Source organism: Hyaena hyaena, unplaced genomic scaffold (assembly GCF_003009895.1).
Source record: "Hyaena hyaena isolate Hyena2069 unplaced genomic scaffold, ASM300989v1 scaffold_969, whole genome shotgun sequence".
Lineage (NCBI taxonomy): Eukaryota > Metazoa > Chordata > Mammalia > Carnivora > Hyaenidae > Hyaena > Hyaena hyaena.
Window position 1 is genome coordinate 199646 of NW_024081599.1, and position 288358 is coordinate 488003.

At 38.5% G+C, this 288358-nt stretch overlaps 3 protein-coding genes and 1 pseudogene across 7 annotated transcripts; 1 reads left to right on the forward strand and 3 right to left on the reverse strand.

Annotated features, from left to right (window-relative positions):
* Nucleotides 1-13516: 13516 nt before the first annotated feature.
* LOC120223196 (translation initiation factor IF-2-like) lies at nt 13517-31731 on the reverse strand. Its single transcript, XM_039221231.1, has 3 exons — nt 31125-31731; nt 20368-20541; nt 13517-13557 (listed from the first exon to the last, which is right to left on the reverse strand). The coding sequence occupies exons 1-2, from the start codon at nt 31729-31731 to the stop codon at nt 20513-20515; spliced, it is 636 nt and encodes a 211-aa protein (XP_039077162.1). The 3' UTR covers nt 13517-13557; nt 20368-20512.
* Nucleotides 30968-94982, forward strand: ST3GAL6 (ST3 beta-galactoside alpha-2,3-sialyltransferase 6). 5 transcript variants are annotated; one of them, XM_039221226.1, is made up of 11 exons: nt 30968-31231; nt 52616-52777; nt 66010-66109; nt 68865-68942; nt 71305-71408; nt 72689-72752; nt 83668-83766; nt 87074-87260; nt 87359-87496; nt 90832-90984; nt 92432-94982. In XM_039221226.1, the coding sequence occupies exons 3-11, from the start codon at nt 66021-66023 to the stop codon at nt 92516-92518; spliced, it is 999 nt and encodes a 332-aa protein (XP_039077157.1). In that variant the 5' UTR covers nt 30968-31231; nt 52616-52777; nt 66010-66020; the 3' UTR covers nt 92519-94982. The 5 variants fall into 5 exon arrangements, with proteins under 5 accessions (XP_039077157.1, XP_039077156.1, XP_039077158.1 ...); XM_039221225.1 differs by lacking the exon at nt 30968-31231 and adding an exon at nt 31610-31694 and having other exon boundaries at nt 92432-94979; XM_039221227.1 differs by lacking the exon at nt 30968-31231 and adding an exon at nt 31610-31694 and having other exon boundaries at nt 83671-83766; nt 92432-94979.
* Nucleotides 40170-47176, reverse strand: LOC120223198 (annotated as a pseudogene).
* Nucleotides 94983-96904: 1922 nt separating the features above from the next.
* Nucleotides 96905-183219, reverse strand: DCBLD2 (discoidin, CUB and LCCL domain containing 2). Its single transcript, XM_039221224.1, has 16 exons — nt 182709-183219; nt 164071-164298; nt 134281-134418; nt 121127-121178; nt 118825-118897; nt 118378-118511; nt 116629-116669; nt 115604-115819; nt 114740-114864; nt 109791-109941; nt 108905-108991; nt 108631-108756; nt 105458-105551; nt 102089-102138; nt 98688-98825; nt 96905-97617 (listed from the first exon to the last, which is right to left on the reverse strand). The coding sequence occupies exons 1-16, from the start codon at nt 182914-182916 to the stop codon at nt 97148-97150; spliced, it is 2331 nt and encodes a 776-aa protein (XP_039077155.1). The 5' UTR covers nt 182917-183219; the 3' UTR covers nt 96905-97147.
* Between the last annotated feature and the right edge of the window lie 105139 nt (nt 183220-288358).

The window sequence follows — 288358 nt, forward strand, 5'->3', positions numbered from 1 at the left end:
GAATGAAATAAGTAAGAATCCCCAGGCTCCCTCATACTTCCTTTCACCAAAGAGGCAGATACTCTACCAAATACCCAAAATTTTTTTTTAATTTTTTTTTAATGTTTTATTTATTTCTAGGAGAGAGAGAGAGAGACAGCGTGAGCAGTGGAGGGTCAGAGAGAGAGGGAGTCACAGACTGAAACAGACTCCAGGCTCTGAGCTGGCAGTCAGCACAGAGCCCAACGCGGGGCTCGAACCCACAAACCGTGAGATCATGACCTAAGCGAAAGTCGGACGCTTAACCGACTAAGCCACCCAGGCGCCCCCAAATACCCAAAATTACAAAAACTTGCAAATCCCCCTTTGGAACTCTTCCTGGGATCAAAACTCTGTAGGAAAAAATATACATCTTTATGAGTTTTCATCTTTGTCTTTTACCTTTAAAGCAATTGATTAAAAAAAAAAAGTTTGCATTTGTAAAAAAAAACTTTCATACGATTCATGCATCATCTTTCTTCTTGGCCTTCTAATATAAACTCAGGGTATTTTTTACCATGTCTATAGAAACTACTCTTCCATATGTCTCTGGCCAATTCTTTTGCCACACTAAGATGCTCTTGCTCTCAAGAATCAGACAAAACCATAAGTGTGGCAGAAAGAAAGTATCTTCTGGATAAGAACCAAATAAGTTCAGTCAGAATTAAAGAAAAGAATGAAGTAACTCACATGTACTCTGCCTATTATGTGCCAGACACTGTTCAAAACGTCTTATAATTAACTCATTTAATTCTCCTAACAATTCTGTGGAGTGAATATAAATGTCCCCGTCTTAAAGCCCAAGGTCAAGGCAAACAAAAATCAAACTAATTGAGATGTTCAAGCTAAATGATACATTTCTTCCTATAAATATCTATCTGCTTATTTAGCTATCTGAGACTAAGAAGTAGGTCTACCAAAAAATTGAAGAGGAGGAAATGCTTTCAAAGTCATTTTATGAGGCCCGCATTACAATGACACCAAAACCAAACAACGACATGACACAAAAAAGGAAATATCAGGGTAATATCCCTAATGAACATAAATGGAACAATTCTCAAGAAAATATTAGCTAATCAAATTCAACAATACATTAAAGGGATCATACAGCATAATCAACTGGAATCTACTCCAAGGATGCAAGGATGGTTCCGCATATGCAAATCAAGCAATGATACAGTACATTAACAAAATGAAGGAATGAACATCATATGATCATTTCAATAGATGCAGAAAAAGCATTTGACAAAATTCAACACTGATTTATGATAAAAACTCTCAACAGAGTGGGTATAAAGGTTATATAACTCAATACGATAAAGGCAGTATATGACAAACCCATACCAAACCTCACACTCAACAGTGAAAAGTTGAAAGCTTTTCCTATAAGGTCAGGAACAGCAGAAGGATGCCCACTGTCTCCATTTTTATTCAACATAGCACAGGCATACCTCACAGATATTGTAGGTTTGGTTCCAGACCGCCACAGTAAAAGCAATATCACAAAAAAAGAGAGTAAAGTAAAATTTTTGGTTTACACTGTAATCTATTAAGTGTGCAATAGCATTATGTCTAAAAAAACAGCATACATACCCTAATTTTAAAAAGTGGTTCAGGGATGTCTGAGCGGCTCAGTTAGTTAAGCATCGGACTTCAGCTCAGGTCATGATCTCATGGTTCATGAGTTCAAGCCCCACTTCAGGCTCCGCAGCTGGTAGCACGGAAGTTGCTTGGGATTCTTTCTCTCTCCCTCTTTCTCTGCTCCTCCCCCGCTCACTCTGTCTCTGTCTCTCTCAAAATAAATAAATAAACTTTAAAAAATATTTTATTGCTAAAAAATGCTAGCCATCATTTGAGTTTTCAGTGAGCCATAATCACTGATCACAGATCACCATAACTAATATAATAATAAAATAATAATGAAAAGTTGAAATATTGTGAGAATTACCAAAATGTGACACAGAGACATGAAGTGAGTAAATGCTGATGGAAAAATATGGCTCTTATAGACCTGTTAAACATAGGGTTGCCATAAACATTCAATTTGTATAAAACAGAATATCTGCAAGGTGCAATAAAGTGAAGCACAATAAAAACAAGATGTGCCTATAGTGGAAGTCCTAGCCACAGCAATTAGGTGTCCAAAAAAAAAAAAAAGTATCCAAATTGGAAAGGGAGAGTGAAACTGTCTCTATTTACAGATGACAAGAGGGTATGTCTAGAAAACCCTGAAGACTATCAAAAAGTTATTAGAACTGATCAGTGAATTCAAGTAAAATTGCAGGTTACAAAATCACTCTATAGAAATCTGCATTTCTATACACTAATAATAAACTATCAGAAAGAGAAATTAAGAGGAAAACAATCTCAGTGGGTGCCTGGGTGGCTCAGTTGGTTAAGCATCCGACTTCAGCTCAGGTCACAATCTCACGGTTCATGGGTTCAATCTGAAGCCTGCTTCAGATTCTGTGTGTGTCTCTCTCTCCCTGCGCCTCCTCTGCTCTCTCTCTCTCTCTCTCTCTCTCAAAAATAAATAAATATCAAAATTTTTTAAAAAGAGGAAAACAATCTCATTTACAATTACTATCAAAAAATAAAATAACTAGAAATAAAATTAACTGAGGAACTGAAAGAGCTATACATTGAAGACTATAAGACACCAATAAAAGAAATTGAAGAAGGCACAAATAAATGGAAAGATATTCTATGCTCATGAATTGGAAGGATTAACATTGTTAAAATGTCTACTACCCCCAAATACCTACAATTTCAATGCAATGCCTATCAAAATTTCAGTGGTATTTTTGGCAGAACTAGAAAAAAATAATTCTAAAATTTGTATGGAACCACAAAAGACAATACCTACAGCACTCTCGAGAAACAAGAATAAACCTGGAGGTATCACAATCTCAGATTTCAAAGTATACTACCAAACCATAGTAATCAAAATCAGTATGGTGTTGGCATAAAAACAGATGCGTAGATCAATGGAACAAAACAGAGAATCCAGAAATAAACCCACACGAATAAGGACAATTAAGTTTTGACAAAGGAGGCAAGAGTATACAATGAGGAAAAGACAGTCTCTTCATTAAATGGTGTTAGGAAAACTGGACAGCCACTTGCAAAAGATTGAAACTAGACCACTATCTTACACCATACACAAAAATTAACTCAACATAGATTAAATATTTGAATGCAAGACTTGAAACCATAAGATTCCTAGCAGAAAATATAAGCAGTAAACTGCTTGACATTGGTCTTGGCAGTGTTTTTGGATCTGACTTCACAGGCAAGAGAAACAAAAGCAAAATAAACAAATGGAACTACATCAAACTAAAAGCTTCTGTACACTAGCTTTCTGAAGGAAATTATCAACAAAATGAAAAGGCAATCTACCAAATGAGAGAAGATATTTCCAAATTATATATCCAATAAGGGGTTAATATCCAAACTATATAAAAAACTCATACAACTCAACAACAAAAAAATCCCCCAAATCCCCTAAAAAATGGGCAGAAGATCTGAATAGTCATATCTCTAAAGAAGACATAAAGATATAGGGGTGCCTGGGTGGCTTATTTGGTTAAGCGTCCAGCTCTTGGTTTTGATTCAGGTCATGATCTCACGGCATGTGAGTTCAGGCCTCACATTGGGGTCTATGCGGACTATGTGGAGCCTGCTTGGGATTCTCTCTCTCTCTCTCTCTCTCTCTCTCTGCCCCTCCCCTGCTTGTCTCTTTCTCTCTCTGTCTCAAAAAAACAAAACAAAACAAAACATTAAAAAAAAAAGACATACAGGTATCTAACAAGCACATTGAAAAGATGTTCAATATCACTAAGTATCAGGGAAATGAAATCAAAACCACAATGAGATACTTCATACCTGTTAGAATGACTATTATCAAAAAGACAAGAAAAAACAAATGTTGGTGAGGATGTGGGGAAAAGGGAACTCTTATACACTGTTGGTGGGAATGTAAATTGGTGCAAGCCACTATGGAAAACAATATGGAGGTTCCTAAAAAAATTAAAACTACCATAGCTACCCACTTTTGAATATTCCACTTTTGGGAGTTTATTTGAAGAATATGAAAACACTAATTCAAAAAGATTCAGACACCCTATTTCATCATAGCATTATTTATAATAGCCAAGATATGGAAATATAGAAACAAACTGCCTGTCCATTCATGGATAAATGGATAAAGAACATGTGATATACATTAAAGACATATAAACGTGTGTGTCTGTGTATGTATATGCTACTCAACCATTAAAAAAAAGGAAAATTTGCCATTTTCAGCAATGTGTCTGGAACTACAGGGTATTAGGCTAAATGAAATAAGTCAGATGGAGAAAGAATAATACCGTTATAATTTCACTTACATCTGGAATCTAAAATACAAAACAAGCAAAACTTATAGAGAACAGATTGATAGTTACCAGAGGGGCAGAAGGTTAGGAAGTGGATGGAACTCAATTGGTTGGTGATGGATGGTAATGATAGTGCTCACTTTGTGGTGTATACAGATTCTAATGATGCACACCTGAAACTTACATAATGTTATTTACCACTTTCACATCAATTTAAAAAAAAGCAAGTCCACATTCTATGTAAACCAGAGCTGGAAATACGGCAGACTATGCCAAACATGCAGATATCTTTGCTTTTCAAATGGAGGATGACAGACCTATGCCTACAAAATTATGTACACATAATGATTATGGACCAGCGCTGCTATGTGTTTCACATCCTTCCCTTTTTTGATGTCAGTGTGTAATGATCCTATCTCTGCTTTGTCTTTGTATATTATTGGATATGTTGGGGACAGATAATTAGTCTTTTTTAGTTTATACAGATTACTAGAATAAGAGGAGCCCATCTGAGGAGTCTCACCTGATCTGACTTAGATCATAACACCAGATACAAGCATAATAGCAAAATTAGATGAGATTTTGGGGGCCCATCATGCGGAAGGAATGATAATTATTTTGTCCAAAAGATAGACCGTGCTAGGTTGCAAAGTGGCTATAATGCTTGCTTCTTTCATCATAGATACAGATATGTCTCTTTCTCCGAATCTAAACTGGCTTGTGACTTATTTCACCATTAGTATGCATTGAAAATGATATTGTACCAATTCAGGCCCTAGAACATCTTTGCTCTCTCTGTTCATGTTAGCCACCACCATGTGAACATTCATGGGCTACGTGCTGCATGATGAGAGGTATGTGGCCCCATCACCCTTGTGCCTCCAGCCAACAGCCAACAGAGGCAGAGGCAGAGCTGCTTGATTTTTTAGCTGCTCAGAGACACTTGAGTGAGCTAAAAATGAGCTTGTTGAGAAAAGCATCCAATTGATCCCACCCCAAATTTTTGACCTAAGAATTATGAAATAAACAAATGGTTGATATTTCAAGCATACAAATTGGAGACTGGGAGGTTGTCCTGTAGCCGTAAATATGTGATACAGACACCCAAATGTCACACAACAATTTATTATCCCATCCTTTCTTTTCTTTTCTTTAATTCTCTCTCTGTCATAAATCAAGCTTCCATATAGCAGCGGGTCTGTCTGGGGCACTATAGGCTGTTCCAATAGTCTATTTGCCTGTGTCTGCATCAGTTCAACACTCTGTTATTCAATGTAGCTTGACATCTGATGATGCCATCCTTTTCTTCTTCTGGAGAGTATTGGCTATTCTTGGCCTTTTGTTCAACTCTGTACATTCTGAAATGAGTTTATCAAGTACAATAGGAAAAAAAAAGACACTCTAGTGGGATTTTTTTCATTGAAACTCTATTAAAGCTATAGATAAATTGAGAAGAACTGACATATTTTTTAAATTGACCCTTCCTATCCATAAACAGCTCCTTCATTATTTAAGTGTTCTTTGGCCTTTTTAAATATATGTTCATAATTTCCTATATAAATATTAGTTATATTTCCTCAGGTTTATTCATAAGTCCTTTATATTTTTATTGTTAATATAAATAATATAAATTAAATAATAATATAAATATAAAAGAAAATAAATAAATTTCTTTATAAATTTTATAAAGAAAATGTAAAATTATTTATAAATAATATAAATTAAATGAACGTGGGAAGTGGAGCCATGTCGTGACCACAGGTGCATACCACTCAAGGTCCCAGATCTCTGAGAAAACTTGAGACTGCAGGGTTGTAAACAACCCAAGAAGACTTGAGTAAAATGCCCTTGGAATGTGGCCTGTTCCTGATTACACAGATAAAGATGCTGTGCTTAAGGGAAGCCAGCAGTAAAACAGTGCATTCACTCCCCTTTTGTGTTTCATCCTGCCAAAAAGACTCCTATCATATCTTGTTTTTCTGCTAAGACCATTCCTGCACAGTGTTTACCTACTGCGGCTATACCAGATATACATTGCTGTCATACTTCATTAAGCTTTGTAGTTAATTATAGTTGATTTATATCTCTGTGAAGGTATATATGAAAATGCATAATAAAGTTCTGGGCCTCAGGCTGTCCGCTCAGGGTCCCCTGTGCCCCACTATACTGTCGTCTCTTTTTTCTCAGTTCCTTCATTGCCCCGGGTCCCCTACCCTTTGAGGTCGACAAATGAATATAAATTAGATTTATAAATAATCTTAATCTTATTTAGATAAATTTATTTTATTTTTTTTAACGTTTATTTATTATTGACAGACAGAGAGAGACAGAGCATGAACGTGAGAGGGACAGAGAGAAGGGGAGACACAGAATCCGAAGCAGGCTCCAGGCTCTGAGCACAGAGCACAGAGGGCTTGAACTCACAAACTGCAAGACCATGACCCAAGCCTAAGTCAATCACTTAACTGACTGAGCCACCCAGGCTCCCCATAGATAATTTTAATAAATAAATATAAATCAGATTTTTAAAAAATTTCCTGGGTTTCCTCGGTGGCTCAGTCAGTTAAGCATCTAACTTCAGCTCAGGTAATGATCTCATGGTCCATGAGTTTGAGCCCAGCATCAGGCTCTGTGCTGATAGCTCAGAGCCTGGAGGCTGCTTCAGATTCTGTGTATCCCTCTCTCTCTGTCCCTCCTCACTCATTTTTTCTCTCTCTCTCTTTCTCTGTCTCTGTCTCTTTCTCTCTCAAAAATAAATAAACATTAAAAAATTTTTAATAAAATACATAAAAAATAACTTCCTAGCTGACTGCATCAAAGTGCAAATGACTCATTAATTATAATAATTTGTGTATATTTGAATATTTTTATTTTAGACAATAATCTAGACAATATAGCTCTCTCTCTACCCCTTATGTTTTGATGAGTTCAAAGCAACAACTACAAATACAAGAAGAAACAGAGAGAAGAAAAAGCCAAAAATGCCCCCTTCTTCCACTAAAGGTTGCAAGCTTGAAGCAGACTGAGAGAGGGGAAAGGAATAGCTACTTGGATAAGAGTTTGTAGTTTTAGTCTTACACTTGCAGGAATGGGGGTAAAATATTATTAGATTAGACCAAACTTTTATTTCCTAAGAGCAACTGCAAGGTCTCTGGTAGAGTGGGACATTTGTTGTCTTAAATGTCCCAATTAATAAAACCAATTTAAGCTTTATGAAAAAAAAAATGCTAGTATTTTTAATGGTTCTTTGAGATGGCAAGGAAACTAAGATACCCATAAGCTCCACATTAATATAAAAGTAGGAAGTGGTAGACAGTATGGAAGTTCCTCAAAAAATTAAAATAGAATGACCATATGATCCAGTAGTTCCTCTACTGAGTATGTAGCCAAAGAATACAAAAACACTAATTCAGAAATATACATGCACCTCTATGTTTATTGCAGCATTATTTACAATAGGATTTTATGGAAACAACCCAAGTATCTGTCCATTGATAGAGAAATGAATAAAGAAGAGGTGGTATATATGTGTGTGTATATATACATATATACATATATAATAGAATATTATTCAGTCATAAAAAAGAATGAAATATTGCCATTTGCAACAACATGGATGGATCTAGAGAGTATAATTCTAAGTGAAATAGATCAGTCAGAGAAAGACTAATTTTGTGTGATTTCATTCGTATGGAATTTAAGAAACAAAACAAAGAAACAAACCCCAAAACAGACTCTGAACTATAGAGAACAAACTGGTGGTTAACAGAGGTGAGTTTGGGGGGTGCGGGTGGAGGATGATATAGGTGAAGGGGATTAAGAATACACTTATCATGATGAGCACAGAGTAATGTGTAGAATTGTTGAGTTACTATATTATAAACCTGTACCTAATATAGCACTGTCTGTTAACTACAGAGGAATTAAAATTTAAATAAATAAATAAATAAAATGGGAAACCTAAGAAGTAAGCAAGAGACAAAGCCAGCATTTGCCTGAGGGCATCTCCAGATCCCTGCTGGCTCTGAGTTTTTGGTTTCATGACCACCCATTTCTGATGACAGAAGATAAGGCTCAGAGACCACCAAGTATGAGAGTCTAGTATGACTCCCCCTTGCATCCCTGGAAGCTTGGTAGACAAATAATGGCCCCCAAAGATGTCCTCATCTTAATTCCCTGAGCCTGTGAGTATGTTGTTACATGGCAAAGGAGGACTAAGATTGCAGATGGAATGAGAGTTGCCCATCAGCGGAGTGTAAGGTAAATGGATTAACTTGGAATATCCAGTGGATACAATGTAATCACAATGGCCTTCTAATTCTGGAATATGGAAGATGGTCAGAGTCACAGACAGATTTGAAGATTCTATAGTGTTAACTTTGAAGATGGAGGAAAAGACCAGAAGGCAAGGAAAATATGCAGACTCTAAATGCTGAAAAAGACAAGAAAATGGATTCTCCCATTCAGCCTCTAGAAGCAATGCCACCCTGCTGACATTTTGATTTTAGCCCAGTGAAACTCATTTTACACTTCTCACATCCAGTGGTCTTTAGCCACTAAGTCCATGATAATTTGTCACAACAGCAATAGAACAGTAACATAGACCCCAAAGGGGTAATATACTTCCAGAACATTTTCAATACAGGAATGTTAGGGAAGGCTATGGCTATAGAGATAATATAATAATTTCTATAATAAATGTTAAATGAACGTTAGAATGAAACACACAAGCACTCAACCTACGCAGGAGTTCAGCAAACAGAAGCTCTTGCTTATTGAATTGGATTTAATGAAATAAAAGGATTTCTGCCTCTGGGAGAGGCAGGGCAAAGTTCATTAACAATTACATTTACTGGTAAAGGAAGAGCTGAGTCACTATGAGCCTGAAACATGAAAATGATTTAAGTCATTCTGCAGAATTCAGATACCATAAATAGAAATAAATGCCCTTGTCTGCAATCGGTTCCTTCCTTGTCTTTCAAATGGTTTTGTCTTTTGCCCCAAATGGATTTTTGTAAGTGAAGTAAATAATTCAAATTTCATGATATTCAAAACATGAATCATGAGGGTTATTTGGGAAACATTTTACATATAAGAAATGCAATAGACCCTAAGGTTCACAGAGTAAGAACCTGGTAATTATTCTGTCTCATGTTTTAAAGCGTTACTGCTTCCATATGTGAGGAGTATTTTCATCTTCTTTTAACTCCATGGGCATTTGATATTATAGCAGTGATCTCATAATTTTATATTTTCCTTTTAGAGCTTATGTCTTGTGTTTTAGAACACTTCCACTAATGAAAATATTTTGTGGCAGTGTAGTGACTAAAAAATATTTGAGGGAAAAACAAATTAGTTAGCCAAATAGTAACTAGGTTTAAAAGAACTGAATGTTAGGGAGAAAGGAGCTGAAGGGTGTAACCAGGAGAACATAACATTGGCTTTATCCAGTGATATGAAAGAGCAAATTGTATTCTCTTTTAATGCCCGTACCCTTGACCTCTGCCCCTGGCTATGTATTCAGGAACTAGTACTGAGCCCTGGCAGCCTTATATCGTCCCCACAGCTACTCAAGGTAGAACCGTATCTGGATATATCTTTACATATCTGTCTACATTTTTTTTCATTCTTCATACCCCATCAAAACTCAGCTCTTATGATTTTCTCATTCCTCTGCTTCCACTCTAGCTATTCTTATTAGGCAGTGGCTCATAAAGTAATATATATGTGATATTACATGTAAATGACTCTGGATTTGTTCTTTCTTCCCAGAAGCCAATGATGACTCAGACTGCTCCCCTTCTCTCCTCTAATACCCATCAATCCACTCAGGGAGTGTTTCCTCTGTCACTGCCAAGTCAGCTCCTGGAATTGGTGTTGAAAGGTGGCAACCTCAGGGGTGAGAGGAGAAAGGAGAGAGGTTAAGTAGATCCTCAAAATAAAGAGATAAGAGAATTTTGGAAATGTGAAGGATGAAGGAAAGTTGCTGGTGTAGTGAGGTTATAAGATAATCGGGGACGAGGGAGAAAAGGTAAGAGAGACGCTGGAGGTGGGAATGTGTTATAGAATCAACTTTAAAGCATTTATAAAAGCACAAAATTTGGAATGTAATTCCACTTTTATAACTAATAGATATTTGATCTTCTATGAGTGGGACTTTATACACAGATTGGATCATATAGGTCAGAGGTTAAAAGGGCTCGTGGTTTGCCCAGGATTTCTCCAATGTTAGCACTAACATTTTCACATCCTGGGAACTTCTTCACTCTTTGTCAAACCAGGATATTTGGTTACTCTAAGTGATTAGTGACCAATAATGGCTTCACATGTTCTGTTTCCTGAGAGAATAGTAAACTCGTTTTTCCTGAGAGTAGTTGCTGAAGATGAAGAGAAAACTATGATGACATTTACCAAGAAAAGGATTAGGAAGCAGGGAGAAAGGAAGGAGGAAAAGAAAGAAAGCTGAAAAGAAGTGTGTGTGTGTGTCTGTAAGAGTGTGTTTGTGTGAGAGAGAATGTATGTGTGTGTAAAAGAGCATGTGTGTATGAGAGATAGTGTATGTGTTTAAGAGAATGTATGTGTGTGTGTGAGAGAGTATATGCATGTGAGAGTATGTGTGTGTGAGATATAGAATGTATGTGTGAGAGAGAATGTGTGAATGAGAGTGTGTGTTTGTGAGAGAATGTGTATGGGTGAGAGAAAATGTGTGTGTGTGTGCATGTGTGTGTGTGTGTGTGTGTGTGTGTTTAAGGGAGGACCTAAAGCAATCTTGACCTAATGCAGTCATTTGCAATCCTCCAGGTTTTATTTGGCAATGTCTGAAGATACTTTTGGTTTCAGAGTTGACATCTACTGGAATCTAGTGAGTAGAGGGCAAGGATGCTGCTAAACAGCCTGCAATGCATTGGACCACCCTCCACAACAAAGAATTCTCCAGTCTCACATGTCAATAGTGATCAGAAAAGCATATAGGGGGAGGGTTGGGGGTGCAGCCTTCCTGCCTGGTTTTCAAGTGTCTAAAATGGTAGTGCTAGCATATAAATAGAGTGCTAGAAGAATATGAGCAGAAAGCAGGAAACAGATGTCAATTTCTTTTATTCAGATGCCCAGGTTTAGGATAAAATGCTTGACTATGAAAATAACAATGCTTTTCTCCAAGGTTTTCTGATGTTAGGAAAAGGAGTATCTCACTTTGCTCAGAATCTATAAAAGGTAGTGCCAAATTGGAATTAAATCAGTAATTAGGAGAGGTTAAGTTGATCTTATGAAGTGTTAGAACCAGCTCATTCATTCCCTCAATAAATATAATATTCTTTCACACCAGGATTCTTGAGGAAACTTGAGACCCAAAGATAAACATGATACACTGAGGAGACCAAAAAAATATAATTAAGATGAGCATCATTCCATCCGCACACAAGAAAGGGGGCTTCTGCTGGAAGAAAGTATCTCAGAAGAGGTAAAATTTTACTTGGGCCTTAAAAAATAAGTAGTAAATAGGAGTAAATAATCCACCAGAGAAGGCAAGAAAAAGACAATCCAGACCAAGTACAAATCACTTGGGGTTTAAAGAAATGTGTACCTAGGTCTTTGAACACTCATCTTCGTAGCAAGCAGACTTTGTGGAGAAAAAAAGAAAAGAGATTGTGTATGTGAAGTCAAGGAAAAGACTACCAGGATGCCTACAACCCATTCTCTCTAGTCAAACAGCATATACATTCTCCCCATGCCCGTGATTGTCCACTCCCCTCAGGGTCAGCCCACATGTCCCTCCCTCTTCTTCAAGGTCTTCTTTAAGGTCCCTCGATACACCCCTCAGGGCAAAGAGATGCTTCTGCCCCTGCACTATGCACAGTTTATACCATTTAATGCTCATTTACCCATTTGTTGTAGTGACTACATTTCCTGAGTATAAATCTTATAATTGCCTATCTATATCCTGAACTTTAAAAAAACAATTTATCTTTTAAGTCTATTTATGTTGGGAGAAACAGAGAGCATATGAGCAGGGAAGGGGCAGAGAGAGAGGGAGAGAATGCCAAGCAGCCTCTGCGCTGTCAGCATAGGGCCCTACGTGGGGCTTGAACTCATGTACCATGAGATCATGACCTGAAAGAGTCATATATTAAACCAACTGAGCCACCCAGGCACCTCAACGTGGTGAACTTTTTAAAGAGATGGACCAAATCCATATGGCTTGGTTCCCTCAAGGACTAGATTACCACAGTCCTTGGCAATCATATGTACAGAATAAATGTTGGTGAAATAATATTATTAAAATAAAATACTGTTGGATGTGAACAAAATTGAAAAGGAAACAAGTATGAAACATTTAATTTAGTGCTCTGTTAAAGGTTATTTTTTGGCAGGGAAAGAAAGCATTCTTCTAAACTTGTGATTAGTAAATATTATGTATTTCATACATGGCACATCTTGGACACTCAATAAATATTTTTTAATAAATAAAACATCAAATAAGATATTCAAAATTGAGTTGATGTTAATGGTTAAATTTCTTCCAATGGGTCATGTCACTTTTTAAATCAGCATTCTATCCCTGTGCTGCTTCTTTCAATGCATAAAAGGAATAGTCAATTGCCCTGATACATTCTCACATGCCCCCAAAAGTATGACTATGTTTGTACAGAGCTGCATTCTTTTGAGATTGGTGGATGGAGTTCACACTGGCTGACACATGACCGCATTCAATGGAAGCTTTGTAGTGGGCAGAGGTGGGTGGGGTGTGGGAGTCAGTCCTCTGAGAAAAACATGAGCCAATATATTGGACCTAACTTGGGCTTTTTGTTGCTGGCTAAGCCTTCAATAGGTTTAACCAGAGTTATCAGTAGATAAGAATTTTAGAATCATGAAAACTTCAAGCTAAAAAGAAGCTCACAATATCATTTTGTTTAATCCCCTGACTCCTGGACATAATGTCGCATCATTCTTGTTTTATTTATTTACATATTTATTTATTGATGAAGCACTTAGTGTTCAAATAACTTTCCCAAAGTCACTTTCAAAAAATGAGCTTTACTTGCGGCCCCTGGGCGGCTCATGCGGTTAAGCGTCTGGTCTTGATCTCGGCTCAGGTCTTGGTCTTAGGGTCATGAGTTCAGGACCTGAGTTGGGCCCTGCATTGGCTCCATGTTGGTTGTGAACCCTATTTAAAAAAAAAAAAATGAAAGTGAGCTTTACTAAAAAATATGAAAATTTCCCAACTAGCCACTCTCTATGCAAAGTTAAGACTGATACAGTACTTATGCTTTTAATACTTACCATATAAGAAAAACTGAGAAAAAATTTAAATCTTTACATTTATATATTTATTCATTTAAAACAACAAAAATAAGCCCGCAGCATGTTATCATAATGTAAAACTATGAAAAATAATTACCCTTTCTAAATCAAAAGAAAAAAACTGTAATACGAGCAACATTGTTTTATATATTTGCAAATCTCTTTAATATTTAGCTTAACAGGCAACTAGATTCTCATGTGCCCATGCATTCAATCTGTTGCTGTATATTGTTTTGGTTGAAATAAATGAAGAAACTCCAGCCTCATACAGATTAGCAACTGAAAATGAAAGAGGCATTTAATGCCCTTTTCAGATAATTGAGGATATTATTCTCTGCTATTACTCCAAAACTTGATGTTATCAAACTCTGAGAGGAGAGAGTTCACTTTTCTGAGCCTCAGGGCTGTTGTGAGAATTACGTTAGATAATACTTTTAAAGAGCTTAGGACATATGTCTGCTACATATATGTGTGTGTCTGGTTGGATGTATATATATATGTGTGTGTGTGTTTATATATATATATATATATACATACATATATATATATATCATTTACATCATATGGCTTACAAGGTATTTATTTAAGATAGAGCTTAAAATGATTAAATCATTCCCACAAAGGAATTTCCATCATCTTATATATATTTGGAGCTAACTAGAGCTTATAAATGGAGGTGGTTTCTCATACATCTACAAATAACATACACACACACACACACACACACACACACATATATATGTGTATGTATAAATGTATACATACACACATACACATGAGGAGTTATTGAAATATAAGATGGGAAAAAAGACCCTCAAAACATGAGTTAAGACACATATGGATTCAACTGATCATTTTAGATTCCATATTGCAACTTTTCTTTATTTTTCTTTCTTGGTCCAGAATTCTTGTTCAGACTTACTTGTTCTTTTACAAGTTATTTTATATACATATAAAAGAACCAAACTGCAAAGTATAAGGACTGCTCTCTTTTCAGAACTAGCCCTTAAGCACTGACTAAATGCAAAAACTTAAATGTTCTTGGCATTAATAGGGTAGTGTGTGTTTTATATATATGTATGTATATATATATATATGCACTTATATATATTTATAAATAAACATATGTATAAAATATAAAGACACACACAGACATCCCAGTTATAAAAAGTGGTCTCTTTGATTTGAACTGAGATATGTTGTTTAAAAAGCTTTGGCTGTTAAAGTTTACCTGCTTTCACAATACAAAGACTATCTGAGCCTCCAGTAGGTTAGATGATCAGATAACTGATCACAAGCCAAAACTGGATGGCTAGAGAATGACCATTTATTGCAGCTACTGGCTCAGAGAAGAGTGCCTGGCCTGTAACAGATTAAGAAAACTCTAAGAGCAAAGGTATCTTGTTCCAGGAGCCAGCTAGTACTGAACACGGCAGGAATCTGGACTCAGGCCTGGCTGACCCCAAAGCCACGGTCATCTTATTCTTGCTCCTTATGTCTCTGGAAGGCAGGAGGCAGTATGTGAGTGGCACCTTCTTACATGTTGTCCTGCTCCCAGTCTTTATTTCACAAAGTACAGAATCTGAACCCCATTCATTCCCCTTCACACTGCAATCATGACAACCGAATTTGTAACTTGGCCACAACTACAGGAGGAAGGTAGGGAAGGTAGGAAATTCCTCCAACAGGAATTTCCATCATCTTATATACATTTGAAACTAACTGGAGCTTAGAAAGCCAGGCATCTTTTCATACATCTACAAATAACATTGACCCTGGTAAAGAATTTTCTGAAAGTGATTCTTCTGGGGTCCATCCCAAAGTAAGTGGTTTTGTTGGGTCGAGTGTTGGTTTCTGGGATGTTAGTTTAGGACGGGATGTACAGTTTTACAGTTAAGGGGTTGGGGGCAGACATCACTGCCTTCCTTCCTCCCTCCTCAGGCCCATCAGACTAGTGGTTGCTGGGAGCACTTTTCAGTCTGTATGGACTGTAGAAGGGGCTCTGAGTCTGTCCATGATTTCCCAGTATTGATCTCCCTCTGATACACTGGGCCCAACTACTCCTTAACTTTCCCAGGGGTTTTCCTTTTTTTTTTTTTTCATTTGATTTACCCAAGGGCTAGGCTTGGATCTTAGGGTGGGAAAGACTTTAAACAATTTGCATTTGAAAAGAGGAAGTGGAAAGAAGAAAAGAAAAACCCGGAGAGACAAAGCCAGCTGTTTCCTACAAAGCTTTGACAGCTTGCACAGCTGTTCACTGTCCTTTTGCCCCCTGTGGAAACTGGCTTCCACCCCAGCTCTTACTGCTGTTTTCTGTCTCCCCGACCTATCCCGACAGCTGGAAACTTGCCCCGTCACTTCTCTTAGAAGGTAAGCTTCTGAGCTGCATTATGTGACAAGTCGGTCAGCTCTTCACTGTTGCCTCTGCAGCTGTGGTTTTCCTCCAATAACCATGATAGATGACACAATACAAATACTCCCTCCTCCTTCCATCCTCACAGTTACCCAGTGAGGAAGGGTGTGTTATTACCTTCACGTCACAGATGAAGAAAGTGGCACTTACGCCATGGGTCCAAGTCATCTGACTCCAAGGCCTGTTCTCTAAACCAAGGATTCCAAAATGTCTCCCTATCAGTTGCAGGCTTGTTAAAAACAGAAGTCCAGGCGGCCAACTCAGAGATTTTGATTGAGCATATGTGGAGAGGGGCCCCAATCTATTTTTAAGAGGCGTCTGTGGTGAAGGCAGGATTTAAATCCTCACAGTGCTGCTCTACATCTTCATAGACCCTGCTAGGCACAACTCTGGTACATTTCTCAACTCTGATTAATCACTCCTTCCTCTGCGTTCTCAGAGCACTCTGTTCTCACTGCTAGTACAGCAGGAAACAAACACACTGGGTTAAAATTAGCTGGTGCTATGTCTGTCTCGGTGACGAGTTGGGAAGTTACTTGATTTCCAGGATCCTGTTTCTCGTTCACTTCCTCTTCCTGGATTGCTTCATCCATTGATCTTTACACAGCTTGGTTCTCCTTACTATTTGGGCCTCCACTTAAAAGTTTCCTCCTCAGAGAAATGCTTCCTGAGGACCTGCAGAATTAATTAAGAAGCCCATCACTCATTCACTGTCATATCACCTGATTTCATGATGTAGCATAAAGTATAGGGCTTCCCACATTAGATGCTTAATTAGGACCTGGTTATCCAAAGGCAGATTGAGCACATTCTTAGGGTGCCAGAAAAACAGAGGTACCAAACATTTTAAAAACATGTTGGCATATATATTTTTAATTTTTAAGTGTTTATTTATTTTTGAGAGACAGTGTGAGTGTGGGGGAGAGGCAGAGAGAGAGGGAGAGACAGAATCTGAAGGAGGCTCCAGGCTCTGAGCTGTCAGCACAGAGCCCAAGGCAGGATTTGTACTCACGAACTGCGAGACCATGACCTGAGCTGAAGTCAGATGCTTAACTGACTGAATCACCCAGGTGACCCCTTTAAAAAAATTTTTTTTTAAACTATAGAAGTCATGTGAAAACAAAATTAGGATCTTGAAGGCCTCCCTTCCATTTACATTATGACCAAGCATTATTTTTATAAGCATTATATATTGAGAAGGGGCTTTGAAACATTTGGGGGCTTTGAGTCTCTGAAGCTTTTAATCTGGCATTAGTATATGTCTAGTAACATCTTTGCTTTCTAAAAACATTTTGAGAACAAATTGGGCAGGTATTATTACCTAGTCCCATCTTGAAGTGGTAAAAAAACAAATAAATAAAAAGCACAATAAAGAGGAGACGGCTTCAGATTTCACAGGCTAAGGGCTGAAGAAGATTTCTCCCCCATCCCCATTTCACACATCAATCACAGGTCCAGCCCGGTCATCTATGCTCCGACCTATCGGCTATAGACTGGACAGTCAAATGAGCCCCCTCCTTGGGTTCTATTAATTAGCTAGAGCAGCTCATGGAATTCGGAGAAACATTTTACTTACTAGATTATGAGCTTATTAAAAAAGAATATAATTCAGGGACAGAGAGATGTGATGAGGGAGCATGAGGCAAGCTGAGGGCAAAGTGCAGGCTAACAGCACCCCCAACCCCAGGTGGGACATATATGATATTTCTTGGACAACCCAAGCTACCCAAGAAGAGGAGAGGACAAGAAAACAAATGGTCAAAATGATAAGAGTCTCTACCAGTTTGCCAGAAAAAGGCAATCCCATCATGGCCTAAAATCCAGGAACTCCCTACTGTCTTCATGTTAATGCTTTACTAGGGGGAAAACCTTAGCTTGACATTAGCTAGGCCTCCAGTAAGTCTTTAGCTTGTGAAAATCTCTTTGGAAACTCCCTCTCGCCCAACTCCATAGATCGGTCACCCCCCACACTTACAGTGCAGCTCTTTCTGCCCAAGGGTCTGTCCCCACGCTTCAGTAAAATCACCTTTTTGCACCAAAGACACCTCCACGAATTCATTCATGACCATGGGCTCCAGACCCCACAAATCCCCATCATCCCAAAATGTTATCAGATGCATAGGGCAGAGTATGGGGGAAGGGAGTGAAGCTTCCAAGTCCAAATATACCGCCCTCCCCAAATCTCCACAGTGTTCACCAACCTGGAAGGTCTCTCTCAACCCCATCCTTTGGGAATTTATGGAGACTTCCTCCATAGGCACAATTGAGTAAATCATTGGCCATTGGTAACTGAACTCAATTTCCAGCCCCTCCCCCCTTCTCAGAGGTCTGGGAGTGGGACTGAAAATTCCAACCCTCTAATCACTTGGTTGGTTTCCCTGGCAACCAGCCCCCTCCTCAGGTTCAGTCCTAAAGTTACCTCATTAATATAACAAAAGACACCTTTGTCACTCTCAACACTTAGGAAATTCCAAGGGCTTTAGGAGCTCAGTTCCAAAAATGGGACTCAGACCCAATACATACAAGTATTCCCACTTTTTGAAAGTTTGAGTTAGGGCACTTCACTTTTACGAAAGAGCTACATACCTTAGTAGCTGTTTTCGCTAACAGAACACAATCTGAAGAGGACTTTCAATTTCATAAAAATGAAAATAGCATACAGTGTTTGTTTTGCAGGGAGCCAATACAGAGGCAGAATATACTGAGCAGTGAGAGGGGCACCTCCCAGTTCCTTCCCCCGGAACCACATTCAGCCTCTCAGCATGAAACCACCACAGCTTTGAACAGTGTCTGTGAGCATCTGTGCTTTGTTGAAATTTATTTTGTGCTCCTGCTAACACGATATGTCCTAAGGTATCTGAAAAGCCTAAGAGAGGTTATTTTTGGGGTCTAGGGATGGTCAAAAATTTTTTCTATATAAATTTCGGCTCATGAAAGCTTTCATAGAAGTACTCTACCTTCAGACACTGGGGGAAACCTGCATTTCTTAGAAATTACAATACTACACCAGTCAGCGAGGGCCCAAATGCCAAAGCATCTATAATATAGAAAATAAGAAAATATGATTTATGTACTTTAATCCTGTAAACTCTACAAAGGTGATGGAAACACAGCTGCAGAATTGTGGAAACCACTGCCTTCTAACTGGAAAAGGGTCTGTGAGAAGTGGGAACACTGGTCTTTTCATTGACTCAGACATTGTAATTAAAGTTTGACTTGACCGACATTCTTCCCTAGACTCGGGGAGGACACATCACATTTTCTCACACTGTCCAGTTTTTAAAGAAAGGATTCTTACAAATATGTTGTTCTTTATTGATATTCTCAATAAACTTTGGCAAGGATGTGGCTCAGAATGAAACTACTTCTATTCAGATGTAAAGGCAGATGTAGGTCCTGTAAAACCCATAGAGAGAAGCAACATGAGAAGAGAAAAGCATATCAGTGTGATCTCTGAGGCGTTGTCCCTCTCCAGAACCTAAAATGGGCAGCAAGCTGTTTCAACTCATGAGGATGAGATAGAGGGGGCAGAAGAGAAAAGGAAGTGAGGAGCCTAAGAAGATTATAAGGGTATTAAGGGGGTGTGGTCCAAAAAGGACGTTTAGCAGAAATCAGGGACAGCTCTCTCTTCCACACAGGGGAAGAACATTTATTAACTAAGTTTTTCCTGCAGCTTCTATTAATTGGTTATTAATATTTTCCTGCCTATCTCTCAGTTCAATTTTTGTAATAGATGAATTGGTTTATCAATATATAGTGAGTTTAGTGCAGTGCTTACAAATATGGGTATCACAGAATTATAGCTATTTTAGGAATTAGAAAATTAACCTTTTGCCTATGCAGGAATTAATTCTGGAAGAGAGTTAGTTAATGGAGGCAACCTATTCCATTAGCAGACACCCTGTAGTGTTTACTGTAATTGGCTGGGTAGGTACACAACACAATAATGATATGAGTTGATCCAAAAGATAAAGCTGAGGACACTCAGAGAATAAAAATGAACCCAAAGTGTGTCTAACAGAATCTCCTACCTGAAAATCAGGTCAGAAATCTTCATTCAAAATTCCTTCTCAAAGCCAGTATTTTGATAACACCAATAGACAGTCTGTGCTTATTTTCTGCTGGGAACCTGGATTGTCAAGGTTCTATAGTGCTAGTTGTATATGCAGGGCACTTTCTGGACAGTAAGAAGGGAAAATGTGACTGGCTTTAACACTGAGTATATTTGAATATATTACAGATATATAATGAATGACATACTATATGACGACTTCAGGGTCAGTTAATTAAGCAGCTCATCTAGCTCATCAAGGATCCAAACCCTTTCTCTCTTCTTGCTTCGACTTCCTCAGATGTTAGCTTTGTCCTCAGATGTGGACAAAAATGGACGCCACATCTCCAGGTATCACCTCTTCACACAACGATGTCTCATACCTGGAACAGAGGAAGAGAGTACTTACTTCCCTCATTTATCTTTTGAAGAGATGAAGACTCTTCCAAAGGCCTTTCTTTCCTATCTCATTAGCAAGAATTGAGTAGCATATGCTTTTCCGACCTAAGTAATGACAAAGGCAGTGGTTACCATGCTTGGCTCAGGCCAACCCTGGTTGACTCCCTTAGAGCTGGGCAGAAGCCCGGCCTCCCTTAAAGTTTATGGTCCACTGATTTCTGAAAATACTTGCGTTTCTATTGACAAGGAGAAAGAAGAAAATGGGTGTACGACACACCACCCCATAAAGAAGGCAGTGTATTTGGACAGTTAGTGGTGCATGGAGAAGAGATTATGTCATCCTCAAAAAAATTTTTTTAAAAAGGAACTCCTTATTATTCACAAGTCCTTTCACATATTGAGATCAATGCTTTTGCCATTTCCACTTGGACTTGGATATTTTTTCTGGATAGAAGTAAAATAAGCCTCATCTCTTTTGCTTTGCCAACAGCCCAAGCATGGTATTGAAATACAGTTCTCATGTAACTCCTAAGCCTTTTCCTCCCCCAGCTAAATTCCTCCTGTCTCCTCAGCCATTCCTCATGGTTTCTAAATCCTTCATTGTGTCTTCTCACTGCACATCCCTCATTTCTACCCAGAAGAAACTGAACTTTCAAGACCTAGCTTTGGAAAGCCTTTCCAAGCTCTCTGTGGCCATTATATACTCCGTGCTCTCTATTTTTTGTTCCCTTGCTCTCTGCCTCAAAGCTCCCATTTATGGAACTCTGTATGCCAGCCAATGTGCCAAAGGTGTTACTTAGAATCTCACCAAATCATCGTCATAGCCCTATGGGACTGTTCTAATTCTATATTAATTTCCTAAGTGACAAAATTGAGGCACAGAGAAATTAAGTAGTTTGCTTACATCACACAGTGTATGAATGGTGAGGCCGGGATTCAAAATCAGATGATTAGACTTCTGAGTCCTGTCTCATAAGCATCACAGTCTACAGCCTCAGTTACTCTTATCTGTATCTCCAGAGTGCTCCTTGCCCAGTGCCCGACACATGGTGAACACAAATATTTGGTGAATGAATGAGTGATCTGTGGTCCTTTTCTTGCATATAACACCATTTATTAATTTATTCCTGAAAATACAATTCCCCACATTGAAAACACTACCACAAGGGGCTTTGACCAGAAGAACTAAATGGCATATGTGGGAAGTCAAACGATGCCCCCCCAAAAGATGTATATTTCATAATCCTGTAAAACTGTGAATAAGCTGCTTTAAATGGCAAAAGAAACTTTACAGACATGATTATATTAAGTGTCTTCAGGTGGGGAGATTATCCAGGTGGGTTCAGTGTCACGAGGTCCCTAGAAGAGGGAGGCAGGAGGGTCAGAGTAGAGAGACCTGTTGAGAGAAGCAGAGTCACAAAGAAATGTGAGGATGGTACACTGCAGGCCCCAGAAATGGTAGAAGAGCCGTAAGCCAAGGAGCACGAGTGGCCTCTAGAAGCTGGAAAAGGCAAGGAAACGAATCCTCCTCCCCACCCCCACCACCTCTCTAGAAGGAACCCAGCCTTGATGATTGATGTTGATTACAGACTTTTGATCTCCAGAACTGTAGGAAAATTAAGTTGTGTCATTTTAAGCCAATAAAGTGTATTTTGTAGTAACAAACTTTAGCAGCAGGGGTAAGTAATACAGCATAGATACTTTTCTTGATGTGGTTACGATGTTTCTGTTAATAACAGCATATTGGTGTAGTCCTCTTGATATTAGGCACATTGTATTTTTGGACTGTAGGTAGATTGATAGATTCTCTCCACTTTCATTTTCTCCTTTAAAGCATCTTAGCTATCTATCTCTGTCCCTTCATGTTACCAGGCCTTCTGGGTTGTCACCACTATCCTAGTAACCGTTTGCTTTTATTGATGCTGCCTTAGAGGTTTGTCTCTCAAGAGGCTCATTCACAGGAAATAACATAGTCCCCTACATACTTAGTGCTGCCTTCTATTCACAGAATCTAATATTACACTACTTGTTTGGACATAATTTTTTTAACCAAATTTCTAAAACATCTGTTTATGGGAGAGGAAAAAAAGAGTTATTTCAAGTCAAATCATGAACTATCTCAATTTCAGAGTGTTTCAAATATGGAAAATCAGTGATAGAAGGAAGTTTCTGATTTCAAGTTAATCATTGCATTTAGGATATGAAATATTTATTATTTTTCCTAGTTTTGCCTACCTACATTTTCATTTTATAAAATAACTTATGCCTTGTCATTCCTCCTATGAAACAGAGATATCTGCTTCACAGTCTTTTAATAATGAGTTCAACTTGGGAAGTTGGTATATTTAAGTTCTTAAACAATGTTTCTTAGTATGTGATTCCTGGATTGGCAGCATCAGCAACTTCTGGGAGCCTGTTAGAAATAAAAATCCTTGAGCCATATGCTAGTTCTACAGAAACCCTGGGCTGGTGCCCAATAACCTGAATTAGGACTTGGAGCTACACCAAGTAATTGTCATGAGCATGTTAGATATCTAAAGATCCTTTTTGGAAAAGCCACATCTCAGTGGATAAGAATCCTTGGATAGAAATTTTCTTCTGGCAAATTTAGAGTACATGCTTCCTTTATTTTAAGCAAAGGTAACGCTAGGTAAGGAAAATCCCTAAGGAAAAAAAATAAACAAGAAAGATTATTTTCTGCATAAAGCAAATCAGAAATGTCACCTTTCAAGATGCTCTCAGAAAGTTGTCTTCTCTAGTTTCTTCCGTACTCTGTTTGTGTCTAACAGTTATAGTACCCTGATAAATAGTGTCTGTGTCTGCAAGTCTGCAAGCATCATCAAGGAGAGGAATCTGTCTGTTCACCACTGTTTTCCTAGAACCTCGCCAGTGCAGGAAGGAGACACAGAGAACCTCAGTAAGCATCTGTAGTCTGAATACCTGTTCCTGTGGTATGACTTCTCAAGGCAGGAGCTCTAATGTCTAAAATTCTGCATATCCAATGCCTCAAATGCTCCTGTACTGGGTATTTGGTGGGTTCTCAATAAACATAAAAATGAATGAATCAATGTTAAATTATATGTATTTATCAAATTCAATTTCCACTATTAACATGATCATAAAGTTTTGCTGAAAATAAGTAGACATTTGATGCTAGTGTAATTTCTATTGTACTAAGATTTTAACTGCAAAATATTTGACATTAGAGCATTTAGATTGTGTTAGCTACTTCAGAAGAGATGAAGAAAAGCCAGCTGGCAAAAAGGTACAAAATTATTTCACATTAACCTGAATTTTGACCAGAACCTGTTTTTTTACATCTGAACAAAACACACAGTTTATAATAATGACAGATTATTCTACTTAAACAATAAAATGTTATATAATGCTGATAACTGGTTGGGTCTAAGAGCAATATGGTGGTGATTTTATGATAAATCTGTCACTGCAAATTTGCCATGCAATTTTTTTCTAAGTATGTTTCTCATGAAGTAAGTGACATTCATGTCCAAGCTTTCATATTCATGGTTGATCATGAAAGGATAACAGCCCTTGGTTTTCTACGTGGATATACAGAGAATCAAAAATACAGCAATTTTATTTCTTTCTGTAACTGGCTTTGGGAGATAACGTAGTTTACACTGGAATACTGAAGAAAAGAGTCTTTCCCCCACAAAACAAGCATGTTTAATTTGTTTAACCATTACGTAAAGTTAAACACCAATCTTTACTGTTGTCTTGAAAATGCTAATATGTATTGTGTGTAGCTTCAGGTGGGGTTATAACTCACTCAATCTTATTTGTCCAGGAATCTTTTGTTCTTTAAACTCAGATTAACATCTCCCAAAGAAACACAGTTTGGGAAAGGCTACTAAATTCCAAAAACAAGTATCTGATCCATTATGAAATAATATTTGTAAAGAGAAGTAGGAAAGCCCACTGGACCCTGCCTTACACTGTTTTTACTTGTTAGGCCTCTCCCTGGTGGATCTTTATTTTTAAGGACAGTAAAAGAACATAATTTCTACTAAGTAAATATAGAAATGGTAATATAATGGGAAATTTGAAGTTTAGTTTGAAAATTTTAAAAATACATACAAATGGATCACTATTTTATCATAAATCTAGAAACTTGGGAATTAAGTTATAGTCTTCTCTTCAGTTATTTTTTTTCCCCTGTGTATATCAGGGTCAGTTGAGAGATTTCCAAGCAAAAACATTAGATTCCTTTCCCTCTGCCAAATGAATGTATGTGCCAGGGTTTTGGGCCCACCCGACCTAGCTTTGAAACTGTTTTTGTTCCTGTTTTTGTTCTCTTCATACTGTCTCAATAATATTTAACTCCCAGGTTTGTTACAATGAAATGTGATAATGAACAGCAAAGCCCCTCCTTAGTACTGAAAAAAAATGTACTTTCTGTTTCACCTGACCTCTCACATCTGTCTAGGGCTTTCATTCATGTTCACTCAACATGTGCTGCTTTTGTTTTCAAAAGACTGACAGAGGCAGAGAAGGTGGAGTCCAATGCTGTCTTTTGTTCTAGAGGGGTGAGGGTGGGGGGACGCAGGCTGCTCTAGGGAAAAGAAGCCTAAAACAAGTGTGGGAGATCTGCTCAAGACTGGTAAGTAAAAAAGTGAGCTGTGGATCCCTAGGATATCATTACAAGAGAGCTGCTCCAGGTGATGGGGTCTCTGATAGGGTAACTCAGGGAATGAATGTAGGTCTGGGGTAAGTGAAATAAACACTATGCAAGAGGGAAACATAAGTGAATTCAAGACGAGGGGCTCAACAAGATGACGTTTGAAGACTTGCAGGACACCATTACTAAAATATAAGCTCCAGGAAAGCAAACAGTTTTGCCTGTTTTCCCACTGGCAGACTATTCCTAGGACCTCCAACAGTGGCTGGCATATAGCGAGCAGTGTATATTTAATGACTCAATGAGAAGTGTGCTAATGATATGAAGGATGGAAGTTCAGGTAAGATGGAGAGAAAGAAGGAGAGATCAAAGATGATTCTAAGGTTTTAAAAGAGGGAGGGTGATAAGAAAGCTTTATCAGTAACAAAAATGAGTAAGTTGAAAGAAAAACCTGGTCAGGGTAGAAGACTAAACATTTGGCTTTAGATTTGTTGACTGCTTTTTGTGAAATACTTTGCATACAGCAGATGCTGGCAATGTGGAACTGAATGCTCTGCAAGCAGCGGGATGTATAAGACTGAGAATTAAGAAAGCAGTCAGAGGGGTGCCTGGGTGGCTCAGGTCATGATCTCACGGTTTGTGGGTTTGAGCCCCATGTTGGGCTCTGTGCTGACAGCTAGCTCAGAGCCTGGAACCTGTTTCAGATTCTGTGTCTCCCTCTCTCTCTGACCCTCCCCTGCTCACTCTCTCTCTGTCTCTCAGAAATTAAAAAAAAAAAAAACCAAAAACATTAAAAATAAAAAAGTAGTCAGAGCTTGCAATAGAAGACTCCCAAGTCCCTCTATAGAAATGGTAAGTGAATCCTTGAGAGATCTCAGAATAAGTGTGTGTTGGGGGGAAGGGCAGCCCCGAAGGGCAAAGGATATGCACATTGTCTGAAATCATGTACAAATAAACTTATTAATAAGTACAAATTAGACCTAAATTTAAATTCCATCAGTGAAGTCAAGACTCCTCAAAATTTACTAGAATGTAAGCTGCATGGGAACAGGAATTACTATGTTTCCTTCACTTCTCTACACCTGCTTACCTTAGTGCCACATAGTAGACACACATATTTGTTTAATTAATGTATGTTTTATTTTTCTCTTCAGAGTGCTGCTTGCCCTTGTAGTTGCCTATTTTTCTATTAAATTATTGGGGTTTTCCCCCTATGAGCTCTTGGTAAAATAAGAAAATTAACCATTCTCTATGTGTTGCAAATATTTTTACCCAGCTTGTGTTTTTATTTCTCAGTATATCTTGCCACTTAGGTCTACATGTTTATGAAATCAAATGTATGAACCTTTTTTTTTATGCTTCTTATATGCCTAGTCACTGCAAAATAAAAACACGATTCACATAGGCTTTCTTCTTGTTCCATCTATGTGGCTGTAAGGATTTTGTTTTATTTTGTTTTCACCCGATGCTTCTATTTTAGTCTCTACTGATTGGGGGAAAATGTGTTGCATAGAATGTAGAGTTGTTACACAGGCAGGGAATCACTAAGGTAGAGAGTTTGAATTTGTACCTAAACACTGATAAATTTTCATTTCGGGATATTAATCTCCTTTCCCAAACACATAAAAATAACTTTGCATCTTTTAAAAAATTACAAATACTATTTATGTACCTTGTAAAAAGTTGAAGTTATCAGATATATTTAGAATAAAAAGCAAAAACCTTCCTTTACTTTCTCTCTGTGTCCATAATTCCATTCTCTAAATCTCATGCACTCCTTATGGATTCATAATATATACACATATATGAGTGGTGCTTTCTCTGCTTGATATTAATAAACAGCATCTATGATATGCTACATAAACATTCAGTATATAGTTTCTTTTTCTAAATTTTAAGTCTATTTTTATTCTTTTTTTTTTTGCAGTATATAGTTTCTTAATGTAGAGTTTCTAAAGCCAATATACTATAGCTGTTATCACATTAGTGAACTGAATGTATATACACATTTATAATAGCTTTGCATTGGCTGCCTTCATTATTAAGACATACCACAGTCTAATTAGTCACTCTATTCTTGGGCACTATTTTCCTGTTTTTAAACATTATAAGCAATGCTGCTGTGACCATCCCTATTCATATTTTTGTATTTATATGTGATCATTTCTACAGATGGAGTCCTAAAAAATGGAATTGCTGGTTTAAAGGTGACATGCATTCATAGCAGACTGAAGTTTGGGAAATGTAGAGAAGCCTCTGTACCATTCACAGCTCACTATAATGACTCCACCTTGCATTCTGTTTCAGGAGTGCTATTGAAAATAGGTCCGTTGTTGTTGTTGTTCATTTGTTTGTTTAAAGTGTGAATTTCTGAACATGAAAATATAAAGTAGAAAAATATCTATAGTTTCATGTATGCTTTGCCCAGCAGTTCCGCTTTTCAGGATCTATCCAATAAAAACATTCTCATGAAGTGAAATAGCATAAGTTCAGTTCTATAAACCAGCTAAGAGACAAAGGGGTTAGCTAAAGTGTTAATTAGTGGGCTGAATGCTCCCAAGGAAAGTTACCTGTAATACTTTGACAGAATAATCAGTCACATGACTGGAGTAGAAATTAGGAGAGCATCTCCACAGATAGATCGGGAGGATGGGACATCTCTCTCCTCTCTTGGGAGCAGGGCCCACCAGCTAGGACTGTGGTCCAGGCTTCTAACACTTCTCGTAATTAAGAGCTCTGAGTAAGCTGCTCTGAGATGCAGTAGCTTTGCCGACTGAGCCCACCCAACTGCAGGAGGTGCCTTACCATCCCAGGGTTTGTTCTGGGAGCTACTCCGTAAACAGAAGGGTTGCCCTCTTCTGGACCAGGAAAACTAGGAGTCACCCAAGAGATCCTGTGTCTTTTCCCACCCTTCCTCTTTCCTGTTCTTTCCGACTTTGCTTGGCTTGAGGCCAAAGTGTCTTCTAAGAAGGAAAGTAATGGAACTTTAGTTAGGGTTTTGACATTCAAAACCGTAACAACCTTGTAAATTTGATAGCAATCACCACATTGCCTTCTAAAGAGGAAGTTCTACTTCATTGTTCTTTGAATGGTTTCCTTGACACCTTGATGGAACTCATTAAGCTCATTAACTTAGTTTTTGCCAATCTGATTTCTCCTTATTGTCTACATTTTCTTAAACAATCCTATTATAAAAAGATACTAAAATCTTTACACCTGTTTGTGGACTATTTGTATTTCTTCTATGAATTGCTTGCTTATGACCTGTGTCTTGTGTTTAAATGGGTTGTCTTTCCCTCACAGATCCATAGAAATTCTTGATATATTCTGAATATGAACCCTTTTCATAATACTGTAACTGCAATTGTTTTCTGTCCGTCATCTTAATAGAGGTTCCACCATACAGATATTTTATATGTTTGTGTGTTTAAAACATGATGAACCCTAGTTTCCCCCTTCCACCTCCCCTCATTCTCCAGCTTGTGGAAGGAGAGTAAAATACAGTTCCTGGGACTGGGCGGGCTACTAAGAATTCTGAAACCTTGCAGGGACTAGTAGAATAAGAAGACACTGTTGTTTATGAAGTTGCATATAAGCTTTCTGATAGACCCGCATTGCTTTTTCAAGCACTCACAATATGGGGGGCAGGGCTGGGGGCGGAAATCAACACAAAAGTTATTTACATAAGTAAACCCAGAACTGAGATCCTGCTCTGAAATGGAGACACTGCAGAAGTTATGGCACTGCTTAGGAGAACTAAACTGCCTTTTGCTAAAGTAACAGTTTTCCCATGCCGTAGGCAGTCAGAGCTCTAAGTTAGGATTTAGACTGCCTACTCCCTGTTGCTTACTCATTTTGAGATGCACGTGTTCTTTAAATAACTGCTTACAGTGGATAAAACCTCAAGACAGCCAGGAGAGGCTGGCAGAGTCTTCACCTAGAGTGGGAGGCACAATTGTATGTGAAAAAGATTAGTTTGGTCAAAATCGGTCTTTAGCCAGGTTACTGGTTAGAACTGGGCAACCCAAGCCTTGAGAAATGTTGGAAAAAAGAATATTTCTTTTTACTATTAATGTATAAGGGGATATTGTAAAAAAGTGGTCTCTTGTCACTTAATGGGTGTGTCTCTAGTCCTGGGGTTTACCTGAGGTGACTGTTCTGCTGAGGGCACAGCACTTTGAGGAGGTCTCCTCTATATGAAGTAGACAGTCCCACATCAATCCTAGCCCCAAAAGCCTGTTCTTGGGACAGGACATGAGGAACATGAGGATTTGGAAAGCAGGACTTACATGGGAATTGAGGAGGATGTACTAGTTTCTTTAACCTTTCTCTCTATACTGTACTGAATGGCACCCTACGGTAGTGTGGGGAACATAGCTTTTACTTGTCCCTAGGGATGCAGAGGCCATATCCTATGAAACAGTGTGATTTTAATTCAGAGACTGCATCATCCATAGAATCCTAGCAAATGCCCAGCCATGTATGTACACTGCCTAAAAATTCTGGTCTCAGTGGCCATTCATTTGAATCATAGTTCCAATGTAGGCACTATGATGTTGGGCACATTGCTTAACCTCCCAACTCTGTTTCTTCATTTCCAAGATGAGATTATTCTGGCTTGCAGGATGGATGGGAGGAACACAGATGATACATAGGTGGTAACTGACATAGTGGGCAATGACTGGTAGATAATATTCTTATTTCCTGAACTGATGGGTTTTGTGCCAAGAACTATGCCAAGAATTCTTTAGATTATCATCTATTGTAATCCTAACAACCCTTGAAGATAGGTCATCTTATATCACTTTTACAGGAGACAAAAAGGAAGTAAATTGAGGTGAAGCCACTTGCTCAAGGTCAAAAGGCATGACAGGGGAAGGAAGAGGTGGAATTTGACCTAGGTTAGGGTGACCGCTGCCTTCTTGGCCACTACTATAAAGCAGCATAAAGGCCACCTAAGAATAGCAGATGGCTTCTCCCCTGAGCACATGACTTTGCAGATCCCCAAATCCTAAAAAGGACAGAGTGGATGAAGTGTAACACTGGTTTAATTCTGAAGATCATGAACAAGAGAAGGGTAGTATGGAACTCAGGAGAAACTAAAAGAGCAAAGCAACCTCAAGGAAAATTGGCCTAGATGGGCAAATTCCCTAAACATCGTTCACTACTCTGATGTCCCAGGAGCCACCTTTAAAATTACAAAATTTGTGTGGGTTACTTCAAAGGCAATCCGTAGGAAGGGAAAGAGCTAGCAATGTTCTGAACACTTTCCATTTTTTGTTTGTTTTTAGTAAAACTGGGAAAAGAACAAAGGCTGCCTCCTAGAGCTGTTGTTAAACTTAACACAAATGCCAGAAGGTCCATCACATAGGAAGGGCTTTGTTTCAGTGCGGGGACACATTGCCACTTTGAATTATACCCAAGTCTGTGGCTCTTCTCTCTGGGGTCATTTGACGGCGCGTGATTACGATGCTTAGTATGCAAAGGCTGGAGCTATTAATTGAATGTTGCTAGACAATGAATTATTTCACAAACATTGAAATATAAAAAGTATGCGGACATTATTAAGAATGCTTTTCTCAAGAGCGCTACTTTAACAAGAAAGAAAATGCACATCCCATTCTTCTCCCTAAAGTAACATCTCCAAAAGATAAAAAACACTAACACATTCGTCCCTGAAAGGCAGAGCCCGGGAATTCTGGAGCTCTGAACACCCCCTCCCGTTCTGCTAGGGACCGAACCGCCGGCCTCGCCTGGTGTCACAGAAGTCCCCGGTGCGCCAAGCAGATGTGTTTACTCCAGCCGCCCGCCACCCCGGCGGGGAAGGGGAGTACCCTGGCCGCCCCTCACGTTCGTCCCGGCAGCTCTCCAAACAACACCAGGGCGGGATGGGAGTGTCTTCTTGGCTGTGGAACCTGATCCTCCTACCTTGTCCTGAAGCCACCCGCCGCTTCCCCCCGGCCCTCCCGTCGTGGTGATTTTCCGTCCCAGACGCCCGGCCAGGGCGCGCGGCTGGTGTCCGCCCAGCCCGAAAGGTAGGGCTCGGCGGCTTCCCTGCCTCCCTGCTCCGGAGAGCGCGGAGCCCCCACAGCCCCGCTCTGCACTGCACCTTCCTCGGCGAACTCGGGGGCGGCCGTGGTCCCCGCGCATCCGGCGCCAGCAGCCCAACGGGAGCAGCGACCTCAAGGCTCCGGAGGCGCTCAGCGCAGCCGCCTGGGATCCGGACCCCAGCGGGCGGGCGGACTCCGCTCGGCGCCGCGCCTTCCCCGGCTCCCCCTGCCTGACCGGCGGACAAGGAATCGTGCGGGCGCTGCCCTTGGCCCGGGCCACCTTCCTCCGGTTTCCGCCGGCCGCGGGCTCCGGCGGCCCGATGCTGCAGGCGCCGCGGGAGAGGCAGCGGCCGGCTGGAGTGAGAGACGGCGGGCGGCCGGAGAGCCGGGGCCCCCCTGCCGCGGAGCTCCGCACGCCTCTGCGGTCTTCGCGCCTGGGCCTCGGCGGGTAACTCCCTCCCGCCGGCTTCTCTGCGGGTTTGCATTGCCGGGGTTGGGGTGGGGGTGGGGGTGGGGGTGCGAGGAGAACGGGTTCCTGACCCGGATCCGGGCGGCCTGGGGTCTGTGCACCCCGGCGTGTGGGGTGCGGAACCGACAGCCCCTGCACTCTCCCTACAAACCCCAGAGCGCAGCGTGCCCTTGGCCCCCCGGGTTTAGAGGGTGGGGGGCACCCGCCCAGTAGCGGAGCCGCGGGGCGCTTGGCCCCCCAGGGCGGGAGGAGGGGCTGCTGCGAGCCTAGAGGACCTGCTTTGGGACCCTCTTTCCTGTAACCTCAGGAGAGTTTGGGCACTCGAGTGTGACCAGGGTGGGGGCTCTTGGCTTACTGTTTGTTTTGGGGTTTTTGTTTTTGTTTTGGTAAAAGGGTCTATACTCGAACAGGGACTAGAGGTCTGGAAGGTGCTCGTCTTTTAGAAAAATTTCCAAGAAACCCTCCTTCCCGCCACGGTAGAACTAGACCTAACAAAACAAGCATCGAGGCAGTTTGGGGGAAAGAGCGGCGGTGAGAAAATTGCAGGGTTTGGGCTGCCGTTCGTTTTCAAGGTTAAAAAAAGAAGAGATTTGTCATTTTGAGGCCGCTTGCTCTAGAGTTCCCTGGAGGTCTCAGCCTCTTTCTTGTGTGCTGTTATTTTGGCTTAAAAGAACATCTAGAAACGATTTCCAGAAACTAAAAACCCCAAACACCTTATAGGATTTAAGCAGAAGGGGCGGGGAGGGAGGTGGGGGGAGGGTGCTTGCTGTTAAAAGGTAATACTTAAAAGCTGCATGTAGGAGTGGGGATGGGAATGACATCGTGGATGCCATCAGAAACCACATTAACCGCAGATTCTAAACTGAAAAAAAGTCACATGCATCTGAATACTATGATGAGGTGGAGAGTTAAGCAAACTCCGCAGGACAGGCAGAAGCTTCTTTTCCTCTTTGACTGTTGGTTCAGGTTTCTGATGGCTGTCTGTACTATCTATGCCAGAATGGATATTTGACTTTCTGGTCTTCAAAGTTCCTCTCCCCGCCACAGATGATGACCCTTTTAATTTACAGAGAGATATTAAGTATTAAGCGATATTAAGAGATATTAAGTATTAAGCTCTGGTTGGCTGCCAGGTTATCTTCCTTTTGAAATCACGTCAATTTGACCTTTGTAAATTGGTTTGCATTGCTTCCTTTTCTTCGCACCCAGGACTGCTTTTCACACCCAAGTCTTCAAAAGAGACATTTAGCTTGTTTCGTAGCCTCTTGTGTCTGAATAAGGCCAGTTGCCTCAGAGACACTTCAGATAATGGCAACTTTGGTTTATAAGAACTTTTTCAGACACTGATTGTGTTACCCTGATCTGGCTTCATAAGCGTCCTTAATTGTTCCTGGGGAAGAGGGAGGGAGAGAGGAAATATTTATTTCTTGCTCAATAGGGCTTCCCTGAAGCAATATTTTTACCATACTCCCTCAGTCGCAGAGTGTACATCTCCAGATAATGGTGGAATGAAATGAGACCATGTTGCAGTAGATGTGTTGGAAGTGTTCAATTTGTTCTTATGCCCCAAATCAATAAAAATCTTTGAGGCCCAGAAAGGAATGGACAGTATTGGCAGAATACCATTGAAAGACATACTGTTAAAAAAAAAACAAAAAACAACAACCCCAAAACGTAAGTCTGTCTTTTATGAAAATTATACTCCTTAAGTTGTCCAGAGTGAAGTGACAACTGCTTTCTTCTCTTGGAGATATTTCTGTGTTCCACATTGTGTGGAATATTATAGGAGAGAGGTGAAATAATGGCGCGTTTCCCATATTTCTCTGATATACATCCTTTGCTACCCATGCAGATTACCATGTGGCTTCCATGGGAATGATGATTCCATCCAGGGTTGGGGGTCAGATATCTGTTTGATAGGCATTCTAGGTAATGCTTATATAGGAAGTGAGGAAAGCACAAAACTCATGTGGCACTCACTGTGATCCCCAGGTGTTCACATGTGTTATTTTATTACATCTTCCCACCAACTCTATGAGACAGGAATATTTAGCCCCCATTTTATAGTTAAAAAACTAAGATTGTCCTAGTTTAAGGGATTTAGAATGGATCACATGGATGTCTGTTTAACCTCTGCCTTCCACCATCCCACGAAGCCTTCATAGCATACATTCCTCGCAAATTCTTCCATTTTTTATACATATCATTCACCTTTGCCTCTCACACTCAAATTATATATCATACCCCCTGATCTGAATATACTTTCTTAATTATCCCTCAGGCTGAGATTCTCGAACAGGTGGTCTGCATACTTTATCTGCCTTTCCTTCTGAGAACTTCAGACTTTCATCAATTAGGTATCTTCTTTCTGTTCTGTATCTTTGACGGGCCACTTTGGTGTGCTGTGTCTGGCCAAATTCAGTAGGATGTGTTATCTCTAATGAATTGTGTTCAAAAATTCTTTTCATTCTGAATATATTTTCACTGAGGTTCCTACTCAACCTTCTTGCCTAGAAGAAGTCTTCCCAGGGCTACATCCCCACGTTCACAGTTGAAATTAACCTCTCCTGTTTATTGTAACTACAATGGATACCAGTACACATCAGAATTTCCAGGGGAATCCTTTAAGGGCTAAAAACAAATATATTTGTTACCACACCTTTCCTGTTTGTTGTAACTACAATGGATACCAGTACACATCAGAATTTCCAGGGGAATCCTTTAAGGGCTAAAAACAAATATATTTGCTACCACACTGTATGTTAATTATACTTCAATAAAGATGTATTTGATTTGAAGTATGCTTGGTGTATGGCAGACAATGGATACACTGGATATTATAGCATGTCAGGAGGAAACTGTATTTCTGGCTCTGTATTAGGAGATCAGAAGTATTGTTTCCTTAGCATGGTGAGGTAGCAGCAGTTCTTTCCGCTGATGGTGATTCCCCAGCACCTAACAAGCAATAGGGCCTTAGACTTGGTCAGGAAGTTGGCTGCCATACAGTCAGGCTAAGGAGGGGTGAGATTCTAGGGGTGAGTTTATGAGGGTAAAAGAAAGTAAAGAGTGGTAGGACCTGAGTCTCTTTCCCATGTGCATATTTCTTTTTCATGGAGACTTTTGGTCATCCAGTGGGGAATGGCCAGCTTCCCATTTACTATCACAGCCTTCTGTATTGACCAGGGAAGGGCTTCCCTCTTCTTGGGAAAGAGAGGAAGGAAAGCACCCAGCCCTTAGGAAATTTTTTTTTTTATCATAAACACTGAAAAGCAAGTGAAAAGGTGCTCTTCTTCCCCACTCTCTCTTTTTGCCCTTATCCATAAGACACAGTGTGCCTAGTAGCATGTAATGCTGGTCTTTGAAGGAGTCTAAATCTTGAGCTACCTTTATCTGGTTGGGAATGGAAAGATCTGTAGGAGATGAGGAGAATAAGGCCTCCAGAGGAGGACATGGTAAGGAAGCTAGAGATTCTTGAAAGGGAGGCGGGGGTTACCTCCTGCCAGGTTGTGGAAGCCAGGTCCAGAGTTGCTATGGTTGTGGATTACAGTCCCTGTGGTGAAGGCCGAGGTGATAAGGAAGCAGAGAGTGGTTTTGCAGTGTATCTTGGGTGGCTTTCTACATAGTCATCCATAAGGTGGGACTTGAGATTCAACTAATATTTATTGAGTATCCGTTACATAATAGGAGATGTTCTCGGTGCTGGAGGTGGGGGTAGGGCACACAGTGTTGAGCAAGATAGAGCCCTTGCTCTTAGCAGTCTTATGGTTTTGTGGGAAAGGGATCAATAAACAAGGTACAAATAAATGAAAAAAAAAAAACATCTTTCAGATACAGGCCAATGCACTTCAGAGTGTGTTAGAGAGGGAGTTTCTTTAGAGCAATCAGACCTCTGAGAAGTGGTTTTTGAACTGAGATGTGAATGATGAGAAGCAGCCATCAAGTGAAAAGCAGAAGGAAAAGCATTCTAGGAAGAGGAAACAGCAACTTCAAAGGCCCTGAGGCATGAATGAATTTGGGGGTATTTGGAGAACTTGTAGAAGCAGAGGACTAAAAAAGGGGAATTTGGAGGAGGTGCAGTCAGGGATGTGGGAGGCAGTTTATATGAAGCCTTCAAGTCTTGGAAAGGAACGTGAATTGTGTTTTAATTAGAATGGGATGCCACCAGGGATTTTTAATTAGAGATTAAGTCAGTCTTCACCCAATGGGCATGGGCTTTCCTGTTTGTGTCTCTTAATTCTTCTCCCTCATTCACACACACACACACACACACACACACTCGCACATGCACATTCACCCTCAGCCAGCTTTACTTCCCTCTCTTAATTCGCCATCACTGATTTCTCCTTCCTTGCCCCAGGCCATGGCTCAGGCATCCACCCAGAGAAGCAGGGCTCAAAGGACCCTGGACCCTGTTCCTCTTATCCTCTGAAATAAATCCATACACTTGCTTAGTTTCACCTTTATGCATAAGACTGTCCGTCACTAACTCTGTTTTCTCAACCTCTCTGCAAACTGAACCTGTAATTATCTCTAAGAAGTCCCTGGGTTGGCTGATGATGTCTGAAACTAGATACTGAAAATTAACTTAATGAAGCAAATCAATTGCAATTGATAGCTTATGTAAGATAATGATTGTCACAAGAGGCAAAAATTTAAGTAATCCAGAAACCCTTGCCTTTTCCTGAATATCTGCTCATTCTCTCCCAGGCTGACATCTACACAGCCTGTTATGGGAGGTTTATATTGTATTTAGGTATACTTTCAGTGGAAATGTGCAGGATTCTTGTAATATTTGTCATGGGAATGTATTAATGTGTGAGAGATTTCATTTCTATTGGTCTCTGTAGATGATCTCAGAGTAGTACTTAAATCTTGAAGGCTTATGTCTAAGTTGATATCTCCTAAGTTGATATCATTGGTTTATAGGAAATGAACAGAAGGTCCCAGCATTTTATCGATTATGCTTTGACTCTAGGATAGTTCCTCATTACCAGTTTGTTACCCTCTGGGTATGCACATTTCTTAGAGAGAAAGTTGTTTTTGAGATTCTTTAGCTAGACACCCTGTTTATTTATTAACTCACATACTTCATGTCACTAATAATCATAACTTGAACAACTCACTTTTAGCTTTTTGTGTCTTTTTTTTTTTCTGGTTGATGACATAAAATACGGAATACCTTTCTGTTTGAGAGGGTAGTGATTACATCTTGTCTTGTTCACCCCTGTGTCCTCTGTACCTGGTGCAGTGTCCAGAACATTACAGATAGAACAAACATTTGCCAAAATGACTCAATCAATGTCCATGGATTAACCCACAATGTTAACTTATTAGCTCAGTTGTAACATCTTTGTAACTATTATGATTCATTTTTGTAACTGTTAAGATTATCAACTTGTTATCTCAAAAACTTTACCCAGTGGAGAAAACAGGTGAAAGATTAATTCATCGCTGTGGATTTGTATATACTAATTAAAACTCTTTTGGCTTTGAAAAGATTTTTCTCTGAAAATATTTTAGTGTGCTTACGTTGACAAGAAATAGACCAGTGTAAAAGTGCCATCAGATGGATATTTTCAAATTTGTTTCATGTGCAGTAAACTTTCTTCTTTTTTTTTTTTTTTGAGTAGGCTCCAGGCCAAACATGGGGCTTGACCTCATGACACTGAGAGCAAGAGTCCCATGTTCAATCAACCGAGCCAGCCAGGCGCCCCAGTAAGCCTTCAGTATAGTTTCATAATTCATAATTTATGATGATTTAAGTTGGGTTAGTCAGGTTTGTGGTCATACTACTGGGGAAATAAACGTGTGTGCCAAAGATGTGAATAACAAAGTTATTTTCTTTTGTAGTAGTACATTTTTATATCCATGGTTTTAGGCACTTTAGTAGGCAGAGAGATGCATTCATTGTTCAACACTGAACAATGTTACAACAATTAGGATCTTTCTTAGATTCCTATTGACTGTCATTTAACCTAGTATGTGACACAAATAAATGCCCTGGGGGATAAAAAGTTCTCCTTGTCAAGATGGCCAGAGCTAGGAGGAATGGGAACAAGAGCCTGGCTGGTAAGAACTGAGAGATGGGGTGCAAGGGAGGGCCGACTAGGGGCTCCTGCTGAGACGCACAGGACAGAGTTTCTCACAAAGAATAATGTCTTCAGAGAGCATGCTCTTGGTTAATGGAGATATCCTGTATTCATATTTTAAAAATTCTAAATATTTACGGGTTCCTGAGTGGTTCAGTCTGTTGGCCATCTGACTCTTGCTTTTGGCTCAGGTTATGATCTCATGGTTTGTGAGATCAAGCCCTGCATTGGACTCTGCACTGACAGCATGGAGTCTGCTTGGGATTCTCTCTCTCTCTCTCTCTCTCTCCCTCTCTCCCTCTCTCCCCCTCTCCCCTCCCTTCCCTCTGCCCCTCTCCCCTACTTGTGTTCTCTCTCTGTAAAATAAATACAACATTTAAAAAATAAATACTTAAAGTAAAAATTCTAAGTATTTAGAGGTTCTGCCTTTTAGATATTTTTTTTTGGCCCACAAACACATGATGCTATATAAACACAGCTTTCTTGTTTCTGAGCTGTTTCTAAGGAGTCCTTTCCCCTAACCCCATCAGATTTTAGTTCTCAGATTGGTTATCAGTCCTTTGTTTCTGACAGTTGGTAGAATTTTCTTCTTAGGAAATATTCTATTGCAAATAGTTAGACTGGCACTGCAGAAGGTTCCATTTTTATTAAAAATAAAAAAAAAAATAAAGATAAACTAGGGGTGCCCGGGTAGCTCAGTCAGTTAAGCATCAGACTTTTGGTTTTGGTTCAGGTCATGATCTGACAGTTCATGAGTTCGAGCCCCACACCGGGCTCTGCGCTGGTAGTGCAGAGCCTGCTTGAGATTCTCTCTCTCTTCCTCTCTCTGACCCTCCCCCATGCTTTTGTGAGTGCCCATGTGCTCTCTCTCTCTCTCAACAATAAAAAACATTTTAAAAAATCAAAATATAAAATATAAATTATTAAATACTTTAAAAATATAATATATGAAACAAAATTAAATGCTTTTATTAAAATCTTGTTCAACCCTTTAGTATGTTAGAGTCCTTTATGGAATAAGGGATGGAGGAGGCAAAGATAAGGGAATGTGTACACTTTCTGCGTTTAACATGGAGTCAAGGAATAAAAAGGTAGAGATTTAAAAAAAAATTCCCTGACATTTTATACATAATTTATAGCTACACTTACCAGTTGAAAATGCGTTACCCAGTTGCATTTAGACAAGAGCAATGAGATTGTAATCTAGGCATTCAACTAGTGTATAAAAGGATATTCAATTGCTTTTTAGCAGCAGCAATTAAATTAATTTATAACTTTATTTAATTGATACACTCAAAGTTAAAAGAACTTTCTGCTATACATATAACTAATCTTTGTGAGATAGAGGACACTTCTTTCAAATTACTTTTGATATCTGAAGCCAATATTTTAGATAAGTGTCAAAGTAATTTAGCAAATTATTCTTGTTTGATTCCAGCTATGTTGCAAATAAATTCAAAATAATTGGATATTTTGATAAGCAGGTCATTAAAAGAGAGGTTTGCTTGCTGATCATGAAGTACCTGGATATGTTTTCTAAGCACTGACTTTTTTGGAGGACAAATCTAGGCTACAAATTAAAAAAACATGTCTTTGGGGTGCCTGGGTGGCACAGTCAGTTAAGCTTCCAACTCTTGATTTCTGTTCAGGTCATGATGTCATAGTTCATGAGACTGAGCCCCACATCTGCCTCTACGCTGATAGCCCAGAGCCTGCTTGGGAGTCTCTCTCTCCCCCTCTCTCTGACCCTCCCCAGCTTTCTCTCTCTCTGTGTCTCGCAAAATAAATAAAGAAAACATTTAAAAATGAAAAGAAAATTAAAAGTGTTTTTACAGATTTGGTAGGGGTCTCATTTAATCATAAAAAGGTATAATTACATCCTTTTTTAAAATTGAGTAATGACAAATTTATTATCATGAAGGAAAACAAGTGTAGCCAGCCATCTTAAAAAATGCCCCAACCACTGCTTCTCAATGTAGGAAGACTAAAACTACATACTGTTTCCACACAACAAATCCCATCTCTGTCCCCTAAAATTCCCATAGTTTTGTTCATTAAAAGGGGATTTTAAAAAACCCCCAAAACTTAGCACTTTAGAGCAGCATTCAGCTTTCTTGTGAAATACTCAGCATCTTAAATATTATGTACCTTTCTTTTTTTTAAATTTTATTTGTTTTGAGAGAGAGAGACAGAGAGAATGAGCAGGGGAGGGGCAGAGAGAGAAGGAGAGAGAGAATCTCAAGCAGGCTCTATACTGTCAGCACAGACTTGATGGGGGCTTGAACTCACAAATGGGTGAGATCATGACCTGAGCGGAAACCATGACTTGATGTTTAACTGACTGAGCCACCCAGGTGCCCCTCTCTTATTCTTTTAGTAAGCAACAAGGCTTGAATAGATGTGTGTCAATAAGGACTTCTCCAAAATGGCCTTTAAAGATAATCCTACAATTATGCCTTAAACTTATGAGTAAAGATAATCTACAGTTGGGGCACCTGGGTGGCTTAGTCGATTAAGTGTCCAACTTTGGCTCAGGTCATGATCTCACGGTTTGTGGGTTCGAGCCCGGCATTGGGCTCTGTGCTGACAGCTAGCCTGCTTCTGATTCTGTGTCTTCCTCTCTCTCTCTCTGACCTTCCCCTGCTCATGCTGTCTCTCTTTCAAATATAAATAAATAAATAAAGATAATTCTACAGTGTATTTTCTGTCTCTTCCAAATGTGTGAGATCTGAGTAGGAAAGATTTGGTGTTCTGTCAGAGCCAGAGGCCTGTATCTCAGCCATCATCTGACTGGTTACTATAACCAGGGGACTGAGCAGGGGAGGTACTTGAGGTGCCTATGAGTGTCAGAATTGTGACATTTAAATTCCTTCTGTAGTTTACTAATCTGGTTGCTTTTTAAAAAAAATATTTATTTATTTTTGAGAGACAGAGAGAGACAGAGCACAAGTGGGGGAGGGGCAGAGAGAGGGAGACACAGAATCTGAAGCAGATTCCAGGCTCTGAGCTGTCAGCACAGAGCCCAATGCGGGGCTCAAACTTGTGAACCGCAAGATCATGACCTGAGCCAAAGCTGGACACTTAACCGACTGTGCCACCCAGGCGCCCCTGATCTGATTGCTTTTTATCCTGTTGCCAGATAGAGTTTTCACTTTCTTTGGTTTCAGTGTAGTCTTCAGACCAGTCGAGTCCTTGCGTCTGCCACATGATTCTAGGGTTGTGGTTTTTTGTTTTGTTTTGTTTTGTTTTGATCCTGCTGGCAATTCTTCCATCTTTTCACAGGCAGGACACAGGCACTACAGATGTCTCCTGAATGAGTGTCATGCAACCCAAAATAGCTCAATTTACTGCCAGTGAATTGAGAACTGGAGGACTTAGCTCTGCACATACAGCAGCCCTCTACACTTCAGTACATCTTTGGCTTGCAAAAACCAAACAACTTTTCTGCTGGGCAAAAGTCCTCGAAAAGCAGCTGTTAAACACACAATAATGTTTTAGAAAGGCAGAGTGCATGCCAAGCTAACCCTGCTTCCCGTAGTTGTTCCTTCCTCCTCCTCAACTGACTTGTGTAGAAAGCCATAAAATGAGGGGCACCTGGGTGGCTCAGTCTGTTAAGTAGCCAACTGACTTTGGCTCAAGTCATGATCTCATCATTCTGGAGTTTGGATCAGGTGATACTCTCACCATTCTGGAGTTTGAGGCCTGCGTTGGTCTCTGTGCTGTCAGCTCAGAGCCTGGAGCCTGCTTCAGGTTCTTTTTCTCCCCCTCTCTCTGCCTCTCCCCTGTTTGTTCTCTCTCTCTCTCTCTCTCTCTCTCTGTCTTTCTCCTTCTGTAAAAATTAAACATTAAAAAAATTTAGAAAGCCATAAAATGATATCATCGTATTCTTATGCAGAATCTTCTACCTGAGCTCTCTACCTATGACCACCAATATTTCTGCCTGTGTATCTTTTATAAGAACATTCTTTAAGCCTGGTTTTCATTACAGAAAATTTTTTTCTGGTCAAAATTCCAGAGTTTCTCTAGCTGGTCTTTGAAGTTTTCTGTCATCTCATGTTGCTACCTTTCTTTTTACTCTCCCATTTGAACTAGTGGTTACTGCAAGCTTCCAGTGCTTTAGCCCGGGATGTTCTGTTGACACTGCCTTTCTCCTTTCACTCCACACTGCCCTTTCCAAGCCAGATGGTAACCTGTGTTCATTTTCTACCCTCACAATTTTTAACTACATGACTGTGTAAGTTGCCTGCGGCCTCTGAGCATCACTCTCCTTATCTAGAAACTCGACATAATGGCCATATCACAGTTATTGCAATAAAAGAAAACACATATAAATAGTTCAGCATAGGTTCTGCCAAGTATTATTTAATTGGTACTACTTGCCATTATTATTGTTATAACTATTATGATTGCTTTTATTATAACTCTATTCTTTCTCAAATAGTTACAAATTAACTTTCTCCAGAAAGTCTTTCTGATCAACCTCATCCATCTCCAAATTTCCCTTCAGTCTGTTTCAATGTAGCACCTGCCTTCACTCTGGACTTCATTAATCTACTCATGTTGTTGTATTTCTTCATTCTTCAGTGAACAGGAACAAATGTTTGGGCACCTACGATGTGCCAGGTGCCATGTTATTTATTCTATAGAGACCCAAGGGCACATGAAGGGATGCGGTATATATATGTGCACGCACATGCATGCATAGGGGTTTTGGGTAGAGTTGGAGGTGAAAATCTGTTGGTTGAATAGGAGTCTTTCACAATAAACTAGGGTTCAGAAGTAAAAACTGCTCTATTCACATGTGCATTACAAATCTTAACATCTTTTAGCTTGAGTTTTTGAAATTGGTTTCCAATGTATGATAGTTGTAGTTATCTTTAGTCTCAAGACAGCTTTACTTACATATGCTTTCTTTCTTAGACTCTCTTATCCTCATCCAGATGCAGGGTGAAGGTGGAAAGTGAAGTCCTCCTTGAATAGAATACCAACAGATGATTCCAAGTTATGCTGGGGAAGGTTGGAAGGTGAAGAGAATATTCCAGAAAGCACAAACAGAATGATCAAAGGCGCTGGGGCATAAAACAGTGTTGAGAATGACTAAGAACTGCACAAAGTTTAGTCTCTCAACCGATAATGTCCAAAATTAAGCATTTTAAGAGCTGCCACAGGAGAGAATGCAGGAGTCAGCTCAGTCAGACTCAGAGGCCTATGGCTTATGACGTTTACATCTCCCCATGAGGTTATACCCTGGGGGATGTAGCTCTATCTGGACAATTTATAACAGGCCAATTCTTCACATTGCTTCTAACTTTAGACTTGAATTTTACATGTGGCATGGAATACATCTCTTCCATTTGCTGCTTTCGTGAGAAAATGATGAACACGTTAGTTATGGTAATGTATAATTGATGTCGGAGCTCTCATTTTTAATAGCACAACTATTTAAAACACAGAACTATGAAATATCTTTTGAGACTGCTGAAGCATGGGATTGTAATTGAAATTTGAGAATAGGGATGGATTTCAATGGGACAGAGACATCCTAGGAGAACAGTCAAGAGAATCACTACAAATTCATAGCCTTGAAATGTTCAGTACCTTCTTAATACATTTTACACAACAGAAGGTCAAGTGCTTCAATTACTAGCTTCATTTTCTATAATTACATGCTTGATAATTTATATGTAAAATTTTGATCAATGTTTGCTTTTTATTTCTTTGTTTGCATTGCAATTAAGTTTTGTCTTCTCTTCACTCTTCTTTCTTAGGAATCATCTAGTTTTTAATATATCAGTGTTATTTGGAACTTACGCAATATCTAATGTTCGCTGCTTGAATTATATTTAATCCTAGAAAACCTTCTATGTTTTTACTCCAAAAATACGTTCTCTACTAATTCTGTGTTGTGTCCAGTATTTTAACGCAGTCCTTTGGTGTTGATTTCTCTTGCTTGGAGATTAAGCAACAGGACCCAGAACACTCTAACCACAAGTGTTTAAAATTCCCAGAGAAGAATTAGATGTGAAAGAAAAAACACTGGAGCTTACTTGAACTCTAATTAGCCTGAAAATGGAATGTGTGGGAGAGGTCTGCAAGGAGGGTGGAGAACAGAGGGCAAAGCAAAAAGTGTCCTAATGTGTTTATAGCACTGTGGAGGGGAGGTGTATCCTTATTACTTATAATTAGTTCCTGCTTATTTTTTAATTATCATCCATGGATTTGGCTATGGAAGCTGCCAATCTGCCAGTTTGAATATATGTATTTGTTGGCCTTCACATTTTTCTCATTATAAGTAAATTACCTTAGCATTTCCGGTTATGCACCAGCCCCTAAGAGTTATTAAACAGCTTGGGTAAACTGGCCACTTGAGTGTCTGAACAGTAGCTGTGAGTGGCTGACTCTTGGGTTGTGGCTTTTCCCAGACAGTGCCCCTCTCTGACGTTGTACTTAGGTTGCGAAGACCTCTGTTTCTTGGACAGCTCCAACTTCTTTGGTGTGATTTTTTTAAATTAAAAACTTTTTTTTAAATGTTATATTTATTTTTGAGACAGAGACAGAACATGAACAGGGGAGGGGCAGAGAGAGAGGGAGACACAGAATCTGAAGCAGACTCCAGGTTCTGAGCTGTGAAGTTGAATGCTTAACTGAGTGAGCCACCCAGGCTCCCCTCTCTGATGTTTTTTTAAAGTAAAGTTTTCAAGGAAGGGAGCCTTTGCTTGCTCTCCAGGAATGCACTAGGAGCTCCCATCCTGTCGCTGCTTCCCTCCTTAGATGTAACCACTATTCTGACTTTTATCCCCATAGGGTAATTGTTTTTTTCTGTTTCTCTTTTTTTTTTTTTTTAAATGTTTTATTTATTTCTAGCAGAGAGAGAGAGAGAGCACGTGAGCGGGGGGGGTCAGAGAGAGGGAGTCACAGACTGAAACAGGCTCCAGGCTCTGAGCTGGCAGTCAGCACAGAGCCCGACGCGGGGCTCGAACCCACGAACCGTGAGATCATGACCTAAGCGAAAGTCGGACACTTAACCGACTAAGCCACCCAGGCGCCCCTTTCTGTTTCTCTTTAACTTGAATTAACATCAGATATTCTAAATGGCTCTAGGGAATTTAGTCCTTCTGGCTGAGGGTGAAGCCTGGGCATTTCAAGAAGAATGTTATAGGTTGAATTGTGTCCCTCAAAAAAGGCAAATTGAAGTCCTCCTATCCTAGTACCTCAGGTTGTGATCTTACTTGGAAATAGGGTCAGGGGCGCCTGGGTGGCTCAGTGGGTTAAGCGTCCGACTTCGGCTCAGGTCATGACTTCACAGTTTGTGGGTTCGAGCCCCGCATCGGGCTCTGTGCTGACAGCTCAGAGCCTGGAGCCTGTTTCAGATTCTGTGTCTCCCTCTCTCTGACCCTCCCCTGCTCACGCTGTCTGTCTCTCTCAGAAATAAATAAAACATTAAAAAAAAAAAAAGGAAATAGGGTCATTTCAGATGCAATTAGTTAAGATGAAGTCATGCTGGGGTAGGGTGGGCTACTAGTCCAGTATGACTGCGGTCCTTATAGGAAGCATCTGTGTGAGGACAGAGACGGGGATACACCATGTGAAGATGGTGGATTAGAGCGATGCATATATAAGCCAAGGAATGCCAAGGAGTGGGAGCAGTCCTCAGGAAGCTAGAAAGAAGCAAGGAAGGATTCTTCCTTCAGCTTTCAGAGAGAGCATGGCCCTACACCTTGATTATGGGCTTCTAGCCTCTACAACTATGAGACAATGAGCTTCCGTGTTGGAAGCCACACCGTCTGTGGAACTTTGTTCTTGCAGCCTGGGAAACAAATACTTAGGGTCTGTGGTGGGCCTGGTGTCCTGACCCCTCTACCAGCCTGCATCTCCCCAGGGCGCACCTGGCCGTTGCGCTGGCTACACCCTGTCCAAGCTGCTCCTGTCTGGCTCCCAGAGTGCTCTGTCTTGCTTCCTGGTTGCTCCGCACCCTGTGATGTGCCCCATAGGAAGACAGAGGTTTCGTTACTGTTATATGGCTTTTTCTTGATTTCTTTGCTAATGTTTTCAGACCAAGCAAGTTTGGTTTCCTGACATGCCCCAGGCAAAAGCCTTGCACATCAGCCTTTTGGGTCTCTACTGAGAGATCCTTACCTATCCTCCTGTGCCCAGACTGGGGCCACATCCTCCATCCGGTTTCTCTGGTTCCTCTGGTCCAAATCATCTTTGGTGGAAAAAAAAAAAAATCAACTTTATTCTTTAAATGCCATGCTCTATTTTAGTTGGCATGCTGGAAATAAAGGTTTCATTTTGCTGTATGGAGGCATATCAAAGACCAGTTCTCATCTGAGAAAATAAAAAAAGCCCTCAGATCAAAAAGCGGCCCAACAATTAGGTTTTAGTAAGTAATCAGGAACTATGCAGAACATATTAGATAACAGAGTACTTTCTTTAGCAAAGGATTAGTTTTAGTCCGCCTTACAACTTATCTATTTTTTATTCCGGGCTGAGTTTCTGGTAGAGAAACCACAAGGATCATACTGTTGTAAAGTTCCCTGGGTGACTCCACAGACGCAGGCCACTTCCTGTGCTTTGGGCTCTTTTTTGTCCTTGCTTCACTGGGGATTTGCTGGTGGCTTTTGATTTAAATGCTCTTAGTATGGACTCTGTCCCTTAATCTTGTATGTCCATAGCATTATGCCCCTTACTGTCCAGAAGCCATCACTTACTGCTACTACGTATGGGGAAGTCTTCAGGACATTTTTAAAAATCACAGACATGGGGAAGTTTCAAAAGTTTAAGTGAGCCTACTTTTGGTTTCTGGTCTATCTGTCTGGCCTTATTCTTATGTTAAGTAAGTCTCTTTCAACTGCTAGTTCCTGCTGTTTTTACTATATATTTCTATTTCTATTTTGCCCTTTGTGGAGGAATGCAAAAAAAACAACCTGTGGTTTTAGGCTAATCATGTATTCAGCACCGTATGCATATTATGCAATAAAAATAAGAAAATGTGCACTTCAAATCTGTAGTTAAGAGGTTAGAATGAGGCAGAAGGTTATGTTTGGTAAGTTTAATTGCCTATGTTTAAATGTGTGACTATATGGACTTGTTCTCTTGGCTCAGATACTCCTTATGTTCTGAGATCTTGTGCCATGGGATACATGAGTAATAAATATCTGTGTCGGATGAATGGATGGGCAGATGGATTAATGAATGATGAAACTGCTCCATCTTGGTCGGTTACTTTATTGAACTACTGGTAGGATAAATTTCAGTTGGGTACACAGTTGCCTCCTGAAGCCTGAAAGGATTTTCCGAAGCCCAGGAGGATTTCTTGGACTGGACACCGGGGTCCAGAAGTGAAATCTCCTTGGCTTGTCTGTGGAACATGCTGAAATCTTTGGCTAGTTGTGTGAAAATGGGGCCACACGGTCTGATTCCATTGTGACCTCAGGGTGATGGAGTTACTTCTTTCATTGGAAACCCAGATTTGTTTTTCTATTTACTGACTTGGGGATTGTGTATACTTCTTTGGAAATCATCTAGGAGGCTGTTCTTCCCTCCCCTTTCCCTTCCCAGTCTATTTACTGACTTGGGGATTATGTATACTTCTTTGGAAATCATCTAGGAGTTCCTCTAGGAGGCCTATCTATCTTCAAATATCCTTTTGCATTTTCTGGACTAGTTTATCTTATAGTGTGAAGAATGCAGTCATTAGTAAATTTATCCATATTTTGAAACATCTGCCTTTTGAGGTTTTCTCAGAATTCTTTATAGAAAATGATGCTAAAGGTGTAGGAATCCCATAGATGGGTCTTCATATATTTGTGAACTTGACCTGTTTATGCTTCAAAATAAAACTTGTTACAGTGGCCTTGAGCAAAAAGTTCCATTAATGTAAATAGATCATTGTTTATAGGTCTAACCACTTCAAGATCATTTTATTGCTTTGCTTAATTGTCTGTTTTATCAAGCATTGACTGTGGCACATAGTAGGCACTCACCAATCCCTTGATTCTAAAGAAAAAATTGTTTATCTTTCTGTGATTGTGCCTTGGATTATTTTCTGGCCAGAGCACAGAACAAAGAATCCCAGAGAAATGTTTGTTTTGTTTATCTATTTGCTCAAAAGCTCTGAGTTTTCTGTCCAGTGTGGTGTGTCCAGGAGGAGAAAGTGGTTGTAAGATACAGACTGTTTTCTGCATCTACTTTCTCTTCAGTATGTTCTGTTTTCAACAGGATTAGTATAGATTCAACTTAACTAGAAATTTATTTTCTTATTTAAAATACTATTAACTTCCCCCTTTGAGAGAGTCATAGTATTTTAATTATTTAGTTATTTTACCTGACTTGAATAATCAAAGATTTATGTTTTTAGAGTAAACCCCATTTAAAAGGGAAATTTATATTTTACTTAAAAAAAATTTTTTTTTAATGTTTTATTTGTTTCTGAGAGAGAGAGTGTGTGAGCAGGGAAGGGTCAGAGAGAGAAGGAGACAAAGAATCTGAAGCAGGCTCCAGTCTCTGAGCTAGCTGTCAGCACAGAGTCAGACGCGGGGCTTGAACCCACAAACCTTGAAATCATGACCTGAGTCGAAGTTGGACGCTTAACCGACTGAGCCACCCAGGCGCCCTGGGAAATTTCATTTTTAAAGTATTTCTAGCAATTTGTAAGATTCAGTGTCTCAGTAAACTATTTTATCTAGATTGAAAAAGAAAAAGAGACTTGGCTCCAAAGTAACATTCAGATAAGCAATTCTCTGAGAGCAACCTAAATGTCTGCTTGTAGGGAATTGATAACTTGGTGATCTATTTGGTTGATAGGATATTCTACAGATCTTAAAAAGAATGAACTAGACCTTTCTGCATCACATCAATACGGATGGACCTCAAAATCTAAAGTGTAGAGTGACAAATGCAAATTTCAGAACATTGTATAATTGTTATGTAAACGTGACGCATTACTTAAAATAAGGTCACATCCTATGTAATGTTTATGAATGTGTGTGTGTGTGCATGTGAGTAAAAAGTGGACCCACATGCACATGTTTGAATATGAGGAAAGTTCCACGTTGACCTGCTCCTGGGAAGCTCTCACGGCTCTCAGGTCCAGAATAAGGACCCAGGCAGCAGAATCCCAAGACCAAACTCTGGATGCCACCTTCCAGCTTTGAGACCTCGGACAAGTTGAGTTCTCTAAGCCTTTCTGTGTCCTTATCTGCAGACTTAGAGTAACAACGCTCATGCCAGTGTGTGGTCAGTGAGTTCCTGTGTGCGGGTAGGCATGCCGCCCACATTAGCTATTACTGTTTTCATCATTGCTCTTATCAGCAGCCTCAAGTCTTCTGTGTAAAGTTTTCTTTCTCATCTCAGAATCTTTGCAAATGCTATTTCCTCTGCCCAGAATGTTTTTCATATTCATCCTTTTTCATCTGGTTAACTCTTGAGTGGGGTTCTCTGAGAATTTCCCCAAATTCTTCAAAGAAGCTCTCTGTTATTCCCTAGCTAGGTCAGTTTTTAGCCATACCAATATTGTAACTTAATAATTAGCCATGACCTTCTTGCTAATACCTGCCTCTCTCTTGGATTATAAACTGCCTTTTTTTTTTTTTTTTCCCTCTTCACGACTTTATCTTTAGTGCACCGAACAATGTCTGGGATAGAATAGGCATTGAGAAATTTAAAAAAAAATTTTTTTAAGGTTTATATTTATTTCTGAGAGAGAGAAAGAGATAGTGTGAGCAGGGGAGGGTCAGAAAGAGAGGGAGACACAGAATCTGAAACAGGCTCCAGGCTCTGAGCTGGCTGTCAGCACAGAACCCGACCCAGGGCTTGACCCCATGAACCGTGAGATCATGACCTGAGCCGAAGCTGGACGTTTAACCAACTGAGACACCCAGGCGCCCCAGGCATTGAGAAATTTATTGATCACATCAACACTTATTGTAGAAAGTGGAAACTTTCAGAGTTAATTTTATCAGTAAATAAATTTGACTCACTTTGCCAAAAGGATTAACCTACTAGTACTAGGAAGTAAATCTAGGATTATATGATTTCATAAAAAAAAATTACATAAACAAATCACATACATTGGTTTATTTGTAATAATATTATAAAGTACCCCAAATTAAGATTTGCATCATGTTTGTGAGTTGTCTTTAGAAAATCCTCTGATGGATAATAATATAAGCAGAAACAGGGACTTTCAAAGCACTGAAGGAATTTTGATGATTCTGGATGGATAGTAGGGAAGTGAAATTTCAGGTCCAGGTAAATAATGCAAAGCCTTACATTGAAAAAGAAGACCACAAATTGTAGCCTTGGGAAACTTACACTCTCCCCACCTTTGGAGACACATAATTTTATAACAGGTCACTGGGAAAGATTTGTAGCCATGTTTTCTCCATTCTGTTTCTCTGTTAAATCTAGAATTATAAGTAGAAATAATAAGTAACTGCATTTTTTAATGCCGAGTGTCTATTCAGTCAGTCATTAGTCACAACACAGTTATTCAGTTTTAAGTATTTGCCAAACTTGGAGTATGAGCATCATTTTTGATTTGTTTTGTTTTGTTTTGAGGGAGAGAATCCCAAGCAGACTCCTTGTTGTTGGTGCAGAACTTGACTTGGGGCTTGATCTCACAAACTGTGAGATCATGCATGGCCTGAGCTGAAGTCAAGACATTTAATTGACTGAGCCACCCAGGTGCCCCTTATTTTTTCTTAATGGAAGTAAAGCATCTCTTCTTTAGAACTGTTCAAAATTAGTTGTTCAAAAGTATGACGGGGGCAGGTACTGCAAGATACCAAGATGCAAACTTTGTAAAATTTTGGATGTGTGGACTCACAAACTCCTCCTAATTACCACTTAACTATTTATTAGTCATCTTCCCCCAAACCAAGGCTGGAGAAGGACTTTTGAAGTCATATGTTTAGAAGACTCTGTGCACTTTGGGGAACATGGGTTTAAATACGTTTTAATGCTTGTAATCAAGTGATATCCTTGACATATATATGATCCATGATCTTGACCCACAGTCTTGGCATCACCTGGCTGGTTGCTTCAAATGCAGATTCTCAGCCCCCACCCCAGATCTACTGAATCAGCATCTACAGTTTAACAAGATGCTCAGGTGATACCAATAGACATTCAAGTTTCTTAAGCACTACTGTCCAAATGTCTCCCAAGTGATTTTTAGGACAAAGTAACTTTAGTAACAAGTGACTTTATTATCTGACCAATCAACCTGTATTATCTTTAGGCAACCCAAATATTAGCAAGTTCTCTCCTACTGAGCTCAGAAATAACTTCTTGAATATTGCGTTCACTGGCTTTGGTTTAACAACCTGCCCCCTCATCCTGCAGCCTTCAGAACCAAATTAATGCCTCTTCTTCATGAACATCATTCAAACATGAGAATGTGTGACCTTGTTTCCTCCCTTAAGTTAAGCTTCTCCAGGTGTAACTATGTCTCCATCCCCCGAGCCATTCCTGCTATGATACTGTTTGGGGTTCCTTTACTAATTATTCAGACTAGATCATTTTAAAGGATCTTTCCAACTTCAAAATTGTGATTGCTCTTTTACTTCAGCTACTAATAAGTACTATTGGGTAGAAGATGATAGAAACCCAAGAGCTGTACTTTATTTGCATTTAGGGAGTATGACTCTGGGGCACAAATGTATAGTCATCCCTAATTTCCTTAGGCTCAAAATTCAGGTTCGTGGTAGAGACTTCCATTATAATAATAGCTACTAAAGAGCACTACTTTGCCTTTCTTCTAATTTTTAAATGCATCAATTACTTCACATTTCCAAAGTGAAAATAAGCATTTTTTGTCTAGAAATTTTCATTTTCAAAGAAAAAAATTTCCTGTAATCCACAACTCAGCACATCAATGTATTTCATTTCTCTCCAGTGTCTTTTGGCAATATGTCACACACACATAGAAATAATCTTAGTGTTCTCAGCTTTTCAATGTTTTCCTTCTTTACTTGGTAGAATCTAAATATTTTTATGTTTTTCATAATAGTTAAGCACAAATATTTCCTTATTGTAGGACATTAGAGTTCGTAGTGGCTTCCGAAATAAAGTATTTGCCGTGTTTTTTTTGGTTTTGTTTTTGTTTCCTAAGAATTTTTTTTAATAACATATTTTCTACCAACATAAGTATACAACATGCAATCTTCGTTTTGTTTGTTTTTGTATCAGGGTTAGTCTTGTGTAAGAAAAGCTGTAGCAAGAGGCGTCTGAGATTTTTTGCAAAGTTTTCTTGAGACAGTAGCCCACACACAGCACATTCTTAAACTAGTTTGCTCTTCGCACGAATTTCTCCATGCTTCCTTTCCCCTCATGTCCTTCTAGATATTTTAATTCTTCTTGACCTCCTCATTCCCCTGTCTCCCTTCCCTTCCTCCTCAGAGAGTTTTCAGAGCAAGCGCAGTCTCTCAGTTCTCTCACCTCTGTATTTAACAATAAAGCTGTGTGTATGTGTGGGGAGAAGTGGAAAATAAGACACATGGTTCTTTCATTAGCAGGCTGTTTTGGATTCATTGAGCTGCATGTGTTATTTTTTTTTTTCAAGGAGTCTGAGCTGGATCCTGTGGATAGCCAGCCATGAACTATAGTATGTAACATAGGCTGCTGGTTTTGCTCTTGGGTTTTTTTGTTTTGCTTTTTGGTAATTTCATCATCCTGTAAAGCATTTTGGGAAGGGTCCGCAGTGAGTTTACCAGATGTATTCATTAAACATTTTTTAACGGCTTAAAGTTTTCCTTGGGCAGTTAAGCCCATTCTTAACAAGCATGCTATGTTTGTATTTTACTTCAGCACTTGCAAGTGAGGAAATAGCACCGCCCTTTGTCGTGGATTATTTCTAGTGGAGAGGCTCCAACAATTTCGCAGACGGACTCCTGGGCCTCTGGAACCCGTACCACATCCTTCACATTCAGGAGCAGAGAGCCTTTGGGAAACAGATTCCTAAAAGTGGAGGTAAGCCAAGGCAACACTACCACTGTCTCACACTTTTTAGAGGTGAGTGTGAACACTTGAAATGTCCGTATACAATGTTGCTAACTCTAGCAGATGACTTTCTTTTTTGGAAGAGCACAAGTGGGGGAGGGGTAAGGGAAGGGGGACAGAGGCTCTGAAGTAGGCTCTTGTGTTGCAGGCTGACAGCATGAGCCCGATGTGGGGCTTGAATTCATAAACTGTGAGATCATGACAGGAACTGAAATCAGTCACTCAACTGACTGAGCCACCCAAGTGCGCTTAGCAGATGACTTTAAAATACCATTTTCTTCTTTGTATACAGCTGCCTTAATTTATCTCTTATTAGTTCAACATGTGGCCAGAGGGCCTATGAGACTCTTAAATTAACCAGTGACTGGTCAGCATTTCCCAAACTTAAGCTATGGAAGTAGTAGTAGTAGTAGTAGTAGTAGTAGTAGTAGTAATAATAATAATAATAATAAATATATATAATTATAAGTTTATTTAAGTAATCTCGATACCGAATGTGGGGCTCAAACTCACATCCCCAGGACCGAGAATCTCATGCTCTTCTGACTAAGCCAGCCAGGCACCCCTTAAATGTTATTTTTATTCTCAGTGTGAATAAGTCTTGTTTGGGACTGTTCTAATTCAGTATAGAAGGGAACAAGTAAGAAAACGCTGAAGTTAAAACTAGAACATTACATGCAGCACAGCTATTGTAGAAACTGCTGTTAAGCTGTGTAACCTTGGGCAAGATGCTTGCCCTCTCTGGGCCTTGTTTCCTCAATAGAACATACTCTAGTTCCCTCTCTGTCCTTAAATGCTACAATTAATTGTATTAATAATAATTGTACTGAAGTATCTAAATATAATTTTTAGGCATATTCTCCTTATCGTTTACAAATTGAAGATTCATTTCATAAATTTATTCTGAGATCGCTGTGGAGCTCAAATGTGCATCAGGAATCAGCTCCATGTTTTGCCCATGCATCTATGCAGTATTTCCGATTGGTTGTTCTACTAGCAAATTTGTTATGTTACTGTTTGGTTTGACAATGGTTTTGTGAAGGGCACCCATTGGCTGAGCACATTATGCTTTAGTGATACTGGCACATTTGGACATTTGCAATGGTTTTGGCATTTTGGTCCTTGGGACTCTCTTGAGCTCTTCATCGTTCACACCAAGACTGTTCATGAGTAGCTTCAGCGCCCTTCCCCAGTGTCCTGGGCTGCTGGGCTTGCAAAACTATTGAGCACCACAAACTAGATGTATGGCTAGATCTTCAGCTTTCTTATTTCCAGATATATCTTTATTTAATGGGAATCTGAGCTGTAATCATCTTACTGATTTGTAGAACTGCCTTTCCTGCCAATCTTTACATCTCTCGGCATCACATGGAAATATTTTGACTCTTTATAGCATAATAGTGGAGAGCATGGATTCTGGTGTGTGCCTGTGTTCAAATTCAGCTCAGCTCCTTACTGCCTGGGTATTCTTGGGGACGTTAGAATTTCTCTGTGCTTCAGTGTCATCGTTTGTATGATAGGAATGACAGTAGTACCTTTCTTAAAGAGTAGTTTGAGGATTAAAATAAGTACATTTCTATTTTAAACAGTTCTATTATGTAAACAGAATATTTAAACTATTTTTATTACCATCTGCTGCAGTATTTTATTTCTGCCTGCATCCTCTGGGGCTGACAGATACTCAGCTTTCCATCCTTACCTTGTTAACATTGCCGATTGACTCTGGTACTGTATTTCCTTCTGAATCTAGAACACAAGGCTTGAATCCTTCTCAACAGGATCATGGTGCAAGAGGCAACTATTTGTCAACTCCGGTTTATTTGCAGAGTTCTGGATTTTATTTCTTGCTTCAAGACATAAATTTGATATGCTGCTTACAAGTCTGAGTTGTTTGTTTTTACCAAAACTCAAGAACAGTTTTCTTATGACAAACATAAGGTTGTATCTTCTACAACCAGAAATAGGGTCTCATTGTAACATTAGTTTTGCTAATGAATTACTACTATCTTGAATGCCTTTCATTTTTTATTCAGAAGCAGATGAATAAGCCTTCCTACCTACTTTGAAATATTGAAATGAATGTGCAGAAACAGCTAGCATAGTAATGAAAGTTTAATCTTTTGAGGCCATTGTTAGTACAATGTCATTAGTCCTTTAGGGTGTTTGCCAGGATGTTACAAAGTTTATTGTTTTAGTCAAGGGTTGGTATATGGATAGCTGATATTTCTTAGTTTTAAATGGAGAATTAGAATAAGGTTAGAAGAGTCCTTCCTATGGGCCAGACTTTTACCCAAGTGCTTCATATTTACTCCTTATGGTATCTCTATTAGGTGGTATTATTCTTTCCATTTTACAGCTGAGGACACTGAGATATAAAGAGGTTAAGCAACTTCCCAGGGTCCTATGGTTAGTCAGATATGTAGAGCTGAGACTCGGACCCATGGGGTCTGATTGCCACGCAGGCAACCTTAACGCCGAATTAGCCTGCTACCTGCAAAGATTAAATTGCATGAAGAGGAAGATGAGAAGAAGGAAGGACCAAATTATAGAAATCTTAAATGCCAGGCTAAGTGATTTTGTGTTTATTTGGCAGACAATGAGAAGCCACTGAAGGCTTTCCTGTGGGCGGGGTGACAGAGTAAGAGCTGGGCTTTAAGGATTTTACACCCGGTACAGCAGGTGAGCTGGTTTAAAGAGAAGGGAGATTAGAGACCATTGCTAGAAGCTGAGAAGCAATGAGCACGTGGGTTTAGAAACCAGGATTAAGATAAGAGCTTGGGAACGCCCATAAATGGCATGCCAAGGAGGAAGAGACCTAAACACGAGGGTAGAGAAGTGAGACCCAGGCCAGTGAAGTGCCACCTAAAGGAGGTGGTTCAGAAATTGAAAGCCATGGAGGCTGGAGAGGACTGGAACAAAACAAAGGCGAGTGGGTTGTTATTGCGCACCCCCCATGAGACTGGAATTGTGCTGGAAGAGAGTCCATGTTAGGATGCACTGCGCTAGCGATTCTGCTCCTTGTGAGTGAGGTCCCCGTGGGCACGCTTTTCAGTTGTTCTAAATCCTGGCTGTTTCTTCTGTAATATGGTGACATAAGACCTTTCTTTGTCAACATGCCCTGGACTCTTTCCTGCTGTAAGATCTGTAATTCCAGGGTTCAAGTTGTGAATTCCTTGATCGCCTACTTGTAGGTAGATAAGCTGTTGTAAAGGTTTGGCTGGTGATTCAGTTGCCATTTTAGGCAATGCAGAATGAAACGTGTGTCCTGTAGATATAATGACAGGAGTCATGTATATTTCCTGTTAAAATTGCCAGTAGTATTGTAGTGATAGTGGTAGTAAGTGGAAGACTAAGACTGAAAACAGTATAGGACTGAAAACGTGTAGGGAATTTACAAGGCAACCGCAAATACTCCCTAGAATGTGAGGGACATTTTTCTCAAAGCTGCTTACTTTCCGGAGAGAATCTGACTAGTTTTCTCAGAGAGTCTTGTTGATTGGAAAATTGAAAAGATCAAGTCTAAAAGACTTTTAGAAGAAATAGCAAGGAACTTAGAATGAACTTCCAGTTCCTCTCAGAAACCCTTTGTGAAGCTCTGACCTTTTCCATTAGTACTTCTCAAACACACAGATCATCTGACGGTCTTGCTAATGCGCAGATTTGGTTCAGTGGATCAAGGGTATGGGGCTGCGATTCTGTATTTCTGTCAAGTTCCCAGGTGAGGCCAACACTACAGGTCCACAAATCCCCCTCTGAATAGCAGTATTCTAAAATATATTTTAGGTCTCACAACAGGTAATCATACTTATTTTGAAATTGTGTAACAGCTCTCTCGTCAGACTGTGAGCTCTATTTCCCATGTCTGGCAGCACATACACATAATGAGTGCTGGATATTTATAATCAATTCTTCCGTCAGTGGTTTGTATTATTCAGAGGTATCAATAACTTAAATTGTTATGGGTGGATTTTTTTTGTGTGTTTTTGGGTGTTTTTGACTGAGAAATTGAAGCAATTCTGTTCGGGAATAGGCACCAGAATACAATATAAAAGTTTTATCTGAAGTTCAGCAAACATTCACTGTATGACCCATGAGAACATAGGCTCATGCAAAGACTTGTACTTGAATGTTAGTTTTACTAACAATAACAACAACAAAAAACCCTGTAAAGAACCAAACATCTATTACCTGAAGAATTGATAAATAATTGTGGTATAGCCATATGATGGAATACTACTTAATTAGAAAAAGGAATGAATTCCTGGCACAGACAGCAATGTGGACCATTCTTTCAAAAGCATTATACTAATTGAAATAAGCTAGAAATAAAATACTTATTTATGATTCTATTTAAATGAACTTTTAGAAAAAGCAAAAGTAAATTGATAAACCGATCAGGGGTCAGGAACTGGGGAAAAGGGAGTTGGCAGTATAAAGGAACCTGGGAACTTTGGGGAGGTTGATGAAAATATTTGATACGATTTTGGTGGTGGTTATGGCTAAGACACCTCACATTGTACACCTAGCAGTGAATTTTATTATGTAAAAAATTTTATCTCAAAGTTAATTCAAACAATTAGCCACAATCATTAACTTGCTAAGATCTAATATTCCTTGAAGGTATCTTATCGGTGGGTATTAATGTAATAAAATAAAGAAAGTTTCCACTCTGGGAGAGAAATGGGTCTCTGGGAGAAAATATGAATAAACAGTAGGAATACAAGAAGTTCCCATAAAAGCTTCTTTGTGTATGTTCAATGTAGCTGAATCTGAAGGGAGAGATCTTGAAAACAGGAACTTCAGTTCATTTATTTTTAGCATCCGGTATAGTATGCTGTTTGCTGAATGATTTTAGTGTGCCCACTGTGCTATTAAAAAACAAAATTCTGCTGAAAAATCATTTCTATGCTTTTTATATTCGTTGCAGTGAGCACACTCAATTATCAGGGGAGCATTCAGTCATCTGCTTTGGCAGTGATGGCTTAGCTTTAATTAGGTAAAAAGATCTGTCTACATATGCTAAGAATGCAATCTGGCAAAAGCACTGAATTTCTTGAAAGACTGAAAGAGAAAAGCACGCGCGTGTGTACATGTATGTGTGTACAACTAGCTGCCTGTTGTTGTATTAGCCAAAGAATTAGGGGAAGAGGAGAGAAAGTTAATTATACATGTTCTCCTTTTGCCATGTAGAAAAAAAAAAAAAATCAGCCAGAATGTGAGGCAACTGGGTGGCTCAGTCAGTTGGGCATCCGACTTCGGCTCAGGTCATGATCTCAGGGTTCATGGGTTTGAGCCCCACGTCGGGCTCTGTGCTGACAGCTGAGAGCCGAGAGCCTGCTTCGGATTCTGTGTCTCCCTCTCTCTCTGACCCTCCCCTCCTCCCTCCCTCCCTCCCTCTCTCTGTCTCTGTCTCTCTCTCAGAAATAAATAAAACATTTAAAAAAACTAAAAAAAAAATCAGCCAGAATGTTTACAAGTGGTCCAATTTGTTGAAACTAGGCGGGGGGGGGCGCGGAGAGGGTACATAAATCAAATTATAATTTTCTATTTATTCGATAATGTCAGATTTTTTCCTCCCTTAATTTGTATGAAATAGTAGTAGTTCAACATTTTCAGATTTAATACGGCTTTTTCAGGCATAATATGGCATATTAATTTTGGATATGCTACTCTTTATTCTTTAATTGTGGCTTGTTGAGAATTTTCAGGTCCTTCTGGCAGAAATGCCATTAAGACTACTGAGTCTTTAAGATTTATCTTTGTAAATTATGAAGTGAACATTTTTTCATATTATAACATTTCTAAGTTAGTGTATTTTAATGTATACATTTAATGTGTATCATTCCCTTGTTTTACTTTAAAAAGGGTAATAAGTGAATATAAAGTTAATGATATAGTTAAAAAAAAAAACAAAAAACCCAGTAGTTATAATTTCCCATAATGTGCAGTTTAAAAGTTTTCCATAATGTACAATTAAGCTCAGATCTGGGTTTGAATTCTGGCCGTTGCTCTGGTAATTAAGCATCTGTAGCATGGGGATGATAGATAATTATTTGCTTTCATTATCATGTATGAAAAGGGCTGAGTGTACTGCTGGGCATTTAGGAAGTACTTAATCTGTGCTGTGATTTACATGGTCAACACCAAAGATCCATGTTTTTTGTATGTTCATGAGGTATTCTTTGTATGTTCACGAGGCTACCAGACACATTTGGATCGTCCGATTAGTAATAAGGACCACACTTAAAGGAACAGTAAATGAGTTAGAGGACTGAGCCCTTTGCATAGGTCACTGTAGGGTCTTGATTGTCTATGTTAAGCCTTGGACTATATTGAGATGGCTCGGACTAGGAAGCTTAAGGGGACCTATGGAGCCAGACCAAAAATTCTAGATATGAATGCATAGCTCAAGCTGGAGCTAATGCTCACATGGCCATGTGATTACAGAAAACGGTCCTAAACTGAGCAATAAATATAAAGAGGAAGGCAGGCATGATATATGAACTGTTGCCCAAGTTCAGACAGGCTTGGGTGTGTCAGTGTGAGCTGAGGACTGGTGGAGACCTAAATGGAGAAAGAACTCTCTGAGGGCTGAATGGACACAGGCTGCCAGCTGGACCACTTGGTAAAGCTGTGGAGGTGAGCCAGGAATAGGGGCACCTGGCCAAGGGGAAAGTTGTGGCTGAAATCCTGCCCGCGCCAAGCTATGTGCTCACAGGGCTGTGGGGAGTCAGAGAGGATATCCTTTTCTAATATGTACAAAGATGTAGGTTGTTGGGTATTACTGTTGAGTAGCAGTGCGTGCAGTTTGAGGCAAGACCAAGCCTCAACAGGACATCTGTCAGTCACTGAGGCAGCGGAGAGCATAAGGGAATATAGTGAATGAGGGCACGGTTTCAGATCCAAGTTACTAAAAAACTGGAAGTTAGGCTGCGGAGTTGCTGGGGTGGCAGAGAGAGAGGAGAATGCAGACTTTGAAAAACAAAGGTATCATTCAGTGACCCGGCAACAGAACTCCGGCCTGGTGAAGGAGATGGCCAAGGTCAGTCTGGAATCAGCCGGAGGCTGACCAAACTTGAGCTGCTACTCTGGAGTTCCTCAGGCTCCCTTTACTTGAGTTGGGGTTGGTCCCAGAGCTTGGGGGTGGTGCTGAGGCTATGGAAAGAAGGGCATTAGGAAGAGTGTGCAGCCAGGTGTAGAGGAAATGTCAGAGAGGTGAGGTGGGCTGAGTCTGTGTGCTTAGCATCTGGAAATGTGAACATGAAGGATGTTTCTTTGTGTTTGATATTGAGATACCCACAGGTTTTGTGTGTTTGAATAGAACAATCATTCCAGAATTATTGTTGAACATGCTTCACTCTAGCTGGCTTTTGGTAAAACAAACTTCTTTGGGTTTGAGAAAGCATTTAAAGAGTCTAAAACTAAAAGTCTGACCGTTTTCAAGTGTCCTTCCATAGGGTTTGTTTGCCTGTCTTTATGAGTAATGCTGTCAAGCTTGCTCTGGGGCTCAGGAAGGTGTTTGGAAACAAGCACCTTCCTGTTTGCTTCTCAGACATACTCGAGTTTGAGAGTCCCTGCTCTAGGACACTCAACATGGGGCGGGGGGGGGGGGGGGGGTATTAATGCATGTACTGAAATCCAGTAAAATGAGTTGGCAGGAACAAGGTTGGCAGTAATAGGTTTTGTTTTAGCCCAATGTGGTTTCTCTTGATTCTAGCAATCCCTAGAATTTGTACTGCTCATGGAGCTGGTAGGATAGACAAACCAGAGAAATGTGTAATGTTTAGTCTAGTATCAAAAGGATGGGCCTATGCCCATTTATGAAAGCTTACATCAGGAGAGAGTTGGTATACTGCATGGGCCCTGGTCTGGTAGATAAGTAACAAAACTAGAACTCCAAGCTTCTCAGCTCAGGGAAGTTACTGAAGAAAACAGAGCTTCAGTTTTCTTTAGAAAACAGTTGTGTTGCTACTTCCTTCACAGGGCGGTTGTGAGGAGTCCATGAGCTAATGCACCTAAAGCATTTATCACCAGCGTTGGCACGTGATGAGCACATGCTGAATACTCCTACCTTAATGATTCTAATGAGCCATTATTCATTGGGCATTTGCCATGTGCTAGGCATTTCTGAAAACGAAACAAAACAAGGCTTCTAGTTATAGGATGTGTAACTACATTCAACAGCTATCTACTTAGCATCTTCTGTGTGACCGGTATTGTTAGAAATGATGGAAAGAAAATGATGGAGAAGACAGACTACCCTGCTCTTCTGGAGCTCCTAGTCTAGTCAGAATAACTCTTGTCATGTCTGTTACAGTCTCTGTATGTCAGTAAACCCATTGTTGTTTTGTTTTGTTTTCTCCATGGTTCTCTTGAGTATACTAGAGCAATGGTTCTCAAGCTTCCGTATGCATGAGAATTATAATGGAGGGTGCTCGTTTTAATGTACACTCCTGAGATCCAGAGATTCAGATTAAGCAGGAGCTCAGGAATAGGTACATTAACAAGACCCCATCTGGGGCTGACCCTTGGATCTGCCAAGATCACTTTGGGACATGCTGCCCCTGAGATTTTTCCCTTTCATGAATATCTGAATTTACTCTTTGGGGAGCTTTAGCCGCCAAAGGAGCGCTGCCAGGCAGTCATAGATTACAATTCTCTTTTGGGTTCCCTCATGCTTTTTGTCTTGAGAGACCAGATGACCCAGGAATAGAACTGCGAGGAAGAAATGCTCAGATCTTAAGTCTATTTCTGTCTCTTAAACTGTGTGACCTAGAACAACCAACCTCAGAAACTTTTGGTTTCCTCATTCGTTAGGAAGGTCATACTTGTGCACCATTTATCAAGCTTGGTTTGAGCCTTAAGTGAAGGAACGGGCATAAAAGCATTTAATGAAATAAGATGACAAGACAGACTATCCACACAAATAAGATAAACTTGTTAAGGGAGGGGTCCCTGGGTGGCTCAATCGGTTAAGGGACTGACTCTTGATTTCGGCTCAGGTCATGATCTCCCAGTTTTGTGATTTTTGAGCCCCACAGTGGGCTCTGTGCTGACAGTGTGGAGCCTGCCTGGGATTCTTTCTCTCCTCTCTCTCTGCCCTTCCCCACTTGTGCTGTGTCTTTCTTTTTGTCTCAAAATAAATAAACATTAAAAAATTTAAAAAGAAACTGTTGCCAAGATTGTACTCTCCTCCATATACGTAGATTAGTCATATATTTATTATAATTTAAGAAGAAATAGACATTTGCTATCTGCCAACAATTCCTGTTCTTCTTGATATCCTCTACGTACACTTGAGATAAATAATTACTTTATGACCTAAATTTTGTAAAAAATGTTATAGGAACCCTGGTCTTGGGAACAGATGCAGCCAAGAAGCTGAGTCTGTCATGTTTAATGTCAAGACCTTGAAACTGTTTGTTTTGGTAATTGAAGCTATACTGAGGGTTTGCTTTTTTCTTTCTTTCTTTGCCTTAAAGCAGGCAGGTTTGTATGTTAAATATGTTTTTATGTTCTGACTGGTTTTCTGTTAACATCTTTTGCTCAAAGCAAAGTGATCATTCCATTTATAGAATTTCAATTAGGAAATTTGTTTATTTAGGGAAGCTTTTTTTTCTACAAATACGCAGAGGAACTCTAGATGTTTATCACAAGGATATCCTGGCTGGCTCAGTCTACTCTGCAACTTGAATATGCTTTGAATTGCGCATGAAATAGTTTTTCTCAGCTGGTGTATGCAGTGGCTCTTCAAGAGTAGTTTCATTTTACTTTTTAAAGGAAGACATGGTCTCTTATCCTTCTGGGTTTTCAGATAAAACACATATTAGTGAATGAAAAACAACAAAATCTTGCTTACTTGTACTCCTGTGTTTTGTAAAATAATATATAAATTTCCCAAAGAATGCATTTTGGGGGAACAGAGAAGCAAATTGAATTGTTAAGTGCTGAGTTTCTTCTCTAGACCTTCCTATACTGTTTTATCTTACATGTAAAGAGCTTTCTAAGGAGTTGCTGATACTGGTAATTGTATCCATGTTGGATATTTGCATAAATGATGTTATTTTGGGTGGAGCCTTAAATAATTGAGCATTTAAGCAGATTGTTTGGTGACTATATTGGCCCATAGTCACCTGCCAGGATAGTCTGAAGCCTAACATCAGTAATTTCTAAAACTATTTCAGTTCAAGCCTAACTGGTGGATTCTAGAACTCCCAGATTTGCCAGACAACCCTGATGTCTGACACCATCAGCGTGTACAACAAAAAAGGGTTAATTACAGTGTAATTTTAAGGGAGTCACAGAATATGTAAACACAGTAAAACCTTGGTTTGTGAGCATAATTTGTTCCTGAAACATGCTTGTCATCCAAAGCACTCATATATCAAAGTGAATTTCGAGAACCATTGGCTCTGTTGTGATCATATGACATTAGGTGTCACATACTACTTGTATCGCAAGACATCCCTCATTTATCAAGTTAAAATTTATCAGAAATGTTTGCTTGCCTTGGGCAACACTGGCAGAACAAGTTACTCACAATCCGAGGTTTTACTGTAATTCATTGTGTTCTTTAGAGTCCTATATTCATGTTTGGGTAATAAGGTAATAGCTGCATGAGGGGTGAAAAAAGCATTTTGCTGAGGTTCTGTCAATCAAAGGGATGAGACAAGCCAAGTCCATATCAGTTCCCTGTCAGCACTGATAGGCCTGTATCTTGTCATCATGAAGCATTGCTGCACATATGAAGCGTTTCATATGGTCACCTCTCACCTACCTGATGAGTTGCCTTTTAGCACCAAGCTGGACCCCAGTTTGGCCTTTCTCAATTCACCCAGTACAGAGGGAAGAAGGAAGGCTAATATTGTTGAACAAGTATAAAGGCCAAGTAGAGACTTTTACTGACAATCTTAAACCTTAGTGTTCTCCGTCACTTGGATTTTACCCAGTATTCCTCAGGAAACATAGAACCATCTCTCCCCCCACCCCTCTTTTTAACCTACTAATAATCCTGCAATGTATTTCTTGCTTTTTACCAGGAAGAATTTAAGATGATTTTTAAAATAACCCACAATACATCAAGATAGCATATATTACAAGCGGGTGAGGAAGACACAACAAAGTGGAAAGAGAGGCACGGGCGTGCGGGGATGGGTGCAGCAGGTCGATGTGCGCTTTACATGCTTTACTGCCATTGCCATGAGAGGACGTGGGACTTACTACAAAAGCCACATGTAACTGCATCCTTCCATCAGGCCAGTAAGAAGCTGGTGTGGGCTGCATCAGGATAGGCCAGGTCTTACGCTGGCTTTCTCTAAACCCATGCATATGACTACTTAGAAAAAGCATAGCTGATGCTAGTTTTAAAAAGCCAACAATAGTTAAATACGCAAACTTGCCCATATATTTTTTGTGTCCTAGGTTGTGCCAGACACTCATCTCTTTGGGTAATCTACCTAATAGCTCAAAGAGGTAGGTTGTGTGCTCTCACCTGTAAACAGGTGAAGATACTCGGGTTGGAAGAGGTAAACTTATTTACCTAAGGCCCCCCCAAGCCAGGAATTATGGGGAATTGGGCCGTAATTCATGTGTTCTGATTGCCAACCAGTTTGACCCTTCATGGGGACTATGTATGCTAAGAAGTATGTGTAAAGTTTGTTACTGAACTCCTCTATTTGCTTTCTCCTTACGCAGGCATTTCTAACTAACCTGTAATAATGGCATGTGGGGGTGGCAGGTACCTGATTAGCAGTGAGAAGCAGCAGCTGGCACCAAGGGAGGCGGACCCAGCAGTCTCCTTTGGATAAGGACCACTTAGCAAACAGTCTCATACCCTCAATAGCTCCGGAGGAGCCCAGCACAATTATGACGTTTGTTAAGATGATACCACATTATCAAGGAATGCTTAAATTATATTTATTATATTCTACTTATGAAGGCAAAGGATTGCTTTACTTTAAGAGTTCCATTTGGACTTAATTTACTGTTAAAAGGGAGACAGCATATTATCTACAAATTTTCTACCCAGACTCCCCATGTCTACACTGCATTGCCCCGATGAAGATTAATAGATCTGAACCGGAGTGGGAGGAGTGGTACATGCAATTGTCAAAATGAACCAGAAACTGGATAAGAGAGGCAAAGAGCTAGCACACTTGTTTAAAGTCCCAAGCATTGAAATCTATTATAAGAACCATATAATATATTAAATTTGTCTTTTCCATTTAATTGCATGTGGAAATGAGAACTTGCTTATTTCTTTGAAGTAAAAGTGAGAATGAAATAGGTTTAGGTTTTTTGAAAATCTACATTCTATAAAGGATTTTTAAAATTCATAGAGGATTGTGTCCAGGTTTTTGTTGATCTACAAATATACAATGGACCACACAGTTGATGTAGTGCAAAAATAAGCAAGAAATTAGCTGAATGTACCTGTGTTAGGGTACTGAAAAATCAAATGGGTGCATCTAACAGTATATAAAAGTTGGAGATGTGGGAAATATTTTTAGGGCCTCCCCCCCGTTTTTAAAAATTACAAAAAGAACTTGTAAAAATTACAGTGTATAGCATTTAAAAGTCATTTTGAGAGGCACTTGGATGGCTCAATTGGTTAAGCATCTGTCCTAGGCTCAGGTCGTGATCTCATGACTCTGTTTCAACAGCTCGGAGCCTGGATGTGTCTCCCTCTCTTTCTGCCCTCCCCCGCTTGTGCTCTGTCACTGTCTCTGTCTCTCTCAAAAATAAGTAAAACATCATTTTGAGCTCTGAGGAAATGCAATGTTTGTTTACATCTTAAGGCATATATTCACTTTCTATTGAGCGAGTGGAAATAGATATTTTTGCATGTTTCTGAAAACAAGTTTTGGGTATGAAACAGCTGTGTAAAATTTTGTTCTGAATGAATGTTTTTCTTGTCTAACATGAGAAAGTAGTAATGGCAGCTGCTAGCTTGGAAACCATGGTACTGTTGATAGGCTTACACACCATGTTGTATTGACTAAAGGCTGAGGAGAAACAGCAGAAAATACTCTTTTTCTGCAAATTTAATAAATATTTCCAAAAATAATAGACCTACCTCATTTTCTTCTCTTCTTCCCTGTCTATATATTTATTCATTAATGCTTATTTTGGGCTGTCGTGTGAACCCATCTATATAACAAATGGTAATGCTTTTTCTTTGGACTTCATTTCCTGTGTTTCAGGTGGGCCAGCCATGAGAGGTTACCTTGTGGCCATATTCCTGAGTGCTGTCTTTCTCTATTATGTGCTGCATTGTATATTATGGGGAACAAATGCCTATTGGTAAGTTTCATTTTTGCTCCTTAAAAAGAATTCCCGGGGCACGTAGGTGGCTGTCGATTGAGTGTCCCACTCTCGATTTTGGCTCAGGTCATGACCCTGGGGTCGTTAGATCAAGCCCCACGTTGGGCTCTGCACTGAGCATCGAGCCTGCTTAAGATTCTCTCTCCTTTCCTCTGCCCTTCTCCCCTACTCATGCACATGCGTGCGCACGCTCTCTCTCTCTCTCTCTCTCAAATAAAAAAATAAAAATAAATAAAAATGATTCCTAAACTAGTCTTTGACACCGTCACACAAACGATGTTAGAGGGGCCTATAAAAAATAACTCTTTAGCATTCTGAGCCTTTTTTAGCTTTCCATGATAAATTGGCGTTTTCCTATTCCAGTGTCTTGTACGTTGTAGCTCTAACAGTTTGAAAACTGATAAAACAGCACCTATTATTGACATTAGTGAAGCAGTGATGTTGACTGTTTCTGGGACATAACACTCTTTATATAAGATTTCATCTCCTTGAATTGATGGAGTAATTCTTTGACTCAGTGGTTCTTGACTGTTGAGCCTAAAATGCTTGGATAAGAGGTTAATGATTAAAATTTAGACACTGCATATGGTTTTTTTTTTTGTTTGTTTAAAAATATTTGATGAATGATGATCCACAGTATGAAACCACTTTGACTTGAAATATCCCATATAAAACTTTGAGGAGGCATAGGTAGTTTGATTGCAGAGAAAACTTATAAGCTTTTCATTCTTTTCTCTATTCTCAGTGCTTTGGCTAGGAATAAAATTTTGATGACCTTTAAATCCTCAGTGGATGGTAGTATATGATCTCAAAATAAATCATATGACAGTTTCCTATCGTAGATGGAATATTCGTACTCTTTGCCAGTTTTCCAATTAGACATTTTAGATCATGTTTCTGGGTGTTTTTTTCCCCCCACTAGATAAAAAAAAAGTTCATGCTTCTGAATTTATTTCACCACTGGTTGATTGAAAAATTATTATAATGCTATTCAAGGAAGGAAGTTTGGCAGATGGTCACTAGAAAAATCCAATGCCAGGTGGGTGGGTTTGGCCCGAAGTTTCTAGGCTTTGGACTTAAATACTGAACTAGATGTCTTAGAAGTCTGATTATACATCACATGAGGGTTAAACCACAGTGTTCTCTCCTTCCAATTTTGCCATATCCCGTCTCTGTACCACACTTAGTAATGGAAGAAAAGAACAGGAGAGAAAGCAAGGAGTTTGCTAGATGGCTACTTACCTACAAATCCTATTGTGTGTCGCAGGGAAAATGATAAAGAGGACAATGCAAAGAGTCTGAATTCTGCAGTCTTTTGTCCTGCAGGTTTGAGAGTTTTTATGACCCTCCTAAGCTAACCCATAATTCTAGCTAGTCACAGAAAGCACGGTGGGAAATTACCTCAGGTGGATTTTGTGCTGTGAACTTGCTTCCTTAAATATTATCTGACAGGTAACTTTTTTAAGCCACCCAAAGGATGTCTTCAGAATATCCTAAAAGTTTTTCTGTTCCAATAACCTTAGAAACCAGGTAATATCTTTTACTTCATTTTGTCCTCTGAATGTAACTTGTTTTTTATGGCCTAATGTGCTGATCCACCATATTTATGTACCTTCCTCACATATAAATCAAGAGTTTCTTGCCATGTATGGTATTCACAAAAGATGTTTCTCTAATAAGGACTTTACTAGCTTCATAGTTTAGAAACTTAGCAGTTCTGGGGCCTCTGGGTGGCTCAGTTGGCTAAGTGTCTTACTTCATCTCAGGTCATGATCTCACGGTTCATGAGTTCAAGCTCTGCATCAGATTCTGGGCTGACAGCTCAGAGCCTGGAGCTTGTTTCAGATTCTGTGTCTCCCTCTCTCTGCCCCACCCCCACTCATGTACATGCTGTCTCTCCCCACCCCCATCAAAACTATTAAAAATAAAAAAGAAACCTAGAAGTTCTAACTATGGGTATTCTAAAAATATTGAGACTATTTCCTTTAGTTTGTGTCCTGTGATTATAGAAGAACATTGATTCCTTTTTTAGATTAAATCTTTACATAATTGATCATTAATATGTTCTTCTGTTAAGCAGTTAAGAAGCTGGCTAGATCTGGGTCTTGCCACTCTGGCCCCTTCATTTACTTTTGTTGTCCTGCTCTGTCTTGTTTCACAATACCCTTTTAAATTGTGGAGACAAACACTCCACTCAGGAGACCCAGAAGGGCCTAACCTGTGCCAAGAATAGAGGAGAGTTAGATTGGACTCTGAATGGTGTGATTTGTGGAGTCCAGATCACAAGCCGCATCTGTTGATCTGCAGGTCCGTGCTTCTGCGGTAGGTGTTCCCGGCTGTAGCATGGAGGACCTGGAGAGCCATGTGCACTGGAGTGTGTTGGGTTTGGCAGGCTTTCGGGACGCTTCTAAAAAGTCAGCCTGCTTGTGGCTTCCATGAGGTGGTGACCCCCAGCCCTTCTTGAAGGGGCCCTTGTTCACTGCTCATTGAATCACTTCCAGGTCGTTTGTCACCTCAGCCTTTTTCACTCTCTGGCCTTGTATCCATGCATCCTCAAATAAGTGAAAGGTACTGGAGAAAGCACAGTCATCCCTCAAGGGCTTCTGTGAGGATTTTTAATTCCACGCCTGATAAATCTTTCAGCGTGGCTCCAAGTGGATTCCCAGGGCATTTGCTTTCCTTTGGGCGGGCTGCCTGGTTCTGGTTTCTGACTGACCCTATTTTTGTCTCCTAGGGTGCCACCTGTGGAAATGAAGCGGAGAAATAAGATCCAGCCTTGTTTATCGAAGCCAGCTTTTGCCTCTCTCCTGAGGTAAAAATATAAAAGAAATCGTGACCTACAAAATGTTTAAAATGTGTTTGTAATCACTTTTCACACTTGTTTACTTTTCTTCATATGAATCTTAGCAATATAATGTAGACACTCTATATTTAAGGAAGAGCTTGAATATCCCATCTCTTTATGCGCTTTTAGTCAGAGCTCTGTATATATTTTCAGAAAAGGTATTGAAGAACTCAGACCAGTTATTCTTTTTACACAGGTGAGATTAGAGAGGTCTATTTGTATTTGATCCTAAAAAGTGAACTAGTCTTCAGGGCTTTAATTTCTCCCCTTGTTGTTCCCACATTGTTTTTTACCCTTATGATTTTGTAGCTTTCCTCCTTTGCCTCTAGGTTAAACTTTAGGATGAGAAATTTTTCCTGACTTTGAATGACTTTCAGTGAACTACTTGGAATGTAAATAATAATCTTTATATGGTGGTCAGGACTTGCAGAATAACCACAACTTTGACAGATTACTGGTCAAAATGTTTCTAGAGAAATAGAAATAAATGACAGTCTGGTCATGTTTAACTGTGTAAAACAGGCTTTTCAATATTTTATCCATTAAGGATCAAAAATTTATATATTAAATTTTCTTTTAATTGTGTTACTGCACCTTTCCATTACTGGTTTTTAACCGTTTAGAACTATACATCCTTTTAAGATCAACTGTCTAGGAAATTGCAGATATATAAAATATTTCTGCATATGATTACAGATATGCCATGGCTACTTACAATCTTTCCAGTTAGGATTACTGCAAAACTAGAAGAGTAGTTTTAGACATTTTTAATCCCGACTCCATAGTAAGAAATCCATTTTACCTTGGAATCCAGTATACACTGGGTATAAATAGACGTTTTACTTTGGAACCCAGCATGTATAAATAAGGCTGGGCCCCTGAGAATGCTGTCACTCTCCTAACTAAATCTGGGGTACAGATCATGTGTCACGCGAGAAGGGTCTGTTTCCTTAGTCTGAACATGGTGTGAATTCTTAGCTCAGCTCTGAAGACCTTAAGCTCCTGTGACTTCAGGTGTAGTGGCTCCTGAGTGGCCACTATGAATGAAACTGAAGCCAGAATGAAACTGAATTTATTTTGCCCCTAGTCTGCTGTTTATTTCCATTTTGTCATGCGGCCCCTGAAACCCCAGGGCACTCTGATCTGCACCTGCAATTTTTAGACTAACAAAAGGCAAAACTGATATGACCAGAAAAATGGGGCCAAGTGTGGGGGATGGGGTAAGATGGAGTTCAACTTGTTCCTTCTCTTGCATTAAAAGTAGTTTGATTTTCTTTTTTCTACATTTTCTGGTTTCTACAATTTCATGGAACATTACTGGTTCCATGAAGAAGTAATACGGAGTTGAAATTCATTCAATCATTTATTAACCATAGGCAATCTGCTTACTCTGTGCTGGGTGCTAAAAGTGAGGGGAAAAGACAGAGGAACGTCTCACTCTCATCAAATTTTCTCTTGTCTGAGAGAAGACCTGAGTAGGGGCAGCGGGGCATAGCTCAGGAAGGAACAGGCAATAAGAAGTCCACGTCCATAGTTGTTCTTGAGTAAGTCTTAATGCTGTCAGGAAAGAGTTTAATCCTAGGTGCATCTAACTTTTATTCTATTTTTATTTTCACAGCTGACACAACTTCATGCATTTGGTACTTTTTAATTGGGGAGTAGCTTAGGATTCATGCTTTTATTTTCTTTGTTACCTCCTTTTTCTCTTCTTGTATATGGCTAACACTTTCTCATTTGGTATTGGTTTGTTTTTAAATTTTGATAACCCCCCGCCCTCCCCCCCCACCCCGAGCCTCTAGAGTTGTAACATAACTTTGGTTCCACAACCTGGGTAGGGTTTCCATTCTGGTTTCGTAGTTCGATTGCACATTCCATTTTCTATTTTATTTAAATAGCATTTAAGGTGACTTTTAAATAATTTTATTTTTTAAAGTGTATTTATTTTGAGAAAGAGCAAGAGACTGAGTGGAGGAGGGGCAGAGAGACAGAGAGAGAGAGACTCTCAAGCAGGCTCTGTGCTGCCAGCGCAGAGCCCAACTCAGGGGCTCAATCTCATGGACTGCGAGTCCATGACCTGCTGAAATCAAGAGTATGATGCTTAACCAACTGAGCCACCCAGCTGCCCCCAAAGAATTTTAATATTAAAACATAAAACAATAAGTTAGCATAGAAGTCAATAAAAAGATAAAGAACTTCAAAAATAGTTACACAATCATATATAGTCCGTATATCATGAGTATTACACTGCAGTTGTCTTCAGTTGTGATATTAGAATGCTGCATATATTGTAGGCATTTGGGAGGAATCCTTCTTTTTCCTTTTCTTGCAGGTTTCATCAGTTTCACCCTTTTCTGTGTGCAGCTGATTTTAAAAAGACTGCTTCCTTGTATGGTGGTGATAAGTTTGATTTGCCCTATGGGATAAGAACATCAGGTCAGTAATCTTATTCTTACCCAGCCCTATTAATAGGAGTGGTGTTTGTTTGATGTGAACCACATGTTTATATAATCTTAAGGCCTTTTCATCTTTCTGCTTCATAATGATTCCTTTTTCTTAAAAAATGTTTTTTATCTCTGAGAGAGAGAGAGAGCAAGCGAGAGAGAGCAAGTGAGCAGGGGAGGGTCAGAGAGAGAAGGAGATACAGAATCCGAAGCAGGCTCCAGGCTCTGAGCTAGTTGTCAGCACAGAGCCCGACACGGGGCTGGAGCTCACGAACCGTGACATCATGACCTGAGCCAAAGTCGGACGCTTAACCGACTGAGCCACCCAGGCACCCCCATAATAATTCCTAAAGGAAATGATTTGGCTATGGGATGAAGAAAATTAAATTTTAATACAGAAATCCCTACTGCTTCTTAAGGTAGGGTGGAATTCTAGAATGAAATGGGAAGTTTTTTTGGTTGCTCTTCTGCTCTTTACTTTTGTTTAGCTACAATAGTATTCGTGAGTTCTGATGCCTTATTTTATTCCACTATTGAATTAGCATCATAACCCAGTGGGTTAACTTCCTCCCTGTCTCCCTTTTGGCATTTTTACCTCTGACTTTTATTTTATCCCATCAATTTAAGTTATAGCTCCTTGATCAGCCTTTTAACCAGTGGGTATTTTGCTAAATTGAAAGAGAAATTACTCTATTTACTAATGACAAAACAGTTTTCACTCCACTTATTGACAACTAATTGGCTTTAAGCAGCTTTAGGTTGTAGATTTTTGAGAGACCCTGAAAGCCCAGGAGGTGACAACAACTTAGTTATTCTGAGTCATATTTTTATATCAGCAGATCCTGCTTTCTGTGTGTGTTGTATGTATGTGTGTGTATAGGTTTTAAAAATGTACGGCAGAGAATCTGATAATTTCATACATTTACATTTGTTGAATATTGGTTTCTATACTAATGTCAGTTTGAAAGGCTAAATTCTACACTAATATCATCTGATGTTGGTATTTTTTGGATTACTTTCTTAGTTATTTTCAGATTAAGCACCTTTTTCTTCCCCCTAGAGTTTTCAGGAAGTGTCCTTAGAGCATTTTTGAGTGGACTTATTGAGTAGTGCCTGCTAACTGCAGTTGTATCGTTAATTTCCACCATGGAATAAATTCATGTGGACTTACCAGTTTGAAATGGGTTTGGGGGAGGGATGGGGACAGGTTACTTACTAGATACCTAAGAAACCATCATTCCTTTTATTTATAATACTCCATTTGTTTTCTAGCGGAATATTTTCGACTTGCTCTTTCAAAACTACAGAGTTGTGATCTCTTTGATGAGTCTGACAAGTGAGTTTATTTCCTTGCTTTGATTTGACTTTTAGTTTTAGCTAAGGTGGTTCAAAATATGTACCCCAATGTCAAATGTCTTCACTCAAGAAAATTCCATAGTAGTTGTGCATGACTAAAACATGTAGTAGTTATTTCCATGACCCTTCAAATAAACAAATTACAAGATTAATTTAGAAGCTACAAATCTGGTTGCCTCAAAAGTTTGCAGGGAGTCTCATGATGAGCAATGCTAGTCCCAGGTCAAGACATTTTAACCCACATTCTCCTCTCCTAACTTGTACTGGAGAATTAATTTGTAGCCCCTGTTTATCAGCTCACCGCCCCCTCCACAGGCTTCCTCCTGTACCTTCCCATATATCTTCTGACTGCTCATCAGGATCCTCTTTGTTTCACTTGAATATTGGATTTCAGAAGCCGTTCTCTTCTATTTAGACTTCTGCTGGAGGGGCGCCTGGGTGGCTCAGTTGGTTAAGCATCCAACTTCGGCTCAGGTCATCATTTCACAGTTCGTGGGTTCGAGCCCCACGTTGGGCTCTGTGCTGACAGCTGGCTCAGAGCCTGGAGCCTGTTTCAGATTCTGTGTCTCCCTCTCTCTCTGACCCTCCCCTGCTCTTGTGCTCTCTCTCTGTCTCTCTCTCTCTCTCAGAAATAAATAAAAAACATTAAAAATAAATAGACTTCTACTGGAAGAAAGCAGTTTGTTGAGATAATACTTTTTCTGCCTACAAAAGGTAATTTCTTTGGTAGAAAATTCTAGTGTCAAGTTAACCCTCTAGGAATGAAATTGCTGATGATCAACTCCTTAGAGACACTTATTCCTACAGTGGTAGACTTTCTGTACAAATTCTTCAGCTACCCTTTAGGATTTGGCCAGTGGTCCATTGGGACAGAATAGGCAGCCTGCAGAGGTCAGCCCTCCATTAAAAAGCAAAATGACAGAATTTTCCCTCTTGCCCATGAGGACAGAAGTGTATTTAGCAGACACCTAACACCTAAATGAGAGTAGTAGATAGAGATGTGAAAATGGAACTAGAATGTAGAGAACACAGCTGGAGGAGCAATGTTAGATTTTTTCTGAATTTTTTTCCTTTTTCTCTGAGAGTCCAGATGTTCGAAGTGTGATTATGTAATAAATGTTGGCTCATCTCAGCTTGTACTTCCTTGTTATAATTTAAAACTATGCCATCAACTTAGTTTTTGGTTGCATATCAACAGCAACCATGTATGTTCTTTTCTAGCCTAAGTTGTATGTAGCTCTCATGGGTTGAATTTTGTTTTGTGCAGATATTTGGCATATGTGCAGTATGTCCTGCTCTCTGATTTTTAACACCACCCTGCAAAGTATGCTTGATAATCTTTTTTTTTTTTTCTTTAACGGAGAAACTAAAACTAGGCAAATATACATAGTTTGTTACAGTAAACTATAAACTATAAACTACAGTAAACTAAAAACTATAGCCAGGATGTGACCCTAGAGAGTTCCATCTAGTGCCCGGAGGTGTGACTTAAGAGTAATAGTGGCTGTACCTTAAATATTTGGAGCAAGTATTTATAAGATCCTTGTCCCTGTAAATGTGAGCTACTGCCACGATTCTTGGGTGTGTGTGACTAGATATTTCATTCTTTCCTGGTTTTTATCTTAGAACCAGACTGTACTGTCAGTAGGTGCTTTCAGAAGCCCTTCCCACACAGATCTTCATCATCTGTGTGTGCCTCAGCTAGGCTTGTCCGTCTCTTCTTGCTGACATGGTCTTGCTGTTTCCTTTCCTCCTTCGTCCCTGAGCATGGACCCCACTCCCAACATCAACCCATCTCAGGCTCTTAGCATCACTCATGTTGGAAGAGGGGTAAGTGTGGGTGGTGGGGAGGGATGGAAGATCTTGCTAATTGCACAGGAATCCTTTAGTCTGAGGATGTCAAGAGAAGTAGAATAAATGTGCAGTCAGAGAGACGTTTCGGGTACAGAGGGAATGGAAAATCCCCTTGTAGGATCTCCACGGAGTGCACACAAAGACGCAGTCACACAGTCAGCCTTGCTGAAATGCTTGTTTCCTAGGGACTTGACAAAGAGTATTTGAAAGTAGATAAGAATATACTTGGGACACTATTTGCTATTTGCAAATTAACTTTTGGGATGGGCTCACACATAATAAGTAATTATACCTGTATTTTAAGCAAGTCGTTTGCGTTTATCTGAATGCCACTGTATAACATAAAGACAATAGTAGCCCAGTCTGTGCCTGAGCAGTGCATTTTATTTTATTTTTATTTATTTTTTTAATGTTTTTTTTTTTCCCCCTAGGAGAGAGAGAGAGAGAGAGACAGCATGAGCAGGGGAGGGTCAGAGAGAGAGAGAGTCACAGACCGAAACAGGCTCCAGGCTCTGAGCTGGCAGTCAGCACAGAGCCCGACGCGGGGCTCAAACCCACGAACCGCGAGATCATGACCTAAGCGAAAGTCGGACGCTTAGCCGACTAAGCCACCCAGGCGCCCCTATTTTATTTTTGAAATACTTATTTGGGAGAGCCCATGCACGTGCACATGCACATGGGGGTGGGGGAGAGGAGAGGAGGAGAATACCAAGCAGGCTCTGTGCTGTCAGCGCAGAATTGAGAGCTGGACGCTCAACCAACTGAGCCACCCAAGCGTCCCTGAGCTGAGTATTTTAAATAAACTCCAGAAAGGCAGAATATACTAACCTGCCTTATTGTTGCCTCTGAGTAAACTGTTTGTCTCCTAAGTGACCTTAAACATCTCCCATTTCTCCTCTCCGCCTGGGGGAAAATGCTCTAGAAGAAACAGGTCTGAGAACAGTCTCTTTCTCAGGCAGACAGTATGAACTGCCCCCAGCTGTGGATTCAGGAGCTGGCCCCCCATGGACCATGAGGAAGTCTTGTTGGCGTGAGCCACCCACTCGGTCAGGGGGTCTGTAGGGTTGGGACAGGCTGAGCAGAGAGAGGGGAGCTCTGCTCTTTCCAGTCCCTTCCCACTTGGGCTGCTCTCTTTACTGATCTTATTCCTTCTCTATCCTCTTGGTTTCTTCCAGAGGGTCATTTTGCCACTGTTTGAAACCTGAATTCTTTACAGTTCTACCAGATCTAAGTCCTGCTTTTGTTGAGTTACATTATTCAGTTCATGTGATGCCCTCTGTCGGGAGGGATTGCCCTGTGACTAGGAAAGCTCTAAATAGCAGATGCATTTACAAGAGAGAAGTCTTCCTCTCTCTCACAGGTGTCACATAAACAAAGTCTGCAGGTTAGCATGTGCATTACCCACTTGATGTTATTGATCTTTTTGATCTTAACAAGGAATGTAACCTTGGGCTTTTCCCTTTATATTGTTGAGATTCTCTCCCGAGCAGCGACCCAGCAGGCAGCAGTGGGGTGAACACCGAGGCACTGTACTTTGCCTAAAGAATCTTGATGACCTAAGCTTGACTATCTCTGCTCTGTTGTATGGCCTGAGAGCTAGACTCAAAAGCAAAGTGGTGAATCATACAGATTGTCAGGAAGGGTGGAGATCTAGTCCAACCCCCTCACTTGAAAGGTGAGAGAGGTTACGTGGAGGCCTGAAAACTTCGCTCTCAGTACCTCTTTTCACATTTTAACAAGCAGGGAAAAGACAGAAAAGACCCCACAACTGAAGGTCTTAAACTGAGCATCTTCTGAAGAGCTAAGAGGAAGAGAATTCTGAAGAGGAATTGTGAATTATTTTGGATACATTCTTGAGGATTTCCAGGGCTATAAATCTTGTGCATTATTTAATACAGCTTTCACCTTTGTCCTTAACCTCAAACTGTTTCTAACCAGGTGATCTTTCATACTTTGGCAGGGTTAGACCAAAACCTCTCCAGGCTACAGGCATCAGCTCATTGAAAACACATATATGTTAAAGAGGTTGTTTTTTGTTTTTCTCTTAAAGATACATGATCACCATAGAATCTTCTCTGGATAGGTCATACAGAAAAACCCATTTTTTCTGCTCATCTCTCACCCTGAAAATCAAGCATCGTAAAAGTGCTAACTGATCATCTCTCAATTCTGGCTCTGAGTCAGCAGACCTAACTGTGGCAAAGAGAAAGTCACAAATGTTGACAAACCATTTTTTTAAACTGAGGTGAAATTCACATAAAATGAACCATTTTAAAATGACCAGTTCAGTGTCATTTAGTACATTCACAAAATGGTGCGACCACTACTTCTACCTAGTTCCAAAAAGACATTTTTTAAAATGTTGATTTATTTTTGAGAGAGGGAGGAGGAGAGAGTGAGCGTGAGCCCACGTGCATGTACATTATCGGGGAAGGGACAGAGGGGGGGGGACAGGATCTGAAGCAGGTTCTGTGCTGACAGTAGAGAGCCTGATGTGGGGCTTGAACTTATGATCTGAACCAAAATCAGGAGTCAGACACTTAACCGACTGAGCCACCCATGTACTCCCAGACCAGTTTTTAAAATAATTAGAGCAACCCTTTTCATGTTAATTTTCACATTCTACTTTTATGGAAATGCTCAGACTGGCTCTCAGGCCAGGACTTTCCCAGCAGAGGAGTGATCATAAATCAGCCAGCAAAGGAGAGCTTGAAAAACAGGGTTTGGGGGGGAAGGGAGGGAGGTAACAGGCGGTGGGGGGGGGGGGAGAAGTCAGGAAGTGGGCAGGCATGGGACTTCCAAGTTGATGAGTCAGTACTTGTGAAAAAGGCACTGTTTTGGGACCTTGGGCGAGTTCCTGCATTTCTGAACCTTAGTTTCATGTAAAAGAGGGTAACGGAACTACACATGCACATTATGCCAAGGTCAGTTTTAATAGTTAATAGTTAAGTCAGTGTAACCATTGCACAGTCATTGAGTCAATGTAAGCATCGGTACTGTTTTTGCAACTTTCTGCAAATCTAGAATTACCTGCAAATAGAAAGCTGACACTGAAACCGTGACCACTGAGCTTCTACATGAATGTTCAGAGGAGCATTAGTGATAGTACCCCAAAGTGGAAACAACCCAAATGTCCAACTGCTGAATGGATAAGTTAAAGATATAGCCATATAAAGGATTATTGCTCAGTAATAAAAAGGAATGGGGTACTGATTCATGCCACAACATGAACCTTGAAAACACCATGCTCAGAGAAAGAAATCAGTCATGAAACACCAAGTACAGATACAGTTACATATGATACAGTGCACATACCACATACAGCTACCGCAGGATTCCATATATAGAAAGTGGCCAGAATAGACAGAGCTAGGAGACAAAGTAGATTTGTGGTGGTTTGGGGGGGGGGGGTGTCTGAATTAGGTGGTAGTGATTGTTACACAGCTTTGTGAATCGGCTAAAACCTACTGAGTTGTATTTAAAAGGATGAATTTTCTGATTTGTGAATCATATTCCAATTAAACGAATTTTTTTGAAAAAAAGGTGCAGTGATGGCAGTGATCTCTCGGCTCCTCTCCAGCCTCTGTGGCACTTTGTTTGGAAGGAACCACAAAGCCGTGCCTAGAACCAGTGGTTTCTCTTGTCATCTTTCCTGGAGTAGCAGCTGCTGCTAGGTTCTTGGGACTCCGGTTCCTCCCTTTATTCTCCAAAGCACAGCTCACATGAGGAGGCGATGGTTTATACACTCACTAATGATTGAGGATATTTAAGGAACTTGCATCACAGAAAAGCATGCACCTATGTCACAAGGCCCTGACCCTTTCTGGCTGTCCGTCTGTGCATCTCCTTAGCACCAGCCTGCGCCCCAGTCCTGGGCATGCTGCCCTCTCCTTAGTGGGAACACATTCTCCCTCAGCCAGAGCTGCAGAAACCCTGAATCCCCAAATCTCACTCCCACTTACATGTGTGAAGCAGCCCTCCACCTCCTTCCTGTCCCCATCACTGTAGCATTTGGAAAGGCTGCCAGATTCTGGGAACAGTGTGTGAGTCCAGCACTGGTGGTTATAGAGTAACTATACATAAATCCCTTACGGAGCCCAGGCCCCTGTGCTAAGTCAGTCATCTGCTAAGTGGACAGGCATTTGTGACAGCTGCCTAGTTGCTCACCCAGGCGGGATCCATTATGTTACCTCAGCTGGGGGGGCGGGAGGGGTGGGACAGAGTGGCAACCAGCCAGGGTGGGAGCACAGCTACAGATGACTTAAAAAGAAAAAGATGGAGACCTCAGCAGTAGTTGAAGAAGAGCCCAGGCTCTATAGAGGTTCTCAACATCTGCATCACTACTCTGGGCATGCTGCTGTTTTGCATGGCAGCGTTTTCAGCCAGGGGGAGAACTTGGGGGCAGGTGTGGGGCGGGGGGGAGGGGGAGGGAAGTTGTGATTCTGTATCCACAGAGTGAGTCACTTGTGGTGAAAAGGCAGAAGCAGCCACTATCTGCTTCATAACAACTACTGTTGTTGGATGTTGAGTGGAGATACAGAAACCAGGGTACATGTGCGGGAGGAAATGGTCTCCTGCACTGTAGGGTAACAACATTTGAGACCTTGGTGATTCCCTTCACAAAAGGTCAGGCTGAGGTCCCAGGGGTTAGGTCTCCAGGCCGAGGTCCTGAAAATGCTGAATGGGGGAGCTAGAACCCAGCAGTCACGCCTCTAGCCATAGCCCATTGCTCAGGCTTTAGGATCTACAGACTGCAAGTAACAGTCCTCCTAGCAGACCTTTATTTCCCGTGTCACCTCGATTTGTGGGTTCATGTCTGAAGGTTTGTGATTCCATCTTGCAGGCTATGCTGTGTGTGGCCGCACAGACTGGATTGCACCACTCCAGGGAGTGTCTGTTCACACATGTAGTTACCTGAATGGTCACCTTGTAGTTGGACAGTGTACAACCTGCACATCTGTACAGAGCAGCTCTGGTTATGTGACTGAATTAGTGGCTCAGTGATGTCAGGGCAGCTTCTCTGTGGCGTTCTCTGTCTCTCCCTGTTGTAAGATGACTACTGCTGCTCTAACTTTATATTGTCACATATCAGCATCTAAGAGGAAAGGAAAGGTGGATAAAAAGAAAGCCTTCTTTCCAAACCATGCTCTTGCTGAGGGTGAAATCTTTTCTGGAGCATCTAATAGACTTCTCTAAGATCTTTCTGCCTAAGGATGGGTCATGGGGCCACCTCCAGACCAACTGTTAGGCTCTATGAAAGCAGGCCTCTACTGGCAGGTACATAGTGTAATGGGTGTGGGAAAATGCCCAGTGGGATCTGCATAGATTGCTACACTGAAGATGGAGTGACATATTTTAACGTGTATGATACTGCTGAAGGGAAAAGTGAATGTCAGAAAGCATTCAGAAGACAGGTCACAGGTCATTTGAAATGAGCAATTCACGTTTACTTTCTCTGTATTGATGGTGTTGATGTTTACCTCTGCAGAGGGTAGAAACTCTTCTGGGTTTGCCTGGCTTGGTGAGAAGCATGCCTTTCACCTGGGGGAAGTGTAATCTCTCACCATAACTGTTTGAGCAATTTTCCAGATTTTCCATTAACAGGTTCAGGAACTCTGGAGTGATTTTGTTTTCTGGGTGAGCAGTCTGGGGCATGTGCACTTCCCCATCTGTTTCTGGGGCGGGGGAAGGAAGAACAGATAGCTGCTTTTTTAAACACGGAGTAAGAGAACAATCCCCTTCCTTAATGTAACATCCAAACTGATTTCTGAGGTGCACAACCTGTGAATCAGGAAGTTTTAGATTGGAGGACACAGAAATATAATACTATTGTGCTCTAGGGACTAAAAATTCTCTGTAGCTATTTGTGCGTGAAAGTTGTGTTAATTAAATATGGTGAAGTTATACAGTACCCAAAGGACCCTGGGAGTTACTGTTTCACATCTCAGGGGAAAAAGGGAATCCAGGAGCCCAGACCAGGTAGATGGAAGCCAAGGAGATGATGAATCAACTTTCTGGTAACATGTGGGTGCCTGCTGGGGAGAGAGTTGTGAAGTGTGTGGTTCAGACTGTACCTGTACCATCTCGTGCTTCCCACAGTCACGGGGGCATCGTGAATAAGGGCTGTAGATAGGATGCTATTGCCAAAGAGTAGTCCCAGGAACGCCCCTCAAAGGGTTTCTAGTGTTATAGGTGATCCTCAGAAAAAGGAGTCTTTGCAATATCCCTTACAAGGATGAAAAATGAAATTTCACTGACAAAATTTCCTTTCAGTGGCATTGGCAAACTTTTGTTAGGACAAAGGGCTTTACCTCCTCCGAAGCTAACAAAGAATATAAAGTGAGATTTCTAAAAACTGCGCTGACCATTAACCTGTCATGTGTCTTTAGAATTAGAATTCTCTTGAGTGAGGCAGTATCTCTAAGGTTTCTTTCTATTTTTCCCAAGCCCTTAAACCTCCTGAGACAATGAACAGGAAGAGGCCATGGAGCTGAGTACAAAGCACGGCCTTCTCTCTGTAGCTAATCCTTGGGGCTCCTGTAGTAGAGCTCTGCCTCTCACCCTCTACCCCCTTTTCTCTTGACTGGAAGGCTTGATAGGATTTGTGAGAGAAGACCCAGGATCCTGAGCCTGAGTGGGGACCAGGAACATGACCTATTAGTATGGCAGATGGTTGCTTCTTTTGCCTTTTTTGGCCACACATGATCCAAAATGATGGCCCTATAGTTGGACAACCAACTGTAATCCAGTCTGATAAAGGTACCACCGAGCGGGAACTTCTGTGACCGCTAAGGTTGAGCCTATTGGTTTATTGCTGAACAGTGATTATGGAACTGGTTGTGTCTGGGACAGAGTTGAGCTACTCTTTCTGGGTCAGCTTCAGAGATCAGGCTTGTGGGTCAGTGGTCCTTTGATGAAGCTCCAGGGTAGAAACTCTGTAGACACGGTGGTGGTGTGAGCTCCTGTGTATGCAGCCTGGTATGTTTGAGGATGTTGGAGTTAGGCAGCCTGGTGTCAGGCTGGAAATCCCAGGCCAGCATGGATGCTGTAGGGGCAGGGGATGTGGAATAGGGAAGTGGGAGAGGGCTAGTCTGGGGGCCGTAGTTACAGACATCTCTCCTCCCCTCTCATACAGGTTCCATAGGAACAGAGCTGTTATTCGGATCCTGTCCTTCCTTGGCGCTCCCATGCCCAGGCTTGCTTAGCAAGGAGATGGAGCCTGCTTCACAGGTTCAGCCTCTGATTTGTATTAAACTGACCCTGAGGTTATAGAAGGAAAAGTCAAACAAGCTGTGCATGTGAGAATTGCCCTCGTTATAGAGTATTCATAAGATGGATCTGGTGAGGATGGTGACAATATACCCAGAGAGGAAAGGGTTTTGAATGTTTGCCAGTCTTCCCATCTTTTCCATGCCACCTGTCACAGAGCAGTGTGGATAGAGTTGCCTTCCTGGAATTGGGATTAACGTCAAACTTTCATATAAAAGCATCTAGACATGTTTCTTTCACAGTTAAAAACAATGTTAACATTTAAAAAATGTGCTCTAGAGCACATTGTGATCTGTCCATGATAGGAGTTTTGGGGTTATATCCTCAGTGCTTGTGTGACAACCCTCCCCGCCCCCACCCCCCCAGTCCCTGACATCTGTGAAACTGGATCTTCTTGGTTTAGTAGCAAAGCAGACACTGATTTAGACATGACTGTTGAATTCGAGACATAAGAGTCCCAAATTAAAATGTGTAAAAGTGTTTCCAAAAATTACCAAATAGGTGAGTTGCACAAATTCTAAGGGGAAGAGGTCAATTTATATGTATAGGAGGGTGTACATTGTCTCTTCCTGACATGGCCAGTGTTTGGCTCTTTTTAATTATCCTTGTATTCCCGCATTCTCTATGTTTATTATTTTTAAGTTTGTCTAAGTGATCTCCACCCAGTATGGCCTTGAACTCCTGACCCTGATATCAAGAGCCACACGCTCCTCTCAGCCAGCCAGGTGCCCCGCTAAGTTTAAATATTCTACAGTATTTGGGAAATTTTGCTACTCATTAATTTCCTAAGAGCCTTGTTGCCTAGAGTTCATCTGCTTTGCTTTACTTCATAGTTCTTAGAGAAATAATTTCTTTCTTTACACTTTTCCATCATGAGGGGCCCCGGAAGGGAAGTCGCCAACAGGCTTCTCCTCTGTAGCCTTGTCCCCTGAAGGAGAAGGACATGATCGGTGTTGTCATTTCTCCAGGCTTAGTTGGGAGGTGGTGGGAGCCTGGAGATGGGCCTGGGTTTGCTAAGAGCGGATGGCACACAATCTGGAGTCCTAGGCTAGTCCCAGCCAGCAGCAGGAAGTCCCACTTCATCATCTACTTGAAAGCTCTCTGCCAGGAACACAGAGTGAACTTTTAGTTTATATTGGTTAAGCTCCAAGGAGCAGTACATGTTTGGGGAATTGAAGTGCTCACGGGCAAGTCCAAGGAAGCTACCCTGCCCCACCAGATTCCCAACCATCTCGACACTGATAAAATGCAGCAGTGACCCAGAGCTAGGAACTCAGGGGAGTGGGCAACACTGGTGAAAGGCGTACACTGTGTAACATAAACACACTTGCGTCAACATGCAGAATTGCAGGCCAAGTGCTGTTTTTGTTGTCCAAGGGTCTGGATGCAAATCCTGATTCTGCCTCTTGGGAGCATGATTTGGGATGTTAACCAGCACCTCTCCGAAGTCCTTTCTTCACTTGTAAAATGGGAGTATCAGGCTTCCCTCACTGAGCAGGTGGTTATGAGATTCAAGAGAGGGACTGTGCATGGACTCTTAAGCAGCTGTTAGTTACTAACGATCATATACTTCCAATGGAATGTTATTTACTGAATCCTGTATCTTTGTAATATATCCCTAGACCTATAAGTGACAATTGGTTCTTTTTCTACTTGTACAACAAGTAAGATTTGGCATTGGGTTCTGGGGAGTATGAATGAGTGCTTGGAATCAAGTTATGTGAAACACGGTTATGTGAAAGATGTCTCAACCTCTCACTTTGTTTGCCCAGCAGTGTGCCATGTAAAAAGTGCGTGGTGGTTGGTAATGGAGGAGTTTTGAAGAATAAGACATTCGGAGAAAAAATTGACTCCTATGATGTAATAATAAGGTAAATATATTTCCTGCTTGCTAACCTGGAATTGCTTTTAAAAAATACGGTTCCCTATTTTAGTATGACAGTGTTTTAAAGGAAGAGGAGTTGCTTAGATATGTGTAAGTCTATTATATAACCGGTCTCTCAGTTGTTGGCTACAGTAGGCCTAGATTTCAGGTCATTCACTCAGCAAATATTTATGAAGTCTTAATATGCCAGGCACAATTCACCTTAATATGCTGGGCCACAGGGGATATAGCAGTGAATAAGCACAATGTTCTTGCTCCCTGTGGAACTTCTATTCTAATGAAGGGAAGCAAACTAATTAAATAAATAAGGAAATGCAATAACAAATGCCATACAAACAATGAAAACACCTATGATAGACAAGGACTGAACAGCTGCTTTAGAATGGATGACCACTTTGAGGAGGAGACCTCGAAGATGGACCCAAGTGAGTCTATAGTACCTGCCACATCAGAGCCATCCAGGCATAGAGAATGTTTAGTGCAGGTCCCGGGGGGAGGATATGATCATGGGTTTGAGAGGAGCAGCAAGAAAACCAGTGAGGTAGGAGGGCAACAGTCCCGGGGAGACTGGTGTAATCAGAAGCTGAGGAGGTGGCTGAAGGAGCAGGCTGTGTAGGACTGATTATGGAAACGGAGATTAGAATTTGGACAACAGGAAACTTTTGAAGACTGTTTTTTAATGTTTGTTTATTTTTGAGAGAGAGACAGAACATGAGCTGGGGATGGACAGAGAGAGAGGGAGACCCAGAATCTGAAGCAGGCTCCAGGCTCTGAGCTGTCAGAGCCCGATGTTAGGCGTGGACTCACAAACTGAGATCATGACCTGAGCCAAAGTCAGATGCTTTACTGAGCCACCCAGATGCCCCTAAAGATTTTAAAGCAAGACAACAACTCGATCTGGTTATGCCTTTAAAATACCCTGGCTGAGGGTGCCTGGGTGGCTCAGTCAGTTAAGCGTCCGACTTCGGCTCAGGTCATGATCTCACAGTCTGTGGGTCCAAGCCTCACATCAGGCTCTGTGCTGACAGCTCAGAGCCTGGAGCCTGCTTCAGATTCTGTCTCCCTCTCTCTCTGCCCCTCCCCTGCTCATTCTCTGTCTCTCAAAATAAAGGCATTAAAAAAACAAAACAAAACAAAAATACCCTGGCTGTGGCATGGACAATGGAATGTGTGGGACAAGGGTAGAAATGAAGAGGCCAGTTAGGTGGCTGTATTCAAGCAGATGATGGTGGCTTGCAACAGGATTGCCATGACAAAGAAGGAGGTAAGTATAGACTGAGACATGTTTTAGAGGTAGAGTTACCAGGATTGCCATGACAAAGAAGGAGGTAAGTATAGACTGAGACATGTTTTAGAGGTAGAGTTACCAGGATTTGTTGATGTGTTAGATGTGAAGAGAGATGGGAATAAAGGAACCAGGTACCTCCTCTTAGGTTTTCAGCTTAAGAGACTGAGTTGGGGGAAGACTAGAGTGGGAACATGGTTAGAGGAGGACCAAGATTTCTGTGTGAACACAAAATCCCAAACAAGGTTTAAGATGCTTATAAGATTTTCAGTGGTAAAAACTGGTCAAGTAGGCAGTTGGTTAAACAGGTTAAAGCCTCATTGGTAAGCAGCTCGTAAGCTGGATTTAAACCATGGATTGGACAAGATTACCCAGGGAGAAAGAGAGAGAAGAGGGCCCAGGATGGAGTCTTGAGGTACCCTACACTTAGATGTTGAGCGCAAAAAAAAAAAAAAAAAAAATTAGAAGAGGATCTACCAGTGAGGTGGAAGTGTTAAACGGAGAAGAGGCCAACTGTGTCCAGTGCTGGTGAGAGGTCATGCAAGATAAGGACTGTGAGTTCACCATTAGACTGGCGACTTGAAGCTTTACTCATTCTCTTGACAAAAGCAGACTTGGAGATATGATACAGGGAGTGGCCCTACCCAAGTGGTTTGAGGAGAGAATGACAGGTGAGAAAGTAGAAGCATAGGCAATTCTCTTAAGTTTTGGTGTGGTGTTGAGATACGAGATGGTAGCTGGACATAGTTATGGACTCAAAGGAGGCTTTTTTGTTTTCGTCCTTTTTAAAGATAGGAGATTCTAGAGCCTATTGGTAAACTGAAAGAAATGAACAGAGATTGGTGTGGTAGAGGGGATGGGTGCAGAGTGCAAGTGTGGCTGGTCCTCTGTAATGGAAATAAAAACTTGGATTGTGGTTATGACTACCAAGAGTCCCACTGATGGAGTGGTGGAAGAATGAGGACATTTCCATCTCCTATTTTCTCATTGAAAGATTGAAGTAAGGTGATCTGGGTGATGTGTTGTGTGTGTTGGGAATGACTATGAATAGTCTTCTGAAGAGTGGGAAGGCTTCACACTTTGGCAGTGCATTAGGCTGACCTGACCAAGAGTTTCCACATTGTGAAGTCCCCTTATTTTCTGTTCACTGTCCATTTTGAGGAAGCTGTGAAAGTTTATCCACACAACAGCTTTAAAACAATTTTTTAAACCTGTAATTGTCTAAACATTTGATCAACAGAACCACAGCAAATCCTTATGGGAGAATGCCACGGGCACGGCATTTATGCAAGTCATTTTAAGTGTTATTAAGACTGTCCCTGACAAAGGGTATTTATCCTTTAGGGGACACTGTTTTGGAAACAAAGCATTCCTTTTAATAGGATGCCTTCATAGAGTATGCATAAATAGTGCATGTCTAACTTTGGCATTGAACATGAACAAACCCAACAGTAGATCCTCTGTGGTTCTTTAGTTCACTCTAGCAGTGACATTTATTTGCTTCTGCTTGTGCATTATACAGACATTTTATATTATTTATAATGGAGCACAACAATCTTGATGGGCCTTCAAATCACTTTCAGCGTGATTCTCACCTGTCAGTCCACATGTAATGTGGGGCAAGTAACTGTCTGGACTTCAGGGCCCTTACCCAAGGGGTTTTGTTCTGAAGGTCCTCCAAGTTCTCTCTTAACTCTAGTATTCTGTGGTTCTCTGTTCCCATTTGGTTTTATTTAGTCTTTGGTTTTCCTGGAGGTCAGACAGAATTAGTAGCAGCCCTACAGTTAATTTTCAACATTTCTGCCTTTGATCCAGCCAGCTGTCTCATGAAAGGGAATGATTTCCTCAGCTGTTATGCCTTAAAAATCGCGCATTTGCCTTGTAGTTTCAAGCAATGGACTGATGGCTTCTGCTGTTGGTCCTTCCTGCTCTGTAAGCTCTGAAACTGGGATGGAATTGGCTTCTACTGAACTCGGTCTACATATCTTGTGTGTTTTACTACCCACAGAATGAATAATGGTCCTGTTTTAGGACATGAAGAGGAAGTTGGGAGAAGGACAACCTTCCGACTTTTTTATCCAGAATCTGTTTTTTCAGATCCCAATCAAAATGATCCTAATACTACGGTGATTCTCACTGCTTTTAAGCCGCTTGATTTAAAGTGGCTGTGGGAATTGTTGACAGGTGGCAAAATAGTAAGTTGGCAAAATTGATCTGCCTTCTGATTACCTTCAGTTTTTTTTTCCATAAAAAAAAAGACAACCGAAATGTTCTATTTTCTGTTTTATTTCAGAACACTAATGGTTTTTGGAAGAAACCAGCCTTAAACTTGATCTACAAACCTTATCAAATCAGAATATTAGATCCTTTCATTATCAGAATGGCAGCTTATGAACTGCTTCACTTCCCAAAAGTGTTTCCCAAAAATCAGGTACGTATTTTTCCTGGCACAGTTTCAAACTAACGATCTAGCTGGGTGGGATGGAGGGTTCCAATGGCTCTCAGAAAGGATGAGAGCCATAACTCCCAAGGTGGCTTCTGAAGGCCACATCTGAGGTAGTGAACTTAGATATCTGTGGCTATTATCTTTATGTTCGGGAGTTTTGTTTTGTTTTGTTTCCCTGACCTTGTGGAGACCTTCTGGGGTCTCCTGCATGCCTGAATGGCTCATTTCTTGTAACCTTGTCTTCAATATGCTGCAGTGAGGAGAGTTTGATGGGGGGAGAGGCGCTGATGGGCCAGCCATGCTCAGAGTAGCAGGAAGGGGTTCAGGACAAGTATGTGGCTTTTCAGGCTAAAAAGAATTGTCTGAAGCACTCTGATAAAAATAGCACCACAAAGCCCAGGAAAGGTGAGGGAAGGACAAAGTAGGTCAGAAATATTTCTGTGGTCACAGAGGAGACACCGGTACTGAATTTGAAGGGAAGGAAAGGTGGTTGAAACTCCAAACTCTTTAATTAAATAAACGGAGTTTCACATTGTAGTCCTTTCGGTTATGTTCCCTAGAAAACAATACTCTCCAGACCCAGACAGTGGCAGAGACCAGTTTTTCATTTGAAGCTTGAGATACTGTGTAACATAATATCTCAGCTGAAACGAGGCTTTTCCTGTTGGTAATGAGGGGAAATCCAAAGAAATAAACACACATCATGTATCTTTAGTATGCTAAAAAAAATTTCTAAAGTCTAGAGTTATTAGATTCTCATGCTTAAAATGAAACAACTTACAAGGAATACATATCAAATATATCTACTTATATTTATATTCTAATATATGAATTATGTATATATATGAAATCCTCCTTCTCTTTCCTCTATAACTCTTATTATCCCTCAAGCTTTTTATTTTGTGCCTTTATATCTTGACTATTTTCTATGCATTTACAAACACTTTTTTCTTCAATATATTGCCATATCATAAATATTTTCTGCCATTTCCCCTCCATTTAATTATTCTCTTATAGACATTTCTGTTTGCATCCAGCTTTCTTTCTCTATATATTATGTAGGAATGCATGTGATTCTAGGGATTTTCAGTCCACTTGTGTGATTTCTTAGGATAGACTCCTACAAGTGGAATTCCTGTCAAAAAGCATACATTTTAAATTTAAGCCTTATTTCTTAGTAATTTTTGAAGCGACAGATTCTTAGCGGTTTCTTACTTTTGAGGGGAAAACACCATGACTGAATGTGTTTTGTGTCTTTTTAGAGCTCTAATTTAGCTCTAAATTTTCCCAAGATCAGATACAACTTTTATTTTAGGTAGTGTCTCCAAAAGCATAGGGTGACCCTTATCTTAGAGAGGCTCTAAAACTAGTTGTAACTAAAGTTCTAGTAGAACATGGTGTCCCAGAGGCCAAATGAGGACATAGTGGTATTTTAGAGGGATCAGTTATGTGGGATGCCATCCGGAGGTTGAGTGCAAATGCTAAACAATGGTTCTGGAAACATGGAAGTCCTATTGATGATATAGACAAGAATAAAGAGAAAACCTGCTTGACTTAGGTTAAAGAGAACATGGACATGAGCAGGTGGAGACAAATCTTTAATGGACTTGTGCTAGAAAAGGGAGCAGAGAAACAGTTGAAAGACACAGATCAAGAAAGGTTGCTTTTGTGGTTGTTTTTTAAAGAAAGATGGCCATGTTTATATGCTGAAGGAAACGATTCAACAGAAGAAAATAATGAGAGAAAGTGGGTAATTATAGAAGCAAGCTTGTTGAGAAAGGGATTGGATGAAAGAATGCATTACTGGCGAGGCTGGCCATAGATAGGAACAGAGACATCATACCCACATAAGAGTGAGCGCTGAAAATATAGGTGAAGATGAAGGTAGATTGGGAGTTGGGAAGATGGTATAGCTCTTCTGTTTCTGTTAGTAAAATAAGGATTAAATTATCAGTTTTATGTAGAAAGGAGGCTGGGGCTGCTGAATTTAAAGGTATAAAAGTGTTATCTTGGAGAGTAGGAGTGGAAATTTACTAGGGGAATACTGAACAGCCACTTGACTTTGGCCATAAGTGTAACCTCTTTCCAGACACATACATTGTTTTCTCTTGGCTTGTTCTGCTGCTTGGGTGTGGATTGAGCCAGAGGTAAGATTCTGTCAGGTGATCATCTATTTATGTGGGTGATGGGTGCAGAAAATGGAAAGTCTGCATTAAGGGAATTGTTCTAATGATGACTGAAGTACTCTAAGGCATGAAGAAAGGAAGTAGAGGGCATGAAGGGGAGGGAGAAAGTGATGGGATTAATGAGGTTGGATGACTCCCAGGTTTTTAACCCAATGACTAATTTCCTTTTCTAGCAGATGAAGGGTTGTGGTGGTCATAGTAGGGCAGAAGGTAAAGAAAAGCTTATTCCAAACGCAGTTAGGTTTTCAGACAGGCTTGCCTCTGTGAGTTTATTTGCTTTTATTGTGCTTCTTGGATTTCTTCTCCTCCTCAAAAATCATAATACGTAATACCAATGGAATCTGTAAGTAACACTTAATCAAAAGGAAATCTCTTTAGACTATTGTGTTAAAAAAGTTTAAGATGTATTTTGTTCTTGCCTTTGAAGGTCATCCTGGTAAGAATTGAAACTTTGAAAATTTTCCTGTCAAATACGTGACTCCATTTTCAGGATATAGGTGTATGTGAAGAGGATGCTTGGTTTCCTTTTTGTTTTTAAATTGATAATGATCCACTTGAGACTGTGACATTACTATGTATATATCTGGAATTTTTATTTTCTAGTGAGCGTCTTTAACTATTTGTCATTGAAGTTACTGGATTAAAGTTAGTCTTTCCCTACAGCTAAATTACTAGGATTATAAAATAGATCTAGTTAAGGCTTATGTGAAGTTTTTCACCATGATGATTCAATTAGTGAATTAACCATCCTTACATTTCATAGATAGGTTCAAAATTCACAGGCTATGCTTTTTCCACAGGAAGCCTGGTTCAGCGTGTTTTACAAAATAAGGCAGCAGCATCCTTTTCCTTGAGCCTCATGGGGTTTCTTCATTTGATAGTTGTCCTCTGGGCTAATATTGTGGTCAAGTTTTATTTGAAAGATTTTCTAAGATTTCAGTCACACTTTCTATGCTTTTTCAGAGTTAGGATATTAACTGGGGTTTGGGCCTCAGACATGATGAGGATTTAACCTAAGTACTTCTCACCTGATTAAATGTTCACAAGTCCTGGTTTCATAAGATGAGGTCACCTAAATATGCTTTGGAAACAAGCTTTGGATTCTAAAAAAAAAACTTTAATTTCCCTCCCCAGAAACCCAAGCACCCAACAACAGGAATTATTGCCATCACATTGGCTTTTCACATATGTCATGAAGTTCACCTTGCTGGATTTAAATACAACTTTTCTGACCTCAAGAGTCCTTTGCACTATTATGGGAATGCCACCATGTCTTTGATGAGTAAGGTAATACATACCCACTTGGGTATAATCTTTCATCTTTAGAGTTGGAAAGCCCACATTTCCTCCTCTGTCATTTTTACTGAGGGAACAGGCTTTTAAAGTTTGAGCTGCCTAACTCTATACCAAGAGCTACCAAGTGCTGAAACTGGGACTTGGATCCAGGGTTGTTAGTACCACAGCAGTTCTAATTTGTGGGCCCTAGACCCTTGGGAATATGACATAGTTATTCTCAAGTATCACCAAACCCATATAGGCACCCAGCCTTAGATGATGTTTACACTATTGATATATACATATGGGCAACTTGGTATACATAGTAATCAAATTCACTTAAAAGCACTGCCATGAAACAGGGACACTCATCCATGTAAGAGGATTGAGCACTGAAAACACGGGTGAAGATGATGTATCTTTTTTTAGTTCTGTAGATGCGGTTTATAACATTTTAACTCCATGAAAGAATATTCATGGTCAAATAGGTTGCAAACCTTTATAGTAGATCATGGTTTTCTTGAATTAGAGATCAGTGGTGGTAGACAGGATCTTTAAGACTTTTTATTATTATTTTGGAGAGAGGGAAAATTCTAAGCAGGTTCCATGCTCAGCATGTGGCCTGACATGAGGCCCCATCCTATGACCATGGGATCATGACCTAAACAGAAATCAAGAGTCAGATGCTCAACCAACAGAGCCATCCAGATGACAGATGATCTGTAAGACTTTTTAACAGAATGGAAAGGAGTTGTCTTAGTGAGGTTAGTGGCATATCACTAGTGTTAGGATTAAAATGTTATCTATACATTTTTAATATGAAGAATGAATGGTTCGCTGTAAATGGATATGGATCTATCCTATGTAATCAGTTCTCTTACATCATTATCCGCAAACACTACACAAGCTGAAAAACTGGCATTATTCTGGTTAGACGTTGGTATTCTATTACCTCACCTCCCAACCCTTGTGAGACAAACATTGAGTACTTCAAGAGTTAGGTGCCTGGGACAGACTTCAGGATCACTTCTCCTTAGCCCTAAATAACACTGAAACAACTTTGTGAGGAAAATTAGGATATCCATCAATAGTACAAAACTCTTTTAAAAATTACCTTAAACTGAACCGTGCTTTACAAGTTTATCTCTAGGCTGATTTCTCTTAGGAGTTTCAGGTGCTTTTATTAAAATGATGAATGCATTTTGAATTACAATTTTGGTATCTAGTTTCATATCCCTTTTAGAAAGCCAGGAAATGATACAAGGGGGACTTTAAGTGGAAAAGAATGGGCTGCAGGGAAGGCTCTAGCAAAAGAATGAGCAAAGAATAAGGTAACTAAAAAGTCTACCTGTATAGTTGTTACTTGAGTTTTTTAATGCAGAAACTTTTTAGATACTGTGTATTCTATTGTTGCTTAAATTGGGATAGATGGTGATTTTATTATACTTTGCTTCTTTAGAATGCGTATCACAATGTGACAGCGGAGCAGCTCTTTTTGAAGGACATTATAGAAAAAAACTTTGTAATCAACTTGACTGAAGACTGACCCTACAGACTCAGAAGACGATGCTAACAGTATTAGTTTTATTTTTATACTGTAATTTTTAGTTTATTTTTAAATACGTTGGATGCACTTGTCGAGAAATTGTGTATATAAAGTGTGTTGGAGCCTGGTGATTCATAACCACCAGCTTAATTTCTGTGAATATATTTAATTTATAAAAACCAAGATATGTTTAGTTGAGATATCAGGGAAATAAGTTTTGAATGCATTGTTTTTAAAACAACCTAGTTTTCTCAAGTGTTTTTAAGCATCATTTTATAGTTACCTTCATCTTAGACTTTCGAAGGGATGTGACTTCCTAGTAAGGGGATTTAGTTTAGTTTACCACAACAAATTCTGACTATGGCATTTTGAGAGGCATATTTGTTGACTATAAATTGCTGGGGACTGGGCACGTAGTTGTGCCTTGATACGGCAAAATGGAACCTCTTTAGCTGTGCATCTAGATGATTTGAATCTTAAGAGTAGCCCTGACCACAGCAGTAGGTACAGTTATAGAATGTAAGATCATATGGTCTCATGAAGCTTTTTTTGTCTGCAATTAAGTAAACCATGATTATTAATGAGTAATTTCATAGAAGGAAGATGGTGTTTTGTTTTTAAGGTGAAGGAAACAGGTTGAACAGAAATTCTGGATAATAACGTAAGAATGCAATTACTAAAGTCTGGTGACTGCATTATTTTTAAGTTCATACAAAGAGCTGGGCTAGGCAAGCTCAAGGAGACCATTGTTAAACATCATTTTCTGCCTTTTTAATATACTAAAATTTGAAAGTTTACTATTGGAATTAAATTAGGAAAGAAGACGACACAGTAAGTAAACCCTTAAGATTCAAAGCTGTTTTGGGATTTAAATGGTATTTTCATGAAAAATTTCAACTGTCCACGATTAAGTCACATCTTCGAAGGGAAGGCTTACCTGGATAACGGTGCGTCAGAGAAGAATCCCATCAGATGCAAACAAGTCAAAACCAGTCCAGCAGAGGTGGTGAGCTAGTCTCCCTTCTCATTTTGGTAAGGGAAGGGTATGGGGGTGAGGGAAAAAGAATGAACAGAAAAGTTATAGGAGAGATGGAATTAAAAGTTCTCAGGAGAGACAAGAGTTGAAAGAGATGCGATCTTGAACAAGAACTGCCACTGGGGACCGCCCTGCCTCTCTGGAGTTTGTCAAAGGGTGAACTGTTAGAGCAGGCACAGGAGTAAATACATGAGCCTAAGGGGGAGGAAACTAGTAGTTGATTGAACCTAGATCTAGACATTAAATATGCCACCAGCATGCTTGCACAGTGCTAGAGTTTCCTTTGATTCCCCCCAAAACTCTGAACTGGAAAAGATGGGGATTAGTGTGACCTTTTCCTCACACCATAGAGCTGCAGTGTGCGAACTAATTTAGGCTTCAAAAAAGGATGGTGCTGGTTCTAGTGAGAGTAAAAAAAGCCCTGGTGGCATTTTCAAATGTTTTGGTAAGGACTAAAATAATGGCAGTACAGCCTGATGCTAAAATTGAGGGATTTGGCATTACATGTAGTATGAGAAAAGGCTACAAACCTTGGGTTTTATTTAAGCCAAAAGAAAATTCTCAGCAAGACACATATATACAATTTATTAAAAACACATGAACACATTAAAATCTCACTATTTATACAATCTAAATTCTAGCAACATATACAAATACTGAGTGACTACAGTACATGCCGAGGTAAGAAAAGTACATTCTGGGAGAATCATTGACACTCAAACCATTTTTATTTCTAATATGTACTTCAGTACTGTTTGGTTCCTACCTTTCCCAGTGCCAAAAACTAGTCACAAATTGGAGTAAATAACAAGCGGTGCCACAGTTGAAAGTATTTTAATAACCATCCAACTCTTAATCAATTTTGCAGTTTAGGGACTTCAAGTTCACAACAGAAAGGCAGAGCTTAACAAGTTTTTGGCCCACAATCTATTCTATCATCTGACATGGCATTTCCACAGCCCTTTCACTCTCCAGGTGACAATGTAGAGCCAAGGCAAGGAAGTTCAAGCTTTCTCACTTTCCACAGAATTATGGCCACATTCATATTTAAAGGAGTGCATTTTCTGTTGGGGCATCGTAGGACAAGAGTATACATAACACCGTAATTCCAAGTGCTGTATAAATTCTCTACACAAACCATTTCATCAGCGGATAAACCCATTGTTCAATGCAAAGTGCAAATAGCGAAACATGAATTTAAATAGCTGAACTAGACCCTGCATATACAAGAGGATCTATTTAGTGTTACAGCTTTTAATACAATACAAATCAGCATTCACAATACTGGTTCTGAAGATCATGGTATCAGAAGTCAATGTGATTTTAGGAAACTTGAAGGGCCACACTTGTTGTACCACTGTCTGACTCTATTTTGACAACTGTGCTAATAGGAAAAAAAAAAAAATCCAATAAACCAGAGTGACTTAAGTGTCTTTTTTTAAATGTTTCAAGCAAAGAATAAAAATTTAAGGGAATTTTGAACAAAGGTTACTTTCACATTTTGGTACTTGATTGTCTCCAAAGCTGTATAGATATCAGACATAGAAATGTGGTTAAAAAAAAACAAAAGCAAAACTCTAACATGAAAACAAATGAACTCAAAAGCATAAGATCAGAACTCTGAAATCAGGCTCAGTTCTTCATTTAGAAAGTAAAATATATAAAAGCAGTAAAAAAAAAAAACTTTTGTAAAAATCACTGGTAGTTCAAGGACAGCACAGTGGCAAAAACGTACATCATTTAGAAAAACATTTGCCTCTCAAAGTTCCATGGGAAAATTAGGTGCACAAAATTAAATAAAAAGAAAAGCATCTTTGGGAAAATGAAATAGTTTCTCTTAAAGCTTCTCAAACAGGAATAAAAAAATAAAACTGGTTTACTCTCTTCCCACCCAGAAGCAGGTAACTGCCTTAATACACGGCTTTACATATTCATGTTTTAATACAAGTTCAACATTGGTGCTTTTTGTTTCAAATATTTTGAAACAATATGTATTGGTTTTTTCAATGAATAAAATTATGCAAAGTTGTCTGGAAAAGCAAAAGCAAATGAAAATGACACCAATCACAAAACTAGAGGGCGGAGAGGCTGCAGCAATAGTTGTATTTTGGAAGCAATGCTTTAGAATACTGATCTATCCATGGAAGCAAGCAGAAAGAATACGGTCTTTCTCAATCTAGCATATTCTGGAAACAATTTGGGGACACGAGCCAAAAAAACCTGCTAGAATCTGATAGGAAATTACATATCAATATTAAGTCTACGTCCTGGAATTTATAGAAGAGTGGATGCCAAATTATATGTTTTAATCACAGGGCCAGCTTCTCTTGCCAAAAACATTGAAAGGTTCTTACACCAGAGACTCATCAATTGCAGATGATTTTCATTTCACCCATCTAAAACTAGTCCTGGGCAAACAGTGACAACAAAGTTGCCTGGGAGTCTTACAAACAAGACCTAATATTGCAGACTCAGACGCTGGAGCCACAGGTTCCCTAGGTATGCTGGAAAGGACAGTTCGTGCCTCCCCCCCTACAGATGAGGGCACAGTCACACACAGCTGAGGGATCCACGTGGGCTTATATTTCTTTCAATATCTTACCGAGAGTAATTAAAAATATTGACCAAAAATATGACCTTTAGACTCATATATTAAATCAAAGAGGGCAAATTGTTTTTTTAAGGTAATTTATGATTTCCAAGGAATGATTTTCACCGTTTTCACTGTGGTATAAATAAATACAAGGGGGTCAGGTTTACGGTATTCACGGAGATGTCCTCAAGTTCTCACAACTCGCCCTTTGCAGATAAAGTCAGGGGAAGGGAGAGAATCTGTTACAGCTGTGTAAAGTTAGAGGATTCATGAGGTTGATGAAGCAAGCGTCACTCTCTAAAATAACTCAAACATTTTATAAACACAAAAATGGGGCTGGCCCCAGAGTAAGCAGGGCTGAAACCAGCTCATGTACCATGAAATGTTAAAGCTCTTAAGAATGTCAAAAGGTGAAAAATCCATCACCTTGCTCATTACAAGTCAGTTTCCCACCTATAGATCCTCCAAAGGAAAGACAGATGAGTGTACAAGTACAATCAAAACAATGATTATATCACTAATTTTTGAAAAAAATCCATAAGGAATATAGGAATAGAGAGAAATCTTGATAGTACCCACCTTTCACAAAGCAAAATTTCAAGCCATTAGACATTTCAAGAACAGTACCGTGCGTTATTGCCAGTCTGGCTTACACAGCCATCTCTTGAGTTCATCAATGTACCTGCAGCATTGGTAATAAATACTCTCAGTGATTCTTAAATTTCTTTGAAGTGCATAGTAGGGAGTTTTTTCTGTATTAAAAATAGTGTTTTACAGTAGTAACAAAGAGGATGTTTGAAATTTAATAGGCAAGCAGTAACTGCCACAGTAACACTTTTAAAGCAAGATGGCAAGGCTAGCAGTTCCCTGTACCTCGGTCATCACATTTTCCCAACCACATCTGTGACAGATACATAATACATTCTATATATTACTACCACTAACACACAAAAAAGGCCATGTGCTTTAAAACGATGCTTTATAAAAAGCAGCATCACCTTCAAAGAATTTCTTTAAAAACATCACATTCAGCATCCCTCCCAGCTCCTGATCCCTCCTGCGTGCTCTGTGGTACCTGATACACCAGTTCGTCTGGGGCACTTGGACCTGGCTTCCCACCTTTTGGGGTGTCATACTGGACATGGGCAGAGGAGCAGCTGTCAGTCCTGGAGAGGAGCGTGTTATATGCTCCTACTACTGGGGGGGCTTGGTTCCCTGTAGCTTTGAAAGTAGACGTTGAGGGCAGACCAACAGAAGCTGCAGGGTGCCCGGACATATCCATGATGATGGGGGTGGCATATTCTGGCCCAGTGATGGGCAGTGGTTCAGCGTAGGCATGGTAAACTTCTTGTACCGGGGAGTTGTAAGGATCTAAGTCAGCATAACTCGCTTCGTTTCCTTCTTCTGGTTTAAAGGTAGATCTCTGATGAAGGGTGCCAACAATTCCTCCCACAAGTGGCTGTGCATACTCTGGGGATACGACAGAACAAACCAAATGAAAGTTACCTCATTCATACAGGGATCGTTTCACTTAGGGTGGCAGCTGTACCCTTATACCAAAAACAGATGCTTCTTTAGAGTACTTTTTTCACTATCAACACAGACCTAGGGATTTCTCTACAAGAACTTCAAAAATTAAAATTATACATGTTATCTCATAAGAAGTTAATATGCATAGAGCTTCAATCATGAAATTTTACCCAACTGTCTGTATACGCTCTTCAGGTTTAGAGACAGTATTTTACTGGTGGGGGAAAAAAAACCCCATTCCATTATTAGAATAATATTTTCAAATATGACACTGTTTAAACTATGGGGCTCCTGGGTGGCTCAGTTAGTTAAGCATCTGACTTTGGCTCAGGTCATGATCTCATGGTTTATGAGTTCGAGTCCCAGACTGGGCTCTCTGCTGTCAGCATAGAGCCTGCTTCGGACCCGGTCTCCCTCTCTTTGCCACTCCCCTGCCTGCTCTCTCTCTCAAAAATAAATATTAAAAAATTTAAAAAATAAATATGTACTAAGTCAATAGGATAAATACTGTAAGGCTCACTATGTCTTTCTTGCTCTTGACACTCAAAATTCCAGGTAAACAGATAAAATGCCCTGTTTGCTTTTACAAAAAGGTGCTCATATCTAAGACACAGAAATGATTCACTCAAGGTCACCTTTTTAAAAAGTAGTCATAGGGGCACCTGGGAGGCTCAGTGGGTTAGGCGTCCAACCTTGGCTCAGGTCATGATCTCACGGGGTTTGTGAGTTCGAGCCCCACTGGGCTCCGGGCAGACAGCTTAGAGCCTGGAGCCTGCTTCGGATCCTGTGTGTGTCTCTCTCTCTCTCTCTGCCCTTTCCCCCCTCATGCTCTGTCTTCCTCTCTCTCAAAAATAAATATTAAAAAAAAATTAAAACGTAGTTCTACCTCAAGAAAGCAGCTCATCTCTTACATATGAAAAAGATAAAAGATACCATAAATCCCAAAGCGCTTTCCAGCTAAGCACAGCATTGGCTTCCCCTACTCTGCGGCAAAGGCTGCGAGCAGTTACCTGCAGAGTCCGTCTGCAGCACTGTGGTGACTTCTCTTGGACTCAAGTGATTAACTTCACTGCTGCTGTAGCGAACTGGGGTTTCCTCATGTTCCACTGATTTGGCAGGGAGAAACTGCTTCATTCCTTTCCACCAACCTTCATTGTGATTGTAAGCAATAAGGACCATTAAATTAAAACCTAGCTCTGAAAGGATGATACTGTTTATGGAAGAAATCCTGTTGCATTTAAGGCATTTTTGTAACACATCTATACAAACTAGCCTCTATGTTCAATCTTCTGGCTGTTGTGACTGTGGTAAAGTACATATTGCACAAAATTTACTATCTTAACCATGACTAAGTGTGGGTCAGTTGGTTTTAAATACATTCACACTGTCGTGCAACTATCACCACCATCTAACTCTGTCATAACTCTGAGTCTTGTAAAAAAAAACCTACAACTCTATCTCCATGAAACAGTAACTCCCCATTCCCATTCTCCATTCCCCCTGGCCCCTGGCAACCACCATTCTACTTTCTGTCTCTTTGATTTTGCCTCTTTTAAGTACTTCATCTAAGTGGAATCATACAGTGTTTGTTTTTGTGTCTGGCTTATTACACTTCGCATAATGCCCTCAAGATGCATCCATCTTGTAGCACGTTGCAGAAAATCTTTCATTTTTAAGGAGAAATAATATTCCACTGCTTGTATACAACATATTTCCCTTTTCCATTCATCAGTTGATGGACACTTGGGTTGCTTCCATGTTTTAACTGTTGTAAATAACTGTGCCATGAAAACAGATATAAAAACAGGGCTTTGAGACCCTGCCTTTAATTCTTTTGGGTATGTATCTGGAAGTGGAGTTACTGGGTCATATGGTTATTTTGCATTTTATGTGGAATTGCCTTAGTGTTTTCCATAATGCCTGAACCATTTTATAAGCCCAACCACAGTGCATGGGATTCTAATTTCTCTACATCTTCACCAACTCCTGTTTTCAGGGTTTTTTTGGTAGGAGACATCCTAATGGGTGTGAGATGTGATATCATAGTTTTCATTTAGTTTTCCCTAAAGATTAGTAATGTTGAGCATCTTTTCATGTGATTTTTGGTCATCTATATAGATTCTTTGGAGAGATGTCTATTCAAGTAATTTGCCCATTTTTGACTTTTTTGTTGAGTTTTAGAAGTTTTCTGGGTATCCTGGGTATTAATCCTTTAGCAGATATATGGTTTGCAAATATTTTCTCCCATTCTGTGTGTTGCTTTTTTACTCTGTGGATAGTATATTTTGATGCACAAAATTTTTAAATTTCCATGAAGTCCAATCTATTTCTTTTTTTGTTACTTGTGCATTTGGTGTCATAGCTAAGAAATCATGCCAAGTCCATTGTCATCAAGTTTTTGTCCTGTGTTTTTCTTCCTATTAATTTTATTGTTTAAGATATTATGTCTCGGTGTTTCATTTGAGTTAATTTTTATAAATGATGTTAAGCAGGAGCCCAACTTCATTCTTTTACATGTGAAAATCCAATGTTCCCAGCACCATCTGTCATCGATCCTAGTGGTCTTGGCATCCTTGCCAAAAATCATTTGTCTATATTTGTGAGAGTTTATCTCTGGGCTCTCCATTCCACTGGTGTGTATGCCTGTATTTATGCCAATACCACAGTGTTTTGAAATCAGAATGTGTGAATCTTCCAGCTTTATTCTTCTTTTTCAAGACTGTCTTGGCTGTTCAGAGTCCCTTGAAATTCCACAGGCATTTTTTAATGGATTTTTCTATTTGTACAAAAAATGTCATAGGGATTTTGATAGGCATTGCGAATGAATCTATAGATTGCTTTGGTTACTACTGACATGTTAATATTAAATTTTCAATCCATGAACACTGGGTATGTTTCCATTTATTTATGTCTTCTTAAATTTCTTTAGAAATGTTTTATCGTTTGCATTATACAAGTCTTTCATCTTCTTGGTTAAATTAACTCCTAAGTATTTTATTCTTTTTGATGTTATTTTGTAAATGAAACTGTTTTTAGAATTTCCTTTTCAGATTGTTCATTGTTCATATATAGAAATATGCAATTAATTTTAATATATCCTTTAGTATATATAGTATAGTACATCTAGCTACTTTACTCAGTTATTGGTGTTAATAGCTTTATGTGTGTGTGTAATCTTTAAGGTTTAATTCTTTAGATGTTTGGTAGGATTTTTCTTTCTTGAGAGATTTTTGGTTATTGACTCAATCTCTTCTATTTCTTTATGAGTCTTGGGAGATTTTGTATTTCTGGAAATTTGTCCATTTCATCTAGGTTATGAAATTTTTTGGCATACAAATGTTCATAGTATTCTTATAATCCTTTTTATATCTGTAGAAGTGGTAGTGATGTCTCTACCTGCATTTCAGATTTTAGTAGTTTGAATCTTTTTTCTTATTCCATCTAACTAAAAGTTTGTCAATTGTGTTGATCTTTCTGAAGAATTAACATTTGGTTTCACTGATTTTCTCTATTTCCCCATTCTCTATTTTGTTTCTCTCTCCAATCTTTACTAATCTTTATTATTCCTTCCTTCTGGTAGCTTTTGGTTTAGTTTGTTCTTCTTCAAAGAAATTCCTTAAATTGTTCACAGATTTTTTTTTTTTTTTTGACAGAATATCTAATACAGAGCAGAACATGGTAGGAAATTCTATTCAAAGCATATACAGAAGCAAATTCCTACTATTAAATTGCAGCCAGATATAATGTGCCTGTTGTAGGGTGATTTTTTGTAAGTTTTTCTGACAAGATACTTCCCAAGATCTACTGCAGGGTGTCAGCCATGCAGGATCTGCCCCCGCCACTTCTCTTTTCTACCTTAGTCACAGCAGTGGACTTGTTTGGCTACTAATAGTTGTTCCCATAGAGAGATTGGAAAGTGGGAGACCCTAAGGGGGCCTCTGGTATCACCTGCAGCAATCTGCCACCTGCCACACACAGCAGGAATTCAGAAGATGACAGCTCATCACGGCAGATGGCAGACCTCACGATTCTGAAACTGGGAGATTGCGCTTGGGAAAAGCAGGGTGACAGACAGACACCATGTTACCAAAACCAGAGTCTTTCACAGTGTTCACACAGGCCCCAAAGAAAGCTGGTCTCCTCAAAAAAAGATACACAGGACAAATCAGGCAGGTTGTCCAGACAAGAGGAAGAGAGTGCGTGTTATGGGAAATTCTTACTTTTCATTCCGTTACTGACTACAAGAGATCGTACAGAGGAATAAAATGATCAGAACATTAGAGGAACACCACTTTTCTAACAAGTGCTGGGGTGTTTATGCGGGCCTGAAAAGAACTTTCCTCTCTCACTACTGCCACCTAGAGAGATGGGACCTCCTCCTGATGGAAGGAGATGCAAAGTCCTGAGTTACCTGCCCGGTCCCAGTAAGGTAAGTCATAGGTGCCTTCAGTTTTTTTCTTTCTGGAAAAATACAGAAACAACACATTAGTAAATAGAGTAAAGTCGCTAGTAAGACAGCTCTGAATCTGCAGGATAAACACTGAAGTTAATAATTAGTCAGGAGTACACATTTCAATTTGCTAATCTACTTGGGGGGATCCTCTATTTCATTTGCCTTTCCAAGACACCACTGCTGAAGCTCATCAATTCTGGATTTTCAATAAATTTTAAACAACTATCTCCTGAGACAGTTATTTTGTTACCCAAGGTATTATCCACTCAAGGGACGAACCAATAGGAAAAGCTGAGTCTGCAGATAAAAAGAATCAACCCAAAGACTTCGGGATGACATGTGGGTTGTTATGAGAACATTATGTTAGGTCTATTTTGGTTTCCAATACAAACTTGGCAAATCAACTGGTTCACAAAATTCCTAGAAAGAAACATCCCCACATTTGTTTCTAAATTGTTATTTTTTCCAACTATCTATTTTCCTGCCATGGTCCTTTGTCCATAAGTTTATGGTGTCATATGCCCTTAACTGCACGCAGTTAATTCCCACAAGCATCCGAGTGTAGGTCAGTGCTACCCTTTAACAGTGATAAGTGCCAAAGGGAGAAGAGGATGCCCTAGGCCTGGGGGTGCAGAAGCCACATTTTCAATGAAGAAGATTCTCCCTAGTTCCCACTTCAGAATTCGGACATATCTTCCCCAGGAGAAATCTCCCTCCTCCCCTTTAAGAGTTACTATCTACAAAGAGTCTTAAAAGGAAGTGTTCTGATTCAAGAATGTAAATCTAATTAAAATTAATGCCTTGCAAGCTAAAGAAAAAGCAGAAATTATTCTAGTGTATAAATGAGGACAAGATGGTTACGTGATTTGCTCAAGACACAAATGTGGTTTTCCCAAAGAGCCCAAGCTCTGTGCTTTTCTTACTTGAAAACATTCTTCTCCAGGATAAGACTTTATTTGTATCATAGACGTTAAAATCTTCCTCACTTTAAATTCTGGCTATATTTGAAATGTCATTTTTTCAAAATATAATGTAAAATTTGTGGAAGGGGTGGTAGGTGCTGAAGCTGTTAATTAAAAGCTGGAGTGCAAAAGAAACAATAAAGGGCTAGTTTCATAATTAAGTAGTTTTCTTCTTAAAAATCCTATAATTATCCTAAAGCTTAAAAGTAAAAGGAAACTAATAATCTTTTCTAAATGGAAGTCAGATACCTTACATAACTAAGACAACAAATTAATAGTCTGATTACTAGCCAAAGGTTGTGCTAGGAAAGATTTTATATAATCTAAAGCGGCAAAGCTTCAGGTTACTTATTACATGTTAAGTGCTTAGAACAGGGGTGCTTAGCATGAGTTAAAGGTTCAGTAGGCTGCAGCTGAGTTTAATATTATTTTCCTCCTGGCTATTTTCCACATCCCCTTCATGCATCTTTTTTACTCCTCATGAAGTCAGTCATTAGCAACTGCAACCACATTCTTAGAAATAACTTCAGTTCTGTAGCTCAGACCTTTTGTCTGAACAAGCATCTGTCTCTTGAGAATATAAACATGCAAAGCGTCCTTTAAGTGCCCGCCCAAACTGATCTCAGGACTTAACTGCCGCCTCTCCCCCACAACCTGACTCCCAGTCCTTGCCCTCTGTGCTTTAACCCCTGTGGACAGAACCTGAGTGCCTGACTGATTATATGCCCAGGGGCAGTGGTGGTTCAGAGCGTGGGCTCTGTGATGCCGGGGCCCAGACTCGACTCTGCTGCATATGCACTGGGTAACCTTGGACAAGTCATTCATGCTCTGTCTCACTTTCTTCTTCTGTAAAATGGGATTTATAACAGTACCTGCTTCAGAGGTTGTTTTGAGGATGCAAGGAGTTATAACATGTAAAGCACCTAAAATAGTGCCTAAAACCAGTTTAGTTTTCTATAAAAGCTGTTGCTGCTGTTCTCACAGTTACTGTTGCCTCTGGCAGGTCCCACTGTGAACGTTCTTCCCTGGACTTTCCTAGGGCCCTTGCTCCTCCTTTCCCTAATGCCCTCATAATAACTTTTGGGCTCTGCTCAAACAGCCTTCTTCTTTTTTTTTAATGTTTTATTTATTTCTGAGAGAGAGAGAGAGAGAGAGAGACACACACAGAATCCGAAGCAGGCTCCAGGCTCCACGCTGTCAGCACAGCCTGATGCAGGACTCAAACCCACTGACCGTGAGATCAGGACCTGAGCTGAAGTTGGACACTTGACTGACTGAGCCACCCAGGCCCCCCTCAAACATCCTTCTTAAAACCATGAATCCAGGACCCACCTGCTTCTTCAACTTCCTCCCATGGCATACACTGTGTAGTCAGTACCATCGCTGACCATTTCTGCATCACATCTTCTCTATCCTGTAAACTCTGGGGCTCACCACTGGACTCCCAGCGGCCAATACTTAGCACAAGGTAAGAGCACAAATATTTGCTGAATGAACAGATGAAGTCATTCTCTTGCTCCCTCCAGCTGTCATCTCCACTCATGACAACTCTACTGGCCTAACTGCACAAGCCTCAAACTTCAGATCATCCGGAATCCCTCCTCCTTCCTTAGCAGACAGCCAGTCGCGCATCATCTGATAACCTCACTTATCTGCTCCACCCTCCTCAATGAGATCCCCATGTACAGCATGAAACCTGAATTTGTCTCCCCGAAGCTCCCCTCCCCAACCCAGGCCAGGCTGCCCATACACAGTTCTTCCTTGGTGCTCCTCCACGCCAGGCCTGCACGTCAGGACTTGCTATCTTGCCTAGATTCCACATCTCTGTGCCTTCGCTCAAGCACACAGTCTGGGCTGTTCCCTACCTTCTTCCATCTGGGCATACGCAGCTGTGTCTTTACGGCAAAACAAACATAAGGATTCCTCTTTGCTGCAGAGAACGTTTCGGGTAGCCCTCACGGTTCTCATACCTGTGTTTCCCGGCCCTTCATAATAACTCCTCAAGCCATGTGATAATTCCTTATTTTGTGAGTCAACCCTGCCAAACACCTGGGACATAGGAACGGTGTCTCTTTCTTTCATGAGATACTACTCGGCACCTATTACGTGTCAGACTGTTCTTATTCATGTGTGTGTTCCAGCAGGTAAAGCAGATTTTGATATAATAAAGGTACTCAGTAAATGACTGTGCAACTGAACATACTCCTTTTTTATGAAAAGGAGAAACAAATGTACTTTTACTTCAATAACTACCTTAGCTTTCCTTCTCAAAAAGGTGAATGGTAGCTGATCTTCTAGGTTTAGTTTATACTTCACATTTGGAACAGCCCTCCTCGGCCCCGCAGGGAGCCCGCCGCGTACTGACCTGCTCCTGCAGTGCCAGGCGCACACCACCGCGAGGACCAGGGTGCTGAGCCCCATGACGAGCACTGGCACGAGGACCGCGGCCAAGGCGACGTCTGCAAACACACCACAGATGGAGTCAGGACGGGACCGCGGGCAGGTCAAAGCTTTCGTGCCTCAAAAACTACCATTCACAATATTTAAGAAGTGAGGCAAGCGTTGGTGATGGCGGAAGCCTTCACTCACACTATTTGCTTCACCTTTGTATACACTTAAAATTTTTGACAGTGACTTTTGAAATCACCAAGACAAACTGAAAGACCAATGAAAAACTCAGGAATATATTTCTGAATATGTGATAGAGGGTTACTATCGTTTATATATTACAGAACTTACAAGTCAAAATCAAACAACAGAAAAATCAGAGATGAATGAGCAATACAATGAAAAACACAAGTGACTACTCAGTGTGTTAGCCTCACTCGTAACCACAGAATCAAAAGTTAAAACAAGAATGAGATGCTATTTCTGTTTATCGAATTGGCAAATATTTGTAAGAATAATTGCTAAGAAAGGTTATGAGGAAAGGATGATTTCTTTGGAACTTTAAATTGATACTTTCTGTATCATTTGGGGGGAATATGTATAAAAATCAATTACTTAGCAACTCCATGTCTAGAATTTATTCTTAGTAAAAAAGTTAAGACAACATTCAAAGATGCATTTTAAAGGAGGTCTGTCTCTGTATCTGTAAAAGAGTGAAAGCTGGAAATAATCCAAATGTTCAACATGAAAGGGAATAAATACATCATGGTGTCCTTCTCATAGTAAAATATTATCCAGCAATTGAAAATGATATTGCAACATGATGGGGAAAATATTTATAGACAGGGGAAGGCAACATTAGTGTTAAGTATAAAAAAGCCAATGTGTTTCAAAAGGGTAGAAATCAACAATGCTTGAGCCTGAAGGGACCAGGAGATCATTTAATCCCCTTATCTCCCTTCACAAATAAGGAACTCTGGGTTCAGATCCAAAAAATGGTCTGCCTCAGGTCAGTTGAGCCATCAGTTTCTTCCCTAATCTGGCAACCCCGTCCCGGCAATGAGGATAAGAGCAGCAGCTGCTGATGCCTGTTGGGGGCTAAGCGCCAGACACTATGTTGAGACTGACCCATAGCATCTTATGTACTCTTATGAAATATACCCAAAAGAGAAAAAGAGGCTGCTAATACAGGAGAGGAGAGGATAATCTATAGCCTGAGGTCTCTAAGGGCTGGGTTGATAGGAACATGGATAGGTGGATACAATCAGCCCTGGGCAGGACTAGGAACTCCTTTCTTCAACAGAGCGGACAGAGGGTACAGGTGAGTGTGCAGGCTCCACAGGCAGGGAGTTTCCTTCTAATCACTTCTACTTTCCTTGTAAAGTTGAAGAGGTAACTGGGAGTAACTAAAGAATCTCTGGGTTAGGGGTTTGAAAATTATGGAGGAGTGACTGTTGAGGACACAAAGAAAGCTAACCAGAGAAACAAAATGATCGCTGGCTGGAGGGCCCCCCTGAGGAAGGATTCAGGAAGTGACAGGGGCACAAATGTGATCATGATATGATTTTCTCCAGCATCACTCTCAGCCTGGATGTAAAAATGGAAAAGAAGTGCATAAAACAGGAATCATGGCTCAGGCTAGAAAGCACTAAGAATTCAGAAAAATAAATGTGCTTTATCCCTAAAGTAATTGGAGAGAGAGCCGTCAGGTTCAAGTGGATATAGTTCAATTTAATCCGAGGTTTAAAAAATATGCTTAGGTTCAAAAAAATAGTAAAACATCTACACAATACCATCTCAGAGAAAAGGAGACAAGAAATCTTTAACCTCCATACTCTTTTATTCTTTTGAAAAATCCTAGCTCTGGAAGAAAATGCTTTAAGGACACTTTTAGTCTTGAGATTTTAAGATTCTATAATCAGATTTTAAGATGAGCAATCCATCCAGGCATGTGGCTTGGAATTCTGCCCAAAGAGATGTCTTCTGCAAACTGGGAAGAGGTTCTGTGGGACACTCAGACCTCATCTCTAAGAAGTCTTGCTTCTCTTTAGCTTTTCCAGCAACATGAGAAAGAACATGGACTATTTAGAAAAAACCTTAGAAGAACTGAAAGAAAGTGACCTGTGGAAAGCTGGGAGAAAGTTAGCTGCATTGGGCACATTTTCAGAAAATGAGAATGAATAAAGTTCTGTGTGGCACAAATTAGTTGGAAGGAATTACTTCCTCTTCTCTTCATGGTCCTGAAAACGCTTTATCTGCCAAAACTGAAATTAATTCCTCTGACACTGATGGGTTTTTTCTGAATTCAACTGAAATTTTGTTTTTCAACAACTACTAAAATCAAAGTACTGTTTCATACATGTTAATACCTTATTTATCATTAGTAAAATCTGAAAGTAAATCCTACATTTATAAGCTGAAAAAACTATGATTGAAAACATTTTCAAAACAAAGACCAGAGTTTTTTTAATGAACATGTTAACTCAGAGTACTTTTTAAAAAGCATTAGTCACCAAGACTTATCTTTCATCCCCCTTTTCACCACCAAATTCCCTCTCCAACAAATTAATATTTAAGGAGAGGGAAAAAATTGTGTTTCCTACAATGGTTTTAGTTATTTCTAGAAATAGAGACATCTTGTGTTTGGCTGTGGTGGGGAGAAATATTACAAGAGAAGATTTAGAATACAGTAGCCATCTTTAAATCCTTAGAGAACCATTCTACACAGCGCTGGAGAAATCAGAGCAACGCAATCAAGTCTCTTCTCTAAGGTAAGGAGTAAACGTTTTCACTATTCTTAAAAAACAGTTAAGAAGATGGGGCGCCTGGGTGGCTCAGTTGGTTAAATGTCCGACTTCGGCTCAGGTCATGATCTCACGGTTCGTGGGTTCGAGGCCCACGTGGGGCTCTGTGCTGACAGCTATCTCAGAGTCTGGGGCCTGTTTCAGATTCTGTGTCTTCCTCTCTCTCTGACCCTCCCCTGCTCAATCTGTCTCTCTCTCAGAAATAAATAAAAATTTTAAAACATTAAAAAAAACAGTTAAGAGGAAAAGAAGCAAAGGGTTTAAAAGCTGGACATGTTTCTGAAAATCGAAGTTAACAAAATAAAATGCTACCACGTAACGGGTGCTAATCTGGGGGCCTGCATACCTTTGGTTACACTCGGAGTCACAGTGGTGTTTCGGATATCAGGAGTGGCAGTTGTTTGCTCTGTCTGTGCAGGAAACTCATTCCTACTGCGCGGCTGTAATGGCTGAGTAAATTTGGGGGCTCGACCTTGAAAAAAGTGTCAAAAACTCTTTATTTTTTTATATATGTCAACTTGATTAAAACAAACTTCTTTTATAAGGCTTTTAGTATATTTTTGGAAAATTATACTACAAATCCAGAGACCACCATATTCTCACATGTAATGCAGGCATACCTTTGGCTATTTTGGGGGAGGCTGTAGTGTTTCTGAAGTCATTGCTGTTCCGAGGAGGTGGAGTTTGAGTAAGTTTTGGAGGACGACCTTGAAAAATGGTTTAGACAAGTTTATACATTTCACTTATGAGAGTCATAGTTAAAAACAATACTTTAAATGTCTTCAACATTTCCTAGAGTACTTATCTCTGCTCAGTAATTTTAAATCTCAGAGAGTAATATGTAAGAAGGATAAATATACCATACATTAAATGTACTAACTTACTGGGATTTCTCACTTTTTCAGATAATTACATTATCTTAAAATAATTTTCTTAGGGAGGAGTAAACTGAAGAGACGGATGATTTTTAAAGCTACAGAAATATCATCACAGTTTAACAGACTACTCATTCAAGTCACTTAAGAAATGTTTGTGGAGGAACCAATTGCGTGGGGGCATTCTGGTAGGTTCTGAAGATACAATAGTAAACATGGTATTAAAATATTATGTAATAGTGAGGGAAGTCATTTCCACTTTTAATTTTATCAGAGTAAAAGGCATTTGGACTAAGCTGCCTGTTATAATCATCAGTGTTTGTGATACAGTAATATGCTACATGGGACTAATTAACCTAATTAAAAACTTATTGAGACTATACTTGAAAAAAAAATCTCATTACATTATCTCATCAATGATATTCTCTCTTCTTCCACTTGTAACCCTGGAAACCATTCTGATAACTAACTTCTTAATAGGATAATTATTTCTTTTTAAAATCTCTTTAAGAAGATATGAAATTAAAAGTTAAACACTCACCTTGTCATTTCTTATTTTCTCTGAGAACAGCAAAGCCATTTTAAATTAATCCAGTGAAAGTAACATATCTTAAACATGCTATTGCTTTACCTTTAGGAATAAACTGGCAACCAAGCAGTTCCATTTTCATGGCAATTTTCTGCTGCCATTGGGTAGGATTCACTCTAATAAAACGTGCAATAATTGGTGGCAAAAAGTTATTACGCACATCCTGGTGATAATCTTTGTTTCCTTGAAATATCTATAAAAAACAACAAAAAATTGGTACTTTATATCAGAAGAGGTCAGGGCTAAATTATTCCACTGAAACATGTTTTTGTTTTTTTGCCCTGGGCCTTAAATGAGATCTGTAAAGTATAACAGTAAGAATTAATTTCTCAGAAGATAAATGAATCATAATTTGGACAAACTTAAGAAACTGCACATTCTTCATCAAAAACTTATAAAACTATTGAATACGAAAATGATTTTAAGATGATTTAAACATAACAAAATGCTAACTTGGCAATTTGGGAAGAAGGTTTCAATTTCAGTGAGATAGTATAATTCAATTAATAAATCAGTAATTCCAGTGTAATTACCAACTCCTTAAATATATCAATTTTCTTTTCAAAGTAAAGTGTAATTGATCATACAATGTCTTAGATGAAATGCTTTACTGTATGCTTTTCATAATTTTTCTTTAAAAAAGACAGAAAGTGAACATACACGAAGGTGTACATAACAGTTATATACCTCCACCTACTGGATAAACCACATAAAGACACTTCCCACATTAACCACTTTCATTCTGTGCTGCTATCTGAACCAGAAAAGTAATTCTGAAGCACTGTTCCCTGCCTAATATAATGATCTTAGGTGGACAAAAACAAAAGTATGTATTATATGAATGGTTTTTAGATAAAAATACTATTTCAACTGACTACCCCATTCCCTCAACCATTTCAAGAAAATAATGTTAGTATGGAACATTGGAAGAGCTATTATTTACAAAGTATTTTCATATAATTAACTCTGATGTTCTTCATGACAACCCTATGAAAGAGGCAGAACTCAGAAAGCTGCAGCTCATAGAATGTAAAGGGATTCCATAACCAGTCAATGATACGAGCAGTGACTTGAGTCCCTGTCTTCTGACTTAATTACAGGGCTCTACTAAGCAAAAAGTCCTTGCTCCTTCAAGCTAAATCCCCTGGCTAGTTTCTAAAGACTATTAATAAGTTGGTATCTGCCTAAAATCAAAGTCGTTTCTATTTTATCAGTTACTGTTACAGCAAGTAAATAAATGTTTAGCTCTTCCATCAAGTCATGTCCAAATATTATAGCTATTTTCTTGTGGCTGATTCACAGAGCATTAGATTGTAAACTTCTAAGATGTGTTAATAGCCTTCATTTTCTACAAGGTTTGAAGTTGTGTCTCCAAATTAGCATACGGAGACAGTTTCTTTGCATGTAACTGAAGATTTAAGGGGAAACTCCTGATAGATCCTAGAAGTCTGTCTCTACAGTTCTCTTCTCTCATTTATTTCCTCAGAAATAAAATGAAGGCAATTATTTGTCATCTATCATGTTAGTGGAACAGGAACAATACTCATTTTAAGACATAAAACAAAACTGAGATCTTACTCCACACTGCGGTTTCATTTTTATAAAAAAACCTTAAAGGGGAGATTTTATAAAAACTAAGTATAAAAAGATTTGCTATTATCTTTGACCATTTATTTTAAGCTACTGTGTATAGGGAGGTCTATAAGGTGTCATGAGGATAAAAAAGGAAACGGAAGTCAAAATTGCCACTCTCAAGGAACTTAAATTTTACTGGATATTACCACACAGAAATATGGCAACTATTCAACAGCAACAAGTTACGAAGTTATATATACATTCCCACTTTCTGAAAACAAAACCAAAAGCTGTCTCAGCCTGTATGTGCTCACCACGCATGTGTGCATGCTTATTTAGAAAGGGTGTCAAAACAGAATATACCAATTACTCTGGAGTTGGAGGTAGATGAGGGAGCAGATGGGCTAATGTAAGTGAGCCAAAAGATTGGTATTTTATATAATTCAAAGGTAAAGACTTCTACTTCTATCCAGGACACTAATAGGGACTAAATTTACTTTTAAACCTAAGCATCTGAAAAATCAAGACACAATATATGAAACAATGGTTTTTAAATGCTGGACAAAAGGCAGCATAGGGCATTAATCCCTGAGAGAAGGGAAATACATGAGGTGAGCCCTTCTATTGTGCCAGTACTGCCTGGAGCGAGCCTTGGTGTCTCAGTGAATTGAGGACACAGAGCTCAGAGATGGAGAGGCCAGGACAGCTAGAATTTGCAAGACAGGATGTAGGAGAGAAGAGAACTGCAGAGACGGAGAGAGTTCTAGGATCTATAGGGAGTTTACCCTTAAGTCTTCAGTTGCATGTAAGGGAACTATCAGTGGATGGGAAAAGAATCACTGGAAAGGAGTTTGTAGGACAATTCTCAAGACTTCACAGGTTTGGGAACAGCTCACATTATCAACAGATAGTGTGGAGACCACTCACTAATAGGTGGGGGTTTTTTGGGTTGAGTCTTTGGAACACTATTGTCTCTGTAGTAGAAAAAATCATAACTAAAAGCTGTTCAGGTCCTACCTAACAAAACTAAAATGCAAACCTTAAAAAGACTAAATAATTCCCAAGTAAACTGACTGCATCCCAGAATAAAGCTAAAAATATTTAAGTAATAAAAAACACTACCACCAATGTTAATGTTCACAATGTCTGACAACCAATCAAAAATTACCAGGCATATAAATATTTTACATAATATCCATCAACATAAAAAGACCTACATGTGGGGCACCTGGGTGACGCAGTCAGTTAAGGGCGAACTCTTGATTTTGATCTCACAGTTTGAGGGATTAAGCCTCACGTCTGACTCTACACTGAGAGCCTGACACCTGCTTGGAGTTAATTCCCTCTCCCTTACACCCTCCCTGCTTGATCACGCCTCCTCCTCCCACCCCAAAAAAATACGAACTTAAAAAAGAAAAAGACCCACATGTGACACATAGTAGACAGAATTAGCAGATAAGGGCATTATTAAAAGAGTTATTATATACTACGTATGTTTTAGAGGTGGAAAAAAGCATGAGCATGTTCAGGAGACACTTGGAAGAAATTTTAAAATCCCAAAACTAAAAACCTAGAGGTAAAAATACAATAGATAAATACACTGGAAAGGATTAATAGATTAGATGTTGCAGAACAGATCAGTGAACCTGAAGACAAAACAATAGAATTTTCCAAACTAGGACATAGATATTAAAAAAAAAAAAAATGAGTAGAGCACCAGTGAACTGTGAGACATCTGCAAGAGTCATAATATTCATTTAATTAGAATTAGAGAGGCAACATTTTTGAGAAAAAATGGCCTATGATGCAAATTATAACCAACAGACCCAAGAAGCTCAAAAAAGCCCAAGCAGAAGAAATACAAAGACAACTACACAAAGGCACATCATAATCAAATTGCTTAAAACAGATGATAAAAGAAAAATCTTAAAAGCAACTAAGGAATAAAAAGACACACTAACTACTGAGGAACAAAGGAATTGTCACTGGAAACAATACAAACCAGAAAACAGTAGAGGGAAAAACAACATCAACCTAAAATTCTATACTTAATGAAATTATCTTTCAAAAATGAAGCAAAAAAGAAGTCTTTTTCAGAAACATAATAGTACTAGATGTTTTTATAATAGAAGCATGGATAATTCTTATAATTTCAAAAAATTAACTATACTCCACAAGTGTAATAAATGTTCTACAAATAAGTGCAGATATGTTCAGAGTAAATTAAAAAAAATAGCAAAGTTTGGGGTTATTAAGCAGAAGGAGGATAGGTATAAAGACAATACTTTTATTTACATCAATGGGTAGAGCCTCACCAAAGATGAAGGTCATGTGATACCAGAAGACAGAAGAGAGAGAAGAAGGCCTTGAATAATAACAGAAGAATTTAGATCCATATGACAGATAATAGGAAGCCCCTGGAGTTTTTGGAATAGAGAGATAAGAAAAGAGGTAACTGAAGATGATTAGCAAATCTATACATTTGACAGAGAACTGACAGCATCATATAACTCAGGGAAGTTTCACTAAAAATATTTGTGCTTATAATTTCAATTCTAGATGATAAGAAATCTACCTGCCTTGAGCACAAGGATTCTCCCAGTTACAAGATCCTTATGGTGGATCATGAGCCAGCAGATACTTCTGCCCACTCCCCACCCCTTAATATCTGCTCTGGACCATTTCTGCATTATCACTGTCTACTAACTAAAACAACAATTTCATAATTACCACAGAAGTTAAGGAAATTCTTTGGGTAGGAAAAAAATAGAAGTTTCCTAGACAAATGTTGGGGAGGGGATCTTAAAATGACCTTCTAAATCTATATCTTACACTATAATACACTTTTACCTTTAGCTTTTGTCTTTTGTCCCCCTTGCCTACAGAAAAGAAATCTGGGAACAAAATTAAGCTCTCCATCATTCTATGGATCAATATGAAAATCTCAAGAAATTACAAGTTCATTTTTAGGATTTATTTTTTATTTTTTGGTAAGTTACCACCACTTACTCAAAGCCATCTATCCATCCATCCATCCACCCATTCATTCATATAGGCTCTAGGCCCAATGTGGGGTTTGAACTCATGATCCTGAGATCGAGTCACATGCTCTATCAACTGAGTCAGCCAGGCAGTCCTCCTTTTTAGAATTTCTTCATAAAGTATCTAAACAATTGAGTTAAAAATGTAGTCAAAAAAATCAGGAAAGTACTTACCCTTATAATCATTAAAAGGGACCTAGAACCACAAAGAATTTCCTAACCATAGTTAGAAGAGTAAGGCTAATAACTAACAAACCTAAAATAACCAGAAAAGAGCAAAGGTCAAATGATAGCTAACTTTAATACCACACAGAAGAGCTCCTGTGCTTTTAGCAAAGGTCCATTTTTAAAATAAAATTGTGATAATCATCTTACCTTATCCTGCTCCACACCAGGCTCTCTGTACACCGTCCACCTCTGTCCATCATCGCTGTAGAGGATTCTGTAGGCTGACACATAGTAATTGTGCTCCACCATAGTGGTGCCAGTGGTTACAATGCCTAAGGAACACAGAATGGCTCTCATTAGTGTACACAGTCTGATCCTTGAAGTTGTTCAGCACTGAAGCAAAAACACCTAAAATGTACCATCCAAACATATTTGTCAAAAGCACATTATCGTCTCTAAGGGCTAGGTTTCGTTATAATATAGCAAATAAACCTTTGGCTTTGTTCCCTTGTAGAGATACATGAATTATGGGCCCACATAAGGAAAGGACTATTCTGTCAGCTTGTGTTCACATCACTGTAAAATATATCTCACCTACCAAGTAACAGCGACCCTCTGGGAATGAATAGATTAAAATGGTTCTTCTTATAAGAACCAAATCAAAATAAATCTTTAACAAAAATTACCTAACTCAATTCTAATTAATTATTCTGACCATTTAATAAACTGCTCCAAATAAATTTGTATTCAGCACATGCAGAATATTACTTATAGCACTTAAAATTAACTCTTTGAACATAAATTCCTTTTAATGACTATAAGAGATGTCAAGATCACTTAAGTGAAACAGTACCTTAAAAGAATCTTATTACAATGAAAAAGAAAAGTTAATAAAAATCAAATACCAACCCCCCTCCTCTGCCATGTTTTATAAAACCACCTTCAGTAATATTTTAACACCATACAATTACATTTGCAGTGACCTAATTTTCTATGAAAAATCTTTGATGTCATCACGTTTCCGAATAAAATCAGAACTAGAAATCCTTCTAGAAAAGTATGTCTCTCAACCTGTTATCTTCTTTTCTTTATTCAGATCTATCTGTAACCACTGATACTCGTCAGTGGCAAAAGCAGCCCAGGGAGGTCCAGGTTGCTTCAGCCGGGCTTTCTCAGGCTTCCAGATGTTCTCCCGGCCTGTGTGGTCGGTCCACTCCAGCACAGACGATGCTGTTATCTGAGGATCGGCAATGACCCCAGATTCCATCCCCAGTGTGCCATAACAGCCTGAAATGACAAGGACAACAATGTGGTTTCCAGATATAAATTCAAAATCTCTACAAATTTGCTCACTGGAAACTTTCTACTGCACATGTGATTAATACATACTATGATAATGATATACTATGATATGATAATGATAATTTCAAAAGTAGGCGAATGTCTGTTTCTTGTCAGGAAATGTACAGACATGTTTATTCACAAGCAACAGCCATCAGTTTAACAGCAATACGTTATCCTCTTTCTGGGACACTGTCTCCAGGCATGTGGATGACTCCCTCCCTACTGCCTTTAGGGGGCTATTTGCTCACATGTCACTTTCTCCATGAGCCCTACCCTGACTCCACTTAAAACTCCAAACCAGTCCCACCTGCATTGCCTATCCTCTTTTATTTTTCTACATTTTCTAGAATATTATAAAGAGTACACTATACATGCAGTAATTTCTTTATCCACTGTTTCCCGTCAATCTCTCAATACCAGTATTGAGGTACCAAGAAAGGAGGGTTTTGTTTATTCTGCTCACCAGAACACTGCCTGAAAAATAAAGGTGCTCATAAATATATTCTGTTGAATTAATTACTTCATCAGACATATTTTTTTAAAAAAATCACCTTTCTTAAGGAACTTCCCTTGCTTACAGGACCACTTCCCAATAATATAAAACCTCCAGTTTATTTCATTCATCATATTAGTGTGACATAAGAGAAAGTGCAAAAAACAAAAAAGCCAATTGGCATATGGCATGACAGTGTTTAAGAAATGTTAACAATTACACAAATTATAGTAAGTTACAAAGTCCATGAAAGGCTTACCACTTGTCTTAAATGTAAAAAGACTTGTAGATAAGTGTCCCCTGAAAGAGAGAAAGGTTTTCCTTGGTGACACTCATACATTGACTTCCCCCTATTTGTCTTAGTAACACTTTTTCTTTTGTTTTTATTTTACTATATAAAGAACTAAGGCTATTCTATGGCCACGTATTAGACAACTGATACTGTTCTTAGCCAAACAAGTCTCATTTCAAAGCAAAACAACTTCTGAAATCAGCATAAACAATTTTCTCTACAAGTATCATACATGAAGTGAGGAAGTATGCCCATGTAGCCTTTAAGCCCATGTACTTGTTTTATTTATCTTTCATGGAAATAAACTTATTCCTCAAACTTTTCTGTGTTATTTGCTTTTGTTGCAAGTACATTGTAACTCTCAGAGTATGAGGCTCAAGTTTCCTGGGGTAAACAGACAAAAAAAAAAAAAAAAAAAAAAACAGACAAAAAAAAAAAAAAAAAAAAAAAAAAAGCTGGCTACAAGTAAGAGAGCTTGTATTTGTTATAGGAATAAGCATAGCTCAGAACCAGTTTCAGCTACAAATGTAGCACCACATCTGGATTTCAAAGCAACAGGCAAGGGCAGAGGGGACAATGAGGGCGGGGGGCACGTAACTAGTTTGCCGAGGACTCTAAAGAACCGGGGGTGGGATAAAATCATCAGTGTATGCTCCTGACTTCAGCACAACATTCAAACCATTATTCCAAGTGGATGCAACCTGTCCTTACTGTTTTTTAAGGTATGAAAGGAAGAGAACTGACAAAAAATATTATTTCTAAAGGTAGAAGAGGGGAAAGGAATGAAAGAGTCTGCATAAAATCATCTAGAAGAAACCAGGAGAAGGAAAGGTAGCTAACTCCATATCAGGGACGGGCAAATGATAGCTCATACAGGGCCTGTTTTGTATGGCCGGTGAGCTAAGAATGGTTTCCATATGTTTAAAAAGCTTTCAATGAACGAAAAAGAGTGACAGGGCCACGTGGCCCATAAAGGCCAATATATGTGCTCGCTGGTCCTTTATGGAAGAAATCTACTGACTCCTGTATTATACCATCATGAACATGGATCATGCTCTCATCTTCTGAATGAAAACTGGCCTAGGACCTCTGAAGAGAAGCTTGTTTCAATTAGGCTTAGTATGACCTACAGGACTGAGCCCATCTAAGAGGCAAGATTTACAAAAACAGATCCCAAGTATTACATTTCTACTTAATGTTTGAACTTTTCCTGCTTTTGATGTCTAGTCTATGTTTCATAAAACAGATCACTGTGGTGACCATAAATTACACTCTTAAAATATTCTCTTTGGATGAGAGGAGGATTCATAATACTACTTCTGATTTATGTCAAAATTTAATTTATCTCAAAAGTATTTCAGTTATCTCAGTCCATCCTGGGTCACACAGGATGTAAGAAACAGTCCTTATGCCTTCCAATCTTTAAAATGAAATAAAAATTTGGCCACAGACTTTTAGACCCTTACTGTGGACATTATTTACACACTGAGGAAAGTACAAATCATCCTTCTAAATGACTGCCTTTGTGATAGTAGTGAGAGAGTAGTGAGACCTGGCTTGTACTCTTCAGTCCACTCAAGGAGCACACAAAAACAGGAGTGCTCAACCCACAGATGTGATTCCATGAACATCATTAACAGCGATGCTGCTGAGGTCTAACTAGTTACTATCCTGCCCCTGCCCAACCCGCATACTGTCATTAACGCATATACTTACACCACAGATGTGACGTTGTTGGCCAAAGAACTCTCATAATAGGGGATACCTTTACTAATTACAACACTGATTTGGCCACCCAAAATGTTGGACACTACTCCTGCGTGCACACCAGCCATGCACAATGGTGAAGACTTGAGGAAAGGAAAAATAAAAGATTAGTATTTAATTTTCTCTGGGTAATTTATAAACAAGACACACATGCTTCCTCAAGAAGTAAGTCGACCTGGGCAGTTTTCTCAGTAAATATAGGATTAGTGATGTAATAACATAGGACAGACTTGTATTACAAAAATGAAACATTACATAATACTAAAAAGAAATAATCCCTCAAAAATAAATTAAGGTTAAAGATACACAATCAGTACACATCAACCTATTCTGGAGTTTAAAAAACAATAAAGTTAAATCACAATGTTAACAGAAGTCTGTGTTACTCAGACTTACATCTCTGTATCCGTGAGGGATTGTTCCAGAAATCTCAGCAAAAGGAAGCAGACAACCAGCTGGGCAGTACTTACTGTGAAATAAAAACAAATTAAAGGGTATGCAGTGTACTTTCTGGGGGAAAAATCCAACAACGACATATTCATTTTTCGGCGCACTACCCTGAGAGAAGCACCACTTCTAAAAGGCCCTATCAGACTTCATTTCATCTATCCATAGAAAACATTTTCCCCACGTATTTACAATGATTGTATCATATTCTATCTACTGCTTTATTTTACCTCAGAATGAATGGTACACATATTTTTACTATATGATCTATTCATATTTAATATGAATTTAATAGTCACAAGCTATTCTATTTTGTGAATAAACCACAATTTATTTTACCAACCTTCTATGGATCAAATTTAAGTTGACTTAAAAATGTTTGGAATTCATTCATTTTTTCACTCCTTCACCGACCACCTACCCACACAACACATTTGCCCGAATGTCTATTATGTTGTCTGTTAAGTGCTGGGTTGTGCTAAGTACTGGGTTTACAAACATCAGACAAATAAATATGACCCTGTTTTCACTGGGTCTACGCTCCAGAAGTTGGGGGAAGGACATTAAACTGATACTTAAATGAGTAATTAATTAGATTATGATTCTGCTATGAAGAAAAGACACTCCATGAAGTAAGTAGGAAGAAGCAAACTTAGCAGAGTACAAAGTCATACAAATATTCAGTAAATTTACTATGTACCAGACAGCCTTCTGAGTACCTCAGGTAACCCACACAAGAACCCTAATGGTAGGTATCATTATCATCCTCTTTTTACAGATGAAGCAACTGAGACACAGTGTGCCAGGTTCCACGACTGGTAACTGGTGGATGGGCTCCTGAGTCTAAAGTTCTTACATGGGGCTCTGCATTGCCTCAGTCAGGAAACGGGGCTCTAAGGAAGTGAAGCCTCAGCAAAGGGAGGGAAACACACCCTCGTGGACAGGAACAGCAGGCCCATGAGGCAAGGTAGCCTGTGTGTGTCATCAATGGAAGACGACCAGTACAGGCAGAGTATAGCAGGCACTGCAAAACTAAAAGGTAACATTAGTTTGAGAGAAGACTGGAGAGGTAGCCAGATCATGAAGAAGCCTTGCGAGCCACGGTGAAGAGTCTGGAATATATTTCTAAGTATAAATGGGAAGTCAATGAAGGATTTTGACAGTTTATACACATAATCTGATTCATATTTCTGAAAAAGATTATTCTGGCTCCTAAGAAGAAAGAGACTTAAGGAACCATGAGTGGAAGCTGAAACATCGTTAGGCTGGTAGGGCCACAGTCCAGGCAAGAGAGAATGGCAGTTTGCATTTGGGTGGCGATGACAGAGCTGCGAGGAGAGGCTACGAGACACTCAGGCAGCCCTGGGTGCCACATTGGTGCCAGAGCCACCTCTGCTGACCAGGATCCCTCCATAAGTGCTGAAGAGGACACCCATCCCACACAGAACTATCCTGGAAGATAAAATAAAGGTTGTTCTTTGGGGAGTGGCAAGTTGGGGAGAGGTTAGCGACATAGCTCTTAGAAGATGGGAATAGATTTGCCAGGCAGAGAGGAGTAAAGCAATTCTAGGCAAAGGTTCGGAGAGCTCAGAGCAGTGTAAAGACTCCAGAGCCGTTTCAATATAAGTACATAAAATGAGACTAGAAAATTGGCCCAAGAACTACTTGTGAAGATTCTGAAACCAGGCTAAGGAATCTGGATGACATCTGCCATAAGAAGGCACTCTTAAAGATTTTAAAGTAGGGGAATGGTAAGACATGTATTTTAGAATGTAATTTGGCAGCAATATGAGTGTTGGAATAAAAGTCAGCAAAGGTTAATCCCAGTCAAGACGAGACAAGGAAAGAAAGCAGGGAAACAGTAGTAGAAATGCTCCCTGGGCAAGAACACTGAAGAATTCGGTCATAGCCAAAATTATTCTCTTCTCCTTTTTGAGAAAAGATAAGTAACTCCTCTAAATTCATTAGCAGTTTTGCCAGATTCTGAGAAGCAACTAGTCCTACTTTTAAAGTATATTAAGATTATACTTTTATTGTAAAGAAGATCCAAATGCTACAACTAAAGCAAAATATAAACATGGCAACTCAAGGGCTTTAAATAAGCTCTAATTTACTGAGATGTTAGAACAATGATTATGTGTCACGTGTGTGACACATACATTAATGTACTTTATCTTAAGTGTATAAAGAATAATGATGAAGCAGATGAGAATAACAATTAAGGGGAAAAAGGTTACAAATATAGTCATACCTGAACTCAGGTTCCGAAAAACTGGATGCAGTGTCTAAACAAGTAATTAGATCTAGAAAAACAAAAACAAAAAAACAGATTCAATAATACATACATTTCCTCTTACTGAAACACCAACTGTTTCCAAATCCCAAATCATACTGTTCTAAATTTTAAATCTCAACAGCTGTCAAGGCAGTACTAATAACTTTTTACACGTTTTTGTTAATCATGATTTCCTTATGATTTTAAGTATCTTGATTTCTGGGGCTCGGTCTCTGCAATATTGCTACCACATCACCTCATTGAGTCCTGTATCATATATATAGAAGTTACACAGATAAGTATAATTTATAGATATAAAATGACTTTTACAAAAGATAGCTCCTGAAAACAAAAAATTTTTCATTATTATATAACCAAAAAATTTATCCTTTGCTAGTTACACACAAGGAAAACAATGACAAAAGAGAAGTGAATTAATTTTGTGGCTCTAAGTAACTAAAATCTAGTCCATGGCCAAGACCAGCAGCACCAGCATCTTCTGGGAATTTAACAGCAATTCAAATTCTTGAACACCATCCAGACTTACAGACTCTCTGGAAGTGGAGATCCAAAAATCTGCTTTAACAAATCCTCCAGGGAAGTCTTAAGCACACTAAAGTTGAAGAAGCCCTAACCTAAATAAGACAGAGCTTCAAAAATTTAACACTTGTATCTAGAAATCAAATCTGGGCAAGAGCTAATCCGTTTCATGAAGATTTAGCTCACAGGCTGGGTAAAAGGTGCTTTTCGGTTCAAAGATGTCAGTGGTTTTTTTCTACTCATAGCACACGAGGGTAAAGTTGTCAACACAGACCACAGGTCTTTAAGTACCTGGTCCCGCCTAAGTCTTGTTTTGTACCTGTGCACAGGTTTCTTGCCATATCAGCCTTCTTTGGTTCCTTGGGCATATATTGCTCTCTCGACCTGGAATGATTTTCTATAGTCCTTTAGCCTTGCTGACTTAACTGCTGCATCCTCACAGAAACTGTTCCTCATCTTCACAAGTCAAACACCCTTAGTGCATAGTAGGCACTTAAGGCTTTCTGTTAGTTTTAATGGATAGGTGACTATTACATTTTGTCAAAGTACCATGTGTTATGTAAGAAAAATCCATTGATATAATCATAGAGCTAAAGCAACATCATTTTATGATGCCTAGTCTATGGACAGAAAAGGCTTTTAAGTCCTCACTTTTGTATCTATTGTCAGCAATCATAGCATATGGGCTAACAGGAGGTTTTCAACCAACATTTACTGAATAAAGGGATAAATAAGTTTGTGATTGTTAGCATGTTTGGCTAAGTTCAATCATGGATAGCCTGTATGGAAGAAAACTTAGATGACCCTAAGACAATCACAAAAGTAAGTGATTTACATATAAATACTTGGCCAAACAACTGCGCTGCTGAGGGTGACAACAGACTGATGAGAGAATACCCCACATGCAGGATGACGGATACAAATGTGTGTTAATTAAATGGGTACCACTGCAAGAATAGCATCCCTGATTATTCTACCTTACAATTCTGAAGAAATTATCACCCAAATGAAATCTGAAAGAACTAGAGCATGGTAACTGTTATACCAATAGAAAAGTGATATTTTGAGAGTGATTACATGGGTTAGTATCTATATGCCATAGGCACTTAAAGGATAATTAAATCTATGTTTTAGGAGTTTAAGAGAATACATGCCTAGATAGGGCTTCACTAAGACCTGGCTGAATGACTGGGAAAAGCAGATACATTTGAACTGCCTATACTCTATTCCTGGCAATCTTCACATTGCATCAATTAGAACTGATTTTCTGCTTTTCTGCTCTACCAAAAGAGTTTCTAGTTTCTAAGATTAGAGGTTCAACTTGTAAAATTAATAGCCTGGGATGCAAAGGTACCTGTGTGGTCCAGCATGGCATTCGAGCCACAGGAAGAGTGCCAGCTGGCCTCATTACCTTCAGGCCACATGCCAGAATGCTGGTCAACTATGGATATACTTGAACAGAACAGGGTTTTATTATAAATCCATGCAGCACTGAAATTCCAGATTATGCCATGTAAATGTATGTAACTCACTTAACCTTGCTTTCAAATTCCATGGAGGCTTAAAAAAGGTCCCTAGGAGGAAAACAGGAATTCAAAGTGGACAGCTATGAGGAGAGCCAAGAAGACTAAAGATAGAGAAAGGAAATCATGATTACAAATATTGAGCTTTACAACTCCACAAAGGCAAAGAAAGAAAACATCAAGTAGGTAATTAAGAAGCTTTAAAATTTGTCTTTCCTGAAAGCTTTTCCCAAGTAAACAATCTTCCAGAACTATTACGACAAGGTTTCTAGCTAATAAGAACACAGCTGAGGCAAGATGAATAGAACTCAAAAGAAACCATCTGCCTAAGAGACTACTGATAGCAATGTATAAGAAATTATAATGAATGGAACAGAAGAGTCCAGAAATAAATTCTAAATTTAAAGTCAACTGATTTTGGGATGCTAAAACAATTCAATGGGGAGGAAGAATTTGTTAAACAACAGTCTTTAATAAATGGCACTGCAAAAAGAGGATATCCACATGCAAAAGAATGAAACTCGACCCCTACCTCAGATCCCATACAAAAATTAAAGGGGATCTAAATTTAAGAGCTAGCACTATAAAACTCTAGAAGAAACTATAGGTATAAATCCTGATCTTGGATTAAGCAATGTTTTCTTAGATACGATAGCAAAAGCATTATTGTAGCCATACAAAAATACATAAATTGAATTTCATCAAAATTAAAAACTTTTGTGCTTCAAAGAATGCTATCATGAAAGAGAAAGATATTGCACACAATGGGAGAAAATATTTGCAAATATATAATCTGATAAGGACCTAGTTTCCAGAATACATAAAGAAAAAAGACAATCAACTGAATTTAAAAATGAGCAAAGCATCTGAACAGACATTACTCCAAAAAAGACCTACCAAATGGCCAATAAGCACATGAAAAGATACTTAACATCATTAACCATCAGGAAAATGCAAATCAAAGTCACAAAGAGATACCACTTTATACCCATGGGGTGTCTACAATCAAAAGGACAGATAATAGGACTTAGAGAAACTGGAACTGTAATGGACTTCCTTAGGGATTTTTAAATGGTATAGCTGCTTTAAAAAAAAAGGTTTAGCAGTTTCTTAAAAAAGAGATTTCATATGACCCAGCAATTCCACTAGTAGTATACACCCCCAAAACTGAAAACATATGTCCATACAAACACTTTCCAAACGGTCATCAACTAATGAATGAACAAAATGTGATATATCCACACAATGGAATATTATTCAGCCATGAAAGGGAATAAAGTACTCATATGCTACAAAATACACTCTGAAACATGCTAAGGGAAAGAAGCAAGTCACAAAAGACCACACCATATGATTCCATTTATAGGAAATGTCCAAAATAGGTAAATCTATAGAGAAAAAATTAGATTCGTGGTTACCTAGGACTAGAGAGGGAGAAGGTTAAGGGGTAGGGAATGGGGAATCACCACTACTGACCTATAGGATTTCTTCTGGGGTGAAGGAAATGTTCTAAAATGGACTATGGTGATGGCTGCACAACTCTGAATATACTGAAAAATCAATGAAGTACATACTGTAAGTAGGTGAACTGTATGGTATAATAAAATGATAGTAAAAACTTTAAAAGTGAGGAAAAGATGTTATTATAAAAGTAGGAACAGTTTTCCTTTATACAGAGCACATCTACATTGAGGGATAAAATAAAGCCTAGTAAAAGAGCCAAGACTGGCAGTTCATTTATTCATTCATTTGTTCACTCAACAAATATTTAGTTAAGTATGCATTATGACCAGGTGTTGTCCTAGGTACTAGAGATAAAGCAAAGAACACTGAGACAAAAATTTCTGCATATAGGGAGTGTACCTTCTGTGGGGAATAGAGAAAATAGATCTGAGTATGAAATATATATGGTATTAATAGGTGATAAATTAGGTGATTAAATTAATAGGTGATAAATGCATTAGAAAAATAAAGAAGGGCAGCTATAAAAAGTTAAGGGATTCCAATTTTAGGTTGCTGCGGTGGAGGTCAAGGAGGTTGTTTCCTGCTTTCTCCTCTAGGGTGTTGATAGTTTCCTGTCTCAAGTTCAGGTCCTTTATCCATTTTGAGTTGATTTTTGTGCATGGTGTGAGAAAATGATCTAGTTTCATTCTTCTGCATGTTGCTGTCCAGTTCTCCCAACACCATCTGTTAAAAAGGCTGTCTTTTTTCCATTGGATATTCTTTCCTGCTTTGTCAAAGATCAGTTGGCTGTATACTTTTGGGTCCACTTCTGAGTTCTCAATTCTGTTCCATTGGTCTATGTGTCTGTTTTTGTGCCAATACCATACTGTCTTGAGGATGACAGCTTTGTAGTAGAGGCTGAAGTCTGGGATGGTGATACCTCCCGTTTTGGTTTTATTTTTCAGTATTACTTTGGCTATTCGGGGTCTTTTGTGGTTCCATACAAATTTTTGGATAGTTTGTTCTAGTTTTGAGAAGTATGCTGGTGCAATTTTGATTGGAATTGCATTGAATGTGTAGAGTGCTTTAGGTAGTAATGACATCTTAACTATATTTATTCTTCCTATCCATGAGCATGGAATGTTTTTCCATTTCTTTGTGTCTTCTTCAATTTCCTTCATAAGTTTTCTATAGTTTTCATCATACAGATCTCTTGTATCCTTGGTTAGGTTTATTCCGAGGTATTTTATGGTTTTTTGTGCAATTGTGAATGGGATCAGTTTCTTGATTTCTCTTTCTGTTGCTTCATTATTGGTGTATAAAAATGCAACCGATTTCTGTACGTTGATTTTGTACCCTGCAACTTGGCTGAATTCTTGGATCAGTTCTAGTAGGCTTCTGGTGGAGTCTGTCGGGTTTTCTATGTAGAGTATCATGTCATCTGCGAAGAGTGAAAGTTTGACTTCCTCTTTGCCAATTCTGATGCCTTTGATTTCCTTTTGTTGTCTGATGGCTGATGCTAGGACTTCCAGCACTATGTTAAACAACAGTGGTGAGAGTGGACATCCCTGTCGTGTTCCTGATCTCAGGGGGAAAGCTCTCAGTTTTTCCCCGTTGAGGATGATGTTAGCTGAAGGCTTCTCATAGATGGCTTTGATGATGTTTAAGTAGGTTCCTTCTATCCCAACTTTCTCGAGAGTCTTTATTAAGAAGGGATGCTGTATTTTGTCAAATGCTTTTTCTGCATCTATTGACAGGATCATATGGTTTTTATCTTTTCTTTTATTGATATGATGGATCACATTGATTGATTTGCGAATGTTGAACCAGCCCTGTAACCCAGGAATGAATCCCACTTGATCTTGGTGGATGATTCTTTTGATATGCTGCTGGATTCGATTTGCAAGGATCTTGTTGAGAATTTTTGCATCCGTATTCATCAAGGATATTGGCCTATAGTTCTCTTTTTTTGTTGGATCTCTGTCTGGCTTGGGAATCAGAGTGATGCTGGCTTCATAAAATGAGTCCGGGAGTTTTCCTTCGACTTCTATTTTTTGGAATAGCTTGAGAAGAATTGGGATTAATTCTGTTTTAAATGTCTGGTAGAATTCCCCAGGGAAACCATCAGGTCCAGGGCTCTTATTTGTTGGGAGATTTTTGATCACTGATTCAATTTCTTCACTCGTTATGGGTCTGGTCAGGTTTTCTATTTCTTCCCGTGTGAATTTTGGTAGTGAGTGTGTGTTTAGGAATTTGTCCATTTCTTCTAAGTTGTCCAATTTGTTGGCATATAATTTTTCATAGTATTCCTTACCAACATCAGATTTTCTAAGATAGCTCCCAACTTAGCAATATTACTATCAGCCATAATTGATAAACTGCACAAGTTTGTTTTTAACTTAAGTACAATTAAACATTTTTCCAGTACATAATAACTGCACAGGCTGGGGTATTTATAATTGTCCCAAGAAATATTTAAACATGAATCTAATGTTAACCCATACATAACATCATAGAAATATAAATATTTTATAAGTTCACAGATCAATTAAAAAATTGCATATTGGTTACTGTCTTAGAAATATTTTCCATTCACAACACTGGCGATTTCTGCAAGTGCAAAATTATGAAACAGATTTAGATTTCCCAATTAATACTCTGCTCTGTGTTACTGGATGAACTGGAAACACTCTCAGCTGTGTCAGCACCCGTGACTAACAGCAGTATGCCAATTATATTAACTGCAGGGTTTAATTTTTGTCCAGTTGAAGGAAAGGTAGCTGTGTGCCTCTATTTGTTCTAACTCAAGAAAGCATAAAGTACCATAACTAAGTTCCTATATTTATTTGCCAGAAAGAAGAAAATACATGAAGAAGACAACATATATTTGTCACACTTTGTCACCAATCTTGCATTGTAGGTGTGGAAACAGCTACTTTGTTCAATTGCCACAGGATGTGGGACAAGACTCCTCTTGTTGCTAAGTTCTCCAGCCAGTATTACCATGGGACCTTGGGCCTAATTCTTTGTTTCTATGAATTCATCTTTACCATCTGCAATTTAGTGAAGGAAAACTTATATGTAAAATAGAACATAATTTACTGTGATTCAGAGTCAAATAACATTTATTCAGTGGCAGAAACCATATGCAGTACTCTACATCTTATTTCCTTTTATGTACTAAAAGTAAGATTAAATCTTATGTTTCTCTTAGAAATATTACAATGTCATCTATGGAAGCTGAGTCTGCACCAGGAGCTCAGGTGGAAAGAGTCAATGCTTTCTTATGGACAATGTAGGCATGACTGAGTTGCTTAAGTAATTAACAAGGTAGGTTATAAGGTACATATGGTGAATCAAACCCTCTTCATACCTAAATTCCTGTATGTGTGTATTAAAAAACAAAACAATATTAAAAATAAATATAAAATATACAGCATTAAAATATAAAATATATATTAAGACATATAAAATATTAAGAATATTAAAAGATTATAAAACATTAAAATTCTTCTGTGACCTGCATGGTATCTAAGGCACAAATAAACATCATCAGTAAGAGCAGCAGTGAAAAATTATGTCACTGGGTAATGGAAGACACCACACGAACACATACTCACTCCCTTCACAGTATTCCTAACTTACTAAAAAAGAGACACATACAAAACAGTAAAATCATTAAGGCTCTTCAAATTATCTGTCAACTTGGAATAAATTCTATCCCATAAATGGAATCGCTTCTTTGGTTAACAATCTCCTAGACTGTTTTTCTGCAAAATTGTTAACAGTTTACCGGTCAGCACCTTTCTTCTACAAATTGACACCAAAATACAGATATTATTCTGCATGTACATTACACACACAAACACAGTACATATACATTTGTGTGTAAATAGGGATAAATCTAAAAACATGCATATAAGAGACTTCATTAATAAAATCTTAGTTAACACTTTAAGAGTTTTAATATGTTTGCCAGATACCAACAGTAGCAAAAATTACAGACATAAATGAAACACTAAAAATAGAAACCTAGCTAAGTGTAGTGCTCAAAACAAAGGCTTCTATAAAAATTACTGTACAATTAAGGTAGCTAACAATCTTAAGCAACTCATGCTCTATTTTTAAAACCAAATCCCATGAAAAAAAACCTGAACACATACAAAGCAAAACAAGAAAACATAAAACAACCAGTTACAGAAATCTGCACTCTATTAGAAAGTAGTTCTCTATTCTGCTCCATCTCGTTTACAAGCTGATATAACCTAATGTAAGATGGAAAAAAACAGAAAATATTTGCAAAAAAAGAAAAAGTGGTTAAAGAAGGCAGCAATCAGAAAACTTTTAAACTATTGGTGTTAATTCTAGAAATAATCTAACATATAGCAACAATGATCCTGTCAAATGGGAATGTTTCCTAGGTCTAGCTGTTGGTAAGTTGTAAGCAGACTGTTATCAGATGGTAAGGGGTCAACAGGCAATAAACAAACAAGTGTTTATGAATTCCAAGTAGGAAATGCATTAATACCTACACTGGCTCATTTTATTTCACATGAAATTTTAAACTATGTACTATTTTTTACCAACAAAAAAAGAGCACAAACTTTAATATGACCACTACAAAATTCTGGGCTGGTAAAATCTAAAATAAAGAAGTTTAACGTTATTTTTTAAGCGATGCATTCATGTTCTACAGAAGGACGATCTGACCATCAATTCTCAGTTGTGCGCTCACACACACGGGCGCAAGCGGCTGCTCCCCTCACCGACTGATGAGTCATTATTGGTGCCTCGGAACAGAGGCTGTCTTCAAGGACCTGAAGCTTTCAATGCAAATGTAGATGTATTTTCTGAGCGCCTTGTCCTATAACTAAAATAACTTAAAAAGTCATTGCCCAGAGTCATCCTAGAAATGTTGAGTTTGTCCTAGAAGCTGGTTAATGTTGAACAGATTCAAAACCAGGAATTTGGAATCACTCACCTATAAAATTTATTTTCAAGTCCAGAGGCAAATGCAATTTCTAATTTTACATTTTAGAATGCAATGTCAGTACCATTTGTTACGATACTAGACAAAAAGCTCTGACTTACTAACTCTAGACCTCTGAGTAGCTCGTTTTGCTTCTCTCAGTAAGACTGCTGAAACTTGGGAGTTTCCTTCTATGGAACTTCGCATCAGCGGCTGCTAATGTCTAAGACGTCTCTAGGGTCTACATACTTCTTCAACTGCAGAAAGTCTAGCTGGAATATGATGGAATTCTGCCAACTCAGAGTAGAAACACCAGTCCTCTAATAATTACTGCATGTGTTAATATTTTTGTCTTCCATGCTACACAATGGGGACACAGAAAAACTTTTCACTGGTGTTTACAATCTTTCAAAAATGGAATTTATAGGTAAAAGTGAAGAGATATAACTGGTAATGGAAAAGATTGGAAACTACTGATCAAAGATCATTAAAAATAACAGAGTAATAAAACTATAAAAGCTATGAAAACTGGACACAAAAGTCAAGAGGATACCAGGTGCAGTGCCCTGGATACAACTCCAGCATCACAGCAGTTCAGAGATTCACACAAGAGGGCTTCTTTGTATCCAAGTCTCTTGCTACCACTTAAACGCATGCAGGGAGAATCCTAATTCTCCAAAATGTTTCCTTGCGGAACACATATCTGATTCTCAAGTCATTAAAAAGAATTAGAATCTGGCTTAATTCTAGAGTTATATTTATAACAAGAACACTTAATTCAATCATCTCTGACCCAGTGTCCTCTAACAGCCTCTTAACTGGACTCCCTACTATGATTCTTCTCTGTCTTCATTTCATTCACAGAGCAGGAAAGATCGTAGAAACAAACAAAATCACAAATCCAGTCATATTGCTACTCTGCTCTAACAGCTTCCATGTCCTCTTAGGAAAATCTCCAACAGTGACATTTTCTGTAAGGCCCTGAATAACATAACCTACTCACCAAGCAGTCAACTCCATGTTAGCTGCGCCAGATTCCTTCCCAGCTCCTCCGAAGCTCCTTCTACAGGGCCTTTGCATTTCCTGTTCTCTTCCCTAGAATGTTCTTCTTCCTTATCTGTCTAGAACCTCCCAATTAATCCTTTGGTTCTCATTGAAAAGTAACTTCTTCAGAATAGTTTGGCTTTTTATCCATCTTCCACACCTCCCACTCTTCTGGTCTTCTCTTGTTAGAATGTTTCCTTCATCATACTTACAACTACAATTGAGTTACCATGTGTTTAAAGTTTTTTAGAGTTTATTTTTGAGAGAAAGAGAGAGAGACAGAATGTGAGTGGGGGAGTGACAGACAGGGAGACACAGAATCTGAAGCAAGATCCAGGCTCCAAGCTATCAGCACAGAGCCTGATGCAGGGCTCAAACCCACAACCGTGAGATCATGACCTGAGCCAAAGTCGGATGCTTAACTGACTGGGCCACCTGGGTGCCCCAAGTTACCATGTGCTTAATGCCTTTTCTCAACCCTGTGAACTCCATGAAGGTATAACTGTGTCTTATTTACTGCTGTTCTCCCAGTGCCAAGCATACTGCAGGACATAAGGCACTGAAGGGAATATAATTTCACAATGTGCTCTTGCATAAAGGAATGAAAATTCATCTACCTCACACAAAATCATGGCTCTATCCACAATACATAGTATAATATCAACAGGTGTTTGTGAGAGCTTAACAAATGAAGCTGTTGAAGCAAAATTTTTCATGATCTTTTCATTCCCAAATAGTATAAATTTCTAACTAGGATGCTAAGCTGGTGACGTGTAGTGATGTTCCTTGAAAATATTCACAGAAATTAGTGTGGCAGCATGTTTCCTGGGTGGAAACAAACTGAAGCTCTCAATCAAAGCCAATCAGTGTTCAAATGAATGAGTCATTAAAATTTTGTCTGAAAGGCCACCCAAGAAGAGATGGTAAGAAAGTCAACCAGGGTTCTCTTGGGAGTTAGCCAATTCACTTCTAACTTCAAATCAAACAAATGCTTCGTGGAGGATGCAAGGACATGCAGAAACAGAGGCAAAAACTCAGGAGAGCTTTGAAATGAGGATTTCCCACAATTATGCCTCTGGAAAGTGTTACTATAAAGAAGTTCCTGAATATGGTAGATATTTCAAAAACTTTGGAAGCAAAGATTCGCCTAAAATGGTGATGTAGCCATTAGAGATTCCATAAACATATGTAAGTCTACAGTATACTGATTCTCTTATCTTTAACGCAGAGCATTTAGGTGTCTGTGAGGGAAAAAAAGCATCGTAACGTAAATACCCTATTAAAAAACATTTTTTAAAGGAAGGGATACGTATTTTCAGGAACCCTTCAAGTCAATAAATAACAAAGAGAGAAAGGGAAAAATATGAGGCAAAAAATGATTTAAGCTGATATTGAAAGGAGGAAACTCAAGGAGAGTAAGAAGCAAATGAACTGAGTACTTTCTATCCTCTTAACTGTCAACTCAAGACTTTAAAGAAGTAAAACAGAAAGGATGGAAATGGACCCTCATCTCTCTCTGTTTTCTAGCTCACTCTTTTGATGGTGGGGAAATGAGTATGTGTGCATGCATGGTGGTGAAAGGGAGAACTAACGTGTTTTGCGCCCTCTGGCAAAACTGTATCTGTATCTTACAGATACCACATGCGCATTACTAGACTCAGTCCTCATGACCAAGCCATGGATGCTATAGATGTGAATGAGCGGCCAGAAATCCCCTGGCTGGCACGTGACACTGGCAGGTGTGCTCCTCCGACAGTGACACAGGCCTTATTTGTTCTGGTTCCATCAGAAATATTGTTTGTTTGATAGGGAAACTCTGTTATAAGATGGCCAACAGGACTTGACAGAGAATCCCCTTCCAAGTTCTTCTTCCTACCCCACTTGCCATGCAGGCCAAATTACTACTAAGGCGAAATGAGGAAGTAACAGACTATAAACTGTTCCCTCTGCTTAAACCCAGGGGCAGACCCTGGAGAGTGATCTCCTCTGAGCCCGCAGGTGTGAAATAAACTTCCTGCCTTCCAAGATCTCTGAGCGCCGCTTGGTTCTTCTGCCGGGTGATCCAGACCAGGTTTCATAACATGTTTAGCATGATGTTTCCAGTTTTTTCCTTTTCATTATTCCACTCAAATGAGTCTTCTTTCTCACTCTCTCAGAGGAGTTTTATTAGCTTTCCCACCTTCTGCCATAGCTTAGAAATGGGGGAAAAGTAGACCTTTCTTCCCACAGCAGAGTGTTTCTCTCTCACATTCTAAACACTTACTAATGAGACCTGTAGTGTTATCTCAAACCCACCAGAGCTGAGAAGGGAATAGTTTGCATGGCCCTCCGTCATTCCCAGTGTCCAACACTCTCACACCTGGGAGCTTCTCAAGTTTATATCTCATTTATACAATATGAGGTAACAGGTTTTTTTTTAATTGTTATCTTATAATTTTTTAGAGAAGCGTGGGAAGGGACACATGATCCAAAGCAGACTCTGTGCTGACAGCAGAGAGCCTGATGCAGGACTCAAACCCACAAACTGTGAGATCACGACCTGAGCTGAAGTCAGGTGACCAACTGACCCAGCCACCCAGGGCCCTTGAAGTTAACAGCTTTTTAAAATTTTTAATTATCAACTTAGTTAAATCATTGTTGAATATCAAAATAATCATCTATTTTTTAATTTAAAATCTTTTTTTTTTTTTTTAATATTTTTATTTATTTCTAGGAGAGAGAGAGAGACAGCGTGAGCAGGGGAGGGTCAGAGAGAGAGAGAGTCACAGACAGAAACAGGCTCCAGGCTCTGAGCTGGCAGTCAGCACAGAGCCCGACGCGGGGCTCGAACCCACGAACCACGAGATCATGACCTAAGCGAAAGTCGGATGCTTAACCGACTAAGCCACCCAGGCGCCCCTATTTTTTAATTTAAATGATTGTTTTATTCGAGATATCCTTGCACTGGTAGCATTTCTTAGAACTTTCTTACCATAATGCCCCTAAAATAGCAGAGAAAACAAATACATGCCACAGAAGTAAAAACTTATGGGAGATTTTGTTCAAGTTTTCCATTTTATCTTAGAAATTCAAGTATACTTTGCATTCTATTCCACTTAATAGCCTTGGTTTTAATTTTTCCCCCTTCAGATTACAAACTTTAACCATCCAGAAAATATCTCAGGTTTATTTTGTAGCGTTTCAGACAGCACTCCCCAGCATACTCCTGGCAGTATGAGAATCTATTCTTTTGAGAAGAATGGTAATATAGTCTTTAATACAGTACTATGAAATGGTAAACTGTGGACAACAAAGCTTTAAATTTATATCATACATTTCAATAAATGACAGATTTTTAAAAAGTTAGAGGTTATTTGTGCTCCAATCTTATAAAAGTGAAAAATCAGTATTTCCTCTACTATGGAAAGGAAAGTATACAGAATTAATATAAGTGTTAATATACCTTTAATTTTTAGAATTCTAAAACTAATCTAATTTTATTTGTAAAATTGATGTGTTTTTAAAAGTTCAGTCTTTCTACTCTAATCTCAGACAAGTACTAAAAGAAATATTTCATATTTGTTTTTAGAAATTGTAAAATATGTAAGTCATGGTATGAAGTTGAAAATTACCTTGTTTATCTATGACTGAATATGAGGCCAAAAATCCTCGTCCAGAAACATGGATTCCACTCATGAACAGCACAGTAATTTCATTGCTTTTTGACTCAATGGAATGGTTCATCTGCAACCCCAGACCACAGTATTTGCCTAGAAATGAGGAAAAAAGAAAAAGATATTTGGTATGACTCTTATAAAGTCAATAATACTTACAAAGTAGGTAAGAACATCAGTGTAATATACCAAACTGGACATTAAGTAGAAAATGACCACGATGTTTAGTGATTTAAAATCACATTACTCTGAAGAAAGAAAAAAAAAAAAGAAAATATGTCAAATAATAACTAAATAATTCAAAAGAAAAAAATGGTAAACACCAGTGATCTTACAAAGATTCAATTTCTTGTGAAAGACATTACTTTTTAAAATAGCAGTGAGGATGGGCATCACGGTGGCTCAGTTGGGTAAGTGTCCAACTTCGGCTCAGATCATGGTTTCGTGGTCCCTGAGTTCGAGCCTAAGCATCAGGCTGTGTGCAGACAGCTCAGAGCCTGGAGTCTACTTCTGATTCTGTGTCTCCTTCTCTCTCTGCCCCTCCCTCCCTCAAAATAATAAATATTTTAAAAAATTATTAAAAAATAGTAGTAAGGAATTAAAAAAAATTAACCTAAAACACTTTATGCAGGCAGGTGGCTCATAAACAAATTGACAGTCAATCAGTAATATTCTTAACATACATCCCACAGAGTGCCCCTAGATTCCTGTGCTTAGGGTACCCCTTAAACTTTTTTCAGACCCCTTCAATTTCTCTTCCAAGGATTGGTGAAGTTTTAGTCAATTTCTTGAGGTGATCATACTAGTCCTACAGCTTTAACTATGCTCTGACAATTCACATTTACAACTCTTCCCAGAGCTTTTCTCCAGATATTTATATCTAAATGCCAACTTTTAGGGGCACCTGGGTGGCTCAGTCAGTTTAGCACCTGACTTTGGCTCAGATAGTGATGTCTCTCTCCCTCTCTCTCACACAAAAATAAAAACATTAAAACAAATTAAGTGCCAACTTTTATCCTTTAATGCCTAATAGACACAGGAAAATAACACATCCTCAATACAGATTAATAAAAGTTTAGGGAAAAAAAATTTGAGCAAGATATCCACCAATAACTAATAAAAAAGCATTTTCTTATGTGCTTGCTAACCTAACAAATTCTGAATAAAGAATAACATTCCAAAAATATTTTGGGCTGTGGCAACATCATTCTAGAATAAGTAATGTGTACTTCCACAAACACAATTTTCAAGGACTACACATGATCTTGTGGGTAAAATATCCCAAGGAATCAACAAGAAAAGCCCACCAGAACTGGTAAGGGAGTTAACGTCACAGAATACAAAAATCAATTATATTTCCACATACTGGTCACAAATAATCTGAAATGAAATTTTAAAAACTTAATAACAGCATCAAAAAGATTAAAACATTTAGGAATAAATTTTTAAAAAAATTCAAAACCAGTACACTAAAAAATAGAAACACTGATAAAATTTAAAGGAAAGCTAAATAAACTAGGAGACTGACCATGTTCATGGAGTGGAAGACTCAATACTGTTAAGATGTCAATTCTCCCAACATTGATCTACTTATTCAGGGTGCCTGGGTGGTTCAGTTGGTTAAGCCAACATTGATCTACTGATTCAATCAGTCTCTACCAAAATTCTAGTATTTTCCTTTTTCAGAAATTAACAAGTTAAGGCTAAAATGTATATGGAATGCAAAGGACACAGTACAACCAGAACACGGTAATGGAAAAGACATTTGAGAGGCTAATTTAACTTGATTTTAAATTTACATACTATAGTAAACTATAATACTATAGCAATCGAGACAGTGTGATATACTGTAATGGCAAACCTGTATCTATATCTAAATCTTTACATCCTATATCTACACCTATGTCTCTATATGGTTCAATGGAACAGAAAAGAGTTCAGAAATAAGCCCACATATGTATTCAATTGGTTTCTGACAAAGGTATGAAGGTAACTTGGTAGAGAAAGGGCAATCTTTTCAACAAGTGTACTAAACCAGGTGGATATCAATATGCAAAAACAAATGAACTTAGAACTTTACTTCAAGCCAAAATGAACCACAGACCTCATCCTAAGAGCTGAACTTACAAAACTCTTACAAGAAAACATAAGAGAAATCTTTGTGACTTTGGGTTAGGCAAAGATTTCTTAGACTTAGATCCAATATCAAAAGGGAAATCCATTAAAGGAAAAAATGAATAATTTGCACTTCATCAAAATTTAAAATGTTTCCTTTTCAAAAGACACCACTAAGAAAACTTAAAAGACAATATTTGCAAAACATTAATCTGATCAAGAACTCATGTCTGAAAGGTATAAAGAATTCTTATAACTCAATGTAATCTTGTAAAATGGGCAAAAAGTTTACATAGCCAATCTATAAAGATGAACTACTACATGGCAAATAGGCACATAAGATGCTCAAGAGAGTCATCAGAGAAATCAATATTAAAGCAACAATGACATACCATGACACTCCCACTGGAATGGCTATAATAAAAAGACTGACAATACCAAACATTAGTGAGAATGTGGAGAACTGGAACCTTCAAACACTGACAGCAGAACTGTAAAATGGCACGGCCATTTGTGGAAAACAATTTGGCGGTTTCCAAAAATGTTAAATAAGCATATATACATACACAATCCAGCAAGTGCACTTCTATTACCCAACCAAGAGGAAAGAAACCGTATGTCCACAGAAAGACTATTCAAATGGTCACAATCGTATTTGCCCCCAAACAACTTAATTGTCCATTAACTAATAAATGGATTAAAAAAATGTAGTACATATCCATACAAAGAACTACAACTCATCAATAGACAAAAATAAACTAATGATGCACACAAAAACATTAATGAACCTCAAAACCATTATGCTAAAGAAGCTATTTATATTCCTAGAAAAAAAAAACCCAAAAAATTAGAGATGGCAGATCAGTGGCTACTTGGGACTGGGGTTAAAGTAGGAACGGATTACAAATGGGCACAAGGGAACTTTTTGGTGTGACAGAAATTTCTAAATCTAAATTTTAGGATGCTGCAGAGCTATAAAAATTTACTAAAATTCATCAAACCATGTATTTAACGTACATAAAACCATGGTATGTAAATTATAGCTCAATAATAAAGCTTTCAGAAGAAATACATACATTGAAAAAAACTGTATTGTCAGAAACCATCAGGTGTTTCATACCAAAAAAAAGTTCACAAAATCAGACACAGCAGAAAGAGGCCTTCAGAGATTTATTCCAAGCAGCCGTACGACAGCTGAAAAAACTCAAAATCTAATACATCAGTGGATTGCTCAAAATAACACTACTTGTCCATCAGAGGTGAAATCAGTCTGGAACCTGGGTCCTCTGTCTTGTCCTGTACCTTATTCTTCTGCATACTACTCCCTACTAATGGTGTTGGCACCTTCCCTGGGGCTGCAGAGAGGACCATTTAATACAGCTGGATCTTCTCCCTATAAGTGATCTGGGCAGTCGCTGAACTCTCCTTTTTAGCCAGAGGAGTAACACCCTTTCCTTCAGCATCCCAGAAACAGCCTCACTCCTTAACTAAATTAGCAAATGCTTCAGCTGGTCTTCTGACGTAAACCACCAAAATATCTCACAATACTGCTTTGGCCCTTAACTGAATTATGTAAATCTATACCACCTTCATTTCGAGATTAACTGCAGAGACAGAGCCTACTCCTTCTACTTCACTCTAAAGCCATTTTTAACTGAATCAACGTTTCCAAAAGATCACATACAAGTAGAACTGTGAAATTCAGCTGCATTTTTTTTTTTTTTTCTGAGAGAGAGAGAGAAAGCAGGGCAGGGTCAGAGAGATTGGGAGATAAAGAATCTGAAGCAGTCAGCCGTATTTTTTAAAATGAGTTACTCTTCACAACTGTTTTTCCCTGCCAATGAAAAAGTACTACATTTGTTTTAAATACATTTCATATTTTTATATTCTATATGTTACATCTAAATCCAGGCAATTCTTTGTGTTTTTTTTCCCAGAAAATTAGAATAGTTTAACCCTAAAGCCATACTGACAGTTGTCAGTTAAAACAAAAACCCCAAATTCTAAAACATCTAACAATGTCTATAGCTTTTATACATAGAACTTTTCTTTCAAGACATGATTCCCCATACCTTTACAACTATTGAATTATTTTTATAAAGTTAGCTTATACATATAGTAATTCGGTAGAAACTTTTAGGATGAGCAGAATAATTCTATTTAAGAATAATTTCAGGCCCACATCTGAACAGAGTAACATATCAGAGATAGAAATCATATTTTATTCTGTGTATCGCTGTGTTTTACATTGTTTTTACCCCTCAACTTGGAAAGGTAATTCAATTTTTGTGTTCTGCAGTCAGATCAGCCTGACAGAAACTGACAAAGAAAAGCCATTCCAACAAATTTCCTCCCCTTGAGGCACAGAAAAGTTGGCTATTATGTCTTACAGTGAACCACATCCATAACCTTATCACAACTGGTTTTGAAGTGGCAGTGTGACTCTCTGGTCATTGTACAGAACTTTAGGGAAAGAAACAAAGAACAAAGAAACAATAATCAAAAAAATTAATCTAAAAATAACAAGGAATATACTACATTTATAAAGTTAAAAAAAACAAACTTGAATTTAAATGCCAAGAACATTGATTTATTTAGTATTTAATAAATACCCAATTTCAATGTGCACTGCATGGACACACACACTTGGCCTTAGTAATAGAGGGTGTTCTATATACATATGTCTTTGCTGATCCTTTATTTTTTAAAAATACCTACTGTGGGGGGGAAGCTATTCCTAAATATGGCATGCAATTTAAATAAAGCTATCAATATTTTTCAAATGTTTATTTTTGAGAAAGGGGGGAGGGGCAGAAAGAGGGGGACAGAAGATCCAAAGCAGTCTTGCACTGACAGCTTTAGTGCTGACAGCAGGGAGCCCGATGTGGGGCTCCAACTCATGAACCACTAGATCATGACCTGAGCTAAAGTCTGACGCTCAATCAACTGACCACTGAGACACCCAAAAGCTATCAATATTTTTAAGATTGAAGCAAAATAACAGAGTCCTACAACAGTTATTACCTGCATTAAATCTTCAAACTTTTTCAATACTAAATAACTCAAAAATAGGCTAGTTAATAGAATACTAAATACTATATTATTTTTAAGTACTAAATATCTTCATATGGTGACCTAACATTATAAGGAATATAAGTGATGTTATTCTACATCTTATCTCAAATGTTAAAGATATCAGAACCTAAAAAATTTGTTACCAAAGCCAAATGTGTGCAGGGCTGGTGCCCATTACATTAAATCTTTTTATTTATTTATTTATTTATGTATTTATTTATTTATATTTGTTTTTTTTAAGAGAGAAAGAGAGCCCATGCAAGCAGGGGAAAGGAGCAGAGGGAAGGGGGAGAGAGGAGGGAAGCAAGGGAGAGAGGGGGATAGAGAGTGAGAGAGAGAATGAATTTTAAGCAGGCTCCATGGTCAGTGTGGAGCCTAACTCGGGACTAGATCCCATGACCCTGGATCATGACCTGAACCGAAGTCAAGAGTAGGACACTCAACCACATTAGCCACCCAGGTGCCCCCACATTAAGTCTGAAGGCCAAATGGGAATCGGTAAAGGCAAGAGAAATTACATACCTAGAATCTCTACATCAGTCAGTTAATGCCTGTAAATGTGAACGAGTTTCAGCTGGGCTCATCAGCACTAGCTGTTGTTTGCCCCTTAAGAATCTATGCATGTGATTTTATTACAAGGCTGATCAAGGCCCTCAGTACAAATAACAACTTTTCAGATATTCTTAGGTACAAATGAAAAAGATCATACTTAAAGAATATTATCATGCCATGCAGAAGTGTGTTTATAAAAATTTTATCATGTATACTAATACTGGGAAACCCCACATTATTAGATTGAACTTGGGAGTGCTCTAAAAAATTATAAAACTGACAAAAATATACTGTTGAAGTGAATCAATGTTTAAAAAGTTTTTCCAGGGGTGCCTGGGTGGCTCAGTCAGTTAAGCGTCCGACTTCGGCTCAGGTCATGATATTGCGATCTGTGAGTTCGAGCCCAGCATCAGGCTCTGTGCTGCCAGCTCAGAGCCTGGAGCCTGCTTTGGATTCTGTGTCTCCCTCTCTCTCTGCCCATCTCCCACTTGCACTCTGTCTCTCTCTCTCTCTCTCAAAAATAAACATTTAAAAAATTTAAAAAGTTTTTCCAACCCTTTCAATGTGGACAGAATAATAAAACTGCAGCTTTACCTCCTGCTTAGTCATTTGGAGTTACCTTGTCCTCTGAAATGTGAATAAACGCAATCCGTGGTAGAAAATAAACGTTTTAAAGAACTACTCTTCTGTGAAACTCAAAAGGCACTAGGTACTAAAGAACAGATAATCTCAATTAAAAAGAGAAGAAGAAAAGGACTTTGTAGGTGCTCAAGTGAGTTCAATATACACCAGATAAACACCTGCCTTCACCTCTTATTCCCAGCCAAGATGGATGTTTCTCTCCTCATTTGGTTGTCCTTTGATCAAAGATTTTACCCATTTCACAAGTAATGCAAGCACTTAGCAAAATACTCTGGGAAAGGAAGAAAAAATTCATTCCTAATCTGGGCACTATATTAGTTAATTCTTTAATTCCATTTTCTTAGTTTGGCCATTCAAAGACACTCCTAAATTAACAATCATTTAATTGCTAACAATTATAGGTTCTGCAAATGGCTTTCAAACTCAGTCAACATCTCTAAAACTTTCTCATGGATAAATAAAATTTTCAAAAGACAATATATGGATATATACAGAAAATTCTAAATCTAAAAGTTAATCAAATATGTTAATAACCATAAAACCTAAAAAACACTAGTAGAATTCATGCTCCTTGAGGCACCTATGTGGCTCAGTGGGTCAAGCATCTGACTCTTGACCTTGGCTCAGGTCAAGATCTCACTTTTCATGAGTTAGAGCCCCACATCAGGCTCTGCACCGACAGCTCAGGGCCTGCTGGGATTCTGTCTCTCCCTCTCTCTGACCACTCCTCTCTCCCCCACCACTTGTGCTCTCTCATAATAAATAAATAAACCTTAAAAAAAAAAAAAAGAATTCATGCTACAGGCAAATGAAAATGTTTAAAAAGTCATTACCCTTAAGGCGCCTGGGTGGCTCAGTTGGTTAAGTGCCGACTTCAGCTCAGGTCATGATCTTGCAGTTGTGAATTTAAGCCCTGCATCGGGCTCTGTTCTGACAACTCAGAGCCTGGAGCCTGCTTCAGATTTTGTATCTCCCTTTCTCTCTGTCCCTCCCCCACTCACACTCTGTCTCTGTCTCTCAAAAATGAATAAATGTTAAAAAAAAAAATCATTATCCTTAAGAAACTAGAAAAACAAATTAAATTCACAGTGAGAACAGATGTGTAAGAATTAGAGCAGAAACCAATGAAATTAAAAATAGGAAATTAATAGAGAAAATTAAAAAGTCAAAAGCTGGTTCCTTGAAACAAAAACCAGGAAAACACCTCTAATAAGGCTCAGAAAAAGAGAGGAAACAAATCACCAATATCGGAAAGGAAAGTGCAAACACCACTACAGATAGTATGGTCATGAAAAGATAAATAAAAATATTATGAACGAATCTATGTCCACAAATTTGATAAGATAGATGAAATGAACTGATTCCCTGAAATACAATTTGCCAAAATTCTAGCAGAAACTGATAATGTGAATACGCCTATACCTATTTAAGAAAATGAATCAATAATTAATCTTTCAAAAAGACAGAGCATCAGGCACAAATGGGTTCACTGATGAATTTTAACAAACATTTAAGAAAAAACTATACCAATCCTCTATCATCTCTTTCAGAAGAAAGAAGCAGAGGTAATACATTCTAACTTGTTCTATGAAGCTAGCATCACCATGAAACCGAAAATCAAACATATCACATGCAAGAAAACTACAGGTTATGGAATAGGCCTTCCAGGTTATTTCTCATGTGATACATATAAAAATCCTTAACAATACATTTAAAAAGTCAAATCCAACAATATATTAAAAAGAATTATATATCATGATCAAGTGTGATTTATCCCAGGTAAGTAAGGTAGGCTCAACATTTTAAAATTAATTAATGCAGGGGGAGCCTGGGTTGCTCAGTCCATTAAGTGTCTGACTTCAGCTCAGGTCATGATCTCATGGTTCATGGGTTCGAGCCCCACGTTGGGCTCTGTGCTGACTGACTGCCAGCTCAGAACCTGGAGTCTGTTTCAGATTCTGTGTCTCCCTCTCTCTCTGACCCTCCTGACCCTCCCCTGTTCATGCTGTCTTTCTCTCTCTCTCTCAGAAATAAAATATTTAAAAAATTAAAAAAATCAATTAATGCAATCCATCACGTCAACATGCAAAAGAAACGTATCATGATCAAATCAACAGATGCAGAAAAAGCATTTGACAAAACCCAACATCCACCAATGATATAAACTCTCAGTGAACTAGGAATATAGGGGAACTTCCTTAGGTTAATAGAGAATATTTATTAAAAAACCTAAGCTAACATACTTGATAGTGAGAAATTCAAAGCTTTTCCAATAAGATCAGAAACAAGGCAAGAATGTCCCCTCTCATCACTCCTGTTAAACATCATACTTATGTATTAGTTAACATAGTAAGACAAGGAGGAAAAAAGTACACAGACTGTAAGGGAAGAAACAAAATTTTGTTTGTTCACAGATGATAAAATTATCTGTGTAGAAGATCCAAAAGAAATGAACAAAAAACTCCTGTAGCTAATAAATGATTTACAAGGTTGTAGAATACAAGATTAATAGACAAAAGTCAATTACTTTCCTATACATCAACAATAAAAAAAGTGGAATTTGAAAATAAAAACACAAAACCATTTACATTAGCTGCCCCCAAATGAAATAGTTACGTACAAATGTAATAAAATATGTGCAAGACTATATGAAGAAAACTATAAAACTTCAAGAGTGAAATAGATGGAGGTATGTTCCCTGTTCATGGATAAGGAGACTAAATATTGTCAAGATGTCAGGTCTTGCCAACTTTATTGACTTAATGCAATCCAAATCAAAATCCTAGCAAGTTGGGTTAATTGGAAATTTGCATGTAAAAGAATGAAACTGGACTCCTATCTTATACCACTCACAAAGAGTAAACTCAAAATGGATTAAACACTTAAATGTAAAACCTGAAACCATAAAACCTCTAGAGGAAAACATCGGAATAAAATTCCTTGACATGGGTCTTGATAATGATTTTCTGAATATGACACTTAAACCAGAGCAACAAAACAAAAGCTAAATAAGAGGGGCTATATCAAACTAAAAAGCTATGCAGCAATACAAACAATAAAGTACATAATTTTATGGAATGGAAGTAAAAATATTTGCAAACCATGTATTTGGGAAGGGGTTAATATCAAAAATATATAAAGGACTTCTACAACTTAAAGCAAAAAAAAAAAAACAACAAAAAAAAAAACAAAATAAAATAACCCAATTAAAAAAACGGGCAAAGGACCTAAAGAGACATTTCACCCACGAAGATACATGAAAGGCCAACAGGTACATAAAAAGATGCTCAACATAACTAGTCAATAGGGAAATGCAAATGAAAACCAAAATAAAATATCATCTCATGTCTGTTAGAATGGCCATCACCAAAAATGTAAGAGATAACAAATGCTGGTGTGGATGTGGAGAAAAGATAATCCTGTGCACTGTTTGTGGGATTGTAAACTGTAGTCACTACAGACAACAGTACAGAGGAACTTCAAAATTAAAAATAGAATTATCATATTATCTGGCAAATCTATTGGTAATATATCCAAAGTAAACAAAAACTAACTGAAAAAGACATCTGTGCCCCTACATTTATAGCAGCTTTATTTACAATAACCAAGACATGAAAACCACTTAAGAGTCCATGGATGGATGAATGGGTATACAACAAAATATTATATAGCAACTATCATTCAGCCATAACACATGAAGAAATCATACCATTTGTGACACCACCAATGAACCTTAAAGGTATTATGCTAAGTAAATTAAGTCAAAGAAAGACCAATACTTCAGGATTTCACTTATATGAGTAATCTAATAAAAACTCACCAAACTCACAGAAAACAGTATCGTTTACGGACACCAGAGGCAGAAGGTGGGTGGAGGCAGGGAGTATAAGACGATGGATGTTAGCCAAAACCTACTGTGGTAATCATTTTATAGTATATGTAAATGAAACTAGCATCCTGTACAGCTTAAATTTATATACTGATATATGTCAATTATTTCCAAATAATAAAAAAAAAAAAAGAAATCCCAGTGAGTTGTTTTTAGATATCAACAAAATGATGGAGGGACAAAAGACCATGAATAGCAAATACAATATTGAAGAAAAAGTTGGAGGACTGATACTATCATCTTAAAGACTTAATATAAATAGAGTAATCAAGACAGTGTGATATTGGTATAGATCAATGGAATATGATTAACTGATCTTTGACAAAGAACTAAAGGCAATATAGTGAAGCAAAGATAGTATTTTCAACAAATGGTGCTGGAATGACTGAACATCCACATGTAAAAATAATGAATCTAGACACAGACCTAATACCCTTCACAAAAACTAATTCAGATTACAGATCCTAGTAAACTGCAATACTGTAAAACTCCTGGAAGATAACACAGGAAAAAATCTGGGTGACCTGAGTAAGAAAATGACTTTTTAGATACAACACCAAAGGCAGGATCTATGAAAGAAATAATTGATAGTGTGATATTCATTAACATTAAAAACTTCTGCTTTGGAAAGACAATGTCAAAAGAATGAGAAGACAAGCCACAAACTGAGAGGAAATATTTACAAGATACACACATGATAAAGGATACATCTGATAAAGGACTCTTATCTAAAATCTACAAAAAACTCCTAACATTCAATAATAAGAAAACCACCTTAATTAAAAATGGGCCAAAGACCCTGACAAATACCTCACCAAAAATATACAGATAACAAGCATATAAATAGATGCACTACATCACATGTTTTCAGGGAAATACAATTACAATAAAATATCACTACACACCTATTAGAATGGTCAAAATCCAGAAAAGTGTCAACACTAAATGCTGATGAAAATGTAGAGCAACAGAAACTTTCATTCATTATTGGTGGAAAAGCAAAATGGGGGATTCTTTTTGGGATTTCTTACAATACTAAAAAGTCTTACCACACAATCCAGCAATCACACTTCTGGATATTTACTCAAAGGGGCTGAAAATCTACGTGCATATAAAACCTGCACAGGGATGTGTATAGCAACTCTATTCATAAACTGTCAAAACTTGGAAGCAACCAAGTCCCTTAATAGGTGAATGGATAGACACTGTGATACATCCAATGAAATATTATTCAAAACTAAAAAGAAATGAGCTATCAAACCAGTAATAGACATAAAGGAACCTTAAATGCACATTACTAAGTGAAAGGTGGCAATCTGAAAAGACTACATGTTGTTTGATCTCAATTTTGTCACCTTCTGGAAAGACAAAACCATGGAGATAATAAAAAGATCAGTGGTTTTCAGGTGCTGGGAAAGAGGGATGAACAGGTGGAGCACAGAGGACTTTTAGAGCAGTGCAAACGCTCTTGTTGATACCACAATGACAGACAAAGGTGACACATTTTTCAAACTTTCAGAATGTGCAACACACATCACAACACACCATTAACAGTCAGGGAAATGCAAATCAAACCCCAATGAGATACTACTTCATACTCATGATTAGAAGAAAAATAGTAAATTGACAAGGATCTGGAAAAACTGGAACCTTAATACGCTGCTAGTAAAAAGTGCAGTTGCTTTTGAATAGTCTGGCCATTCTTCAAATGGTTAAACATGGTGTCAGTATGTGACCTAGAGATTATACTTCAAGGTATATACCCATGAGAATGCAGACACATGCACACAAAAACGATAAAAGATAGTTCATAGCAGCATTATTCCTAACAGGAAAAATTACAAACAACATTGCCAGTATCCTTGAGTTCTTAGGGTAAATTGTCATGGAGAGATGGTGATAAACTTGAAAGAAAGAACAATGTGACTTTTTTTTTTTTTTAATGTTTATTTATGTTTTGAGAGAGACAGAGACAGAGTGTGAGGTGGGGGAGAGCACAAAGAGGGGGAGATACAGAATCTGAAGCAGGCTCCAGACTCTGAGCTGTCAGGGCAGAGCCCAATATGGGGCTCAAACCCGCAAATCATGAGATCATTACCTGAGCCAAAGTCGAATGTTTAACTGACTAAGCCATCTAGGTGCCCCCAATGTGACCTTCTGAAAACAGAAGAAATTGTGAGAACTGGGATGATCTGTCCAGACTCAGCTGAAAAAGGAAAGTGTCTTGTGCCTTTCGGGAGAAGGAAAGGATATAACCAAGAGGAAGACATGCAAGATATAAGTGGGTCATGGTGGAGAGGGTCTGGATGTAGGATTGTCATCACCGAAGGAAACTTAGGTCTCAGTATGATATGAGGAAGCCTCAGCGGAGAAAGTGGCTATGGACTCCAAGTATGTTCCAAAGGAAATGGCGTTAAGGGCCTCAGGAAAATGTGGTGGGGCAAGAACCAATCCTAAGTGTATAAGCCATAGTATATGTCGCTATTTCCTTCACCATGGAAACTTAGGCTTCCAATTTTTCCCTGCTTTAGATAATGACATATATATTTGTTCTTAAGTATAACTTATTTCCATATTTAAAACAATTACTGCGACACATGGGTGGTTCAGTCAGTTAAGGGTCCAACTCAATCTCAGTTCGTGAGATCATCCCCACATCAGGCTCTGTGTTGACACTGCGGTCCTGCTTGGGATTCTCTCCCCTCCATCCCCCTTCTCTCTCTCTCTTCTCTTCTCTCTCTCTCTCAAAATAAATAAACTTAAAAAAATTTCCTCTAGTATGTGATATTCTTAGGCTTCTAGAGTATTTTCTTACCAGGATCCCTGCCTTTAAAAAATTTTTTTAGCTGTCTGTATATTACACATACGGTAAGAGGGAGATTTTCCTGGGTCGGCCTGACCTAATCAGTTAGGTCCTTTAAAAGCAAAGTGTTTTCTCTGGTTAGTCTCATAAATGAAAATTAGAGAGAAATGCTTGCTGGCCTAAAAGAAAAAGAACACCTATGTGCTGAACACTGCAGGTGATCTCCAGGAACTGAAAGCAGTCCCTGGGAAATAGGCAGCAAGCAAATGGGACCCCAGTTTTACAACTACAGGAAAGTAAATCCTGCCAACAAGCAAAGAGCTCAAAGAGAACCCCTAGCTGCGGAAGGGAATCACATCCCCAGATGATTACCTTGATTTCAACCAGGAAAGACCTTGAATAGGGAATCAAGTAATGCCAAACACAGACTTCTGATCTATAGAAACAGAGATAACCAATTATGCTGTTTTAAGCTGCTAGGTTTGTGGTAATATTACAAAACAACACAAAACTAATCCAACCAGAAATCTACTTTGGTGTACAAGAATACTTCATTTTATTGCACTTTGCTTTATCAAGCTTTGCAGATAGTGCCTTTTTTCTTACAGGTTGAAGGTATGTGACAATCCTGCATCTAGCAAGTCTATTGGCACCAGTTTTCAACAAACATTTGCTCACTTTGTGTCTCTGTGTCACATTTTACTAATTCTTACAACACTTCAAGTTTTTTCATTATTGTTCTATTTGTTACGGGAATCTGCGACCTGTGATTTGATGTTACTACCATAATTGTTTTGGGGTGCCATGAAACCCATATGACTGGCAGACTTAATAAATGTGTGTGTTCTGACTGCTCCTCCAACCAACCATTCCCATCTCTCCCTCTTCTCAGGCCTCCCTTTACCATGAGACCCAACAATATTGAAATTAGTCCAATTAATAACCCTTCAATAGCCTCTAAACATTCAAGTGAAAAAGTCGCACATCTCTCACTTTAAATCAAAAGCTAGAAATCATTAAGCTTAATAAGACACGCATGTCAAAAGCTGAAATAGGCTGAAAATTAGGTCTCTTTTGCCAAATGACCAAATTGTGAAAGCAAAGGAAAAGTTCTTGAAGGAAATTAAAAGTGTTCCTCCAGTGAACACATAAATGATAAGAAAATGGAACAGCCTTATTGCTGATATGGAGAACGTTTTGGTGTTCGAAAGAAAAGATCGAACCAGCCACAGCATCCCCTTAAGCCAGAGCCTAATCCAGAACAAGGCCCTAAATCTGTGAAGGCTGAGAGAGGTGAGAAAGCTGCAGAAGAAAAGCTGGAAGCTAGCAGAAATGGCTTTATAAGATTTAAGAAACCAGTCTCTAGGACATAAAAGTGCAAGGTGAAGCAGCAAATGCTGAAGTAGAAGCTGCAGCAAATTATCCAGAAGATCTAGCTAAGATAATTCATCAAAGTGGTTACACACAACAACAAATTCTCAATGTAGACAAAACAGCCTCTGAAGAAGATGCCATCTAGGACTTTCATAGCTAGAAAGAAGTCAATACCTGGCTTCAAAGAACATGCTAACTCTCCTATTAGGGTCTATGGCACCTGCTGACTTTAAGTTGAAGCCAATGTCCATTTAACATCCCAAAAATCCTAGGGCCCTTAAGAAGGATGCTAAATCTATTCTTTCTATGCTCTAGAAATGGAGCAACAAAGCTTGGATGATAGCACATCCGTATGCAACATGATTTGCTGTGTCTTTCACGTCCACTGTTAAGACCTACTGATCAGAAAAAAAGATTGCTTTCAAAATATGACTGTTTACTGACAGTGTACCTGGTCATTCAAAAGCCCTGCTGGAGATGTACAATGAGATTAATGTTGTTTTCATGCCTGCTAACATAATATTCATTCTGCACCCCCTGGATAAAGAAGTGATTTTTACTTTCAAGTCTTATTATGTAAGAATATATTTCATTAGGCTACAGGTGCCATAAATACTGATTCCTCTGACGATCTGGGCAAAGTCAACTGAAAACCCTCTGGAAAAGACACACCCTTCCAGATACCATTGAGAACATTCATGGCTCATGGGATGAAGTCAAATTATCAACATGAATGGGTTTGGAAGAAGTTGACTCCAACCCTCATGGACGACTGTGAGGGGTTCAAGACTTCCATGGAAGGAAGTAGCTGCAGATGTGGTAGAAACAGCAAGAGAATCAGAATTAGAAGTGGAGCCTGAAGATGTAACTGAAATGCTGCAATTTCATAAAATTTGAATGTGTGAGTAGTTGCTTCTTATAGAAGAGCAAAAAGAGGAGTTGCTGGAGACGGAAACTACTCCTGGTGAAGATGCTATAAAGATGGTTGAAATGACAACAAGGATTTAGAATAGTATATAAACGTAGCTGACAAAGCAGTGGCAGAGTTTGAGAAGATGGACTCCAACTTTGAAATGAGTTCTTCTGTGGGTAAAATATTATCAAACAGCATCACATGCTATAGGGAAATCTTTTATGAAAGGAAGAGACAATCGATACTGCAAAATTCACTGTTGTCTTAAAGAAACTGCCAGTCACCGTAACCTGCAGCAACCACCTCTGATCAGTCAACAGACATCAACATTGACACAAGATCCTCCACCAACAAAAAGATTGACTGAAAAGACTGAAAGCGCAGTGATGCTTAGCAATTTTTAGCAATCAAGTATTTTTTTCTGAGAAAGTATTTGTTAAGCTTATTTATTTTTAAAAAGGGAGAGACAAATGGGGATAGGGCAGAGAGAGAGGAAGATACGAGAATCCTAAGCAGGCTCCACACTCCGTGCTGAGCCCAACACAGGGCTTGATCTCACAACCATGTGATCATCATCTGAGCTGAAATCAAGAGTTGGACACTAGCCAACTGAGCCACCCAGGGGCCTCAACAATCAAGTATTTTTAAATTACGGTATGTATGCACATTGTTCTTTTTAAACATAATACTACTGCACTGAAACTGAACCCATATCTCTGAGGTATGCTTGTATAGTAAGGATACCTGCTTTTGGATGATCAAATCGGAGAGAAATAAAGCGCAGAAGTTGGAATCTACCTATGATTCAGGGCCTCTTGGACTATACAATTTGAGGTTGACACTATTTCAATAACAATTAGTTGCCAAGATTTAAAAATCTTTAAACTCTGGGGTGCTTAGGTAGCTCAGTAGGTTAAGCATCCAGCTTCAGCTCAGGTCATGATCTCAGTTTGTGCCTTGGAGTCCCACATCGGGTTTGTGCTGACAGCTCAGAGCTTGGGGCCTGCTTTGGATTCTGTGTGTGTGTGTCTCTCTCTCTCTGCCCCTCTCCTGCTAATGTTCTCTCTCTCTCGCTCTCAACAGTAAAACATAGACATTAAAAAAAAAGTTTAAAAAATCTTTTAAACTTTACATAAATTCTGAATTTCTGGCTACTCTCAAAAAAAAAAAAAAAATCACACACATATGCACACACACATCCCTGGGCCAATTCTCCAAATGACTGTACTTAAGTAATGGCTGTCCCCTTTAAAAAGAGAAAGTCATAGGCCAGATTGCTACAATTCCCAACACTCCATAAAACCCCCAATCCTGCAGCTCAGGTAGCATTTATCAGTACAATGCTGTTATTATACTCAGTCCATGCCCTGTTGGCAATGAGTTTGTATCCTCTTGCATAGAGCTTAGAGGTCTTAAGGTTATCATGTGTCTTTCAAAGTCTGTATTCACTATGCTTTTGGTAGATGTTCACAGCAATAAACCCTGGAAGTTGTTAAATGAAAATATTCCTTATTCAAAAGAGGGGAACAATCCCTCTGATTTGAGATAGATTAGAGGTGCTATTACTACTGCCACAAAACTTAAGAAATCTGATTTACCATTTACTTAATGGAAGATCATTTAACCAACCAAGAGGTCTACCACGGAAAAACACTCCCTTTTACAAACTTGCAACTTAGAGAAGACGGAGGGTAGGGCGTTACTTGCTAGAGCAAAAGCACATCAACTCTGTCTACTCTAATAGATGGAATAGATGGAAATGGAGTTTGCTTAGAGAATATCACTCCTAATTTACAAACAAACTGATTTAGGCATGTTATTTTAGTGCTTATGTCCAGAAGCACTTCTAATCACAGAAACAATTCCAAATTTGGAACTCTCAAAGTAATTCATCAATGAACGGAGCCCCTGAATATTCAGGCATGGAGAGAGGTATGCACTAGGAATTTAGTGATAAAACCAGACTGGCACACTGTTGCCCTTGGAAAGCTCAGTGTAGCAGAACAGGGCAAATGCACAGTTGAAGCCCCTGAAATGCATGAAGCCATTTTAATACCCAGAAAATGTTTAAAGAAGATGCTATCATTAAGTAACGTCCATCAGTACAGTTCCTTTAAAAGTCTACCTGCAAGTATCACTACCTTGTGCTTGGTAGGCCAGAGCGAGATGGAGTTGTAAAATTAGCCATCTGACACAGAGTGATTTCATGTACTCTTTTTTTCCCTCCTTTTTAAAAAAATTTTTACTTAAATTCTACTTAGTTAACATACAGTGCAATATTGGTTTCAGGAAAAGAATTCAGTGACTCATCACTTACATACAACACCCAGTGTTCATCATAAGTGCCCTCCTTAATAACCATCACCCATTTAGCCCATTCCCCACCCACCTCCATCCATCAACCCTCAGTTTGTTCTTTTTTTTTACATTTTATTTTTGAGTGAGACAGAAAGAGTGCGTGTGTGCGCATGAGTGGGGGAGGGTCAAGGAGTGGGACAGAGGATCCAGAACAGGCTGTGCTGACAGCAATGAGCCCAATGCAGGGTTCACACTCATGAACACTGAGATCATGACATAAGATGAAGTTGGACGCTCAACTGACTGGGTCACCCAGGAGCCACTCATCTCCAACTTTAAGAGCCTCTTATGGTTTGTTTCCCTCTTTTTAGTTTCTGTCCCCCCTCTTACATGTTCATCTGTGTTGTTTAAGTTCCACATATGAATGAAATCATATATTTACCTTTCTCTTATTTCGCTTAGCTCTAGCTCCTAGCTCCATCCCTGCCGTTGCAAATGGCAAGATTTTATTCTTTTTGATGACTAATAACTTGATCTATATATAATACCACATCATCTTTATCCATTCATCAGTTGATGGACCTTTGGGTTCTTTTCATAGTTTGGCTATTGCTGATAATGCCACTATGGACATTGGGGTGCATGTACCCTTCTGAACCTGTATTTTTGTATCCTTTGGGTAAATACCTATTAGTGCAATTCCTGGGTCAGAGCAGTTGTATTTTTAAATTTTTGAGGAGCTGTTTTCCAGAACGGGTGAACCAGTTTGCATTCCCACCAACAGCGCAAAAGGGTTCCCCTTTCTCCACATTCTTGCCAACATCTGTTCTTATGCTGTCAATTTTAGCCATTCTGACAGGTATGAGGTGGTATCTCATCGTGGTTTTGATATGTATTTCCCTAACAATGAGTGACGTTGAACATCTTTTCATGTGTCTGTTGGCCATTTGGAGGTCTTCTCTGGAAAAATGTCTATTCATGTTTTCTGCTCCTTTCTTAACTAGATCAGTTGTTTTGGGGTGGTGAGTTTGGTAAGTTCTTTACAAATTTTGAATACTAACCCTTTATCCATTTGTAAATATCTTCTCCCATTCCATCAGTTGCCTTTTAGTTTTGTGGATTGTTTCCTTCCCTATGCAGAAGATTTTTATCTTGATGAAGTCCCAATAGTTCACTTTTGCTTTTGTTTCCCTTGCCTTGGGAGATGTGTCTAGTAAGAAGTTACTCCGGCCTAGGTCAAAGAGGTTGCTGCTTATGTTCTCCTCTAGGATTTTGATGGTTTCCTTGTCTCACATGTAGGCCTTTCTTTCAACCATTTTGAATTTATTTTTGTGTATGGTATAAGAAAGTGGTCCAGTTTCATTCTTCTGTATGTTGCAGAAGATGTCCAGTTTTCTTAGCACCCTTTGTTGAAGAGATGGTTTTCTTTCCACTGGATATTCTTTCCTGCTTTATCGAAGATTAGTTGACCATATAGTTGTAGGTCCATTTCTGGGTTTTCTATTCCATTCCCTTGATCTAGTGTCCGTTTTTGCATCAGTCCCATAGTGTGCTGATGACTACAGCTTCGTAATATAGCTTGAAGTCTGGAATCATGATGCCTCCAGCTTCGTAATATAGCTTGAAGTCTGGAATCATGATGCCTCCAGCTTTACTTTTCTTTTTCAGGATTGTTTTCAGGGTCTTTTGTGGCTCCATATACATTTTAGGACTGTTTGTACTAGCTCTGTGAAAAATTCCAGCAGTATTTTGATAGGATTGCATTAGATGTGTAGATTGCTTTGGGCCATGTTCATCTTTTGAACAGACTGTCTTCTCATAATGATTTCGATTATATGGTTGACTAACAAGAAGTTGTTTTTGGCTGGATTTAGCACTACTTTTAAATGCTTCAACAAAGACTTACCTGCAGAGGATAATCATGGTAGGGTACAGATCTAATTTCCTTTTAAACAATTAGTATTGGATATATTTTTTTAGTATACATCTCAAAGAACAAGTAACAAATATTTACCAGTTTTAAAAGGAATAGCAGTAGCACCAATAATGGGTTTGTCTTTCCTTCTAAAAGACAGTGGTAACTACTTTAAAGTATATTTTTCAGATGGGGCACCTGGGTGGTTCAGTCAGTTAAACATCTGACTCCTGATTTCAGCTCAGGTCATGATATCATGGTTTGTGAGTTCAAGCCCTGCACTGGGCTTCAGTGACCAGCAAAGAGCCTGCTTGGGATCCTCTCTCTCTTAGCCCCTCTCCATTCGTGTCCGTTAACTAAATAAATAAACAAACTTAAATAATTATAAAAGTGTATTTTTCAGGGCACCTGGGTGGCTCAGTAAGTTAAGTGTCCTCTTGATTTTGGTTTGGGTCATGATCTTACAATCATGAGATCAAGCCTCATGTTGGGCTCCAGGCTGAGTGTGGAGCCTGCTTGAGATTCTCTCCCCCCCCCCACCCCTTCTCTCCTGCTCTCTCTCTAAAAAAAAATATAAAATAAGAGGGTATTTTTCTATATCATAAAATCATTGTGGATTTTGATTTCAGGGGAAGATGGTAATTTGTGTTATTTTTTCATGAATGACAGGTCTAGTATTTGTACATTTAAAAATAAAGTCCAGGGGCACCTCGGTGGCTCAGTTGGTTAAGTGTCCAACTTCAGCTCAGGTCATGATCTCGTGGTTCATGGGTTTGAGCCTCATGTCGAGCTCTGTGCTGACAGCACAGAGCCCAGAGCTTGCTTTGAGTTCTGTGTCTCCTTCTCTCTCTGCTCCTCCCCTGCTCATGCTCTGTCTCTATCTCTATCTCTCAAAAATAAATAAATGTTAAAAAATTTAAAAAAACATAATAAATGAAGAAAGTCCAGGGGTACCTGGGTGGCTCAGTCAGTTAAGTGTCAGACTCTTAATCTCAACTCAGGTCATGATCTCACAGTTCAGGAGTTCAAGCCCTGCACTGACAGTGTGGAATCTGCTTGGGATTCTCTCTCTGCCCCTCCTCTGCTCTCTCTCAAGAAAAAAAAAAAAAAAACCAAAACCTTAAAAAATTTTTTTAAATAAGATAAAAATAAAGTCCACATGGGAAAGTGTACCTTGACACTTTTACTCCTACTTCTCATGTTATGTACAAAAATCTATTATGGATGAAGATAATATGTGTAGAAAGGAAAACAATAAAGCTTTTAGAGGAAAATGCTGGGAACAACTTGATGAGCTATGAGTGGGCAAGGGTTTTAAAAGAGGACACAAAAGATAGTAACCATAAATGGAAAAAAATTAATAACTGTAAACATTAAAATTATTAAAATTAACGTCTATCAAAAGATACCAATAGAGATAAAAAGGCCATAGAAAAAGGGTATATATATATATATATATATATTCCCACACACACATATATATACATATATTTTTAAATTTTTTTACTTATTTCAGAGAGAGAGAGAGAGAGAAGGAGAACATGAGTGGGAGAAGAGCAGAAAGGGGGAGAGAGAATCCCAAGCTGGCTCTGCACTGTCAGCACAGAGCTCCACATGGGGTTTGGTCTTATGAACTGTGAGATGGTGACCTGAGCTGAAATCCAGAGTCAGATGCTTAATCAACTGAGCCACCGAAGCACTCCAGAAGAATATACATTTTATACACATGGGGCTGGTCAGCCAGTTGGGCTCCCAACTCTTGGTTTCAGCTCAGGTTGTGGTTTTGCAGTTTGTGAGTTTGGGCTCCATGCTGGACTCTGAACTAACAGTGAGGAGCCTGCTTGGGATTCTCTGTCTCCCTCTTTCTCTCTCAAAAGTAAATGGATAAACATTAAAAAAAATTTAATACATATACCCCAAGGAACCCATGACAGTATATAGAAAGAACTCTAACAAATAAGAAAATGATCACCCAACAGAAAAAAACCGTGTAAAATAATTCAACACTTTTCAGAAAAGATATTCAAATGGCTAATCACATATGAAAAGAGAATAATATGATTAGCCATCAGGAACTGCAAAGCACAGCTACAACATGGTATCAGTATACACACACAAAATGGCTAAAGTAGAGAAAAGTAACTGAATTCTCATATACTACTAGTATGTCTAAACCACTACAACCACAGATGCATTTGGCAATATTTACTAAAGCTGAACACCTGCATATCCAGTGACCCAGCAATTCCTCTTCTAGATTTGTGTACTCAATTCACCAAAAGATGGGTAAGAAAATGCTCATAGCAAATAATCTGTGATAGCTAAGAACTGGTTATATGGTCAATATAACTTAATTTCCTTATTGTTAGAAATTTAGATCGCTTCCAATTTCTATATAGTGAAAAATGTTGGGACATCTTCTTCAGTTTTTGAAATATTTCCTTAAGAAGGATACTTTCTATATACTTCCAGACTGCTGAGTGAGCTATAACACTAAGAGATTCACAATGTAAAAAAAAAGTACCAATTTCACCACACCCATGTCAACATAAGATTTTTATATATTTTTTACTAATTAAAAATTCAAGGAGGGAGTATTTTTAGTTTTAAAAATTTGCAATTCTTTGATTATAAGCACAGGTGCCTCCAACAATAATCTCTCAGAGATGGCAGACTGGACAAAAGAGTACATAAGTTTAACTATTTATGAAGGTGACCAAATGGCCTTGATGGAAAATTTTATAACATTCATGTGGACCGAAATATCCAAAAAGAAGTACCAATCTTCCCTATCAAATTTTTCTTAGCAGGCTTTCCTTCTCTCTTAGGAAACTGACAATTTAAGTGTAAGACTTATCTTCTAGAAAGCAAGCAAACTTCTGGACAGAAGAGAAAATCATTAATCTGTTTCTATTTTATTAATAAAAGCTCTTATAAATGTAGTGACTCAAGGTTTTGGCTTTTATTAAGTTGACAGCTTCTTTCTTGATAGCTGGCAGAATTTCTCATACTAAGTATAATTAATATAAAAATGATGAGTCAAAACAATGTGTAGACCTCAGTAAAACCAGATGTGTCAAAGCATCACAGGTGAGACACACACAGCACACTATGGTATTTCTTTCAAAGCTTGCTTAGAAAAATAAACTTGTCACCACTTAGGAGATGTCAAAGTTTTTTTGTATTTCATGTAAAGGCCCACAAATGGGAATTTTTGGGTAGGACTACACAGTAGCTTAAGTTTTATCCAGGTGAATTCTGCCAAAAAATGAGACAGTGGTCAATTCTTCACTGACCTGCCTCAAACATTAAAGGAAACATTCTGAGGTGATAACATCATTTATACAAAGTTTTGGTATTTGTTGTTGTTGTTGTTCTTTTTCTAGGTCACAAACCAGCTTGCACACTCCAAGGCACAAAGATTCACTAAGATATTTTGAACTGTGTATGGTTTCTATATTTTGCAATACTACAAACAACCTCATATGATACCTCTGTGTTAGGGACAAATCCAGATTAAATTTAAGTTCCCACTAAGCCTTCTCATGAAAACTATCCACAGAAATCAATGTATTTTCATGATGAACAGAGATGAGATGCCTTTAGCCTTCCTGACTACATGTTTTCATAGGTTAGGACTTTATCTTACATAAAACTCTGTGGCTCTTACATCTACCATTCAAGATACCTATATTTGTTAAGATTACCCATCATTTCCTCAATTCCTGCTTATAGAAAACTGCTCTAAATGAAAAATGTTAGCAATGATGATTGTATTGTAATACGTTTATTGCTTTCAAATGAAACAGTAACTATCACTTACTTTGACATAAAATAATTATTTTTTACAAAGATAACTTTAAAAGGAAGAGGAAGAAACTCAAAGAACAAAAAGTAGTCTGCTTTTGCTAGGGTCACAGACCCCTAAAGCATAGCAACAGATTTCTGGGAGTCTAAGTGGTAAGTTAAGGGAAGACCCATTGGGGAAGACAAAGATGGTCAAGGTATCCCCTGCACAGCCAGAAAATACAGAGAAAAACAATCCACTGATAAATGAGAGTACTGACTTCAGAGAAGGAACATGAGAGCGTAGAAATCCTCAGTAGTGCAATTCTGGAAAGGAAACACTTCAGGGGGAGAAGTAGGTTAAAAGTAACAGAGAGGAATTCTTTGGAACCTGCATTATAACAAAGCAACAGAGAGGGAAAAATCTGGGATCCTACAAGACAAAAAAAAAAAAAAAAAGAAAAAAAAAGAAGGAAGGAAGGAAAGAAAGAAAAAGAGGTACAATATTCCTCTACTTGAACCTCTTCTCTAAAAAAAAGAAAGTATTGGGGCGCCTGGGTGGGTCAGTCAGTTAAGCATCTGACTTTGGCTCATCTCACAGCCCATGGGTCTGAGCCCTGCATCGGGTTCTGTGCTGCCAGCTCAGCCTGGAGCCTGCTTCGTATTCTGTCTCCCTCTCTCTGTCTGACCCTCCCCTGCTCTTACTCTGTCTCTATCAAAAAAAAAAAACTTAAAAAAAATTTTTAATTAAAAGTAAATAAAAATATAAAAACAAAAATAAAGAAAGTATCTACTACACTGGCAGAAGAGGGCTATCATGAACCTATCACAAGTGATAACGTAACAAACCACCCATCTATTTAAAGTAGATAAAAGCTATGCATATATATATATATAGTATACAAACTAAAGACGAGAATCCCAACACTTCAGTTTATGGAAGCCCCCTCCCCTTAAGAAACAATGGTACAGCAGAAGGAAACCGGCACACTCCAAACTTAATATGTCCTCAAACAATCAGAGATATGATAAAACCACCTGAAACAGAAATTCGAAAACTAAAAACAGAAATGGACAAAATCCAGAAAGAACTAAGAGCTGGTCTCACAAAAAATAAATAACAAAATTATATAAAAAATTAAGATCTCATTTATGTACAAGATGCATGAGGAATAATGTATTCTAATGAAAACATGATAATGAATATTGAAAAAAAGAATAAAAATAGAATGAAAAGGAAATAAAAAACCAAAAGGACTGGTGAGAATGTGGTTGAAAGGGCAAGGCAGATCCAATTATCTTACACTTAAAATTGAAAAAAGAAACACAAGACAATGGAACAGAATACTAAAAGTATCATCCCACAAAACTTTCCAGAAGTGAAAGATCTGAATCTATATATTGAAAGAGCTTATTGGTACCAATGAAAATCAGCCCACAATGATCACCTTCAACATATATTCTTGTAACATTATTAAGACTTTAAAGGTAAATAAACTTCTCAAAAAATACAAAAAGCCACACAATAGAAGAATATTTACTTTTTAAATTTTTTTTAAATGTTTACTTATTTTTGAGAGAAAGAGGGGTGGGGGCCCAAGTAGGCTCTGTGCTGTCAGCAGGGAGTCCGACATAGGGCTCAATCCCAGATCATGACTTGAGCTGAAATCAAGAGTCGGACGTTTGACTGAGCTACCCAGGCAGCTCAGAAGAGTATTAAAAAAATAATAATAGTAACATGTGAATCAAGAACGTATTTACATAAAATCAAGCTGATCCTCAAGTCTCCATGTAATACAAATATAAAAATAAACAGTTCTTTTTAATGTTTATTTTTGAGAGAGAACATGCGAGGGAGGGGCAGAGAGAGACAGACAAGAATCTGAAGCAGGCTCCAGGCTCTGAGCTGTCCGCACAGAGCCCAACATGGGGCACGAATCATGAGACCATGACCTGAGCCGAATTTGGAAGTTTAACCAACTGAGCCACCCAGGTGCCCCTGAAAAAGCAGGGTTTTTTTAAATAGTTTTTATTTATTTTTGAAAGAGAGAGAGACAGCATGAGTGGGGGAGGAGCAGAGGGCGAGGGAGACACGGAATCTGAAACAGGCTCCAGGCTCTGAGGTGCCTGCACAGAACCCGATACAGAGCTTGAACCCACAAACCACAAGATCATGACCTGAGCTGAAGTTGGATGCTTAACCGACTGAGCCACCCAGGCGCCTCTAAAAAGCAGTTTTAAACATACAAGAAATTCTGCACCCATAAGTCCTGCTTAAAGAATCAATCTATTCTAAGATGAATTTACTCACTCACAGTATGACTGAGAGAATCTGAACAAAAAGATGGACAGTGAACATTTGTTATTTTTAAATACAGACCTCGAAACGTGCCTGGGTGACTCAGTCGAGTAAGGTTCTATCTTCAGCTCAGGTCATGATCTTTTTTTTTTTTTTTTTTTTTTTTTAAGAGGTTTAGGTAGAAACTTAATGCCTTTCTTTTTTTTCAATAATTTTTTTTAATGTTTTATTTATTTCTAGGAGATAGAGAGACAGCATGAGCAGGGGAGGGTCAGAGAGAGAGGGAGTCACAGACTGAAACAGGCTCCAGGCTCTGAGCCGGCAGTCAGCACAGAGCCCGACGCGGGGCTCGAACCCACGAACCGCGAGATCATGACCTAAGCGAAAGTCGGATGCTTAACCGACTAAGCCACCCAGGCGCCCCTCAGGTCATGATCTTTAAGTTCTGAGTTCGAGCCCTGCATTGTCAGTGTGGAGCCTACTTGTGATTCTCTGTCTCTCCTTGCCCCTCCCCAACTTGCATACTCTCTCTCAAAATAAACTTTAAAAATTAAAAAAAAAAAAAAAGATCTACAAAAGTTAGAGAGGTTGAAGAATAAGATGTTATATGAAATAGGCTTCATGTTATGAATTTATGTTCTAACAGAGTAAAAATAGGGAAAGAAGAGAGGAAAAGAGGAGGTACACTAGTTGGTTGGATGTTATGTAGTAGGTAGGACAGACAATTGGTAGGGGGTAAAGAACACCATTAAAAATAGACAAATCAGATAGTAAAAGATTAAGACAACAAAGGATCACAGGCATTTAAAAAAGTATAAATTGAAAGGTAACACTTAAAACAAAATTATAAAACTTATTAAACTCCAAAAGCAGTTTAAAATTAGAAGGAAAGAAAACAATATGAATAAATAAGCACAACAAGGGGCACATGGGTGGCTCAGTCAGTTGAAGTGTCTGACTCTTAATTTCAGCTCAGGTCATGATCCCAGGGTCGTGGGATCAAGCCCCACACCAGGTTCTGAGCTAAGTATGGAGCTTGCTTAAGATTCTTTCTCTCTCCCCACAGCCCCCCACCCCCACTCCACTCCCCAACCTGCACTCTTGCTCTCTCAAATAAACTAAAAACAACAAAAGAAAGAAATAAGCATAACAAATACATATCATTATAGCTTAAAATATGATACAGTTGAGATAAAACATTTCAATTTTATAAATAAGTGCAAATGGGCTTAACTCAGCTATAAAAAATGGATTTTCAATTTACTTCACAAAATAAGATGCAAAAAATGTGCTACATTCAAGAAACACATCCAAAACAAAATGATTTAGAAAGGCTAAAAATAGCAAAGCAGGTATACCAGGCAAATGAAAACAGTAAGAGACAAAGAGGAGGATATGCAGATGATATTGTCAGATAAAGAAGAATTCAAACTAAAAGTATTATTAGACATGACAAAGGAAATGTCTAATGCTGGAGGGCACAATTTGAAACGAAGGTATTATAATTAAGAATATTTATGTAACACTATAACCACCCCTATAAAAGCAAAATTCCAAAGAAAAGCAAATATACAAAAAGAGACATACCAATAGGAGAGCAAGAGTGTAAAAATAAAGATATGTATAGGAAGTCTAAAGAGAATAAGTAAGACAACTCTTCTGAATGTATATCCAACTTTGCATCCTGATATTGGCAAATAAACCTTCTCAAGCATACATGGGGCATTCATAATAAGGGTTGTATATTAGGTTATGCAGAAAATATTAGCAAGCTTCATGAAGTAGAGATATTCCAACCACACTCAGAAATATTTATGACCATGATGCAATAAAAATTAAGAGCAGCAAAGAAAGGTACTTCCAACTGGAAATAAATTTACTTATGTATTATTTACCCAATGATAAACAATTAGTGGATAAAAGGGAACTACTAAACAAAGTTACATAATTCAAAAAAAATACTGATAACACTAAAGTCATTTTGTGGCATATCAATTTTAAAGATGTCATCAAATTAAACGCCACAGTGTTAGATACATTTATCAGTAAAAATGAAAGAATATAAATGAATTAAAATTCTTTTCTAAATGCAAAAAAACAAATGACAAAATAAGCTCAAAACAAGCATAATGAAGACAATGAAATAAGGGAACTAGAAACAAAGATTAAGAAGGGAGAGAAAAAAAGAACAGGTCTAAATATAGTTAATAAATCAAAATCCAGTTTTTTAAGAAATTAACAAAATAGGCAAACCACTAGTTAACAAGGAAAAAAAGAGAGAGCACAAATAAAGAAAACAAAAAAAAAATGGTATGAAGAAAATAACCACTGACAAAACCGCTGAAATAACCATTAGAAAAAAGTCATGATTCTATTTTGCGGACATCACTGCAAATAAATTTCAAGACCCAGGTGAAATGGGTAATTTACCAGGCAAACAACTTAACTAAAACTGAATTACTTAAAGATAAAATCTGAAACATATCATTCTCCTTAGAAAAAATATAGAAGGGGCACCTAGGTGGATCAGTTAAGCGCCTGAGTCTTGGTTTTGGCTCAGGTCATAATCTCACGGTTTGTGGATTCGAGCCTCGCATTAGGCTCTGCACAGTCAGTGGGGAGATTACTTGGAATTCTGTCTCTCTGCTCCTCCCCTACTCACATGCTCGCTCGCTCACTCTCAAAATAAAAAACTGAAAAAATAAAGAAAATAATAAAGACCTACCCTCTTCCCACCCCAGAAAAGCACCAGGCTTTGCTCTCATAGGTAAAAGGCCAAAAAGTAGAGAAGAGATGAAGGATTAAACTAAAGGTGGAGACGAGGCGAGAGGATGAACATCACACTTAAAGAAAAGATACTGAGTTCCTGTTATAGTTCTAAAAGACATTTTATACATTTGTACCAATCAATGTTTCCAAATTAACTCAGAAAAAATTTAAGATTTATTTTATGATATTAGTACACCCAAATAGTTTTAGACACTTTTCCACCCTTCCTAAGACAAATCTCTAAGCCAAAGGTTCTCACCTTGACTACAGAGCTGATTCTCCTGGGAAGCTTTTAAAATACTGGCACATGGATCCCACCCAATCAATTCTGATTCAACTGGTCCAGGATAAGGACCAGGTAACTTAAGTCTTTCTAGGTGACTGTAATATGCAGGCATAATTGAGAACCACTGATCTCAGCTAAGAATAGCAACTATAGTGGCTAATATTTACTAACCATATATTATGTGTTATGTACTCTTCTAAACACTTTACATGTTACTAGTTGATTCTCTATTATGCAAGTGAAAAAACAGGTCAGATAACTCACCCAAAGTCACACATATGCTAACAGCAGAGTGAGGATTTAACACTAGGCAGTTTGGATCCAAAGCCCATGCTTTAAACACCTGATATACTGCCTCCTAAGTGTGAATTATACTTGTATTCTTTAATTGCAAATGAAATGATCAGAAAAAAAACAAACAAAAAAAAAGAGATACTTAACATCCTCCTTCTTGGAAGCAGTATAGTTGCATCTTGTTGCAAAAGTACCAACAAGCTTATTTGGAGAGTAAATAGGTAAGAATCTTCTCTTCCCAGGGCACCTGGATGCCTCAGTCGGTTGAGAGACCAACTTCCACTCAGGTCATGATCTCATGGTTTGCGGGTTCGAGCCCAGCATCGGGCTCTGTGCTGACAGCCCAGAGCCTGGGGTCTGCATCAGATTCTATGTCTCTCTCTTTCTCTGCCTCTCCCCTGCTCATGCTCTGTCTCTCAAAAGTAAACGAAAGAAAAGAAAGAAAGAAAGAAAGAGAGAGAGAGAGAGAGAGAGAGAGAGAAAGAAAGAAAGAAAGAAAGAAAGAAAAGAAAGAAAGAGAGAAAAGAAAGAAAGAGAGAAAAGAAAAGAAAAGAAAAGAAAGAAAAAGCAAGCAAGCAAGCTTCTCAAAAGGTTCAAATTTGAGATCTCCACACATGGTCCACACAAATAATTTCTTACATATCATCCAATACAGCCTAGTTATTCATGTAAGTATCAAAAATCACTTTAGCTTTAAAACTCAGGGCAGTGATGTACATTTACAAGAAAATTTCCTACCTATTTCAGTTCTGCTAACTCCAATGCCATTATAAATTCTCAAGTAATTAAAGTGACAAGAATCAGAATCTTCAATGTCAAAGTCACCAAATTTGATGCGCACTCTCTCTCCCATCTTTACACGGATCTCCCATTCACAAACGGTGCTGTTGGGATAGGTCTGTGGGTAGTTTATGGACGTGAGGGTCCCACTTTCAGGGCCTAGTACAGTATGTCCACATCCATCACCTTTAAAAAAAAAAAAAGTTAAAAAGAACGATAAATTATTATTACATCCTTAACTTATACTATAAATAATCAAGATTCTTTTGTGAAAATTTAGAAATATGTATGACAGACATTTTATACCACCAATACTTTCCTTACACAAGATAAAAGGGATGACAGAATTCTTAATATATCTACTCAAAGGAGCCAAGAGAAGTCAGGTATGGTCAAAATGATCAATGATTACCCTTATTCAAAAACCTTCCAATCTGAATAAACAGATTTATTAGTTTAACAATAGATTTATACACTTATCACAATAAATCCAATTTTAAAAGTGTATTAATTTATACGCTTGTTCAAAGTAAATGTAAACTATAAAAATAAAAGTGATCAGCTTCATCATTTATTTACAAATATCAACCCTTCTAGAATCTGTAAATAGAATGATTATCTAAAAACACTTTATTTTACTTTAATGTTTTTATTTATTTCTGAGAAAGAGAAAGAGAGAGACACAGTGTGATCAGGGGAGGGTCAGAGAGAGAGGGGAGATACAGAATCTGAAGACAGGCTCCAGGCTCTGAGCTAGCTGTCAGCGCAGAGCCTGATGCAGGTCTCAAACCCATGAACCGTGAGATCATGACCTGAGCCGAAGTAGGATGCTTAACCCACTGAGCCACCCAGGTGCCCCTAAAAACACTTTGTGCTAAAGATTATACAGATTATTGACTATATTACAGTATTACAAAGCATTCATTCTTGAAGGCATTAAAGCAACATTTAATGAAATTTAATTTTACATTCTGCTGAAATTGGACTTTGGAGTACTCCCCCTCCTAAAACCTCACTTTTCCCTACAGAATGATGAGGAAAAAAATAACAGTTTAATGATGTATTAGAAACTGGGAAAATAACCTTCATATCTTGGTAGCAGCATGATTTGCTCCAGAAATTCATTCAGCAACTGGATATGGGGACTCAGGTAACTTTACATAGTACTATTTTTTTTAATGTTTTATTTATTTCTGAGAGAGAGAGAGAGAGAGAGAGAGAGAGAGAGCGAGCATGAGCAGGGGAGGGTCAGAGAGAGAGGGAGACACAGAACCTGAAGCAGGCTCCAGGCTCTGAGCTAGCTGTCAGCACAGAGCCCGACGCGAAGCTTGAACCTGTGAACCGTGAGATCATGACCTGAGCCGAGGCCTGACACTTAACCGACTGAACCACCCAGGCACCCCAACATAATACTATTATTTGCACGCTTCCCTTTATCGTAAAAGGTGGTGTTTGGGCAACTAAAAGAGGCAAGCAATCCGTGGTAAGAAGTTTCAGCTGCTGCTTCAATTGTACCACTCAGCATTCCTTCATGATGGAATTCAATGATGAATCTCTTTTGAATCTCTAAAAGGAAGATGGGTACACTGTACTAAAATGATAGTATTTTTTCCTTCAAAATAGCCATTTATAATCACCTTTGCAATAGTTCAGTACTTAACACACACACAAAAAAAACTATACTAAAAGTGACAGTGCCGAGTTTTACCGTCAATATATAGATGGCTGTAACAAGAATATCTGATTTATTATTTTTAAAAACAATGCAGTGCTGATACTATGTACTAGACCAAATAAAAGCTTTAAAAGCCTGTGAATAAGAAGTTAATACAGTATTTAGCAAGTAGTTACAAAACAAGGATTCATTAATTGGATGTATAAGGAAACTGTACATGAACCAATGAAAAAGTAATTTCATACCAATCTCAAAACTAAATTTTTTTGAAAAGATTTTTTAAAATAATTTTTTTAATGTTTATTTATTCTGAGAAAGATAGACAGTACAAGCAGGGGTGGGGCAGAGGGAGAGAGAGAATCCTGAGCAGGCTCTTCACAGTCAGAGCAGGGCCTGATTTGGGGCTCAAATTCATGAAACTGAGATCATGACCTGAGAGAAATCAAGAGTTGGGACGCTTAACCTACTGAGCTATCCAGGCGCCCCTCAAAACTAACTTTAATAAAAGAACACTCTGTATGGGGTTATGATAACAATACTTGATATCCTTTTCTAGTCAAGCAATTCTAATATCCATACTAGTATTGTTAGCCTACTTTTAAATGTTTAATTTTGAGAGAGAGAGAGAAAGAGTGTGTATGTAGAGGAGGGGACAAAGGATATGAAATGAGCTCCTTGCTAACAGCACAGAGCCCGACACAGGACTCGAATGCAGGAATCTAAGATCATGACCTGAGCCAAAGTCTGGATACTTACCTGACTGAGCCACCAGACACCGCTAGCCTACTTTTAAAGGCCAATACTAGCAATCTGGCTTCCTAAACAAATTATCTCACATAAAGCTCAGCTTTTGAGCAATGTTAAACTTCAGCTATTTCTACACCTGCTTTCTATCTACACACAAATACTAGGCATAGCCACTGAATATATAAAGGCACCATGAAATAAACACGTGAGGTTTGTGATACACCCACTGATCTTTTGTAAATATAAAATTTAAATGTTACTCCGAAGGAAAAAAAGAAAGAATTTTTTCCCTGAAACTATCAAGAAAATACTTTGAATATCTCTGAGTGTCATCCAAATTAGAAACACAAGGATATAAAAACTGTCACTGTAAAAAATGAATGTTTTATATATATATGTTTTATAAATATAAATTTATGTTATAAATGAATTATAACATAAATAACTTCTGAATAATCATTAACATTTTTCCTTAGAGGAAAAAAAAAAACTACTCCCTAAGACAAAGTTTCTAACGTTATGAAACTAGTCTGAAATGTTCTCTTAATACTGAAAAGATGAAAATGTGCTTCCTGGAATGTTTAAATCTTTGAAAAATAGCCACTAAACAAATGAAGTTAACTCAAAATATAAATGTACTTTCTTTGGTGAATAGAAACTAAAGCAGTTTTTTTCAGTGTCTGTAAGTGTTGATGGATTTTAGGAAGCCAAGAATTCCCTATTAACAGCTGAATTCATGACTTAGTAATGGCAGATTGTCCCAACTAACGTATTCCCCACAGGCTATTATTTAACTTAAGGTTGCCATTTTAAAATGAATTTTACAAAAAGTACAAGCAGTGTTAGTAACTTTTATGTCTTTATGCTCATATTTATGTTTGATTCTCAATAAATACACAATATGTTTCTTGCCCTTTCCTCTAGAAAGCACAATTTCTACACATTAACAAAATAAATACTAACTGATGAAAAACAGGACTTTTGCATGCATGCTGATGAAGAAAACAATTAAAATGGAGCTGTCTTTTTTCAGTATCTTGTGTAGGGGGAGGGCATGAAGAGTCCACAAGTAATGTGCCAAGAATGTTCTAAAATATGTGATGGAGTTCAGAGCTTCCTCCTCTAACAAAAAAGATATGCACCAGAAACCAAAGTTAAAAGAGGCTCAAATCTACTACTGAAATGAACAAGTTTGAATGTTTCATATGTCCAAGACTTTGGTAAGTTCAACCTGACAAGATAAATAGCTTAGCTGGCCTGGACAAACACTTATTGCCATGACATGTATGTTTAGAATATTCTAGTTTGAAAGGGGAGGCTGGGCTTATACTATACTATGACTAGGCCAGCAGCTCTCAAATGTTTTTCTCAGTTATTCCCAAATAAGAAATACATTTTACATTGTATTCCTACACTCATGCATGTATAATCCTGACCCACTCTGGTCCCCACCAGCACTCAGAAAACGACTGTACTATATACTAGGCATCCAAAGGTCATAATGTTAAATTCTCAAAGGAAGACCTTGTCCTCACCTTTACACCCAAATTAGAAAATATGTTTGCGGTTTATTTTCACAGTTCTTAAAAGCAAATCCTATTCTGTGCAATACTTAAAATGACAAAGTATTTAAAAGTAGTACTAGGCATCCAAATGTCATAATGTTGAATTCTCAAAGAAAGACCGTGTCCTCACTCTTACCCTCAAATTAGAAAATGTGCTTGCGGTTTATTTTCACAGTTTTTAAAAGCAAATCCTGTTGTATACAATACTTAAAATGACAGCGTATTTAAAAGTAAAACTAAAATCTGGAAAATATTCTTTATCAACTAATCACCTAATATACTCACTCATAGCAGTGGTGCTCAAGTGGGGGGTGAGGGGGAGTCTCCCATGGGAACAACTTTACCTCCCATTTGGCAATGTCTGGAGATATTTTTGGTTGCCACAACTGAGGGGGTGGGGGGCTACTGACATCTAGTAGGTAGAAGCCAGGAATGCTGCTACACCTCCTACACTGTGCACAGGACAGCCCCCCAGAATAAAGAAGGATTGACTTTACATGTCAGTAGTACTGGGGTTGAGAAAGCAGGCTTGGAGCTAAGGCCAGCTCTCAGAACTGTTCAGCTAAGGCCAGAACTCACAGAAGATCTGAGTGAGTTCTTGGCTGGGTTTCCTTTGGCCCAAAAGATAACGCTGTTCTGTTCACTATGGGTAAAACCTAGGGCATACTTTCCCCACTGTGGTCAGTAGTTATACTAAAGAGTTTTACAGTCCTACTTCCTTTATAAGTAAATGGAAGTTAAAGGAAGGAAAATGTCCTTTTTATTAGTCTACATCCCTGGAATAATTTTTTTTCTGGGTCAGGAGTTCTTAAAATCAGGGTTTAAAAAAGGGTGCTAATAGGGTCAGGAGTAAGTCTCCAAATTTTCTGCTTAGCTTTGTGTGCTGGAAGTAATGATCTGTGACCAAGCTACACTGCCTCTTGTTACTGATTTTCACAAGGCAGAATTGACAAAGGCAGCATAACTACTACGGGGAAAATTAACTTTCACATGGTTTTCCTAGGACCAATCCATACACTCTTCCCAGTAACTCCAACATCACCAAATCCTCCTTCTCCAACTCCATCACCACCACCATCACTGCCAGCTCCTCCTCTTCCTCTGGATAGACTCCACCAAAGTATAACCGACTATCCAGAATAAAAGCCTGTTAATGTAATTTTTGAATTTCAGTTTTATTTCAGTGGATAAGAAACACTGGAATTTGATCTTACTGCTTCTTTGTTTGGCTGCAGATTTATCTAGGGAATTACTCATAGAACATATGTTCACTTCCTCTGAAGAGTCTAAGGTCAGATGTGTTAAGCCAGATACAAGTTTTGGTATTGTTCCAGGAAAATAACTGAGTATTTTTTTAAACTACTTATCCCTAGAGAAAACAGAAAGAACATTAAACATATTTAAATAACAAAATAATACAATAATGAACTTAGGCTTATTTTAGGCTTCTCTAAACTTAAATCAAGTGTGTTTTTCTTTAATACATGCTTGCAATACTGATTACATGTGACCTTGCAACCACCCCCAAATTTTAGTCACACTACTACTAATACATAATACAAATCATATTAATGATTGAACTTTATTAACACTGCATGACTTCTACAAATACTTTCTTCAAAACCAAATACAAAAGCAGGACAGTTGCACAAATATGCCACAAATGTGGAGCAATGTAACTTTCATGACAATCATTATGAACTATGAAAGGTTTAGACTTTTCCAGTGAGCTTTCAAGGATTTTTTTTAAATCACTATGAACAGAGGAGTCTGACTATACTTCCATCTAAATAAGTATGTCATTTCTGTCACGTCTTATAATGCATCTGTGAGATCTTTAATAAACTGAAAAAAAAAAGGAATTTTAAGTAGAAAAGCATTCAGAGGAATAACTTGCAGGAGTTAACTAAAACATCCTATTTCATTTGGATACAATGAAGACTTTTAAGGTAATATTTAGCACTGTGAATTTTTGGACTGAAGTACTCTATCAGTCCTATTACCATAAGATTTTTTAAACTGCATCACTGCATATCTCAAATCTCAAATAAATAATTCAAGGTACTACTTTAATTTAACTCATTTTTTTAAAAAATATTACATAAAATGGGTATGCTCAGAAAGCCTAAAGAAGGTCACTGTGGCAATTATTAGAAAAAGAAAGAACTCCCAGCTTCATTCTTTTTTAAGCCTAAACTATTCTCTGCATGTGTGGTAATTTACAAAATTGAATTACATGAAGGAATGTGACAAGTAGAAATCCTCTTTAACCCCCAACAAGCACACACCCTACTTAGAACATAATGGTTAGGCAAATGTGCTCAGAGGAGTCCTGGAATGAATTTAAATACCCTATCCACCACTCACTGAGACTTTCAGAAGGTTATTTATTGCTGCTAAATCTCTGCTTCCTAAAATGGGGATACAAACAATTCAAACACAAAGGGCACAAATTAAATGAGATATGGTATGAAAACAGCTAGTACTAAAGGCCTAACCTATAATAATGTATTCAATAAACACTCTCTTTGAGGGTACCACTGCAGTCATAAAAGACCAGAAAGGCTTTTGCCCATCATATGTAGATACAGAGCAGTTGGCCACAACCTAGCTAAAGTAACAAAACAACCGTCCATTACTTTGGGAAATTTACAGCAGCTTTAAAGTTTCATGTGTAGTGTTTTTGTGAAAAGTATAAACCCAAGAGAAAGTAACTCTCAATCATCTTCTCACTGATGACCTCTACTTCACTTTAGCAACTCTCCCAGAATCACAAGCTGGGCTTTGTTTTTGCCATTATTAGAGACACTCCCACCCACCTGTGAAAACTCAAACACTTTAAAGCCTCACTCAGCTGGTCTGTCTTCTTGTACCCACATACTTTCCATGAACTTGACTTCTCTCATTTCTCCCCATCTATTAATCTTGTCCTGGCTTCATGTCTTTCCCTGTCCAGCCTAGACTTCATGTCCATCCAGTACGTTAACTACACTACCTCTTCCTGGTACCCTCAACTCCTACCCATTGTGTCCTTCTTGAGGATCTACCTGCCAAACCCTCAACTGTGGTTCACAAAACCTCTCTCTGCCAAAGAGCTGAGCACTAATATGAACACACGAACACATGAACACACGAACACACACACACACATACACACAATCCAGGAAGATAGTTATCATTAGAGTAATGGGTTCCAATCTCAGAAGGGCACTCAACCCATTCAGTATCCCCTTACTCAGTGGTTCTCAAAATGTAGTCAACATTAAAATCACCTAAGGGCTAATTAAATGTTCTCAAGTCCCCCCTCTACCTCCATAGATTCTAATAAATATGTCAGAAAAATTACCTTAAACTTAGAAATTGGTTAAAAAAAAAGAAATGGTGAACAGCATATCTTTAAAGTATCACAGAAGCAAAAAGCTGCCCAAGGATTATAGGGCAAAAGAGTTGGACTTGCTACTCATCACTGCTTAAAGGTCCAAGCTTTCGGTACATGTTAATGTATACAGACTGTTATTTGGTATAGACCATTTCTGTGCAGATCATTTCTGTGCAGCTGAAAAGATAATCCTACAGGTTACTGTTTATGATCCTACTGGCCCATTACCCAGCTTTGGTCATCTAATCTAGTAATCACATCCTATAACACCTGATTTCTCAAATACTCTTTGGACAGGTTTTAACATCATACTGGTTCCCTCATTAATGAATGAACTGAATAAAATCTTTGACATGTGTTCATTTTATATTTGCAAGGCAGGTATAATTTTGTCTCTGTTGCAAATTCTAACCTGTAAAAACAGCTCATCAGTGGGGCACAGGTTTTGTACTTTAACAAAGCATAAAACACTAATAATAACAGCAACAACAAAACCCACAAAAAACTCTTTCCACCCAGTTTCCCCCATCTCTACCAACTTCTTGCTCACTTTTCCTTTCTTTTACAGAGAAGTTTCTTCTAGTCTCCATAATTGGTGCCTTACTTCTTTGCCTCCCATTCTAAGTTCCAACACACTGCAATTCAGCTTCCAAAAAAATATGTTTAAGTCCTAATTTCTGGTACCAATGAATATAACCTTATTTGGAAACAAGGTCTTAGCAGATGTTATCAAGTTAAAGCGAGGTCATATTGGATCAAAGTGGACCCTAATTCAATGATGGGTGTCATTAGAAAAAGAGGTAAATCTGGATACGGTTACAGACACAGGAAGAATACTACATTACAGAGGCAGAGATTGGAATGATGCAAAGAACTCTGAAGATTACAACTGGCAGAAGCTAATATTAGACAAGGAAAGACCCTCCCCTGGAATGTTTGACAGAGCGTACAAACGTGCTGGCACCCAATTTCAGAATTCTAGCCTCCAGAACACTAAGATGGTAAAGTTCTATTGCTTTAAGCCATTTAAATTTGTGATAATTTGTTACGGCAGCCCTAGGAAACACAGGCCTATCTCACCAATGAAACTATTCACTAAAGCAGCCAGTTTGCAAGCTGCCAAAAGTCAATGTGATGAGACAGCAAAAGGCAGGCTGAGAGCAAAGCACACAGCGCAGCACACAACCCCTCCTGCCTCCCAGGTGAGATACATGTGACCTTCCTCAGGCACTCCTGGCTGCCCAAGAACAAAGGAAGCGGAAAAACAAATGGTTATCTGATAGCACAGTGATGTAGGAGGAGTCTCTATCAGTCTGCAACTGTCTTACTGATTTACAAGAAAAAAACAATGTCCAGAAACCTACAGACTCAATTTCCTGGGACCTAATGTCACCGTCCCCTCCATGGCATAGAAAATCTTATATAATCAGTCACTCCTCACAACCCCAGTGCACCTCTTTCTGCCCATGAGTCCTGTCCCCATTTTGCACTGAAAATGTCCCAACAATCCTTCCTTGGCCATTGGCTCCCAACCCCACTCCAAACCACAACAAATGGATACTTTTCTATCCTTATCATTTGTGACCTTTCCCTATCATCTGGGTCATTGGCCTTTCCTTCCCTCCTATCTTTCTCCCTTCCTTCCTTTATATCTTTCCTCCCTCCTTAAAATTCTCCTTCCCTGGCTCCATGTTTTTTTTTTTTTTAACGAACTGCAACTTTTCCAGCATCTTCCTGGATGGACTTCTACTACCAATAGCTGCTGCTGCTGCTCAGTTCTTCCCCCATTCTGTGTATTCTACCAGGGCTATCTCCTGACTCCCTTCAGTTGCCACGAAGTCTCCGACCCTTCTCATAATCCTCAAACCTGTCATCTACTCATATATTATGCACTTCTGTTCATATTCTTCACTCATTGAATAAAAATTTACTGACTCCCTAAACAGATATGATCCCAGCCCTCAAACATTCTAGAAAGAGAGGTGAGTTACGTATTTAAACACTTAAGAGTGTTAAGTTGATCCCAAGGTCGATATGCCTAATATTTAAATCCAGGTGTGTCTGACTCCAAAGTCTCTTCTCTATACGTTAAAAGTCCACCAAAACAGTGAAGACAGACCATGAAAACACTCAGGTTGTTCACAGTAAACACAGCCAAAACTAAAAAGAAAAAAAATCTGACGTTTTACATGATCTTTCAGTCTCTTTTCCTCCCAGACTCTAGCGGTTCAGCGTCCTCCGGCTTTAGTCCTTCTTTGTTTGAGAGATGAGGGCGGGAAGTACAGAACTCCCTATTTCTCCGCCATCTTGCCTCCTAAATGATACATTTAGTAGAACACTGACTAGACTGCAAGGAAATCAGCATTTAACCAATATTTGCCAAGTGCAACTACTCAAGAAAATAGACAAGCACAGATGGGAGTCAACCAGTTAGGAAGTCTGTCACTGAAAGAAGCAGATACAGGGTACCGGAAAGCAAACAGCTGAGAGGAAAGACGTATTCAAGCGAGTGGGGTTTTGAGCGTGTTTCCAGGTAGAGTAAGAAGCACCATTCAAGTTTAAATTATACTAAAACACAACTTAAATTCCCTGATCAAGTGCTCGGGCTAACGGGAAGAAATGGTTTTGGGAAGGTGAGGCAGGAGGGTGTTATGCTGTGCAGGAGTTGAGCTCTACAGAGTGGAAGGGCCACAGTGCTCCGGCTGAGAGGTAAGCCCCATTGTAGCTTTAATCAGTAATCTTCACTGGTAGTAGCACTAGTAACAATGGGCCACATCACCTTCTCCAGTGACCCTGGGCTATTCAGAATCAGAGGCAGTGGGGACTGGCATGTGAGCCAGGTCGGGGATTAGTCAAGGACAAGAAGAGCATGACACAGATGAGGGACCTGGGTGGCTATGATGAGGAAGTGAACCTAGAGATGGACAAACAGACTGGGTAAAGGCAGAGGAACCTAAGTTTGATGTCTTGCTAATACCTCAGGTACAAACTCTTCAGTCTGCCCCTCAGCACAAAGTCCTGCACAATCTTGTTCCCACTGACCTTTCTAGCCTTCACTTCTCATTACCTTCCTCTGACACCAGATTACTAAAACTACCATTCTCCAGGAACTGCAGCTGCCAAAGAAAAAGGAGGCAGGCAACGATGAGAACCAAAATTAGTGGGACTTTGGTAATGCTGGAGATGGCCAGCATTCAGCACTCAAATCAGAGTTTGAAAGACCGGAAAAAGGAGAGCGCCCAACTTGCTGACACTGATTTAGGCTGTTACTGACAAGATGCGCACAACTGTTTTCTAAGTAACCATGGCTCTGTGCAGAGTTCTAGCTGAAGGACTTCTCTCACCGAGGGAGCAAATAGGCCTAGCTCCCAGACACAGGATGTTTGGGACATGTTAGGCCCTGAGCAAGTAGGTAGTAAGGTCCAAGAGAGGGCTGTACTACTATGAGACTGAGAAGCCCAAACTGACTGCTCACTGTGGGGCTAGACAAAGGACAATAATGTGAAGGGCATGCACATGCCCAGAGACTAACATCAAATAACATACATGGGGCAGGCAGCAGATTCACTTCAGAAATGGGTTCCCAATTCAAATTTTTTGAATGACAAGTAAGTATTAGATACAAGAAGAGAATGAGTAAAAGTCTCTGCCAGAACAAATATTTCATACACAGTGTTGAATAATGGGGCACCTGGATGGCTCAGTCAGTTAAGTGTCTGACTTTGGTTCAGGTCATGATCTCACAGTTTCTTAAGTTCGAGCTCCACACTGGGCTCTGTGCTGATAGCTCAGTCTGGAACCTGCTTCAGATTCTGTGTCTCCCTTTCTGCACCTCCCCCAACCTTTCTCTCTCAAAAATAAATAAAAACACTATTAAAATGTTTTGTTTTGTTTTGTTTTTTTAAATACACAGTGTGAATAATGAATGCAAAGAAATAAGTGAAAAGTACTATCTGGAGAGGAGTGTGTGGGCAATTGTTAAAGAACTAACTCTTCTTAGGGATGATACCCAAGAAGAGTTGTGAAGGAAGATCAGGAGTTTACCAAGGAGACAAGAAAAGAAAAAAGCTTTTTCTTTTTAAATAGAGAAAATAGCGTATGTAAAGAGATCAGTATGGGGAACGTGGCAAAAACACGTGAAATTATACCTCAGAGCAATAAGTAGCTCAATCTTACACATGAACTACATATAAAAAGGTATAAAATTATGCCTGGTATAGGATTAAGTTAGAGACGAAGGGAAACACCGGACTGTAAAAAAGAATTACGTACGTAATATACAAAGGAGTTTGGATTGTATCTTACAGGTGATCAAGAGGCTGCCTGCCACACTACGGAAGTATTAACACAGCTCCAGGAAGGCAGTACCCCAGTGCCCAGAAACATGGCCAGCAGTAAGAAACTAACAAGTTATCTGCCCAATTACTAGGCAGGGGTGCAAGGCAGGGAGCTCAAGGAGGAAGCAGTTAGCCAGGACCAGAGACTCAGAGTCTGGCTACTTACTGCAACAGGACAGGCTTTTACACTCCCAGGCTTTCCTGACTCCTTGGTGTTATGATGCTCTGATTTTTACTTCTCAAATGTGCGTCATCCCCGTGGACTACAAACATACCAGTCCTTTAAAGCTCACTCAGTTAAAACCCCTTTATCAGCAAGGCTTCTCCTATTTCCCTAGGCATTGTGAGTTCTTCCGCCCTTAAAAACCACAGCACTATGCAATCTCCCCTGGTTATTTTTAGATATAATCCAATGGAATTATTTTCCCAATAAGACTGCAGGTTCTCTGAAGACAATTATAATATTTGACTCTTCTCTAAATGTTTTTTTTTTTTTTTTTTAAGAGAGGGAGATAGAGACGGCGTGAACAGGGGAGGGTCAAAGAGAGAGAGGGAGACACAGAATCCGAAGACAGGCTCCAGGCTCTGAGCTGTCAGCACAGAGCCCGATGTGGGGCTCGAACCCACAAACCGTGAGATCATGCACTGAGCCGAAGTCGGATGCTTAACCAACTGAGCCACCCAGGCGCCCCTTCTTTAAATGTCTCAAAACTGTACTGACATATGTACACACATCTCTGGGAGCTCGTCGCTAGTACTACTTCCTGCTACAACTTCTTAAGGAGAGGAGTACCAGCATCTTTTCTTTGACCAATCAAGGAATTCAGTTTTGTCTGCAAACTTACATGCACCATACTCAACAAAAGCCTTGCAAGAAACTTGGCCTACTCTCAGAAAGCTTAATTGAGGGAGCCTGCACCTTGCAGGGGAGGGGGTTTTCCCCATAATTTCAAGTAGCTAATCAACATTTTTCTTCCAACTACATATCCTTCAGAGTGCAGGCTGATCTAACAGGCAATGTTTTAGCAGACTTCTAAGATCACTCCATTATCACATCTCCTCCAGTGAAATCTGGCATTCATTAAATACTAGTTTATTTGAATATCTCTATTTTCTGACCTTGTGGATTATGTTGATTTCCATGTAATAATCTGGAAATTAGCATTATGTATGTTTTTGTTTTTTTTTTTAATGTTTCTTTATTTTTGCGAAAAAGAGAAACAGAGTGCCAACAGGGGAGGCACAGAGAAAGAGAGAGACACAGAATCGGAAGCAGGCTCCAGGCTCTGAGCTGTCAGCAGAGAGCCCAACAGTGGGTTCGAACCTCGTAACTGTGAGATCATTACCTGAGCTGAAGTCAGCACTTAAGCGAGTCACCCCAAGAGCCCTGCATCATATGTGTTTCTAACCTAATACTTTGAACTGAAATACCTTCTTAAAGATCTGAATGAAGAATTCAATCAAATGCACTAAAGAAAATGCTGTAATAGCAATTCCGAACGAGTGGTTACTTCATAATGTCTTCTGATCAATTTTTACATTTTGAAGTTTTTGCTATATTTTTAAGTATGCTTACATGTGTTAAATTAGCCTACACAATACACAATTAATTCCAACACAATATGTCTACAGAACATAATAACAATTAAAATTAAAACCATGTAAGACTATTAGGTAGGTGTGTGAATATGGAATAGACAGAAATATAAAAATCCTAAGTTGATAGATTGGGGGTAGAGCTATGGATAATTATCAATTAAGTTTTTGGTTTAGAACACCATTATTATCTGTATAATATTTAAAAAAATAAAGTGGTAAGGCTGTAAGGTTTCTATAAAGTAAACTGAATCCATGAGCCATCCAAGAAAAACTGCCTATCTCACTTCATATTTCAACAACCACATTGCCCTATCTCTAAAAAGCTTTTCCTAATCCTAATAATTTAAGGTCATCATTCTACATCCTTCCAGCTAATCAAGAAGTTGAAAAAGAAACTATTTATTTGCATGCATTCAATTAATGCCCAATATTACCACCTAAGCTTTCACATCCCACATCATTTTGTAAAGTATAATCCTAAACTTAAAACCTACCTCTACATAAGTGGAACCTTTCCACCTTATACTATAATCTTATGATTTCTTTATGGAAATTAACTCATTTGTCATGTTAATCCTAGCACTGGTACTTTCACTTACACTGATTTCACAGAAGTTAAGGTGTTCTTATGTTCGTCTTCTAGAATGAAGCTTAGATGTTCAGATAGAATTATTAGCCATCTTCAGGGGCAAATAATGTTTCCTCTTTGCTTATAACATTGGGAAATCTACCTAAGAATCATTAACCTGTAATTTGACAATGAATGTTTCATTTACAAGTTTTAAATATATGGATTTAAAACCTGATCATTAGCATATATGGAATTTGTGCTGTATTTCTAATTTTCACTGTTCAAAATTAATTGGAAATAAAGCAGAAAAAGGGTGCTTTGATTTTGCCTCTCAACAAAACTACATATAAGAGGCCAAATGTTTTATCAGACCAAGAAAAGACAATGGAAAATTCTTCATTCTTAAATAAGAATTAACGTCAATATTAGAAATAATTACACATGTTTATTGCTCAGGCAGAAGTATTTTTCATTTCCAACAACTCACAACTATTGTCCAAACACTACTTACCTGCATCACAGCCAAATAAAGGCATCACTTGACAGAAGATTTTTTTCCCCACACATTAGTTCTGACATCATTGTCAGAAGTTGTGACATCACTGTGAAGTTGAATGATTGACAAAGAACCTGACTTGTTTCATAGATTTATTAGTAAACAAAAATCAATGCCTTCACAAATACTTCATAGTAATAGGTATAAACAAGTCACTCTTAAATAAATTTTTAAAATTAATTTCCTAAGGGGTGCCTGGGTGGCTCAGGTCATGATCTTGTAGTTCGCGAGTTTGAACCCAGAGTCAGGTTCTGTGCTGACAGCTCAGAGCCTAGAGCCTGCTTCAGATTCTGTGTCTCCCTTTTTCTCTGCTTGTGCACTCTCTCTCTCAAAAATATATATTTAAAAAAATTTTTTAATTAATTTTCTGATATTTTACCACATTCAAATACTCATCTAACCCAAATACTCATCTAACCAGAAGGTAGGTAAGTCCTCTAGGACACAAATGAGGAAGAAGAGATCCTGAGATAACAATACATAAATTTCTAGTCATAATGTAAATCAAGGACATAGAATTATTCACAGGAGACTCTCAACTTCCTACTAAATACACTCACTACAGCAGCAAACATGCAATCAAATATGCAAATAATAAATTTGACCAATTTAAGCTTTTTAAAAAAGATGTGTTACAGGAAAATAGGCTTTCAACAACAACAAAAAAAATCACTGCACAATGAGATGTGAATAAATACCATCTACGTATATTAATGAAATTAAGACTGGTTAAAAAACATCTCTGCTGTGACGGGCTGACAGATTTTCAGACCAATGATAAAGTTTATTCTGAGCCAAAGGAAAAGAAAAATCACTCTCCCAGCAGAATATCTGCTGAGGAACAGCTATGCATTACATGACATTACAGCTCACCCTTGAAAAATGCAGAGGTTAAACACGCTGACCTCCCCGTGCATATTCAAAAATCCGCCTATCACTTTTGATTCCCCCAAAACTTTATTGGTAGCCTACTGCTGACCGGAAGCCCCAGCCTTCCAGTTAACATAGACAGACAAGTAACACACATATATAATTCAATATGTTATTGGTATTATATGCTGTATTCTTATAATAATACCTAACTTTTTCTTAATTTTTAAAATATTTCTAGGCTATGCAGTTCCTTTGTTTTTTCAAATGTCTATGAAGCTCCAAAAATTTTTCTAACATTTACTGAAAAAAACAAATTGGCGCAGTTTGACCTGTGTAGTTCAAAGGTCGACTGTAACCCAAATGAGAGTAATACATTCTGCTACTTCAAAATGATAGCTGGAAGATTTTTAAAAATTCCTGAAGCACAGTGCTACCTCAACATATACATTAAACGTATTCCTACCTAGGCTGGCCAAAGCAAAAAAAATTAAAATATCACAAAACATTTTTTCACAGCTTATATAGTGATTATATGTTAACTGCAGAAAATACGGAAAAGCATAAAGAAACTACCCACAACTCTACCACCAAAAGACAACTACTATTTTATTATTTCTGTTCAGTCTTCTTCCTAAGATTTATAGAGCAAAAACTCCAGCTTGTCACTTAACACTACAATATATAGACATTCTCATTACTAAAAATTCTAATGGAGTTTTAAAACACTGCTTTTCATTTCTTTCCAGGTTATGTGATGGAATACCAGTGGATCCCAAAGCTAGTCTGTTAGATTAGTCAAGACTGGTTTAAAAGCAATTCTAGGGGCGCCTCAATCAGTTAAGTGTCCGACTTCGGCTCAGGTCATGATCCCACGGTTCCTCCGCGATTAGTGGGTTCAAGCCCCACATCAGGCTCTGTACTGACAGCTCAGAGCCTGGACCCTGTTTCAGATTCTGTTTCCCTCGCTCTCTGCTCCTCCCCCACTCACGCTCTGTCTGTTGTTTCTGTCAAAAATAAATCAACATTAAAAAAAAAAAAGCAATTCTACCACAGACTGCATCAAGATCTTTGAATAAGAAATATAATTTTTAAAAATTAGGGAATTGAAATCTCACACAATTCCTGTTTCCAGTAATGTATACCAAACTGGTTCCAATTTACCAACTTAATAAACTCAAAATTAATAATGATAATCACTTATGGCTATACTATACTTTTCCCTTTGCAAAATTCCTATGTACGATCATTTCATTTTTGTTAGGCTATGAAATAGGTTACATATTCTCTCATCACTGATGTAAAACACCGTGGTACAAAGAAATTAAGTGACTTCACAAAATTTACCCAATCAACTTAGAAGAACTAGAAATCAGGTCTTTAAAATAATACCATCCTTTATATTTGTGCTAATCTACACTGCTTACATAAGACAGTGCTGTGAAAGAGAACCACGTATTCGTTAAAGTGCTGTGCGAAAAAACAAAGTTTAACGAGGGCACGGAGGACACCTGCGTGGCTAAATCAGTTAAGTGTCAGATTCCTGTCTTCAGCTCAGGTCACGGTCTCTAGATTCATGAGTTCGAGCCCCATGGTGAGCCCTGCACTGGTAGTGCAGAGCCTGCTTGAGATTCTCTTTCTCCTCTCTCTGCCCCTCCCCTGCTCGCTCGCTCTCTTTCGCTCTAAAATAAACTTTTTAAAACCCTGAAATTAAACCTTGAAAGAAAATTGGTTAATGTTGCATGTTAATTAGGCGAGGTTCGAGAAATTCTAAAAACTAAAGCAACTATCTCATTTGGTGAAGAGACACAGAACTGATTCTATACTGCTCAAAGATGTTTTTAAAAACATGACATAAACACTTTCAGATTGAAAAATAAGCAAAACTGAGTATTCTGCTTATATAGTTACATTCCTTTCTGTACCTTGTATTTTTTTGTGTCTCAATTCCCTTATGTTTGAAATGGGATAACCATTCCTATCTCAGATGGTGGTGGTGAGAATTAAATGACCTAATACACATAGACCACTTAGTACTGTACCTGCCATAAAGTCAGTCCCAACTAACTGTAGCACTATGCAAGCCTTCTTGTTTTTTATTTCTCCTACTAGAAGGAAAATACAAGCACCGGCTCTAAAAGTTTAATGGGGGGGGGGGGGAATATCACATTTTATTTAATTAAATGCTGATGTTCAAGAATTTAAGAGGAACTAACTAAAGACCTGAATGCTAAGCATCTAAATTTTAAGTGCCTAGAACTAACGGAGGTCAGTTTACGAAATACATTCTTCATAGATTCTATTTCCACATGCCTGTCAAAAGTTTCTGCATCTTCATAATGACAGGCTTGTGGCCATGATTCCACACTTTACTGAAAACCATATGAGAGCAACATTTAAGCTGGACTTAAACATGGAGAACAACTTGAAAAAAAAATCTTCCCAGCAATAAGTAACAATCCAACCCATATTCTTCTCACTGCAACAAAAAAGGAAATGCAATGGAAAAATGTGTTCAATAACTGATGCCAAACTGATTCAAAAATTGCGGTTTACTGCCTGAAAATAGTACTAAAGGGCGGAGGAGTAATCAGCCTTGCATTCTCTTTCCATTATGATTATTCAATAAACAGTTCTGCTCAATTCTGAAATAGGTATTTCAAGGACTGTAGATGGGGAAAAAGTTCTGTCACTTTCCAGAAGGGCTTACCCTTTTAACTCCCAATGCTCACAACACGTTGCCTTGGATCAGAATGAGTGTCTGACCCAGGCAATCTAGACCACCAGTAGGAATAATGGGAAGGAATCGTAAAGGACTTGTCCCGAATCCAAGACTCAAAGCTAACCAGAATCAGAATCTTTCGCATTTGAACCTGAACACTTTCACAAAAGATAATTAGCGCCACTTGCCTGTAATTGGTTTAATATTTAATTACCTTGCCTTTCTACTCTATCCATCATTTTTGCTTAACTTTAGGGGTCACATCTCCAAAACTTGTTTCCTCCCAAAGATTTTCCCCGGAAGAATCCAATACCAAAGAAGAGGCCTTCATAGCAGGGTCTCACTTTTCAGCAAAAACAGAGGCCTGGTCAAAAAGTAAAGACACGCCAACTTGGGGGACAGGAGGCAGAGCCCACCTTTGCAACTCTTCCCGGAGAGGGCCAGGTCTGGCCACGCACCTAAGCGCACTGCACCTCCCCGCGCGTCTGCAGAGACCTGGCATCCCCGAGGCTCCCCCGGCGCCCCCGCCGCCCCCCGGGGCTCCGCGCTTCGCGCACTCCGCGGGAACCACTCACCTTGCTGGGCTCCGGCGTCCTCGAGCAGCAGGAGCAGGATAATTATGAGAAGGAGGAACAGAGGCATGGGGAAGGAGGAGGAGGAGTTGGAGCGGGGAAGGAGAGGGCGGGAGAAGGGGAGCGCGGCCCGGGCGGGGGCGGCGGCGGCGGCCCGGACCAGGAGACGCGGAGGGCTGCGCCCGCCTCTCACCACCGCCCGGCTCCCCATCTCGGCGGCCGGCAGTCCGCCTGCATAGTGCGGGCGCCCCGGGCGAGGAGGCGGCGGCTACGGCGGGAGAGCGAGAGGCAGCGCGCGCTACGCCCCGCGCCGGGACCTTCTCTGCCCCTCGCTTCGCTTTCGCCTCCTCCTCTCTAGTTCCTTCCCTCCGCTCCCTACCCGGAGACCCCAGACCAGAGCGCTGGGGAAGAAAGGGAAGTGGGGTACTCGAGCCGCGAAGGGCCGCTAAGGCAGAGGTGGAGGACGCGCCTCCCGCCCCGCGTTCCTCAACCCGACCCTGACTCGCGGCACACGCCCGGGGCTCCGGCTAGCTAGCTGGCAGGCGGGCCGCGCGCTCCCTCGCGCTCCCTCGGTCGCGCACTGACCACGCCTCCTCGGCCCGCCACGGCCAATCCGCAGTTGGCTCCTGTCCGTCTCCCTCCGAGCCACCCAATCAAAACGCTCTCTCCTCGGTAGGCCCGTTAGGTCTCCGGCCCACTCCTTGAACTCAACCGCCCCTCTTCTTTCTCCTCCAATCCCCTGCATCCTTAGGAAAGCGTCCCACCCGCTTCCCCCAATCGGGGTTCCGCCCCCAAGCTCGGGCCCCCGGCAGCCCTGCCTGGCCCGGGCGCCTGTTATTGTTGGGACCGAAGCCCAAGCTGATCTCGCTAGGGCGGCAGCTCGCACTGGTCAATGACTTCCGGGACTTCCCCCAATCCGCTCTCCTTGCTCCTAAAACCAGCTCGTTCATTGCCCCTCCCCTGCCGCACATCAGGCCACTGGAAGGGGTGGGAAACCAGGATCCTGGATGGTTTTAGCTGAGAGCGGAGTCTAAGAAAGCACGGCGTGCTTTTTTTTTTTTTTTTTTTAAACTACAGCCAGTTGCAGCAACTCAGAGTTAAAAGATGCAGTGTTCAATATTTTAAAAATACGTATTTCTTGTTTCCTATGCCTTTTACTATATTTACTGTATTGGGGGCGGAACAAAAAAGAAAGCATATAAGATCCATGCCCCCCAGAGCAGTTTTAACATTCATTCAGCCATTCTACCAAGAGTTGTTGACCACCTGCTATCTACTTGCAAACCCTATGCAAGGACTTGTGGGATTTGCAGCCATAAAACGGAAGTCTTCTAGGATCTAGGGTTGGTACAGAGATGGAAACACATCATGAAAGTCAGAATGCAACAAATGCTATTTAGAGTCACAAGCAATTTGATGGAGACTGTAAGTAAATCCAATGACAAAAAGAACTGGTCTTTGAGAAGGACAAATTCACAGGACTAGGCAATGATTGGTTTTAGGAGAAAGGTGCCATCCTGGATGTTCTTAACATGGGTCCCTAAGAGGAGGAGGATGTCATTAACAAATCCAGAAAACTGCAAAGGTGAATCAGGTTGTGTAGGCAGGTGAGTTGATTTTGGGCATAGTAAATTTGAGATACTCAGCAGCTAATATTTGAAGTCATATAACAGGCAGGGGGACATCTGGGTCTAAAACTCAGGTTAAGGAGTACCTTGAAGTTATAAGTAAAAGTCATAAGTGGATGTGATATTCAAAACCATGGAAAGGACTGATAACTTCAAGTGAAAAGCAGAGTTGGAAAGGACTCTGGAGATCATCTTGTTCAACTCCCCTATAAATCAAATCGCTCATGCGTTAAAACCCTTCTACCAAATTTATTCAATAAGCGTTTATTGGATGTCTGTTGGACCCTAAGATGCTTTAGGACTAATGTAGGCAGTAGACATAAGAAGGTCACTCAGAGCCTACGTTCTGTGGGGGAAGTAAACGAATTCATAGCTCTCAGCACCATTTTGGAAGTACAGACTAGTGCCACAATAACACAGTGGAACGATTTCAAGGACCCCTTTATGATGATTATGAAGCCCCAGCTGAGTCTTGAATAAAAAGACAAAGTAGAGAAGGTGATCTGAAGCCAGAGGCAAAGTAGGCTGGCTCACAGACACCATGGTGAATCATATTGATGGAACTGAGTGGGGTTAACTATTGCTGATTTAATAGGAGGAACGGAAGACTAGTCCAGAAAAGATGGTAGGGGCAAGATCTAAGACAGGCTAAGGAGTTGTGATTTTATTTTTATAACACTGATAAACAGCTAAAGGGTTCTAAGAAAGAGTTACATTATCCAATTTTTATTTTAGAAAGCTCCACCAGACAAGAGGGTGAAGAATAGATTGGAGTGAGATTAAGACTAGAAGCCAGAAAGAACCTATCTGAAGACTAGTCTGGTGATTTGTATAGTTACAGGGAATGATAGTGAGTCTGATCGGCCATGGCAGTGGGCTTGGATAGGGCAGACTGACATGAGGGATACTTATGAATCTAGTGACTGATTAGATGTGGGATTAAGGAAGAGTCAAGGAAGATGCTCAGGTTTCCAGATAGAAAGCATTGCCTTTTGCACACCAAGGGAATATGATAAGGGGAACTGTTTTGGTTGGACGTAAAAGTCGGAGACAAGATCATGAGTTCAGTATTGGACATATCAAACATAATGTGCTAGTGTGGCGAGCAGTCATGTACTAAGACTTCTAGCAATAGTGCTCTGAGAAAACCCCTCTTGTTTGTTGGACAACTCCTTTTGTCGGCACTGAAAGGTGACTTTAAGGCCACAGAGGTGGTGACAGAGCAAGGTATTGTGAGTCCCAGACTGGCATTCTCCTGATGACATAGAACTACACAGAGGCAGATGATTCACCTGTGAACTACCAGCATTATAGAAGCCTTGCCGAAACAGGCAAAACCTGGACTATAGCCCCCTCTACTCCTTGCTGATACAGCATGAAAAGATGCCAACTATAAATGCCTAAAGTAAGAAATAGGAGCACTTACATTTTTTTCATCCCTGTTTTACTGACTATCTAGTATTTTAAGTGGTTATTAAAAGTGAAGAATAGAGAGGTGACAAGGTTCTAAATAAGGTCAGTAGCAGAAAAGAGATGAAGGAGGAAGGGGCAAACTGTAGTTATATTTAAGGAGGTGAAATCAAAAAGTTCTTGGTGACTGCTACTATAAAACAATTTCCATATTACTATGCTTCAGCTTCCTGGGTTTTGCTTTGGCATTGTAGAGAATGGAACTCTGGCTAGAGAACATCTCTAGAAATCCTACTGCTATATATGCAGGGGGATTACAGGTATAGCACAGATGTGGGAGACAGTTAATGCTATTTCTGTCCCTATTCTCTCCCCACTTCTAAGCATTGTCATTCTACTAAATTGCAAAAACAATGAAAAAAGATTGCTCTGTGATGACAAAAATCTCCTTGTGGGACCGAATGCCATGGTAATATATCAGGGATTCATTTCTAGAACAATGACTGGATATAGTGCAGTTATAGTTTATATTACCTTTCTCACTCCCTTTAAACAGATATGGGTTTTACCACACTGAGATACCACCTCACACCAGTCAGAGTGGCTAAAATGAGCAAATCAGAAAACTCTAGATGCTGGCGAGGATGTGGAGAAACGGGCACCCTCCTACACTGTTGGTGGGAATGTAAACTGGTGCAGCCCCTCTGGAAAACAGTGTGGAGGTTCCTCAAAAAATTAACAATAGAACTCCCCTATGACCCAGCAATAGCACGGCTAGGAATTTACCCAAGGGATACAGAAATGCTGATGCATAGGAGCACATGTACCCCAATGTTCATAGCAGCACTCTCAACAATAGCCAAATCATGGAAAGAGCCTAAGTGTCCATCAACAGATGAATGGATCAAGAAGATGTGGTTTATCTATACCATGGAATACTACACGGCAATGAGAAACAATGAAATCTGGCCATGTGTAGCAACATGGATGGACCTTGAGGGTGTTATGCTGAGCGAAATAAGTCAGGCAGAGAAGGACAAATATCATATGTTTGCACGTATAGGAGGATTAGGAGGAACTTAACTGAGGAACAAGGGGGAGAAGAAGGGGGGAAATGGTGGGGGAAAGGGAGAGAGGCAAACCATGAGAGACTCTTGAATGCTGAGAAACAAACTGAGGACTGATGGATGTGGGGGGGAGGGGGGATGGGCATGGAGGAGGGCACTTGTGGGGATGAGCACTGGGTGTTATGTGGAAACTAATTTGACAATAAACTATTTGTAAAAAAAAAAAAAAAACAGATACGGGTTTTAGAACTTCCCCTGGGACAAGTCCAAGGGAGAAAACACAAACTGAGCAGTGTCTTCATTGCACACCAGTTCACTGACATGTGCTAGGACTTGTAGCAGTCATGGTCAACTCCATTGATTGACTAGTAAATGAATTAATGCTTTGGATGAAGTCTCTGGGGAAGACTAGGGCTTCCAGAAAAGAACACACAGGGTAGTTATATATGAAATACCAGGAAATTAAAATGTTGTTTGGATGTATTTATATTTGTTTCTTCCATGTTTAATTTAAATTTAAATATATATATAGATTCTTAACCTAAATTTTAATTCACCAGACCTTGTTCCCCTTTTTGTCTTCTCTGTTTTTATTCTTTCTTTCCTTCTTCTCTTAATCAATAATGAGTGGAGGAATAGAGAAAATGGAACTGATCTACAGAGTAAATGAAAATATGGAAAGAATGGCTAAAGTTCACTATGTCTGCTTCCAAATGAATCTCAGCTCAGCCATTGCTAAAGAAATGAGAATAGAGGGAAAGAACCCAGAAGCTGCTGCCTTTGCTTCTGTTCATACAGAAACATCTGGTTTTTAATGGTATGATACAGTAAGAATCATTGGCACCATCATTACTATTAAATATCTGTTAAGTATTAATAAAACAGAAGAGACTCATTTAATATGGGATTTATACTGGAAAACTTGGGATGATGGTATGTAATGAATCACTGGTGGGCTTTATCAGCAACTGTGTGCTTTTGGCAGGATAACAAAAAGAGGAAACAAACCAGAATTTACTTCTGTGATCTTCCAGTAGGATAGGAGAGAAAGAAGAATGTGGCAGTTCTGGGGAAATATTTTAAACTTCAAAGACCAGAGCCCTCAGATCTGGTTACTGTTCTCACAAGAGCATTTTCTTTGTCCTGTTGACTGTTTGGACAAATGTTTGCAACCAAGATTGTTGCTAAATGTCTGAATTCTGCTGAGACTTTCTTCCTTTTTGTCAACAGAAGTGGTTTGGATACATTATTTTCTTTATCTTGTAACTCCTTTCAGTTAGTCATTTCATCCAAATATAGCTCTCAGGTTTGCTATTCATATTTCCTAACATTTGTAAACTATTTAGGTAGTATAGCAAATTTAAGACAGAACTGTTAGAGACATAATTTATTATAGAAAATATTTAATTTCGGCTAGTGGATAGTTTTTGGTTTTCTTTCTTTTTTTTTTTTTTTTTTGCATATTTCAGCAACATGACTGACTTCCATTGCTTTTCATTTGCCTTTCTCTCCCGTACAATCACCTTTCTTTCTATTTCTACTCTTCACCCCCCCAACACCCCCTTGGTTTTTCCAGGAACTTAAAAATTTAATTCATTCTCTTGTGGATCAAAAAAAGAAGACTTCAGCTTTGTATTTTATCTCTGATGGAGACTGCCAAAGATTTCAGTAAGACTTCCCTCCGTAACATCAACAGCATGCCTAGAAATGAAAGAATAAATTATTTGTGAATGGTTAGCAGAAAACTAAGACATGAATAGAGAACATTGCACAGTAACTGAGATAATGTGATTTAGGTGTGTAGTAGATGCACGCCTCCTCTGCTCTATGCCTGTGTTCTTTCCTGTGGGACCTTTGCTGGCAACACAGTTGAAAATTAAATACACAGAACTGCAATGTTGTTTGGCTTCTGCGAAATTGAGTTGTTTCATGAGATCATGGAAACAGCTCTGGACCAAACTCTTGCAAGTGCTGTTATCACCTCCAGCAAGGCTCCTAACCTCTCTAGGCTTTAGTTTCCTTATTTATGGCTCTTATGATAGGTCTAAAGTTTGATGGTTCTTCCAAATTCTCATTATACACTGCTTGCTTTCATCTCACAGGCAAATTATAAGCCCTCGTTTCCTAAATAGCTGCCTAATGCAGGAGGGAACACAAGCAGATATTCTTCTCTAGGAGAGCATTGGCTGTGCTGACCAGGAGCACACCTTAAAGAGTGCACTTAGTTTGGAAGATGACCCTCCACGCTCCCGACTCCCAGCTTAGCAATGCCTTTATGAACTAAGGCCAGATGAAGAGCCCCAATTCTGTTCAGTGAAAGAGGCAAATAGGACCTTGAGGCACAGAGGGTAACCTCATCAAGAAAGAGATGGGGGAAGTCAGAGAACATGAAGCTGGCCACGATGTGGCTTTAAGCTGGAGCTCAGGAGAAGTGAAAAATAGTAAAAATTCCCCAGTGCTCAGAATGCAAAAATGCTTTGAAAGATAGAGATATCCAATAAGAATATCCAGTTGTTTGCTACGTATGCTATGTTTTAGCACCCATCCACTCACCCCCAGCCTTTCTCCCAAATTCTCTTAAATTTATTACAGTTTAAGTCTTGATTAGATGAAACTGTCAAAGGGGGCCTTAGAAGTACAGAGGCAAGAGGTTGGTGTCCAACTTATTGATTCTTCATGGAAAAGTTCAGTGTTCTCAAGAGGTGAAATGAAAGCGAAGATAAAAAGATGAGAAAGAGCAGGAGATTCCTAGAACCAGAGGTTTTGAGATACACCTCCACATTATTCACCATCTTCTTGACAAAGAGGCTTCATCCCTAAGTTAGGATATTTGAACAAGTTTGTGGTTTGTTTTTAAGTTTTTATTTAAATTTCAGTTAGTTAACATAAAATATCATTTTAGTTTCAGGTGTACTCTATAGTGATTCAGTGTTTCCATACATCACCAGGTTCTCATACAGCAAGTACACTCCTTAATCCCCATCACCTATTTAACCCATTTCCCCTCCCCCTCAGCCACCTCCCTTGAACAATTTTGTTTAAATATAAAAGGATGAGGTGACCATAGTAACCTACAGGATTTGAAATCATCCAGACAGCAGACATTTATTACACTAGGACAAGCACATAATAGTATAATAATTCTACTTTTTATTTTCTAAGACCCAAGAGAATAGAAATAGAAATCGGAATTTTTAAAAAATATGCAGGTCACTTCTTTCAATTATTCCTTTGAATCCTTTAATTAAATTTAATTTAGATCCTTTAAATTTAGTAAGTCAATAAAATAGGGACTAATATTTTAAATAATAGCAAGGCTTTGGAAGTGCAGTGTTTAAAAGGAATACCTAAGGTTTTTGAAACAAAGAAGGGTCTTTATATCACACTCACAGACTATCTGTTAGCCTGCTTTTTATCACAATAGGATATAAATGAGATGCAGAATAAATTATATATTTTCATTTAAACAGATCTTTTTATTTTGGGCATTCTATTAACCATGATTTTAAAACGGCAGGTTGTGGACTAAAAGGAAATAATATGTTGTTCAGATTAACTTTACTTTCCATGACAGTCTACATTAACAGTCAGCTTTTAATGCTAACGTAAGTAATACTTTGCATTACTGATATGTACTATCACTTGTTCAAAGTTAACATATTGCACAAAAGTGAAAATGTCAGAGATTTTTTCCTAAAGGATTTATTGCAGGCCAAATTAACTCCTGAGAGGGAAACAAAGAAGAATGTAATTTCCCTGACCTAGCTAATTTTTTTTTTTTTAAATCTTGAAGGACTGTATATGCCTAGTACTCAAAGAGTTTTGAACAAATGAGACTATTTTCTAACCACATATCTGGCACTATTTACTGGTTATCCCTTCAAATCAATGCTTAGTTCCCATTTGTAAATCTGAAGAATGTGCATTCATTTTTGGTGCATGTAATCAGCATATCTGATACTACTGACTTGACTAAAGTAGAAGGTGGGGGCAGGCCTTGGCAAAAGACATAAATTTTTGAGTCACAAATAGTTATGTGATAACAAAATTTCATGGATTTCTTATTTACTTAAGACATACTTAGAAAACCCTGAGATTGTAACAGCTCCATCTAATGACAAAGTATAACTATTTGTTTAGCTATTTGATTTGAAACAGTATAAGTGGTTTTATTTCCCCCAAATCAATAACCAGACATAAGGTAATTCAGGATTAACTATTTGCTATTATTCTCATACTGATAAATATTGAGAAAGTACTTCATTATCACGACTGAAATATATCCACTCACTCTAGATACCATTAGAGAGTCACATATGCTTGGAGTTAATCAAATCACCTACAAAATAATGTCCCCACAAGAAAGCCAAGCTGAATCAGCACCCAGATTTTATTTTAATAATAACTGCAACAATGTGTATAATTAAATTGAAATTCTTTCCAAACTCATACAGTCACTCATGCATACTTATGGCAGCCATCCATTTAAAGAAATTATAGTTATACATGGCCCAGAATGAATTTTTAAACACCATCTGCACCCTAATAGAAAACAAAATGAACAAATGAACCATGTTTGAAGATATGTTAAAATATTACACTCAAATCCCATCTGTATCACATATTCTTTTGTGAAAGTTATTTCCCAATGTTTATGTCTATGTATTTGACATGTAGAGAATTTGTTTCTCTTTACCCATTTTTTTCCTGGTCCTGCAATCATTTTCACAATAGTGTGTCTTATTTATTCTATCATATGAAATAAACCTCACCTTTATTTTCCCAAACTAAATGAATATAAGACATAGTTAACATTCATAAAAAGTAGAGTGAGTAGCCTTTAAATATTTTTCTTTAAAAGGGGCTCTTATGGAGTTGATGTAACTAATAAATGAAAAGAAAACTGTGTAAGAGAGGACAATATGAAAACTGTGTTTAGGAGAAGAGCATCTGAAATATTTTGAAAATGTAAAAATATCTTTAAAAATATACAACGAAGCAAAATTAAAAAAAAAAAAAAACACAACGAAGCTCAGAATTCTACGCCCTACCCAAAGAACATTAACTTTTTCCCCATTAGGTTTCCAAATTGATTTAAAACCAAGCTGCATAAAAATTATACCATAATTTTATGGGCTATGGAATAAAATGAGCTACTCTGCTGAGATGGTAAGCACCAACACAATCACCTGATGGGGCTTTCCAATTTCTGAGAGCCCCTTTTGGAAACCCGTGGCCTCCTTTCAGTAATGGTAAGAAAAATACTGAGAACCAGTGGGTTAGAAGATTTAATTCTGACAACTAGGCTGTATGAGTTCATTAGGGTCTTTGGCTTTTTCAGATTTACATTTAAAAATCCTTATGTGTCTATTTCTGCCAAGTTTGTGTTCATCCTAAGCTGTATATCTTCCATATTCCTTCTCCTTTGCTGTAAGAGTCTAAATGAAACACTTTGAACCATTAATGGAATGTAGTTGACCCACTCTGTCTCAATGTTGGTTCACAGCCACAAAGAGCAATGGGCAACAAGCCCAGATGCAGACAGTGTCTAAATCTCAGCAACAGGTCAGATGTGGTACTTGCTTAATGGGCCCCTCTGTCTTGAGCAAGGAGGTCACCTGTCACAGTGGGTACAATTTCTCATTGTAAGAATTAGTTGTACACAATTTCCTGTCACCAGAATTACTCAGAAAGCTGTTTGTGACCAGGATGAGGTACTCTTCTGTTGCAACCAAAGAATTGTGTCCTTTAATGGTGGACACCTCCTATGCTCAGGGACTGTGACCAGAAGAGGAAGGGAAGGGGATTCATGTTTAGCCTCTATCTCTGCTTGGCTCTTTACACGTGTCATATTATTGATGTCTTGTGGCATTTCACTGAGGTAAGTATAATTATTAACATATGGGCACACTGATGCTGTGATTAGACAAGGCCTCAGCTGGATTGAGACTCCAGGCCTGTCTAATATGAGTGCTCGTGTTTTTTCCACTTGACCACACTGCCTCCATAGTTATTCTGAGAATTTTGCTTCTATCACTCAGAGACATAGATTCCTTCCAAAGACTTCTACTGGCAGGCAACAAAGTACCTAATAAAAACACATGTCACAAAATTGTTATTTGATACAAATAGCTATTTTGGAAACTGCTACTAAATTTTCATTTTATCTCTGGTGTTTTCTGAAATTTTATCAAAAAATTCAAATCCTGAGTATTTGGGAATATGTGAAAGCTTAGATTCTAGAGTTGTACAGGGTTGAGTTCAGTGTTCAGAGAATGCCTTATCTTTGCCTAATGTAGTCCCACGAAGTCTTGGAGAATATGGGAGATTGATTTCCAGTTAAAAATTGTAGGTTGACCACAAACATTCATCTTTTCCTCCCACTCTGGAAATGATGTTAAATGACAGTAGAAGAGTTAAGAAAGTATGCATCAACAAAGACAAGGCCTAGAGTTTTCTATATCAAAGGAACATCAGGCAGAGGACTAGAATTTAAGAACCAGAGCTACATGGATCAGAAGAATAAACATTGTTAAAACGTCAGTACAACCAAAGCAATCTACACATTCAGTGCAATCCCAATCAAAATTGCACCAGCATTCTTCTCAAAACTAAAACAAACAATCCTAAAATTTGTATGGAACCATAAAATACCCTGAGTAGCCAAAGTAATATTGAAGAAGAAAACCAAAGCAGAAGGCACCACAATCCCAGACTTTAGCCTTTACTACAAAGCTCTAATCAAGATAGTATGGTATTGGCACAAAAACAAACACACAGACCAATGGAATAGAATAGAGAACCCAGAATTTAACCTACAAATGTATGGCCAGCTAATGTTTGACAAAGCAGGAAACAGTTTCCAAAGGAAAAAAGACAGCCTCTTTAGCAAATGATGCTAGGAGAACTGAATAGCAATATGCAGAAGAATGACTAGACCACTTTCTTACACCATACACAAAAATAAACTAAAAAATGGATGAAAGACCTAAATGTGAGACAGGAAACCATCAAAATCCTTGAGAAAAAACCAGGCAACAACCTCTATGACCTCAGCTGCAACAATTTCTTGCTCGACACAGCTCCAAACGTTAGGGAATTAAAAGTAAAAATGAACTATTGGGACTTTATCAAGATAAAAAGCTTCTGCACTGCAAAGGAAACAATCAACAAAACCAAAAGGCAACTGATGGAATGGGAAAAGATATTTGCAAATAACGTATATAAAGGAGTAGTATCCAAAATCTATAAAGAACTTACCAAACTCAACACCCAAAAAACAAATAATCCAGTGAAGAAATGGGCAGAAAACATGAATAGATACTTTTCCAAAGGAGACATCCAGATGGCCAATAGACACGTGAAAAATTGCTCAATGTCACTCATCATCAGGGAAATACAAATCAAAACCACACTGATATACCATCTCACACTGTTCAGAGTGGCTAAAATGAACAACTCAGGAAACTACAGATGCTAGTGAGGATGTGGAGAAACAGGAAGCCTCTTGCACTGTTGGTGGGAATGCAAACTGGTGCAGCCGCTCTGGAAAACATTGTAGAGGTTCCTCAAAAAATTGAAAATAGAACTCCCCTACACCCAGCAACAGCACTACTAGAGATTTATCCAAGTGAAACAGGAGTTTGATTCATAGGAGTATATGTATCACAATGTTCATAGCAGCACTTTCAACAATAGCCAAATTATGGAAAGAGCCTAAATGCCCATCAACTGATGAATGGATAAAGAAGATACAGTTTATATATACAATGGAATACTACTTGGCAATGAGAAAAAATAAAATCATGCCATTTGCAATAACATAGATGGAATTCAAGGGTGTTATGCTGAGTGAAATAAGTCAGTCAGAGGACAAATATCATATGTTTTCACTCATATGTGGGTCTTGAGAAACTTAACAGGAAACCCTGGAGGAAGGGAAGGGGAAAAAATAGTTACAAACACAGAGGGAGGGAGGCAAACCATAAGAGACTCTTAAAAACAGAGAACAAACTGAGGGTGGATGCCGGGGGGGGGGAGGTAGAGGAGAGGGAAAAATGGGTGATGGGTATTGAGGAGGGCACTTGTTGGGATGAGCACTGGGTGTTGTATGTAAGTGATGAACCACAGGAATCTACCCCCCAAACCAAGAGCACACTTTACACCCTGTATGTTAGCTAATTTGACAATAAATTATATGTATAAAAAAAGAATCAGAGCTAAAAATGGAGTTGGGGGCTGCACAAGTACATGTCTACATACTGAACTAAAGGGCTTCAGTGCTTTTTCATCATCTGTCTTTCACAGCTCCAAAGACCAGGCCACCATGGTATCTAATAATTAAATGAAATGTTCTGAGATTTCACTGAGATTCTGGAGCATTCTGCCATGCCATTACTATCTATGCTGCTTAAATTTTGTCTTGGGCCTGTTGTGGGCCACAGTATGGCAAGCTTGGTCAGTGGTTACTTTCATCCCATATTCCTGGCCCTGTTTGCATTCTAACAGCTATGTAAACAATTGAGAAAGAGCATGTATTGACCTGGTGCCAAGCTAACCTGAGAAGTGGCAAGCTAATTTCTAGTGAGCCAGTTTGGCAACATAAAAACATGAAAATTTTTAACAAATCATACTGGAATTTTGTAACAAAATTAACTAGGTCTTGATAGCTTTTCTTCTCAACCATCTGTAGATCTTAGAATAACCCTTCAATACCATAATTCCAAAAGAGATACTTACTGTGTCAAAAGTCATACTTGTGTCTGTACTTTGTCCCATATCCCTTCCTCCTTCATGCTTTGTTCATGGTTTGCTAAATACAGTTGCATGAAGTCCACCCATGCTTCTCCACAGTGTGAAAAATAACGTGCTATAAACTATGAAGAGTTAGCTGGAAATCACAAGTATCTCTTTACACAGTTCGATTATCTTAGCGTATGCTTAAAGTTTTAGGGACTATATTCCAGGAGCTGGATTTTATTTTTTAATCTTGTTGTGAAGGGATCCATAGACCATTCCTTTAAGATCATGGGGATCTTAAGATCCAAGCTTACCTTAACTGTGAATGTCATCCTACATATACGCTCATACCAAATTATTTGCTGCTAGAAAGCATGGACTATTTTACATAATTTTAGTGTCTCCTGCCAATAGATAGCACCATAGCAAGTTTACAATAAAGGTTTGATGACTGAATAATGTATAGATGAAAGAACTGTGACTCTTTTGGACTCAGAAAAATTCTCTTATTGTTTAGATTTCCAGATCTTACCACTAGCTTCTGTCCTAAGGTTCATGTTTCAGGATGAAAAGAAAAAAATAAATCTTTATTTACTTAAGTCTGCATATTTAGATTCCTGTTATTTACAGCAAAATGCAGTTCTAGTTGATGTAACTGTTGTATGGTGGGAGGGAGGTACTACAATCCTGCTGAAAAAAATATACAGCAGGTCCACACTGAACATATTATAAGAGGAATTTGTACTGAAAAAGGCTTTGTTGTAAATTGGTATAAAAATCTCTTTCATGAATGCTGACTATAGAGTTATATGAGCCTGCTATTCCCTAATCCCTAATCTGATTAAATAAATATTAAGTAATTTCTAACATGTCTAATACATGTTATAATACTATAACAACATATAAATATGAGTTAGGAATGGCTCTGAAATAAGCACTGATAGGTTCTATTAGTGCTTATTAGAGATGAGTGGATAAGCATACAAATATATATGATACAAAGTGCAGTCCAGTGTATACCATGAAATAGATATAGATGTAACAGACACACTGCATTTTGTTAAAGGATCTGGAAAACTTCATAGAGAAGTCCTTTGAGATGGACAGGATCTCATCAGGTTGAGAGGTTTGGACACTATCAAAGAAGAAAATGGTACATACAAAGGCATGAAGTTAGGAACATGCAAAGTATGATCCAAAGAGTTATTAGCTACCATATAAACTATGCTAATTTTTGTCATTTCCCAACAACTTTCAAAATATCATTTAGATCACTGAGATCTTTCATTTACATTTTAATTTAGCCACCTTTGACACTCTTGTTGGAGAAGAATTTCATTTCTCCATTTAGTTCTAGCAATGAAAGTGGGACTTGAAGATACTACAATTTGAGGGTATTAATGTAAATGAATTCTTGATTTGTGCCCACTGTCTGTGAGAGAGCTTGTAATATACTAATACATCTTTATTTTCCATGATGACTTGAAAGATGCCTATTTTAATGATATCAGGATTATAATAAATGCAATCACCTTGAGTATCCTTGCCCACTGTGTAATGTGTGATGCTCTTTAATTGCACTCCTTGTCAAGCAAAAGGAAATTATAAAAAGGAAGTGCTACAGCCTGTGAACAGATAAGCGTGTGCGCTTTATAAATTGCTCCAGAGTGTGGGAGAATCCCTAATGAATCTTTGATCATGTCTTTATCTCCCTTATTTTTAAATGCAGTCTATGGCATTCTTTCTTGAAGGTAGGATGGAGAGATTACTAATCTTCAAGGTTGCCAAATAATACCATGGAATTGTTTGCATAGAACCTGAACAAATCATTCAAATGGTCCGAAGAGATTATAAGGGTTTCAGAAAAGAAATTTAATTAATAAAAAATGTATATATCAAAAATTAGTCTTTGTTTTCCTTATTGTGGCTGAAGGGATTTCCTTGCCAGGTTTCCCTGTGTTTTTTACCTTTACTCGGGCTCTTACTTTTCGTGGAGCATTGGCAATCAGATCTTTTGGACAGTGCTATTCTGGGCTGTCTTTGGCTGTGTCTTTGACTCCCTACATTACCCTGAAAACTAGTATTCATGTACCTACAATCTTTGTTGAATGATTAGTGAGGGGGATGTTTTTTCTTTGTTACTATATTTTTTCTCCTCCCAGATACCAAGGTCTTCCCTGCTTGTAACTTTTTGCTTTAAAGAGAATTGCATTTTGCCTTTGTGTCCTTTCATTAGAGTAGCTATATCATATATTGTCCAATCAGGGACACTTTAAGATATATTATAGGGGTCCTTGTATTAGGATGATATTGATAATGAACTTGGAATAACAGGCATAAACTTAAACTGTGCTGGGCACTCTGAGATGTCTGATCACCTGCCCTGCTCTTTTTCTCTTTCTCTAAGCTGATAGACAACAGGCTCACACATTTAAGTATAGAAGCTGTGTTTAGAATATTTACATTCATTAAATAAGTAGCCATTGTCCTATGTCCCTGAATGCACCCTCATATTCGTGTCACTTCTCCCAGGACCCTCCAGACCTTCCTACTCTCTGGTGTCTACACTAATCTTGTACCAAGTTTAAGGTTGGTATCTGCTGTGATAGCAACTGTGCTGTATCAGTTGCTAAAATCTTATAATGTTACCCCTGCCTTTCCCCTATCTGTCTACAACATCCCTTTTTCTTGTCATTCTAACATCTCTTACTTTGTCATTCTATCAGAGTCCAATCCCAATCCTGTAAATATTCCCAAGCTTCAGTTTTGTGTTTCATCTCTAGATACAATAGTAAGATGTTTTTTTTCTGGCTCAAGGAGAGAAAGATATTTGATTTTGTTATCAGCTTCATAGAGCCTCATCATGATTGTGATTATTTTAAACAAACAGCTTTGAAAGGAGAGCTCTTTCCTAATAATCACAGCATTATAGAAAGATTGTTTCTGTGAGCAGCCTCCTCTGACTGGAAAGTGGAGAAGACAACTGGTCTCCATAAGTAAGATTAGAAAAACTAAAGAAGAGTTTCAAAGAATATTACGGCTGAACAAAGGGTAGAAAATGATTGTGTCTTTTGCTTAAAAAATTTTCAAGCCAAGTATTTTAGATTACCGAGTCAAGTGAAGACTGTTCAAGAAGCATTAGAAAAAAAAATTAAAATGTTGTGATTGGTGAAAAAATTCTCCCTTTTTTGAGGGCACCAAATATGAAACCAGGATGAAGTTATCCCTCCCATATAGCAATTGTGAATTTAAGAGTGAGCTCTGGATCAAAAGCCAGTATTTTCGTGACTTTATATGAATGTGAGATCTGAAATATTTCATATGTGAAGAGGTCTTTAAAGAACTTTGGGAGAGTTAGTGTCTTTAATGTCATGTCCAGAACTGAGATTGGGAAAGCCATATGAGGAGCATAGAAAGTCTAGGGAAGTGATGGGGCTGCAGAAAAAGCATACGACTTAGAGTCAAATGAAAATCTGGGTTCAAGTCCAACTCTGTTCCTTGATAACTAACCTCTCTCATGAACCGTGATCTCACGAACCATGAGATCATCACTTGAGCCAAAATCAAGAGTCAGATGCTTAACTGACCGAGCCACCCATGCACCCCAAGGAGATCATTTTTAAAGAAGAGCCTAAGGCAAAGAGAAAGGAAGAGTCAGTGTGACCTGAAAACTACATGGGGGTCTGAAGAGTGTGTAGAGAGTTGGAAGGAGAGCATAAAATGAAGAAAGGAGAAAGAATGAAGTGGAACTCCTGGAGGAGTTGATTCCATATGAGATTAAGACCAAAGACAGTCCTGGCATGTCCACAATCCCCTTGCTTCTTTGGAGATCAAAGGAAGAACTGTGGCAATTTCTGTCCCCAGAATAATAAAAAGAAGGCATACTGTTACAATGACTACACCCTATGGATTAGTGTTTAGATGAGAAGTTCATAGCCCTGAGGTCCATAAAATCCTAGAGGAGCTGTAAGTGTGCTTCGGGAGGCCCTGTGAGCCCACTGAAATTGTGTGGAAAATTTGGTATATATTTGTGTTTTCTCAGAAGAGACCCCATTGCTTTCTTTGGATTAAACAGGAGTGGTTATGGATCTCAACTCCCCAAAATTCATTTTTTGGCTTCCCCATTGTGGAGCAGCAGCCTAGTGTTTGGGGATGAGTATCTGCTCTGGGGAGGTGTGCTTGATCTAAGGATAATCCACAGCCATTTGCAATAATTGTTAGAAATTAGAAAGAACAGAAAAATAAACCTAATGTAGCCCTCACTCAGTTTTTTCTTTGACTCTTGAGAGAAAAGCTGCTCTTTCCCTAAATGCACATGTCTGAAGAAGCACATGGCCCAGCCCGGAACCCAGCCTACAACTACAAGATGAATCTGACCCTGTGGATGGAAGAACAGAGAGATGAAGAAAACTAGAGTCCTCATGACATTCTTTGAGCCACTGGTTCAACAATGTCCTGAAGCTTGACCTACATCTGAACTTCCTCCTGTAACTAAATAAATGTTATTATTTAAACCAGCTTGAAAAAGATTTTCTGTTACTTTTAACCAATTGTATCTGAATGATATAGTGACCATCAAAGTGGGAGAGCCAGTGGTTTATACTACATTAATAGGAGAAGAGTCCTAGGGAATGTTTAAGTGAACTGTTTAATGTTTAAAGCCATTTCAGTATAACTGGACAGCATGATGTCTTTGTGTACTTTACCTCATCTACAGTGGTTAAATAATATGTGCTTTTCAACTCCAGTACTACTGTAGGTGTGCCCCTGAACTCTTTAAAGTAGTAAGAGAATGAAGCAACACTATCATACAAAAAGAGGTGGTATTAGGAAACTTGGGGAATGTGTGTGTTTGTGGGGAGCTCTTTAATTAGGCAGTGAAATATTGTATGGAATCACAGTCACACAGAAACAGGTATACAAGAAAGTGAGAGTATATAATACAACTGCCTCAAGGCATCACTGGGAAGGGAGGCATCCACTTTTAGGTGTTGATCAACCCCTTGCTAGCCTTCGCTCCAGACATAACTCTTTCAGTTTGGTACCTGGCATGAGTGAATAAGTGCTCTTACCTCACTGGCGAATGAACACTCTGTAGGCACCACCCCAGCTTGTAATCTGCTCCTGCCTTTATAATCTGCAAACACAGCTAAGCCTTAATCCAAACCTCCGTGGTAGACCCTGCATCTTTCTGATATGCACCCTCTTCTCTAGACTGTAGAACCCTGGTTAGGCACATTATCTTGCTTTCTCTATAGAGCATTTTAATCTAAAACCCTACATTCTACTCAGAGCCCACAGGAACTTTCAAATGCTCTCTCTATATAGATCTATACATATAAAGATCTAGATCTTTAGATCATGGATAACTTCCGAGGATGAGGATGGAAACTTATGGCCCTCTCTTGGCTAGATCTGCTGTGCTGTTCTTATTCTCTCTCTCTCTCTCTCTCTCTCTCTCTCTCTCTCTGTGTGTGTGTGTGTGTCTCTCTCTCTCTCCCCCTCCCTCTCTCTCTCCTTTCCCATGACTATGTGAGGCTGTTTCTTCCACCATTCGAGGCAGAAAGCTAGGAAAATGTCCAATCTACTCTTGGAACTCAAACTTAAAATGAAATCTGAGAGGGAATTCTGTGGGTGTTTCCTACCTGCCATCCTCTTGGTATTTTTATCAGTCACTTGGGTTAATGAATAGAAATCAGTCTACAGATGACACAATGCAGGAAGAAATGGATGAACATAAAATAATTGCTACAAATACTTCTCTAGTGCTTACTAAATCCTTTATTCTATGTGCTTCATATATATTAACTCATTTAATTAATGTTTCATAGATGAGGAACTTGGGACACGGGGTCATCAAGTCACTTGCTCAAGGCTACACAGTAAGGAAAGAATGTTTTGAACCTGAGTAGATTGGCTCTAAAGTATATGTTATTAACCATTATAAATATATATTTTTTAAAGTTTATTTATTTATTTTGAGAGAGAGAGCATGCAGTGCACAAGCAGGGCAGGGGCAGAGAGAGAGGGAGAGAGTGAATACCAAAAAGGCTCCACACTGTCAGTGCAGAGTCCAATGCGGGGCTTGATCTCATGAACAATGAGATCATGATCTGAGCCAAGATCAAGAGTTATGATCATTTAACCAACTGAGCCACCCAGGTGCCCCTTAACCATTATGTTTTGATATCCTCAGCATGGTATAAAAGTAAGGCAATAGAATGGATGCTTTAGATTTGCTAAAACAAAGGGCAGAGTAGAATAGATAGGGAAATACAGATTTTATAATAGTCTATATAATAAAAGACAGGGGTTTTAGTTGGTTATCATCTAGATTTGAAGAGGAATAGCTGCTTTTTAGAAGATTAACACAATTCCAGACTTGTGGCAAAGAAAAATATGATTCAGCAAAGAGGAGGTAAATGTTCCACTGTATTCTACCTACAGTAATCAATAGATGATGCTGAAATATTTCATCTAAGTCTAGAGTCAGAGTTTACAAATAACAGTATCAGACCAAGATGCCTAGGATACAAGCAAAAAATGATGTTTGGCCCAATTACCACTTCATATGAAATGGAACAGAAACTTGTCAAAGAGGTCATGCAATAGCAATTTTCATATATTCTAAGAATCATCACAAGGAAGAGGTATAGCATGTGAGGTTAGAGAGATAATATGTCACTTCAAGACCTAGAAGAAACCATCTAAATACTCAAAGTCTTCCACACTGGTTAGGGCTTCCTCATCATGCAGTGAGCTCCCGGGCAACAGAAGTTTGAAGAAGTACCTGGATGATCATTTGTTGAACATCTCATTTGGTGGTAAATAATATTAATTGAAATACCATTCCAACAAAGTTGTTTGAGGAATCTGGCTTTTCAAAGGTACTTTTAGCCAAAAAAACCTTTTCCTGCACAATTGTTAAGTAAAAACACATCAGATTACTATGGGCTTCACAAAAGTCATATTAGCACATAATAATGGGCAACACTGCCATTAAATCTGGAAGATGGAAGCTTAAGATGAAATTTCTAAACTATCATGTATTTTGCAAAAATGTTGAAAGCCCAAATTCAAATGGATGTTTTCCTGCCTCTTTAATGTTTTCAAGTGCTCTGTCTTTGGGAAGATGCTGCAATAAATAGAAGTATAAAAGTTAAGTGGTTACATGGCCTGCCAAGGTGCCCTGTACAGCAACTGCACATGTGATGAGTGAGGAAAGGAGAAAAGGTTAATGTAATTAGAAAACTGAATTCTGGGTAACCCCAAAGAACATGTCTTGTGAGTCATCCATGTTCACATTTCTTTGAACTTTGTCTATCCTCAGGGAGATGAAGCAATTACGTAGACATAATGTCTTACCCTTTCAGTACAATGCATCCCACATTCCTCCATCCATTCATCATCATCAGTGGTATTTGTGTGCAACGTGTCATGCAGAGCTAGTTGCAAACCATTATTAAAAAGAAATCAAAAGGTTATGTATTCACGAGGCCAAACAAAACCAATTTTCATAATGTGTACCACAAAGACATTAATCCATTAAGGGGAAAAGTCACTAAGGAGCTCCTCAAAGCTACTCTCGCATTAAGGGCTATCTCCAGAGAACTAAGAAGTAAATGAAGTGATTATCTATCACTCATGATTTCTTTTCTATAAAACAGAATCCACACTCACTGTGACAGCTGTATAGAAGCTTGTCCCACTCTGTTATCCATTTTACCTAGATTCTCACTCACTTCTCGTGAAACCCTTTTCTCTGAACCTTCCTCCTTACCTGCTTTTTTCCTTCAAAACAACAACAACAAAAATATTCTAAGATTTTTATTATCAGAGTCATTTCATATCTCAATCATCCTGTCTGATAACAGTATTAGTACTGTTTCCCAACTTCTTAGAAAAAGAAAGTTCTAAGTGTATTTTTTCTCTTTTTCTCTTCCTCCCCTTTTCTTCCTCTCCCTCCATTCTCCCTTCCTTTCTCATCTCTCCTCCTCCTCCTCCCCTACCTCAGGAACTCATGTTTCCCTAAAAAATTAAATTTTATTCAATCTCAATCAGTCTTCTCACAATACTAATAAAATAGCACTTCTATAGTGCCTGTTATGTACTAGCCAGTGTTCAAAGCACATTACATATATTGAGTCATTTAATCTTTTCAACAACTCTAGGATAGGTATGCAGTATTGTTATATTCTTCCATAGAAAGGAAACTGAAGCATGGAGAAGCTATGTAATTTGTCAGTGGTCATGTAGCTAATGAGATCTGAACACACGTACTGTGGTTCCAAAGTCCATGCATGAACCAGGGACATATACCACTCCTTTAACACTATGGTTTTTCAGAACAATGACTTCCTTGGAGACTGAAAAAGGGAACTAACACTACTGAGCCTCAAACTTAAGCCAGGCACTCAACATATTTTATCTAGTAAGATCTCTGCAATGAGTTAGGAATTATTATCTATGTTTTCTAGACAAAGTTAAAACAACAACAATTAACTAGCCTTTTCCTAAGGCCTCATCTTTGGCATAGTCTTCTTGCTCATTTTGATACCCTGACCTCTTGGACACTACAGAATATTTGAATTAGTCAATGCTTCATCTTCCTTCCCCTCTCTCTCCCTACCTTCTGATTTTCCTTCTTCCCCTCCCTCCTCCTCTCCTTCTCCTTCTCTTTCTTCCTCTCCCTTTCCATCAACTTCTTTCAATTCTCTATTTTATTCTATTCTAAAGAATCTATTCTCTTCTCTGGGAGACTTAGGGAACATACAATCTCTCCTGGTTATGAGTCATATTGCTGACTCGAATCTGCATCACACATTTTTCCCCCTTTCTTTGTTATCCCAAATCCTTAAATGGCCTAATAGGAGGAAATGATTAAAGGAAAGCTATATGCATCACATTATAATAATTATTGGTTGAACCATATGAAACTAATGTTTTTGTTAGTCAAAATTTACTAACAGAGCAATTTACTGAGGCTCAACATCATGTAAATTTTATAATCCCCATTTTTATTTCCATAATTTGGAAAATATAAATTACAGAAAGTAGGCTAATTAAAAATTTTTTTTAACATTTATTTATTTTTGAGAGAGAGAGAGAGAGAGACAGAGCATGAGCAGGGGAGGGGCAGAGAGAGAGAGACACAGAATCAGAAGCAGGCTCCAGGCTCCAAGCTGTCAGCACAGAGCCTGACACAGGGCTTGAACTCACAAACCATGAGTTCATGACCTGAGCTAAAGTTGGACACTTAACCGACTGAGCCACCCAAGTACCCTGAAAGTAGGCTAATTTTTAAGGAAAACATAATTCGATTACCAAGAAAAATTATCACTATATTTTATATAATTTTGTTTCTTATATAAAATCATTATAAGTGTAGACAAAGTAGTCCTGGTAGCTAGCATCTGCTTTGCTGCTAAATCTCAAAGGAAATTAAAAAAATACGTTGCGCTCCATGAGAATAATTATATAGCATGTGGGGGTACCTGAGTGGCTCAGATGGTTAAGCATCTGACTCTTGATCTCAGCTCAGGTCTTGAGCTCAGGGTCATGAGTTTAAGCCCCATGTTGGGCTTCACACTGGATATGAAGCCTACATAATAATAATAATAATAATAATAATAATACAGCATATGAATATTTGTAGGATGTAAGTAAAGTGGTGCTAAGAGAATAGTTATAGCACTAAATACTTCTAAAAGAAGCCTCAAATTATTAATCTAACATCCCATTTTAAGAAAACTAGAACAAGAACAGCAAAATAACTTCAAGGTAAGCAAAGAAAGGAAATAATAAATATCAGAACAGAGGGATGTCTGTGTGGCTCAGTTCGTTAAAGCATCAGACTTTGGTTCAGGTCATGATCTCACAGTTGGTGGGTCTGAGTGCCGCATTAGGTTCTGTGTTGACTGTTTAGAGACTGGAGCATGCTTTGGATTCTGTGCCCTCCCCCCCGCCCTTCCTCCACTTGCACTCTGTCTCTCTCTGTCTCTGAACAATAAATAAACTTTAAAAATAAAAAGATTAGGGGTGCTGAGAGGCTCAGTTGGTTAAGTGTCCAACTTCAGCTTAGGTCATGATCTCACAGCTAGTGAGTTCAAGCCCCATGTTGGGCTCTATGCTGACAGCTCAGAGCCTGAAGCCTGCTTTAGATTCTGTCTCTATCTCTGTCTCTCTCTCTCTGCCTGTTTCCCACTCACACTCTGTCTCTCTCTCAAGTATAAATAAACATTAAAATTTTTTAAAAGAAGATCAGAACAGAAATCAATGAACTTGAAAACAGAAAAAACAATAGTGAAAATCAATGAAACAAAGAACTAGCTCTTTGAAAGATTGATAAATCTCTACTAAGACTAAAAACATTTTAAAAAAAAGGAGAGAGAGAGAAAACAAATTGCCTATGCCAGGAATGAAATAGGAGACCAAAAGGATAATGGGGGAATACTAAAAACAATTCTATACACATAAATTTGACAGTTTAGTTGAAATGGACCAATTCATCAAAAAACACAAACTAATAAACTCATTCAGTATGGAATAATTTGAATAGTCTTATAAACTATTAAAGAAGTTGCATTCATAATTTAAACTCCCCTTTCCCCCAAAACAAACAAACAACCGCCAGGCCAGATGATTTTATAGATGACTTTTTCCAAACATTAAAAGAACAATGAACAATTCCATATAACCTTTTCCAGCAGAGAGAAGAGATAACACTTTTCAATTCATTTTATGTGGTGAGTACTATCAGCAAAGATGGTACAAGATTTAAAGAACAACAAAAACTATTGACCAATATCCTTCACAAACATATACAGAAAAATATTCAACAAAATATTAGCAAATTGAATCCTGTAACTTGCAAAAAGGGTAATACCCAACAACCAACAGGAATTAATTGCACAACAAGCAAGTGCAATTAATTATAAGAATGCAATGTTGGTTCAATGGTTAAGAACCAATCAATACATTCCATTCATAACAGACTAAAATGGAAAGTCACATGATAATATCAATTAATGCAATAACGTCCATTTGGTAAATATAGTATCTCTTTATTATAAAAACTCATCAAACTCAGAAAAAAAGAGAACTTCCTTAACCTGATAAAAGGTATCTTTGGAAATTCCTTAACTTAATACTTAATGGTGAAAGACTAAAATCTTTCAAAGACAAGAATATTTACTCTCAAGTCTTCTATTCAAGATCGTACTAAAAGTTCTAGCAAATGCAATAAGACAAGCAAAAGAAATAAAAATCACTAGACTTCTAGATGATGTAATTATCTCTGTAGAATATCACAGGGAAATTATAACAAAGGCTCTGAGGATACATAGAGTTTAGCAAGGTTACATGTTACAAAGACAATGTATAAATATCAACTATATTTCTATATACAAGCAATGAACATTGGAAGTAACAATAAAAGAAACAGCACATATGACAGCTCTAAAAAAAAAGGAATGACTTAGGTACAAATATAATAAGATGTGCAAGATCTATATACTGAAAACTACAAAATGATGAAAGAAAATTAAGAAAATTTTTAAAGAAACCAAAATAAATGAAGAGACATACTGTGTCTGTAGATTGGAAAACTTAATATAGTTAAGATGCTTATTCTCTGCAAACAGACCTATAAATTTAGCACAATTCCAGTGAAAATTCCAAAAGGATTTTTGTAGGACTCAAAAAGCTGATTTTGAAATTTATGTGGAAACGCAAGGAACTAGAATATATCAAACAATTTGAAAACAATAAAATGGAAGGCTCATACTTCCTAATTTTAAGACTTACTATAAAGTTATAGTAATCAAGTTATTGTGATATTAATAAAGGGATAGGCATATGGATCACCAGGACAGAGAGTCCAAAAATTGACCCACACAATTATGGCTGATTGATTTTTAATAAAGATGCAAAAGTAATTCAATGGGATAACCATAACATTTTCAACAGTTAGTATTGGAACAACTGCACAGCCATACACCAAGAATTGAAATTTGGCCTTAATTTATACAAAAATTAACTCCAAAGGGATCATATATCTAAACATAAAACAAACCAAAAAAAAAAAAAAACCTATGGAAATTTCAGATGAAGACAGAAACTATGACGTTCGGTTAAGCCAAGAATTCTTGAATAAGACACTATCCCTGAAAGAAAATATTGGTCAATTGAACTTCACAAAATTAAAATTTTGCTCTGTGAAACACACTGTTAAGAGGATGAGGGGACAAACAACAATTTGGGAGAAAATATTTGCAAATCATACATCCAACATCTAGAATATATAAAGAATTCTCAAAACTCAATAATAATAAAAAAACAAACAAACAACCCAATTTAAAAATGGGTAAAAGATTTGAACAGACATATCAACAAAAAAGACATATGTTGATGAACCATGCAGATGAAAAATGTACATTATTAGCCATTAGGGCAATCCAAATTAAATCCACAGTGAGGTACTACTACACACCCACTAGAAAGAGTAAAATTTAAAAAAGGACAACAACATCAAAATCAACTAACAACAAGCTATGTCAAAAATGCACAACAACTAGAACTTTCCTACATGTTGGTGGGAATAAAAAATGGCAGAGCCACTATGGAAGAGAGTTTTGCAATTTCTTATAAAGTTAAATGTATGTTTACCATATGATTTAGGGAACTTATTCTTAGGCATTTGTGAAATGAAAACTTACATTCACACAAAAACACAGTGAAATGAAGGCTTATATTCACATTTTAAAAACCTGTACATCAATGTTTACAGCAGTTTGATTCATAATAGCCCCCAGTTGGAGACAACCCTGATGTTTTTTAGTGGGTGAATAAACTATGGCATATCCATTGAATGGAATACTGATTAATAATAAAAAGAAATGAACTATACGGATACGAAACAGATCCATGATTTTTGTTACACACAGCTCTTTTGTCCACTGTCTAGAAGCCAAAATTTCTGGAGAGTTCTTGCTATTTTTAGTTAAGCAAAAGAGAGAACAAAGGGAGAGTTTTTCCTCCTTTCATATCTAAGATGGCATATTGCTGGGGTTTTTCTTAATATGAAAGAGTATATTCATTATCATTACCTTTCTCTTTAATTCAGAAAATGTCTAGAAATTAAGGCTTCTAATATCAACAGATGCTTATTGAAATATTCTATTCATTGATAGTTGAAAAGAAAGCTTAGATTTTAATAGTGATGCTTTAGAGGATTTTAATAATCATAAAAAAACAAAGGTGTCAGATCTTTCTGATTTTTAAAAAATAAAATGGAACTAACTGAAACTAGAAACAGGATGAAATATCTTTTGTCAATTTAAGTCTTGTTACTCTTGTGGGGAGGGTGTGGGGAGAAAGCATGGAGGAATTATGAAATCTTGTGTTGTGCTTCTCAAACTTGGCTGTGCATCATAATCGCATGAGAACTTTCTTGTAACACAGATTGCTGGGCCCCACACCTCCAGCATATTCTCTTTGGACAGACAGAACAGCAAAATGAACAATTCTGGTATACAGCTGCCTTGCTGTTTCAGGCACTGCATCACCATTTTGGGGTAATTCTGCCAACTCAAGAGACCAGCCCAGAGATCTAGAAGGGAACTGGAATGGCTAGAAGAAAGGTGCATTGTACTTCAAGGTCATTGCTTACTTTTCTTCAGGGCCTTGGACTGGTTTTTATTAAACAGGTGGATTTCTGTCAAGTTTCAATTTTTGCTTATTCCCATAGTAGAAGAATGATAAACGACACAGTCTCTATTTTGCTGTCCAGAGAAAGCTCTCTTTTTGGCATTATGGAGTGAAGCCACATGCCCTTCTCTAATCTTATTACAGATTCAGTGGTGCAACTAAATTTATGTCACAGTATTTCTGGAGAACACTCAACCACTGTGAAAGATATTCTTCTTGGCTACATTTCAGCTGCATGAGATTTGCTTTAGCTACCCTTCCTGACTTGACTGATCATTCCCTTTTACCGTATTTAGCATTAACTTTGAATTAGAATGTATGTGGTTGAAAATAAATTTTCAGCCACATTATAAATTTATAGATGAGGTTTCATAGCAGTTCAATTTCCTTTAAAGAAAGGCATGGCATATTATCAATATTTAACTCTGTGCTTATCCATTCTGAGTATTTTACTTGCAGTTATCAAGTTGCTATACTGGTTGCCATTTCTACAAAGTATGGTGTGTTTTTTTAATCAAATAAAACATATCTGAGTGGAAAGTTTCATTTTCCCACCTCAGATTTCATTCTCCCTGCAGTCAGGGTAACAGCAAAAGGTGATATGAGACATAATCACCATTTACATGTCATGTATTTTATGAGTTGGAGATTTTAAATGTTTTATGAAAAAGATACAAAAATAAACTTAGAAGGGACTTCAAAAATTATTTAACTATTTTGTTTCACAGATTGGAAAAAAAAAAGTCGAGATTCAGAGGTTAGGTAACTTGTGCAAGATCACACAACCAAGCTACTGACTGAGCCAGTACTAGAAATGGGTCTCCTAGGGGAAAGTCAATACTAAAGAAAGTGAGCTCTGGATGCCTGGGTGCCTCAGTCAGTTAAGCATCCAGCTTTCATGATCTCCCATTTAGTGAGTTTGAACTCCCCATCAGGCTCTGCACTGACAGCTTGGAGCCTGTTTGGGATTCTCTCTCTCTCTCTCTCTCTCTCTCTCTCTGACCCTCCTCCACTCATGTGTGCACGCGCTGTATCTCTCAAAATAAATTTTAAAAAACACAAAAAAAATTAAAATGTTTGATTTAAACCAAGTAGAAGTGATCATTAATGATGTATTCCTGCTGACTTCTGAAGAGTGGTACAGGGAGAACTTTGGAGAAGGAATGAGGATTCTAAAGTGAAGCCATAGGAGAGATAAACAGCCCAGTGGGAATATGTCTGGAATACAATTTTTCTTTCATAACTTTGTCAAGATTTAACCTTCTCAATTTCTCAACATCTACATTTATGTTCAGACTTATATTTTCTTTCACTCTACATGTTTTCACTGTAGCTTAAGACACAGGTGGATAAATGTTAGTACTGGTGGCAATAATACATTTTTATGGTAAATTAGTCTTCTTCTAATTGAATATAATTAACAATAATGAATGTGACTTCAGAAACATTTTAAAATTGGTTCTTACTTTTTGAGCTGAATTTTAAAATATAACGAGGTTGCTAAAACAAGAAAAATTTTGGATGAAATTTGGATTCAAATGACCAGTTTTCACTTTAATAAATTCTGTGGCCATGCTAATATATGAACTCAGAGCAAAATCAACCCATCAGTTGTGCCAAATTCATTAAATTCAATGAACCAACATTCCAGTTTAGTTATATAAAGCACAATCAAATCAAATGGCTTGAGTACCAAGTACTGATGTTTTATTTACTCAAAACTTTATGTGTAGGCTTTAACACATCACTGAGAGTGGAATCTCCAGGAGAATGCCAGAAAACCATCTCCTCTGCTCCCACCTTGTCTTTTGGCTTTGCCCTCTTGTCTCTGTGTCTTGGAACCATATGGGTGAAGGGATCCTTCCCTTTCTGGGACTAAGGTGAGCATCAGGCTCATTATCTTTAGCTTGCTCCAAATTGTGAATCAGGTCAGACTATGAAAAATACCAATAGCAGCTGTCTCTACTAGAAAAATCATCACTTCAAAGTCTATATGTTGCCTTTATATTTGATTCTTAGGCTATGATAACATTGATAACAATGAGATCTAACACTTATTTTTTGTTTACTGTACATAATTATATATGTATATAAGTTATTTAATCCTTAACGCTACCTAATAAGGTAGTTCCACTTGTTACAACATTGCCATTTTCCAGATGAAGAAATAAAGGGAGAGCAAGGTTAAGTACTTATTTAAGATATGCAGCTCAGATTGGTAGAGCTGGAATTTAACCCAGGGATTTAAACCCAAATTCTTAAACCATTCCACTCTTCTTCTTCTTAATTACAGCTCAGGCTAGAAATATTTAAAAAGAAGATAATTGATGTGAATTGAAGCAAATTACTCATGGAAATGAAAAAACCATGAAAACTGAGAAATTTAGCAGATGAACTGAGATATTAGTCCTTCCGGTTGCTTGGTAACAATAACTCTTATTATAGCTTCCATAAACAAAAACTCAAGAGTCTAGTATTTGAGAAATGCAGGGATAAAAAACATTTTGTGAGATACTATAGCACATTCTTTATCTTAAACTAAGGATGACTAGAACAACAATCTTGAAAGTCATTCAAACTTCTGGGTTCTTTTTTCAACAAGTATTTACTTGTTAGTATTACAAACGGTTTAAAGAATTTTAAGATATAACTGTTGTCTTCATGCAACCTACGGTTAGGAAAACTGGTCATTCACATTGCACATTAGATAACCATATGTATCAAAATAGGGAAATTAGATTTAGTTAAGTATCACAATGAATACCACCCTTGTAATCCCTTTGCTAGATGCATTCAAGTAGAGGTAGAAATAATGTGGGTTATTTATGAGAAGTTTCATGAAGGAGGTGGGCTTGAGCGAGAACCTGAATTCTGGGTGAAGAGAGTAGTGAGGTGGGCATACTAAGTGGGAAGTAGGATCAGCTTGGTATGTTCAGGAGATGGTGAGGAGACAGCTGTGGCTGAAACATAGGAGAGTGGAGAAGAGTTAGGTGGGTAGGATTACATGCACTCTTAGGTTTAGGAGTTTAGATTAGATCTTAAAGCAGTATAGGATTATGAGAGGCTATAAAGTGATGTTAAAGTGTTTTAGGATGATAATAACCAAGATATGGAGAATAGATTAGAAAGGGACAATCTCAAGTTAGGAGAATAATTAAGAGGCTAGAGCACATGGGGCGCCTGGGTAGCTGATGCAGTTAAGCTTCCGACTTAAGCTCAGGTCATGATCTCACGGTTTGTGAGTCCGAGCTTTGTGCCAGGCCATGCGCTGACAGCTCAGAGCCTGGAGTCTGCTTCAGATTCTGTGTCTCATTCTCTCTCTGGCCCTCCCCCACTTGTGTTCTGTCTCTCTCTGTCTTTTAAAAATAAATAAATGCAAAAAAAAATTTTTTTTTTCTAAAAAGAGGCTGGAGCACAAATCCTGACATGAAACAAAAGATATGAAATAGGATGGGTTGTGCCTGCCTCCTGCAGAGATGTCAGTCAAGCTAACTGATATCAGGGCTGTTCCCTGGAGTTCCCTGGAGTAAGTTAAGACAGAGCCAAAACAAACCATATCAGAAGACATCAGAGTTCAGAAGCTCAAATTTCAAGAGGCCAAATCTATTTTCAGTTACAGGGTCCAACATGGGGCTGAGAACTAGAGACAAAACTAAAAGGAGCTGGGTGATCTGACCTGGGGGTGAGGAGATTGGAACAGGAGCAGAGTGAGAATTCAGAGAGAAGGGCTAGAGTTTCCCTGCAGAAAGGACTAGGTTGGCTAAAGATCTTCTGTCCCATAGCCTACCAATAAGTCATTCTAAGCAAAGGGTGGACAGACAGCCTTTGCTCTGGCTTATGAAACACTAGGAAGCCTACTGCAGTTGCCAGCAGTCTTGTTGGCCATTGACAGGTCTTAATTTTAAGGACCTTGCAAAACCTAGATTGGTTCTAGGGACTTTCTCAGGACTTTGCTTTTCTTTAAAATAACAGAATATTTTGGATGGCCACAAGTGTTGCATGATCTGAGTTTTGAACCTCAGAAAGATTACAAGATTGGGATGAATTCAAGAAAATTGCAAAGCTGAATCAAGATTTTTAAAAATAGATAAAACCTAATATGAAAATCATATTTTATAAGTTTTATTTTATAAAATCATAATTTTAGAGCAGAAAGGGACCTTAGAAATTATTTATAATTACCCACATATGGTCTAAGCTAGATTCTCAAAAATAATATTCACTATTGTCTTAAAGTGTTTTTTAAAAATGTTTATTTATTTTTGAGAGAGAGAGAAAGTGACTGGGGGAGGGGCCAGAGAGAGGGATACAGAGGATCTGAAGTGGGCTCTGAGCTGACAACAGAGAGCCCGATATGGGGCTTGAACTAACAAACCGTGAGCTCATGACCTGAGCCAAAGTTGGATGCTTTACCACCCAGGCACCCCGTAAAAGTGTTTTTCTATTACCAAGAATATTTCTATGTATTTTATAGCATTTAAATTCCCCATTTTTATAATAGATTGGACTCATGGAAAAACGTTAACGTTAATGAGAATCAACTACCATGCACCTTATTATAAACCCTACTGCTATGATCACATTCATTAAGGAACAAAATAAATTGAGACATTGAGGTGTAGATGGCAGTAGGAATAATAATCAAGATCTACTGCCAAAAAAAAAAAATACAAAAAGTTGTTCTAAAGATGTATTTGAGAATTCCAGTGGGAAAATTCTAGCCTTGTTAATACTACTCCTCTACAGTTATACCCTACGCGTAAGTACACGTGAGATATTTAAACAGTAAAATCTCATCTGCTGCTGCCAGGGAGAAGGCTGACAGTGCTACAGGAAGTTGTATAGAACCAGTGATGAATGCACCAGTTGGGAGACATTTTGAAGGAGCATAGAAAAAGAAAATTTTTCCTTTAAATCTGAACATTGACCATGCCCAGAGAAGGACAAGGGATATTCTATTAAATTTTCAGTGTAGCACAAGAAAATGAGCAACAGTAAACATTAAGGTAATAAAAGAGATCCATGAAGGATTGGGATACATTTTCATTAGCTACACCTGGCTAAGCTTTGCATCAAATCTCTAGAGAGGCCTTATGCTAACACCAGGACCAGAGAAACCTATTAAATATTATTTTTAGATTGTATATATGTTTTTATGTGTATTAATTAATAGAATTATAATCTTCTTATCCTATTATCATTTTAATTGAGAGAAGTAGGATTTTGAGCTGAAGGCATTGGATTGATTTGAACAGTTTGCTGCAGCAAGTTGAGTCTCTGCTGTCTCCTTTGCTTCACTGTTTTTTTCTCCTTAATTTGAGCACAAGGAATATTTTAAAACCATAGTACAAAATCAATCACAGAGACGTAATCTGAAATAAAATCATATTTCTTCTTCAACATAAAAAAAGACTAAAACAATACCAACACATCCCAACCAACCTGTTTTCCCTGGAGAATAAATTTCCTGCTCACAAAATAGCTGTACATCCCATCTTGTTCTTATTAAAGTTTAAGTCATATAATGAACTGTGAAAAGGAAGCTACATGCCAGTGGACCCTGTCCTCATACTAAACAGCTTCGAAGCACACTGCAGTAAATGACAGTTTGTCATTCCTTGCTTAAAATACGATACTTGTGGTTCCTTTGGAGGTAGCCAACTGCAGCTTCAATGTTATTAAGTCATTCTTTGTTTCTTCTTTTAGATCCTGTTGGGTAACTTCAAATATGCATCACTTTTCAATATAAGCCCTCATATAGTATAGATTTATAGTGGCATTCTTTGTTTTTTCTTTTTGCAATAAAGTATGGAAGTAAATTTATGACTCATCTGCTCAGTGTGCCGAGCAGAATGACACTTTTAAATTGTGCTGAAATCACTGGCCAACTAATCAGTAAGGTGCAAAGCTGACGTAAGATGTGTTCTAAAAAAAAAAAAATCCTGATCTGGATGTCTGTCTTGCTGAATTAGCTAACTTAGAAAATGGCCCCAAGAAAGACAGATGAGTAATATGCATGCCCAAGATGACAGAAATATGTGAATCATTTCTATAAAAGTGGAGCCTGACCCGCCAGTCTTACAAAAATTCAAGGCTGGCTGATTTTACATGGGATGAATGAAAACATTTGTGCTTTGCTGGTTCACAGTGAGAGCTGCAGATTACAATGGAGGGTTTGCCACTACAAGGTTTTCTCATTAGAAATTCTCATTTAGTTAACGATTTAGCTACCCACTCAGGCTTGTGTTGGACTCCTGGGGCCTGAGTCACGCAATGATTAGTCAAGATGAACTCTAATTGGAAATGTCCGTGGACCATTTGGGTCTGTAGGAATGAGAAAAAATGACCCAGGCTAAAAATTAGTGTTGAATAAGCGATATGCAAAGGAAGGTGTCTTCTGGTGAATGAGAGGTGCACTGGGGATATTTGGTCTTCTTGTCTCTACAATTTATTAAAATTGGAAAAAAGGGAAATTAAATTTCCAAAAAATTGGAAATTGTTAACTCCAATATAAGTCAAACCTCTATGAGAAAAATATATTAAGCCTGAAAATAAATTATTCACCACTGCCAAAAAATGCTTATATTTGTCCAAAAGTGATCCTTGAACTTGGGTTTACCTATTCTACTATAATGACTGATATAAGAAAAGATGGTGCCTGAAATAAAAACATCACCAACTTAAGCATATAAAAAAGACCAAAGAGAAGTTTGAATCACTTTTTGTATGGTCAGAATTAATGGCACTTTGTCCAATGATTATTTTTTTCTAAAATATTTTTGATTACAGATATAAATGTTCTGGAAATCCCACACTGCAATGATCATCTTTCTTTACCATCTGTCTAGGAGTACAAAAGTTTGGAGTTTATGGGAATTCTCTTTTTGATTTAGTGCCATATGGAGATTGTTCAGAAGAAAATATGATTCTGTGTTTTTTAAAAAATAAAAAAGTTGATAAATTCTTTGAAAACCGATCAGTGACAAGGAGCTAAATCTAAAAGAGAAGAGTGAGGCATCCCTTAATGAATCTATACAGCATCATATAAATAACTTATCTTGCAGTGGAAATATCTGAGTAGAATAGCCCCACATAAAGCCAATGTTATTTATTATTAGAATTCCCAACTGAGAGAAGATGAAGACTAGAAAGGAATGGCCTCCTGGGAGAAATCCAGGTGTGCCAGATAGTTTTTATTAACTTAAAAAGGTTTTAATAATACACATCATTTATGGAGTGCTTTCTATTTGCCAGATACCATGCTAAATATTTCACATGCTAGGTACCCAGCTTCGTGCTAAATGCTTATCATTTGGTAATCACTGTGACACTAAGAGATAGGTGCAGTTATTACTATGTCCATTTTGCAGCTGAAGAAATTAAGGCCATGAATGTTTAAGTGGCTTGCCTAAGGCCACATAGCAATGATTTGCATCTACATTAGCCTAGCTCCAAAGCGTATGTGTAATATGCAACATTGTAGAAATTGGAGCAGTAAATGCCCTTATTAAAAGCAAACAAATCTGTTAAGTAGAATTATTTAAGCTGAACAAAGTTTGATTCCAGTTCAAGGCTGCTGCCTCCCTGCTCAACATCACTATTCTTGGGAATCATGTCCAGCACAGAGTACAGCTATGTGCTATAAGAATTAGGAAGTTATTTCTTGTTCTCTCATGTTCTCCTTTTTCTCCTCCTCACACTCATGTCATCATCCTTATCATTGTACGTTCTTAGCGTTATGGATTATTTAGTTCAGGGGCACCAGGGTGACTTAGTGGTTTGAGCATCCAGCTTTGGCTCAGGTCATGATCTTGTGGTTCGTGAGTTCAAGCCCCGTATCAGGCTTTCTGCTGTCAGCACTGAGCTCACTTCAGATCCTCTGTCCCCCTTTCTCTCTGCCCCTCCCCCACTAGTGCTCTCTGCCTCTTAAAAATAAATAAATGTTTAAAAAAAGGAAAAAAAAGAATTATTTAGTTCAAAACTCTTCTGAAGTTTCAATCTCCTTTCAACATTCCCACCTAGTGCTTGAATATCTCTCCGAAGGGGAAATTTCTCCCTACTGGTGTTGCCAATTCTATTTTTTAAAAAAATTTTTAATGTTTTTTTTTTAATGTATTTCTAGGAGAGAGAGAGAGAGACAGCGTGAGCATGGGAGGGTCAGAGAGAGAGGGAGTCACAGACTGAAACAGGCTCCAGGCTCTGAGCTGGCTGTCAGCACAGAGCCCGACACGGGGCTCGAGCCCATGAACCGCGAGATCATGACCTAAGCGAAAGTCGGACACTTAACCGACTAAGCCACCCAGGAGCCCTGCCAATTCTATTTTTTGACTCCTCTGACAATGAGGACATTTATCTTCTATTAAAGCTAAGGATTTCTTTCTGTGAGTAAGTTTCATGCACTACTCCTAGTATAACCCCATGGCCTCACAGAATAAGCCATGCTCAAAATGCATTTGCTGAGTTGACCAGGTATATTTCCTATAGAATAAGGTGTTTGTCAAGGAAATACAGTAAAAGTTTCATGATTTTGTAGTAATGCTAAGTGGGAAGGTACAGGTAAGCAGGAGGGGAGATGGGGCAGAGGAGAGAAGACCAAAGGAGAAAGTTCATCTTTCTAATATGTCCTGCCTTTTCTCAACAAAATATCTCTCTTTTGTTCCCCTTGATAAGATCTGACTACCCCCAATAGCACCTACTAGTTTATCAAATGCCTCTATTCCATCTACTGCATTAACCAACAAGCCCTCTGTGCTTGTCACTGTCACTACTGCTACTGTTACTGCACCGTCACTGTTGGTCTTGTCAATATCAATGATCAGAAGTTCTTCGCTCCTTTATCAAGTTAAAATTTATTAGAAATGTTTGCTCATCTTGCAGAACACTCGCAGAACAAGTTACTTGCAATCCAAGGTTTTAATGTATTAACTTTGGGGAAAGCATGTATCTAAGGACCTAGAAAATATGGTATTTCCTTCATCTCTGTAACTCTAGAATGCATCCCAGTGCCTATTACATAGCACGTATTACTATTTGTTCCGTTATTACCTTTTTGTCATTATTAGTAAGTAAATATTACTTGATGTCAAATAAACACTGTATTTCAAATGCATATGCAAAGTCTTTTGTCCTCGGCTTTATCCTGCCCCATCTTTAAAACCATATGGTTTTCAGGGAGAGAGGCAAGATGGCAAAGAAGTAGGGAACTCCATACATTTCACTTGCCCCCATCTCTCAAATAGAAGGCCTGAAGCCATAGGAGCCCTTGAGAATCACAGGCGTTTGGGAGGAAAAGGAGACAGAGTCCACTGAGAAAACAACCTTATAGGTACATGAATGCGAACTGGGGAAGATAAAAACAGGCTGGGACTGGAGACTTGGAGAGCAGGGAGGGAATACCCTTTGCAGGGAGCTGCGGTGAGTTGAGGGTGAGTCCAGGGGAAAAGAAAGAGCGGCTGAAACTGCTCAAAGAACTGTCCCTGTCCCTGGAGAAGAGAAAAACCTCGACTCAGGACAGAGAGATCAGGTTTACAGCTGTGGAGCTGACTGTGAGCTGGACGCCACGGTCCCAGGCAGCGCCAGGAGAAACTACTCCTCTGCTCTCAGCTCGATCCGGAGGGGAAGGAGCACAGCCTGAAACTGCTCTGCTGCTCTTCTGGCTCAACTTGATCCACAGTTGGGAAGTGGCCAGCTTGAAACAGCTCAGAAGGACTTGACCTGCATGGTTTATATTTTGGGTGGTATCAAAAAAGTGAGCCGACTAGATCTGGAAATGAGGCAGGGCTTGAGACAGAAAAGGGCCCACCTAGGCTACGCCTGTGGCACTGTGAGATTGGTTGCAAAAGAGTGATTTGCAATGGTTGGTTCGAGAAGGGACTGGGGTGCCGCCATTTTTCTCCCCACAAACACCAAGGCAGGACCTCAGGGAGTGGCCCGTGGAAGGCAGTAGAGGCTAAGACACGCCTACACCAAATCACACCCCCCATCCCTGCTAGAGAGCTGCTTTCTTTACACCAGAGCCCAGGGCAAGACTAACATAGATGCACTGCCGTGATTAATTCTAGATCAATTCTTTCTATTCAGATATATTTTCCCTTGTCTCATTCGTATCCCTCTCCTCTGCTGGACTGGGCACTCTGGTCATTTAATCATTGCTTAAACAGTCACATTTAATCCATTCTCTAGATTTATGTTCTACACCTCCACTGCTACCTTTCTATCTCTCTCTCTCTGGAGTAATCAGACTACATAGTTTCTCTGAGTAACATTATCTTTGTTTCTTTCTCCTCACCTCTTACCATATTCTCCTCTTTCTCTCTCTGAATTAAGCCTCTTAGTCTCTCTGCCTGGTCATTGTCCAATTTCGCTTTCTCCCTGCCCTGTCATTTCTCTCTTTGTATATGCTCTTCCATCAGCACTGTATATACCCTGCTCTTTATTTGTAGCTGGGAATTCTGGTTTTATGCTTTTAGACTGTCCCCTGTCTTTTGTTTTTTTTTCTTTTTAAATTTTTATTATTTGTTTTTTCTCCTTCATCTTTTTTTACCTTCTTTTTTTTCTTTCTCTTTTTCCCTTTCGGTTTGCTTGTTTGTTGGATTTCTCTGTGTGTTTGTGTGCCTTTGTTCCCTGTGTGTTTGTCTGACTGTTTTCTTTTCCAGGCCTACCTCAAGAAACAAGCCAAAGTACACATGGTGGAGAGTCCCAAATACCACTATGAGTAGGGAAATAAAATAACCAAAGTCTCAACAAGAGAGACCAAGAGACACCATTCAAAGAACGCTTCCTGAACAGACAGGCCATGGACAGTCAAAGAGTCTTCATTAATACAGCAGTACTCACAGGTGCAGAGTGCATAACAAGCTTTTAAAACTAACAAGTGGGGCGCCTGGGTGGCTTAGTTAAGCCTCCGACTTTCGCTTAGGTCATGATCTCGTGGTTCGTGGGTTCGAGCCCCTCGTCAGGCTCTGTGCTGACAGCCAGCTCAGAGCCTGGAGCCTGTTTCAGTCTGTGACTCCCTCTCTCTCTGACCCTCCCCTGCTCACGCTCTCTCTCTCTCTCTCTCCTAGAAATAAATAAAACATAAAAAAAAAGAACTAACAAGAGATGGAAAGCTAGCCAAAATGATGAAACGGAAGAATTCTCCTCTAAAGAAATTCCAGGAAGAAATGACAGCTAAAGAACTGCTCAAAACAGATATAAGCAACATAACTGAACAAGAATTTAGAACAATAGTCATAAAATTAATCACTAGGCTTGAAAAAGGCATGGAAGACATCAGAGAAACTATTGCTAGAAGGACTATGGAGCTTAAAAATAGTTGTGATGAATTTAAAAATGCTATAAATGAGATGCATAATAAAATGAAGTTCTCCAATGCACGGATTGAAGAGGCAGAGAGGAGAATAGGTGAATTAGAAGACACAATTATAGAAAAAGAGGAAGCTGAGAAAAAAAATGATAAACTGATCCAGGAACATGAAAGGAGAGTTCGAGAGCTGAGTGATACAATCAAATGGAAAAATAACCATATCATAGGAATTCCAGAAGAGGAAGAAAAAGGGAAAGGCACTAAAGGAGTCCTTAAGCAAATTATAGCAGAGAACTTCCCCAATATGGGGAAGGAAACAGACACTGAAATCCAAGAGGCATAGAGAACTCCCCTCAGACGTAACTTGAATCCATCTCCTGCATGACATATCATAGTGAAACTGGCAAAATATAAGGACAAAGAGAGAATTCTGAAAGCAGCTAGAGATAAAGGGCCCTAACATACAAAGGGAGACCTATGAGAGTGGTGACAGACCTATCTACTGAAACTTGGCAGGCCAGAAAGGAATAGCAGGAAATCTTCAATGTGATGAACAGAAAAAATATGCAGCCAAGAATCCTCTATCCAGCAAGCCTGTCATTTAGTATAGAAGGAGAGATAAAAGTCTTCCCAAATAAACAAGAATTGAAAGAATTCATCACCACTAACCCAGCCCTACAAGAAATCCTGAGGGGGACCCTATGAGGGAAATGTTGCAAGGAACACAAGGTACCAGAGACAGCACCACAAGCATGAGTCCTACAAAGAACACAGTGACTCTAAACCCATATTTTTCAACAATAATACTGAGTGTAAATGGACTAAATGCTCCAATCAAAAGACATAGGGTAACCGAATGGATTAAAAAAACCCCAAAATCCATCTATTTGCTATCTACAAGAAACTCATTTTAGACCTGAGGATACCTTCAAATTGAAAGTAAGGGGATGGAAAAATATCTATCATGCTACTGGAAGTCAAAAGAAAGCTGGAGTAGTTATACTTATATCAGACAAACTGGACTTTAAAGTAAAGGCAGTAACAAGGGATGAAGAAGGGCATTATATAATAATTACAGGGTCTATTCATCAGGAAGAGTTAACAATTATAAATGTCTATGCACCGCATACGGAAGCACCCAAATACATGTAACAATCAAAAACAGAAACAATCTTATGGACAAGAATGTGATAATAGCAGGGGATTTTAATACTCCACTTACAGCAATGGATAGATCAATTAGACAGAAAATGACTAAAGAAACAATGGACCTGAAATACACATTGGACCAGATGGATTTGACAGATTTATTTAAAACTCTACATCGTGAGGCCATGGAATTCACTTTCTTCTCAAGTGCACATGGCACATTCTCCAAGATAGATCACATACTGATCTATCCCTCAAAAAATATAAAAGAATTGAGATCATACCATGCACAGTTTCAGATCACAATGCTATGAAACTTGAAATCAACCACAATAAGAAGTCTGGAAAACCTCCAAAAACATGGAGGTTAAAGAACACCTTACTAAAGAATAAATGGGCCAATCAGGCAATTAGAGAAGAAATTTAAAAATATATGAAAACAAATAAAAATGAAAATACAACAATCCAAACCCTCCTACACTGTTGGTGGGAATGTAAACTGGTGCAGCCCCTCTGGAAAACAGTGTAGAGGTTCCTCAAAAAATTAACAACAGAACTCCCTTATGACACAGCAATAGCACTGCTAGGAATTTACCCAAGGGATACAGGAGTGCTGATGCATAGGGGCACATGGACTCCAATGTTCATAGCAGCACTGTTAACAATAGCCCAAACATGGAAAAAGCCTAAGTGTCCATCAACTGACAAATGGATCAAGAAGATGTAGTTCATCTATACAGTGGAATACTACATGGCAATGAGAAAGAATGAAATCTGGGCATTTGTAGCAATGTGGATGGAACTTGAGGATGTTATGCTGAGTGAAATAAGTCAGGCAGAGAAGGACAGATACCATATGTTTGCATGTATAGGTGGATCAGGAAGAACTTAAGAGAGGACCATGGGGGAGAAGAAGGGGAAAAATAGTTGGGGAGAGGGAAGAAGGCAAACCATGAGAGACTCATGAATGCTGAGAACAAACTGAGGGATGATAGGCATGGGAGAGAGGGGAAGGTGGGTGATGGGCATGGAGGAGGGCATTTGTTGGGATGAGCACTGGGTGTTATATGGAAACCAACTTTATAATAAACTATTTATGAATAAATAAATAAATAATCATACAACCAAGTAATTCTAGTCCCAAGAATCTATCCAAAAGAAAACAAACCATATGCCCAAACATTTTTTATAATAGTCAAACCTGGAAAAAATATAAATGCCTAACAATTGGGGATACATAAACAAAAAATGATGTATCCATACAATAAAATCCTTCTTAGCTATGGAAAGGAACAAACTTCTGATACACAAAACAAGTATAATGTTCAAAAGCGTTATGCAAGTGAAAGACCCCAGATACAAAATACTATATACTGTAGGATCCATTTGTACAATATGTCCAGATAAGGTAAACGTATAGAGATCTGAAAGAAACCATTGGTTGCATGAAGTTGGAAATGGGGGTGGGTACTGACTGCAAATGGGCTCAAGGGAATTCCAGGGAGTGATAGAAATGCTCTAAAACTGGCTTATGGTAATGATTTCACAACCAACAGATTTACTAAAAATTATTGATGTGCACACTTACAATGGGTAAATTTTAGGGTATATAAATTATATGTAATAAACCTATTTTTGAAATGGTGTGGGTTCTGTCTCCTGGATACACTGACTGCTATAACTCTCATGGGATTGCAGTGAATATAAAACAAGTAAATACACAGAAGGGGTGTACAAAAGTGCTTGGCACATAGTGTTACCTCTTAACTCTTACGTTATTATTACTTTGTCTATCAAAATTAATATCATATGTATGTAGCATTTGGCACAATGCTTGGAACATACTAGGTGCTAAATAAAAATTAGTATCAGTTCAAAGCAAACTAGCCATGCCCTTCCAAGAGGCCAGTACGGATGTATCCAAAAGAAGGAATCCATTTGGAAATGATAGAACTGTTGGTCTGGGAGAATGCTATGCAAAGAAAAAACAAAATAAAACAACACACACACACACACACACACACACACACACACACACACACGGTTTTTGGTTTAGTGTCTTTAGTGTTTTTACTTTCCTGATTATGTATATTCCTTCCTCCATGCCTTTGTTTTTTCTTTCTTTTGTTTTAAGTTATCTCTGTCATCCAGACTAGAATAATGTCCTGCCAATCCTTCTGTCTTCTCAGTTCTGAAATCTTTCATTTGATTATCAGGACCCCATAATGAAAATAGAGAACGTGAAGCTATGGTAAAGAGAGCAGTGTATAGAGTGTCAGAAGTCCTGAGTTTGAGGCTAGGTTGTCACTAACCAATGTGACCTTGGATATGTCATTTTAACTTCCTTGATCTAAAATTTTCTTCCTCCTTCCTTCCTTCCTTTTTAAAATTTTTATTTTATTTTAGATAGAGAGAGAAACAACACAATCGGGAGAGGTGCAGAAAGAGAAAGAAAATCTTAAGCAGGTTCCATGCTCAGTGCTGCACCTGACACAGCTTGATCCCACAATCCTGGGATCATGACCTGAGTAGAAATCAAAAGTCAGATATTCAACTGACTAAGACACCCAGGTGCCTCCCAAGTTTTCTTATGTCGTAAGTATGATTAATAATAATTGATGTTTTCCCTACTGAAGCTAGGACTAAATTTAGTAAGACAAGGTTCTCCAGAAAATAAATGCAACTCATACAGAGATGGGAAAAGAAATGGGTATTGGAATGGAAAAGAGAGAGGGAATTTTTTCACTTTCAGAGTTAGGTGATGGAAATGGAGAGGAAGTGGGTGGTGTTGGTCCCAGGCACTAGACACCCCTCTGCGGCTAGCTAGACACTGTGTGGCACTACCGATGAACAGTAAGGGACATGCCTGTGGGTGTTACTTAAAAGAGCTTTAGGTACTCACTTGCTGAAACATTGAGAGTCTCAACCTATAGTAGCATTAACCTGATAATACTCAACAGATTTCTTCTACTCCAAACCTGGAGAATCTACTTCTAAATCACCTGTCTTCCAATAGCAATAGTCAAAACCAGTTAAACTCCTCAGTTATCTGATCATTTTTTCTGCTTTCTCTCCTTTAGGTCTCAGTGACCAAGCTGCTTGACTTTCTAAATTGCAGAAGGATCCATCTCTTGGAATTATCACAGGAAGAGAGACCCTAAGAAGAGAAAAGGGATATTCTTGCAATATCCCAAAAGTGGGATGGGAGCTCAGAATCATTTTATTTGAACACTAAAATGAGTGGTCTCCATTTTTTATTCTAATGTAATTATGGATGTGTGTGTGTGTGTGTGTGTGTGTGTGTGTGTGCTTGCGTTGTGTGGATATACATGTGCGTTGCATGTGTGTATGTACACATACAACTGTTCTTTGGAAACTCTGAAGTATTATGAAAATTCTTTGCACAGTTCTTTGACTAGATTACTGGAACAGTGAAAAACTTGAAAGTCAGAAATAATATATAGAATACATAAATGATTAAAATGACATTGGAGGGTGAGCTATGAGGAGCACCTTAAAGAGAAGGATTTCATTTATTTCACGAAAGAATGTTTGGTAGAAGGAAGCTATTATGGACTAAACTGTGGCCCCTTCCCATTCTCCCCAAATTTGTATGTTGAAGCCTTAACTCCTGGTGTGACTGTATATGGAGATAGGGACTGTAAGGAGGTAAGTAAGGTTCAATGAGATCATAGCGGTGGGCATCTAATCATATAACACTGGTGTCCATATAACAAAAGGAAGAGATATCAGAGCTTTCACTCTCTCTGTGCATGAAGAAAAAAGGCCACAAAAGGATACAGTAAGAAGGCAGCCATATACAAGTCAGAAAGAGAGCCTTCATCAGAAACCAACCCTAACTGGCACCTTGATGTTGTTAGAACTGTGAGAAAATAAATTTTTGTTGTTTAAGCCAATCAGTCATGTATTTTGTTACAGCAGCCCAAGCAGACTAAAACAGAGGACTTCCTGTTTGGAGGGCAGCAAGACCAATTTGTGACAATTATGGCCAAATGGAAAGCAGAACACTGACAGTCCTTGATTAAATACCACTGGAGTAATGGATTGAGTTGTAGAAACAGAGTGTGGTAATTCACAGATATGATAAATTATGAAGGCAATAATAGAAGCAGCAAAAGTATCATTAAAATAGAGAGGCTGTCAAGCATAGGGGGTAAGTATATGGTATCTGTTGCTATAATGTCTGGGTTCATAGTCTGCCTCCAACGCTTGCTAGTGGTATGACTTGGGCAAGTTACTTAAACTGTAAACTGGCATAACTATAATACACCTACTATATAATATACCAACTATGAAAGTTCATTGTGAGGATTAGCATGTAAAGTGCTTAAATTAATGCCTGAGCATTATCTGCATGAATTATTATTAATAGGGATTAAAATATTATAGTTGATTGAACTTATCAGAGTTTTCCTTTTCACTTTCAGAGCCTGACCATTACAGTAATAACTACTAACCACCCTAGAATGCACTTAGCCCTTAAATCATATAATTCTCACTTTCAGATACCATAAAGACATTCACTTTTGTTTTAAAATGAAAACCATTACGATATATATATAAACCCATTGTCCTCTTCCTAAGGATATGAAATAGCAGGTTTGATTCCTAGGTGGCCAACAAAAGAACTCTAGTGAAGAAGGATTTAATGATTTTTATATTCCCTGTGAACTGACATCATCTTAAGGCTTAAATCCTGGAGGATGTTTCATCCCCAATATTACAGTTACTTGTGTCTCAGTGACATAAAACCTTGTGTCTCAGTGACAGAAAACTTTGTGTTATAAAACTAAATAATAATTTGGACTAATCAATATCAAAGAAAAGAACATGCTCTGCTGCCCCCAAACTGGGATGGACTTAGAAAGAGAATAGCCAGATGTCGTGGAGCTCATACCAAAGGGGTGATTCATGCCTTCTCTCTGGGACTCATTCAATTCAGTCTCACTAGAATCTTGGTGCTTATAATCCCTGAAAAGATTAATCTAATGGGCATATGTACTAGGAAGTGGTGAAATTTGTACAATATGTACATTGTAGGTTCCCAGAAAAATTCGCAGCCAAAGTGTTATAATTATATTAGGAAAGCAGAGCCAAATGATGGAAGAACTTGTTAGGACTTGAGTTATTAACCTTGGTTAGGTTGGTCAGCTCATCCATTAAACTGTCTTCTCCTTTGAGATGAATTTCTTAGTACAACTGTTCATGTTGGTCATCACAAACTGAAGATGGCTTTTATCTCATCCTAATACACTTGTAAAAAACCCCACTCTGACAGGTTTCTATTGCCAGGCTAATGGAAGTGCCTGAGTGTATGATTACAAACAGCCTGTGGTTAGCACTATTGGTTTTGGCATGTAAATCCTCCTATTAAAAACCCTCTTACTCTTTCTACATCTCAACCAGTAGTTTTGGCAAAGACTTGGTTCATGATTCTATCCTAAAACATCTCTCTTGTAATTGGCATTTGAAGGTGCTCAGTGAATAATGATAGTAATAATATTTTAATTATCATTGTAAATAATTATAATATAATTATATTATAATTTATAATTATCATGAGTTATTACTTTATTTTAATGTAAAAGATTTTAAAATGTAATTATTTTATTATTATGATTAGGTTGTTTGTAATGTAGTCTTACTATAGGAAAAGTACGTTAAAAAACAGTAAAAAAAACTTGTATACATATTTTTTTCTTTACTTGGGAATGTAAATGTCTTTTTGGGAAAGACATTTCCCAAAAATGTCTTTTTCTCAACTACAGAGTTTACCAGAAACACCATCATTATGCATATTAGGAAAGGAAGATGACAATGATTTTATGGAAACTCATTTAGATATTAATATAATGCAAAATGAAAAGAAATTTTGAGAATTATGACCAAAAAATTTTTTATTTCTAAATCTTTGTTCTCTAAAATATTTTTAAATACTTACTGGGTTGTTCCATTTGGTTATTCAATGTTTTAGCAAAATTTAGTGCCTCACATGCTGAATGTGAATTATCTGCAGTTTTCAATGAATTATCTTTCTGGTCAGCCATATTTGAAGAATTAGCAATATCTTTGGCCAGTTTCTCAATTATTATTCAAATTATTCAAAATTGAAGTGATATGAACTTATTCATTCTTTGAAATAACACACATTTATCCATATGTCCATTCCGGCCTTTCCTTTGATATATCAACACTGGGCCAGGCTTCTACTACTTCACGTTGTGTGTAAGTCTGCTGCCCATTATAAGTAACTTCCCATCAGCTTAGGCTCTATTTCCAGATACATTTGACTAGAGTAACTCTTTTATTATTTCCCCCCATTACCTTCAGGGATACATCCTTTAAACTGCAAGCAAGCATTTTGAACTGAGAAATTACTGTATTTTCATAAATCTAAAGACTCATTATTTAATAACACTTGGTCAGAAAAAAAGATATAGCCAAAAAGTTAAGATAAATTCTAATTTCAGATATACAGTAAAACGTTCCTTTGGAAGCATAATTCATTCCAGAAATAAGCTAATAATCCAAAGCAGTTGTATATCAAAGCAAATTTCCCCATAAGAAACAATGGAAACTCAGATGATTCATTCCACAACACAAAATATTCATATAAAGATGATTACAATACTGTAATATAGTACAAAATAATAAAGGAAATACAAAATAGACAAAAATAAACAAATGAACCTGTACTTCCCTTTGAAAGCCTTTGTGGCTGGTATAAGGGAGACAAGAAAGAGGAGGGTTATTGTGTAGGACAACTTTCACTATCAATAACAGAATCACTGCTATTTATTGCCTCAATGGAATTTTTTTCTGCATGGAGGCCATTGTATACACTCGCAGATTGTTGACTACAGTACAATATTAATAAACTCTTATCATACACTGTATTTAATGTAACTGGCAATAAGGCAGCAGAGGAAAGGGTCTCTATCTGCAGCTAGCCTGACCTAGAATGAAGCAAAACATTCCTAAGCTTACTCTTACATGAAAAAGCAAAGGGCCATCCATAGGCGCTTTGAAGTGACAAAAATTACACTAGTGCCAGTTGTGGGCACCTTCCAATGTTGTGAAAAATCACTGATCTCTGCCAAACACCGTGGCCTGTAACCAAGCATCCGAGCATGACAATCACCCACTGTCCTGCAGTGAGAGAGAGAGAGAGAAAGAGAGAGAGAGATGAACTATTGGCTCACTTGTGATCATTTGACATTTGGCATCACATATGACTCATATTGCAAGACATCACTCGTTTATCAAGTTAAAATTTATTAGAAATGTTTACTCATCTTGCAGAGCACTTGCAGAACAAGTTGCTCGCAATCTGAGGTTTTACTGTATTAACACTTGGGGGAAAGAATGTATCTAGGGACCTCGAAAATACAGTACTTCCTTCATCTCTGTAACTCTAGAATGCATCCCAGTGCCTATTACATAGCACATATTACTAGTTGTTTCATTATTACCTTTTTGTCATCAGTATTAGCAAGTAAATATTACTTGATGTCAAATAAACACTTGTATTTCAAATGGATACGCAAAGTCTTTTGTCCTCGGCTTTATCCTGCCTCATCTTTAAAACCATATGGTTTTCAGTTTAGTGTCTTTAGTGTCTTTACTTTCCTGGTTATGTATATTCCTTCCTCCATGACTTTGTTTTTTCTTTCTTTGGTTTTAGGTTATCTCTGTCATGCAGACTAGAATAATGTCCTGCCGATCCTTCTGTCCTCTCAGTTCTGAAATCTTACATTTGATTATCAGTGGTTTGGCACTTGGCATTGCTTGTTATGATGGAACCAGATAAATATCAACAATTAACAGCTGGTACTAGAACTTCACTTCTTGAAATTAACTGCATGTGTTTAAGAAAATACTCTCACGAATGTGAAAAGAGAGTCTCCTGAGCAGAGTCTGAAAGAAAGGCAGAATTTAAAAAGTGGGGGTGCCCCTGTGTGACTCATTCAGTTGAGTGTCCAACTTTTGGTTCTGGATCAGTGCATGATCTCTTGGTTCATGACTTCAAGCTCTGTATCAGGCTCCATGCTAACGATTTGGAGCCTTTTTGGGATTCTCCCTCTCTCTCCTACTCTCTCTGCCCCTCTCCTTCTTGTGTTTTCTCTATCTCAAAATAAATAAACTTAAAAAAAGTTTTTTAAAGGTAGGAATGCTCTACATAAGGTAACAGTAAGAACTTTATTTTTTATTTATGTATTTATTTACTTTGCTTTGAGAAAGAAGTACAGGTAGAGCAACTTCAGCAAGAGACTGAAGGGAAGGCTAGAAATCAGAGACTATGCGAAGTTGACAGAAATGGCCAAGGAAATTTTAAGCGCTGACGACTCTGGCATTCCCTTATTTTCTCTAGCATCATCATGACCTTAATGCCCTGGTGTACCCTGCAGCATGCATAAAGATGTTGTGGGCGTGGGTTCATTTTGTAAAACTCACATAGGCACGATGTATGGGTTATCTGATATGGAACAGAGACAGCATATGTAAAACCCTAAGATGGTCCCACAGGTGAAATGCACAAAAAGCAGCTTCAGGCAGATGTAAGTAGGAAAGCCATCCCCTCCTACTCCTCATGCTGCCTTCAATAGGAGCTAACCCTGTTTCCTTCCTCCCCCTGTAGGATCATTATTAGCAGAAACCTTGGCTTTTTTTTCTTTTTTTTCTTACTTCCTGCTTTGCCAATAGTATGTGAAGCTCGTAGTACACACTCACAAAGCTCAGTTTTAACAATTTGTTCATTTTCATTGATGCAGAAAATCAATTCATATGCACAGAGTGGCTGAGGTTCACTTCAGTTTTACATATCTGCCCTCCATCACTAAAGATCAATCTCTAAGGTACCTTATTTCCTAATATGTAATTAAAGCTTTGGGGCTCACAATATTTCCTGTCACTTGTTGGTAGAAACTAATAGGAGAGCAATGAGAGACAGAATAAAAATACAGCTGAGAGAGTACAGTGAGTAATGGTCTTAGTGATTCATACAGGAAGGAAAATAACATTTACCTTTAGAAAAATCCCGATGGGCATTTTTGCTTAGCACTTATTCAGATGGCATTTACCATAGTTCAATATCATTTTTCACTAGTTTGATACCACCTAGCCTCTGGTTGGTTTTTGTTTTTGTTTTTGTTTTTCCTTTGGAGGGAGCATGTGGGTGTTGTTTTACAGAGTTTCTCCATGGAGCAGTTTATAAGAAAAGCTATAAGATTAATGAACACAAACTTCCTCCATGTGAGTAGACAGAAACTGGGAAACAGATCTGCAAAGATTGTAGTACTGGTTAATTTAGGCTAACTCTCTAATGTTTCTAGCTAGGAGAATTCAAGGGACACTTATTAAATCTGTTGGAGCAAGTTAGGCTAAAGTTCCATAATTACTCAATAAATAACATTCATCATCTGCCATTTGGAAAGCATGGAATTAGGCACTGAGTGGAAAGCAAATATGAAGAAAATATGCTCCTATATTTCGAGAGTATATAATACAGGATCAAAGTCTGGTTTGTTATCTGGGCATTACATTAACAATATCAGAAATTTCCCTAAACTACAATAATGAATTATAGAGTTCAGAGGAGAACATGTCATTTTCTGTGGCTTAATCTGGGGACGTAAAGTATGAGCTAAACTCTGAGGTTAGGTTGGATTTAATAGGTGAGCAAAGGGAAGAAGGGAAAATGGAGAGGAATCCCAGGTGGAGTGAATGAACCTGCCTGCCTCCAAACAATCTCTCTGCAATTTACCTCTTAACATTATCTCCTTTGTATTTACCAATACTCGTTACTTCCTGCTTACCCTATGTCAACTGCCTCCTTAATAAGTCTTCCGCCTCTTCTAATTTATCCTCTGAAAAGCAATGCCATATATGCTACTCTACTACTAAAAAACATTAAATGTTTCTAATTGCATACCTAAAGAATAAAGTCCATTTCCAAGGCTCTTCATAATGTGGCCCAATTCTATCAGTGTTGATTATGGTACTCTCCAGGGGACATTTAACAATGTGTAGAGACATTTTTGGTTGTCACAATTCAGGGAAAGGTGTTTCCAGCCTCTGGTGGAATAGGTCAAGGATGCCACTAAGTATCCTACAAAGCACAGGTTAGCCGCCCACAACAAAGGAATTTTCTGACCCAAAATGCCATTTGTGCTGAGGTTGAAAAAACGTGGTTTATATAACGCTTAATTCAGTTCTGTAATTATAACAACAAGTACAAGAGATTGGAGAAAAGAGAACACTGACTCAATAAACCTAACACTCAACCAACAGCTATAGAATTCTATGGGTGAAGAGGAGAGTACTTTATTAGCTATAAGCATTTAGTATGTCCTATGCATCAGCTAGCGTATTTACACAGGCAATGCAATGCCCTCTTTAATCTCCGGTGTTGTTTTAGTGGACATTAATTAAGGAAGCTTTTACTGAACTTGTGTTTTCTGAACAGGCTATGTACCTTTGTGTTGCTGGACTCTTGCATACATTCTTCTCTATGCTTGGAATTCCCTTTCTTACTCTCTGCTTGGCAAACACACTTCTAAGTCCCAGCAAAAATATCATATTCAGGGAAACCTTTCCCTGATTTTCCATGCAGTCAGTTGGTCTAGCAATTTCCTCATACTCACTTATAACATGCTTCACAGACAATTATAATTATTTATAATTTGTGTTTCTTCTAGGTTAGAGGGAACTCTTTGATGATAGGGTTTATGTTTCATTCACCTTTTCATTTCTGGTACTTTTCACAATAGCTTGTACATTAAAAAAAAAACATATGTTGATTTAGTAAATGAATGAGGAGGGATGAAAAAATTATACGTATGCCAGAAACATTGAAGAGTCTGCTTGGATGGAAAGGAAGGCATGAATCAAAGAGTAGTGAAAGCTCAGACTGTAGAGATGTTTGGGGTTTGGATTATCATGTGCTTGGAAAGCCTGGAGTTTGTGGTTTACTTGGGAGGGTTTAGAGAAACTAGAATGTGTTTTCAATCAAAGGGTGACACAGAGTGGCACTGTAGAAACATTATTTTGGTGGAGCTATTAGAAAGTATTTGGTAATTATGAAGCACTTAATTGTTGGATCATAATATATATGAGGCTTATGTAAATATTGTGGGTTTACTGCTGAAGAGAGCCTGTGAATTAAATCTGGGGTTGCTCCCAAGCCTAGAAGAGTAATGAGATGGAGGCAGAACATCACTATAATCTCATTACATGTCTCAGGGGATCTGTGTATTCCACTAAAGAACTGAAGTAGATCAAATTGGGAAACCATGAAAGGGAATCTTGATAACCATTAGAACTGACCAAAGTCAGAGACGCCCTGGATGGAAGTGTCTATGTGCCTTTTCCTAGGTATGCTTTCTTGGTATAGTCTATGCTCGGCATTGCTATTGGTATCTAGGTTATCATAAGGGAATCTGATGGCTCTTTTTTCTGTCCACTCATCTTTCCCATCTTTCTTTTTACAGCCAAAGCATTTCCTTTCCTTGGGGGAATTCCTGTCCCATTTACATGGTTCTGGTACACCTATTGATTATCGAACACTTATCTTCTACCTTTCCAGGCACATTTGAACACATGACTCAGGCCAAGCCAATCATAATGCCACATCCACCTGAGCAGTTTTTAACATGATTGTGCATAATCAACCAAAGCAGGCCAATCAGAATTCTTCCCCAGAATTTTATATTTGGAGTTAGAGAGGAATTGCTTTCTACCACTTAGTAAACTATAAGGATACAGACATAGATTGTCAGTGGCCATCCTCTATGAGGCATGGAAACACTCTGGATGGAATAGAAAACAAAGAAGTCAACATGTAAAGGAAGGGGACTAACAGAAATAAGAACTGGATGGAGACAAGCATTGTGGTGGCACTGAGGACCCTAATCCAGTCTCTGGGTGACTCATCACTGTGGCTTCTCTTCCAAGTTCATGACTCATCTCAATTTGCTTGCTAACTAGAGGAGTCAACTCCTTTTTTTGCTTAAGTTAATTTTTTTGGAGGTTGTGGTCATTTGTAACCAAAGGAAATTTAGTTAATCTCTTCCCTAAGGGTATAGTAATATAGGGAACATGCATCCAGTAGAAGGCTGGGACCTGAAATATCAGCTTTTATTATTACACAAAAGTTTCCTCATTCTTGATCAGGGACTTGAAATAGGGATATTCCCCCTTGATTCTCTACCCTATCCGAATGCGTCTCAAAATCCAACAAAATTATTAAAAATAAAAATACATGTTTTAATCTAGTAACAAAAGAGCTTAAAATATGAACAATTTTGCTCTTCTTTTGTATCACTTCGGCAGACATTCAGTGTGGGTCCCATCAAAGTCAGCCTGTGAGGTCTAGATGTGGTTCTTCTTATTTAGAGACTTAGGAACCACAAAGATAGGTTTTTCCATCTCTTCCTGCTTCCGAATAGATGGCAGTGGGGGAAAAAAAAAGATAGGATAAGAGCAGCAGACACACTGATTTGGAAAGTGAAGAGTGCAGACAGCCATCAGTCACTGAGGTGTGCAAGTTCTGAAATCCCACCGACTGGACATTGTGAGTGGTAGAAAGCTTCCTTAAATCACTGACTCTGTTCTGTGGAGGAAATTTTTGTCTATGAGTCTTTGCAGGATGTGCCCATTTCCTTTTGTTCTGAAGAGGGCATTGGGGACATATTTTCTCCTTGGGGGCTGAATACCTTTTCAGCCCATTTATGTCAAGAACGCTTGTTTTAAATCGAATGCCTTTTTGGTCAAAGTTCTTGTTTCTTCAGCAATTGATTCCCTTAAAAGTGGGCTTCTGGTCTATTTACTTCCAATAAATTTTATGTACCAATAATCTCACTCTTTTGAAACCTGGTTCTCAGATCTGTGCTTCTTTATGTCTATGCCTTGCCTTCTCTTTCTGTGGAATGTCTTAGGGCTATTGAATTTAAAGGGGAAGATTATACCTTTAATCTGACTTTGCCTAGAAGCACTTTAATCACATAAGAATTTTTTATAAAAGTTTTTAATGTTTATTTATGAGAGACAGAGTGTGAGTGGGGGAAGGCAGAGAGAGAGGGAGACTCAGAATTGGAAGTAGGCATCCCTGCTGTGCTCTGTGCTGTCAGCACAGAGCCCAATATGGGTCTCAAACTCACAAACCATGAGATAATGACCTGAGGTTTCTCTGGCCAGGAAGAGAAGGATGGAGTGGGACACAAATTCTTAACTCCTCAGGCCCAGAAGTTATACATTGTAAAGAATTTTCAGTCTCCCTGAACTGTTCTAAAATATTTTATTTTATTTATTTAGTTGTTATTTTTTAATCTTTATTTATTTTTGAGAGAGAGGGAGAGACAGTGTGAGCAGGGGAAGAACAGAGAGAGAGACATAGAATCTGAAGCAGGCTCCAGGCTGTCAGAACAGAGCCTGACGTGGGGCTTGAACTCATGAACTGTGAGATCATGACCTGAGCCCAAGTCCAACACTTAACTGAATGAGCCACCCAAGAGCCCCTCAAATATTTTAAATACGTATTATTGATAGTAATTTCTACAGAGCTAAATGTTGCTGTTCTTAATTTTATTTATTTAAGGTCNAGGGAAGGGTCACAGAGAGAGGGAGATACAGAATCTGAAGCAGGCTAGAGGCTCTGAGCTAGCTGTCAGCACAGAGCCTGACATGGGGCTTGAACTCATGAACTGTGAGATCATCAACTGAGTAGAAGTTGGACGCTAACCGATTGAGTCACCCAGGCGCCCCTCAAATATTTTAAATTGGTATTATTGATAGTAATTTCTACAGAGCTAAATGTTGCTGTTCTTAATTTTATTTATTTAAGGTCAGATCTCTGTAATTGACCCCTTCAGATATACCTTGCTTTCTGCCTGGATAGGCTGACTCATGCAGACCACATCACTGGGTTCCTCTGGCTCCTGGTTTCTGGCTGAGTTTTGCCAATGGGAAACCCTGGAAGTAGATTGGATGGAGGAAATGGGGGGAGGCTCTGGCACCCTTCCTGCAAGTTCTCCTCCAGCTGGCTGTGTCTCTCCCACAGTCATTGATTTTCTTCAGGCAGCAGGCATGACTCTTTCTCTGGGTTCCTGTATTGTTCCCTCCCCTCTTAGTAGCTTGGATATTAGGCTATTAGTGACTCTTGGATGTATGGTTACAATAATCCACATCTCTGCAAATGTCTCTTTGTAAATACACTCTCATGAAATTATTCTATTTTGACTACACCATCTGTTTCCTCTTGGGACACTAAGGAATTCTGTGGATGTCTCTGTTTGAATCTATTCTCTATGTTACTACTTTCTCTTTTATTGTTGCTGTTGTTGGCACTTTATCTGTGTATGATGTCTGCTATTCATGACATTTCTTTGTATTTCTATTTAGTATTGTGTGTCTCTGAATTACCTTTATATTCTCTGCCAAATAAGGGCTAATGATTCTCAGATCTGCAGTGTGTTTCATTTTTGTTCCTTTATTTTGAAATAATTAAAAACTTGCAAAAAAGTAGAAAGAATCTTTTGGAGAGCTTTTTCATTTTGAACCATTTGAGCAAGCTGCTGATTAAATGTCCTATAAGCTCCAAATACTTCAGTAAAACTTCCAAGTACTTCCATGTGTATTTTCTACAAATAAGTACAATTTTCTGCAAAACCAGAGCAATCCCACTGAAGTTAGAAAATTAATATTGATACATGCTACCATATAAATCACAGATACCATGAAAGTTTTGCCATTTGTCCCAATAATGTTCCTTCTATTTAAAAGAATTTTATCCATGATCACATGTTGTACTTAGTTAGCTGTCATCTCTGTTATCCTTTAATTAGGAAATTTTCCTTGGCAATTTTCTCAAGATAATTAATAAAATGTCTCTAAATTTGGGTTTATCTAATGTTTTCTTATGACTAGATTCAAGTTGTGCTTCATCTAGTGCTAGAATTACCATAGTAATCATTTTGTGTTTTTATTACATCCAATTAGGTGTTACATGTTTTCAATTTGTCACCTTACTGGTGATGTTAATTTTAATAATTTGTTTAAGTGGTGTCTGCCAGTTTTCTCCACTGAAAAGTCATTCTTTTCTTCTCTGCAATTAATAAGCATTTTTAGTTGAGACTGTGGAAATATTCCATTTCTTGTCAAACTTGAACTCATTAATTTTAGCATCCATTAATGTTTCTTGGCTGAATTAATTGTCACAGTGATAGTTGCCAAATGCTTATTTTCTAGTTTCACCATTCCTCCTGTGTTTACTAGTTGGCATTCTACTGTAAAGAGTTTATTCCTCACAATTCATTTTTTTCCATTTGTTTATTTATATCATATGAATTTATTCATTCCTGTTCTATTCAATGGGTTATAGTATTTTACTGTCATTATTCATTCTGATGCTAAGATGGTCCCAGATTTGCCAATGGGAGCCATTTCAAGATGCTTTTCATAACTATTTAACCATTTCCTTGCTATATTGAATAAAATATTTAGGCTCATCTTTGATTTTCCTTGCTCGAGCCCTGAAGTCAGCTATTTCCTCAGGAAGTTTGGGTTCCTTTTAGAAGAGAATTGTATTTAGGAAGCAAGATCTAGACACTTGGAATGCTCATTGGTTTTGAAGTGTCATTGTACCCAGACCCCATCAATGGACAGAGCTGAGGAGTATATTTAAGTATGTAATCCCTATACATACCTATATTCACAAATGTATTAGGTATCTACTGCTACATAACAAACTTAGTAGTAAAACAATGAACATTTTGTAGTGCACACTTTAGTCTAGAATTCAGAAGTGGATTAGCTGGGGGGTTCTAGCTAATGCCTCTCATGAAATTGTTACCAAGACACTGGCCAAGACTACAGTTTTCTTAAGGTCCAACTGGGCTGGAGGATCTACTTTAAAGGTGGCTCACTGACAGGTCTGGCAGAACTCATTTTCTCATGTCATTGATTTTTCCACAGGGCTGCTTGGGTGTCATCATAACGTGGTAGCTGGCCTTTCCCAGATTGAGAAAGCCAGAATGTCTTTTACGTCCTAGCCTCAAAAGCCTCACTCTGTCATTTTCATAATGTCCTACTGTTTACACAGGTCAACTATGTTCAGTATGGGAGGGGGACTACAAAAAGGTATGAATACCTGGAGGCCAGAAAATTGGGGGGCACTCTAGAGGCTGGCTACTACAGCATCTATATTTATTTCTGTATCTCTATTTCTAGATATATCTTATCATCTATCTGTCTGTCTATCTATCTGTCTATCTATCTATCATAGATCTATCATCGATCTATCATCATCTATCAGAAACGATGTTGTTTATACCAATACCTTCAAATTCAACCCAACACCACAGGCTTCATTCTAGTTTTTGCCTTTTCTGTGATGGGGAGAAAGCTGACTTCCATTATTCTCATATATTCCCAATATATTTACTTATTTGATCAATCCTGTATGTAACTCATCTCCTGGCCCCATGCCCAACTGTGCAAATGTTCCCCTCACCAAGAACCTTGGCTTTTAGCCCTTACCAGGCCCCTGTAGCCCCTCCTACCCACCCTATGTGAACTACTCACTTCCTAAGACCCCACCTAATTGTTTTTGAACTGAGTCATTCAGGAAGTTATTCCTTCCTATTCAGGAAGGAAGCTAAGTAGGTATGATTCTGCCTTTGTTGTTGTCGTTGTGAATTGTATTGTGACAATGGAAAGATTTTATAACAGATTTGGGCTATAAAGACAAACCTTTAGACTTAGTCGAAATGAAAAAGTCTCCCACATGGATACTGAGAGGACTGAGATCTGTCACATTTCCTGTGTATCTGGGTCTGGCACTCTCTGTGAACAGGTGCTTGTTTAAACTGTCAAGGATACTGTTATGCAGACCACATTTATATTCCTTTATCCCTTCCCTTTTCTTGCTTCTTTTCCTTTTTTTACACTCTCTTTTGTTTCCTTTCCCTTCTCATTCCCTTTCACTCCCCACAGCCTTCATCCTCACATTTTTTTTAAGCTGCCTTTTCTTCAAGCTTGTCACAGTATCTATTGGCACATTCAAAGACATTGTTTTTCTCAGAGCAGCCCAAAGATTATTAATTGGCTAGTGCCAAACAAGTAAACCTTCACTGATGTTTCACTGAAAAAAAATGAGTGTATTAGCATGATTGTTCACAGGTTAGACCCCTGTCTCAGGTATGAAAGCTTTCTTTAAAATCACGGCTATAGGATTTTCAAAAAGTAACCGTAACCCCTATATTTCTTCTGAAGTGCTTATTACCAACCTGAGGACTTCCATTTCTGCATAAGAAATAGAATGAGGCAAGTCAGGATTTCCTACACACTATTAATGATTATTCTAACAATTTACCTTTTCTACATTACATGCTGATGAATCACAGAAAACATCTTTCCTATTCTGGTTCTTTCATTTCCCCAGAAAGTCAGGGTGATTAACTAGATGAGACATTTCCTGAAAGTTATGAGACAGAGGTTCCAAACACATCAGAGGGACAAAATTATGGGCAAGCTGCTAAACCATTACGCCCTTTAACAACAAGAGGGATCATGGACTTTTTTTTTTTTTTAAAGCTCTGGAATTGGACATTGGATTTGGTTAAATCGTCCACAGAATTACATGAAAACTGGGAGGGAGTGGATTTAGGGTTTTTTTTCTCTGCTCCAAGAAACATATCAGCATATTTGTTATGCTCTGCGAGTGGAAAGACACAGAGTAGATAACACACACATCATGTCAGAGCCAGGAGACTGACACATCTGAGCTCAACAATCCTTACACCTCACTTGAGAATAAGATGTGGAGAAGGTCAGAGGAAGGACTGCCTACTGAGTGTGCACATGGGAATGCATGCTCATTAGGGAGGCCCAGTGGGGCGCCAGGGAAATGTGAACAGATTAGTATTTAGTACACTTTATGGGCTCCAAGGTTATCATAGCACAAAACTAATATGTCCTGTCAGTTTGGTGCTGTGAAGAATTTACCACAGCCTGTAAAACGACCTGCATTTTTTGAAATAGGGTCAGTGCCAGATTTTATCTAAAGTAACTCTTTAGAAATATCATTCTGGCATCTTAGGAAAAAGATGAAGTAAACAACTGTAGAAGAAAAACATTTCTAAATGTGATGGTTGACACTTTAGAGGAACACAGAAAATTCCTAGATAAGATAGTATGACAACATTAGCTACATTATAGAATGTGGGGGGATTCCAAACACCACTTTTATCTTGTGCTTCTGTTTAACTATATTAAGACTTCCTGAAATGAAACCAAAATTGGCTTCTTAATCACTGTTCTTTTGATTTTAAAAAGATCACAAAATAGTAACATTTCTCCTATGTGAATGTTGACAATAAAATTTCTTTGTCTTTATCCTAATTCCAATTTTTCTGGATGCATTTAATGTTTTCATTTATGTGGGGTGGGGGGAAAGGCATTAATGTAAAGAAAATGCATGAGGGCAGAATGAGGTATGATCTCACTCTGGGGAAGGAAAGGATTGGAAAGAAATATAAATCCCAGTGGTTCCTTTCCAGGAGTCATCATGGAAAAATTAAAAAACAAACCAAAAAAAACCATGGTTTTACTGAACTCTCAACAAATTTGTCAGTCTTTCTTTCCTTGAGTTTTTCATTCATCTTTAGAAGATAACTAAAAGGAACAGAATTAATGGAGTTCCCAAATAAAATTTGCAAATAATGTAACAAGAGTAAAAAAATCTATATAAACATTTTTCTGTTCATGAAAGGCATCTTTTCTCTCAATGGGGAAGAACTCCATATGAACAAAATCATTAGAATTTCTTAACCTTGGCATAGAGTCTGTCATTACTTTTCAAAATATGCAAACAAAGTTTTCTATTTCCCATTGCAATTGTGTGTGTGTGTGTCACAAAATATCATCGGTCATTTTAGTAGAAATTTATTGTCTTGTTTCTCTAGCATTAGTTACTACTCCTTCTTGTCATAACATCACCTTCATTTTCTTTAAGATATAAAAGATATCCTTTTCCCACTAACCAATCTATCCCTTGGCGAGAGTGATTGGTTCCAGAATCATCATGTGATCCAATTCAGGCAAATGAGAGTCAATTCCAGGACTCAGGTGTACATATAATTAATGAGAAACTGTTTTCTAGGATTTTTAGCTGTAGGATGATGAGTGTAGCCCGCAGGCGCTGGAACTACCACACAGACAGAACCAGCCTAAGAATAGAAGCAACATAGAAAAAGTGTGGAGAGGAAGAAAAGGACTGAGTGCTGAAGACCATATTTAACTCCTTTATAGAAATTTAAAATAAAGTTAGTTTTTATTTTTTTAAGTTTATTTATTTATTTTGAGAGAGAGAGAGGGAGCACATGAGGGAGAGGCAGAGAGAGAGAGAGAGAGAGAGAGAGAGAGAGAGAATCCCAAGCAGGTTCCATGCTGTCAGTGCAGAGCCTGATGCCAGGCTTGATCTCACCAACTGTGACATCATGACCTGAGCCAAAATCAAGAGTTGGGAGCTTAACAGACTGAGCCACCCAGGTGCCCCTGAAGTTAGATTTTTAGATCAAATTTCTGGTAAAAAAAATTAACAGAGGAAAAATACAGGCTATATAGAGAGTCAATGTTGATTGGTAAACAAGTAGCCAGTTAATCCTGAGGTTTAAACACTTATTTGCCTTAACTTATACATATTTAAAAATTATTTAGCCAAAACATTTAGTAATTATCATGTACCATGTACTGTTTAAACCACTTTACTACTAACAACTCACTTAATTCTCGTAACAAGCCCATGGTGTAAGAATTACTGACACCCTCATTTTAATGGAGGAAAATGAAGCACAGACAGGTTATATAATGTCCAAGGTCATGCAGAGACCAAGGAGCAGACCTGGGAACTGGACCCTAAGGCTCTGCCTCCTGCTCTGTTCTAACCATTACTCACACTCCCTTTCCAGAATAGTGCCCTAACCTGCCCGAGGTCATAAACAAACACAAAGAATGTATTAATGCGCATTTTATGAAGAAAACTGAGGCAAATGATTAGTGTCACACAGCTTGTAAGTAAAAAAAATGTGAGACTCTGGGAGGCAATATGGTGTTGTGATTAAAAGTGTGGACTCTGTATTCAGACAGGCTGGATTTGAATTCCAGCTACACTAACTCCAGCTGTGTAGGTAAATTACTTTACCTCTGTATGTCTCTGTTTTCCCAATTATGAAAGGACAGTAATACTTAGCTTCCCAGGTAGTTGTGAGGATTAAAAGCAACATTGCCTATATAACATTAAGCAGAGCAAAGTAATTTAACCCAATTATTGAAAAATCTCACCTTTTATTTTTATACCTTTCTATGCATGATGTTGTTTTCTCTCTTTTCTATTTATATTCTTCCTCTCAATACATATGGCTATTCTGCTCTCACTTCAACTAGTGCTTTAATTCTTTTCTTACAAGCTTATTCTTTTCATTAAGTTCAGGCTCTTAATCATCTCTAATCTTGTTTTATTTAATTCTTCCAGTTTTAACAAACTTTTCTTTTGGTACAATGAGGAAAAGGTTGAGATACAGAAAAAGTCAAGTCCCTGACCGTACATTTGGCTTCTGTCTCTAGAGAACCAGCAAGGTACTAGGTTATTTCCTAATCCTGTAAAACTTGAGAGATAGCGGTGTCACTTGTTTGTTCAGCCCTTCAAAGAGTTTTCTTTGGAGAGGGACTGTCAGGTATTTGTTAGAGTTGCCTCTAGTCCCCATGATTCCATACAGGAAGCCAATGCACATGTGAGCTTGATTTTCAAGGGTAAAGGCCAAGAAGCAAGTAGTAGGCAAATTTAAAAACTTTGCTACTCTGTCTGAATGACTGGTGTGAAGGTATTTAAATATATATATATATATATATATATAAAATGATATTATTAGAAAATCTGTACTAAGCATTATTGATTGTGGTTGTTCAGTTTCCAAGCTATGTGGGTTATGGGTAGCCACAGTTAGGTGCTTCCAAATATTCTCTCCACTTGACCCAGTGGCAGACCCCTTGTACTCACAGGAAAAGGGCAGAAGAGATTTTCCCTCTACACCTGAAAAAAAGGCCTTATCTGGGCCAGGAGGAAGCATTATGGTCATTAGAAGCAATCAAATGATTATTGTACTACATCTATCCATCTTTCTTTTTCTTCCTTCCTTTCTTTCCTTCCTTCCTTCCTTCCTTCCTTCCCTCTCTCTCTCTCTCTCCCTCTCTCTCTGTTTCTCTTTCCATCCATCTTTCTGCTCTTATGACTTTCTATATTAATCAGCCATGGAAATAAATTAAAATGTAATCATCATAGCTTACCATAATTGCATATGAACTCAATAGTTTAGTTCACCCAGACTTTATTTAATCCAGATAATGGCAAAGGCTGACCTAACTAAAATGATCCAGTCTAACATTTTGTGACCCAGTTAGATGTTGAAGTTAAAGGAAAAAATTGATCTAATATTCTTTTATCATTCAACATCAAATTTAATCTCTTACATTTTCTCATGTGGCAAAGAACGACCAAAAGAAAATATTTTCACTTGGCTATTTCATCTTCATAACAAGATATGTTATGAAACAAACATCACCCTTTCCTCTGAGGAATTCTCTACATGGCCATTGCTTGTGGCAGGTTGGCATTAAATGGACAGACGTGAACTCATGATCCCTGTGCTAATGGGGGCCTTTGAGGAAGATTAAGCAGTTTTCCCAAACAACTGGTTTAAGGTTTAAAGCACTGAGGTAGAGAAAATAGAAACATTGCCCTGCTTTATCTTGGCACCAACTTGTCTTTGAAATCATGAGTCATTTTCCTCTTAGTAAGTGAAAATGTTCTTAAAACAACTCATTACCCAATGATTCAGAAAGAATTTTGAAAAAACTGATGACACTGTTGTCCATTCTTTGCCAAGGCAATACATTTCTCTGATTTTCCCAAGGTCTAGAGACTTTTCTAAGTCTTTGCCCTGTTATTTGTAGGCAGTGAGCTAGCATAGGGTTCCTTTTTCTTTGTGATGTTGTCTTAGGGGTGAGTTCCTGGTGGTCAGGGCCAAAACACTTGGATCTACGAGTTCTGATGAATTGAGCCATTGGTAAATTAAAATAAAGGAGCTTTCTAATTGGTAATTTGCGTTAGCTCATTAGATTGTTTGACTCTGTGGGAAATAAGTTGAAGAAAGAGCTTAAAGTTAAAACTTTCAATAAGAAGTAATAATGTGTTTACTGACCTGTTGTTTAAACCAGAAAGAAATGTAGAAGGTAGAGAAAATTGTTCAACTTACTCAAGCAAAAACCGCACACACACACAACTTTGTAAAGGAAAATTAGGAGTTTTGAGGTTACCTAACTGTATTGTCTGGAAAGGTAAAATTTATTTTGCCTATCTCTTGTTTTTGTGTTTAACAGATGCTTCATGGAACCGGATATAATTTAGAGAGTCACAGGTTTTACAGGTAAATAGAATGGGCCTGTGGTCAGATATAATCATTTCACCTTTATGGAAAGAAAGTGATCATGTTTATCAATTATAATAGCTAATTGATAAACAAAAGACCTTTAATATTATACCGTACACTCACCAGGGTGATAGCCTAGGCAAAGACAACCCCAGTAGGTTGTAACAGGGGTGATGCAGTTCTGGCAAGTCACAATATCAAACTGATGGTGAAGAGAGGGAGACATAACATTTGGACAGCCAAGAAGCTAGGCAAACTGTACTACTATCAAAAACTTGTCAGTAGAGGGGCACCTGGGAGGCTCAGTCAGTTAAGCATCTGACTTCGGCTCAGGTCATGATCTCTCGGTTCATGAGTTCGAGCACCATGTGGAACTCCGTGCTGACAGCTGCTTGGGATTCTGTGTCTCCCTCTCTCTGCCCCTCCCCCACTCGCACTCAGTCTCTGTCTCTCTCTCTCTCAAAAATAAATAAACATTAAAAAAATTTTTTTTAAATTGTCAGTAGAATGCTCAAGGGCAGGAATTAATGTCTGTGAGTGAATTCTCAGGAGTAAGAATCAGCCCTGAGTCCTACAAGGGCTACCTAGGTAACCAAATGGGATTAGAATAGGGATTGAGTCAGCAGACTGGTGGTGACTGGGTTTCATCAACAAGGCAGAAGCTTCATATAATTAGTCAGTCAGTCAGTCAATCAGTTGGTCAGCAAACACCTAATGAATAAAACTTGCACACCATCAATATACTAGGTTCTGAAAGTCCAAAGGAAAATAAGAGATGTTTTACTCTAACTCTACACACAGTTAGAGACTGGAATGCAGATACATGACCTAATTAGGAGCAAGTATCACAGGATAATGAATACAGAATCTATATTTTGTAGGATAATCTATACAGAATAGAATAGAGAGGTGACATTATGTATGTCTTTTCTGCCAAATGTCAGAGTTGTTCTCTTAGATTGGGAGTAAGGGAGAGAGTCTGCAGGTGGGGATCAAGGAATTCAATCTAGAAGGAAAAGAAGGCTGCAGAGGTCAGTAAGTGTCAGGGCCTGCCTCTACTGCAACCATGCATGTAGGACCACATGGATAGTATCTTTAAAGTACTGACAGATATTTCTTTGATCTAGGTCCAGTCATAGCCTGAAAAGAGCAAATAAAAAGCTATGAACAGAGTTAGAGTTCTCCTTCACTCTAAGCAAACAATGGGCTTCCCACATTTTAATTAATCTGAATGTCAGTGAGTTTTGTGGGGGAAATGTGCAGAAGTAAAATAATTCATTTGAGGTTGAAGGGAAGCCATCCAAGGAAAGAAAGTTAGCCGTGTTTTTTTTCTGTTTGTTCATTTCTGTAGAAAGGTAATCTTGATGATTTAGTTTATTACCTAGATGGTATTTTAATAATTTCCATATGTGATTTCTTTACATATCTCTTTATGGTACTTTGTTGATACCTATTGTTTATACTAATTCTAAAGATGCTACCCAAACAAATTTGTCATTTCATATGCTATAGGACATCATATAACAAATACAACCAAATCTCTCTATTCCAATGTGCCAAATATTGAGCTTAGTCCATTGGCAAGAAGTCTGTTAGGTCACATGGGATGATGGGAATTAACCCTGGCCTGCAAATCAGAAAACTGAGTTATCAACTCTGCCTTCCCCTTTCTTGAAGAATGACCTTGGAGAGGTTCCTTAATGTCTATCTAGTTTGGTTTTCTCATCTCTAAATCACTTAGGTCATGCATATGTTGTAAATTTTAAATGAAATGATTGCACAAATACAAATACTTCTGCTTGGAACTGACAGCCTTCTTCAAGCTTCATTCCTGCCGCATCTCTCTATCCTCACCTCCAGCAAAATGCAGTAACATAGGGCCTGGAATTTATCTCTTTTACTTATCCCTTCTATTTTCATTCAGGAACACTTTCTATGTCCTACTCTCTAGACAGCAATAAATGGGGATATAAAGCAACTCTTGTTTCCTGGATGAGTGTGGTTCAAGCAGGTTAAGTTGGTTGCCTATTTCTGGCACGTTGGCTTTCACCAAAATTCAAGAGTATGTGAAATTTGTTTTTTTTTTTCTACTAATTTGGATTGATCAGAGAGAAGTGGTTCTAGTATTATACCTTACTTTACAGTCTGTAATTTATTTGGGGTGAGGGAGCCTCTATGCTGTGATTAGTGCTTCTGCCAGAAATAGATAAAATTTTTAAAGTCTAGAATGATTTAAGTATATTACAAATAACTTAAGGACTAATGAACTATTCTCCATCGAATTTCCTCAGGGGTATACTGCTCAGATCAGATATATTGATTATTCTATTTTTCTCTGTGCTTTTGAAACAGTAATGGCTTTTTCCAGAATATGCTCTTACTATCGTGTTTAATTGTTATGAAACATATGTTACTAACAACAAAGACAAATAATATTTTTGAGAATCACAATGATTTGCCAGGGATTTTAAAATTTTATTTAAAAATAATTTTTTAACATTTTAATTTTATTTTTAAGAGACAGAGCATGAGCAGGAGAAGGGCACAGAGAGAAGACACACATTACCCAAAGCAGGCTCCTGGCTCTGAGCTGTCAGCACAGGACACAATTCAGGGCTTGAACCCACCAACCGTGAGATCATGACCTGAGCCGGATGCTTAACCAACTGAGCCACCCAGGCATCCCTGATTTGCTAGGGATTTTAAATGTTGGCAATCTTATCACCCCCTTTGTCAAAGCTCAGAAACATTTGTAAATAAACCAGGACAAACCATTAATATTTTTTCAAGGATTCAAGCCCACGTCTGTCTGAGTCTAAAATGCGACCTTTTTGTATAATGCCTTGAGGCAAACTTCAAGTTCTAACTTCAAGATACTGCTTGCCAGAGTGACTCAAATTTTGCTTGTTTTACACTTTCATGTTTTACATGAAGAGATATGTTTGTCTCCTTGATTGGGCACAAACTTGGTGCTTTATAAATACAGAGTAAGTGAAGATACGGGTTATAGTTGCACAAGGAAAGAGCTTTTTATGTAAATTTCAGAAATACACTGGAGAGCTTTTTTGACTGTGTAGGATTCCTCTGTATGAGAGGGAGGTGGTTTCCTATAGGAAGAGGATTGGGTAATAAAACCACAGAGGTTTGCTGATACATTTGCTAGACACAACTGCTGGTCATTGAGGAAACTGTTTTGTGGTCCATTAACAAGGTGTTTCCCAGCATGTCACTGCCCCCAAGAGCCATCTCTTCCACTGGAGTTGATGGTTTCCTGGTCTACAGCTAGAGCAATTATTCTCTCAGTGCTAACACTGATCTCTGTGTCACCTGACTCCAGTAATGAGCAGGAAAAAAAAGTAATAGCTAGGAATCAATCTTTGCAAGGCATGGAATATCACTAATCTTTTGATTGTGAAATGGTGGTGGTGTGTAAGATTATCTGAGCATTCCCAGGAATAAGTGTCACTACTGTTTGCAGAATTAGTATATGGACACTAAAATATTCTCTTTGCATGGGGGTCATATTTTCTTTTTTGTTTTATAAATAGTTTATTATTTTATGATTATAAGATAATGTATGGGTATCAAAGAATATTATAATGTAGAATGAAAGAAGAGAAAAACATCATTTAGAATTCCAACATAATAAATAACACTATTATTGTTAATATTCTGGTGGACTTCCTTCTAGTCTTGGCATTTTTTACTCTTGGAAGCTGAGATCTTAATAAATGTATAATTTGTACCCTTTTTTTGCCTTTCACTTAATGTTCTATGAACACTTTCCTAAGTTACTAAATATGCAAAAAATCTTCTAAAGGATTTTTTACCTTAATGTTATAATTATTCTCAATGTTATTATAAAGTCTCATATGTATATGCATACATGTAATTAATAACTACATAATATTCCTTCCTGTTAATCAATCATAATTGTCTGAGGTCATATACCTGCGTATTCACAGACTAGAACTAGAAACAATTTTTTATTATTCTTACTAAAAGCATAATCCAAATTTTTTTTTCCTTCACATCCTTGGATGACAGATAACATGAAAAGTAGAATTGGAATTTTGAACAAACTTATTCACTCTTAAAGAAGTTTCACATACTGTATATTCAGTCATTTTTTTTTTCATGCTTCCCACAAGATCATTCTATTTTAAATGTTTAGTTATTTATTTTGAGGGGGGGAGAGAGAGAGGAGAGAGGGAGAATCCCAAGCAGGCTCCAAGCTGTCAGTACAGTTCCCAACATGGGGCTCCTTACTCCTGAACTGTGAGGTCATGACCTGAACCAAAATCAAGAGTCAGACGCTTAATCAAGTGAACCACACAGGTGCCCCAAGATCATTCTATTTTAAAGGGTTGAAAAGAATACAGGCAAAGAACAGTGCCGGTAATACACTCTAATGGGATTTATTTACATCACCTTTGTGTCAGTACCAGATGGAATATAAGCAGATTTTTAGTGACAAGTGATATAATACTATGGCATCTACTATAGGTCTGTGGGACTGGTTTATGTTGTGGTTTTAATTATGAGAATTTGATCTATAGTTTGAGTATGAACATTGAGATTCTCCCCTGGCCCTGCCCCCTGCCCCAACAAACTTTCCTTGTCATTTTTTATAGACAAAGAAATAAGAATGTGGAAGTATAGTCATTTGTCTGAGGTCACAGAGGGAGATGATTACACAGCTAGAATGTGAGCCTTATCCTTGACTGAAACCTTGGCTTTGTCCACAGCCCCAGCTAGAGACATAAAGCTTTTCTCTTTCCCAGCAGTGACTTTGAGTACCAGCTTTCAGAGATTTATTTGACACTGAATCTAAGCTTTGTGATCAGTATTTAGCAGGAGAAGAAGGGGAGGAATTACTTATCCTTTGACATACATTAGCATGCAAATAAATCCTTTCTCTGCATTGTGGAAGGGTCTGAAATTGTCACATATACAATATATCTTTCATCAATGGCCCTGATTACAAATGCTGCTTTGAAGAATCCACATTTAGAACCCTTCTCCAAACATATACAGTATTTCTTTTTCTTAGGATTAGAACTTCTATCTACTGTCATTTTTTTTTTAACAAAAGGAGAATTATGAATTAGCTTATCATTATTTACACCCCTCCAGTTGTCCCCAAATGTTTTAATATGGCCTGCACTGATATATATGTATACAATAAAGCTTTGGATTTAAATAGAAACTTTAATTACAAAAAGGAAATATCTGCATCTATTTAACAGACTTGGAACAGTTATTATCTGCTGCTGAGGTTTCTACTAAAGATGCAAGAAAAAAGTATCCTTACAGTTTCTGTTTGACTGTGGCAGCCACAATTGAAAGGGAGTAATATGCGGGGGGGGGGGGGGGCAGACACAGAGATATTTTTTTTAACAACAGAAAATAAAATTTAGTTTAATATATACAGGGATTCCATGCAAACATGAAATTCCAAAGACAGGCAACATGAGGTTTATATGATATCTTGAGCTGAGTAGAGGGATAGCAGCAGATATCAGATATAGCAGGTATAGCAGCAAATGTGATACAGTGGTTCTCAATAGGGGTGACTTTGTACCCCAAGGGACATTTGGCAATAGCTGGAGACATTTTTGTTTATCACAGTTAGGGGAAGAGTGCTATAGGCAGTTAGTAGTTAGACGACAGGGATGCTTCTAAACATCTTATAATGCAAAGGACACCACCACAACAAAGAGCTATTCAGCCCTAAATGTCAATCATGCTCAAGTTGAGATACCCTGGTTTAAATAATTGTCTTGGGCTATTGTTTTTTCTAGTTTCCCCTATTTACAAAAGACAACATGAAGATTTCTCCAGAACTTTCCAAGACTGTGGTATGTGTTTATTTCTTGATCCGTTAAGACTTACTTGCTAAGTAGCCATTAACTGATTAAGGAAAGCTAGATGAAATCATCATATCCATTTGTCTCTGATGAATTAAATCATCATTATTTTGGAGGCCCTGAAGAGAAAACTGATCAAAACTTAAAACTGTCCTTCACATTAAATTCCCCAAACTAGTAATCCTTCCGTAGTGAAATACGCTTGACCTAAGTAAAACTGGGTTCCTGATCTACAGGCAACCCTCCCCAGGCAGGGGGTCCACTCTGACTGGCAAGATTGTCATTTGACAGTTATCCTTTTTGCTTTTTACTGACTTTAGTGTCAGAGATCTGATGGTCTCTGTTCCTCCATGAACTAGTCCGTGACCCAAAGCAAATGACAGTATCTTTTGTTTTCCATGCCCAATTTCATTTTAAAATGAGATATATTTGACATATAATAAATTGCACATACTTAATGGGTACAATTTGGTAAGTTTTGAATATGTGTACACTTATGAACCTTCACCATGATCAAGACAATGAACATATGCAGCTCCTGAAAAGTTTCCTTTGCCTTTTTAAAAATTTTTTAATAGTTTATTGTCAAGTTGGTTTCCATATAACACCGAGTGCTCATCCCCACAAGTGTCCTCCTCCATGCCCATCACCCCACTTCTCCTCCCCCACCATCAGCCCTCGGTTTGTTCTCGGCATTCAAGAGTCTCTCATGGTTTGCCTCCCTCCCTCTCCCCAGCTATTTTTCCCCTTCTTCTCCCTCATGGTCCTCCGTTAAGTTCCCCCTAATCCTCCTATACATGCAAACATATGGCATCTGTCCTTCTCTGCCTGACTAATTTCGCTCAGCATAACACCCTCAAGGTCCATCCATGTTGTTACACATGGCCAGATTTCATTCTTTCTCATTGCCATGTAGTATTCCATTGTATAGATAAACCACATCTTCTTGATCCATTCGTCCATTGATGGACACTTAGGCTCTTTCCATATTTTAGCTATTGTAGAGAGTGCTGCTATGAACATTGGGGTACATGTGCCCCTGTGCATCAGCACTCCTGTATCCCTTGGGTAAATTCCTAGCCGTGCTATTGCTGGGTCATAGGGGAGTTCTATTGTTAATTTTTTGAGGAATCTCCTTTGCCTTTTAAAAGGGAATGCCTGCCTCTAGACCCTCTTGCTCTCTCCACCTTGTCCTCAGGCAACCACTGACTTCCTTTCTGTCTGTATAGACTCATTTACATTTTATAAGCATTTTATATAACTGGAAGAGTCATGCAAAGTGTTTTCTTTTTTGGTCTGGTTTCAGCATAGTTATTTTGAGATATATAAAATGTTGTTTGTTGTAGCAATAGTTGCATTTTTATGCTAAGTACTATTCTATAATATGGATAAATCACAATTTGTCTATTCACTTACCCAGTTATAAAATGAACAAACTCTACAGAGTGGGGAAAGAAAAAGACTTTAAGGTACAATACCTTTCTGAAAATATTTTTCTGTAATAAGGTTTTACACTATTCTTTTTTTTTTTTTAAAGTTTATTTATTTATTTTAAGAGAGAAAAAGAGGTAGAGAGAGAGAGAAAGAAAGAATCCCAAGCAGGCTCCACACTGTCAGTGGTGGAGCCCAACTCAGGGCTCGAACTCAGGAATCATGAGAACATGACCTGAGCCGAAATCAAGAGTCAGATTCTTAACTGACTGAGCCACCCAGGTGCCCCAGTTTTGCCCTATTTCTTTATGCTTCCTTCTGTAAGTATCTGAGAATGAATTTAAAAGGTAAATTAAAAGGTCCATTAGACCCACATGGGTAAATTGTAGTGACTATTTTTTTCTGGTACAGTGAGGGATAATCAAGGAAAACTCTCTAACGTTCTAATCTCTACTTACCAGAAATATTACCGAAATAGAAGTATTTTCTTGAAATTTGAGATCTCACTTCAAGTGGTCTTTTATTAAATAGAAATATTTTGGACAAACATTAAAAGGACTACCACTAGCACAACAAAAACAATAAAAATGGAGAGAATAATGACAACATTAACCACCTAAGTCATCAGCATTTTTCTCCCCTCGCATCTTTTGAAGCAATTGGTCTTCTCAGGTTCTCAGCTCGAGGGAATGACATTCATTCCACTTGGAGAGTGGAATGCAGTGGGTAAGATAAAAATCATTCAGGAAACATAAAAGAGCTGGCCTGTGAAGTTGGGTAACCATCCAGCTTAAAATTAGAATAATGAACTGCCTTTTCTACCTGGATGAAATATTTCTGATGTTTCAGATTTCAGCACTTTCAGCACTCTTTTGGAGGAGTTCCATCCCTTCAACTGGTTGCAAGTGAAACAAAAAAAAATCTGTTTCTCTTAGTCTGTTTGCTTTGGAAGATATTAACAATTACCAGCCAGGAAATGGGAACAATCTCTTTAGATCTCACTAGTTCATCCCCCTTAAACTGACTTTAGTAGCTTCTTATCAAGGTGCCCATGGTGTTACATCAAAGGAGGCATGAGAAATTCCTAAAGTATTAAGCAATTGCTAGTTATGAAAGAGTTTTTGAACAGAAGGAAATCTGTTATCACTGGAAACTCTTTAGTCTGTGAGTTGTTCACTGGGAGTAAGCAGGACAGGGAAAGAACATGCAGTATAGGTTATTTTTCCCACCGACCTTCCACACATTCCTGGACAGGTGTGAGTGTGTAACCTGGGACCTTGTCATGGTATCTTCACTATCACTGCAACAGTTAAATATTTTTTTTTCTTACAAATAGTTTATTGTCAAATTAGTTTCCACATAACACCCAGTGCTCATCTCCACAAGTGCCCTCCTCCATGCCCATCTCCCCGCTCCCCCCACACACCCATCAGTCCTCAGTTTTTGTCAGCATTCAAAGTCTCTCATGGTTTGCCTCTCCCCCTTTCCCCACCATTTCCCCCCTTCTTCTCCCCCTTGGTCCTCAGTTACGTTCCTCCTAATCCTCCTATACGTGCAAACATATGATATTTGTCCTTCTTTGCCTGACTTATTTCGCTCAGCATAACACCCTCAAGGTCCATCCAGGTTGCTACACATGGCCAGATTTCATTATTTCTCATTGCCATGTAGTATTCCATGGTATAGATAAACCACATCTTCCTGATCCATTCGTCCGTTGATGGACACGTAGGCTCTTTCCATGATTTGGCTATTGTTGAGAGTGCTGCTATGAACTTTGGGGTACATGTGCTCCTATGCCTCAGCATTTCTGTATCCCTTGGGTAAATTCCTAGCAGTGCTATTGCTGGGTCATAGGGGAGTTCTATTGTTAGTTTCCTGAGGAACCTCCACACTGTTTTCCAGAGGGGCTGTACCAGTTTCCATTCCCACCAACAGTGTAGGAGGGTACCCGTTTCTCCACATCCTCGCCAGCATCTAGAGTTTTCTGATTTGCTCATTTTAGCCACTCTGACTGGCGTGAGGCGGTATCTCAGTGTGGTTTTGATTTGTATTTCCCTGATGAGGAGGGATGCTGAGCATCATTTCATGTGTCTGTTGGCCATCTGGATGTCCTCTTTGGAGAAGTGTCTGTTCATATCTTCTGCCCATTACTTCACTGGGTTGTTTGTTTTTCAGGTGTGGAGTTTGGTGAGTTCCTTATAGATTTTGGATACTAGCCCTTTATCGGATATGTCATTTGCAACTATCTTTTCCCATTCCGTTGGTTGCCTATTAGTTTTGTGGGTTGTTTCCTTTGCTGTGCAGAAGTTTTAATCTTGATGAGGTCCCAGTCGTTTATTTTTGCTCTTGATTCCCTTGCCTTTGGGGATGTGTCAAGTAAGAGGTTGCTGCGGTGGAGGTCAAGGAGGTTGTTTCCTGCTTTCTCCTCTAGGATGTTGGTAGTTTCCTGTCTCACGTTCAGGTCCTTTATCCATTTTGAGTTTATTTTTGTGTATGGTGTGAGACAGTGAGACATCTAGTTTCATTCTTCTGCATGTTGCTGTCCAGTTCTCCAACACCATCTGTTAAAGAGGCTGTCTTTTTTCCATTGGTTATTCTTTCTGCAACAGTTAAATACTTAGTGGAAGGACATGTTTTATAATTAAAACAACAGCAACAACAGGCAATTAACCTATCCATTGGTAGATACAATTGATTTGATTAGGTCTAAGATAATCTCATGGAATCTGATTACAAGAAGATTTTTTTTTAATTTTAATGTTTATTTATTTGTGATACAGAGACAGAAACAGAGCACAAGTTGGGGAGAAGCAGTGAGAGAGGGAGACACAGAATCCGAAGCAGGCTCCAAGGTCTGAGCTGCCACCACAGAGCCTGAAGCAGGGATTGAACTCACGAACAGCAAGATCATGACCTGAGGTGAAGTCAGACAGTTAACCGACTGAGCCACCCAGGCACACCTAAAATAAGAATTTAAATTCTACCATCTCTTTGTGAAAAATTCATACAAGCACTATTTTTAACAGGCTCATGTTTTTCTTATCTTTTATTTAAAAATTTAAAAAAATGTTTTATTTATTTCTGAGAGAGAGAGAGAGAGAGACAGAGTGAGCAGGGGAGGGTCAGAGAGAGAGAGAGACACACACAGAATCTGAAACAGGCTCCAGGCTCTGAGCTGGCTGTCAGCACAGAGTCTGACACGGGGCTCGAACCCATGAACTGTGAGATCATGACCTGAGCCGAAGTCGGACGCTTAACCGACTGAGCCACCCAGGTGCCCCACTTTCTTATCTTTTTTATTGGAAAATGAAAAATATGTTTTTCTAAGATTACTAAGAAATACCAAAGGGCCCACTCTACTCCAGGCTATTCACTATTCTTTTCCTTAACTGCTTTTACATTATGTCCATGTCTTGAGCATCTACACTTAACAAATAGAATTTGACGAACTCCACCAGGCTGTAGGATGCTTGTCTGTTTCACATTCCTCAGCCTGTGTGGCTTTTTTTTTCTGCTTCACATGCCTAAACGGGCAAAGGTCAAAGCTCCTCTGCTGGAGATGAGGTCATCCTTGATGATCCTCTGCAGCTGAGCACAATAAAACAGGGACTCCCAAGTGACCATCCTCTCTTTTTAGGAGCAGTGATGTCACCTTTGGTGAGACAGGATGAGACTTGCAACTAGTTTTAAATTGAACTACATAAATTTTTCTTGTCACTTCACTGCAAACTTTATTTACTTTACCAGGAAAACTAGTGTGGTCATCCTTTCAAACTAAAAAAAAAAAAAAAGGAGAAGGAAAAATAAAGGAAGTCAATATTTTACAAGTGGTCATTTATATCTATTAGGTTGAGCCAGATGAAATTGCCTTTTTCTTCTATATCAAGATGACTGAATAACGGCACTCTCATATAGTTCATTCTAATACTTCCAAAGGACCTACCTCCAAGAATAGTATACATTCTTTCTACATGTTCCAGAGGCAGGCAGACTTTAGATTGAATTTCAGCTCCAACATCAATAGCTGGGTAAACTTAAAAACTTTAGGGTAATTTTCTGAACCTTATTTACTCCATTTTTGAAAGTGAAGGAAGTAATTAATATGTGCCTCAAAGGGTCATATTTAACATGCATAAAGTGCTTAGAACCACTTGCCTATAGGAGGCATTTCATCCATGGTGTTGGTAAAAATAACAGTAATGCTGCTCATGTAGTAATACAGATCCCTTAGCCATAGCCCATAGGGTCAGTTGTGTTTAAAAATTCATAACTTTGCAGATTGTAGAAAGTGCTTATACTACAGTGCTTATTTACACTCAGGACTAGTTATATACACTTGCCCTTTGAACAATGTAGGGGGTAGGGGGAACAGTACCCCCACAAAGTAAAAAATCCACATATAACTTTGACTCCCCCAAAACTTAGCTTCTAATAGCCTACTGTTAACCGGAAGCCTTACTGATAACATAAACCATTGATTAACACATATTTTAGCTATTTAGTGTATTATATACTATATTCTTACAATAAAGCAAGCTAGAGAAAAGAAAATATTATTAAGAAAATCATAAAGGAGAGAAAATACACTTAAGTACTATATATATATATATAGTATATATGTATGTATCAAAAAATTTTTGCATGTAAATGGACCCATGCAGTTCAAACTCAATATGGAAGGTCCTATGCAAAACAAAAAATGGAATAACTCTAGTTCGAAAATTACTAAAGATTTCAAGACAGTGACAGCAGAACTTTAAGCCAAGTGTAGGATCTAAGTGTGGGGCCCAGTGTGACGGTCCTACTTACACAGTATTTCAATATATACCCACAGGAAGGGTCTAAGACAGCAAAAAAACATGTTAATAGTCCTCCAGTGAAAGGTAGGAATATTTACATCAAGTGAGATAAAGACTGTAATATTCTCATGTGAATTCAGGTTTATCATCAAATGAATTTATCATAAACTTATGAAAAACATGGTTTTCAGAACTTTTTTGGATTTTTGAATTCTAGATAAGAGATCATCGTGGATTTGTGTTGTATTTTCCAGGCCAGCTACACATCGGGCATTTATGTGATAGACCTAGCAGCTGATTAGAGAACAATGAAGCCAAGGGGAATTGGGTTCTGATCCTGCTTTGACACATAATAGTTGTGGGACTTCCGGCAAGAGAAAATGGAAGCAGAACTACTGTGGTTTTCACTTCAGGGGAAGAAGGCTAGGGGTGGGGAGAGGAGGAATGGGAGAAAAATCAAAGCCTTTAATTGGTGGTTGAATGGGCAGCAAGCTTCTACAATCAACAAACCAAACTCCCTCTCCACCTCCCAAACCCCCTACAATTTGACTTCCTCTTCTACTTAGCTGGAATCCTGCTTTCACTGATTCCTTTACATCATGGTTGTGCTGTCATGCTAACACACACACACACACACACATTTTTTACAAATATATTCAAGATGCAGAATGTGCTCAGATAAAGTAACACCCCCTAAGCACCCACCTTAGCCCTGTCTTTGGTTAGACTTTGAGTCTATGGAATAATAATGGGTCCCATTTACCGAAATGTACCATTTAGTGAACAAAGGGCAGTTGAATTCATGGATAGGACGGGCTTAGATTTAGGCTTTCTATTAGTTATTTATCAGGGCTCTATATAAATGCAATATCTTTTAATTATGCAATAGAACAATCCCTGAGGTAAGCAGTTTCAATGAAATAAGATTAAATATAAGTATCTATTTATATTTTCCTCACAATACAGAAAGGAATCAGATTATTTTAATATGTATTATGTCATTAACATAATCTTACTAGAATAAAATAAGACTAATTTAGAATAAAATTAGACTAAAATAAGTAGGCAGGATTTTTAAAATGTTAAGAGAATAGAATTTTAGTGGAAAATTAAAAAAGAAATGAACAAAAATAGAGGCAGAGACATGTGCCAGAAAAAAATATACTGGTTTTGAATATCCTTACAGAATAAGGAATAAGACAGTTAGTTGATAGGATTGTCCCAGTAGAATGCAAGATTGTGCAATCATTTCAAGCATGTTGGATTGGGAAAATGAAGGGCCAGATCTATATTCCACTGATTTGCTTCCTAGATTGGAGGCTGCCTAAGAAAGCGAGCATGACCGACTCCAATTATTTTTCACTAGCAGTGCATGCAATTGTATTACCATTCAATAGGAGTTCAAAGAAGGAAAGTATCTTCTTATGGTCAGGAACACATCAAGAAATTTTCAGTTGAAACAGCTGGATTGTTAGTGTGAATGGAAATACTCAGAAATTAGTATGCTTACCTCAAATATCTAAATTCTAGATGTGAACTGTTTGAGCATAACTCCCTCATTTTTAATAAGCAGAAGTGAACCCAAATCACACGATCATGATCATTAAGATCAAGTAAGGGGTGGATTTATTTGGTAATCTGCCAGTGACAATTTGTGTGGGAGAAGTGTGGATGAATTGCAAATTCTAAACCAGCAATATAAGCTCCAGTAAGAAGCCTTTATTTTTTAATTTTTTTTAAATGTTTTATTTATTTCTAGGAGAGAGAGAGAGACAGAGTGAGCAGGGGAGGGTCAGAGAGAGAGGGAGTCACAGACTGAAACAGGCTCCACGCTCTGAGCTGGCAGTCAGCACAGAGCCCGACGCGGGGCTCGAACCCACGAACCGCGAGATCATGACCTAAGCGAAAGTCGGACGCTTAACCGACTAAGCCACCCAGGCGCCCCAGAAGCCTTTTAAATAGTATCAAAAATAAAAAATGGACTTTAAAAAATACCTAATAGGCCTCATAAAAATAATAACATTGTATTACAAAATGCCCATGATCCAGACCACAGGAGACTCTACTTCTACCAATCCCAGTAGATATCATCTGCCCCTCCTCAGGCTGGAGAGTCTCAAGTTCAGCATTTCCTGTGATTGTCCTCTCTTGGTCTCAGGCTGCACCTGGTTAATTATTTTGAAAGTTTTCTTTCATTTATCTTCAACTAGATTAGAGGTTTTCAAAAGCCATTAGGAGCCAACACAGTAACACCATCCAGCCAATCAACCAACCACATTAAAAAAAATCTCACAGGGGCCCCTGGGTGGCTCAGTTGGTTAAGCACTCCACTCTTGATTTCCGCTCAGGTCATTATGCCACAGTTCGTGGGTGGGAGCCCCTCACCCAGCTCTGCGCTGACAGTGCTGAGCCTGCATGGAATTCTCTCCCTCCTCTCTCTGTCTCTCAAAATAAATAAATACACATTTTTTAAAACTCCGACAAATATAAAGTATCTGCCTTGTAAAGTTCCTTATAACCTTGACTGCATCCCATTCCACGTGGCTATGACCTTTAATAGGTACCCACTAGCCACCTCTGCTCTTATCTTCCTGAGAGAATAACAGAATCCTCATATTTGCTAAAGTGCTTTCTTATTTTGCGGGAAGTGTGGGGATACTGTGACTTTTTTCAATATTCTGTACAAACCCTTTATGGGAGGAGCCTCATGCTTCACAACGTATAGAGATGTGGAATCTCTAAATATGTTTTCTTTTCTGTCACAGTCTTCTTTCCAATGTCCTCAGTTAGTTTTGGTTTCACTCCTCAAAATGCTTCTCTCAGTTTTGCCTGCTACTTCTGCTCTACAAAATTAATCATAAGAATCGCCACACTTATATAGCACTGACTCTGTGCCAGGCACTGATCTGAGTACTTCGCATACATTTATTCATTTGGCCTCATGACATCTCTCTGGGAAGGGGTGTCATGATTATCATCTCTATATTAAGTGAGGAAATTGAGTCAGAGAGGTTAAACACCTGCTCAGGGATGCATCATTAAAAAGTAGCAGAACCCTGATTCAACCCAGAAGTCTACTTTCACACCTTGGCTCTTAACCACTCCCCAGCATGCTCCTGTCACTAGACTTTTCCTCTGCTCATTGTTTTCCTTTGTGCCTTTAGTCCAGGATCATTTTCTCCCCTCAGGTTTAGAAAGTGCTAAAAAATGCTAAAAGTATTTTGAAGCATTTTTAACTGTTCCTAGCTGAGACATTTTTCTAGCTTCATCACCATATACATAAGTTTCTCAGAACCTGGAGACTTCCCTTATGTGGAATAAAGGGATTTGAATAACTGTATCACAGTGTTGTTATGACACTCGATTTTACAAAAGAACAATAGAGCTCACTCATCTGGATTGCTGTGATGGGACTTCTTCTTTGGCACTTTAGACTCAAGAATCTTAATTTTAATGGTTGGTTAGGGTCCAGCCAGTCTAAGAATCTAGTGATTCCTGGAGGGGTTCTTGATTTTAGAACTTTCAGAATAGGAACTTTTTTTTTTTGGAGAATCATTACACTCACATTCTGTATTTAATTACGTGTAGCTTCTTATTCGTATGCACCACCTGTCAATTTATTGGCTCTCAGCTCCAAATTTACTCTCTAACATCTGCTCTGCCATAAAGGATGGAATTCCTGTGAACATCTCTCCATTACAGGGAGCATGATGTTCAACTTCCTCGGTAGAGGGCATGAGAAAGACTGAGCAGGAAGAAAGGGATCTCCTGTTTCCAGAGATTGTAAAATCAGGTAAGGGTGTGAGTGTGAGAACATAGGGCTGTGCTCTGCCCCAACTAAGAACCCCGAATGTAAGACCCCTCTACATCCTTACAGCTCCAGCCTAGCTTGGTATTCAATTTCTTGTCTCCTTCTTGACACAGACGCTGTGCACTGCTGGCCTCCTGGCTCCGCAGGCACCTCCACTCCCTCAGCATGCTAGACTCCCTCACTGGCCACTAGCTGAAGCTCACTTATGCTCACCTGAGACCTGAGGGCTGTCTGCATGTCCGTGTGCTGGCCACAGACTATGGCAAGCCTGTGCCCTGGAAGGCTGCCACCGTGCTTGTCCAGTGGCTTCAGATCAGCTCTGGACGAGGCAAATCAGCAAGCTTCTCTGTTATCTTGTGGGCTGTAACCTCAGTTTCTCCAGTGAGGTCTGAACTCAGTCTTGCCGGGGAGGTTTCCTTTTATTTTTTTTATTTTTTTAAATTTTTTATTTATTTTTTTTTAACTTTTTTTTTTTTTACAAATAGTTTATTGTCAAATTAGTTTCCACATAACACTCAGTGCTCATCCCCACAAGTGCCTCCTCCATGCCCATCCCTCCTCCCCCCACACCCATCAGTCCTCAGTTTTTGTCAGCATTCAAGAGTCTCTCATGGTTTGCCTCTCGCCCCCCCCCCCACCATTTTCCCCCTTCATCTTCCCCATGGTCCTCCATTAAGTTCCTCCTAATCTTCCTATACGTGCAAACATATGGTATTTGTCCTTCTCTGCCTGACTTATTTCGCTCAGCATAACACCCTCAAGGTCCATCCATGTTGCTACACATGGCCAGATTTCATTCTTTCTCATTGCCATGTAGTATTCCATGGTATAGATAAACCACATCTTCTTGATCCATTCGTCCGTTGATGGACACTTAGGTTCTTTCCATGTTTTAGCTATTGTGGAGAGTGCTGCTGTGAACGGGAGGTTTCCTTTTAAAGGTAGCCTTCCTCAGGTTAGTTCCCTCCATCTCTCAACCCTGAAGATGGCTGGATAATGTGGCATTTCATCATCTCTCTCCAACCCAAGAGTGCTCTCAGTGTTCTGCTGGGGGGACTCCACTTTATCTCCCCACGGCCATAGTGACCTCCACTTGCAGTTGATTATGGGAGGGGCTTTGAAACCTGGTTTGACAGGGAGTTTTTCAGGCCTAGGGGCTCACAGGAAAATGGACCCTCACATTCATTCAGTGCCATGACACTTCCTATGCAATTCCACTGCAGGATACAGCTTCCCTTTATGAAATCAGTTTCGTAATCATTTGCAGTGTTAGAGATGGTGGGACAGAAAGTCACCAGGTTATGCTGATACTAAGTGGTAAATAGCTAGACATTTTAAAATCCACAGTTCCTGAAGGACAAATTATGAATGCCTGTCTATTAGAGATTGCTCTTGACTGAGAGTGGCTTACAGTCTCCATAGGGAGGAGGCACTGTGGAACCATGGAGTTTCCAGAATAAGCTTTGGATTGGGACACTTGAGGAGGGAGTGCTTTGTGAATATGTAAGGAAATTTTCTCTTTCCTTTGCTTCTGGAGGTGTTCTGTAATTCAGCCTCAACTGTCTTCTAATGCTGGAGGGCTCCCAGAGGACTCTTCTCTGTTCTCAGCCTGCTTTTACAAAAACAGTTATGCTGTAGGCATAGGCTAGCAAACTCTCCTTTGTTAAACATTTTATAAATGAGAAAAACAAGGAAGAAACATTCATCTCTTGCTTATACCATATAAGAATTACATGGGGGAAAAAAGGTCATGAAGAAATTGTGTTTTTTCCTAGGACAGTATTTCCCTCTGCTGGTGAAAGCTTGCAACTCCCCCCTCCTGTCCCCCCCCCCCCCCCCCCCGCTGCTTTAAAAAGAAGTAATCAACCAGGATTGTTGTTTCTGTATTCTAGGGAAACATTTGGTGTTTTCTTGTGCATAACATGCTGTTTCTAGAGTTTGACAAAACCTCCAAGGAAATCATGTGTTACCTCTTTTTTTATTTTCTCACATATTCAATTCTGAAAATTTCTTCCCCAAACAATGCCCTAGTGTCTGGGGAGAGACTGCATTTATTTACCAAATGAGCATTTCTCTCCCAGCGTGTGGTGTATTTTCCACAGAGCCCAACTAATTATAATTTAGAAAAAAGCTCTTTCAATGTTTACCCCGGGGGACTTTCCTCCTAGTACCCCCAGAGAATTAACAGAGTTGGGGAATGATAAGTATCTTGTATCAAATTTGGTTGACTTAATAAGATCCTTGTGACCTAAATTTGAGGCCATCCTACTGATTTCTGTGTTTTGAGGAAGGTTAAATCAGTCAGTCCTGAAGAAAGTGAGATGTTCTAGTGACTCACCTGGGAAAGCCAGAGAAGATGCCTTATTTGACCCAGATGATAACTGAGCCCTATTACATCTACACATGTGAACACTCTGTGATTTTTGCATTGATATTTAACACAAAGATGACACAGGAAAGAATTAAAAGTAGAGGGAGAGCAAAAGGAAACTGATGTTTGGATTAGACTCATCCTAACATTCATGTTGACATTTTGATGAGGGCAATGGGGTAAATAATTAAGCCAATGTATCTACAGGCAGTTTTCAGAGTTTTATCTGAATACTGTCACCATCCCAGTGGGCTTTCACCATGTATTCTGTGCATAAATGTTTAAATGCATCCTTACAGCATACTAATAATCATTCCAAACTCAACTCCCAATTAATTTTGACAGCATGGTATTCCCTTTCCACTCCTTTATTTTTTTCTCCTTCTCTTGTTTTTAACTGAATATTCACTTATTCCTAAATCTAATACTATTTTGGAGAACATTAACAGTTTTCAAAATAAGGTTAAAATGATGATTCTCATAGCAATAAAAATGAATAGGTATTAAAGATTTTATTCTACTCGTTAGCCAATGAGGCTGCCAGGCAGATACTATAACTGGTTCAAAGAGAATCTGAGCAGACACATTTAGAAGTCAGGGATACTGAAGTGAATGTGCAAATGGAGGCAAAATTGCTTTTTTCCACCAGGGAAAGGAAAATGGAAACTCTCTTGCACAGGACACAATTTGCATGACAATAGATAGGAATTATTTTGCATCATTACTTGTTATCTTCAATTTACAGAGTTTTAAAAGAGCTCAAGGATAATAAAAGACTAGAATCAGACAATCTTGAGAGTGTTCTCTAGAGCCCAGAAAATGCAGTTTTCCAGGGAAACACATTTTTTTTCCTATAAGAGAAAATAATTTCCTGCTTGAAGCTCTTTCTTCTATCCATTTCCTTTTTTTTTTTTAATTTTAATGTTTATTATTTTTGAGACAGACAGAGAGCAAGCAGAGGAGGAGTAGAGAGAGAGGGAGACAGAATCAGAAGCAGGCTCCAGGCTCTGACCTGCCAACACAGAGCCCGACACAGGGCTCAGACCCACAGACCACGAGATCATGACCTGAGCTCAAGTTGGCCACTTAACCAACTGAGCCACCCAGGTGCCCCTCCTCTATTTGTTTCCTAAGGAAACAAGCAGACCCAAGGCTCACTCTGCAACTTCTGGGTTTTCACAGCTATTTCTTGCTATTTCTCTTGCACAATATATAGTGAATCTAGGTAAGAATTTGCATTGTACACATGTGAGATGGTTTATAGTTAGTTTTTTTTCCTCCCAATGAAATTTTATTTAGCTATAAGAAATATCCAATTTTCTCTTGTTCCTTAGCATTTGCCTATTCATTTAGTAAATATTTACCAATTATCTACTCATTCTGTGTCAGGTTTAAGAAAACAGAGGTAGATTATGATGTGGAAATGATGGGGTTTGGAGTGAATGGTAAGAAACAATTCTTGAGACATCTTTGGTGCAGATAGGTGGGTTTATTAAAGCACGTGACAGGACCTATGGGCAGAAAGAGCTTCACTGGGGTTGTGAGGAGCAACACATTATATACATTCAAGTTGGGAGGGGGTTAGAGACAGCGCAAGACTCTAAGGAATTTTGAAAGCAAGGTTTCCAGGACCTTGAGGGGGCTAGCTATTGTTAGGAAAAGGTCATTTACTACTGCCTAGTAAAACCTTAGTTATGAGACCCTTCAGATGTATATCAGTGGGCCATATGCTTGGAGTATGATTGCTAACATATATCTTGGGGTATAGAGATAAAGGAAGGTTCCAAAGGAATTTTTATATGCTAAAGGAGTCTTACAGGATCCTGGAAGTCAGGATAATGTTAAGCTAACATTGCCTTCTGACTTAGCTAAGTGTCAACATCAAGGCAGTTGAGTTCTGAGAGGAAGGTCACTCTGCCTGTCTCAAGGATGAGTCAATGGGCCATAAATTGTTGTTTTCTTTTAAATGTTTAAAAAAGTTCTTAAATGTTTTATTTATTTTTGAGAGAGAGAGAGAGAGAGAGAGAGAGAGAGAGAGAGAGGCATAGCATGAGCAGGGGAGGGGCAGAGAGAGGGGGAGACACAGAATCTGAAGCAGGCTCCAGGCTCTGAGCTGTCAGCACAGAGCCTGATGTGGGGTTCAAACCCACAATCTGTGAGATCATGACCTGAGCCAAAGTCGGATGCTTAACTCACTGAGCCACCCAAGCGCCCCTGGGCCATAAATTGTAAGGAAATTTAATTTTTTTTCTTTTACTTTTGTTTCCCACATCAGATCAGATAAGGTCTCTGTTCTAAAGAAACTTGAATATGACAGATAAAGATTTTATTGTAGAAACTCAGAGGTACAAGAAATATCAACATTCTTTACTGTCTTTAAATAAAAGGTATTCGGAATCTGAGATCCAGAAACCTGCTTGGCAGCTAATTTAATCACAGTCATTATCCAGCTTCCTTGGGGTCATATGAAGATCCCAAGGGTTATAAAAAAGCAAAATATTTGTGGAGCTTGTCTGTGGTCTTTGGTCCAATGAGGCAAAATTGTGCAAGACTGTAACCTAGTAGGCATTCTAGCTATCTCATCCATGGTGGCTGTCTTTAGGTTATTTTATAACTTCCTAGAGATAGAAGTTAATTTGTAGAACACTTAATAATAAAGCAAATATTTCTTGTGCACAGTTAAGCAAATGATTCCTGTTTGTGACAATGCAAATCGATTTTGTCAGGCAATATAAATCTCTGGAAGTCAAATTTCCATTTGAATTGGTTATTATGGTTATTATGTATGTTAATGAGTTCTCCCATTAAGTATTGAGCTAAATAAAATTCTTCATGTGTTCATTTTATATTTGTATGACAGTCATGATTTTATCTTCTTTTAAAATGTATCCTGTTTCAGTCCCATTAATAGTTTGCTGCTTTGTCTTCTGTGCCTCTGTATATGTGGAAAAGTGCTTTGAAAAACCACTTTTCAAAATTGTTTCAGTCCACTGAAGCTCATACGTCATTTGAAGTGGATTCCCTGCCTCAGTTGCAATGATAATCCTTGCCAGGGTCTACAGTTTCAAGGTTTTGCAGTACCCAACTCTCAACTCTAGGGGGTGCCATTCGCATGGACCAGGAGTAAAGTTTTTCAGATAGCCTCAGCTGTACCATCGTTCTTTGACAACCGCTGTAGGCATTACAATAATAAATAGACGTGGCTGTGTTCCAAAAAAACTATTTACCAAAACAAGTACTGGCCCATAAACTGAATTTTGCCGGCGTCTGACATATAGCACTGTAGCTTGTCAGCAACCCCTGTTGGAAAGCTCTAAAACAATGAAAAGTAGGGCGTCATCATTTATTTCTTTTTCTCTGTCCCCCTACTTACCCGTCAAATGGCACTTTTTTTTTTTTCTTGTTATCCTCTAGCATAATTTTCTCAAAATATCTAGTCTAAAAACGAGAGGAGAGGAGCACCTGGGTGGCTTATTAGGTTAAGTGTCCGACTCTTGATTTTGGCTCATGATCTTGATGAGGGAGAATAAGGCAAGCTGAAGGCAAAGCACATGCCAGCACACCCCACCTCCCCAATAGGTGGGATAAATATGATATTCCTCAGGTAGTCCTGGCTCCCTAAGAACAAAGGAAAGGACAGAAACAAATGGTTGACTGATAGAGATCACAGTCATGCAGGTCAGGAGTCTCCTTCAATTTATGGCTAACTTAATAAACAGCAAGAAAAAGACAATCTTATCTATAGCCTAATCTCCAGAAACATATAGACTCCCTTTCCTGGAGCACTAATATTACCCTCATCAAGATGTAAGGGGGATTAAATGCTTGCCATGGTGTTGTGGGAAACGAAAGCAGATGAAAAATTAAATTCTCTTACTAGTTACAGCCCATTGACAAGTCCTTGAAACAGGCAGTGACCTTCCTCTAAGAGCTCAGCTGCCTCGATAATGACACTTTGCTAGGGGAAAAAGGGAATCTTGGCTTAACATTATCCTGCCTCCCTGCCCCCAGGATCCTGTGAGTCTCCTTAAACACATAAAAATTCCTTTGCAAACCTCCTTTATCTTTAACCCCCAAATATTTGTTGGTAATTATACTTCAAGCATATGGTGCCTGATACACATCTGAAGAGTCTATGGCTGAGGTTTTACTAAACAGTAATAAATGATGTTTTCCTAACAACAGCTAGTCCCTCAAGGTCCTGGAAACCTTGCTCCCAAAATTCCTTAGAGACTTGCACTGTCCCTAACCCCCTCCCAACCTGAAGGTGTATCATCAGTCATTCTTCACAACCCTAGTGCAGCTCTTTCGGCCCATGAAGTCCTGTCCCTGTACTTTAATAAAATCACCTTTTTGCACCAAAGACATCTTCAAAAATTCCTTCTTGGCCATTGGCTCTGAACCCCCACCATCACCTACAAAACCCCATCAATCTCAGAGTTCATGAGATTGAACCCTGAGTGTCTCCATCAGGCACTGTACTGAGCATGAAGCCTGCTTGGGATTCTCTCTCTCCCACTCTCTCTCTCTGTTCCTCCCCTGCTCACACACATTCTCTTTCTCTCTCAAAATAAATAAATATACATTTTTTTAAAATAAGAGAAATTGTTAGGAAGTTTTTCTTTGGTCTCATGATGGAATCAGAAGACTGGCTATCTCGAGGGAAAAGGAGAGGAGAAATATAAGATCAGAACACAAACTGATATCTTAGTTATCTTGTCACAAATATAAGTCCTATTTTTTCTATCATTATTTCTAAATATTTTCTTACTTTTTTGAAATGTTTTATGGTTTTTCAAAGTACTTTTCCACATATACAGAGGCCCAGAAGACAAAGCAGCAAGAGCTAAGCCAGTAGTGCTTTAGTCAATGTTTAACAACTGGCTAGGTCAGAGAGGGGATAGCTCTGTCTGGTGCTTCTGGGGTGCTTGCTCAGGAGGAAACCAGCTACTGTATATAGGAATCTGACTACCTTGAGTCCACCTTGCTAGGACACATGTAGCTGCTTTGATAGATGGTGACCATTAGCTACCAGCTATGAGAATGGGCAGTCTTGGATGCTCACTGGTCTTGGTCCAGACCAGTTATCCCTTTAGACAAGTGTGGAATCAGCTGATGTCTGAATACAACTATATGAAGAACCTGAAGTGAAAACTACCAGGCTGAGCCATGCATGAATTCCTAATCCACTTAATTGTGAGCAAAATAAAATGGTTTATACCACCATGTTTTAGATTCGATTGTTATATGGGAATAGGAATTGTAACAGGGAGAAAACAGTAGTGTTTGAAGAGTCATCATGAAACTGTGTTCCACAGGGTTAATGCAGTCAATACCAGCAGGAAATTTAAAACTTATTTTTCAGAGAACTATTTCTCCCTAATCAGCTATTATTTCTTTCCATACCCTACTAACAAATGCACTAGGAGTCTCTGTAGAAGACTGGACTCAAGGTCAACTGATACAGTTCCAGGCTGTGAACAAGCAAAGGCCCTGCATTCCTCAGCCCGAATTGTTTTACGCCACAAAATAGCCTTAGACTACCTATGGTCAGACCAATAATTAGCCAGCCTAAGCTGGCCTAAACCAGCTTGAGCTCAGCCACCAAATCAATGCCTACACAGATGAGCCAAGAAGTGTCTGACAGTTACCTGTGCTTCATTATAATGTTAAGGTCTGAGGAGGAGCAAAAGCTTCATTGACATAACATATGATGCGTGAATAGGCATGTTTTCTAGGTAAACAGTGCAACCAAATGCCTGCCTTTACATGTGATGAAAAAGCTCCCATATTTAAATATTCATCTTAAACCCCAAATAAAAAGAACCCACTAACCCCTGCTGGGGGATAGGGTGGAGGGTGGGTCACAGCTTTGGAAATTATTCCCTGTGATCTCCTTATTTGCTGCAAATAAAGATTACTTTGTATGACAACTCTACCTGGTATGTAGTCTCTATCAGTAACTCACCAAGGAAAAGACTCATGTTATTCCAGTTACAATTGTATAAGAAGAAAGAAGAGAGAGGAGTCAATGAAGATTCTAGAAGATTGAATCTCTTGAAAATAATTTCATCATCTTGAGGAACCAGAAGAAAAGATGGTGGAGATGATCTTGACCACATTAAATTTGAGATGTGTCTTAGTTCAGCCCACTATAACAGAGCACCACAGACAAGGTGACTTAAACCAGAGACAACTGTTTCTCATAGTTCTGGAGGCTGGGAAATCTAAGATCCAGTCACCAGCAGATCCTCTGGTTAGGGCCTGCTTCCTGGTTTGCAGATGGACATTGTTAAAAAATGAAATTCAACTAAGTGAATTTGAAGATCAAATTGGCTTTACTCAATGATTCATGAATTGGGGAGCATCCCATCTTGCAAACAGAAAGGAGTTCCAAGTAGATACATAAAATGAAAGGCTTTTATGCAGAAGGAGAAGAAAAGGGGAATTTCTAACAAGGAGTAAATTGTTTCAGGCAAGATCACCCTCCTTTGGGAAAAGGTGGGGGAAATCTATCAGAGAGTTTATCTCATCAGTGCTGATCAAGTAATTTCAGATTGGTTAAAAGGTCACATTCCTGGGAGAGGCTGAAACTACAGTTAGATTTAGATATTAAGTCTTGATTCACTGATGAGTGGCTCAGCAAAAGTGACTCCATTTGGGTCTGTTGTTTCTTTTTTAACACCATTTTTTCCATTGTATCCTCTCCAGTTACATTTTTTTCTCATTATAACCTCATGAGAGCTTGCTCTCATGTGTCTTCTTGTAAGAGAACTGTGATATGACTGATAACAAGAATTATCTATTTGGTCTTCATTACCATTCTTGGCAAAGAGCTCCAAAAGCCCTTGTAATGTCTTAGGTTGGAGAGCACTAAAGTTGTCTTTTGTTATTCAAAACAACTTCTTTCAACCTCTGTGGAATTTTTGTTAATGAGGTGACTTTTGGAAAGACCCTAAATGTGGGGGCTGTTTCCCAGAGGGAACAATTATGTGATTAGAGGGTTGAAACCTTCAGCCTCATCCTCCAACCTCCAGGGTGAGGAGAGGGGCTAGAGATTGAATTAATCCCCAAGGCCAGTGATTTAACTGATTATGTCTACATAATAAAGCCTTCCTAAAAATTCCTAATGTGCAGAATTCAGAGAGCTTCCTGGTTAGTGAACATATGGAGGTGCTGGGAGGTTCCAGAGAGGGCATGGAAGCTTCACTCCCCTTCCTACTTAGCTTATTTTATTCATCTCTTCCATTTGGCTATTTCTAAGCTATACCCTTTTGTAATAAACTGATAATCTAGTAAATAAGATGTTTTCTGAGTTCTGTGAGCCGTTCTAGTAAATTAATTGAATCCTGAGGAGAGGGTCCTGGGAACCTCTGATTTTATAGCTGGTCTGTCGGAAGCTCAGGCGACAGTCTGGTATTTGTGATGGGCATCTGAAGTAAGAACAGTCTTATAGTACTGAGCCCTTAGTCTATGGGATCTGATGCTATCTCCAGGTAGAGAGTGTCAGAGTTTAATTAAATTGTAGTGATGTGGGAGCATAAGGCAAACTGAAGGCATAGTACAAGTTAGCACACGCCCCCACCCCTCCCCAGGTGGGATATGTGTGATATTCTTCAGGCACTTCTGGCTGCCCAAGAACAAAGGAAAGGAAAGAAACCAAGTGGTTAACTGATAGAGATCATAGTCATGCAGGACATGAGTCTTCATCAGTTTACATATATTTTAGTAAATTATGAGAAAAAGGCAATCTTATTAATAGCCTAATCTCCAGACACTTATAGACTCAGTTTCCTGGAGACCCTAAATCACCCTCCCCTCCATAGTGACGTGAAAACAAAGGCAAGAAGGAAATGGCAGGTAAAATTAAATTTTGTTATGACCTGCAACCCCTTGACAAATATTTGAGGCAAAAATAAAGTAGAACATTTCTCCAGGAACCCCCTACTATCATAACGTTAATGCATAGCTAAAGGGAAAAACAACTTTAGCTTGACAATAGCTAGGCCTCCAGTATCCCAGTGAGTCTTCTTTAGCATATGAAAATCTTCATTCCCTTTTGGCTTTACCCTCCCTAACTCCACAGTATATAACCAGTCATTTTTACAATCCCAGTGCAGCAATTCCTGCCCATGGTCCTGTCTGTGAGAAGTGAGATGATTAATTTTCAGAAATATAAAATAAAAGTTGTACTTTTATTTGTCTAGTTAACAATAGGTTTACAACCTATTGGAAATGTGTACAATGCTCCTCCCCTACCCCGAACAATGAAGTACCAAACCCTGAGACACTTCACTTCCTGGTTCTTTTTCCCTCTCTCTATTTCGGCAGGCTTATTTTTCATGGGCTTTGCAATGAGCATGCGCCGAAGAACTGAAATCTCTGCATCACCTCAAGGAATGTACATTTGTTCAAATCAGACTACTTTTTCCCTACATGGGCATAGGTGACTTCCTGGTAAGGCTGTAACCTCTGTAGTCTGCAGCCAATGAGGAATCAAAGGAGGGACTTGCACACTAGGAGATAAATTGCCTGCTATAAACTGTCCGAATGTGCCTGTGCATCAGACACCTGCTTTTACAAGAGCCTTGATTAAAGCCTTGCTTCCCTGTGCTCAGAGTCTCCATGTCCCTCTATTGATTAGGTCAGTGGGCTTATGTCTCACACTGTCCCCATGCTTTAATAAAATCACCGTTTTGCAAGAAAGATTATCTTTAAGAATTTTTTCTTGGCCATTAGCTCTGAACCCCCACCACTCCAAAACCTCATCAGTAGAACACCCAGTTGATGTCCACCAGAGAACTGAAGAATTGCTTAGTATAGGAAAAAAGCCACACATCTGGTCATAGAAGTGTTCAGTGTGATTAGCAGAGGAAAAAAAAGAAACATTTTAACATATGAATCACAGGGAGACAGAAATATTTGATCCATAACAGGATATTTCAAAAATAGTGTATATGTTCACAAAAGGATTTGTACAAGAATATTCATAGTGCTTTAATCAGGTAATCCCCAAACTAGAAATAACCCAAATGCTCATTAACAGGAAAATGTCTAAATATTCATGTTATTAAAGAGAAAACTTTCTTTAGTTTAAATGAACAATACTGATATAATATTCTTTTCTTGCTTAATGTTAATTTTCCTATTTAGAAAAGAGAATACATTTAGGTGCCTGGTTGGCTCAGTTGATTAAGTGCCCAACTTTGGCTCAGGTCAGGATCTCATGGTTCACAGGTTTGATACCTGTGTCGGACTCTGCACTGACAGTGGGGAGCCTGCTTGGCATTCTCTCTCTCCCCTTCCCTCTGCCTGTGCCCCTCTCTCCAACAAATAAAAAAACTTTAAAAAAAAAAGAGAGAGAGAATACATGAATAAAAAATAAAACAGTTGGGAATCAACAGGTTTTAACAAAGAATTAACAGTTACAATATATTGGTATTGAGCTGACTTTTAAAAAGAAGAGATTGCCACCTGAGGAACACAGTGCATGGAAATTAAGAAAATGACCTGTAAGAGATAGGGGTGCCTGGGTGGCTTAGTTGGTTGAGTGTCAAACTCTTGATTTTGGCTCAGGTCATGATCCCAGGGTCCTGGGATTGAGCCCCACTTCAAGCACCATGTTAAGCCCCACGTTGAGCCCCACATTGGGCTCCATGCTCAGCATGGAGAATCTTAAGATTGTCTCTCCCTCTGCCCCTCATTCCTGCTCATGCCCTCTCTTTCTAAATAAAAAAAAAAGAAAGAAAAAGAAAAATGACCTGCAAGAGATAATCTTTCACTTTAAATGAGTAGTTTGTTGATTGGCACAGTGTAGACCGGGTTTCATTCTAAAACTTTTGATTGTTTGAATGTAGATTTTGACTTACTATTTCATTTGAGCTATTGATCCTCTAATCACATGTAACTATTACAAAATTACTGCATTTCACAAAATTTACCTCTTCTAAAAATTTCAACAATGAAGGCATATTCTTTCATTGAAGTATTGCACATACATGATGAAAAAATTCTAATGGTTCAAAAGTGTATAGGATAACAAAAGTCAGTTACTCTCCCATTTCAGACACTTTTCCTCCTTTGTTAGAGGTAACCATAGTGAAGAGTTTCTTGTGGACACTTACAAAAATATTCTATGCTATGCAAGCATTCATATGTGTGTGTATATACACATATATTCAATTTTTACCCAAATATTTTCTTTATGTTAATGTATCTGAGAGATTGCTCCTTTTTAAAAAAATTTTTTTACGTTTATTCATTTTGACAGAGAGAGAGGCAGAGTGTGAGCAGGGGAGGGGCAGAGAGAGGGAGACACAGAGTCCGAAGCAGGCTCCAGGCTCTGAGCTGTCAGCACAGAGCCTGACATGGGGTTTGAATACACTAACAGTGAGATCATAACCTGAGCCGAAGTCAGAAGCTTAACCGACTGAGCCACCCAGGTGCCCTGAGATTGCTCCTTTTGGATCTACTTTGGTCTTTTTATGGTGGCAGAGCTTTCTAATGCATGAATGTTGCAATATATATGTCTCTCATATACATGGTGCCATACATATATTATGGTATGTTATATTTAACATGTTTCTTACTAGAGAGCATTTAGGTTACTGTCAAATTAAAAAAAATTACAAGTGCAATTAACATGTGTGTATATATACATATTTCATACATACATATATATATGTATATATATATGTATACACACACACATATGGGTATTTGAGAGTTTATAGCATATATATATGTATATATATATATATACACACACACACATATGGGTATTTGAGAGTTTATAGCATAAATGAAAGTGGAAGAGATAGGCAAAGGGCATATGAATTTTATATTTTAAAAGATAATAGCAAATTGCCCTGAAGAAGATTTTCCCAGCTGTGCTCTCACTGCTAATTTTCTCCTATCTTTACCAATGGATGTCATCATTCAATAATATTTTTTTGCATTGTAATTTGTGAAAAATTATATTATTGCTTAATTTGCATTTTCTTAATTATTAGTTAGGTTTATATGGGTTTTTTTTTTAGCTTTATACATTTTAAATCTATTTTTAAATCTATTCAAGGCTCTTTATATATTGGAAAGTATTAAATATGATGCATTCAGCTGTAAATGAGCATACTGCCTAATAGAGTAGTATGGGCCAATGGAAGGCACATTCTTGCCATTTCCCCACATGGGGACCAATGAGTAAAGCAGGGTGACCATAAAGTCAACACTCTCTTCTCAGTAATTCTGAAAGGTTCAAGACTTCTGTTTTTCCCAAATGAGCCTATATTGGAACACAATTATTATAAACATGCCCAGCTGCATGAATAAGAATTCAGTGGTATGTATCTCACTTAAAGGACAGTGGGACCATGATACAAAGCATTCTTTGATTTACAGTAAAACATTAGACCTGGTTTCTAAGGTAGTGAGTTAGCTGAGCTCTGTGGCATAACACTCATCCTAATCAGGTTTTTGCTTCTATTGGTCCAGTTCTAAAACATAGATGAGCAGAGACGGAATGCTTAAACATTTGGTAAGTAGTGTTTGGAGTTTAGAATCAAATGTTTTATCTGTTTCTGTTACAGCATTTGCGCCATCAGGAAGAGCTGTTTTCCCATGCTGGGGTCGCCGATACTAGGTTTGCATAACACCCTAGAGGCTGAAGGTTTCATTTTCTCTTAACAGGGGTGTTAAAAATGGGATTTGGTGTTCTTTGCTCATATATGGACAAAGGGCTGAGAAGTTGAGCTGCTAGCAACCCTTACAGAAGTCAGCAAGTATGCATGTGTCGCCCAAAGAACACAGAGAAGGTTATGAATTGAATTCTCCTCTCCTCACAAGTAGCCAATGCCCAGCCAGCCCTGCAGTTCAGCAGGGAAAAAAGACCTTTCTGTGACTGCAGTTGTCATTTCTGCACTGACCTCCAGATGGCCCAGTTTCCTGCAAAACTTCTGTGTTATGTGAATGACCAGAGAGCCCCCAGTGATGCTCTCAGACTCAAGGTGCTGCCTTGTATCTCCTTACTTCAGACTTAGCAGAAATTATAATTTAAAGGCCACTTGCTACATGAGTTTAGAGACTTAAATGTTCACCAGTAATTGAGTCAGAAGTTACTGGGTGCCAGATGCTTATAATCTGCTATCTGATGGAGGCTTTATGCCTGACAGAAGCCTGATATTTTAAAAGATATGGGGTTAGTCTCCAGATAAAATCATCTGCTGATATTCATGTGCTATTATTACCCAAATACTGAAGAGGTGGAAAGTGCTGTAATTACAAAGACATGTGCAGAATACTGAAACATATAAATGATCAGCAAATAGATGGAGATGATGGATCAGAGAGATGGTGGATCTTACGACAGGAAAAGGTGATTGGTACAATAAGACGAGTTATCCAATGCTATGTACCAAGTACAAGGTATCTGTTGACCTAGAAAGAGACACCTGAGATTTTTTGCTGCATTTCTAAAAACTCAAGTAAGGGTAGTACCTCTAGGAATAAGTTTAGGCTCTGTATCTTCAGCAGAAATGTCACAGAAATGAAGCAGTCTTCTTCTTTTTTTCCAGAGTTTTCTTTGGTTTTGTTTCTATCAGTTCTTATTGTTTTCTTTCTTAAATAGTTTATTGTCAAGTTGGTTTCCATATAACAGTGCTCATCCCAACAAGTGCCCTACTCCGTGCCCATCATTCCCCTTCCCCTCACCTCCGCCACTATCAGCCCTCAGTTTGTTCTCAGCATTCAAGAGGCTCTCATGGATTGCCTCCCTCCCTCTCCCCAACTATTTTTCCCCATCTTCTCCCCCACGGTCCTCCGTTAACTTCCTCCTAATCCTCCTATACATGCAAACATATGGTATCTGTCCTTCTCTGCCTGACTTATTTTGCTCGGCATAACACTCTCCTTAAGTTCCATCCATGTTGCTACATATGGCCAGATTTCATTCTTTCTCATTGCCATGTAGTATTCCATAGTATAGATAAACCACATCTTCTTGATCCATTCATCAGTTGATGGACACTTAGGCTCTTTCCATGATTTGGCTATTGTTGAGAGTGCTGCTATGAATGTTGGGGTCCATGTGCCCCTATGCATCAGCACTCCTGTATCCCTTGGGTAAATTCCTAGCAGTGCTATTGCTGGGTCATAGGGGAGTTCTAGTGTTAATTTTTTGGGCAACCTCCATACTGTTTTCCAGAGGGGTTGCACCAGCTTACATTCCCACCAACAGTGTAGGAGGGTGCCCGTTTCTCCACATCCTCACCAGCATCTATAGTCTTCTGAATTGTTCATTTTAGCCACTTCTATCAGTTCTTATTGTTATTAATGTTTAAAAATGATGAGTGAATAAATTACCAAAACATTCTTCTTTTTTAAAAATAATTTCTTGTCAAGTTAGCTAATATATAATGTATACAGTATAGTCTTTCCTTTGGGAGTAGATTCCCGTGTTTCATCACTTACACATGACACCCAGTGCTCATCCCAACAAGTGCCCTTCTCAATGGCCATCACCCATTTTCCCTACCCTCATCAACCCTCAGTTTGTTCTCTGTATTTAAAAATCTCTTATGGTTTACCTCCCCCTTTGTAACTTATTTTCCCTTCCTTTGCCCTATGGTATTCTGTTAAATTTCTCAAATTCCATATATGAGAGAAAACATATGATTTCTGCCTTTTTCTGACTGACTTATCTCATTTAGCATAATACCCTCCAGTTCCATCCACATTGTTGCAAATGGCAAGATTTCACTCTTTTTCATCATCAAGTAGTATTCCATTGTGTGTGTGTGTGTGTGTGTGTGTATCACATATTCTTTATCCATTCATCAGTAAATGGAAATTTGGACTCTTTCCATAATTTGGTTACTGTTGATAGCGCTGCTAAAAACATTGGGGCACATGTGCCCCTATAAATCAGCTGAAGCAGTCTTCTTATAAAGCCGACTAGGTGGCATATGATTTTAACTTACTGTATTACTAATGATATTTATTTTGATCACTTGATTAAAGCTGTATCTACTATGCTTCTCCATTGTAACATTATACTCTCCCCCCTTTGTAATTAGAAGGTATTTTGTGGGAAGATATTTTAAATCTATATAAATAGCTCTTTCCTTATTACTTTCAATTTAGCCATGTATTTATTTATATCTTATTTAGTTTAATAGGCAATAATCTGTTGCCATCAGTATATATTTGGATACTCAACTTCCCCCAGAGCTGGCTAGTGGGAGTCCCTTTCAGCTTTCTTTTTTGTCATTTTGACATAGCCCATTCTTCTCTGAGTACTTCCTAAGTTTCTACAAGTTTCTATGACAATGAGATATTCTAGGTCCATTTTGTATTTTCTCTTCCCCAATCTGAAATCAGCTATAATGCTAAAGTGACTTTTAATGGAGAATTTGATTTAAACATCATGATCTGGGTACTAAGTGTCCTTATTGATTTGTGCCTTTGGTCACATACAATCCAAATATTTTTCATTTACTTGTCTATATTTTAAAAATTAATTTTATTGAAGTTTATTTACACAGTAAAATGTAACCATTTTAAGTATACAGTTAAATGAGTTTTGACAAATATACACAATGTTGCAATATCCCCCCTGCCCCCATCAAGATATGGTATATTTCTATCACTGAGAAAGCTCCTCTGTGCTCCTTTGCAGTCATTCCTCCTAAACCTACCACAGGCAGATACAAATTTGATTTCTATCATCATAAGTTGGCTTTATCTGTTCTTAAGTTTATAACAGAATGATATGGTATATACTTTTCTTGTGTTTGACTTTCTTCACTCAGCACAGTGTCAGTCCTGTTATTCATGCTATTGCAGCTATCAGAAGTCTGTGCCTTCTTATTGTTGAGTAGTATTTATCCGTATGAATAAACCATCATAAGTTTATGTCATCATCTGTTCATGAACATTTGCATTGGTTGAGTTTTTGCTATCATAAATCAAATTGTCAGCAATATATGTACAAGAGTTTTTGTGGACATATGTTTTCATTCCTCTTGGGTAAATACATAAAAGTAGAAGTGCTGGTCGTATGTGAAGCGTATGGTTAACTTTATGAAAAAGTGCCAAAATCTCCCTAAGTGGCTGTACCCTTACAAGCAATGAAGGTAGCTTTATACTCTCTGACATTTGATTATGTTAATCTTTTTAATTTTAGCTATTCTATTGAGTATGCAGTGGTATCTCATTAGAGTGTGAATTTTCATTTTGTTATTGAGTAATGCTATTGAGATTTTTGAATGTGTTTACATGTCATTACTATATCTTCTTTTTATTCTCAAATATTATGGACATTTTTAAGAGGTAGTTTTTGCTTTTTCTCATTGAGTTAGGGGAGTTCTTTTAAATTCTGGATGCAAATCATTTGTTAATCCTATGTATTAAAAATAGTTTCTTCCAATCTCAGATGCCTCACCTTTAGCCTTCTGAATAGAACCTTTACTTTTTATTTACTTTCAAAAATGTTTACTTATTTTTATTTTTAGAGAGAGAGAGAGAGATGGAGAGAGAGCGAATGGGGGAGGGGCAGAGAGAGAGAGAGAGAGAGAGAGAGAGTGGAAGAGAGAGAGAATCCCAAGCAGGATCCACACTGTCAGTGCAGAGCCCTATGTGGGGCTCAATCCCACAAACCATGAGATCATGACCTGATCCGAAATCAAGAGTCAGATGCCAATTGACTGAGCCACTCAGGCTCCCCTGAAAAGAGCCTTTTAAAGAGTAAAACTTTAAAATTTTTCCACAGTTCAATTAATCTTTTTATTTTCTTATATGGTTGGTGATTGTTGTGTCCTAAACAAGAAATCTTCACCTAACTGAAGATTACAAAGATTTTTCTATGTATTGAGTTTATTTTTTTGCCAACAAAGAGGACTGTTAGATTGTATCACATATTTGAACTTTCATGAAAACACTAATAAGTATACTGGATCAAGGAAGATGTGTTCTTCCATTGTAAACCATGGGAAAGGAACTTTGGGATTAAGCCATGGTTGGGCTTAGTGTTCTGGGTGAAAATGTTTTGAACAAATACATGTAGAAATCAAATTTTGAGTGTTCCAAATTTGGTTTTATTGCAAAAAAAACATAGGAATAAAAACATGCCTAACTCAAAGTCAGACTGATTCTATTTTTTTAGTTGCCTTTTCAGTGACTTTATGGCTGAGAAGAGAGAATGTTAACTGCAGTGGTCCATAAGCATATAAAGTCAAGGAATGATTTCTCCATTTAATAATTTAATTAAAATTTTTATGGGGAGGCAACCTATTTCCCCTTTTTTCTTCTGTTTGCCACTTAAATGGTGGCTATTAGCCAGATTGTCTTTTGTACCCACAAATGTTCTTCTCAGGACTGTTTCTGTATATCATAAACCAGGGTTTGTCAATCTTGGCACTATTGTCATTTTGGGCTGGATAATTGTATTAATTTGTTAGGGCTGCCATAACAAAATACCACAGACTGGGTGGCCTTTAACAGGAGTTTTGTTTTCACAGTTCTGGAGAAGTTCAAGATCAAGGTGTTAGCAAGTTTCGTTTCTTCTGAGGGCTCTCTCCTTGGCTTACAGATGGTTGTAGGGTCTTTCCTCTGTGCAATTCCTAATCAGATTGGATTAGAGCCCGCCTTAATGACCTCATTTAACCTAATCACTTCTTTAAAGGCCTTATCTCTAAATAAAGTCACATTCTCAAGTTAGAAGGGTTAGGGCTCCAACATATGAATTCGGGGGGGGGGTATGATTCAGTTCTTATCAATAATTCTTTTTTTTGTGTGGTCTGTCCTGTGCATTGTAAGATGTTTAGTGCATCCCTCATCTTTGCCCATTAGATGCTATTAGCACTCCCCACTGTGACAACCAAAAATGTCTCCAGACACTGCCCAATGTCCTCCCGGGGTGAGGAAGATGGATAGAGGGGTTGAGAACTATTATCTTAAAAAAATTTTAGAGATATTTTGCAGTTTCTTTACTTTTTGTCCCACAGATTTTACTACAGTTACTTAAAACCACTCAGTGGTTTAGATAGTTTTGAACCCCAAAATTACTTGAACTTGAGTCTAGAAACCACATCCTTTCTCTGCATCGTGTTCTCCTTATAACTTAAACATTTAAAAAAAAAAAAGTAAATCTGAGAACACAAATTATTGGGTACGTATTAAATGCCGTATGCAATATCTATCCATCCATCCACCCACCCAGCCACCCACCCACCTATCCAACATCTATCATCATTTGCAATTCTAATCCAACCATATAGGATGCTATTCTAGTTTTCTATCTTTCCATATTTTTATTGTTCTTTTTTTTTTGAAAGTGAGAAACTTTCCTTTTTATATGTGGGGGCATACCTTTATCTCTCTATATTTATATGTGTATATCTCAATCAGCCACCCATATGTATCTAATCTCTCATTGTCACTGTCACCAGTGATGTCCTGTCCCTGATGTTTATGTCCTCTTTGGTCTCCTAGGTTGCTCCCTGGCATTGATATGGTTTTATCATTGCTCCAACATTATGCCCTGGGCTGAGGTACCTCTGCACTGATGTCCTTCTCACCTTCGTTGGCAATAACTTGAGCTGAGCTATTCTTCTACCAGAATGACCTCCTCATCATGCTTGGACTCTTATACCTCATGCTGGGTCACCCTTGCATGGATACCCTCCTTTACTCCCTTTAAACTCTGACATTCTGCATTAAGCATCCCTCCTCACTTCCTCATGGAATCTGATCTCCTGTGTCAGCTTGATTCCTCCCATGCTACATGGATGCTCTCCTCATCCTGCTTGGGCTCTAATAGCTCCTGCTGGCATCCTCTCTGGATGTCCTTTTTGCCTTCTCAGATGTGGGCTGTTCCTCTCCCCACCCTCTAGTGTGGATATCTTCTTTGCTTAGCTCCATCTAATGAATTTGTGCTGATTTTTATTTTCTTTCAGGTGGGAGAAAAGAGAAGGTAAGGGAAAGAAAGGAATAGAGGTAAAAAGACTTTAAAGGGGCTAAAGGAATGAAAAAGTTAATAGGTAGAGAGCTTATTCAGATCAAGATTTATCATTTTTCTCCTCAGGCTAGTGTTTTTACCTACTTCTATCTGTGGTGATATTTTCCTAATTAGTAGTAAGCTTTTTGGTGAAAAATTATGGTCAGTGAGCATCTGCTAAACACTGATTAGAAAAGAATTTTTGTGAAATGTTCCCAAGCCATGGGGGTTTTCTTCATTATCTTAGGTGCCTTAAAACCATTGTTTTTGGAGTTTTGGGGATTATATAATAAAGAATATTCCTTACTAAAATGTCATAAGAATGCCAATTTCCTCAGCATCTTTGGTCGCTGGGTGGAAGACTACCTTTTATATTGGACAGGAATTATACCCTGGCACTGAAAATCTGTTTAAACCTTGGAAATCAGATGTACTGATTCCTCTTCCAAGAACTGTCATTAATTCATTGTTTCATTAGACAAGTCCTGAACCTTGGTTTTTCTTTTGGTAAAGTGAGAACAGCATTTCCCATTGGCCAAAAAAAGCAGAGGTCAGTGTAATAAAAAAAATTTAAAACAAGGCATGCTGCACTTCTCAGGTGAAAACTTTTATGTAAGTACAAAGTATTGATTTATTTCTCAAACATCATTATCTTTATTAGAAACACTCCAATGGGCAAAACATTTCATTTCTTTTGAAATTAAAATACCAGCAAATATTGGCTTAAAAATGTAACTAACTGGGCCATCTTAAAGACAATCATTCATATCACTGACATTTGAAATAAAATAATCATGTAATAAATGAATGTTTTGATTATTTTTGATAGGAAAGTACAGAGGTTGGCTTCTTGGTCATGGAGTTTAAAAAAGTTAATAGGAATTTGTGGATGACCAAACTACCTCTGGAATACTTATGCTAGATATTTTTTTCCCACATCTGTTTTATTCTTTCATCAAACAAAACATTGGATTTTTAAAGTTTAATTTTATTGACCTGTTGCTTTTGCTATAAATCATTAGTTCTGCATGTAGGAAGTGGCTTGGGTAAGTTCTCTTTGTATTTTGTTGACTTGAATGACTCTAGCTGAATTGCATTCAGATAAAGTTATCAATTGTTATATTTGCCCGGGAAAGCCACATGATTGTGTGGGATGTGTAAGGACAAGGAGTCCTGAGAATTGGGTTCCAACTCCAGAACTGTGGATTCTTAGCTAAGTTCCTTTCCAACTTGGACCTCAGTTTCACTTCTCAAATAGGGGATATGGCTATTGCATGTATCCACCTCCTGTGACTTTGTATGACACTAAATAAGTGTGGAAGAAATTTTTTAAATCCTATAATGTTGCACTACAGAAGACACTAATTTGTATTTAATTGCCTCCATGGTGATATATATCTGTCAAGTGAATTTATCTTCATTTCCACATCTACTCTACTTTTTAACTACCTCTTTTTTGTTATTAGTGACATAGCTATTCCTCTTAATTATATAAGCTGGAGATCAATTCTAATTTACTGTTACCTTTCTCTGCTTTCTCCAATTTTTCATCAGTCTCATTATTTCTTTCTCTCTATTATCATTGCTATCAACTTTTATTGAACCTTCTCTTCTTTAGTAATAAGTCAGGAGATAGTGTAGTAATAACCATTTTCAAGTTCATTTCTACTTTCATTACTCTACCAGGAGACTCTCCTTATAAAAGAGCCCTTGACTAGCTACAATTTTACTAAATCTCCCTAATGGAAAGCAGAGTATGGCTATATGCCTCATACACAGAATCTTGTTTTGGTGCAGCCATTCTGGGGATACCTAAACTTTCATAAAAGGAGAACATGATATCCAGATGTTATGCCTACAGACTGTATATAGAAGAGATACAGGGGAAAAGATGGTACTTATGGTTGGGAGAGAGGTTCTCCAAAGAATTGATTGTTCCATTCATTAACAGAGCATAAGGTTAGTGATTCTAGAAGTGGGTGATATTTGGAAATCTGGAGTAGGAGCATCTCAGAAATCTGTTATCAGAGAGCAGAAACTCTGGGAATGAGGAGTCTGGATCCTGAGAGAGATTATTAAGACAGTAATGTCTCCAGCCAGGGCTGAGGGGTTGAGTATACAAGAGTTTACCAAGTATTAAGAAACAACTAGATGAGAGGTGGGGATCAGGATGTTAAATCAGAAAAGAAACCAGGTTATCAGAATAGGGGAAAATAATCTAGCATCTTTAACTCAAGGTGAATAATGCTGAGTTCTACAAGTTTGAATAAATGCTCATTAAATTTTGACTTAAAGTCAGATTTGTTGTAGATATTGAGATATTGCTGGCTGATTCAGCTATGGAGAAGAGAGTCCTCCAGAGGCTGGGGATGAAGGTAAGGTAGGCTGACAACTGCCTCGTCAGGGAAAGAAAAATGGCTTTAAAATAAACATACCTAGGGGTGCCTGGGTGGCTCAGTTGGTTAAGCGTCCAACTTCAGCTCAGCTCATGATCTCACAGTTTGTGAGTTCAAGCCACGTGTCGGGCTCTGTGCTGACTGCCAGCTCAGAGCCTGGAGCCTGTTTCAGATTCTGTATCTCCCTCTCTCTCTGACCCTCCCCTGCTCACACTGTCTCTCTCTCTCTGTCTCTCTCTCTCAAAAATAAATAAAACATTAAAAAAATTAAAAATTAAAATAAATAAAATAAACATACCTACATTTTAGCTTAGTCTCATACTTTTTTGACTGTGAGCAAGTTATTAAATTTTTCTGAGAATCAGTTTCCATATCTATAAAATGGGGATGATATTGTCTATGTAATAAGATTACTATAAGACTTAAGTAAGATGTTATAAAGTTTTGGGAACTAGATTAGACTATACATTTATTGACATCTTCACTGATTTTAAAAACAGTATTTCTACTACTTTCATATCTGATAAAAAACCAAAGAATCTTACAAATTTTTTTGAAATAATGTGCAAGCCTGGCTTTATTTTCTAGTTCAACTTGCTGCATTTGGGAGTTCCTTTCCTAAACAAAATTAGGGTGTTCCTTCCTTCCTTCTTTCCTTCCTTCTTTCCTTCCTTCTTTCCTTCCTTCCTTCCTTCCTTCCTTCCTTCCTTCCTTCCTTCCTTCCTTCCTTCCTTCCTCTTTAAGCAAGCTATCCTTTCATTCAACAAATACTTACTGAGCATGTATTTTATCTGAGAGAGTGTTGTAAGCGCCTAGGATATTTTATAAATTAATTAAATATAAATCTCTGTTGTAACAGAGCTTGCATTTTTGTGGGGGAGTGAATATAATATATACAATATATTAGAATGTTCTAAGTGCTATGGAAAAAATAAAGCAGGAGAAATAGAGAACTGAAGTTTTAAATGGAGTAGTTAGGATAGGCCTCATTAAAAGAATGATATTGGAATACAGGCTTGTGGAGCTAGGTGAGTAAGCCAGGTAGATATTTGGAGGAAGAATATTCCAAGCAGAGGGAACAGCCTGTGCAAAGGCTTTCAAGTGGGAGCTTACCTGCGATGTTCTAGGGCAAATCTGGCCCACCAACTAGTTTTTAAGTTTTATTGGCACAGAGCCATACTCATTATATACATATTTATATTTAAATTTCTTTTGTGCTACAGCAACAGAGTTGGGTAGTTGCAACAGGAACCTTAAGATTTTCAGGATCTTAACAATTTGAAAAACTTTATGAAACAAATTTGCCAACCCCTGTTCTAGAGGCCAGTGCTGGAGTGAAGTGAAAATATAATAAGTTCCTACTTTTTATTTTTTGGGAGTGAAGAGATTTTTTAACAAATTTTCTTTATCCACTATTTTTTAAAAGAAGTTCCTTTTTTAGCTTAGACTTTGTCTAGGGAAAGTACATTATTAATACATATATCCAGTTTTACAAAAGACCAAATAAGGGACTCTACTGCCTCTTAACATCTTTATTTCCCCTAACAATGGCAATTTATGTTTTTCTTTATTCTTTAAATTTTGTTCATTGAAGAAAAATGCCAAGCCTTTTTGCAAAAAAAGAGGACAGAATTGCAATACCAGACTAAATCCAACAGGTGGCTGTATTTCTCAAAGTTTCAAAACCAGCCAGCTTGTTTACTGAATAAAAATTTACATCTTAGTTTGTAGTTCCCTCACATTAATTCTGTGATTCTATGATCATTAGTTTTATGACAAAGGGCTAAACAGTGGTGAAAAAAAAGAGGTCATCACATGACCAGGGAATCATTTCATTGGCTTTATCCAGATCAGTGCTTCTATTGCTTGGGCAACAAATTCATAACCAATATTTGTCCATATCTTCAGTCTGGTTGGGCAGTCCATAGTAAACTTTCAAATGACATGGGAAATATGCAAAAGAGCTGAAGCATTTAGTGGAGTTCTGGATGCATCATATAGTAGTGAATGAACTGGGAAGCTATTTATCTCTTAGAATAAATCAGTAAAAGACTTTAATAGTAATGGCCACTTTGTAGTATTTTAGGAGGTTTGACATAAGCTGTTGGCCAAAGTCCTTAATTTTTACTAAGGTATTTTATACTAAATGTTATTATTATTATTCATCTTTCTTCTCTCTCAAATATTTTTCGTGTTCTATTTTATTCTATTGGAAAATTTTATTCTATCAGATGCATAGATTTCATCTTATTAACCTAGACTGATCTCTAAATGATTACACTGATCTCAGTGTTTAAAAGATTTTTATTTCATTCTTATTCCCTAAGCACTGGAATACGGCTATCTGAAGGCACATCATTCCCAAATCGTTTCCCTTTACTTGTGTTTGTCTCCTACAATGTCACTGTCCAAAACGGAATCTAGTTTTATTTCAATTCACAGTTTTAAATTTTTTTTGTCCAAGTTAGCATGTTTTTGTTGCTGTTTAAATGTTCATTTTTTTATTTTTGAGAGAAAGAGCATGAGGGGGGGAGGGGCAGAGAGCATGGGGGATAGAGGATCAGAAATGGACTCCATGCTGACAGTAGAGAGCCCAGTGCAGGTCTCAAATTTATAAACTGTGATATCACGACCTGAGCTGAAGGAGGGTGCTCAAATGACAGAGCCACACAGGTGCCCCTGTTGTTATTTGTTTTTATTTTTATTTGTATTTATTTTTTAGATCAGAAATGATCTTTCAAGTCCTTATAAAATAGCACTAATCCTCAGGCCATTTATTTTGATAAATCAATATACAGAAAATGAAATTCAGCAATTTATACACTATGTACAAGACGTTGTGGAAAACGTTTTAGTATGTAAAATTCTAACCTCAAGAAGGTTATTACCACACGTGAAATACAGTAAGAGGGGATAATCTTTTGTGTAACAAGTTGAAGTAATCTTTTTTTTTTTTCTACTCACTTCATTATCAGATATCCACTTCCCATATCTGGGAAAGTTTTCTCTTTCTATGGAAAAACTAAAAAGCAGCTGGTGGATCTGAAAAATGTTGGCAAGCTTTCTGTCCACCTCAGATACATGCCTATACCTCCAGATTCGCCATGCCAGGTGGCCGTACAGGCCACATGCTCCTTCATACCCCTGTGCCTCAAGGTTTCATCTTTTTCTTTTAATTTTTATTATTTTATTTTTAGAGATAGCACAAGCAGGGAAAAGGAGCAGAGAGAGAGAGGGAGAGAGAATCTTAAGCAGGCTCCATGCTCAGTGAAGAGCCTACTGTGGGCTCAATCCCACAACTGTGAGATTGGGACTTCAGCTGAAATCAAAAGTCAGACACTTAAATCAACTGAGCCACCCAGGTGCACCAAGGATTAATCTGAAAGAGAATCCCATTATCCATCCTATGGGGAAGAGATTTATGCATATTTTTTTTAGTCTTCACAATACTGTAGCCTATTCTGACCATTTTATCTAACACAGATTTTGAAAAAGCAAAAAGAGTATAATAATCAAGAACCTGCGTCAGGTAGAAAAGGACAAATACCATATGTTTGCACATATAGGAGGATTAGGAGGAACTTAACGGAGGACCATGGGGGAGCAGAAGGGGGGAAATGGTGGGGGAGAGGGAGAGAGGCAAACCATGAGAGACTCTTGAATGATGAGAACACACTGAGGACTGATGGGTGTTGGGGGGAGGGGGGAGATGGTCATGGAGGAGGGCACTTGTGGGGATGAGCACTGGGTGTTATATGGAAACCAACTTGACAATAAACTATTTGTAAAAAGAAAAAAAAAAAAGAACCTGCGTTGATTATAGAAGGTCAATAGAAAAGATTACAATTTATTCTCAGTGTTAAAAGAGACCTGGCTGAGTTGAAATATAAAGTTCTTTTTAAAAATTATTTATTTTTTAATTTGCATCCAATTTAGTTAGCATATGGTGCAATGATGATTTCAGGATTAGAATCCAGTGATTCATCCCCTACATATAACACCCAGTGCTCATCCCAACAAGTGTCTTCCTTAATGCCTCTTGCCCATTTAGCCCATCACCCCATCCACAACCCCTCCAGCAACCCTCAGGGTGTTCTCCATATTTAAGAATCTCTTATGTTTTGTCCCCCTCCCTGTTTTTATATAATTTTTGCTTTGGTTCCCTAATGTTCATCTGTTTTGTATCTTAAATTCCACATATGAATGAAGTCATATGATATTTGTCTTTTTCTGACTAATTTCTCTTAGCATAAGTCACTCTAGTTTCATTCATTTTGTTGCAAATGGCAAGATTTCATTCTTTTTTGATTGCTGAGTAATACTCTGTTCTATATATATATACATATATACATACATACATACACACACACACACACACACACACCACATTTTCTTTATCCATTCATCTGTCGATGGACATTTGGGCTCTTTACATATTTTGGCTATTGTCGACAACATTACTATAAACATTGGGGCTCATGTGTTCCTTCGAAATACCAAACCTGTATCCTTCAGATAAATATCTAGTACCATATTTTCTGGGATATAGGGTAGCTCTATTTTTAATATTTTGACAAGCTTCCATACTGTTCTCCAGAGTGACTGCACCAGTTTGCATTCCCACCAACAGTGCAAAAGGATTCCTCTTTCTCTGCATCCTTGCCAACATTTGTTGTTGCCTTTAATGTTAATTTTAGTCATTCTGACTTGTGTGAGATGGTATCTCATTGTGGTTTTGATTTGTATTTCCCTGATAATGATTGATGTTGAACATTTTTTCATATGTCTATTAGCCATCTGGATGTCTTCTTTGGAAAAATGTCTATTCATGTCTTTTGCCCATGAAATATAAATTTCTATATTTATTGCAAATGTTATGAGCACACGAGATTGTAATTATTCACTAAACATTTACTCACTAAGGCTTAGAAAAGTTATGGTCATCCAGTAATTCAACAAACATTTGTTCAATGCTTTTTATATGTCAGGCACTGTGATACATGATGAGGATGTAACTAAGACAGACATAATCTGTGTCCTCATGGAGTGTATTAGGTTTACACAGCTGCTATAACAAATTACCACATTTTTGTGACTTAAAACAATACATATTTACAGTCCTGTAGATCAGAAGTCCAACAAGGATCTCACTGGGCTAAAATCAAGGTGATGGAAAGACTGTATTCCTTTCTAGAATCTCTAGGGCACAAACTTTTCCTTACCTTCCAGGGTCTAAACACTGGGCTTGTGGCCCCCTTCTTCTGTCTTCAAAGCCAGTAATATGGAATCTCTCTGACCCTTCTAAAGGCTCTCCACTTTTAAGAACTCATGTGATTAGAGTGGGCTCACCTGGAAAATCCAAGGTATTTTCTTCATCTCAAGGTCTTTTTTTCTTTTAATGTTTATTTAATTATTTATTTTGAGAGAGTGAGAGAGAGAAAAAGAGAAAAAGAGAGAGTGTGAGTGTACCTGT

Coding starts and splice junctions, on each gene's coding strand:
- LOC120223196 (XM_039221231.1), bottom strand. CDS start 31,731: ATGCAAACCCGCAGAGAAGCCGGCGGGAGGGAGTTACCCGCCGAGGCC. Junction 20,542..31,124: donor GCGGGTGGCTTCAGGACAAG/GTAGGAGGATCA, acceptor CCTCTGTTCCAG/GTATGAGACATCGTTGTGTG.
- DCBLD2 (XM_039221224.1), bottom strand. CDS start 182,916: ATGGGGAGCCGGGCGGTGGTGAGAGGCGGGCGCAGCCCTCCGCGTCTC. Junction 118,898..121,126: donor TTTTCGGAACCTGAGTTCAG/GTATGACTATAT, acceptor TTTATTTCACAG/TAAGTACTGCCCAGCTGGTT. Junction 98,826..102,088: donor ACCTTACTGGGACCGGGCAG/GTAACTCAGGAC, acceptor ATCACAATGAAG/GTTGGTGGAAAGGAATGAAG.
- ST3GAL6 (XM_039221226.1), top strand. CDS start 66,021: ATGAGAGGTTACCTTGTGGCCATATTCCTGAGTGCTGTCTTTCTCTAT. Junction 83,767..87,073: donor TCCTATGATGTAATAATAAG/GTAAATATATTT, acceptor TACTACCCACAG/AATGAATAATGGTCCTGTTT. Junction 87,261..87,358: donor TGTTGACAGGTGGCAAAATA/GTAAGTTGGCAA, acceptor GTTTTATTTCAG/AACACTAATGGTTTTTGGAA.